This window comes from Harpia harpyja, chromosome 21 (assembly GCF_026419915.1).
Source record: "Harpia harpyja isolate bHarHar1 chromosome 21, bHarHar1 primary haplotype, whole genome shotgun sequence".
NCBI classification, from domain to species: Eukaryota; Metazoa; Chordata; class Aves; order Accipitriformes; family Accipitridae; genus Harpia; species Harpia harpyja.
The window spans coordinates 12,278,242-12,566,599 of NC_068960.1; the positions used below are offsets into that span (position 1 = coordinate 12,278,242).

Consider the following 288,358-nt stretch of genomic DNA (forward strand, 5'->3'; position numbering starts at 1 on the left):
TGAAGTTTGTAACAAAGAAACCAAACCCTTCCTTTGGAATATTTCTCTCTGTTTCTTAATATTTTCATTAGTAAGAATTTGTGAAGGACATTAAAGCTTCCCTCTTCCAGCCACAAACTCTATAATATCAAGTCTCACAATGCTATGGTAAAAATAACACCAACTATTTAATGATATGCATGAAGTCTTTTGTATTTTGTCAGATAGTGTAACAGAACGCCTGTAATTCCACACTGTGAAGTGCCTGAAACCAACCAAAAAACCCTGTAAGGTGTTTTTTTTCAATTAGTTATGAAAATTATTAAAAGCAAATCATAACTAACAACTATGAACAATTACTATGTAGGACCGAAGAGCAATGAATTGCATGAAGTTTAATTTCACAAAGAGATGCCATACTGTCTAAAATGTCCACTTCACACCAGTCCAAGTAGAGGTAAACACTGATTTTAACTATTGCAGATGTAGATAATGTTAACATATTGTGCTGATACTAAAAAAAAGTAATTGGCCCAGTAATGACACATGGAATGTTGTGAACATCTAATTACAAATTGGTTAGCACAAAAGGCATTAAAATAAATTAAAAAAAAACCTAAATAACCCGCAAAATTAAACAAATTGTAGTTTTTACTCCAGTTAGACTAAAGACGAAAATAAATGCTGGGAGTCAACCTACCACAGACTCATCTTTTACACATTTATGTTAAAACATCAAAACATAAGGATGTAACTTGCAGAATTTCTATCACCTATAATTTTCTTGTGAACATAACCATATATTTGTGATAGATAAAAAACTTCCACTTCTCTTTCAATTACTTCAAAAAACAGCTCTATGTTACAATACAAATCATGATTAATAAAAACAAATTAAATGAACTGGATATAACAGATTATTTCATAAGATTGTATACTGCCGTATGTCCTGTGTGTCACCTTTTAGCAGTAATAGTGCATCCTTATTAAATTTTAGACAATCCATTACAAAAAGAGCATAAGAATAAAGTGTTGATCCTTCTTAGCAATGGAATCCTATCAAGATATCATTATGTTAAGTAGCCTTGTAACTAAACAAAATGGTGTATAACACACATTTGTTCTGGGTAAATGTTTCTGAAAAAGAAACAAATTCATCTCTATTCCAAAACAATTTACAAAAATTACAGCAACAAATAAGTTGGTTTAAAAAAGTTACATAACCTAAGGTTTATTTGCAGGAATTACATTTCTTAGATCAGTATCTTTCTAATCTGTTGACATACTTGTAAATTATCACTTATCTAAACTCAATGGTGAGACAGAAGAATTATAATTCTTTCAAAATACTATTTAATTATCAGAAATAAGAATGCTAGGCAGATGAAAGCTGAACTGGGCTTACATGTTAACAGTTTTCACATCTGGGGAAATGTAAAGTGGCCTGGCAAAAGTAACTGTAATGGTAGTTATAAAAACGCGGGTACACTTAGCTTTCTTTAGTCTCACTGCTCACACATCAGTAATTCCTTCTGACAAACCTGTCTGCTTTCAGGCAGCCAATGCTGCGATCTGCAGTTGCGAGCCCACTACTGGGAAGATCACCACCTTTTCTACTCTTTCTGCACACTGGGACAAGGCTTCTCAGCCATCCTCCCTGGACTGCTGTGGGCAGGCTCATGCCACACCTAGAGCTAACCCAGGGTTTCAGAACCTCACATTTATTCTGAAATAACTGGTGAGCAATCTAGACTGCTCAATTATTTCCTCCAGCCACTCATGACCCACTGATTTTGCATCTTGACTCACAGGAGTTTACATTGACTTCTGTCAGGACTGAACAGAAGAGATTTGTTTATTTTTTAAGGATCAATATCATCATTGTCAAGCTCTGAAATAATTAGGGAAATTTAGCAAATGGAGGCATAAAAGAATGAGACACAAGTTGTGAAAACTAAGTGAAAGAACAAACAAGAAGCTTTTCTGTTTGGAAAAAAAATCCATCAGGAAAAGAATTAAACAGCAAAAAAGTAACGAGTAAGCATGTGTGTTGATGTGTTTCATAAACATGCTACTGTCTCATTCTCCTGTGTTGCAAATCAAGTGTTGTTGACTCACAATCATTTCAGAAGTTGTTTTTGTTTTGTTTTAAAGTGAAGGCAACAATTATGGCATTGCTTTTGTTTCTGAAGCATGCCTATGCTGTTTTTTTTAACCGACAGATGCTTTCCTATTCCAAAAGGCCCAGAATCGGTTATTTCATTTAAATTAGTCCGTCTATTTTAATATACATTAGGACTCAGACATCCTGTGGATGCCAAATTACCCACCCTCCTTATCTGAATTTTTTTTTTTCCCTTTAGTTACACCTTATTTCTTCAGAAATAGTTCTGGTTTTGGTATCTGCAAACCATGAGTCAGTTATCAAATTTATCCAAAAGATAATACAGCAATAATGTGGGGTTAGACAAAATTGAAAAGCTTACTGTTTTTCAATTATATGAAGTACTTCAAAACTGTACATTACAGATAGGACAAGCGTCTGCTTTCAGTGGACAAAGCTTTATATGAATTTCTCTTTCATGCAAACCCACTAATTCTATTCTAATTTCTAGGACAGCATTAAGCAAACCTTCAATTAGAATGCTTAGTCAATATTGATAATTGTACAAAAACAGATATTGCTTTGAAGATTTTAGCACCTGTATTACCTTACTTTCTTGTTATTCTTAATAGTTGATAATATGCTGGGGGGGGGGGGAAATAAGGGGGGGGGGGAGGGAAAATAGACCATGTGTATAACCTACCCATTCAACTGTCAGTCCTATTCAAAAACTTTTTTTTTTTTAATAGTATTCAAAGTAAGCATTAACCTAATAAACAGCCTTCAGTAGACTGGAGTTTTACAGCTTCAGCTCTCGTCTAGATTAAGAATATCGAAATTTAAAGACCATGAAAATGTAAAAGTAAAGCTGTAACATTTCAAATAAAAGATTTCCTATTTCCAGTGGACATATATCTATACGAAACGTGTTCGCTGTTGAGAGGATCTGAAGAGAGCCAAAAGGATTCGGCATTAATTTACAATTGTTTCAAACATACATAATACAGACTATTATGCCAAAATCAGATGAGAACAGAAAAGCTCCTTAGAAAATACAGCTATGCTCAACAATTTCCATGAAGTTGCTTTTTGTCACCAGAAAGACTCCTATGACCCAATTTCCACCTGCTTATTGGCTTTATATACCATCCAAAGTAAAGCACCAAACGGGAAACTGCTAAGTGAAAGGTAACAAAACATGAGGCTTTTTAACAGTTTGCCGCGTATATGACATTATTTCTCCAGTTAACTTATGAAAAAAAATAATTACAGGTTAGGAAAGTGATGGAGACTGCATACATTATAGTTCTTTAGGGAACTGCAACTCAGGAGACCGACCAACTCTTGTTTTGACAATTTGTAGCAGTAAACAAATAATCACAAAGATTTGTTATAGTTAGTGTCTAAATCCTAAGATTTATAAATCTCTGCTTGTAGGTTTCACATAATTAGGAATACAAGAGTCAACAATTCAGTAACAGTTAATGTAGACACAAATATTAAATTCAAAGTCCTAGATAATTTTCAAACAGATGGCTTCCTGATGGTTTGGTTTATTGAAATAAAATTTTGCTTTAGCTTGTCAGGGGAAGACTGTTTAACTGAAACCCTATTTAATCATTTCTAATTGTATATGTGCAAAATAGTTCAAGCTAACGCACTGTAAGCTAGTAAATTTCATGCTGCAAATATGACACAATACTGGCAAGTGTAACAGTGGCAAAGTTGTAACATTTCAAACAGAAAATGTCCCCAGGAGATAAAACTGATGTCTTAAAATTCTGGGGAGAAACACACTGGCAACTCTCCCTCATACATAGCCTTTCAAAAAGTTTTATCTCAGTCTCTTTCAGCCTCCTAAGAAATATCGATAATCAAATCCATTCAAGCCACTTAAATTGCACCTGTTTGCACAAGGCGTGAACTCTAACTTGTTGTCTTAAGTTGATTTAGTTTCCAAATATCTCATTAAATACCGTTATTTATTAACCCAGTCATTTTGAAGATCTATGGGTTTACATAGGCCTGTGCAAAAGTAAAATTAAGCTCAACCCTAAATACATTTGGTTTGGGTGTTTTGTGTATTAATTTTGTCTTTTTATTAAAATGCATTTAATAAAAAGCATTTATTTACTTAGTATATACAAAGTCCACAAAGATGCACTTCAGAATTTTTAAATGGAAGTCAAAGAAATTAAAGTGTGCTTTTGGGAAGGAAACATGAAAAACTTCAAGGGCTTGTAGTAAAAATTTTCAGGAAGGTCAAACCAATGAATCTTTGGAAAACCTGGGCTTAATGTCCTAATTAGGTGATCCTGAAATAAAAAGTAACTTTTACATCATTCGGCTCTTCTACAAGTGAGGATGACATCTTTCTTAATTCCCATTTATTGATTACATATTTTGATGCTTTAATAATTGTTAAGAATCAGACCGTCAAGGAATATTTGCTTTGTACTTAAAAATGATTTAAAATAGGTGGTTTAAATGCACTTTTCCTGCCTGCTACCTTAAATCAAAAGGAAAGACTGCTATTTAAAATCACTCTGATGGTTTAACCATACTCATTTTGATGTATACCTTTATCCTTAGGGACTTCATGTGTAACATTCTGAATTCACAGTAGCGAATTATCAATCACAAGGTCCAACTCTGCTGCATATGTCCACCCTCACCCATAAAATCAAAATAATTTAGCGTTTGCCCCTTTGTTTAGGGTCAAAGGTTAGTCTGATAGTTTTTACTGTAATGGGAATAGCTCACCCAAGATGTAGCTATTTCTTTAGAGAAGATAAACAATCCCTACAATATAGTTTGTAACATCTTCTTATTCTCTCATCTTGGAAAGAGTCCTGATCCCATTTATGTGATCTACATTAAAGAAACTAACTAAAGATTACTTTAAAAAAAGGGTATTTCTAAGTGTTTTTACTTTATATTAACAGATCTCCTCTTTGTATATTTAAGGAGAAATAACCTCAAAATGAAGCAAGCATAATAGGTGGTGTTTCACTACTGCAATTCTATTAGATTTGCTCAATCACACTTGTCTTTTCTCTCCCCCCCCTGTTTTTACCTCCAAGTCTTCACAAGGTGTTCAAGTTGCTTCCAATCCACACTCCATTTCCAGCAATGTCTTTTGTCCTATTGTTGCACATGTGTCCAACAGCCCAGCACTAGGACAAGAAATATTTCTAAGTTCCTGTCACAGTAAAGTTACATGCATGTCCACATACTACTACTTCTGTCAGGTTTCAGTGGGTACAAAGAACAAAACCTGAAACTTGAAGCAACTGAGTTCCTCTGTTCACAGCAACAATACAAATCATCTTCCTATACATTCAAGAATAATCTATGTCAATGCACAGCCTTCTTACATGAGTGTAAGCAGATATTGGAGTGGCTGAAGTCCCGCACGAGGACCAGGGCCTGGAAACTTGAGGCTGCTCTTACCTGTCTGCAGAGGGCCTGATCCACTGGTTCTTCTGGGTCAGGTGGCCTACAGCAGACACCTACTATAATGTCACCTTTACCTGTCCTCTCCTTAATCCTAAACCATAAGCTCTCACTGGCTCCTCATCCATCCCCAGACAGAGCTCCCTGCACTCCAGCAGCTCTCTCACATAAAGGGCAACTCCCCTTTGTTCTGCCCATCCTGTCCTTCCTAAAGATCCAGCATCACTCCATTGTGACACTCCAGTCATGGGAGCCAACCCAGCACGTCTTCATGACCCCAACAACATCACAGCCCTGCAACTACATGCAGATCCCCAACTCATCCCCTTTATTCCCCATACTGTGTGCGCTAGTATGAAGGCACTCCAGGAACTCAACTCCAGCATGTTGAGTTCCTGGTTGAGTTCCTGGAGAGGGTTTGGGAGATTTCTCCATAATGGTGCCTTGTAGGCACTTCCTTGCTTACACACAAGTGTCAGCATGCAAGAGCAGCTCTTCTTCCTCTTTCCGGTATTTTGTTACTCGTTCTTTAGAATGAAACAATGACATCTAGAGAAGACAATGTTTCTTGAAAAATGTAATATTAACAGTACGTGGAAAAACCAATGCCTCGTTGACTTTCTTATTTTTCTACCTTGTTTTTCTGTAGTTTCACTTATGCTTATGACATTTCTGACTTTCCAGAAGTCTTTCCTTAGCAGGCAGATGATTAAGGTGCCTCTCCGCTTTTATAATCTGTTACAAATTAAATTTCTTTGCATTAATAGTGATTTACAACTGGCTGCAAAATATAAAGGAGAAAGAACCAGCACTATTTACTTTGTTTCCTTATGTTATATTCTTCCCCTGCTACTAGCGTACAAGAGCATATATCATCTGGCTTCTCCCATACTTCGCCAAGGTTCAATTGTTATTCAGGTTTTTCACAGTGTCTCGGAAGGTACCAAACTTTCCAGACACCCATATTTCTCACTGACATACTATGGATGCAGAAGCACTACTTCTGAGTCAAAAATTAATTAATTAATACAGAGACAGAATTAAAATCCTTAAATGTAACATGTCACAGAATTGAGCTTTTTACCACAGCTACCATTTCTGATTAATTTCCATTTGGACACTTTGGGTAAGATTCCTCTCAAATAAATTGTCATTTAAAGGTAAGATCACTTTGCTCTGACCATTGCTTTTGCTCTGCAGCTGACAGGAAAAGAGCTGGGCAGCTCTAGAAGACCAGTAATTCTTATCAGACAAAACCTGTGTTAGCGTGAGATGAACCATCCTCCAGAAGGCTTTGCTCCTATTGAAACTGACATGTAGCTTCAACTAGTTGAAGCTTTAATTAGATGTTTCAGTGACATTAATCCTTCACTTATATTTGGAATACGAGCAATTCAGTCTTTTATTAAGGAGTAGATGTTCAAGTGCTTCTCATCCTTAGAAACAGCAGACAAATTAATGCAGAAAGAAAATGTCTGGCAACTCATTTTGCCAATTTAAAATTTTGAGAGAAATATAAACTTTGCCCATCGCAAAGCTTATCCATGCGTAACACCTAATACAATGGCTCCTGGGGAGCTGAGGGATTGCAAATTTTGTAACCTCTCTCTCATTGATATAAATAATAGATGTTACTTCTGCCCTCAGGACAAGGGAAATAATGTGAAAACTAACAATTGTTCATCTTTTAAATTGAGATCACTGTGTACACAAAAAATCTACAAGCTTTTAAACAGAAGGTTTAATTACATTATTTCTGTTTATAGAGACGATTTTCTGCTGCAACAATCTAAGACTGAAATTTGGAAAAAAAAAAAGTCAGTTGAAATGCAGGAAACTATAAATGCTGAAGTTAGTCTGCACAAAAATCCCTCTCTTACCGTATACATTCAACATTTACATCACAGCAAAATATTTTTAAAGTTTACACTGTAAATTAAAAAAAGTATAAGTGACTTATGTATGTTCAGTTTGACTAAATGAATTATTTTAGACCAAATAAAGTTCAAGTAATGACTTGCTTGAGGTGCTTCTATTACAGAGTCGAATACTGCACTTTGCAGGCAGTGCATATAATACATGAGGAATTATATCTTACGCAAATTAAAAATATTTTTTAGAGTTTGCTACCTTTCTTTCTGAGCCCCAGAGTGTTTTTCTCTAGATTCAAAGAACTCTCTCTCTCTGCATAAATAATGTATTTTATGAGTTTCTATACTGCATGGTTTCTAAACCCCAGACACTTTCAAGCCACTTTTATAAGCCTTCTCCTGGAGATATCTGGCTCACTAACAATATTCTTATTTGGCAGAATGTATGTGACCTTTAAAAAAAAAAAAAAAAATCTTTACTTTTTACTTAGAAGTCCTAAGTCCAAACAAAACACATGAGAAAACATTGTATTGGAACAAAATAGAACAAAGAGTTTGTTGAAACTTTAAAAAGAAAATAATCTTGAAAGTGAAATTAATGTTGAAATTTTCATTCAAAAAATAAAACAATAAGAATACAAAGAAAGCCTAAATGGAAGCTGAAACAAAAAAATAAATTGAAGCATTGTTTCTTCTTTGGTATTATCTGTTCCACACAAGCTCAAAAGCTAAAAAAGGTGGGCAAATTAGACTGTTGCAAGGAGATACTTCTACTCAGGAGAGGTCAAGGAAAAACAAGCAACCAACCAACCAACAACCACCCCACCCCCCAACAGAACAAATTCAACTTAGCCCTATTTTTAATGTAATCAGAGCAATACAAATAAGTGGACTAGACCTTAGAGTCTTGGTCCATCTGTTATGGAAGACTGAATGCACTAGATATGAACTGAAAGAAATTAGTATGTCTAACCACACTGACCACATGAAACGGGATACAGCTTTATCTTTGTGCTTACATGATGCTTTAAACTATACCAGGAATATATTTGAAGAGAACTGTAGTAGATACTAAATGTCACTGTGAAGTATTTTTGCATATTTATTCAAGGAATAAAAAAAGTAATGCCTTTTCCTACAAATACCAAGATGAAAAGGGTATGTTGTCCTAGAGGCCTCCATTCCTACACAAATACTCACTTAGTATTAGCCAAGAAAACCTGGACTATGATTTCAAAGAATAGCTATTCTAATTGTTCTTTTACTCCTCCCAGATGGATTATTCCTGTGTAGTAATCAAGTTGCATAGAAAAACAGCTTCTGTGTAGCAGTGTTACGTTACACAGGTTACGTTTACAGTAAAGATTTATCTGCTTGAACTTATACACGCTTTCACTGCTTACTGCAGTGAAGACGTTTCAAAAAGTAAGAATTTGTCTTTTTTGCCTAAGGCAACTTCCCAGAATGAACTTCTATATGAAATCTCTTACACAGTAATTAACTTGCACATGCACAAGGATTTAGTATACATTATTCAAACTAACATTCTCACTGAATGAACATACGTTTCTAACTTCATGCTCTCTGATGGGAGTTTACAATACCAGGAAAAGCTGCATTATAGGTCTTTTCAGGACAAGAAGAGCGGGGGTGGTGGGCTGGTGGTGGATATCATTCCATAAACTAAGACTCTGTAACATAACATGATCCCTATACATGTAATCAGAACACAGAATAATACAATTTAGTTATAACACTGGGGAGACAGAGGGAAGGGAAGGGACCAACATGGTAAAACATGGTATTTCACAGTGAAGACAGATCCTGGAATGACTTCAGAAAGACAAATGAGGCAGAATATCTTTAAGTGTGTATGGTCATACCTGTCAAATGAAATTGAAGAAGGCTGTTGTACCTGATTTATCAAACACTTGTTAATAGATGGAAAAACAGTTAATTCCCCATGTATTGCTTTTATGGACAAAGTTCACAACATCCCAAGTAAATACTCATTAAATTCATGTAAGTAATGATTCTTTTCATATGTAATAATGCCTCACATAAAAATACAATATACTCCTGGATCTTAACTGAATTCAGTCTCAGAGTACTAATATCAGATACATAACTATTACGTCCATATTACAGATAGAGAAACTAGGGACACGTGTAAAAGTGAGCTGCCCAATGTCACACTAAAAACTGGTGGCTAAGCTGATGGTGACAAAAATCAGATTATCCAGTGCTGTCCTACCAGGAAAAAAAAAAAAAAATTATCTGTCTCATAAATAACAGAGCAGCTCAGAAGTGTTTCTCCACTTTGCCAACATTGTGGATAAATGTTGGCAGTGTAAATGTGTGGAATTTGGCGTAGTGCCTCTTTCCTTACAACGTGTCATTCATCCTCATTTTTAGCATTTTAGTGGCTGTTCCTTTTAGGTCACTATTAAAGGGAAGAAAACCAGAACAAAACAAAACAAAACAAAACAATAGAATACACTTACATTCCACTAATGAAACCTAAAAGTTAAGGAGAGTATCCTCTTCTAACTTTGTAGCAGTAAAACAGCTCTACAATATCAACCAGATTAAGCGCTGGAGTCAGTCCACCCTCGGGATCTATCAAAACCTTAAAAATTTTGTTTTTATTTTGTTGGGAAAAAGTGACATTCTCTGTAATATAATTTTATGGTAAACTGAAAGAAGAGAGGTGCCAGTAAAACTGCCAGAGCAATTATTCCATATAGAGCCAGCAAAAATAGGAAATACTGTACTGCTTCCCCTCATAATGCTGTTAATCTTCACAGGTTCACTAAAGAACTATCCTCAACTAGAAACTTTAGCTAAATACGATATTAAATTCACATTTACAAACCACTTTAAACCTATATAGGTTTGAGTGGCTGAGCTTCACTCTATGCACTGTCTAACCCTGCATAAATCAATGTCCTGAGATATACCCCAGAAGCTGTTTAAAGAGAAAGTTAAAATCAGAAGAATTTTATCTGCCAGGAAGAAAAAATGTCAGAACTCTGTAGGAAATTCACAAAAATTAAGTCTAAACTAATTAAAATATTAGCTTAACTTAAACAGCATGAGCATAAAAATGCAAACTTTTCAGGAGGGACGTTTTATCCAGCTCATGGCTAAATATATGTACCCCAGAAAAAATAATCTTGAATCTCTGAGATTGGACTGATTTTTTTAAAAATACAAAATAAATCCTCACAACATTTTATCACCACTATGGAAAAAAAAAAAATCTGTGTTTAAAGCCACCATTATCTGTACCGATTACATAATTTAGATCTTTGATATCATCTAATACAAAAAATATAATGCATTTTCAGAAGATACTTTATTAAAGTCTGCCAGCCATAGCTATTTACATATAGTTCCAGTAATCAAAGAAGATTTCTATCTTTTGAGAATTAGACTGTGTTGCAAGAATTAAAAGTACTTTGAAAGCAAGTAGGGAATCCCTTAAATTGTATCTTATTCCACACTAAGTTTGAAAATACATTTGTGAACTGTTCAGGCTAAGTTGTATGCTGCTATATAATCCTCCACAGAGCAGTGGAAATAGAAATGAACTAAAGGAGAAGAAAAAGTCATTATTCATATTTGTTACAAAATCTGATGTAAGTGCATGTAAAACCACAGATCAAAATGTTTGCAGATTCCCACCAACCATGCATTTCAGTGTTAAATTTCAAACAAATATCCCAGGGTGGAATACAGACAAATCACACTGTGAAGAATTACTCTAGTTTCAGACAAATTATTTCTAGCAGCATTTCAGCTTCCAAGTTTAGGATTCTGTAGAATAGAATATTCAGCAGCACATACTGCATGAGAATTGGGCATTATACAAGGGAACTTATGCAGCTGCTTAAACTCTGAGGCTTGCATTTGTAGCTCCCAGTCAACTCAGAGCTAAAAAAAAAAAAAAAAAAAGGTCTTTCAGACCATGAAAGGTGCGAGACAGTTGCAGACACGTGAGAGTGAGCTGGATCCCAGAGAAATGCATGAACTGGCATGTCTGAATATGATTAAGTGCCAAACAGTCTTACAGTGATTTAAACAGGGCTCAAACTTCAGGAAATGAAGGGAGAGTGGGAGACTGTGCTTTTGAATGTGGCATAATATTATTTAATCACTAAGCCATTACCTTCTTCTAATGAAATATAACTAAAGCACTCAAGATTTTCAACTCAACTATGTAAATTCTCCAGTTATTCTTCTGTTTGGATATTTGGAATTTTATAAGGGTTGTTAAGTTCCTGCTTTGGTTTTATTGTTAAGCAGATACTGTGTATCTATGATTATGGATGCTTTAACTTATTTATATTAGCCATTTTTTCCATTCCAGTTTCCAGTACTAATTTCAGTTACCTAAAAGCCAGCCAGAGCATGCTAAAATGGATCCACCCACCCAGAGGGATCAGTGGCACAGTTCATATTTTCTCTTAGGATCATTCACTCCAATTTCTATTCCACAGAAAAAAGTCTGGAACATGGCAGCACTCTGTGCTGCTTGCACTACAAGCTTTGAAAATTCAGTGTGATGGGTTTTTTTATTATTTTGAATGTGGATAGATCTTAGTAAGGCTCTTCTAATCTACAGAGTAAACATCTATGTCTGTTAGGTTCAGAATATACAGAGTAAGAGCAGCAATGGAAAAAATGTAAAAGCTAATGCAAGAGTCCTGCAATTTTTTTTCTCATCTACTCACATCTCACTACAGTAAACATTTTTACTTTTTGTTTTTCTAGGTTAGACTATATTAAACTTGGAAAGCAATTCATTTCTCCTTAGATGAAACTTCAAAATCATCTGACCATTTTCTGAGACACAATACATTTTAGCATTAAAAAGACAAAAACCAAGTTTCCTGAACATGAGTTAGCTAGCACTTAAGTTACTCAGAATACTAGACGAGTGTCAGCTTCCTGCTATTTTTTCCCAGAAGTTTCTACAGTTGGACGGCTAGCAAATATAACTTCAGCAGATTTATAGGCCAAAAAGATCATTTCTCTGTTCTGTTTCCCACAGTATTGAGATGCCAATGCTTGGCCTTATTCTTCCTGTTCATATCATATACCCATTTGATTGCAGTCATCAAATACATTTAGACCTAGACAACACAGTTTTGTATTTTGTTTTTAGAATGTGCCTTGCAATACAATCAAGACCCTCCCCCAAACCCCCAAAACCAGAATGGAATAGAAATTGAATATTCTGTTCAAAGAAGACTGCTAAGAGAAACATGTCTTCTTGTAGCAATGCCTCTCTCTCCAAAATCTGGTAACACCCTCAGTAATTATCTTTAAATGGAAAAATTAAGCAGAAAACTGAAAAACTTAAAAAGTATATATAGAATCTTCCAGCTGTCTCAAAGAAACACACAGATACAAACTTAGCCGGAATGCTTGATAAGAAAATATTGCTCGCTTTTACAAACTGAAATTAAATGACTAAGTGAGGTACGCAGGTTCTTAGTAAGAATGTACAAAGAAGCAAGGAAAGCAAATTGTACAATACAAAACATTTGGTTTTTCCATCTTCCAATGTCTATTTGACTAAATGTTTGCATATTCTTAGCCTAAAAAAAAAGTAGATACTTTGTAAAGATTTGTGATATAAATACCACACTATTGGCATTTGAGAGAAAAGCTATGGGAAGTAAGTAGTAACCGTAGAGCTTCTTAGACTTTTACATGCATGTAAACAGTTACAGAACATGTGAGTGACTATGTATTAATTGCCCCTAACAAGGACAAGACACCTAAACGTAAGGTATGATTCTGCTCCAATGTAGAACATCTATATCCTGTGGTCCAGCTGAGTACTCAACACTTACAGGCAGTATTAATAGAGTTGCATGTTATCCAACAAAACATGAAAACACTTTTATCCTTTATGTTCTCAATCTAGTGTCACATTTAAATTCCCACTAGTCATTTCCCTTACAAAGGGCATCACCAAACACTGCCTGCATGAGGTCTTACTTGCACAAGCCTTTTCAGTTCTATTTAAGAAGTAAATGGGCTTCTATTTAAGAAGTAAATGGGCAGACATGCCCGACATTCTAACAACTAATTAACTTCTCATCGTTACTGATGCCCTTTGTCCATTTTCTTTTATATGTTTCAGGCTTTTTCAGTTTTTGGGTTCACTCTTCAGCCTCCAAGGAAAAAATTCCTCCAGTTTTCTCTAGCTTTTATAATGTTTGACAATGTACTGTTCTTCAGGCTGTTATATAAGCAGTTTGCCAGTGTCTCCAGCCTTGGCTTGCAGGAATTCCTTTGCATTGGTGGTAGCATGGCTGAACAGCCACACATTGGTTCCACAACCCTTTGCAGTATGTTAAATAGTCACCATGCCAGATTATTAGTTTTATGTTCCATTTCATGTTCCATTTCGTGTAAATATTCTGCATGTGGAAATGGAGTGCTCTATCCATTAATACACTGAGATTACACAGATTGCCCAAGTCATAAAACAGCCTGTGAGAGGTAAAGAGACTGCAATTTCAAAACAGTGATAATTTCAGTTCTTGCAGAGGGAAACAAGCTGAAATCTGTTTGCCAAAATGAGTAATGGAGATCTAAATACTGATTACAGTTCACAAATCTACCTTAGACTGCATGCCTACATTTGAAATTGTACTCTATGTTCAATTCACAGGATTATTTTTATCCCAATAATTTATTCCTAAATATAAAGGAAATATACACACAAGTAAAACTATATGTAGTGTAAACAAACATTTTTCAAAGAGTTCTGAATGCAATAGTACATCTGTGTGTGTGTTTTTCAGGAAAGTATTCAAGGAACAAGAAAGCATTTGATTCCTTTAACATGAGTGAGCAGTTTAGTAAATAGAAATAGATGAGAATGTGGTAGCCATACATAAATTTGGTGTGCATTAACTTAAACTGCTGAAGTATGCATGGGAAGGAAAGCAGGGAACTACCTTTATTTAAGAAACTGGAATTCAGAACATATCACAACTCTGTCTCATCTGAACTCCTGAAGAAGCAAAACACAGAACTTACCAAATTCCTAATTTAAACTGAAGAAACATCTACACTAGATTGAAAAGCATCTACTGATAGAAAAATCTTCTGTTCCACTAAAATACATTAGCCTGAGTGCATGTTTTGGCAAGACAGAGTAAGAAAGCCTGCTTTTTAAGATACTGGAACACATGTATAAAAGCTTCTAGCTCTTACTCATAACACGCATACCCTAAGATTATGTATCATATACACAAAAAGAAACCAGACAAGTTCTCTTCTAAATACACAGACCTGAGTTTGTGCATTCATCAAATCTTTGAAAATCATCAGACTGTAACTGGGAATTCCTCTCATAACACTGCATCCTTTTTTTTTCCCCGTGAAAAATAGTGCAATTTCCTCAGAAAAGTACTACTTTCTACTGTTACTTATTAGACTTATTTTATATGTTGGAGTAGCAATTTTAGAAGCATCTCTTCTACAGATTCCTTCCAAGGTAAAAAAATAGCTCCACCTTGCTAACCTTACAGTGGTACTAGTATGGAAATATATTAAATTGAGCATCATTCTATTCTTTAGTCTTTTTATAAACTGAAACAGTTTCTTAAAGTTTGTATAGCTGCTATTGTAAGGTTTTTAAGATAACCTACATTAAATTTATGTTTTAGTATGAGCTAGTACTCAATTAGCATATTACTACTGTCATCACAAGTGTTTAAAAGTGTCACAAGTGTCCTTCAGAGTAGTTGTAAGGAAAACAAGTATTTGTTGAAACTGTCAGTTTAAAATACTGTTTCATATTTAGTTTGTATTTAGTCTAACTCTTCTAGCTCTTTCCTCCAAAAAAAAAGCAAGGCATAAAAAGACTAAAGGGTACTAAACTACTGATTCTGCCACTGAATCTCCATTTTACTTTAGGCACATCCTTTATCAGACTATTATTCAACTAACAATCTGTAAACAAAGTATTCCTTTCTGTACACTTGGTTTTGTTTTTGAACAACTGGACTATGTTTACATATACATAAGGTTGATAGACTAATAGATTTCTAAACTGAAGGCCTTTGAATGGGAGCATGATAGTAACATTTGGTATTTTGTATCTGATGTACTACACATATACCATAGCCTGGTTGCTTGGTTGGGGAGGGGGAGGTTTGCGCAATTGCCTGCAGATAAGGGTCAAAAAGCTCCTCAACGGGACTGTTTAGCTGACATGTGAGGAGATGATGCACAGGAAGAGAAGGTTATTTTGTTCAAATCTACTGAGCACTTACCCCAAATTTCATGTTAGACGTGTATTAGATGATCAATTAGATGTTAAATTCCTGTTCTTGGACATAATTCAAACCAAAGTGTGAGTCTCAAACATTCCTCTGTGCATAATTGCAAAAATACATTAGCAATAATTATTAAGATGTTATAAGCACTTTAGAACCTTAGAGTTGTACCCTCTAAGAGACTGAAGAATTTAGTTCAATTAAGAAACCTGAGTAAAGTACTGAAAATACAGTAATCTGTTTTAGAAGAATGAAATATTAAACACTTCAAGAAACACTTCATTTACCTCCCAAAATTCACTAGTACAAACACTTCCCATTAACTTCTTCATGGACTAATCATTTAGTACCACCATAACCATTCCTTAATCTGTTTTAGTAACAACAATTACTTAAAAACCCCAGGCCAGTATGGTACAATCTAGCAGAAAGGGTTATTAGTCTACAAGCAAGGGACTCCACTAACATGGAGGTGAAATTCTCTGGTAAATCATCTCTTTCTAACATTGCATTATTAGCTGAAAGCAATATGCTCATCACAGGAGCAGACAATTGAACTATTTTTCCACTTTCAGCAGTTGTACATTATTGTAGTAAAAAGCTTCTATTGATAACTGGCAGCTTCTTGACAGAACAGTAAAAATACGATAACTGAAATTAAATCCAGCATATGAGAGAATTAAAAAGGAAGGTTGAAGTGTAGACTTTTTCCAAATAAAATGGAGGGCCAATTTTATATTTTGTGGAATTGTTAGCAAATACGTATCAGTTATTTATTGTGAATGCAGCAAGCAACCTCCTCTAAAGCAAAAATTTTAAATGGCAGACTTACAGACATGCATACCATACAGGCTCAGAGCACTTATTTTTGAAGAGTAAGAAGCAGCCCACAATGAAGTCATCCAACTTCTAATTAAAAAAAAAAAAAAAAAACCAAGTACATACATGAACTAGACACGTTCAGTCTTCCCTGACCATTCTAAGTTTAAAATCACATTTGAAAAAGACAAAGATATTCAAAGTTAAAATACATATGTGTGTATATATATATATCAATGAACTCATTAGCAAGAGAAAATTATTCACAAAGTCTTTAGAATCAAACAAAATAGCTGCTCTTACCACAGAAGGTGTACAAAGTTTTTTTGAGGCTTATATAAGGAATTGGTAACTTCACAGGCTGAATCTGAAGTAATCAGCTTTAACACAATTGTATTTTCAGTCATCTGATGGGTTGTAAACAGATCATAGATTAGGATGCAGCTGGCTTGGCACAGCCACAACCCCCAGATTTTCACATTCAACTGCATACTAATACTAATCACAACATATAGGGTCACTCTGGTAATAAACCAGAAAATTGTTTGCAAGAACTTACAGACTACAGACTGCTCATGTACAAATACAACTATTAGTCATTTTAAGAAATTAATATAAGGGTAGGGAAATCTAACTTTTCACAGTTTGGCTGAATGTTTTCTATATTGCATTTATGAATAGATGCGTTCCATATGAGTTCGTCTTGAGCTGGGACCGACCCATGATCTGCTATAGTGCTCATGGAAGCACATGACTGCCCATAATTACTCTGCTGGAAAAAAAGTATTTTTAAAAGAAGCTTCATGCATACCTATTAAAGCAAAAAGAACATATTAATTATGAGTATATTGACCCTACAAATCCCAGCCTAACCCACCGTCTATTGTTCCTCATCCAATGGAAGTGTGGCAGTATTCCTGTAAAGCACACAGGGAATGTTTAATATAAGTTTAAAGCTACAACAGTACAACACAGACAAGTAAGTGTTTATTCATGTACTAAATGTACTGTGGAGTAACTTGAGGAATCTTCTTCAATGTACACATCTGGTCAGCTGGCAATAGTCTAAACACTTCAGAAGCCAAGAACTTTTGATTATCAGGAGTCTTCTTGTGTATGCTCTGAAGCTCAATTGCTGAGGACATTTTTGTCTGCATTACATTTACCATGATTTAAAGATAGAGAACACATCCAGGGTACCAGACATTTTCTGGGCACCATGACAGAACTCAAAGGTTTAAAGAAAGAAAGGAAGAAAGAGTTATAACATTTATTTTTTCCCAGAATCAGCAGAAGTTTTAGCTTTCTACCTCTCTCTTGGTTTCTCTACTGGACGGATAGTTAAATTTAGTCCTCCATCTAAATCATCTGAAGCCTTTAGCTTTTTGCTCCAAACCATAAGCTCAAAACTGAGACCAAGAATAGGCTGTTGCACTCCCAGCAACCTTAATTTTATGCAGAATAGTTCATTCACCCTTAGTCTTCATTCTCTCTTACCTGTCCCTGTTCAAATCTGTGCTACAGGGACACTCACACTCTTCTCTTTTACCCTACACTACACGATTACCTTTCTCTCCGTTCTCTCTATACCCCGTGCTGTCAATGCTGTGTATTCTGACACATTAATACCTGTCACCCATAAATGCTTGAGATGGATTTAAAAATTACTTCAAACACAGTTTTAACTTGCTTTCTCATGCAAACAATGAAGCGCTCAATCACCATTGATAAATTATCGTTGTCAAGTTTAAGTTTCAGTCAAATAAACACATTCTCATTCCTCTGAAGAGGCAGGATTTCAGCCCACCTACCTCATCTGCCTGCTGAAACTCCCCCCCTGTTTCTCCACACCATTTCTTCAGCCTGTTTCACTTTCAGGGCTACACTCCCAAGTTCTCATCTTTTCTCCTCAATGTTATGCACAAGTTTCCCTCATTTTCTCAAGGAAATTCCTCATTTTCTTCAACTCCTACTTCCAGCACTTCTACATGCTGTTGCTTGTTGCTTCTAACATCGTCCCTAGCATATCGCCCCCCACTCCGACCCCCACGCAGCTTCCAACTCCCTCTCCCTCACAGCCAACGGTGAGGAACCGGACACTTCTAACCTCTCCACAAGCAAGGACGGCCTTCCGCAGGACACCCACAGTTACAGTAAAACCCCTGGCCATTTGCTGAAGAAAACCTTTCACTTCAGTACTGCTAACAGCAAGGTAATGCTGGCTGTTTTATACAATCGGCGAGCAGAAATAAGAACCCTTATTAAGGCGGCTGCAGCCCCTGGCTCCACGCGGCTCACCTCGCCCTGCCTCCTGGCGGCCTCTACCTCAGCCCGGCCCCGGCCCCGGCCCCGGCCCCGGCCCGCCACCTGGCGGCGCGGAGGGGAGCTGCCTCAGCACCCCCGGCCGGGCCCTGAGGGGAGAGGGGAGGGGGGAGGCCGCGCCGCCCCCCATCCGCCAACGAACGCCGAAGGGAGGGGAGAGGAGAGGGTCCGGTCCTCCCGCCCGGAGCTGGCTCGGCCCCGAACAGGCGCGATTGTGCAGGACGCTGAACTAGGTGCAGCCATCCCTGCTCCTCCAAACAGAAAGCAAAACAATAGCTCTCAAATTGAAGAGATCCGTGGGTCCCTCCCCCGCCCAGCCCCGGGAAGAAAAAGGGAATGAAGGGAAAAAAAAGAAAAAAAGTCATTCAAAAAAGTAATTCAATCAAAGTATTACACAGATGCATCTGACTTTTTACCGGGCCAAAACATAGCCTCTCAGCAACTTACCAGCTATCCCAGCTCTACGGTGAAGCAGCCAGACCGATGCCTCGCCGTACCTCTGGAGGCAGGTAACAGTACATAAAACCCCCAGCGATCAAGACCCAGGAAACTCCGTAGCCATGAAGACTAGCAATGACAGCTTTGTTTTTCAGAAACAAACGCTGTAAAGATCCAAATTCTATGCACATATTTTAAACATACATTAGGAAACAACTGTGGACCTAATGTTAAGAAGCTACATTCTCTCCCTTCTAGAATTAATGATTTCATTTAAAACAAAGGGAAGTGTACCAAACCCCACAGAATAATGAGGTTTGATGCGGTATCAATAAGGCCAGTTCCTTCTTGGGACACCACCCGTCACTGACCCCTGACAGTTCTCCACCCAAACTTAGCATTACAAATACTATAGCCCCACATGCAGTCACATTTTAGCAGCTTACCTAGGTGTTAAATGTTAAAATCAAACACATATAAGGACAAGAAAATGGAAGAGTAGTATTTTCTTAAGAGGTATTAGTTACAGGTAGAGATAAATAACGTCCTGCTCCTCAAACGACAGTTCGGCAGGGGAGGAGGGTAGAAATAGTGGGAATATATCTATTAACCTTTGTAGTTTAGAGAAGGATGCACATGGCCTACTCTGAAGAAACAAGTTTTTAAGGGACTGTATTGTAATGCAATTAAGACCTATATTTTCCCTGCAGGTATGTAAATGTTGCTGTTCAAGAGTGAAGTCAGTACCATGAAGATCCTAATGGCCTCAGGGCCAAGACTCCAGGTGGATTCTCTGTGACAGCACGGGCCTGTAGAGCTCTTGAGCAGACTTCCTTGCCTCTTCACCTATACTTCTGACAATCCCATTAAATGCTTTTGTATCCGTTTGACATCATGACTCTAAGCTCCCTCCCAAATCACATTATGCCAGTTCTTTGGGATATATAGCTAATAACCATGCTCCGCACCATTTGGAGAGAACACCATACAAATTACCTGAATCACTTCCATGAGAGATGAATATTTTATACAACTTTTAAGTGTTGCATATATTCTGAGAAGTAAATTTGCAGTTTCTTTGTAGGTTTGGATACTCAAGATAAAAGTGACTTAAGTATTTACTCCTAAGGTCATGAGTCTCAGAGAAGAAAAGTCTCTGGATCCTTGAGAGCAGAAGAGTTCAGCTACTAATTTCCCCTTGCATCACTAATAACACTGTCTTCTTTCCCACATTTTAGCGTGAGAATGTGATGATACAGCTGCTATTAAAACACCAACAACTTAATTACACTACTTCTGGTAGCATTCCAAGGTTAGAAATAAAACATTTCATATTTAATGTCTTTAAATTATTTTTCCCTTTGCAATGCAAGTTCAAGATAGCTCTCACATTTAAAAACCCACAAATTTTGGCATACCTTCAAACAGGTTATTGCATTGTTTAAATGACAGTGGTTCCCACTCTAATGTAAATACAATCTGATGAAGCCTTCTTAATATCCCACTCTTCCACAGCAATGGTTTTGAACTCACTGATTTGTAGAACTTTCTTCTTTTTTCCCCCCCTCCAAGGGAAACGCATAGTGATTTAAATCTTATGACAACAGGCTTGCTTTTCTTGGTTACATTTCACAAATATCTTGAAAGTAGTCCATGAACCAAAAAGGTCTGCTAACGACAGGCTGACAAAAAAAATTGTTATGATGAAAAAAGGAGAGTTCATTAAAAACATTTCAGAAGCTAATAAATAAAACCAAACCAGTTCCTAAGAAAATGTCTTTAATTTTCATTTTATGGAAATACATATTTTGGTTTTATTTCCATGATACAAAAATGTTAAATATCAAACATTTTCTGAAAACTACCAATGCAGATCCTTTTTTAAACAAATAAAGGGCTGGTGCAGTTAGCAGGTTTGTCACAGGTACCAGAAAACATTTTTACAAAAACCCCACAAGCTGGGGAAGAAGGAGGGAAGAAACAGATCAAGACTTAAGAGTGAAAACAGCAATAAATGAGAAAACAAAGAATAACTACCTCCCACCAGGAAATTAATGTTTGAGAAACTTCTAAGTTACAGGTTTTTGAAAGGGTAAGGTATGCGTAAAGTTGGTATTTAGATGAATACTGGCTGCACAAGGGGTGGGGGGGTAGAGAATGGAAAACTAAAAAAGATTTCCAGAATGCAAAACTGCAGTTCTACCTGTTTCAAGAATGCTGACAGCATACTGATATTGCCTGAAAAAATAGCTAAAGATTAGGAGATTTGTGGTAACTCCCCTCAAGCACAGGAAATAGCCTACCACAAAATCATAGAGTGCCAGTTCTTTTTGTACATTTCATAGCCAGCATGCCAAAGTAGGTGGCCAAAATACGTTTAGTCTTGCTTCTTAAATCTAACATCATTTACGACAGCAAGGATTTCACATGATCAACAATGAATCATATACTAGTTAATATACGCACAAGTAAAATTGACAGTGATTGTTCAATGAACAGTTTAAAATAATTAAACTGATTTTCAGGACACATACTGCTTTGTTAACACCACTTTATTTAAATAAAGTATGGCTTCCAAGAGGTGTATTCTCACAACTGCCTTCAATCAATTCCACTTGTTAAGGCAGTTGTTTCCTACCATGTTTCAGGGACTTCAAAAATTCCAGTGGAACTAGCTGTGAGGCTTCCTAGAAGACAGTCATGGAACAATATATTAAAGACTTCAATATACGAACACTGAAAGGAATAAAAATTAAATCAAGAATATTTTTATTCTTTCAGAGCATACAAAGACATATTTTCTCCACCATAGTGAGGCCCTAGATACATTACTGACAAGTCAATACTTACAAAGGGAAACCAAGAGACTGTTTATGATTAGGTACTTAAAAAAAAAAAAAGTTTAATGTCAAGTTTCTTACCTAAATAGTAAATATTGGATTAAAAATATTAATTGCAAAATACAAGTAATTTTGGTTTTGCAATAACTGGGATGATAAAGTTAAATAATACTATTTTCCCAAGTGTACTTCCAGCTATTCTTGTTTAAGACAGTTAAGACAATGAAGAATATTTCCAGCCCAAATTAGATGCAGAAGAAAGATGAATCACACAAATACCAATAATGTATATTTCCATAATGGCAAATACAGAGCATGAATTTTATACTTGGAATTACAGTAGACAAGTCTTGTCATTTTGCATATGCTTGCACAGCCCAATTGCCCTATTGAACTACAAGAAGAAAGCAATTTCCAAGCACAGCTTTTGAATCAGCTAAGATTTTACTCTACCAAATCAGGAGAAAGGATGCTTGGTATACAATACCACTTTCTGGATAAAAGTGGCTAGCGCAGGTATTGAAATGAAGTTTTAACTATGAATATTAATATTTGAATATACTTCAATACAGACAGTGCTCCAGATGACCAATAATTAAGACATGATTTAATTTAATACAGTCTAACCAATTCCTACAAGAAATTACTAACAAAAGTTGAAATAGAGTCAACAACAAATAGATCACTAAAAGTAAAATATTTTGAGGTTTAAAATCATGTGACCTAAGGGTTTTTTTGTTGTTGGGGGTTTTTTTTGTTGTTTGTTTGGTTTTTTTACAGACTGCAGTAACTCACACAACCTCGCAAAACAAATCAGGTGAAACAAAGCCATCAGATTGTCACCTGCCTATGTTTAGTCAGACATACAGTTCAAAGTACTTTGGCTAAAAATTATGTAGGTATTAAAGTCTGCAAAAAACCCCTTACATCAACCCTAGGTGAAAAGTCTTCAACCACATAAAGAACAATAAAGGCTATGGTTACAAACACCACACAGAACATTGCCTATACCAATGTATACATCAAAACAGTTTTTAGAAAAAAGAAAAAGATTATTTGGGTTTATAATTTGTGTTAGAAACACTATTCATTTTGCAAGCATTACATTGTGAGTTCTAAAGCAGATTTAAAAAAAAAGAAAATTTCTAAAATACATAACAGAAGAAAGAAAAAAAAATTTTATCACTTGGGCAAATCCACAGTTTGACACTTTTACAACAAAAAACTACTATTTCTTCTACTTTTCAAAATCTGCATCTCCTGAAAGTGAGATTCCTCAAGCTTCAACAACTAGCAGTCCATGAAATGTGAATGATCTGCTCACGGTCCAGTAAGCCTTTTAAATAAGCAAAGGCTTACTCAGAGCATGTGGTAGACTACAAGAACTGTTAAGGGTGAATATGACCCACCTGTCCAAAATGTTTGGAAAGGATTTTAAACACACTCACTTTTCATCATTGTCTTGCCAAGTCTAATCAGAAAAACACCCACAGTGAAGTGATTTGTAAATGCAAAGCACCCAGAAAGCTAAAGGGCCTGCGTAAGTTTAAGGGCCCAGTAGATCAGCATCTGTCTGGCCGCTTACTCCTTCATTGAGTTGTCTCAGAAAGTCAACACATGCTCAGGAAATGTTCTAGAGAGGAAAGGGTTTCAGTGCAGTTGCAGCCTAGTTATTTATACCAAGGGATATAAAGCAGCAGTCTGATTGGGTCCAACTGCACTCAGCCTAAAACAGCATTGTGGGAAGTGGTGTGCCAGAGGAGTGGTGAGGGGCAGGCAGGTAGACTGTCAAAGTTTTGGCTTAATTGTAGAGGTAAATAATATTCTGACCAGACTGAGAAATTCCATTGTTTTCTCAACTTACAGATATATCTTATCTCACAAATAACTGTAAATAAAGAATGTTAGTGCAATATTATCAGGATATATAGTCTTAAAGTGCTAATTAAAAGGGTGGGTACGTTAGCTTTCAGGGCAGCAGGCAGGTTTATTAAAACTAGACTCATCTGCAAGCAACAGAGGCTGTCTAATGACACACATCTGGCAGGCTGTCCTGGTTTCAGCTGGGATAGAGTCAATTTTCTTCCTAGTAGCTGGTATAGTGCTGTGTTTTGGATTTAGTATGAGAATAAAGTTGAGAACACACTGATGTTTTCAGTTGTTGCTAAGTAGTGCTCATCCTAAGTCAAGGATTTTTCAGTTTCCTGTGCTCTGCCAGTGAGCAGATACACAAGAAACTGGGAGGGAGCATAGCTGACCCAAACTGGCCAAAGGGATATTCTATACCATATGATGTCATGCTTAGTATACAAACTGGGGGGAGTTGGCTGGGGGGGGGAGGTGTGTGCAATTGCTCCTCGGGGACTGGCTGGGCACTGGTCACTTGTCTGTCTTGGGTTATATTTCACTCTCTCTGTTATCTTCCTTTTCGTTACTTTTTTTTTTTTTAAATTTCAGTTATTAAACTGTTTTTATCTCGACCCACGAGTTTTACGTTTTTTTTATTCTCCTCCCCATCCCACTGGGGGTGGGCGAGGAGTGAGTGAGCAGCTGCATGGTGCTAGTTGCCGGCTGGGGTTAAACCACGACACAGGTCAAGCTACGTGCAGTCGAGTATGCTACAACTCCATCCAATCAAGCTTAAGAGAAAATGTCCACATTAAGTTAATGTGACATTTTGTGATAAAATACTGGATTAACAGGGAAATCTACTCTAGAATCCTACTTCCAGAGCTCCTTCAATTTAGCTTACAATATGCAAAACATATTGGGTAACCTTGACTAGAAAGTCACATAAAAAAAGGATTAAGAATAGCTAAAAATATTTAAAGAGCTTTATTTTAAGGAAGAAAGTAAGCAAGTAAGAAATCAACTACATCCTGCTTCCTTTGGTTGGACTCAGGTGGGTGGGGTTTTGTTTGTGGGGTTTTTTTGGTTTGGGGATTGGGGGTTTTGGGGGGGGGTTGGGTTTGGTTTGGTATTTTACAATTTTTGTATGATGCAATCTTCAGTTTAAATAACTTTTCTGGATTTCTATGAATGTAATGGAGTAAGTCACTGTTATAAGTTATTTTGCACTGAGTTAAGATATTCAAGAAAACAACTTCAATTCTGTTCAGGCCTAGGGTAGTTCCAAACAGAGGAGAAAACCATGTGCACAAACATTGCGCTTACCTGCTGGAACTTGTTCTGTCTTGATCTTTTTGAACTTTTTGGCTCTCTTCTTACCATCTGGAAGGGACTCTGCACAAGAGTCTGTCTGATCATATTCTGGATCTTGGCCTTCTCCCTCTTCCATATCATCAGAACCGGTTTCCTCCTGAATGGGACTCATGCTTCTCTTTCCTACTGTACTGGTACCTGTAAAACTGAAATGTAGAAGAAATATGATTATGAACAAGTCAAGAATAACTATTACATAGGTACTAGTTGTTATACATCTATTAAATGCTTATGAAGGCAGTAGAATAAACTATAGTAAGTGGTGTACCATGAAATTACATTATCTGGAAGATCTGACTTAACTGTAAAATTCCATCAATTGGCTATCTAATCCAGTCTTATGTAGATGAAGGTATTAATTCTTTGTACTACAGATGTTTCATGCTTAGCTGCTATTCTGATGAGATCACTCAGCTCAAATGTAATTAAAGCGGTTCTCTATCCCTGCTTAGTTTTAATTTTTATTCTCTTAGTTATGAAAGCTCTTGTAAAGCATTCTCAATAGACACGAAGTTATACACAACTGTTAAGCCTCAAACACACATCTTGATATTGAAGGATTCTACATGCTAACTTCATCCTCTCTCCTGGAACTATATGCAGTTATAAAAGCATTTCTACTATATAAATGTAGAGAAAACCATCAAGCTCCATATAATAAACTTTAAATCAGAGTCCTACCATCCAACAGGCTGGTAAAATAAAAGGTACAAAAAATTGCACACTCATTCCATAGGTAGTGTTTGAATGAAGCCTGACTAATACAGCATGAAGATGAACTTAGAGCTCCATTTCATTCAGCATACATTGAAATAACACTGCATAGATTTTCATTCGACTGGAATGCTATTGTTAAGTTTCCTTGAAAGACAAATGACAATATGAAAATCAAATTAACATGAGTATGAGAAAGAATACAGTAGCAAAGGGGCTAATTAAAAAAATAGTTCCCATTACAAACTTCTAGATACGTGAATATCAGCTACTTAAATTTCTATTTGAATGCACTTTTAGAACAGCCAATTAAAAAAAAAGGTAGGTTTAGACTCACAAACCTTTAGTTTTTCATTAAGAACTACACAAAATGGCTGTATGCACCTAAGCTATGTTCTATTCTTTTATTTAAATAAAAATTAATACCAAGCTTTACAAGCTATTTTATTTTTTCTTTCTAATCAATAATAGCAAGGAATTATGGTGTTTCAATAAGGTTTCAGCTAAAGGACTGTTAAATTTGGCTGTATAGTTTTGGCTTTGAAATGGAATTTTTTTCAGCTGAACATTTTGCAATTTAAAACAGATTCTTTCTGGGATGTCCAAAGGCAATAAACAAACATGAAACATATGATTAAGCCTCATGCTCTTACTTCCACTTTAGGAGCACAAACACCATTTACTTTGATGAATAACTAGCTTTTTCTCCAAACATTCACACACAGAAGACCTTCTTGCACGATTTCTTAGAAATCATGATTTCGAGTCACACTGCAACTACCACCAATAGAAAAATGCAAGCCAAAAAGCTGGATAGAACTGTTTATCCTACATACACACTTCAATATTGTAAAACAGGCAAAAACTACATTTGGAAAGAAAAAAAGTCTAGTGATGAAAGAGCATTTAGAAAATGAAAAACTACTACATATATTTTTTTAAAAAAGCCCGCTGTTTAGAAAAGTGTGTAAGAATTCTACTTTTGGGAAAACTACTCTGAAAAACACATAAGGAAGGACAATTCAGGAGCCATAAATTACGATCCCAGGATTTCTTAGACATAGTATGAGCACTTGGCTCTTAGAAGGGAACTTGCACTCACTGTAGGAAGAGGCACCCTTTCTGAAAGGTCTTACGGCTGAATTTAATTTTTTTCAACTTAAACTCTTGAGAAGTTATTGCAAATAAAGATAAACAAGTTCTTGACCTTCAGTGCACATTTAGGTTTGTACCAAAGTACAAAATAAAAATTAATTTTAGGCCTTATGTTCTTGCGGCAGATACCTTAAGAGGAAAAAAAACCCATCAAAAAAATCAGCAGCACAAGATCCAAAAATATAATCAAGAACTGTTGACTTCTTGCTTTCTCCCAAAATATTAATTTTATTCTACATTCATTCATTGACAGCATGGCTTCTAGACGACTAAGAGTTGGGTTTTTTGTGTCTTATTCTTCTTTAACCTAAAAGAAGATTCAAGGACTACAGCAACATTATTTATTCACTTAGTAATAAGAGCAAATCAGTATGGTTGTATATACAAGTTAAAGCACTACTCAGAGCAAAGTTCGGTTTTCTAATTATACCAGCTATTTTGGAATATATCCATATTTCTGTCTCAATTTCCTTACTCTGTTGAGAAACAACTAAAAGTGGAAGAACTGAACAAACTAATAGCTATCAGTAATTGTACAATTCAGATACATTTTTTAGGATCCTCAACTGTTTGGATACCTGAACCGTTTAGAGACACAGACTTACATCATCCATTAACAAATGCAGCACTTAAGTTTCCAAACACACATGTACAACAGTTAATCAGGTGATAATTTTTTTTTTAAAAGAATATATTTAAAGATGTTCTGAAATTTCTTTTGTATATTGAAATGGAGATTGTTCTCATTTTTTAAATAAAATTACTAGCCAAGGTTGGGGTTGGGGTTTTTGGGGGTGCAGTTTTTTTTTTTCGGGGGGGGGGGGGGGGGGAACCCAAAACACCCCACCACAAGAAAAGCCTATCATATGTTGCCAGTTGGCAAATCTACTTAGTGAGCACAATATAGCTCTCGCATCAGTCAGTGATGATGGTAGGTAGGTAGGGTTCCAAGCCTCTTCAATGACAGCAGTTTCCACTAGTCCTTCTTCCCCAACCTCTCCCTTCTGTTGACCTATTTTAATGCCAGCCCACAGGCAAACCTGACAAGGATGAATGCCACTGGAAGAAGGTGGTAGAAACAGAAAAATCTAGATTTTATTCTCAAATTCTATTCCTATTAAGTACAATCCTAATCAACAAAGAATACAGTATTACTAGCAACATTATTACTAAACACAATTTGCTGAATCAACAGGATGTGGAGGACTTATAGATCACTCTACTGCCAGAAAGAGCAGGGACTCCACCTGATTAAACTGCCCATGAACTTTGAAATGTCGTTTCAGCTACTAAATAGCAGCAACCCAACTAGTACTATGGTAATTATTTTGAAAGAATCAGCAAGTGGAGGGGGGGCAAAAAGTGGGAAAATAATTATGAAGATGTAGCATTAAACATTTTCTGTTTTGGAAAAGCATGTCCTACTTTTAAAAGGATCACTTACTTCCAACACAACACAGCATCTTGAATTGGCCTGGATATATACAGACCTCCGACTTCAAGTAAATTTTATGTAAATGAAAACATAAACCCTGTGTTCTCTTGCCACTTTGACAACACTGGGGGGGGGGGTGGGTGGGAGTAGTTACTGACCCATTATAAAAATCAGTCATATCAGCTTAAGAGCAGATGAAATCACCTGAAATAACACTAGAATACTGGAATACTATAATAATTTGCTTGCAGTATTTATAACCCATATCTTTAATGACTCAGCTTTTCCCAATTCTTATTCTTTATTTAGTAATAAACCACTGTAAACAACCATTTCTATAAAAAACAAAAGAATCATCAGGAGAAATACATGAACATTTCAAAAATGAGAAAAACTATCTTCAGCAAAATAAAGGCGTTCGAGGAAGTGGTGCTAAAAACAGCACCCTGACTTGACAGGAGATGCAGCACTCCTGGTTTTAGCTAGAAAATTTTTAAGGCAAAATGACATATCACCTCCCAGTACTTCATACTAGTTTAAGTCTTTTGCCATTGGCCTTATTCTGTTTTACTCGTTCCTAGATGATGATCAGGAAAATTAGAATAAGTAAATACAAGTAGAGCACGATATCTAGTTTTACATACAACATACCCTATTTCATTTTTCATGCTATGGTTCAACACTGTTTTGCTAAGGAAAAGATGTTAAACCCATGAATTTAACAGTCATGGCAGAGCTGGCAGGCAGTTATATTTGCTAAGCACAACATAGCCAGTACTGTATAATACACAAGAGGCTGTAATCCATCCATTTCAAAAGTGTGTTCTGAATAGAGAACAGCTTTAGAGAAGGGGATCTTATTAACTACTTGAAGATTTGTCAAATGCATCAGTTTTTCCTCTACTTCTCCATCTGACATTAATTATCAGGCATATTCCCATTAAAATCCATTTTGATATCTAACAGTAGTAATAAGTTATATGCAAGGTGTATATATGAATTATAAGTGATTTTACCTTGTGACTGCTATTAATACTATTATACTGTACTTTCTAGAGTAGTTCCTCTACGGAACTATAGTTTTTTAAGTAAGACAGGAATTAAAGAACCTTTGTTACATACTTATCAATCTGTCAATTTAAGACAAAAGTTCCTTACAAGAAATACCCAACAACTTCATTACTGAATGAAAAAGTAGCCAAGATATATTGTCATCATGGAGAGGAACAGCTATTCTGCAGCTGTGCTCCCTGGCAGAAACTGATGCAGCAAGCTTATTAAATAATAAATAAATAAAGGATGTAGTAACATGAAGCTATTATAAGAGATCAGCTGCTAAATACATCACAGTATTGAGTGCTCAACTATATATGATTCAAATTAATCTGGACAAATATACACACATATACATGCACACATATATATTTGTCCTGATTGATTTATATAAATATTTTAATTATATTTATTATATTTTATATAAAATGGTTATATATATTTAAAAGTAAAAATAAGTATTTTTGAGACATCTTTGTCTGCAAACACAAGGAAAATGTTCCTCTTGAGTGAACTGAAAGACCACAAGGTTTGCAGTTCCATGTTATACCTAACCAGATTACACTTCAGAGGAAACATTTACAAAAGATTAGTTGACAAGAGAACACAGTCTAATTAGTAACAAAAATTAAATTAAGAAAAACATATCAAAAGACCTGCATGAAAGGGAATTTGAGACAGAACCAAATCACTTTATTCATGGAATAATGAGAGAACACAAATTCATGTAACATCAATTACAAAAGAAGGTCTATCAACAAAATAAAGGCTGCTATCCAAGGCTATCAAAGTGTTGATCATCTAAAACCAAGGCTGCTTCTTGCAGAATTTTACAACACTAGAAAAAATAGATTAAAATTTTTCAATGAGATTAAGTGATTAGGCATACAACTCATTGCAGTATATCATAATTTTAAGGAAAGAATTCACTAAAAATTTTGTTCAGCAATTTTCCAAATTATACATTTGCAGTAGTCCTCAAACTTCCTTGTGAGACAACAACAAATCAGCTTTCTGCATTTACCGTCTTCCAAAGTATATATTAAGAGTAGGTTGTCTACAGTTCAAACCATAAGCTGCCACTCTTACCATCTGTCTAGAATCTGACAGATACCCAAAAAACAATATTCACTGAGAAGAGATACTTCCTCTAGTAGAAATAAAACTAGAACTTAGTATTTCTTTTTAATACAGACTTAATTATAGACCTAAATGTTAGCCACATGTAAATGAGTGCCAGGACAATTTTTAGAGCTCCTCATCTCTTCACAGCATGCACTCCCAAGTTTTCCTGAGTACAGTAGCTCAATTAGACTAATTTCATTTGATACAGATTTTATCACCAGGTTCCTCCATATGGTTTTTAGGGATCAAACATGTCTCTAACACATTCAGAATTCCCACCATGAGAAAAGCCATGAACATTTGACAGCTAGCCAAAATGCACACCTGCATTTAGTTTTGCAAAGTAGGCAAATCAGAAGCTCATGTAAGTGAGAAGAACAGAATAAGTTTATTATATTTGTTACATGACAGATAACATTTACAGGAAGATATAATGAGAGCTAGAACTTATCAGAGCATTCCCAAGAAAATAAAGCAGAAAGACCTCAGTGTTGGTTTTATGACCATCTCATTTGGTCTGTCTATCCAGGAAAAAACGAAACAAAACAAACCCTCCCAAACCCCAAAACAAACAAACAACAAAAACCCCCAAACACCACCTTACAGAAGTATAACTTATGCAGTCCACTGAAACTTATTTTTATAGAGAATTGACAGAATCGGGGAGGGGGGGGGAGAATGGCAATAACTTGATTAATTTTAGTTATATTAACACTAAAAGACCCTTCCCATTTACAGCTACACAGATGACTGAGAAAGAAGCCTCCTGTTACCATCCTATCCAAAACCTGTCATTAACACAAGAGGGTAAAAATGGAACAAGAAATACACACAGCAACATACTGTACCAGAATCAAAACTGGCATCTCCTGACTTAATTTTGTCCTTAAATAATGAACTAAAATGCTTTTCAGGTTTTACTCCAAAAGCTTAAAGCAATGCAAGTATCGTCATTTGCCTTGTTGTTTCTGAAGCATAAGGACGACTTCATCAGGACTGCTCAAGATGGTAATTTATACCCTTCTCTGTGGCAGTATTATCACTACAGGAAGTCATCCAAAAACCAAGACGGCCTTTACAAGGGTATAAGAAGACCTCTAAGTTTCCAGATGACACAAGCCATTCAGAGGTGTCAAATAATAAAGAAAAAAATGCTTTTATTTTGGTTGTAAGAAATGGTACTGCTACATCAAGCTCAGAAGCTGTGATTTGACCTGCCCTCAAGATCTCAATATTTTAGAAATTTTTCTAATCATGTTTGTGATGAAATTCCCTCTGCTCCTTTACCCACAATCTTGTGACAACTGATGTACCACTACTGACTTACATGCAAAGAAATATGTACAGAAAAAAAGTCACCTACTGCTTCACAACCACCTGAAAATTGCTAGACTTCTAATAAAAATGCAGTAAAAATACAAAAGTTGGGAATGCAGGAAAAGTCTCACCTGTTAACACAGTAGTATCGACTCTGGGAAACGTAAGGTGTGCATTGAGTTTTTAACCGCTTTCTCTCCATCTCCTTCCAACTATCTTCTGTACATTTTCTCTTTGCCTGTTTTTCTTCATGTTTTTTCTCAACATACTCTGCATATGTCTGGATCCTATAACTTTCAGCATACCTGCTGGTGTTTACAGCTATGGGGAAGAAGAGTGATGTTATATACAAAACACTGTTAAATGACAGCATGCCCTCTCCCCTGAAATAACTTATTTTGAAAAGCATAAGGCAGTGAGCTATTTGTTCTGTTCATATAAACAAATTCTAGTTCCACTGTTATGTTAGTATTACAAAAAAAAAAAAAAAAAAGCAAATGCCATACGCTCCTAAGTTCGCATGGTATGTTTGAATTAAATATTCAAAACTCTTCTCAGACTTCACACAAAAAGGGTTAAATCTACTTAAGACTTTTCTTTTAAATTAGAAACCATCAATTCTTCAGTCGTAACCCTCTTCCAGATTGCTTGTTGGCAAGAAAAGATTTCCTGGATTTTTTCCCTTTTAGTCTCATTACTTAACCCAGCAGGTTTATTTTGCAAGTCTGCCAGGAAAAGACGACATTTGCAAAGCCTTTGCCAAAACTCTGTTTGATTGCTGTGAAACATAAGCTTATTTGAGCTGCATTTTTGGTTGCACAAGATATCTGTGGAAGCAGCACTTCACTAATATCCAGCTGTTCCATCCTTGTATCTTTCTAATGTTTGGTCTCCATTTAACTAAAAAAGACTGTGAGTTCAAGGTAGAAGGATTTCTGTCAGTGCAAAATTAGAAACACTTCAAAAATAAAGAAAAAACTTTCACTGCCTTCACTCAGCAACAATTTACCAACATTCCTTCAAGTCCTAGCATCTTCACAGCTCACAGCCTTTAGTCTGCAAGCCAAGCTCTGGCCTGAAGCCATCACTGTAACAGATGAATCAGCAAATTAAACTGACTGTTAACTGGTGTCCTCTGCTGTTTTCAGCCTAACTCACTGAAAGAAAGTATTGTAAACCAATCGGTAAAGCAGTTTAAATATAAAACAAAACAAAACACACAGATTGTTTTTCATATACTTGGTCTGCACATTTTAAAATACCATAATTGTAGTGGAGAGAAAATTCTGATTTCATTATGTACTTCCAATCTTTTTGTAGAAATTTCAGATGTGTATCCAACTTTCTGATTCTAGTTGAAGCGTTGTCATCTTGAATACCGGTATTCTGTATTCCTCTAGCCCAAGCACTAGAAATAGCAAGCGCCAACATCACAATTCAGAAAAGGTGAAGAAGATGGGTGGATTTGGTTTTTTTCCCCTTTCAGAATAGATCATCTATTCTGCATATTGGCTATGCTACTCTGAAATGAATTACCTATAATACCAGTCATGGCATATAGATGCTGCTGCAAAGTCTTTCAAACGTACATAAAACTGGGCAACAGCGTTGTATATGTAATTTTAATCCCAAGAATAGATACCAGCAATTATGATTAATAGCCTCATGAGATTGTTGCACTAACCAAAGAGATGTTATGCATACCTCCTTTCACACCCCTTGTATTTGTTTTGAACTGTGCAGTTACAGGATCTGTTTATAAGAATTAGGAGTGTATTTATTGCCCATGAAGGTATGGTGCAGGCATCGTGAATGAATTAATAACGCTCACTGGAGTTACTGCATGCCAGCCGACATTCCTCAGGGTAAAATTTGTTTAGTTAAACTCAAGCGTGTTTTTACTTGCTAAAATCAAGCACACAGTTACCATGGATCATCTGGTAAATAGTGATTTGTTAAAACACAATAACCATTTCACATTATTTGTTTTGCTATAAACTAAAAGCCAAAGTTATGGCTCTTACATTTAACTCCCTGACAAACCCGATCTGTATTTAAGGGGGGGGGGGGGGGGGGGAGTCATCCTTATGCAGCCTAAAGACAATTTTAAAATAAATCTGTGTAAGAGTCAATATTTTTGAACAAAGACAACTCTGCTTTCTTGAAATAAGGCCTGTATTTTATAGCAACCCATATTACACATACACACACAAATATATGCATAAACATATTTATGTATATATAACATAAAGAATTACATGCTGAATATATTGCTTCATGCATTGAACAACTGAAATGAAGGCATATGGAGAAGTCTAAGGAGTCACACACATAAACCAATCTTGCATGATCTTGAACTGAAGAGCAACTCCCTGTAAAAGTTTAAAACGCATTTTCTCTGATGCTTTTTTGATGAATGCTGTCCATATTGCCAAACAAAGCAAATACAGTTACATCGCTCTGCATTGCCAACAAAAGAAATTAACTGCTAGAATGCTTTGTGAATTCTAACAAACTAAAGAGAACTTAAGTGGTTTATTTACTTATTCATTTAAATCATAAGAGAAAAGATAAATCCTTCTGTGAGAAACCTGACCTAGTAACCAACACTACATGGCTGCATTTAATTACACTAGTTGCAGCTGTAAAGTTAAGTTTCTGTCTCATAGTAAAGTAATAGTAATTGCACGTTAATTTAGGAAAAGCATTTCTAGAGGATGCCATCTTCTCTAGTTATTAGGCAAGCTACTAAACAGGCTGACTGTCGTTGAGTGATCCAAGAGGAATCCGTACAAAGATACTCTTTCACCAAGTCCTTGCTCTTACGCAGAGCAAAATGCTGACAGATGGCCACTTACAATATTAAGCCTCTTAAATACATGGACAAATATGTAAGTGAACCGTGTAGGTAAAAAACCCAAAATACATAAATAAAATAAATACACAGAACTACTCAGATTAAGGCTGCAATACTAAACACTCAAGTTTATGAAATACTAAGGTAAAAATTCACCTGTGAAGCCTTAAAGTGACCTCTGTACAGATGCTGCATTTCTCTTATCTGATCATGTTCTACCTAAAACATGGGACTGCTGCCTCAGTTGGATCGACAGTGTTCAATTAGTGAGTAGCTAATTCAGTATTTTGTTTTATGCTCACTATTCATTGTATGGTTCCACAGCCTTATTTATTGACGTCTAGGGCTATTCATGCTGCATCTAAAAAAAATCAGAAGTTTGCATGTGCACTTTTTTCATCATGGCATTGTTCAGTGTTTCAAAGTAAAGCTCATGAGTTGAAGCAGCAGTGCTATGTGCCTATTTTATAAAAAGAAAGCAGAAGTAAAGACTCAAGATCCCAAATTAGAGAGCATCTTTTAAACTAACCTAATTAAATTGTCCACTACACGGTACATTCAATCAGGGTTGGGTTCCTACACAGCAAATGTATTAACATATTCCCAGAGAAGCCATAAATCCAAAAGAAACAGTATGTGATCGCATGGCCATGGACTTTACCAATACATAAGCATAATTCACCTATATTATGTTAAATATTAGTGAAATTGGCATTGCAATATTAATGGGGTTTTTATCAGCCTATATGCAGTTTTCAGACTTTTAAGCATACCTGGACAATTTCTGCTGCAAGGCATCACACTGTTACACACACGACTAATTAGTTGGACCAGAAATTTTAAATGCACTTCTCCAGCCTCTCCCACTAGAATTACAAAAGTTAGTGATAGTTGCTAGTGTTGACGCAATATAAGAAGCACTGGGCACACTCTCTGTTGGCTTCTCTCAGAAAGAGATGGATGAACTTGACAGAATTCTCACTAGCCAACATTTCTGCTGATTTCTGCTCTTACCCTACCCTCTCCAATTTGTCTTTTTCCCAATTCAGTCTTTTCTGCAATCTATCATAACTCTAAACATTCTTCAATATTAAACTCACTGTTCCCTATTTTCTCTGGCAAGGCAGTTCTCCTACCCCCTTTTTTAAATTGTCTATGCTACCATTAGGCACCAATTTTCCCCAACTTAACCAAGCTATGTGCCATTATCGATTTCTGGTTCTTTATCCCACTTTTTTTTCAGGCAGGGTAATCCTTGTCAAATGCATTTTTCTTCAGTGTCAAACTAGTTTATTTTCAAACCTGGTCCAATCACAGCCTCTTTGCTCCATCTAAACATGTAAACTAATCAGTTCCCAGTCTTACCCCCATTCACTAGTTCCTTGGCCATCCCGTGCCTAAAACAAGGAAGCAGAGCTGGCAATGGGGCTGGTCTATGTAGTACTACAAAAAACCTTGGTGAAATGAAACCTCGGTCTACCTCCAGAAGGACCAGCACACCCCAAACAATCAAAAACATATGTTAAAAATTACTCTGTTACCATTAATTTTTTTCTTAAAATAGTCTGGTTTGAAAGCCAAAATAAAGAACACTGTAAAGAACAAGGAGAGCACCAGGACACCTTTCCCTCTCCCACCAGACTAAATGAACAGTTTTTTAAAAGTATGAGCAATCTTTAGGATTAGGAAGGAGGCAGGCTATACTGACTCCTACCAATAAATTACTGTAGTAAGTTTTCTTTCTTAGTGTTTCTTCATCTGGAGTAAGTCTATGTAGTACCCCAGAGTTACTTATGAATGGCTCTCATTCAAATACGGAAATACAGCGTGGATTCAATCTCACAATCTTTGTGCTCTCTTCTCTCCCAGTACATACAGAGAATAAAGTTCTAAACTAGCTGACTAGTTTATTGTACTATTCAGTGATTTTCAAAATTTCACAAGCATGTAGAAGAATCCAGAAGACTACAAAACAAGTATGCTTCTATAGCAGGAAAGAAGGATCGTGGGAATAACTGCCCTATGTAATATGTTACTCTGTAGTCCTGACGAAAGAGTAATTTCAAAAACCAACTAAACATAGTGGATTAGACCATTTTCTCAAGTCTGCTTACAAAATAAGTTAGTTAAACTGGGTTACTTTTGACAGTTAGCAGGTCAGAAGGATTCCAATTCAATTGTATTTCAACAGAGAAACCTGCATGTTTCCTTAAATCCTGCTTTTAAAGTGTTGGGGTTGGGGGGGGGGCATTGTGTGGTGGTGGTTGATTTGGTTTTGTTTGGATTTTTTAAAATTCTTTTCATCTGGAATGCTCACACCAACTCATCACCCATCACTGAACAGCACAGTGGGGTTTTAGGAGAGTAAACCCATCTAACACCGTTACTGTCAAAACTGATTTAAGGCCTCATTAATTTACCAGGGTAAGACACCTACATATGACAGACAGGATTCTTTAAAGCCTTGGTCATCAACCCACACTAGCAAGGCAGCTATTTTGTTGAGTTGGGTGTATTCACCATACCCTTTGCTAAAGCTTTTATTGACATGAAACCTTATCCTGAAAATAGTTTTCTCCACTTTAAACAGAAGTATCCTGCACAGGTCTATTTCTAATAGACATAAACAAATATTTCAATTGTGACTGAAGGGAGTCAAAAATAACTGCTAATTCAGCTAGAGAAAGCCTGATTGCCTTCTTTCCATTTTCCGTAATAGCTGCGCTGCTGCACTGAAACCCTCTTGCACATGCCAAGGTAACTACAGCAGACTTGCCCAGCATTGCTGAATGAAGTAACACTTCATCAGTGTGCTTCTCAAGGTCCTTGTCCTCAAGGAAGGTTAAATAGAAGAAAAACCCTCACTGCAATTTATTAAAAAAAAAAAAAAAAAAAAATCTGAGAATTAAGTAAAGCAAAGTATCAGGATCTCATGAAAGATCCTCTAGGATCATGCTGCACTGAAGCATCTTGAAGGGAAGGTCTTGGTTTGCTCTGAGGCCAGGAGATAATTAAAATTAACTTACAATTTCTTTTACTAGTAAAAACATCTAACTACGTGGAAGTCGATGCATAATTGTTTGAAACTATAATGCAGTGTAATTTTGGATCCCAGCATCACTTAGAAAAATTCAAAAGCCCTGAAGAAGTTACAAAGTATTTACTTAGTCAACGTACTTCCAGAAGCATAACTACAGTTGACTGTCTCGGAGATCAGCAGAATTATTTATTCTGTCTTTTATTCAGTGATAAAGAAAGCAGCTTCAATGTAACTATTAGGAAGTCTCAAGTCTTAGTACCAGTTGTAGCATTCAGTCATAAAATATGTATGCTTCAACAAGTTTTCAATTATTTAACATGCCTGTTTTCCCCCCCTTTCCCAAGGGAATTTATCAAACTTCTGCATACACATTGTTCCTCCTCAGTTGCCCCAACATTAAACAGGTTGGAAGATACTGTATTTAAAAAGTGCCAAGTCTCAACATTTTGTTAGAGAACTTGAGTTTTTATCAATTTCACCAACACAGACCACCTGTTCAAACTACTATAAGAAAATACAGCTCTTTGAAATCATCTGTACTGCATTTACTAAAATAAAACAAACAATACTTGATTGATGATTTTCACATCCTTAGAAATGCAGATGTCTAAAAATTTTTGTTTAGGAAAAAAAAAAAAAACCACAAATCAACTGAGGTAAAATACTGCATTAATCTTTGGCACCCATGAAGAAAATCTTAGCTTTGTAAAGAACACTTTTGTTCAGAGACACAGATATAGAATTAAGTACAAAGTGTTCAAGGACAAATTGCTATGCTAGGATAAGTTACAAAATATACCCACTTTTTTAATTAACTCCATACCTAATTTCACAAGCTACATACTGACTGCACAGAAACACAATTTAAGGTTGGTGAAGATGTATTTCCTTGCTCCAAGGAATCTGTATACTAGAGACTGATGGAGAAAAGTAATTTTACAATTTGAAGAATCCATAGTCTCTGAATTCTATTTGATAATAGCAACCATCTGCAGGCTGTATCAAAATTGAAAACTCCAATTTGTACATGGTGCTGACCATCCCTTTCTGGTTTTCTCTCCTGTATTAGCCTAAGATAGCATAAGGTGCCTATACGGATTCTAAAATAGCCTTTTAAAAAAGACTGTTTTACAAAGATCGTCATCTCTTTTGACAACTGAATCCAGAGCAGGGAGCACTATCAATGTGGTGACAAAGCAGCTGTTCACCTTGCAAACGAGGGTGGCAAGGTAGAGAGCAAACCAAAATAAGTCTTTTACTCTCCATTTTGGAGAAAATGGGAAAATGAACAGGTGATCTGAAAGAAAATGGTTTTACAAGAGAAAGACAAAATGCCAAGTACAAAGCATGGCAGAGAAAGAGGAAGGATCCTTAGACAGTGTTTTAAACTCAAAATATTTCTCTCAACAAAGAACACAGAGGATAGTATAGTCCACTGAGACATTTCACACTATACGCATGTATGCAGACTGTTATAAAGGATTTTAACTCTCTTAAAGATGAAGCTATTTAATTACTGAAAGAATTCAAGCTACTTAACCTTTGCACCTTGTTTAAATACCTCAGTAATTGAAACAAAAGCTGTGAAATGTATTAACTCATTTCAAAAAACCAAAATCAAATGAAAAAGTAGTCAAAAGACTTGCAACATTACATTAAGAAAAAACCCTACTATTCTCAGAGGGTATGGAGCAGGGTTTGTTTTGTGGGGTTCTTTAAATGATGAGAAAAAATATGGCTGCAGGTGCTTGATGGCAAGTCTATAATCAGCCCTCTTAATTCTGCATCAGTAATGTGAAAGCTGTAAAATAGCTATCCATATTATGATTTATACCACAGGTTCCACTGTAAAACCAGGACTAGAATATATCAACCAGCAATTAATTTTCTTGTTATAGTCAGGATTCCTGAACAACACAAGTAGAAATTCACCACATCTCATTCCCTGCATTTACTAGTACAGAAATGCTTTTAAATGAACACTGGAGAATTTCAGTTTCCAGGAGTACTAGTAAAGTGTTCAGATCTGTTAATCTACAAATTAAAAGTGTAAAGCGTATAGAACATTTCCTTTCTAGTCAGATAGAAGGTCTCAACATCTATTATTACTCAAAACACAGAGAGCTCAGATCTGAAAGGCTTTTCAGAAAGAAACGGAACCCACGGTCTGGCAAAACGTCTGATTTCATCTAACAGCTTGGTACCAAATGGGAGAATCCCATGCCTTGCTTCTTAGCCCCTGCTCCAAGCCACCTGGTCCCATGCCCTCCTTTACAGTGTTTCTGGTGTTTATTGACCTGCTGATGAGCCAGTTCACATCACTGAACCAGCAGGAATTTTCCTTTATTATTTTTTCTGGACACAGAACCAGCAAAAGAAAAGCAGTGAGAGCTCACTGTTGGAGTGGGAAAAGAGCCATTCCCTTTATGTAACCATGAAGGATTAAGACTGGCACAAACCATTAGGTATATTTTAATACCACCAAATTAAACATTTCAGCAAAGGCTGAGCAGTTGCAGGAAGCACACTCCTGCAAAATCTGATGACGTTTCTGACACTTGTTAAGAACTTCAGAACAAGAACTAGTGAACTGAGCTTGGAGTCACCCTCATGGCAGTGCTGTCCAGAAGACTGTTCAAGATTAACACAGACATTTTCAGTTGAAGCGCCTGCTAATGCTCCACATGTCGGGTACTTCAAAAAGGACCATCCAGATAATGCGTTCACCCATCAGATACAGTTTGCTACAGGAATGATTGCACTCCATTGCCAGGATTAACATATTCACTACTGCATCAAACAATCTGTTGATACTGTCCCCATCTAAAAAGGCATCCCAAATAAAACTGAATCTTTAACTTTTCCATTTTGATAACCCTTATTACCCATGAGGACTGCAAAACCTACAAGACTAACTGCTCAGGTCTTCCTAGCAAAACTATTTCATTCAAGTCTTTATATAGCATACAGGCATGTATAACAAATCATTACTAACTTCTGAAAAACTATGTGCAGCTTCAAGATAACATGTTTTTAAAAAATCCAACTTGCATGAAAATGATGTAAAAGCACACATCTACAAGGTGATTATATCTTACTACAATTATTACAACTAGTAGTTTCTCATCTTAAATGCCATTTTGATGCAGCACAAGAATTCAAGCCACTCAAAAATTAACAAGAGAAATACCAAGATATTTTTTTATATATATCTGCACATACATACATATGTATGTATACACATGTATGTACCACATAAGATTCAACACTGCAAACTTAGCATCATAGGCAAAGCCACTGATGCAAAATTTAAACCAAGCTTTCCCAAAACATCAAAACCTTGTGGATCTTAAGAATCCAAAATTTGATGGGGGGTGGAGGGAGAAGAGGGGAAATCACAAAAAGCTAGAGAATCTGTTTGAGACTGCACGTAATTTGAATAAAAAGTAAAATAACAGTAATGGCTGAGATTTGACATACTACAGTATGACTCCAGCTTCCCTGGTCTACATTAAGGAAGCTTCCTGCCTGGAGTGTGTATCTGACATGAATTTCACATTATCTTATTGGTGAGAACACAGTCATGTGAAATATAATTTTTTCAAAGAATCTGGGTAATACAGCAGATACTGCCTGCCATTTCCCCAAATTCAGTGGGAAGAGACCGATATGCACACAAATCTCAAAATACACGTGTATATTTTTAAATTGTGGTGGTAAGCATTCATGCTAAGTAGAAGGTTCTAGAGTAAACCTTGTAAAACACTTGTAAACCATAAAGTCCAGACCTGTCTGAGAAACTCACCAGTTCAGAAAGATTAATGATTTAAACAAGAATCATTGAAAGGCCATCACAATTTCAGCTGCTGCACCTGCTTTAGTCCATTGCTCCCCTGCTGTCTAAATACATTGGTCTACTCAATGCCTAGAGGAAGAAGATATCTTGCACACAGTAAATTCTGTATGAGCTCATGTATCAGGGCACTAACACATGGAACAACTTGAGATTATTTCAATGCTTGCCATTTATGACAAGCAGTTGCTTTTCACATGTATTTAAAATTTCAAGTTAAGTGTATTTATTGCATTTTAAAACAGCAAGAAAAACATTCTCAGGAAGATTCTGAAGTTAAAATCACTCTTAAATTGAACCAGTGCTCTTAAAATATTGTAGATGTTGCTCATAATCAGAACATAGACATTATTAAACTACACCTAAGCCTTAGGTAAAGGGAATTAAGAGGAAGCGTTAGCTGCTAAGGGAAAATAAACCAGTTGTATTTTTGAAGTACCACTGATAAACTCACCCATTATTTCCATTAACATATAACTATGTCCAATGTCTGAGAACAGAAACCCAATTTTACTTTCAAGCACTTTAAAAATCTAACATATTTATAAGACTTTTCCCATGTTTTAGAAATTAACCCACCCTCAAGTAACAGCATTTTTTAAGAGTACATTTTAGATGGTCTATAAAGACTCCACAAGTGCAAAGAGATCTAAAGAAACCTCCCTTTAAGAGTGCATTTAGGTTCTTTTTAGACCAGCGACCTGAATAGTTACTGAAAGTTGGCTGGCAACAAAATTCAAGAAACCATGAGTATCAAGAGCTTATCATGGATACAAAGCATTAACTGAGGACTCACAAACTAGTTAACTGCCCAGAATGGTTGAGATACTGAAATGGTTGAAACACTGAAATACTTTGGGTTACATAAATTTATTAATTAAAATAAAATACTGGGTTTACTTTAAAGTTAAGACAAGCTGAAGTTTCTCCCATCTTCCCCACCATTTCCAGACTATTTGTATGAAGTCTAGACCCCTGTAAATCAAGAAGCATTGAAATAGTACTTATTTCATACTAACCTTTCCAGGTGAAAAGCCAACTTTATAAATACACAAAGCTAAACAGTATCCAAAAGCAAGCTTACCCAGCAAGCTGAAAGTCATAAAAGCCAGAAATTGTACACCAAAAGTTGGTTCTGAAGTTTCTTGTATTTATCAATTGTAAGAGTGCACACTGCTTTATCTTTTGCCACATACTTAAAAACCACATGCTCCACGTTTGACAGAAATGCTGAGACCCCATGAAGTACAATTTGTCAACAGTAAGTTCTGTCCCCCACATATCTAAGTAAAGGAATATAAACCATTTAAGAAATTCTTATTCATTACCTACCTTGAACAGCAAACCTCAACAGAAAATACTGTTTATTGTCCATTATTGTTTTCAGGGGCTTATAACTTGGAAATCAGTTTACAGCAGAGCATGTTGTAAAAAGTGACAAATGAGAACCATCTAAGCCAGCACTTTCACAAACTCATTATTGGCTTTAACATAACAACATAGCAGTTCAACAGTGATAGCTGACAGACAACACAGCCCACTAGTGGGGAAAGATTGTTCTTGAGTTCTAAATATGCAGGTACAACTTGCATATATAGACATGGCAGGCACCTAACTCTGTGGTGATTATGAAACAGTTAACTAACATTTGTCTTGATGCAGCTTCCACTTCAAGCTGAAGTTTATGTTCTAACTGTAGAGAGTAATATGATTTTATACAAGAACAAGCCTTTTCTACTCATACTAAATTAGAGAGTGCCAATATGCGAGTCACATGAATAACCAAATAAAGTGAAGATTCTTGGACATTATTATAAGCAGTGAAATGAGAAGGTTAAGGGATTTGCTTCTTGTTTCCCGAGGTTTCTGTTTTATGTGTTTTAAGCATGCTATATTCAGTTTGAAACTTAGGAACAGCTCCAAAATTGCCTATAAAAATCCTGCCCTTTCCCCTACTTATTTTTTCAGAGGAAAGTAAGTGGAAGAGGGAACAAGTCTTTAGATACTGTGCAAAGATTCATAGGTCCTTCAGGGTAACACTTTAAAAATTAAAAAATTGGAACGTGCATTCTTCCTGGCCACATATACACTACTGATTACCATGTGAAATATGAAGAGCTACTTAGTTTAATTCAGCTAATCAGATTTATACTTTTTAAACAGAAAAGCATATGGACCAATGTTTTATCAATCAGTTTTTGACTAGGTCTTAATGGTTACCATCCATGATATTACATAACTCAGGAACACTGTTTTAAAGAGCACTAGGGGATGAACAGATACATTTTATTACTTACATATTCAAAATGGATTTCTTTGCATATTAACATGAGAAATCCAACATATTCCCAGGGTGTAGATGAACAAGTTTTTAGTCCATTTAAAATACCTGAAGCCAGGAGTTAGAAGCAACAGAAACAGCATAGAACAGCTTATACAAAGCGTCACATTTTAAGAGATCTGTCATTTGTTTGACGTAAAGGTTAAGCATGGACATGAAAATTAATTCTAATTATCTGAAATGTGAAGGACAACTTGAAGGAAAAAAAATAAAATCCCCTCCTCCACCCCCCCACCTCCCCTCCCCTTTTTAATCAGGTAAAAATGAATCTTAAAGTAAAAGCAAAGCTTTTCAAAGTTTTCAAAGCTGCATGGAAAAAAATAAAACTGTATTTAGGACTCAAGATTATCACAATTTCAATACAAACCTTAGATACAGTTACACAAAACTAGAAATATGGACAAATGATGATTCAAATTCTGTTTTAACACCTATAAAGTTGAACAAAATAAAAAGGCATTGGAGAAAAGTTTTTAAGAAACAAGCCAGATTCATCAACTGGTTATCCTGAGTATGTACATCAAGGGATGACTGCAGATCAGTCCTTAAATGATCTGCTGGTCAATTCTATAACTTTGTATTAGTTCAGCCAAATATTCAGTATTTGAGTCACTGCTGCAACTGAAAAATAAAGACACCTCCCAGATCCGAACTGAATTTAAAAAAATTTGGTAGACCTAGAATCAGTTAACACTCCATGCAGGTTGTTTGACAGTTCTCCAAGGCTTTTTATATAGTCCAGAAGATGCAGACATATTTATATAAACAGGTTAAAAAACAGGCCACATAATGAGTTTTTCCTAGGTTCTTCACTTAAACACAACTCAGTAAATCACAAGTACAAATAGTGACTTCTATTGCCAGAGCAGTTCATTAAAGAATTTAAGATCAGGAAATAGAATAACAGAATTGATTTTATGATGTATTTATTACAGGAAAAAAAACCAAGGTTTAAGCGATTTTACAGTAAAAATCGCACAGCTTTTTGGTAATTGAGGTTGCTATAGTTTATCAGCTTGGTTGGCTGACTGCTTTCAGTATATGAGATTTTACTAACCTGATTTCATAAAAAAATCTATGAACGACAATAATCACCTGAGCTTTCAAACAAATAACTCGTTTTCTAGCATGCAGGCCACAGAACAAGCCTCCCTGTTTGTGAAAGCGTAAAAAAAAAGACACACACACAGAGCAGTGCCAGAAAGATTCAGTTTAAATGTTCTGCAGACATTCAGTTCTTTCCACAATATGTAGTTGCTGTAACAAAAAATTAAAATTAAAAATAAATAAAATAGTGGTGATGAATGTGTATGCCATGCATTCAGACAATAGGTAAGTAACTGAGGTGATAGTGGTGCGGAAGTTACTGTAGCAGCATCTAGGAAGGCTTTCAGCTTATGAAATTATATAAAACACATGATTTTTATTGAAAACAAATAGTCTTGCAAGTCCCGCTCAGAAAACAAGCAATCAGCTTGAAAAGAAGAGGGGAAAAAAGGCAAAGCTATATAATCTTACAATGACCTATAAGTATTCTGTACGTCAGGGCATCTGAACTAAAAAGCAGAAAACACAACTTTGTTGTATTTCACCACAAAGACAAATCCTCTTGCAAGACAAAAAGGTGGAACAATTCCAACCCTTTATTCAATTTTTTCCTCAGCCTATACCTCAAACATGGAGATCAAACTCTGAATAAGATTAATCAGGTCTAAAATAAAAAGCTTCAGACACTTCAGGTAAGTTACTACTTCACAAACATATCATTTGTGATTGCACAGTTCAGAGTAAATTTTTACTTAGGACAGTTTAGATTAAGGCTTATTCCCTCCAATCTTATAATGTACTTGCTGCTGGATGAACAGCATTTCCCTCAAACCTTTGATGGTGAGCTGGTATCACAACTACAATACATACAGTTTACAAATCACGAATGCTTCAGAGGCAAGAAACTAAGACGACACAGGCAAGAAGTGCTAGCAATGCCTTCCTGAGTTACAGAGCTAGCTAAAATAGGGCCACATTTATTTTGACATAATTCTTTATCTGGAACTTCTCACTAGAAGTTATATGGTCCTTATATTCATATATAGATGAAGAAACAATGGCTCTTGCTACTATGGAGCATTTGCTGTAAGGAGGCTGCTGGTAAGCACTCAAAATCCTCTGCAGAGATATGTATGCTTGAGGAAGTATAATAAACACTCACAGGATGTTAATAAGGCATTAGAGAGATGCACTGATTATGCATCCAGAACCTGAAAGCTTCTTTATTTGAGCTTCATAAGATAGATGATGGTGAACTCAGTGGTGTTTTCTCATTTTTCTTTTTAAAACTTAATCATGGGAATTCTGGCAGGATAGCTCTTAAGAACAACAAAATTTCAGCCACTTAATCAAAAGTGCTATGTATACTGCTGTTCTTACTGGCTCCACAGCATTTGATGCAAGCATTTCAGTAAATAGGGATGACACTACCATAACATATGCCAAATAATCATGTATAATGGTCCACTTCCAGTCATTGTTCCCAGCAGTAAGTTTATGGGTCAGTCCTCAAATATATGCCCAAAATAACTACAGAAACCACTAAGAGCTTGTGGATCCAACTACAATCAAACAAAAATCTTAAAAAACAAAACAAAACAAAAAAACCCAAAACCCAAAATGACATCAACAATAACAACAACATACCCCAAACCAACCCCAAACAAAAAAAAAAACCCCACCCAAAAAACCCACACCCGAAAAAGATTGGTTTTCCTCATAACTGGAAGCAATATTTTCAATAAATTCAGAGATGCTGGTCTCTTCCTTTGTTTTTTCCTTAATTCTTGATGATTTCTCAAGAGCTTTACTTATTCTGTTTTCTTATGATATCTAGATAATGTTTTGCTCTCTGCTTTCAGTCAGCTGCTTATACTGGAAATGGTTCTTTCTAGAGTACCTTGCACATTTGTAAACAGTAAAATTTTGCTATCTGTCCTAATTATGTGAATTAGGAATGTGGGTTCACTAAGAGTATTTATGTAGTCATGCACAATTTTTTTCTTTGAAGTAACCCTTCTTCTCATATCCAAACAAAGAAGCAATATATAAAAAAAAACCAAACCGAAACCCAATGAACTTTCAAGAAAAAAGTTAAACATGTATACTTTCCTGTAGAACTTATGTCCATGAACTTTTTTCAAAGTTAAGCTCAAAAGTTCAAATAAAAACTAAAAAAATTAAGGTCTGGAGAGATTGCACATTATTAATACACAAACTGTAGACACATTAGCAGTCCAGACTGTTTGGAGACTATGATTTTGCATGTGTTCTACAATACACCAAAAGGCTCTCCCACTGCATTTGTTACTTGCAAATGTAAATCAAACCAAACATGTATATCAGTCAAAAGGGTATCTGAAGGCAAAGACCACAAAAGTCTTTGATAGCTCTGCTTTGTGCAAAGTAACAGCAAATAACCTCAATAAATATGGCAACAAGTGAAGAAATCTCTACCTACCTACAGGTTCAGGTACTTAGACGGTCATGGAATGAAACACAATACTCTCAATCAAGTCCAGTTTGGGCTTGTCTTTGCTGCAATGCATGTGCTGATACTCTAAAAGTTTAGTTCCTACTATAGCATCTGAACCAAGTCAGTATTTTTGTCATTAGAATCACAGATCCTGTTGGCTCAGAGCATTTTACAGGAGCCAGCTGAAGTCTTAGTACTGAAGTAAATTCAGAGACACTCACCTATTTGTACTTGTTCTGGCTGGCTCAATGATACAAATGCTGATGTATCATCAATCCATGAAACCTGAATGTTACCTACAAAAGGCAAAACAAAATGATTATGACTGGTTTTATCTTAGGCTCAGTCACAGATTTTATCTGATGTGCCATGACATAAAAGATAGTCAACTAAGAGTAACTTCACCTGAGAAGGCTTTTGTCCACTCTAAAGGTGCATAGTGCATACACAGTTGTACATGAGCCTAGAACTGTTCAAAAAGCAGTGACTGTTAGGGCTGCATATGCATCCCATATACCCTCAGACCCACTAAAGGACCAAAAGGAAAGAGACAAGTCTAATAACTTTTTCACTCCCAGAGTATTCTTCTGCTTCTTCATAGCTTTTTTTTTTTTTAAACAAATCTTGTAACAATTCAAGTAATCTTAGGGTTTTTTTTTTTTTAGTCTTCCCTTCATGTGTGCTATATAATTCTACAACAAAAATTGAAGCAATTTTTTCTGGGAAATTTCAGCTCTGTAATAAAATAAAGAACAGCTCTTCGGGTTTTAAAACCTACCCATCCTTCAGAACTGCAGCATTTCCTAAAGACACAGCATGGACAAGCTCCACTTACCACTCACTGTTCCTTTACTAGTACAGACACCCAAGATAAGAAATTCCAGTAGAGGGATGGGGGTGGGGGGGATTGATCATGCAAGTAAAGAACTCCAGTTCTTGCGACACTCTAAATCTTCAAACTCTGGTTTGTTTAGATCCCACTATACACCATCTCCTGGATGTGCAATGAAAACCTAGTTTGAGTAAATATGAGGACAAATGCACAAACTCATGGACCTCATTTGGAAGCTGTTACAATGGAAGAGTAACTGGAAATAAGTTCCTCCATTAATCAATCAGTTAGTGCATTTTCTATGTGAATGGCTTAAAATGTCACATTAGCACTAAAAGAGCTCATAATCGAGCAAAAGCGGAGGAAAGGATTCCCATTCCAGACACAAGTTCTTGTTATAGTCTGAAAGCCATTTACATCTCCTGTCCTCATCTAACTGCTCTACTGTTAGTACAATTCAGATATTGAAAATTGGTGCAATTTTTTTCAGGTAGACCAGGAAATCAAGTTATATATGTTACAACACCATTTAACCTTCAGATGTTACAAGGTTAAAAACGATGATGCAAAATGGCTTAAAATGCATTTTATTTTCAGATGTTTAATCTATTTCAATCTAATTTAGCCTACAGGTTACGAGGTTATAGAAGTCTCTTCTGAAATCCAGCCAGATAATAAACAGATTTTCTAATTATATATAAAAAAAGCCTAGTTAGATTTAGTTTGCATGCTATATATTTAAGTAGCCAGCTATTTAGGACTTTAAGGGACTTTAAGTTATAATCATTTTGATCATTGCCAAAACCACAATTAATTCAGTATGGTTTCTGACATTTCCCTATACTAAAGGGCTAAGGCTGCTATTAAGAAGAGCCTACACTGAGAAGTCAAATGTTAGAATTTCTTTAAACACTTTGTAGAGCAAATAAATTCAATTTCTAATAATTCAGTCTTTGAAGAACATAGATATTTGCTGCCTGTGGGTAAGGGTCTTTACTGTAGGGAGAACATGCTTTTGGCAGGACACTTAACATTTCACAACACAGGAAAAGCCTGAGCTGATTTATGATTGCAACTCAAAATTGTAGTGCATTTGGTAGTACCCTGACACCAAGTTTCCTTTAAATATTAGAAATTACTGCACAATTTAACATTGTTCCAAGTGCACTGACAAATTATTGCTCTGAATTTCTTTGCGTATCAAGTCCTCCCTTTTTGCATTACAAATTACAAAATTTTCTAAACAATCATGAGACATGCGAGACAATACTCTTCTGTAATCCTTCAGCATGGAAGTCCTGTCCAGATTCTGCCTCTTTCCTTTATATATATAGTTAATTAATTCCGTACCCACCCTGAACAGACAAAAAGAAAGATCAGAAAGAAAAAAATGTCCTGAACATCTTGCAATTGTGCCCTTAGTGTAAAATATCAAAGAGGATCAGTGACAGACTAAAATCTCTTGAAAGAGTTCAGCTACTACTCAAATGGACTTCAGTGCCTATATTTTCACTAAGTACCAATTAAAAATAAACAAATAAAAATCCAACCTATTGATGGCACATCATTTCAGTATCAGAAACTTATTCATTGCTGCAGAAAGCCTGCTGCACTCTAAATGATTTTGGTATTTTAGATAATTAAGGGTTTCAATACCTGCCAACATATGCTGCCTTTATACTCAGATTTATACGTTTTAAATATATAATTTTAAGAACAAGTCAAACATGAAATAGTGGACACTGAGCTGCAATCTGAAGAGAACTGCAACGAGTGCTCTTACGTACTTCTCCATGCTTAAAAGATACTCATTTCAGACTATGTCACATTTCATTATTATATAGAAATAAGAATTTAAGAGAGACAAGATTAATAAATTAAATCATTCCGCAATATTTCTAAGCACTCGGTAAATATTGTGCATTTCAAAAGTATGGTGAAAGGGTGATAAAGATCTGAAAAGCAAATGCATCTCCACTTGAAGTACAATATTCAGCAATCAATACAGCTGCATGTCAGCTTACTGCACGGCTAATCCAAATAAGCCATATACAGCAATGTAATAGAATACCAGCTCTAGAGAAATAAACTAGAGGGTTTCTCTCTTTACACTTCCAGAATAGATCAAATGTCTTCAATACTTTGAAAAACACCATTGTTAGCCTATATGACCCCTTGTCTATTTGCTACTACATGCAATGTCAAACAATGTCCCTTGCTAAAAAAAGGGTAACGTCAAGTAAAGAATTACCAAGTGAAATAAAACATCTTTGCCCAAATAGTAGATGAAATTCTGATCTGTTGCTTCTGAAATGAAGGTGCAAAGTAACATGCTTTTTTCTATAAATAAATTTAATATTCTATATATATAAACACAAACATGCAAACAACATTAAAATCCACAGAATAAAATTATATTGATGGATTATGTCATTCAAACAGATCTTGCCTCCATTTTTATACCACAATGACCAAAGGTATGGAAAGGCTTCTGTATAAGAGACTAAGTAAACTGGGAGTCAGCCTTCAAAAGAAAATTCTAAGAAAGATGCCTGTACATGGCTATGGGGAAGATATGAGAACAGAAATTAAAAGAAAGATGTACAGAGGGGAATCACTATTTCATTATAAAACAACTAAGAGACATCTAATAAAATATACAGGAATTTTAAAACCAAAAGAATTTTTCATACAATGCTTAATTTGCAGTTACGGAACTGCCACCAAGTGCTGTGGATGACAAGAATATATATGGGATAAAGAAGGATTTTAGACTGACTTAGAGAAAGCTGTGACAGGCTCAAGTGAAAAGATGCAAGTGTGACCTCTAGCTCATGAGTCCCTAAGTTATAGATTGCTAGAAGGCAGGAAAGTTGTTTTACTTTACCACTGTTCTTATATATTTCCTACAGAACTGTTAGGGGCAATTAAACACTATGGATAGGTATTTGGACTATATAGACCTTCATTTAACCAAAAAAGTTTATTAATATATTCCATTTTCTTACAATTTAATTTAATTTAAAAAAAAAAAAAGACCACATTGACACCATGATAGAATTGCTAACAGTTTCTGGACACTGACTGCATCAGATAATAGAAATAGTTGAAGCTTTTATTCTACAAGCAAAGGTTGACACATATATTGAACACAACATTTTCCTGGTGAATAACTGAGAAGGGTTAACAGAGCTTCCACCTTTCTGGCAGGAAGACAGGGTACCAAGAAAGCAAGAACAGCTGAAGGAAATGTTGGCATGAGAAAAAGGAGGAAAGGCCAGAAATGCAGAGAGAAAAATAGAATTAAACTTTTAAAAACCCCACAAAAACAAAACCAAAAGAAACAACAAAAACCAAACAAAAAAAAACCCCCGCCCCACGCCCAAAAAAGCCCCACAAACCAAAAAACCAACACTCAAAACTCACATGTCTATATGAACATAAGCTTGGAAGAACACTTTATTTATTTTTATATATATTTTTTTTTTTTTTTTTATTTTTTGTTTAAGAAAAGTTAAACACTGAGTTTGCAGTAGAGTTGTTAACAGGAACAGATGTCGTAGTGCATGGAACTTTTAAATGAGTCTCAAAAACATGCTTAAGAGTCACTTAAAACTCGCCTGTGTAGAACTTTGGACTACTAGAACAAGATTTAAACACACAAAGGACTGGTTACATTTTAAAATAAGTAATTTATGCATCTTCAAGAACACTATGACTCCATGAACTACACCAGCGTTCACCTCCCTCTTAAAGACAACTCTCACGCTCTCACAAAATACAATGCATAGGTTTGACTCCACTCACTGGGAAAATTTTTAAGAAGTAGTTTTTATAATACTTTGATAGTATGTGTTTTAATTAAAGCCCATCAAAGATATTCATTTAAGTAGAAGCGAAGGCTACACACAGAAGCTGTATTCCAGCAAATACTATTTTAATACCTTCATATTTCACATCAGCATGACCAAATAAACTACACAAATTTAAGAATTTAAAGAAAGTAAGTGTTCTAAGAGACCGCATAGTACTCCAAGTACTTGTACAGTGAAACTACATTCACCCATGAGACTATAAAAACATCTTGCATGAACAGGTGTCCACTTGGTATGCTTGCAGTACTGAAAGACTTCAGAATCATGAACACCCCTTCTAGAGTAGCAAGCGTAAGCCAGTTCCAAGTCTGACACTGCAGCCCCTTCAGCTGTTTCACTGCTTTCATTAGAAGCTTCATGGAAGATTACAACTCTGCTTCGATTCATACTAGGCTAAAACAAATTCAAAATAATTTTTCTATAAAGCCAGATTAATGTTGCTATTTAACTTAACAATTGATTTTTAATCCAGGTAAAAGCTTAATTTAAAACTACTTTTGTTTAACGGTGTAATAAATTGGGATAATTCATGTCTATTACTGCCATATTTTTTTTTGCTTTTGGCAAATCACTTAACCTCACATTGCGCCACACTGTCTCTCTGTCTAGCTACAACTGAAAAAGCATGGGTACTCCTAGAATTTTGGAAGGAATAATCTGCAGTTTGTTTTGAGATACCATGGCAATAAGACCTAAAACAAAATATAGATTAAGTACTACCCAAATACCAGGAGTTTGTAAATCCAGGTATGAAAACATTCAGCTCTGAAATCTGGAGAAGTGAGAGAAATGGGAATTTCAAAACTGAATAGTATTTTGAGATGTGTAAGTGTGACCCCTGGTGGTAGTGATCTCTGCTTGCATTTCACACCAACACTGAAGGGCAGTTGATAAAATAAGAAAAATTATATGGCTGAGTCTTTAAAAGCCTATAGTAACAATGTCCAAACTGTGCTGTTTCTTACCCCTGTCATAGCAACTCTAGAAGAATCTCAGTAACTTTCTACATTCTCACATTCTAGATTTCCCAATCGGGAATATTAAATCCTATCCAGCATTATACCGGCATCATGCTGCAGTACAGATCAAAGTCAGAAGGAACTGAGTGAATTTTATATAGGTCCAGAGATGCATAGATGTCTGTTATACATAACATTTAATAAGCTACTTCCAATAACATATTGTAAGTATTGCAAACAAATATTTCTGGAAAATCATGCAAAAAATTATTTTAATAAGAGTGTAATTTTTGTTTTACATTAAATGTTTTAAGAAATGGAAAGAAGTTACCTCTCGGGGCGGGGGGGAAGCCCCAGAAAAATAATTTCAAATTATTTGCAAGCCCAAAAGATCTTTTTCAAATAAGAAACTAGAAACCAATCTGCAATAAAAATCTTGGAAACAACATCCAACACAAGGCTGTATGAAAGATCATTCTTGGTCTGATTTAGGGACGCAAAGCATAACCACTGTTTCCTGCTGCAAGAGTTAGGTATCAGGAGATCACTGTAAATTAATTAGGATCTCCCTGTCCTTACATTATAGACTAATACTTAGTAGAGAAACAACAGGACTACTAGTCCCCAATTATTAGATAGCTTTTTTTGTTGTTCCTTCTGACTTGGATGGCGTTCACAATCTTGAAAATCAAATTGGCTATTTTCAAGCTTGCTTGCTTGCCTAAACTCATGTAAGTTAGCACCTGGCTTTAAGCAGACTGCAGGATGAACCTTATTTTAAAACCTTGATATGCCTTTTCACACCAATCCCCATTCCCTTTACCCACCTATATAAACTCTTACCTCCTCCCAGGAGAAGCTGTAAATAAAAGGACCAAAGGCCTACAATATTCAACAAGCACCACATAAAAAAATTTCTAAAGAACAGTTCATCAGGGCAGACATTTTCAACACATCATTACAAAGAAAGTCCATAGGACATCATTCAAAAATTACAAAAAGCAACTCATCATTACCTATACTGGGAGCAAATCTTCATCTGTTAATGTGTAAAAAATAACAAACAAAACCAGAGGTACTTGCTAATGGCCAAGGGGGCGGGGGGGTGGAATATAAGGAAGGAAGGAAGGATACACTATATCACTCACCAAAGGCACTGAAAAGCTGGTAAAGGTCACTAGTTTTCCACTCTTTGGGAAAAGTAACATGAAGAACATGATCTCGTTTTGGCTGCACTGTGAAACAAAAAAGCATTTGTTAAATAAGAGTCATACCAATATTTTTAGAATATCGTAAGAAACTTATCCAATATGGTCATGTAGGGTTTTTTTTCTTTCTTTCTTTCTTTTTAAATAAGAAAATAGGCTTAAGAAAGAGATCTGTGAATCTACATCAGGCACCAATGAAAATATGCCTGCAATTATGCATGAAATAGACATACTAAATCCTACTAGCTCATCTGTGTAAGACACTGAAACAGCATCACATGCAGTGGGAAATGCCCACAAACCCAGTCCTTCGCATCCTTTGCACCAAGTTCAAGGACAGAAGGAAAAACCAACAGCCTCTTCATGCTCCAGGTCTAGCTTTAAAAAATTCTGAGCAATAATTCAATGTTGCTATTTTTCTGTCAATAAAAAACTTACTGTGAAACAATGTGCAATTCAGTTTTCATGTAATATTAGGTACAAGCTAGAATATACACACTGACAGACTTTTTTTTTTTATTAAAAACTGCACCAAGAAAAAAAAAGCATATAAAGGCCAACATCTAAAGAAGAAGTACAGAAGAAGTCTTTGGTGTACACTGAAAGTTATTTGGAGCTTTGTGAATTTGAAAGAGAGAATCCAAGTCAAACTGCTGGACGAGGTAAGAGTACAGCAGAAATTATCACTATATATCTGCCTTACTTTTACATACTTCCCGCTACACATCTGGGTTTGGTCATCAACAGAGGCAGGCTACTGAACAAGATGGACCTTTGACCCCGCCTGGTAAAGATCATTTGTACATAAGAAATCACCACAATGTACAAACAACTGAAGTTCCTTTCACTAGATACTTGAGCTTTTAGAACCTGTGAATTCCTATCATATTTTAAAAAGAAACAAGTGGGATACCGTATTTTAAGGTACAAAGATATTGAAATATTTTCTATTTTCATATGAAACTATTTACAAATCATTAATTGAGCCTCTCCACAGGTATCTGCAGAGATTTATGGTTTTATGCATGACACTGCTAGATGTTCCCTTGCCATTTTATATTAGATGTTAGACAGAGGCTGAACCATTAAAGTGGAGTGTTCCACTTTATAATTTACTGCTATGGTTTGTTAAAGCTAACTCAAGGTTAACTACACACAGCTTTATATGATCAGATTTTAACTTGATCACATTGGAAACACTACAGGACAAATAAACTGACAAACACAAGACTTATGACAGTCATCTAGTTAGCCACGCCTCACCTTTTTTTTTTTTTTTCAATACAGTCTCCAAGAACATCTACCACAGAAGTGTGACCTTATTCTTTGTGTGGCTTCAATTCTCTGCAAAAATGCCCCTACAGACAACAACCAACCAGATAGCTTCCTCAACATACAGTAGCATTTAAATCTCAGAATAGAAATAAGTTTCTAAAGCAGCCAGCCAAACATGCCACCCTAGATGTACTTTCCGTTTTGAAGCTTAGAAAGTCTTCCTGGTTCAGATTATGCTGTAACATCTGCAACAGTCTGTTCTACAGGAGTGCCTTTCAGATAAGAGAGAGAGACTTTCAGAGGCAGATTCTTTTTTGGCAGCTCTTCTGGGCAAAGTATCAAAACAATCCTGTAAGTTGGCTAGCAAGTGGAAGTAGCATCTTTACAGCTTAGTAGCTTTGGCATTCCCTCAATGACCCAAAGTATTTATCCATTCTTCCACTCAATATCAAACAGTTGGGGAAAGAAGTATGCAACATAATTAGACCACCATTCCAATAGATCCGCAGAGCCAGAGCTCAGTGATCTGATCACCTAACTACATTTAAAAACTAAATATATGCCCTTACAGCATATATTTTTCTCTCCAGTAGTTACTTCCATCTTTCTAGAACTGCATTCTGTTACCATTAAACTAGCATCTAATAAGGGTCATCCTCCAGTCTGAGCTTTCCGATCCATGGAGTAGAAAACATCTTCATATCAATATTGCTTCCAGATGGGTATCATTTTTACAACATTTGTGTATCTGACTTCACAGTATAAAACTAAGCTTTCATCTAGTTGAGGACTAGACTGACCTCCAGGGCTTCACATTTTTGTAAGTCAAGACATCAGTGGTAACACTCATCCGACATTTTCTCCCTCATAGTGTAACATCCCATAACATTAAGGACCTTTATATTAGTAAAATCTGTTTTCATTTAAATGCATTAGCAACTTATTAGAGCCCCAGGTCTGTAACCTGAAATAATGTGAAATGTAAAAATATTTCAAGTAATATTTTTCCATTTATGTTATCATAATCTCATGTGGCAAAAGAATTCTGATGTTTTGACTGAAGTTCAGTAAAGGTACTGCTGCACACAAATTGTGAAACGGCCAGATTTTCAGAACCATTTGCTCTTCACTAGTTTGCATCCTGTTTTTACTGCTGGGGTGAGGGGAGAGGGGGAAAGTGTTAAGATCCCACTTTTTATGTTGTATGGTACCTAAGAATAATGACCCAAAATAACCATAAAGGTGTTAACTTCAAACTCTGTTACATTTAGTTACAATAGTTTAATCTGTTCTAGTCAATCCCCTTTATAATGCAGATTCTCTGGTCAAAGTTGAAGAACTTATGGTTTTACTATTTCATTCAAAAAAAAAAAGGTGCCGTTTAGATCATTTGATAAGTGGCTAATAACCTAAACACAGCTTTATCCCAAGCTTTAGATATACGATAATTAATCTGTACACTTCCTCCTCCAGGAAATTTGTCAGAATGGTAGTAAGTTTACAATGAAATAAGCTACTTACAGTCTGGTCCTTCCAAATTGAGATATGGTATGTCCATTACTCTCATAAGAAATAGCCTGAAGCAAAACGGAAAAGCACCATTAGCAAATTTCTGCCTAAACACCTTTTAATAAGCTTTCCTTTTTACAGTTTTTAAGATGTTGCTTCTGAAGAAGCAGAATTAATCACCCCAACCATATCTTAAGCTATATTAAAACAAACAGGCCCTCTAATTAAGTCCAATCCATTATCTACCAATCCAGATTCAAAAAGTTACTTGGCATCATGCTAGTAATTTTACTTATTCAACAAAACAAGAACAAAGAAGTCCCAAATTGATACTGCTGAAAACAATTAAAACAAGTGGGGAAATGAACATTTAGAAAGTAGCAGCTCTGCACAGTTAAGAACCAGTTACACAGTGGATAGTGCAAAAGCTGTCATTCTAAATACACATATCCTTTCCCATTTTCTGAGCACTGCATCATGCTTTAGACAGAATGGATCTTAAAACCCTAAAACTGCAAAAGCCATCACAGTACTTTAGTGGAGGTAACAGGGATGAGTCTTTTGCCCTTTAGCATGTAACTGAAGAGTTTCTCAAAACATTCAAGAAATGCTTTCAATAAAAGCTCATATTCAGCTCTGAAAACTATTTTCCTCCAAAATAAGGTAAGTACCCTAAAATCCTATCATACGTATAGATGCCACGTTACTGTTACAAAACATCTGCTGTATATAGTGTTCACTGGAGGGCTAAAATTAATAACTTTTCTATTATAACTTCAAAAAGCTTCCAAAATGCTTATCAGATTACAGTTACACTATTCAACTAAGTAATAACTGATATAAACAGCTAATAAAAACATTTTAAGTGTGCAGACTGATCTGTAATTCCCTAGAGATTCTTTGTATCATACCACACTCACTACTGGTTTTTAAGAGTTTGAATATTATGTCCTTATGGTTACTTGTACCACTGGAAAGTCTACTGGAATGCAGTTGATAACTTGTCTTTACTATAAATACTCAGAAGAAAGAAAAAAAAAAAAAACCACTGGGGAGAAAATGGGCTATATGACAGAGGGTCTTCAGAGAACTGGCACCAGTTATGATACACTGTCCCATCTAATTTCTCTTGCTGAGTCTCAAGGAAGATATGGTATAATATGCACTGTGTCCCCCTGAGCACTGCAGAACCTAAAGGGAATTTTATCAATAAAAATTAGAAACATCAGCATCAATTAACTTCAGAAACTTTAACAATTCCAGCATAGCACTACTGAGTAATGAAGATATTTTACAAAGGAGCCAGAGTTTCTTCTTATGTTTAGCCTTAGGTGCCATACTTCTAACAGCCTTGGCTTCATTATAGCTATCCATACAAACAGGACAGGAGCGACATCTTGAGAATAAAGCTAGCTTCAGAACACAGCTTCCAGAAGGAAACAGAGAAAAACGTCCTTACTCTGACATATCCTAGAGATTCGGGGTTATACTGAGAAGACATGCAGTGCTATTGCTCAAAAAAGACACAAACCCCCCCCCCATCCACCCAGAAAACAACAGACAGGAGACACAGTAATCAGCCCAGAAGGGTATCATTTATGAGATTAAAGGGAGGGGGAATACAAAGAGGGAGTGTGGGACACATCTTCCAACAAGGAACAGAAGGGAGGTGACTATATTCCATCTCTGGTGGAAGACAGCAAGTGGGATCATACCACTATCAAAGAGCACCTAGCTGGGCAGAAAAGAACTTGCAAGTCTGGGATCCGTGCTCTGCTAGTAAGCTGGACTTCACTTCAGACTGTCGAAAGATGCTCAGTTCCACTTATTACCTATGATTTGTTCTCATGTCTTCATCTGAAATAATGTCAATGTCACTCTTAGTAGGAGCCACAGCCTTCTTTGGACTCCAGTGCAGGGGATAAGCATAGCCTAAATACACAGTATTTCAGCTAGTCAGTAAAAGCAGTTTAGTCTTCACTGGATGAAGACACACATGTCCATCATCCATGCAGGATAGCAAAAGTTATAAAAAACAAACAAACAAAAAATCAAACCAAAAAAACCCCACAGATTTGGTTTAAGTTGAGCTACCTGAAGAAAAAGCTTTCATAGAATTCTTGGAACCAGCTACTTTTTAAAGTACTCAAATAACTAGTTTAGTTTCCTAGGTAGCAAAAAAATAAAGATGAAGTTTACTAAAAATACAACAAAAATTTCTGGGGAGAATACTAGTTAAACTGCCTTCCCCCAGGTTTTATCGCATTGAGGAAAGCAATACAGTAGCCAACAGCAAGAACAGACTTATACTGAAAAAAAAACCCCCACATATACCTGAGATTAATTAAGATCTGTTTTTTATCCTCTGAGACAAATCCTACAATTACTTGTTTGGTCAAAGAACTATGTCTCTAAACAGTACATACACACACAAACACACACGCTCTCCTAAAGAGGCAGTATAAATACCAATTTTATTATTAAGTGCACTTGAAGTACATTACAGCAGTAACTGCATCTTGTAGCACTAACTTATATCACATGGATTGCGAACACTGAGTTGCAGCATAATCCATAATTAAGTATTCATAATTATGGTTGTAAGATTCCTCATCTATCTACAGAAAATTTAAACCAATAAGGTTGTTCGGTATGACAACATGAACCCTACTTTATATTAAATTAGCTAGATTTGTGAAGTTGTAGCTATGACATTGCTTTTCACTATATTAATTCACAACCATTTAAAAGCTATACTGACCAAGCTAAAAAATGTTATTTCCTACACTGTTTAGAGGCTACAGCCACATCACACAGTCAGAGGACAGAGGTCTATTCCTCAGTATACAACAATATCCTAGGAACTTTGAGGTATTTTGAGACAGCCACTTGGAAGACAATTGCTTCTGTGGCAAGTCAAGTAAAATAAGGAGAGCAAGGCTAAGATCATGCCACTTCACGGCAATGCATAAGTAGTCTCAAGTAGTCAACATTCTTCCTCTGCACTGAGCTAGGATGAAAGTTTTCACAGCTGTGTGATGAACTGTGTAGAGAAGCTGATGCAGCTGAAAAAAGAAAAGGCATCTTTTTAAACCCAGATCAGTTTACCAACCCAGCTCAGTAACTAGTACAGCCACATGTGGCTGAAAGCACAAGAACAACAATTGTTTACTCTTACACTGTGACTGAAAAGCTATCGGTCGAACTGCAGAAAAGCACATTGACATTCCTTTGCACTAATTTTGCAAAGAAAATTAAATTAATATAGAAAAGCAGAGGGAGAAATTGACTGATTTGCAATACGTGCCAGAGAACCTAGCTCCCTGATGAGACATTTTCCACAAATATAGCACAAAACTAAGCTATTTGCACAAATTTTAGTTTCTGATATCCCTCTGCATGAAAAGAAAATTTCTAAAATAATTTATATTTCTACAGACCATCATGCTATTCAGCTCAGTAAAACATTGCGTTTTCATTTCTCTACACCTCTTTCACCCCCTGCCTCCAGCTACATCAAGAGAAAAAAACAACATTCAAACAACCCAAAGAGATCTGAAATATCGTTGTCACTAAAAGTTTGGGAGGGGCTTTCGGATGGGGGGCAGGGAGGTATGGAAGAAGACATGTTGCTCTAAACAAAACAGGTCAAAAAATTTCAAATCAACTCCGAAGTACGTAACACAATATAGCATTCAAATTATACACGTAAGAGTTTAGATATTACAATGTAAAAACTCCCATAATCTCAACTCGTAAGTGTTCACCAGGGATTACTCACAGCAGATTGTTCACATGAACATGATTTTTCAAACATGTTGTATATACAATGAAGCATAAAGATTACAGAAACGCATCTCTGGAATTCTTGGCTTCTTGAGTTGTTTATCATACAACTTAACTGCATTATGCCTAAGAGCCAAACAACCCTAAGGCAAAGTCTGTTTTTAATCAGTTCCGCTCTTACAAGAAGTTGAAACTAAAGATTTTACCTATGTTCATCATTAACCTGTATGAACATTAACCTATATGCTTGCCACCACTCTTGAACGGCAAGCCAGGAAGTTCCCTAACTTTGCTGACATAACAAAAGAGGTCAAAATAGCTACTGAAAAAAAGTATTACTTTCCTTTGAAGGTTAAGTTTGTAAAAATCAAAGCTTGATTTTTCAGCTTTAAATTTACTCCCGCTATTCACATTAGTGACAAGTCTATTCAAACAGAAAACATTTCCAAAATCCTGTCAGTCACACCAATCATGTAAAAGCTTAATCTCTAAACTGTATTTAAATATTAACACCTAGTGTTCAGAGATCTTGAAATTAAGACTTTATAAGCAACCCAGAGAATCATAAAGTGGTCTGCTTTAAAGTACATTTTCAAGACTATCTTGATAGTAGTTCAAACTGAGAACATTGCTTCTAAATAAATTGCCTTATAATAAACAAACTACTCTGTTCAGCTTCTTTCAGGAAAAAACTTTTGTGACAGATAGTATAACTTTCATTTGTTTAGCTTACTGTTTGCATGTTGTAGTTTGTGTTTTGCTTGAAGAACATGACTACAGCACAAAGGAAAAGGTTTCCTTGTTCTGACTGCTGCCCACAGGATCAGGTAGAACTTCTGGAGGAAGGAGGAAGATAGTTTTTTTTCTTCCCAGGAGGAAGAGAGGATGCTCAGCTAGGGCAAGCTTCTAGACCACAAACTAGAGAAAACTAGGTGTAGCAGGAAGCTAGCTGGCAGCCCAGAGCAAACCTGCAAAAAAGCCCCAGAAGCAACATACTTACTAGGGACCTGAAGATAACTATGTAAATTGCACAAGCCCTGGATGCTACTTACAGGTGCTAAACAGACCAAGTGCTAAAATAGAGATCTGGTCTGCAAGGACATACTGAACAGAGCAAAAGACTTGTGCATTTAAATATCTAACAGTTCTGACTTCTGACATGTACTTAAATCTTTTTTCTTCTTAAAAAAAATCATTAAATAAATGGAGTTGTCTTATTCTGGTTTGTTATTTTACATTATAGTAAAAAAAAATAGCTTTAAAAATACAAGCCTTGGCCTGCTCACTGTAAGGAAAAGGTGAGACAGTCTAATCTCCAAGCTCTGACTGAGGTGATGTGGCAGATGTTAGTTAGACTATGGCAAAGCTTCTAAGATCATGTGAAAGGAAGACATGGCAAGTCTTCCAAGTTTCCATCATTTAAAAATAATATATAGCTTTTCTGAAACAAGAAGCTACAAGTTCCAAATAATGACAGAATGGATAAACTTTCTTTTTTTCTTGTAAACAGTAATTTTCAGTTCTTGCTTAACATTTAAAAAAAAAAAAAAAAAAAAAGCGCTGTTGTTCTCCCTACAATTTTCTGTTAACTTTCCCTTTCGTTACACTTAGGCAATGTTAACTCTGAAGCCAGAACAGACACGGGCAGGCTTCCTCTCAAAACTTTGAAATGTCACTGTTAGAGGAAAGTCACATTTGAAGTACACATCTTAATTAACTTGAAAAGCTTAAATTTAACATGTTCTTGTTGCAGTTTTAGAAGTTTCAGTTTGTACTTGTTGCAGATATGCATCTCCAGAAAGAACTGAAAGCATTTTGGTTAATGATTGAAAAAATAACCCCCTCAACTGGCATCTACAAGTTGGCATGTGTGCATGCTGGTGTTACTGAAAACAACCCTGTGATAAATCCTATGTAAAATGAAATTATGCTGATCAATTCTATCATCACCTTCACATTCAAATCAAGCGGTCACTGCGGGTCCATGTTCAATCTAAGGAATGTACATACAATTTATAACATCTGCTAGAACATATGGAGTTACTGCCTCACATGTGTCTGTCAAGAGAATCACCTAACTGCTGTCACTATAGTAATTTGGTTTCCAGACCAATGAAAGCTGAAAGCCATTGATCCCAATTATTCCCTCATTTGTGTGGCCCACCTGAAGCTAAAATAATTAATTTTGCCAACTCCTATATGATAGGGTTTGAAAGGATGGAATTTCTCCTGAATTTAAACAAACACACCAAAGCACTAGCAGCTTTTTAATTTCAACTCCTTTCGCTTTATGTGACAGGTTATACTATCTTTAGAAGCTTCATAAGGTAAAATCTACAGATTAAGTATGCAAAGAATCAAATCTGTGCATAAAGACTTCCAGATTTCTCAAGTCTTACTTCAATTTGTTCAAGTAATCTGCATGAAGATCCAATTCAAAAGCAAAATACTGATCATAGCATCATCCCATGAACTACTAACCATAGATGTTTATTATACCTTCTTAAAAATGGGTTACCTGATAATGTTCATACAATAGATTTGTGTTATTTGGATTGATATTACAGTAGGGATATTTCAGTTTTTCCAGACAGTTAAAACTAAGTACACTAAACAATCACTAGTTTCTGACAGTGTCCTACAACATAAAGAACACCTGACCAGTTTTTCTTCAGTTCTACTACTCCCAAAGCTTATTCCAGAAACAACTTTCTAAATTGTAAACATATTATCAACACTGGCATGGACAAGGCCATTAAAGCAGTCCAGGTAGTCTTCCAAGTGTCCTTTTACAGGTTAGCAGAAAATAAATCATTCTCTCCAAAAGAAAAGGTATTTACTGTACAAATTCTGGCTTCTCTTCAGCATTACTAGCATGAACCAGAAAGCCAATCAAAACTGAAGTGTAAAGAAAAATGCAGTTAGCCATTGATTCTGAGGCTAAAGATATATATTCTAAAGCCAGTAATATTTCCATGTTTTAGCAGGTCTTTTAATACCAAAACTACTTACTTGTTAAAAAAAGGTTCAATGAGTTTTGATCTAGCAGACACATGGTTTTTCGGAGGACTGAGGAAGGAACCTGATGAAAGAAGAAGAAATTCAGTATGTAATAAGCAGCTACAGACAGTACTAAGGAGAAAGTTTAAAAAAAGACTACATAGATACCTAGGAAATTAGCCATGGAGATAAAGCACAGTCCAGTAATGTAAGCATCATATCCTGCTTCGTGAAGTTGTTCAGAAGCTGTATCATAACTTGGAAACCCTTCTGCACTTTCTGAGGACAAAAAATAATTTGTAAACACGTTATCACAGAAGTTAAAGGCAGCCCTGTATGCTTACCCACACATTTATTTTGTCAGAGCATAACATCATTTAGGTAAGTTTATATGATTTTCAGAAGTTCTGAAAATTCAGAAGTTCTGACATTTCAGAAGTTCTGAAAAAAACAGAGGGTTTTTTGCATTTTTAAATAATAATAGGCTCCTAGGATAGGAACTCTTCTATTAAAAAGCTATTAATCCACAGATCTACTTAGCCAAAATGGAGTACTAACGCAATGACAGCAAGATTCTCCACACAGCATATTTTTTTCCTGACTGTCTTGCATTTAAAAGAACAGACACTCAGGCTAATTGAAAACTCTACTATTAACCTGTTGGCTAACCATCCAATTGACCTATGGTCAGATTTTTTCAAGGTATTTAAATGATGGAAGATGGAACTAAGTGATGAAAGGATGTCTTTATTGACAATCATGCTTGGTGTTTATGTGAAGACCTTGAGAAGTATCCCTTGAATCACCCCTGAAAGTGGAAACCTTGATAAGCACTTCCCTTAAGTGTCTGAAAGTACCCAAGTCTCAGTAACAGAGAGACATGTGCACACCACACTTTTTCCTTTATCATTTAAGTTTTTCCCACTCCCAACATCAAAGTTATTTCACATCTGTAGCTACTTCTCAACCTCTAGAAAGCCAGCTCATTTTCCTCTATAAGTTATACTGAGAATAGGACTGGAAGAACGAAGTTAACTGTTTAAAAAGCCAGAATCATGACCCTTATGTTAAGGTACAGACTGAAAAGTTCTGTCAATAAATCAAATCAATAAATTAAGTTCCGTTTAATTTACTGCATTCAACCTAGCAAAAGAAGCTAAAACAATGATGAAACACACCCAGGATTTAAAACAGAAATACTAGCATAACTTATACAATGGAAATATGTAAGCATATATAGTTGTTGTATTTTGTAAAATGAAACTTGAATCCAAATTTTATATATAAAATTAGAGTAGCAAAACACCAGGCCTTTTTTCAGATGAGCCCTTGTAATATTTATTTAAAAAAATAAAGTTGTCTGAGATTCAGACAACGTTAAGCTATACTGGCCGAGCTGAAAAGGACATTTCCGAGTGCTTTTTTTTTTTTTTTTTTAATAGATACATATCCAAAAGAAAACACAAATTAACAGTTAATGAAAGTATTCTAGTATTTTTAAACATGCTTTGCTTTGGATATTCTGAACTACATCAATCATCTTTGATTAAATATTAACACTTCTGAGTCAGTTAACCGTTATGGTCATACTTTGCTCAAGAAAAAAAATAAAACTGGTAAAATTATTATTGTACATTACATCAGCAAAACGTAGCACCTGACAGCTGCCAAATTATGTTACATCCTGAGAAGAAGCTACAGAGGATATGCCACTAAAAGGTCTGCATGCAATTACCGTAGACTCCATATGCATGATACCAGTTAGGTCTAGGGACCAAAAGCTCCTGCTCGTTGTCCAAGACGACTGTGGAATATCCATCTTATTATCTCTCCTGTTACTACAGCTTAAGTGCATCTGCTCTGCACAAGCAGCAATATAAAAAGTATCATTCATCTTGTTTTTGATTAAGCATTGAGACGTTCCCTTTCAACACACTCTACTGTTCAGTATTGCCCTCTCTTTTCTAAATCAGCAGCTTAAGCAAAATTCCAGAACCTTGAGATAAGCTTGCCCTTTGATTAAATATCCTTTTGTTCACCTCAAAGCAAAGAAAGCTCTAAAGGAACTTTAGTAATTTGTAGAACACATATGACTAGTCACTACCGTGTAAGTTTTCTTGGTTTTGTTTGTCCAAGTGCCTATTAGAGTACTCTGGCTTTGATCTGAAGGACAAAAATCACCAAATGAAACAGTTTTAAAACAATTTCAAGTTACTTATCAAAAATCAACCTAAAAAACCAAAATGCCATCATTAGAAGATGACGACACTGCTGTTCACTGAATAAATCCATTCTTCCAGTATCTGAAATAAAGTGGAAGGATTCCTACTGACTTCCACTAATAGTTATATTTAGAACTGCACTATATGCACTGAAGTCCCTATCATCAAAACACTAAGTATTAATAGGGGAATTTACATTTCAGACCAAGAACAAAAATAATCAAAACACTTTCTTTCCTCTGAAAGAGGAGAACATTTCAGAAATAAGACCGTTTTGATATAGCCTTACCAACTTTAGGAGGGCTGAATGGAACCTCTTTCAAACGCTTTTCCAGTTCTGCAAGGGATGTATTATTAATGATCTCCTGCAAGAAAAGACACTATTAACTGCCAGTGCCAAGCACATTTTCCCTGGAAAACGAAATCAAATAGGATAAAATTAGTATTTACTGTTGCCACCTTGTGTTCTCTAAGGATTTATACAAAGCCTCATTTCAAAATCATACACCAGAGAAGTCTGTTAAGACAAGTTTTAAACAGTTAACTGGCCTCACTTGCAACATAATGAGTCACAAGCATTTATTAATACTCTTCAGAATTCTTGATGATGAATTATGACAAAGTAATATTTCTATTTGAATCTGGTTCCATGCATGGTACACGGCAAGGGAAAACACAGCACAAACAGCAAGGCAAAATATCCTAAATAGCGATCATAATGGTTGAAGGCATTCAAGGTGATTATTGAAGTGTGCTTGCTGACTGGACATTCTTGAATAGTTTTATAAGTGTCAATACTGCTGATTTAAAGTAATACAAAGTGAAAGAAGCCTTACAATCAGAAAGCTGCTCCTACACTTCAGCTTAGCTAAGTTGCATTAGTGAATCTATATACGCGCATGTAAGGTGTCACAAAAAGGTATACAGATTATTAATTTCTTCAAACCAAACTTCTTGAGTGCACCCTCAGTAAGTTTGCAGATGTCACCAAGTTGGGAGGGAGGGTTGATCTGCTGGGGGGTAGGAAGGCTCTACAGAGGGATCTGGACAGGCTGGATCAACGGGCCGAGGCCAACTGTATGAGGTTCAACAAGGCCAAGTGCTGGGTCCTGCACTTTGGTCACAACAACCCCATGCAGCGCTACAGGCTTGGGGAAGAGTGGCTGGAAAGCTGCCCGGCAGAGAAAGACCTGGGGGTGCTGGTTGGCAGATGGCTGAATATGAGCCAGCAGTGTGCCAAGGTGGCCAACGGCATCCTGGCCTGTATGAGAAATCGTGTGGCCGGCAGGAGCAGGGAAGTGATCATCCCCCTGTACTGGGCACTGGTGAGGCCGCACCTCGAGTACTGCGTTCAGTTTCGGGTCCCTCGCTACAAGAAAGACATTGAGGTGCTGGAGCGTGTCCAGAGGAGGTCAACCAAGTTGGTGAGGGGCCTGGAGCACAAGTCTTATGAGGAGCGGCTGAGGGATCTGGGGCTGTTCAGTCTAGAAAAGAGGAGGCTGAGGGGAGATCTTATCGCTCTCTACAACTGCCTTGAAAGGAGGTTGTAGTGAGGTGGGTGCTGGTCTCTTCTGTCAGGTGGCTGGAGATAGGATGAGAGGAAATGGCCTCAAGTTGCAGCAGGGGAGGTTTAGATTGGATATTAGGAAAAATTTCTTTACTGAAAGGGTTGTCAGGCATTGGAACAGGCTGCCCAGGGAAGTGGTGGACTCACCATCCCTGGAAGTATTTAAAAGACGTGTAGATGTGGTGCTTAGGGATATGGTTTAGCAGTGGACTTAGCAGTGCTAGGTTAACAGTTGGACTAGATGATCTTAAAGGTCTTTTCCAACCTAAACAATTCTATGATTCTTCAAGCTCTTAATCAAATATACTTTGTCAATCAGTACAATGGAAAAAACATGCAGAATCAATAGCAAGAGAAAACAAAAAATCTTACACAATCTTTCTTAAAGTTGCCTGAAATTTTTGAGGACCAAATTTCCTTTGGTTCTAAATCAAGACAGCTGTTTACAGTTATCACTAAGTCTGCAGTCTGAAAAGTTATCAAGAACTCAGTACATGAACAAGCTCAAATGATGCATTATATTGGCATCCCACAGCACCATTTGATAACAGTAGCCTAAAACCCAAACATCTACTGTAGAAACTACAAATATCAACATAACTGTACAAAACATAAAACTTGTGCAGGATCATTAGTTTCAGAATATAAAAGCCTCTATTCTTACTACAGTAGTATGCAAGACAAACCTGAAAATATCTACTAAGTACATTTTAATGAGGTTTTTGGTTATGCAATGCTGTAAAGTCAGAGAGGTATGCAGAAAGATATACGCTGCTTCATCAGCATATTTTTTAATTAATTCATTCCAAAGGCACATAGGAAAGCAAGAGAGTATGATCCCTTATCGCAATAATTCTTTGGAAGAATAACACTCACATTGCAAGAAGTTTTAAGAGACACCTATAATTTTTTTCTCCAGCTGACTACCTACTGAACAGCAAGCCACAATAAAGCTTAATGATGATGTTCAAGTATCTTCTTCTAGACAAATCTAAGTCATCATTCACAATATTCTAAAGCTTTGACTATACAAGCAGCTTCCAGGTCCTATTTGTTCATGAATAACGCTTTTTTTCCTCCTGAGGAGACATGCAGTCATGTGCTAATTTACAAGACAGAAAATCTGCTAATCACATTTTTAAGTAGAAAAAAACTGTACATATTTTGGAATTTAAAGCTGCTAAGTTACCTTAAAACTGCAACAAACACAAAAGTCACCTGTATAAAAGTAAAAACTTGTATTCTAAAAATTTGTAAGTTTAGATAAGGGGTTAAGAAAAATCATTCTTTTACGAAAAAGGAGCATCACAGAAAACATTGTTAGACATTTTTCTCTAAAAATAAATCATGTGTTTCAATAGACACTTAATGCAAACTTGTATGTTCAAATCATTCTATAATATTATATTAATTTACCTTAAAAGGTTGTGTACTTGCCATCAGTTTAGTATCCAATAGCCTAGAAACAAAGCAAGAGCTAAATAAGTTGAAATGGAAAAACGTCCATTTTGCCAAATCCTCAAAAACGTTTTGGCGTATTAGCTGCGAAACAGCAGTTTCACCCTACTAAAACATTACGCTCAGACCTTAGAGCAGCCAAAACACTCCTTGGCTTTGTTCAGCATGAAGAAAAAGGACAGCAACTAAGCAATAGCGAGAGATGCAAACAATAAGTAGCAAATAAATCTTGTTCCAAATGTAGTGCAGATTCAAAACACCAAACATAATGCCAAAAGCAAGTGGGTAGCAAAGCTGCATCTTTTGCCAAGAAGTAGAACAACAGCTTTACTCTTCTGAAAAAGAGATGCTGCAGAATACTTTAAAAACTATATTTATCTAACTTGTTCCCATTTTTATTTCCAGTAACAGCTAGGTTACAAGGCTAGGACAAACAATATCAGCTCGCTAAAACAATACTAGAACAGTTGAAAGTTTGAACTAAGAACTTACCGGGGAAAGACACATGATGTTACTTCCTTGAACTCACTTAGGTCCTAATTTAACATTTAACCAGAAGATAAAATCCAAATAAGTTAACTGTTTATCAGTCTCAAGATGACAGATAGCAGTAGCTACAATTATCCAACCAGCTTCTAAAACTGAGACACAGTGACTGAACTCTCACCTCATGAGACGTATCTGTCAGCATTACCATAAATACAACCCACAATTATATAGAACTACAGACTAATTATTTCTGATTTGTCCATGATTCCTAAGAGAAATGTTCTATCACCTCCAACACCCTATCCTATTATACAACCCAGACTACCTCTAATTCCAGCTGTGCTAACAGTTCTACTTAAATGTTCCCATCATTTAATATGCCAATGGAATATAAGCAGTCAGTCCAGGTGGACAGTTGACTGCCTACAGGTTTGGATATTCCAAGTGTCAAAAGTACAGGAACAACTGACAACTGCTTATGTTCCAACACTGTCCAAACAGGTCCCAAACTTCTCCCATCTCATAATAAAGTCTTTCCCATAACACCCACAAACCTTTGAGGATTTCAAGTAATATAACCATCATGCGGGCCATCCTTCCAATGAGACCTTTGGCTTCTTCAGACAATGTCCTCAGTGCCAATACATTGCTTAGTTTAACTAAATTGTTAGATTATTGCAGTCATGAACTGTTAGACTGCCCTACTGCAGTCATGAAAGTATGCTCCTTCCTATTATTCAGACATTCCACCTCTTTACCCCAACGAACATCATCCTGCTACAAGATTTCTTATCATTCTATTAATTGTACTATTACGTGAAAACATGTATTCCCATTTTGTAAACTACAGGGGGAAAAGTGCCACACAATAATGCTAAAGCTCCAAACCAGTATCTTAACAAGTCAGTTAAATTTACCTGCCATTATCCAAACAGTTTCTGAAGGACTAAGAGGTATGAGCAGAAACCACAATTCAATTCCAATGTTTAATTTGAACATTTAAAAAATGTAAAGGAGCAGAATTCAATCCAACTAAGCTTTCTACATGAAGATTTAAGAAAATAATGCAATAGCCCAGAAGTAGCAAGTGTTCTTTTTAAAATACTTTTCTGTAGACTGTCATATGCTTCCATCCACAAGAAAGTTTGGAGATAAGACTCAAGACAAATACATTAAGGCATTTTTTTCATCATCTGAAAGTTCAGAAGATTACTTACATCAGGTAGGGGACAATAGAACTGGTGTATGGTATGCATAACATCCAGTAGCATATTGTGCCCAATAACAAGCTTGCCCTGTGAAAAGAACATTAAATGTTAGTTACACTTCCAATGACACCCATGGCAAGGGCCATATGTGAAAAGCACCTATCCCAGATGCTAGCCAAGGGCAACTGGGAACAAATACAAATCAAACTTCCACATTTGCTCTCTGCCTGCCCCACAGACTCCTCCATCCTCCTAGAGCACCCACTCCTTTTTCCTGTAGTCCCAACCACTTATCACAGCCCTCAGCAGCAGCTTGAAATGTTGAGAAGATACACTAGAACAGCTACTTACAACTTGGTTTCCAAATGTAATCTATTTAAGATTGAAGTCAAGTGATTTCTCAGTCCTTTTAATTTACAACTTGTACAACAACTCACAATATATTCTTTACGTTTGTAAATACATGATAGTTATTAGGGGCATGATCTGGCTTCTCACAGTGCAGAATCTTTCATGGCAGATGTTGTACAAGCAAGTTCCTTCTTGAAAAAGTACAACAAATTTTTTGAACGTTAACTTTGATTCATTTGACATGACAACCTTTTCAGCTTCCCTGCATCCTCCATTTGCTAAAGAAAACAATATGCATACGTATTTTTTTTTCTACACAGCAGGCTGATAACAACTACATTAAAATAATTGGGCTGAAGGCGACAGATGTAAAACTATAGACTATTTTAACTATGTAAGTAGAAGAGAACCAGATGACCTTCTCTGATTAAGCCTTTAACTGCCAGAAAAAAAACCAAAAAACCCCAAATCAACAATCTTTTCAGGACAGAGGAGAAAAGCCCTCAAAGCTTAGTTACTTAAGAGAATCTTGTTAAGAGCCCTAAGAAATTGGTATTGTTGACTCTTACAGATAATGAGGTTGTTCATGTCATTAGTTTAAGAGCTTACTTAACCTACCATACTCAACCATTGTAAAACACGAAGCAACATCAACTGAACAAAAAAAAATTAAAAAACTAAAAAAGAGAAGCTACTTTAACTTGTATTTCACCTTATCTTCCAAAATGTTACAGCAAAAGAATTCTTTGATTTTTTTTTTTCTTACAACCAAAGGTACATTAAAAATCATGTTAACTTACAGAATTAGCAATGGCATGAACTACTCTCGAAAATCCTACCGCATCATTCAATTCTTCCTGTAAGCAAAGATTCTGACATTAGCGAAACTTAAATACAAATATTGTCAAAACTGTACCTGCAAACTGGCAGACACACCAGTTTGGCTCAAACTGTTTCTCAGACGTAGCCAAGAACAAACTACAGAGGAAATGTCAGTATTTGGAAGATACACGAGTTCAAAGCAGGATGCTGCTGACAGAATTCCACTGTTATATGTAGCTCTAGTTCACTGTACAGTAGGACAAGTCACAAGCTATTGTGGTGGGTTGACCCTGGCCAAAAGCCAAACACCCACTCTGCCTTTTGTTCACTCCCCTTTCCCAGGGGATAGAGGAAAAAAAAAAAAATTTTCAAAGGGAAGGCAAAAAGACTTGTGAATCAATAGGATCAATACAATGACAGTTTAGTAAGAAAAGAAAAGCTGCATGCACAAGCAAAGCAAAACCAGGAATTCATTCACCACTTCCCATCAGCAGGCAGATGTCCAGCCGCTTCCGGGGAAGCAGGGCCTCAGCATGCTTAAAGGTTGCTTGGGAAGATAAACACCATAACCACAAACTCCCCTCCCAACCTCTTGACCACCCCCCCAGCCTACTTGCTTTTGGAGGCGGGTGGAAGAGAGAGAGAAAGCCTTGACACTGTGCAAGCGCTGTTCAGCAGTAGCCAAAACACTTTTATGGTATCAACACTGTTTTAGCGACAAATGCAACGCACAGAAACACATGGGCTACTACGAAGAAGTTAACTTCATCCCAACCAGACCAATACAGCTGTACTCAGTTCATTGTCAATATGTCAATATTGTCAATCTTCAATAGAGCTCAACAGCTATTAGACTGCAAACAGCTCAAGAAGATATTAAAATTAAGCTACATACCTTCAGCCATATTTTTTACATACATTGTCATAAGATGCAACAGGTTGAATCCTGACTGTTATTTCTATTAAATCAGATTGTATTTTTATGCTGACATTGAGATTGGGGAAGAAACATTCTTCACTATTTATATAAACAAAAATAAGAAGAAATATTATACAACTACAATATTATACAATATTATATAATGTGAGTTACACATTTTAAACTGACTCAGATTGGTTTGGGGGGGTGGGGGAATCTGACCACAGCATCTGTTTAGTTTCACTTAAAGAATTTGTAACAGATTTTTCTTCTTCAGGTCTAAGGAAGTAATTTCTGCCTTGCGTTATCTGCCTTTATCCAACCAGAAGTGAAACTCAATAAAAACATTCACTGTTACTTTAGTTCAGCTCTGAATGCCACTAGTCAGAGTAATACACCTATAAAGACCGCTTCAGAAAAATCTACTGTAGTAGTAAATTATCCCTAACTTGCCTTTTGGAAAAAGAGATGTCACATTTGGTGAGGTCTCTGTTAGGTATCTCTTTCCCTCTTAAGAGGCACCCTGCATGCAAGTATTATTTGCTCCACCCAAATTGACTTTGTCTTGAAACATGTAAGCACAAATCACAAGAGTGTAATTAAGAATTCCCACAATTCAAGTCTTATGACTTCTTCAAACTTGACTCAGAGTCAGTAAGCAAAAATATCAAGTCCCATAAACAACGATGAGAGTGCCTGAATATACCAGACATGACCTTCCAGTCAATTTGTTACTACAGTAGTCGCTTGCAGTATGTTTCTATCAAGAAAAGTCAGCTGACGTATTAATAGTACAGAACATTTTAACTCGGACAACTAAGAGCAAGCAAGTTTTGTAACAGAGTACTACTCCAAGGACAGACTGTGAATCCAAATAATGTGAAAACTTGCTTGAGAATTTCTGCAATACTTTTTGCAATTACTATTGTTATACAGCACTAATAAATGCAATAAACTGATGTTTCCTTTTACTAAACCATGCTTCTCTGATAGAGCAGATTCATAAATGGAGGAATTCACTGCTCCAGAATATTGGTTCAGTGTTCTACAATTACTCATTCTTTAAGATTTTGTACTGTCTTGCTACTCTTCTTGCTCTATTGTAAAGCCTAAGTCATCTGGTAGAATCTGGAGGATCAATTTCAGACAACAGCCACAGCCAAACAAAAGCAAAATACTACCAAACCCTATCACACAATTTTGCAGAGCTGATTGAAGTCATAGATTCTCCCCCTCCCTCTTTTCACATAAAGTAATGAAATGGAACTTACTTACCTGTTCTTTTGCTTGTTTCTGCTGTTCTCTTCTTTTTCGTTCTTCTTCGTTTACCTTACTAATAACAATATATCTCTCCTTCTAAAATAAAAAATGTATAGTTTGAGGAATGACTCTGAGAAGTTCATATTTAAGACCACTGCAAGTTTCTGTAAATTCACATTGTAAAGAAAATTAAGTCATACCTCAGCAGCAGTTACTTGGCAACATGACTATTTCTATTGTAAGCACCACTTTATCACCTACTCCCAAAAGCCTACTTTAGAAAGCTGCATTAGATTCATCCACCAAACCTAACTTTTATTAAATCCACTTTTTACTTCTGAGGAAAGGCTATCAGCATCTCCTTGCAAATAGTGGATTTCAAGCATCTTTTGAAGCAGAGATTTGTGCTGGCAAGTGGACGATACAGCATGTGATGCCACTATTTCTCCTCTAAGATCAAGATCTACTTTCCACGAATATTGAACATCATATGCACTACACCTTAAAATACCTTTCAGTATCCTTTTAAAAATATAATAATAATATTATGCCACACAAATACATGCTTACACTTCATATGTTGGTCAGATTTAATGTTTAGAAACTAATTCATTGTGTTCCATTTAAAATGTTTTGCATTTTGCATAACAAAGCTCAAGTTAGATCTACAAGTTAGGAGAGTTGGTAAAATCGAGAAATACAATTTCCTTTAAAGAGAACAGATGTTACAGATAGTAACATGCCTAGTTACCTTATCTGACTCCAGAGTTTCAACATGGATACCTTTTGGATACCTACATCAAAACAAATGAAAAGTAAAAATAAGTTGTTATTAATTTGGCATTTAGCATATTGAAACCACAACAGTGATTCGGTAATTTCATGTTTCATTATTCCTGTAAGTCTTAAGTGCAAAAGAACTATTAAAAGTTCCTTTTTAATTTAAAATAATGGAAAATTTGAAGCAATAGGCTAGTTAAATTGGCCTCCTTAAGTTACCTAACAGTAACTAGCACTAAAATGTATTTTCTTATGCAATTTCCTATCCTATTGCTGTGGAACCTATAACTTCTTATTTTAGTACTATTACAAGTAAACATCATCTAGATATTTCATCAGAATGTAGAATCTCTCCTTTCAAGAAATCCAAAACCAAAACACTGGTGAGAAAGCTCTCATTTACTTGCAGCCACAAGACAACTTCTTTGGTGACTGCATGCCTTTAATATGTCACTTATTCTAGGATTTATAAACATCCCTGAACTTTCTGCTAACAGTAAGCTTTAGTATGAAATATTAATACTAATGTGATTACCTCTGCTACAGGGTTGCATCACTCTACCACAATCACGTTTAATTACCAAAGTACTACCATACACAGAACCACAGAGCATCCAACCAATAGCAAGGTCAGAGAATATTGTCTTTCACTGCTTAACAAGTAGATATTACTCTGATCTTCCCATTATAATAAACTAACCACAATTATATAACCACTGCAGAACCAGCATGTTTCCTTCGTCCTCTGGCTACTACTAAAACTAGTACTAGAGAACACACACTAGAATACTATTGTGTCCTCTCCACCCTGACTTCTCACACAATTTTGAAACTAGACCTCACTTTCAAGCTGTTTCATGTCACAGACCTTGGATGCATCAAAACACTATTGCACAACAGAACACTTCAATAGAGAAAATTACCTGTGAAGAGTTCAGGACACAAGGCCAATCAATAACCTCACTGTTTTCTGCTTTAATTATCTCCATGCTGACTTCACAATTTTGCTTTCTCTCGCCAATATACACACACAGTGTACACAGCTGTATACGCATAAAGCAACACAGCTGAATGTTAAAAAAAAATACAATTCATGAACACACTCTTCCATCCACCAAAAGAAGATGCAAGATTAAGCGTCAGACAAAGATAACACTATGTGCTACTGGAAGCTGTAGATATTCTATCAATACATTAAAAAATTCACACAGAAAAATTCTTGAAAACACCTCTCTTTTTTTCAGATCAGTTCTCAAGCTCACTTCTTGAGATTGCATTTCATAGAGAGAAGCTTTATTTTATCCACTTCCAGGGTAACTGAGTGCCAGATACTGTTGCAACACCAAATTAACTAAATGTACAAAAAAAGATTTCCACTGCATTTTCCACATTTTACTAGTACAATCAGAACAATGAAAATCTCATCTCAACAGCCTTACAGTTTCTCCTAAGGCATTAAGAGATATATTTAGGCAAAGATGAGGGATAAAGTAAGCCAAGAAAGAAGAGAATTACTACTAGAATTAGGATTTTTAAGTCATCAAAACACTTATCCTTGGCATCTAACAGAAAACTATAAACATACCAGTACCTACTAAAGAACTAGTAGTTTTTCAAGTAAAGCCCACAATCTGTATAAGCACATGCACTTTCTGTTCACTAAAAACCCGTCAAGTTGCATTTGTTACATAATTCTAGGCTGTGCTGTTCTATTCACAGATTTTAGGTAGGAATATTAAAGTAAATACTAAGCTTTAAAATATTCAAATGAATCATCACAAACCAGTTTAATGCAATTTATCTTCAGAACATTATAAAAGTCTGCTCTTAAAGGAAACAAAAAATCTAAATGAATCACCTCTGAGGTTAAGTAGATCAGATCTTACCCAGATTTCTTATAAGAAATACTAAAAAATATACAGTAAGGCAGTATTACCAGTAACTTACTTCCAGCTCAAGGTCTGATAAATTAATTTCCTCTGAAATCTAAAATCAAAAGACATTTGTGTTACTAACACTCCTCTTACAAAAGTGTTTCAAAGTAATAATGCTCAGTTAAAGCCAGCTCCATGTTCATTTGTAGAAAGATTTTTAAAGTATAAGTCACTGCTACCAGAACCTATAGGCTTGGAAGGGTTTTACTGAATTCTGACATTCAGTTGTCAAGCTGTAAAGGCATTTACACCATTTTGTACAATTATCCACATACCATCTCATAAGCAAATATTCTGTAGTCATGATTACTGAACATAGATACAGTGATGTTACCTTACCCCCAGCTTCACAGTGTTCTAGTATTTCTAAATTCTTTTTTTTTTTTTAATTTTTTAAATAACTGCACTCTCCAAACATCTGGACTCCAAAGCTAAATAGACTTTGGGAAGGAGACCTACTAAAAACAGTTTCAATACGTAGTGTCAACTATGAATAACCAATAGCTCAATAGGTTTGAGAAATTTGTTTATAAAATCCATAACCAAGGTTTACGGAGCACTTCAGCAATAGCAAAAGGAGGCTCACATATGCAAGACGCTTCTTGGCTATATTTAAATATGTTGTCACTACATGCAGAAGTTATGGCTCATAAAGCAGAGTATGACATCCATATAAATTACCATGTTTTCTCAACCCGCAGAGATTAGTCAAATGTAGATTTTGCTACAGTTAACCCAAATAAAGATGTTGTTCTTCTTTGTCACTCCCCTAACTCTATACAGCCAAATTAAATAATTTTTTTAGAGGATATGTAATTTCAGAAACTGACCCTGTGCATGGCTCCAGTTCCAAACTTTCATTTTCTTCATTCTTTAATAAGTCTTCTATCTGTTCCCTGGAAGAAATAGATGCTTCTATATCTACTGTTTTCTTTTTATGATGTTTACAGCTCTCCCCAAAAGACAAGAAAACACTTCATAACAAAGAGAGAACTATTTCACAACTACTGAACTAATAAAAACAGCTTCAACATATGAACATGTCATTATTGTTTATGTTTTAATTTCAACAACATCAGAATATTAATCAATTTTACTTACACTACTTTCTCAATGAATTTTTTCTGATCTTCGGGAATTGTTACGGGACACTTTGCGGCATTAGGAGAAACGTATGACAGAGATCCTGCACCATTGGCCTGAGAACGTTTTTCATCATACTGTTCCCTTAGCTGTCTTTCTTCTTCCTGATTTAAATATGGAATTCCTGAGAGACATAGAGAGAGAGATTTAAAAGCTCATCATAATTAGAGACAAATTAGGGATGTATGATTTAGCAAAGACTTATTACTAACCAAGCATTTGCCAGTGTTACACCTCTGAAGGCTCAAAACATATCCTTCCCTTTCAGTCGTCTGTTCTAGACCCCATTCTTTATCTGTGTCTATACAGGCTTCCTTCTAGCACATGCCAGATTAGCTGGTACCATTGGACTCTTAAGACCTATATGCCTCATCTGCACAAGGCAGGAGCTTGAGGACTGCAGAACTGTAGATCACAATCACAAAAATATTTAACACTCCTCTTCCTTGCTATCTGTATCACTTTAATAATGGACTGCAGCAGCACTTATTACAATGCACTGATACCTTTTCTAAAATGTTACTACTGATCCATTACACAGCTACATAACTTCTTATTCTATCTGTTTATGTTTAGCCACCAAAAAAAAAAAACAATCAAGCACTCATCTAAATAGGAATTCTATTCTGTTGAATCTATACAATGAATTTTTGGAAAGGGAGTAACTATCAGCACAATTATAGATCAGGTAAGAATAATTCTAAGAACTTCATTATGTGTTAAGAGAGTATCATGAATGGCTGCCTTTTTCTTTTTGCAGAAAATGAAAGATGTCATCATAAATTTTGCAGACACTGAAAGAAAGGGAAAAAAAAAAACCAACAAAACAACTCACCGTTGCGAAAAACTTTATTAAAATCAAATCCTTGGTTTGCTAAAAAATCTATACTTGAACTCTGCAACAAAAGAAAATAGCTTTACAATTGGCAAGAGTATCTGTGGCATAAAAAGATCAATTCAGTTATTTTTACACTTTTAAAGAAACTATATGAAGTCCAAAGTCAAGAGCGACCAAGTTTGTGACCCTGAAGAAGCCACAGAGAGTTTAGGCTATGCTACTTTTGCTATTTATTTTCAACTTCCATAAAGTACAAGAACAATAAATACACTAAAGGGATAAAGCTGAAAGAATGAGCTATGTGGAGAGAGGAAACTAAAGAAAGCAAAATGTAGTTCAGGAGAACAAATCTGAGAGCAGAAAAATGCCAGCAATAGCCTGGGAAGCAGCGAAAGTGAGATAAGCAGCTGGGAATAAAGGATCAAACAGAAAAAGCAAGGGAGCAGGAAGTCAGACAAGAAAGGGGAAAAAAAAAGAAAACAAAACCAAAAAAACCAAACAAAAGAAAAAAAAGAAAGAAAAGAATCACCTTGCCAGGTTTGGAACGTTATCTCCAATTCCAGAAACCACACAATGTAATGTGTGACAAGATTTAAAAACTGAAGTCAAAGATATTCCCTTAGAGCTCATTTTTAGGGATTGCTCTTAACTGATGCTTATTTCTTTTGTAAGAAAAAAAAAAAAAAACAAACCAGAAACTTATGTTTTTCTGCCTTTTAAGCTGTTAAAAGAACCAACCACTTCTCCCTCTGCAATGATGTAGAGTCTTCCTGGAAATATTTTTTGGAAGTTTGCTGCAGGTGTACCTTAACCAAACAAAATCAAACTTGTTTTTCTACTAACCTGACAGACAAACTTGACATCTGGTGAACTTCTGTTAAAGGGTTTTGGAAAAATATAGAAGTTAAATGACTTCATTACATACCTGTGAAAAAGATGAGTTGCATGTCAGTACAGCTTATCACTATTACTTTGCAAATTCCTCAATTAAGAAAACAAGGAATAAGAGAATAACATACTTTTCTTCTGTGTGATCATATTTAAAAGTGCAAAGGCCAAACTGAAAGAGCAAAAAATCCATGGAATGCTGGAAAGGAAAGGAAAACTTTGCATGAGAATAAAAATCGTACACATTTAAAGAAAACTGGGGTGCATCCACAATAAATATGATTTTGCTGTATTTCAAAATTAAGCAAACCTGAACCTTCTTAACCAACGTTTGTTCTGTTGGTAATTTTTACATAAATACACCAGAGTTTTTCAACTAGTTTTCATCCCCATTTAAACATCTTACGATTGCCCAAAGATGATTTGTAGCATGCACTTCCATTCCGTAAACAGACAAGAACTGAGGGAAGTCCCATCTCTCTCCACCTGTTGCTCACACACATGAGATGCTGCACCTAAAGCAGCTGTCAGTCTCCTCCTCAACATTCATTTACATTCCCCATAGTGTGGGAGCAGGGTGTGAGGGAAACTGGCGGTATATAGTTTTCAAATACACATAATAATACATTTAATATTCTTTTAACTCATGTGGCTAATAGTCACTAGGCATTTTATCATCATGTCCTCTAGTATTTCACAAGTGTTGGATCAATATTGGAAATGTTTTTAACACCATTGCAAGTGTACAAGAAAATAAAAAAAGCACTGTGGTCTCATTGAAAGACTCATTCCTCCTGAGGGCCAAACACCCATTTTAAACACAAAGAAGACACAGAATTATTCAATACTATCATAGAGAAAAAATAATGGGTAGCAGCAGGACATAGAAAATTAGTCCTCTTCTCTTGAGTATAAAGATGAAAAATAACTATAATCAAGTTAATTTATTACCTGGTAAAAGTTAAGTTTTAAGAAGGTGACAACAAAGAATTTGGGGCTGGCTTCTAATACACCAGACCACTTACAATGAACAAGAGAGACTGACTGTGCCTGCAGAGCCTGAATTGTCAGCTACCCTGAAGCACTCAAAGGCTCGTATTCGTCCAGGTGAACAAAACATGGCATCCTCTAGCTTCTTGGATGCTCTTCAGAAACTGATCTCTACTTTTATTCTCTCCTTTAGTGTTCGGGGGTTTTCTTTTTTTTTTTCTTTTTTTTCCTCCTTTTTTGGTGGTTTTGGGTTTGGTTTTTTTTAGCTACAGCCTCCTCCCCAGTTTTTGCCATTTGTTGTCCTAGTTTCTCAGTAGGAACACTAACTAGTCATTCCCTCATCTTGCAATGTCTCTTAACATAACATTAGTAAACAGTGTTTACTGACTCCTTGGACACTTCAGGAAACAGCATGTGCTGAGATTCTTACGATTTCTCTTTTCTGATTCCTTTCTCTTATGGGAAAAACAACCCAAACCGCAAAACCAAACACCAAACGCACAACCCAAGACATCTCACTTTTGACCATTTGAACCTCACACACCACATGTTGTCTCCTGTGGTCATTTGGCTATTTTTCAAAACTCTTTCCACATCCTCTGGCACCTTTTTTTTCTGTGTGTGTGCTGCAAAGAGGAAGAGGCAGTGGTGGCAGCTGGCATTTAAGTTTTGTTAGGGTCAGTACATGTTGGCAGGGGAAGTAATTTGGGAAGGACCCTAGTCCTGCTGTCACTGAATTTCTCTTACCCAGTCTCCCTTTGAACTGATAAATTTTAACACTCTCAACATCCTTTAGCAAGTTCTACACATCTACTAACTCTTGCATGAGGAATCATATGTGTCTGTTCTGACCATGACTTCTGCAAGTTTCATGCAACACTTCCCACTTCTTGTTAGTAGAGACAATGAAACAAGCAATCCCCATCTGCTCTATGTAACTCAATTTTACAGACCTCTGTCATATTTCCCTACATTGTCTCCATTCTGAACTAAGGAGTTCTCATCTTTTTCCAGCATTTTCATTTTAGTCAAGGTAAACACTTTACCTTTTTAAGTTTCTGATACCTTTCTTCTGGAGTGTCAAAGCCATTGGTTAATGCACTAACAGAAGGTCCATCACTGATCCCTGAAAAAGTAGAATGTATTTTGCTTTGGGTAAGCGTTTAAAAATTAGCCACAGCAAAGAAATGCAACAACTGTTAATTTAAGAAAAATGTTTTCACTTAAAGTACATGTTAAGATTATTTCAGTTGAGAAATATTTCCTACTGCATAAAAGTATGCATGTTAGTGTAAAAGCCACCCAGATGGTACAGTTCTAGCAGTAAAGCTCTGCTGCAAAAGCTCTGTTGCTCTGGTTCCTATTCAACACAATAGTAACATGAAAAGACCTACCAGTAACATAATATTGATGGGTCTTTACGACACAATGCAGGATCAAAGTCAAACTAAAAATGGGAAGAGTGCTGTCCATAGGTGTATTGAATGGCTTGGTCACCTTAAGCCGTACATAACAACAACCATATTTCCACAAGCTCCACATCTAACAAAATCCAATCTTGATCACATTTATGTTTCATGGTTGACTGAACTCTGTATCCCAAAGCACTTATTAAGGCATCTCTCTGATGCACAGACCCTCTAGGTTTTACAAACGTCAAAGTTCTTACTGCTGTCTTTCCCTGTCCAAACACTTGCAGGGCCCCCCTTATTTATCCCAATCTCTTGGTTTCATGATACATATAAAATCTTTCTCTTTTCCCTGAGCTGCAGCTGAAAATCAATTGACACGTTAAAAGATTACTGCGGGGAGGGAGCAGAAGCAGCAGAGTATGACGTGTATCTTTACTTGACCAAAACCTTGCTATCACACATATAATAAGTGGTTTAATCATTTTGTGGTAGCCTCAGCTTTAGCTTCTTCAAGCCAACACTGAGACACCATACAAGAGCAAACTCGGGCACCCGGGACCCCGCACAGATACTGCCAGCGGTTCACGAGCACAAAACAGGTGCGACTGTACCTGAAAACTCCCCATCGATGGCCAAGAAGTCCGACTCCTCAATAGCTTCATACACTTTGTTTAGGTTATCCTTAAAATCTGCGAGTAAAGGGGTAACACATACCTGAGGCTACTAACGACTCCCCACCGCAGCCCGCCGCCCCCCAGGCGGGCAGAGGCGGCCCGCGCCTGCCAGCGACGGCGGGGCCGGGGCCGGCGGGGCCTGCCGCACCCTCAGCCTCGGGGCGCGGGCGGAGGCGCACCGCCCCCCCTCCCGCCGCACCTGCCCCCTGCGGGCCGTCCCTCACGGGCGAGGGGCGGAGCGGGGACCCCTTTCGCCCCCGGAGGAGAGGCTGAGGCCGGACCCCGCCGCCAGCCGGGGGAAGGGAAGCCGGCACGCCGGGGCGTCCTCTGCGCCGCCGGCTCGGGGCTTCCCGCCGCGGCCGCGAGGCGCGACCCGCGCAGGGCGCGCGGGGGCGGCTGGTCACTCACTGCTTCTGATCACCTCCATCCCGCGCGCGCCCGCAGCTCGGCCCGGCTCGGCACCGCCCGCAACCTCCGCCGAGCGCTTCCGGAAACCGCCCCTCCCGCCCCGCCGCACGTGAGCGCCCACGTGAGCGCCCGGCGGCGGTGGGCGGCGCGGCCGCCATTTTCTCCTGGGGCGGTCCCTGGCAGCGGGCGGGAGAGGGTTTGTCAGCGTGCCGGTCGTCCGCTCTCGCGCGTTATCCCCGGGCGTGGCGGCTGAGGAGTCGCTCCCGGAGTGGAGGCCTGTCCGCCTACGTGTGAACGGCAGCAGACCCGCTGCCGCTGCTGTCGCTGCGGAGGGCCGTTAGGCCTGAAAAGTGGTCCTCAGCTGCCTGCCGCGTCCTGTAACGGCGGGGAGGACGGCCCAGCCAGCCGCTGCAGAGCGGAAAAGCTGTAATAGGGCCGCCAGCGGAAAGGGAGTCGTGGAACAGCTGCTTTTCTGTGGGGTGGAGTGTCGCAGATGTTGGAAAACGCGGTCTTTGCCTTTCAGCCTGGAAAGGCAGAACCAGCACCAGCAAGGAAGAAGGAATGGGAATTTGCTGAGGAGAGACCAGAAGGGCAGTGGAGAGCCACTGGTGATTATGCCTTAATGATTAAAAATTCCGGAGGAACTGGTAGGCTGGCTGGAAGTATTACGGAAGAAGCGTTGGTCTTCCTGTTAAAATGATAAAACCAGCACTTTCACGCCTCATTGTAGAGTAACCGTAAGCAAAGCTCAACGCCCAGCAAGATGTCCTCGCACCTGTGCTGTGGAAGGAAACGACTGCCCAAGAGTCGACTGCCCAAGGTGTTGCACAAGAGCAGAAAGCAGAAGTTGTGGGCAAGGACAGTATGCAGATTTTACCATATGTGCTGCAGGTCTAGAGTTCACGCAGCAGGTGAAGAGCCTTTTCTAGAATTCCAGCAGAATGGAAACAAATGGAAAATTGTCCATAAAGTGGGAGGTAATTTTTGCATAGAGCAGAAGATACAGAATTACGCAGGACTGAGCGGAGAGCGCTTTTAAAGATTCTTCAAGATTAAGTTTTGCCATTTCAGTATAAACAATTTGTTCTACGTGCACGCCCAGTAAATCATCTGTACGATTAAATGGTGCTCAGTAAGAGGTTAGTTAAAATAGTAGTAGAGATTTTTCTGTTTTGCAGTAAATGGGCTGAAGCCTAACATTTTCATCTTACTCTTCTATTTTTTAAGAAGTGCTCCTGCAGTCTGTAGTTAAAGTGCTCGTGGCACTTTGAAGTGCTTTGTGGCTGTTTTAGAAACCCGACATTTTTCCCCAAGTAGCTGACAAATCCAGGAACTCTTTGCTTCATTCACTTGCAAAACAAAGCTAAACTGCAAGTAGAAATGTAAGATGCTGTAATAAAGTGCACTTAATAGGAATTTAAGTATTATATGTTACAGATTAGACATTTTCTACTTCAACATACATGTATTATTACATATTTAGAAGGAAAATTTGAAACGAGTTAATCTGTTTGCATTTTTGTTTTTGTTATCAAAAGAAGTTATTTTTAACTTGGAAGGAGAAAAAGTGTAAAGGACTTCAATAGCAGGACCAAATCAGCACAATTACAGTTAGCATTGACTCTGGTGATAATAGTTTCAAAAATACTTATGTGATGCAATAATTTATGCTAAGAGTTAATACAGTTTCACCTTGGATATGGTATTGTATGCTCTGGTTTTTTCTGGTGCCATCATCTTGGAAATGTGCCCTGCATATAGGAAACAAGGTGATTTCTTACAATAACAGCAAAGTACTCTGAATTAGAATCATTATCCATCTCAACCAATTTCTACCTAGTTGATAGTAGTCAGAACTACCATTTGATACTAGACATCTTTTCTTTTTGAAGGTGTAATGTCCAATTAATCCCCTCAGATTTACTTTTGTGTTGTTTTTTGAGTGTTTTGTTTCGTGGGTTTTTTTAAATATTAGATGACTTCTGTTTGGATTCGCCACCATCTTTACTACTGTCCCAAACTGCACAATTAGAGCTTGAATAGTTGAAAGTACTTTGCCTTCCTTTTGCTTTCTGAGAAGATCTGGTTTGGAGAAAAACCTAATTTTTGATGGTGCAGCTGACAGCCCAGGTGCCTCATTCTCTGGCTTTGTTCCTCTTTAGGAATAGTCTCCTCTTTACTGTCTTCCCGTATATAATATATTGCAATAAAAAGGAAATGCTATTGTGTGTTAAGAAGAATTTAGAACTCCCATGATATTTATTCAAGTTTTAATCCCCAATATTGTGTAGCTTTCCTTAATTAGTTTTCTGTTTGCAATTGTATATGTCAAGAAATGTTTTGGAGGGCATACATCTTCACTGTTGTTTAGTTTCAGAAGATTTGCCTAATTAAGTACCTGCTTGGTTGTCTTCCATGTATATATTAAAGCAACTGCACTTATGAATGTGTAGTTTGTAATCAGAGTTCTTTAAATCTCATTTTTTAAATGACACCAGAAGAGGTTGGCTGCTTTCCAAATTATTGGGTACTCTTGGGAGAGAGCAATACAAACACCTAGTTACAAGACTACATTGCTTTTTTTATACATGGAAGTTTTATAAACTAGGACAAAAAGGCCACATTTCTGCAACATCGGGTAAATCTGTGGCACAGACTGTATCAAACACTTTTGTATGTTGTGTTACTTTACTGAATGTCAAATGTGAAGCTAAGTGAAAACACACCAAAAAAAAAAAAAAAGAAAAAGTACTAAAAAACTAGAATCTAGGACAAGGCCTAAATATTCTGGGCCACATTTTCACCTCATGTGTACTAAGGTAGATCTAGATGAACTTCCTCTGGTCTAGAAGAGGTTTAATACTTTCATGCTAGGGCAGTTTAAGGATTTGCTGATTGGGACTTCAAATATTTAATTAAAACTACAAATAAACTTAAGTATGAGCTGGTTGGTAGATCTTTTCATAAAATAAGCCTTGGAAGCTAGCTTGTATGGACTTACCTGCTTGTCCACACTTCTTCTGTGCTGCTAGTGGAGTTTTAATTTGTATTTGACTAAAGCTGAAAACTGCTTTGGAAGCCATAATCGGTTCCTATGATCCCTGAACTATCATAGCTAGAATTTTGTATTTAAAAAAAAAAAAAAATCTTGAAATGGCATGTACACTTGAGCATAGATGCCTGTTTATTCCATATTGATAGGAAATGTGTAGTACCTTTAATGTATTACTTTAAAGAAGGCCAGAATTGGATCTCGGTTGTTTTGCCACAAACGGATCTAAGCAATAGTACTGCAGTCTTACTAGCAGAACTCCATGTGAGAGTAAAGAAGCAATAACCGTTAAGTAAAACAACTAAATATGGAAGTGTGATATACAAATATTGGATCATTGCTCAAACAGTTGATGGACTTTTCAGCTACATGTTTTTCTGTCCCATAAGAAATCTGATTAGGATAGTTCTAAAGCAAACAAAACCAGAGCTATGTATGTATCAGCACAGTAATAATTGTCCTCTGGAGAAATTTGGATAATATGGGAGAGGAAACAGTGAGAGACTATTATTTTCTTTACTGAAATAGCCTAGAATAATTATAAAGTTAATTATTTGGGTTTGGTAACTCAAATGTCATTTGAACTGGACTTGTAGGTTGTATCAAACTGGAACAAGAACAAAATCTTTAAGAAAATGTCACTGTGTTGCACATTGGAAAAAATACATTTCAACAGGACTTTAAAAAAAATCACTCAGTTTTCTTTGGACTCTAGTCAAAAAGAAATGCAGTAAGGAAACAGAGACCGATAGAAATAATTGTGAACGTGTGTGTATATATAGATATATTCTCATGTGGTAAAAATAGTTTGTGTGAACCAACCTGGCGCAGTATGCGTTGGCATTGCAGTCAAGCTAGCACCTAAAAGTCTAATTTACTTCAGAGTTAGAATGCCTCTAGGCATTAACTTGTAAAATAAACGGTGAACAAAGTTTCTGTGAAGGAAGATCACCTGGGTGTGCAGGCGTACATCCAGCAAACGTTAGCTGTACTGTGGCGGATGTGGAGGTGAGCGTATTAAGAAAAATGCGAGCGTAGTAGTGTTCCTGTCCGGTGATTTTCAAAGCTTCGAAATACAACGCTTACAGATAAAAAAGAAAGGGGCTCTGCTTGTATGGACTGCTTGCCGCTGCTGCTCCGCGGGAGGAGACGGTGGCGGTTACCGCTACCGGAGCGCCCTCCTCACCTTGGACCCGGGAGTGGGGGGCGGCTGGAGGCACGTCCCCGCCCCGCCCGCCGGGACGGTGCTCACCCGCCTTTCCCGTGAGGCGGCGGGCGCGGGGCGGTGGGAGGGGCCGCGCGAGCTGCGCCACCCTCCCCGCCCCCGGCGGAGCAGCGGCGCTCGGGCCGGGCGCGCCCCCGCGCGGCGGCGGCGGCAGCAGCAGCAGCAGCAGCAGCAGCGGCGGCGGCGGCGGCGGCGGCAGCTGTGGCTGTGCGGAAGCGGCGGCCCCGCGGCAGCCGGCGGGTGAGGCAGGCGGGCGGGGGCGGCGCGGGTGGGGCCGGGCTGCCGCGGAGCCGTCGCCGGTGCACGCTGCCTGGGGGGTGAGAGTGGTGGCGTTTCGCCGGGCTCCCCGCTGCTGCCGGGCGCGTGGGAAGGGGCGGGCTGGGGACGCCTCCGCGATGGGCCCTGCGTTGCCTGGGCGGGGAGAAAGTGGCCGTCACGTCGCTGCAGGCCCGAGCCGTCGGTGCCTCGGTTTTGGTGGCAGCGCAGAGGGGAGGAAGCAGGCTGAAGTTGGAAGGAGGAGGCAGGAGAGGAGCTAGTAAGCGTTCTACCTCTGACCCCTCTCTTGCCTGGTGCAGAGACCGAGTGCTCAAATATTTTTGCACCCACAGAAATCCTGCTGCCTCTCTTCCAGGAAAACTAGGAACAAGGTTCTCAGGTGCAAAACCTTGGGTTTATGTCTCCTCTTGTGATATTTCAGGTTTGTCTTTTAGAAAATCAACAGTCTTTGCTTTGCTGGGAAAAGACATGTTTGTAACAATCTGAGGATCCTAGTTGCACTGTTGGTTTGTATTCCTGTGCTGCTTGTATTATTTTTTTATTATTATTTTTATTCTTTACCAACTTGCATGCTTACATCTTTGCCCTTGATCTGGATGGAAAGATGGTTACTTAGTAGTAAGGAGGAGCCGCATGCTGGAGAGTGTAAGCATATTTTGGTTTGGTAGTGCCTGAGGAGAAAATTGTATAGTTTTTGATAACTTATAACGTACCATGACTGATAAGTAGGTGATCTGGATCAGTGTTTTTCTTAAGAAACTGGATACAGCCATCTGAGAGAACATAGTAGGAACATCAAGCAAATAGGTTTATATTTTTGGTAAGCTTGGAACAATCTTAAATTCTTCTCATTTGTGCATTTGCTGAAATACTAGCAACGAGTAATTACCAGTAAAGTTAAAACAGAGTTCAGTCCTTCACTGAGATGGCAAGCAGATCAGTCCAGATCAATCCTTTATATGAGTTTGTGGTTTGAAATTTATTTTTTTAACATTGCCCAGCAATGTCTAGCATTGACCTTTGTTAGTAATGTTTTATTCCATATGCTTGGAAAGAACAGTGCCAGAGTAAATTAGATCATTACATTATACTGGTGTTTTATTTTTGTATTCTCTGATGGTATTTTCTGATGATATTTCTTTTGATTGGTATCTTTTACAAAAACCTTGATTAAAGATATTGTCAAAAGTAATCTGAATCATAGTGAGGCTTTTTGTTTCAGTTTCATGTGTTATGTAATACAGGAAAAGAACATAGAGGGAGATTGAGCCCAGCTGTTTACATCTAGAATCTGGTTTTGATTGTAGTTTGCAATAAATATGTTGCTGAAAAAGTAGAAGATCATGTTTCATCTTGGGGATAGCTAAGTTAGTTAAAAAGTTTAAAACCATCAGAGAGACAAAAGAATTACAATGATAAATTATACTGCTTGCAATTCTAAACTTCTATAGTAACTTTTTTCTTAATGAGGTTTGTCTTGTTGCTTTGCAGAAGTAATGCCTTACCTGGCTTGAAGATCTAAGAGAGCTTCCTGTTTGCATAAGGCATAAAAGAAAATGGAAGAAAATGAGACTTTACAAGGTGAAAAGGAAAGGGCAAAAGTTGAAAAACATGCTACTCCTGAGATCAGTCGGCGGATATCAGTTAGTGAGTTCCTTTGCCACTGCTGTTATGACATTCTGGTCAATCCCACCACCCTGAACTGTGGGCATAGTTTCTGCAGACATTGCCTAGCCTTGTGGTGGGTATCGTCCAAGAAGAATGAATGCCCCGAATGCAGAGAAAAATGGGAAGGATTCCCAAAAGTCAACATCCTCCTCAGGTGAGTATATTGTGCCATTTTTGGATTTGTAAACCCACCAAAATTAGTTGTCTGGTTTCTTGAGTTTGCTGCAGATTTTTGTAGTTTATTGGCAGTCTGAACTGTCACAAGGACGTTTAAATCCTGAAGTCTTTCATGTTCTGCACTTGTACTGAACTGTTCAAGCACATTTTTCTGCATGGAACTAAGGGGTGGGTTGGTTTGCTTTGGTTTGGGTTTTGTTTTGGTTTTTTTTCCCCTTCTGAATTTTTGGGGGGATGGAAAGGAGGAATCTTTTTATTATTGAGACACTTGCATCTTTTAGTGTAGCTGGTTGTTTCCTAATAATTCTAGGTTAGAATGATCTTTGATAATTGTGTAATTATTTCTGTAATAGGAATTATTTATAGGAAGAAATGTGATCTTATTGCAGAACAAAGCTAGACATATCAATTTGCTGTCTTCAATTACCCACAAGTTCTTGTGCAATAATACTTCATCTTAGGTTAATAATATTTTAATAAATAAATGGTAGGATTGATGGTAGGCTTTTATATTGTCTTTTGCTTAGCATTTTTGAATAATCAAGGCTTGCCAGTAGCACACACAATTCTAGTTTTATCTAAGAAATAAGGATTTTTTTTTGTGTGTGTGATATTTTAACTTCCTCTATCTTTAGAAGCTAAGGAAAATGTTGTTTGGAAGTAATGATTTAAGTTTAACTTTACTAAGTATTAATAACTAATGTTTTCTTACTTTCAAAGATGACAATTTTAGTAGAGGCTGGAAAACAAAAATCCCCAAATTAGTCCCTTTTCCGAATGTTAAGCCTCAATGGTTATAGTACAATGACAAATATTTTTCCCATTAGGGATGTTATTGAAAAGCTATTTTCTGATGCCATTGAACAAAGAAAAGAAGATATTCAACAAAACAGTGATGTAGCACGCAGCTTAGCAACCTTCCAAAAATATGGGAGTGACCAGATCCCTACAGTTCCGAACACAGGAAGAATTAATCCTCGAGGAGGAGGGTTTTTCTCAGGCGTTCTGACAGCTTTAACTTGTGTAGCAGTAAGTTTCATCTGGTTGGTTCTCCATATTTACTTCATTAAGCATGCAATCAGATATACTTAAATTACATGCACATAAGAAAGATTGTCAGCACAGAAGAAACTTAAGCTGAGCGGAGTAAATAAGGTAGCATTCAGAGTTGTCTCTCAGGAACTACAGTTGCAATATACAGCAAGCAGAAGTTAGACAAATTGGGTAAAACTTCAAGATACTTTCTTATAACTGAATATTCTAGAGTCCATAAAATGGAAGATTCTACATGTCAAGCCTCTTAATGCATGTTTATTTGTATCATTAATATATTTGCTTTGCAGGTAAATGATCTCTTTTTTTCTTTTTTTAATCTACTTACAGGTAGTTCTACTTGGATATCACTGGAGTAGCAGAGAATTTGAAGAAGATCTTCTTGTCCACAAGCCTGTTGCTAAATGGACTGCTGAGGAAGTAGTACTTTGGCTCGAGCAGCTGGGCCCATGGGCTTCACATTATAAAGAAAGATTTTTACTGGAGAAGGTGAATGGAAGGTGAGAGGCCTAATTGTCAAGAACAGCTATCATTTGATTGGACTACTGGATACCTTTCATTAGGGATGGTATATTGTGAAATGACCATACTTCATTCCATAGACTGTGGGAATATTCAGTTGATGTATCAGAATAAGATTCAGGGGAAGTTTTAACACTTGTAGTTGAAAACTTTAGCAGTAGATAATAAGCAAGCTAACTGAAAATTTTCTAAGAACTTTTTAAAATGCTGACAATGCAGACTGAAATTATACTGAAAGTAAAATACTACTAATGTATTATCCACCCCTCCCACCATTTCTTTCTTGTGAAAATATTCATATGCTGTAGGCGTTGTGGCATTCCACCCAAGAGCTCTAGGTTTGATTTCAGGAGACCATGCTGGATCTGTGAAGTACTGAAGAAGTATGTTCAGTAATAGCCAAGAAGCTGATAAATTTTCATGCTGAAAGCAGGCAAGAAAAAACTTGAAAAGAAGGATATTTAAAACCCAGGCTCTGAGACACATTTGATTTGGAACACTTGATACAGAATGTAATGATGATCTTTAAGGTCCCTTCCAACCCAAACCATTCTATGATTCTGTAATCCAAAAGGTGATACCTTCTATCAGTAGCTTACTGTTTCAGTATGTAATTTCTAATTTGTTAGTCATATCTTTTTGGTGAAGAGGCACTGTTTACCTTCTGAATTCTTCTGCTTTTGTAGACTCCTTCTAACACTGACAGAGGAGGATTTCATGAAGGAGCCTTACAGTATAGAGAACAGTAACCATAGAAAAGCTATTATGGCGGAACTGGAATGTGTGAAAACTTTAGGCGTTAAACCACCACAGAACCTTTGGGAATATAAGGTACATTTTATATAAAGTCTGTCATGTATATTAAATGTTTTAAAAATAATATCTTTAAAAGAAAATTCTCTTAAAGCTGGGAGGAATGTTAAGGTAGTAGAATTACCCTTGTAAAAAACTGCTCAGTTTAATGAACTGTTGTATCTGAAAAATGATCCTTTGAAAAAAGATTGTCAGGAAAATCTAAGAACTGGCATGTCCCTTTCATTTTGTTTTTTCATTGTTTGAAACTTGATAATTTGATACCTTTCAGGCAGTAAATCCAGGAAAATCACTCTTTTTTCTGTATGCACTGAAGAGTTCTCCAAGACTTAGTATGTTATACCTGTATTTGTTTGATTATGTAGAAGCTTTCCTACCTTTTATCCACACAATTTGCCCTACGCAAGAAGACAAGTATGAAGATACTGTCACAAAACTACTAGTAAGTGTTCAAAACATTAAGTATGCTACTTGTTTTAGTTATAAGCATTTTAAGACTAGCAGCATAAAAACAAATGATCTAATTATTCACCATTTCACCTCTTTACAACTTTAAAAAAAAAAGTCCTACAAAGTAAGTGGTTCCTTGATTTTGTTGTATGTGATCACCAGTGTTGTGACCGTTACCCTTAATAAGATTGATTTAAGGCTATTAAGACTTTAAATCTGTCAAACTACTTTTTTTTGATGTTCACATGACTATAGAATGGCTGTTCACTCAAAATAGCGGTATTTTAACAAATGGCATTATAAGGTCTGGCTGGCTGTGATGTTTTATTCTGATCTAATGGAAATTACTGGGTTATAGTATTATCTACCAGAAAGTATAGTAAAGATAAATTACTGCTTTCAATGTATGAAAAAACAATTTTTCAACAAAAGAATAGTGGAAATAAGCCAGTATTGTGCCTGTTTAATAGGAAATTGATTAACAGTCTTTTTATCCTAATTTACAGGACCTTAAAGATCCTTCTTGGAAACAGTGGAGAGAATTCATTGTGAAGTATTTATTTTTGCCATACCAGTTGATAGCTGAATTTGCTTGGGATTGGCTGGATGTGCATTACTGGACATCAAGATTTATAATTGTAAATGCCATGTTGCTCTCTGTTCTGGAATTATTCTCCTTTTGGAGGCTCTGGTCAAGAAGAGAATTGAAGTAAGTCTTACTGAGCTTGTTGAAGAAGGTAGGAAGTACATGGCCTTATAAATAGAAAGTAACAGTCTTACGATGTCACAGTTGCTCACTGAAATGACATGTCTAACCACAACTCTGAGGTTAATAAGAACATGTGAATCTGAATCTGCACATATACCAGTACTCACTCTTGAGTATCTTTATTTCTTGAAAGGGTTTCTTATAGCTTGTTTTATTGATCGGATGTAGCAAATGCTGTAATGGTAATAAGCATGTTCTTAACCATTGGGTAAATATTAACTCTTGAGAATTGCCTTTTATGGTAACTGGTAGTAGCTATCAGCTAATTTTGTCATGATATGCTTACAATATAGTTATTAAAGGATGAGTCCTCAGGATCATAATAAGTTTAGTTACACTGATAATATTTCTGATAGGTGATCAAAATTGCTGGTTTTAGTTCCTGCTTTAGCCTTAATTCAGGCATATTAATAGTACTTCATAACTGCTGTAATCTTTTATTCATAGTGTTCAGAACTTGCATAGGAGAAATTCTTGTTCTGGTGTATACTGGGTTTTCACTTTCTCTGCTAGCAGCTAGGGGGCAGAACATGTTCAAAAGAGAACAGGCTACATGGACATGATCTATGAGAAATCTGGAATTTGACCACTTTAACTTGCTGTGCTTTCTGGTCTGAATAAATTGACTTAATGCTTCCTCATATAAAATCTAGTATTACTATATTTCAAGAAAGTTTTTCTGGAGTGCAAAATTATATTTTACAGATACCTGAGTAAGGGCTAAATAATTTGAGGCTGCAGCACATACTAGCTTTTCTTAGAATGGGTAAAAACAAAATGGAAAGTTCCTCTAAGCCTCTTTTCCTTTTTCACAGGACTATTCCTCACAGAATGTGGAGACATTTCTGGAAAGTCTCAACCCAGGGTCTTTTTGTTGCTGTTTTTTGGCCTTTTATTCCTCAGTTTGTCTGCAATTGTTTGTTTTACTGGGCCTTGTACTTTAACCCAATTATAAACATTGATCTTGTGGTTAAAGAAGTAAGGCGTCTGGAGACACAAGTGCAGTGACTGGTATTGGAACTTTTGAGCTGTTTAGCTTCTAAAAATGGACATTTGAAATAAGCTTTGCTTTTCTTTATATATGTAGCAGTGAAAGTGGTGGATTATGTTAAATTAAACATACAAAAAGCCTTAAGGTAAGTTACTCTTAAACTAGTTGATTCCAAATCTAAGGATGGGCTTTACTATCCAAAAGGAATTTTCTATTGAAAAAAAAAAAAATTACATTCCTGATTTAGCCATATAAAACTTATACAGTCATATCGCCCTATTTTTGATCAAATCAAACTTCTCTATTCTGTCTTGAGCATTCTGGTTATTTTTCAAGCCTGCCTTAAAATCGGTGTCTTCTGAACAGCTACAATGATTGGGGGTTTTTTTGTAACTTAGCATTTCATAGCAGCAAGGTGTTCCTCAACTTAAGTTTGCCAAAGGAAAGCTCTTCCTGGATAGGCTTGATATTGAAAGTACTTCAGTGTTTTCAGTTTGCTTTACACTTAAAGTTGTGACCGTCAAATACAGCCTTACAGTAGAGTTTGTTCTAAAATTCCTACTGTTGAAGGCAAAGACTGCTTGAGTTTTCTTCTGTTGTGGAAAATGTGGTGGTTGTCATTCAAAAGTTTTTATTCAGTTAAACTTCATTAATAGCTTCTTTAATGCTCTCCTCTTCAAGTCTGTTGCTTATTCTTAAATTCAGGGTTATCTCTTAAGAAGGATTATTTTGGAAAAGTGACCTGACACTGTAATTGCATCTCACTGCAATATAATGTGTTTATCTGGATCTGTGAGTGAATATCAACCGGAAAGTTATTTTGTGTGAACAGGATTGCCATTTGTTAGTGTATGGTTTTCGACTGAAACAAAAGTCAGATTTTTCAAGAGTTTTGTCCCCTTGCATTCTGCACTGGTTTGGGGGTTTGGGGCTGTTTTTTTCCATTTGTATCATTAATATGAACTTTAAATTTGCCTATGAATATTTTTAAAGAATAAAGATATCTTTTGAAATCTTCATTCTTCCTAAAGAAGTGTTTTGTTTTATTTTGGTTTTTTATATTGAAGTACTTGTCATTAGCTTTGACTTGTGCAAACTTGTTCTGTAGCCCTGCATCTTTTAAGTTGAGATGGGTGAAAGTAGGCGTAAAACACTCCTGGTTCTTAAACTGTTAAAATTAGCACTTATGAAAAAATGTATTATTCAGCGCTTCGTGTTACTGATTTCTCTTCCTAAAATGCTTCAAAACACTATGAAATGACCCTAACTAAAACCATCTTTACATCCTTATGAGGTATATACACTTCTGAACTTTGCAAACCCATGCTGTCCAAGATCAAACACTTATGGGAAAGGCAGTTGAGTTGGTCCCAGTGACTGCTACTTTTTTCATGTATCTGTATTGGTGATGGTTTGCATTTGTGCTTTTTAAATCTGGATCTGAAGTTTTAAGGGTAGAACTTCTCCCTCTGCCCACAGGAAACTCAATGTGTACATAGAGTAAGGAGCTTGAGCCATATCAAATGAACAACTTCTTAGAAAACCGTATTTTAAAAGTAAATACTAGAAAAAAAGAATATTAGGCATTTTTTAATACAGGTAGGACTACTTAAGGTGAATGAGATGCAGAAGTTAAATTATGCTTCATAATAAGTGTTTAATATAGATGAGAGGGCTCTTTGTGCTGTCACTCCATGCATTTCTTCCGGTCAGTTCAAAGTTAACAAATGTTAAGGTAAACGTTAATGGAAAAGTTTGATTTGTATCTTACAGCCAGCGGAGGGGGGATAAAAAGTTTACAGTGAATGATGTTATGAATCTGAAAAATCTGTGAATCTGAATATAAACAAAATTAATTTTAAGTCAGTTACTCCTTAAGCTGATAAACTCAAATTCCTATTTAGTCGATAAAAGCTTACATAGAACTAATGAACTTGCTTTTAGTCCATGCACTGTAGAAGGTAAGTAAGAGGATAAATGTTTACTTTGGCCATTCTGGGGTAGAGAGGCTGAGGTGGCAGGAAGGAGGATCAAGAAAGGGGAAAATCATTTGTTGTCACTACTGTGACCAAAAAAAAAAGTAATTTTAGATTTAAATACACAGAGAGTTTTCATAAAGACTGATGTTGTATATCTAATACCTACACAAAGGCTGAATCTCACCACACATAAAGTCTGGCCACAAAAGGTGTTTTGTATGATAGGGAGCTTTAGAAAAACATTTGGCAGCTTCACGGTCACATTCACATGCCATTTTTTGGCATTTGTCTTCTAGTGATTCTGAAAGAAAACACAGTAAGTTTGATGTTAGTCTGAAGTAATTAAAAATACCAAATGGAATACCAAGAATTGCTACCTTATGTTCCATATTTGCCAGATAAATGGCTCTTGTATTTCAAGTGCAATAGGAACTCTACTGAGCTTCAGTAAGACTTACACTTCTTTCGTGTTCTTTAGACAGAGGTCCATGCTAGGACATCTCAGCAACAGAGAATATACAAGCGTGGTTTGGTTTAGTGACAGTTGATAATCAGTGGAACTATCTTGGCAGGTGAAAATACAGTAATTGGATAAAGACTTAAATACTCTTCTTCACTTTCTTTAATAAAGGAACTCTGATAACTGATTGCTCTTTAGAAACTGGTATACGACCCTCCCTGCCCGCCCTGTTGCTCTGGTGAAACTTGAGTTTGGGAAGATACTTTCCATTTCAGATATGCTTTAATCTACTAAAGGATGTAGTATTAAAATTATACATGTGAAATAAGGGATGCAAAGATGTTCTATGTCCAGCTTAAATTGCCCGCCCTTTTTATTAAGGTATTCAATAAGAAGTTAGGTAAAGTGTGTTTAAGTACGATAAAATTCATGTCTGGCCATACTTGTTTTATAATTGTAGTGTTGTAGCTTAACAGATTTCTTGGCATGAACATTTCTTCTTGGCGTGAACGTTTTCTTCTACAGCAATATATTTTGGTTTTATTGTGCCAACCCAGAAATGTGTGTTTTTTCTCTCTGCAACTGTCTGTAAACTGAAGAATCCTTGATTATATTTTGTCTGAGTATTTAACATTTTGAAAGCTTAGCCAAATCTTTGCTTGAGATTTGTCTAGGAGCAGAACAAGCGTTCAGTTTTGTGAATGAACTCAAATTCTGCTATAAAGTGGAAGTGTTCTTTATATATGTATGTTGATGCTGCAACTAGCTACCCTAAGAACTACTCAATAGCATAAGTAGCATAAACAACATGGTAGAATTAAAAAAAAAAAAAAACATTAACTGAGAAGAACTATGCCTTCTCTTGTTATTGCTACAAACTTAATCTTCTCCATGGTACACCACGGACTTTGTTTCAGGTTTGTTTCTTGATGACGTGCCTACTATCTTGGCCAGTGTTCTAAAATATTGTCAGCTTCTGGACTGGAACAGGAGGAGAACCTTTACAGCCAAATATCGGTGGACTGTAACTTGACAGTTAATTAGATAGTTTGAGAGACAAGACACTTAGTACTTCTGGAGCAGAGGAAATTAGCAAGCAGAGATTCTGCATGAGGTAGACATTTGGGCAAAGTAAAGGTTGAATGAAAAGGAGGAAAGGAAATAGTGTCAAAAACTTTAATTTCAGGTTAGGCAAATTCTAAATTGAGTTATGAAATGAGAGATTTTTGTGTTTTCTCTGAATGGCTTACTGTGTTGTCTTTAAACTGTGGTAGTCAGACTTGTAAACAAGTTTATGTATGGGTCTGCATTTTTGTAGTGCAAATAATAACCAATTCTCAAGCTGATTTGCATTCTAGATAGCATAAAATTACATGCAAAGTAACCTACCTAGCACCTGATTTAAAAAAAAAACAAACCCAAAAACCAAACAACACACAAAACAAACAAACAAACAATCAAAACCCATCAAAACCTCATACAAACCAACCCCAAAACCTAACAACAACAAGAAAAAACCCTGCAAATCTGGGGGGCTTGTGAGAAGTTGTAGTTTCAAAAAGTCTTTGAAGTGTATTGGGAAATATTTGCTAAAACTTTGGGAGTTGTGAACAAATAATGTGAAAGAAATGCTGCTTTTTCATGTTAAACATTTTTTGTTTGTTTCTTTGAGATCTCTTTGTCTTTCTCTTTTATACTGCAGCATGGCAAGTGTATTATATTCATATTTCAGAGCAATCGAACAAAATTTATCAGGATGTGGTCAGCCCTCTGTTGCAACTTGTACACTAATTATGTAAATATTTTCAAATTAACATTTTATGGCTTGTGGACATGTTACTTCCATGAATAAACATACTCATCAAATATTTTATTACCTCAGTGTTTGAAATTTTAAGTTGTAATTATGAATTCATTCATAAATTGCAGCCACTAGTAGTGGGCTGTGCAACTGATCAGTGGTAAATATGCCAAAAACTTGTCCATTATAAACTTAAAAATGGTGTGAAATATTTTCTGCTAAGTATAAAAAGGATCCTTTTTAAACAGTTGTAATTTTCTCGCCTCATGTTTGTAGTTGCTCTCCAATTGGAGACCTGCAGAGAGTAGCATAACATGGGTTCCGCAACATAAGTAAATGCTGAGTAAAAAGAGGGGGGTTTTGGTAGTGTTTTCTGAAAGGGTAATAGAAGGTTGTAGATCAGAATTTTGTTTGCTTATGTATGTCAGTAGGTGGGGATTAAGAAGAAGAAACTGCATTCAGTTGGCTGGCATAGCTGTGCTTTCTGGAGGCACAGTGTACCGTGGCAAAGAAGTCACAAAAGGCAGGCTGGTAAAACAAGAATTTTACAGTTAATTAAGAAAATGTCTTTCTATGACATCAATGAGACAATTGGTAGAAGTAAAAAAAAAAAAAACAAAAAACAATCCACAAAACCACCCACCCCAACTAGAACTGTTCACTCACCACACACAACAGCATTGTCTTCACACTCCCAGTGGTAACTTTCTATCTTTGGGTGACAACCTGCTTGTTCTGCCTTACCATAGCAGCAGTCATGATTAAAGCAGCACCTGAGAGTAATAGAAACGGGCTTGCCTTAATTCATACTGTGGTGATGTATGGTCACATAATCTGGATGTTTTTTATCAGCATGTTTCTACAGGCTGTGAAATAATAGAACAGTCAACATACGCGAATGTACAAACAGTTACCTGCTCAGGAATCAAAACGTTAATTGTTTTATAGATCACTGGGAAGAAATTACACTCTTTCATATAATCAATGATGAGGAAAATGCCCGATCTAGTTGAACTTCTTCATAGATGAAAATACAAGAAATCTTTAAAGCATTCTGTTTTAAACACCATAAACTTATGTCCATATGCCTCTCTCCTAGCCCCTTCCAAGAAGAAAATTAAATGCCAGAACAGTCTGTCAGATAATGAATTATGTGTTTTTCTGCCAGTTACTGATGCTATTGCAACAGTTACTAACAGGGAAGGGACAAAAACATTTGTTAGGCTGTAGCATACTATCATAAATGTCACCTTATAGCAAAGTCCTTAGATGGTGGCAGAAAAGCTGAAAGCAGGTGAAATGTTCAGTAATGAATAGGCATGGGTACTCTTTGATGCCATAAGATAACTAAAACTGTTTGCTCAGTATCATGAGAAAATTTGGAAAATTGCCCAAAATGATGATTTCAAAATTGTTCTTGTCATAACTGGACATTAATAGACTTTCTATCACATTGTGGAACGGAACAGTACAGGTAAGCATTAACGGCATATTTTAGTGCTTAAAAAAATAATTACTCTTCTGGTATAGAGTCCTTGCAAGCCCAGAATAGTAAATAGGGAAGGTAACAAGGACCTGAAGTTAGATAGCTTGGAAGTTTTTGCTGCAAACTAACTATACTCTTTCTTTTTTGACTCGGTGGAAGAACAGGGTGTATCTGCGAGCTCTTTGCATTTGGTCATTCAGTTTCTACCTGGTAGCCTAAAAACATCATATTACAGTAGGCACATGATGTTTAGATTGCCTGAGGAATTTGTGTCTGGAATAGAAAAAGTTAATGCTGTGAGCTCTTACTTGCAATTACTGTTTTTTCCTATGCTTATTAAGTAATTACTTGGTAATGCCACACGAATCGCCATTTAAAGATCCTGCGGTACATAACAGTTGAACAGCACGTGCCCGTGAAGTAGCTCAATACATCCACTTCATGCATAGAAATAAAAAAAATTAAAATTCTAGTGAGTCTTTGTAGCAGTACTAAGGTAAATAAACCAGGAAATATGGCTTCTTTTGCCATAGTGCAGACTATTTTCATGTGTTCACAGAAATTTTTAAAATTACTTTGGTCCACTTTAAAGCATTTTAAATAAAAATAGATGCTTAAGGATTTTATATTTTGTCTTATGAAAGCAATATATGATTATCTCCATTTGAAAGTTTATAAGTGGCAGGCAAAAATCTAAATTGCAGTAACTATTATTTGAATAATTCCATTACAGATGTTCTTACTTCAGATTAAATATGTCTGTATTTTCACTTTACTTGTTTTCAGGCATAATTCTGAATGTAAACAGCCCACAGTGTAGCTCAAAACTTTAAAAAAATCAAACTTGGTAAGAATGTTTCTACATTCAATCAGTGCAATTCTTGATTCTGTTCAAATGCGGTAGAGTTCAGTACACTCACTTCTGGCTTATTCTTAACTTGTAGCTATTAAAACCCAGACCACAAATAGCTAACCATGTTTTGTGAAGAAGCAGCTTCTTGCTACTGTGGGACTTTTACAAAGTGAAAAAATGGCTTACAATGAAAGATTGGCAAACTGCAGATTCTCCATCAATATCTTTAGGTATACAAATGACCAGAACTAATAATAGTCCCTTTTTGTATGTGTTCCCAGTCACTAAAGTAGCAACTACATTCTACAAAATTGTCTTTAAACTAACAGATTACACATCCAAAAACTTGAAATACATAGGCAAAGATTCTAAAAGTTTTAGGTCTAATTATGACTAGAATCTTTATGCAAAAAAAAGAACATCAGATTTGAACTTCCCATGTATTCTACCCTAAATGTGAGCATCAGACGTTTGTTTTCCTTTTAATTTACAATATATTTGTCTGATAAGTCAGAACTTGAGATGTCACATACGGTAGGGAAATGTATCATAATGATAAACTTGAAAATATAAAACTTTATTTAACTATTGTAACCAGAAAATCATCTTCCTGTCAGCTAATGTTCAATTAGAAATTAAATTGATGGTAGTCAGTATGCTGACTATGATTTAGTACTAAATTTAGTACTAAATACGAAGGTTTGGTTTTAGAATTATTTTAGTAACAATTCATAATTCCTTTTATTCAAGAGTTATTTTTCAAGAGGTTGAATTTTGCATAATTTTCTATGTATTCTTTTGAATACTAATAAAATGGGATGGATGGTAGTAGAATCAAAAGATTTTTCAATTGCTGGTTTTTTTGGTTTTTTTTTTTTTCATTTTTACTTTTATAGGTAGCTTAAATGTTTGAGCTTTAAAGCTTCTCCAAGACTTTAGTTCTTCAGCTCTTGGCCAAACAGCAACAGCAAAGAAACTCAATTGTACTATGAATCCAATATTAATGCAATGAGAGTTTAAGGCAAGTAGGACTCATATAGATCTACAGTAACACAGTTTTAATGCTTTGGAGTTTCTTAGCAGTCTGAGGTGTGTTTCAACTCGGTTCCCTCACTGATGTTAAATAGGCCTAATTCATATTTTAGTCCTTTTACTCTGTCATCTGCATCCATTCAGCACTTAATTACTCAGATAAATAGTTACTCTTACCAGTCTACTCTGTCCTTGGGCCATCCTCTTCCCCCTAGACCACAGTAGCATCCATAACGTAGGTAGGCGAAAGGAGATCGTCCTGTAGTACATCTAATGGCTCCAGCTAATTCAAGAATTCCTCTTCGATTTCTAAAATGGGCTTCCCCAAAAGTGCCTTTATAACCTGTGGAAGAAAAACTTTCTTTTTTGTTGAATCAAACATGCAGATATAAAGTAGTTTTGGGGTTTTTTAAACTTTGATAATGAATGTCAGTACTTCAAAATAATAGTTTCTTTTTGATGTTTTGGGGCCACACTGCTTGACCCAGTCCCTTTTTACCCTGATCTCTAGTGAACAGAATACTGAACAAGATTCTGAATAGCTGCAGTCATTTCTTCCCATCAAGGCACCATACAATGGCAGACTTCGGTCATTTCCAGCCTTAAAACTGGCAAGGGCTACTATGTGTTCTGTGGTCTAGGTCCACTGATCTGCTAAGATTAGATGCCCTAAGCATTGCAGTATTTTCTCCTTATCATAACATGCAATTTTGTCCATGTTATTTTGTAGAATGTAATGCTTTACATTTGAACAAATGGTCTCTATGATGGGGTTCTGGTTTTCCTCATTTTTAGACAAAGCAGCCAAATAACTGGCGGGGGTGGTGTGGGTGTAGAGCGGGGAAATGGGTGGGTGCTTGGAGTCATTGCCAGGGAAATTAGAAGAAGAGTTGCTTTTTTTTTTTTCTGTTTCATTTTTATTTGGGTTTTGTTGTTGTTATTTAAGGGATTCTCACTGTTATTTCACCAGAACAAGACTGTATTTAGGAATTTTATTTTAACTATCCTATGTCAGTACTAAAGCAGTAGGTCCAGGGCAGCAAATTAATGTTGAGACAACAGATGACTTTTTTGGGGGGCTTCATGTCTTCCTTCAGGTTGAGCTAACATGTCAAAGACCCTTAATGGTAATGGGCAGCATTTCCTTGCATTGCAGGCTCCAAACTATTTGCAGCAATTTTTAAGAAGTTGGATGAGTACAAAACAAATTAGTGGAAGGCTGCTGATTAGAGTTGTCTTACTAATTAAACTAATGATTTATTTTGGTATGAGGAGAACAGTTTATAAACCTTAACTCCCAGTACTGGATACAGATTGGGAAAGACGTGAAGATTTAATAACTGATAATATCTGTGAGAGAGACAGCAGAAAAATTATTTAGACTTTGTCATTGAAGGCTTTGATATTTATTTTCCTACAGAATAACTATATGGTTATACAGTTTGTGTATAATCTGTATAATCATATAATCTATTATAATAGACTAGCTAATAGACTAATCTATTATAATAGATTATATGATTAATCAGTTAATAGAAGATCTGCCAGAAAAATACTGTTCCCAGCACAGTTCAGTAACTTGAAATGTGTGGGATGCTGGTGACCTCCAGCACTCATAATTTCGTGAAACAAAGAGATTTATACACCTCATGAAATCACCTCATTAAGAAATACAATTGGTTTGTACGTGAGAATGGTAAAAAAAGCTTTAGAAAGAACGTTTGTAGCTAATCCTTACTTGCAAAAATAGCTAGGCTTCCTAAGACAATATTTAGTACTTTTCTGACTGGCAACTACTCCCAGATCTTGTTCCCTCCTGCTTTGTGGGCATGTGATTTAGGGAGAGGAGAGGATGTGGAAACAAGAGTGCTTAAACTTGCACATGCATCTCTGGCCATTGATTAAAAGCAATTGCATCTTGAGGAGTTAAAAAAGCATCCTTGGCTAACGTAGTCACATGCAGTTTCGTTTAAAAACTTCCATTGGCACTAAAACTTCCTTGCTAAGATAGTGAATAGTATCTCTTGTGTCATGGCTCCCATTCTAGGATATTATCTGCTGTTTAGTTATATAGGTTTTCTGGTAAAAAGATCCTCTCGCGCTTTTCCAAAGGGTCCATAAGTTGTACTGGGTGGACTCTTTGGAATTTGTAGTTCTAGATGTCAAAATAACAGTCACGTTGTGGAACTGGCACGTGATCATCTCCCATTCCGTTGCAGCTCTGAATATATGTTTCAGCTCTGGGGAGCAGAAGCATTCATTTGAGTATAACCAGATTCTTATCTTTACGATGGCATTGAAAGTGTTATCTTCACTGTCAGTATAGGTTCAGTAAATTCCCAGCTGAAAAAAAACTGCAGTAAGGCTGCAGCATTACAAATGGCAACTGCTTATACTCTTAAATGTTTAGTAAGATTTGGCTAGACTCAGCCAGTAATGTCTGAAGGCACCATGTTAGTCGTTGATGGCAAAGCGGGGTTTGCTTTGCATGACGTTAGTGATTCTGAAGAAATCCCTGAAGAAAGTGAAGAATTTTTACATTGTGTCTCAGTTCCTGGCTACTGAGGAAGGATGGTGTAGGAGAGATACAAGACAGGAAGAGGAAACTAAGAATAAATATTCCTGGTTTCATTAGAGAATTGTTTACTAACTTTGGACAAATCCAAGTCCCTTGATTTAAATCCCTGTAAAGTAGAAGTGATTAACTGTCTGCTCCCTGAGTTATAAATCTTTAAAACATGCCATGTAACTTAAAGAAAAGGACATGAACTTTTTATCTTTGCAATTTATTTGTGTTACAGCATCTGGACATCCAGGTATAAACCAAGACTGTATTGTACTGTAGATACTCTGAATATGACTAAAGGAAAAGTCTCTGTCCCAACAGCTTTGTAACCTGAGTTTAATGAAAGCAACCAAAGACCATCCTAGAAGACATAGAACTATGGAAACAATAAGACTATCAATATGATGATGGTTCCATTAGTGTATTAGCAACATAATAGAATTTCCAAAGTATTTTATCAGAACTTCTGTGGAATACAGTCAGAGTGAAGTGACATTCTGCATATTTCCGAACGTTTCACGATTAAGGTATGTTTTTAAAATCTTCTGTGTGGTTTTGGTTCTTTTTTTTATGAAGACTTCACATTTATCTTTATGGACAAGAGTATTTCTGTAGGTTTGATTATGCATTCCTGAAAGAGTAGTGTCATCTCTCTATGTCTAGTCTGTTTTTGGTTTTGTCATGCGGATTCTGTGCAGCTCTATCAAACACAGTATTGTGCATGAGGAAAAAGGGAAGGATCCAGATTGCATTTATTTTAATTTCATTGCTTTATAATCTGTATGAAAAAAATCAAAACCACATTGTTTTGATACCTAGAAGTCACAGGAAATAAGTACAACTAAGTGTACGAAAATAATTTACAGTTAGACAATTTGAGTCTAGTCTTGTTATGGCTTTTAATATTCTTGTAATATTTAATTCCAGTGTTTAGTGCATAATAGGAATTGGAACTTTGTTAAAGTTTCGACTGTTTTCATTCTTGAAAGAAAACTTTAAAGACATATATTTGGGAGAGGAAAAAAAAAACTTACAAGAGATTAGTCCATCAGCAAACTCAGATTTAACTGGATGTGACGTAGCTGCTTTAAAAGTAAAGGTTGAAGGGAAACCAAAACCATACCAATCCTAAGGCTGCTTTAGGCACCATAAAATAGCAGATGGGGAAAGAAAAAACCCCAGACAAATCTATGCAGTTGTCTTTGTGACTGTAATGACAAAGCCAGAGAGATCAAAAGCCATGAGGTGACTTTCTGAAGACTGAAATTAAGTAAACACTAAAGACAGCCTGAGAGAAAGTAACAGTAAGTAATCACATTATATGTGTTATGCTTGATTTTAAAACTGTAATACCTGTTGCCCAAATTGGAGCCCTGCCATGTTTGGAGAGTTTGAACTTCATCATGCTGTCTTGGTTTGTTGCCTGCATAAGCCCTTGAGAGTTCAAATTGTGCTCAGTGCTGTACGTTATTATGTCTTTGCAAGATGTTTTCCACTATACCTTCTCACTCTCCTTTTTTCCTAGTTTTCTGAATAGCTTACAATAGTATTTAAAAATCCAGTCCCTGAAATTTCCATATGCATAGAGGAAAAAAACACATTTTAGAAACACATGAATTTTTTGTGAAAGATCATACTTCCCATAACATTTTACTCTTTGCAGTGGGCACAATGCAAACATAATAATTATTTTTGCAGATATACAATTATATTTTTATTGAGATGCACAGCTTTGCATAATTATGATACATAACTACATTAATCGTTAGCATCCAGTCCATGATGTTTTGTGGGTTTTAAAAGAAATGTTAAGCCATTCTTTCAAAGACTGAGGCTACAGAAACACTTTTTAATGTTAAATATGTGTAAGATTTCCTATAGTGATACTTCCTTTGTACATAGTGCTCTAGTAGTTCAGAACTTGAAACTTGGGAATAAGCAGACTTTCTGATGCATCTCCAAGATGTTGCCAGAAGTGGAAACCTTTGAACTGTATGCATTATAGAACTTTTTTTTTTCCCCCTTAGATTTTTTTCCTCTGCTTTCATAAACTATCAGGAATAGCCTTTTTCACCTCATCTTGTTGCCCAGATTACTGATGTGCAGTCTCCACAAACTGTGGTCACGTGTAAACTTCTTGAAACTATAAATTTGCCTGTTATGATACTGTGGACCAAGCATTGAGAAACAGGTAAATTGCATTTGCCTTCCTCCTCACTGCCCACAGAACAAGTGACTGTGATGCCTGACTCAGAGCTATCGGACCGAAGCCAGGCTCTCTGTAATGATCACTCTAGGCTGGCAGAAGCAGTGAAACAGTCTTTCATTGCTTTCCTTAACGTTCGTGCCGAGGTTTGTGCCATGCAAAGGATGAAGTCTGGAGAATGATCAAAATGCAGAAGGAATAATATGGGCATGCTGAGGTCAGGAAGTAGAATTGGGGCAGTGAGCTTGGTGGGACCTTAAGTTGGCCCCATTATGCAAGCACCTTACCTTATGGTCTTTAATCATGTGATTGCCCCACTCTCCCCCTCCCCCCTGCCCCTGCTTCATTCTGTGCACAGAATCTGTTACAAGAATGAATTGAGGCTCTTGTCCTTAGCGTCCTGATATTTGTAAGATTTAGTTTGGTGAATTTGCAAGCTCTGTAGGAATGTATAAAAGAAGTGTAAGAAGACAAAAGAGAATCTCTTAATTAAGGCAGTTGAGTGCTATTCTGGAAGACTGGATTTTATCCTTACAGCTGTCACAAAGGTTCAGCATGAGGTTAGTTTAGTCACTTTAAAACAACGCCTATCGATGTTTACTAATAGTATGCTCCCAGCCTGCTGAATATCCTGGGGTTGGAGTACTAAACTACTGCAATACTCGGAGAGAGCCAGGCTTTGAGTAGTTGAAGCTCCACATAATTTAAGTAGTCGTAGGTAAAATTGGGTTCTAGCGTGTCACCATGGGAGCCACATGTCACTATGGGAACCTAAAATTAGTGGATGCTTATTTTCTGTCAGCCCACCTATCTATCTGAAAAAGAGGGATGATAATATAATTTGACAGAAGTGTGAACGGAGTAAGTACGTTCAGATACTATACTGATGAATACCTACGAAAACCTATGAGGAAATGGACTGTAAATTATTACAGCTGGTCTTGAAGACTGCTTAATAAATAGGACATAGGAGGCAAAAAAAATAATTAAATACTTGCAAAGTGAGTAGTCGGCTATGCTCAGGTATGAGGCAGGGGTCCTTTAATTACATTCTCACATCATAACTTATTCATAAAGACTGACTCATTCTTTCAGAATAACCCAGTTACGGTTTTGTAGGCAATCTCAGTTCTAGCAGTTCCTAGCTTTTGAACTGCTTTGTAACTTCAGCGCTCCGAGACAGCTCGCTCTAATACCCCCAAGAAGAGTGTGGGTATATGTACTTACTGGCTTTGTAGAAGGATTATTATTACGCATGCAATCTGCGGTCTGGTTTTAAATACTGAACTTTTTAACACGCTTGCCCATTACTGATGAACTTACAAAAAGCGGCGTGAGACCCTCCGGCAAAACTCCCGTGTTGCACATGTAAGCTGAGAAAGGGACGGGCTGTCAGTGCAGCCAGCTCCAGCCTACCGCTGTCCGTCAGCCGGCACCTCTAGCTCCAGCAGACCGCTCGGTGTTCTCCGTTTGGGCGAGTTACAGCCAAGCTATGCCCCCGCGCGTTCGGCAGTCTGAATTTCGGACTCCTGCTTTCCGAAACGTGAAGGCATTCATTCCCTTGCGGCGATCGCCGCTCCTAACGCACCTTCCTCTCCCCCCCGCCCGCCCCTCCTGCCTTCCCCCAGACGCACCCAAGCCCCCTCCCTGGGGGAGCGGAGCGGAGCGGAGCGCCCGGAGAAGGGCGAGCGCGTCCCGCAGACACGGCCCGGCCCGGCCCGGCCCGGCCGCCCCCGCGCCGCCCGGCCGCCGCCGGCTGAGCCCGGGCCCGGGTCCCGCAGCGGCTGTACTCACCGGCCGCGAGCAGCACCAGCAGCAGCAGCAGCAGGGGCGGCCGCAGGGGCAGCGCCGGGCGGCGGGGTCCCATGGGCAGCTCCCGGGGGCGGGCGGGGGTGCGGGCTCCCGGCCGAAGTGCGTGCGTGCCCCGCTCCGGCAGCAGAGCGTGTAGGTGTGAGCCGGGGCAGCTGCGGGCCGGCTATAAAAGGCGGCTTTCTGCCCCGAGTCAGGCCCCCCGCAGCCGGGGCTGAAGACCACGCTCTGCTGTCCATCTGGCCAGAAGGGAGGAGCTGCCGCCGAAGAGCTGCGGAGGGAGAGCCGGGACCTGTCACTCGGGCAGCGGAGCGCCGGGCAGACACGGAGGGAAGCCTGGGGCCGGGCTGTCTGCTGGGCTGCGGTGCGGGGGCCTCCCTGCTCTGGTAGCTGTAATCTCTCTTTGAATCACAGCTCTCCCTAGATAACTTAATCTGGACCCGGAGGGGCAGGACGGCAGAGAGCTGTAACTTATTCTAGTGGTCAGTTATAACCAGTGCTGAATACGTGCGCTGCACCTGTAGTCTCAATTTGCCAAACTTCATCTCCCAGTTGCTGCTTTTCTTGGAGGACTAAAGAACAACCAACTCCCAGACTGGTTATGGATATTTGTAGCTCAATCGAAATAACTTTTTAGCCTTCCCTCAACCAAAAGAGAGTCCTATACTGAGTATTTTTTTTGTACATTGTGGAATCGCCGCGTATTTTTCCATTCCCTTTTCAACTCTCGTACTATTTCGTAAAACCTACATACAACTAGATGCCATATTGCAATTGTAGCTTCACTGCTCCTCTCAACACACAGACAATACCGCTTGCTTTTATGTGATTTTTTCCTTGCTCATATGTTCCAAGTATTTCATCAGACCTTTTATAATTGCACTGAAACCAGTGCATTTCCTGTCACTTGTGCAAGTAATCAGGACCCCTGAAATTTCAGGTATTGATTTTTTTGTGTGTCTGTTTTGCTTTGGTTTTTTTTTTTAATATTATTATATTCCAGGATATGACCCCCATTGGATCCCATTGAGGTCTACACTGCTAGGATAAGGAAGGAGAGATAAAAACAAAGGGTTTTTTACCAAACTTACCAAGAACTTCTTGGTCATGTCATCTTATTATTGGAGAGCAGCTGGTAGGTTTTTTTGTAGTGAATGGTATTTTCATCAAAGAAGTAAAATGTTTTTTTCACATGCATACTGAAGGATAATTCAACTTTTGCATTAAAATGCTCTGATTTCTGCATTATATCATTCCTCTTCAATCAGAAGTAGAAAATCCTATGTGGTCTGATTCCAAAAGACAAAAAGCATGCACAGACAGATCAGATTTGGTTTTGTTATGCTCTCATTAATCCACGCTCTACGAAATGTTTGTGTTGGCACTGAAATTAGGGTAGCGTGGGATAAATGTGGAAGCACATCAGTTTAAGGTAGGATATTAATATGCCTTTGTACACCCAATACACCTTTGTGCAACTACATGCAGAACACCAGAAATGGTACGTTAGCCCAGTCAAAACTGTGCGTGGTGCTTGAACAAGCAGAAGGGATCATGGTACGGACTCGACAAACCAGAAGAAAGCAGGGTTTCCAGCTCAAGAGCTTATATTCTGCAAAAGGACAAAAGTTGTTGGAGGCTTGCTGTGTGACCGTGACTTCCTGCTGATCGATACCAAGTAGCTTCTGATACAATGTGCTAGGATATGCTGCCAGCTAGTCTTTCTATCTCCATCTTTCAGGTCTTACCAGCATAGTGGACCACAGCTACCACTGTGTTTCCCAACAGAGACGGACTGGAATACTAGCGAAATAGGATCTGTGGCAACCATAAACGTTGTCAATGACCCTGAGAAGTCTTGGTCATGTACAAGTCATAATAGAAAACCCATTTATTTATGACAGATTTTTTAAAATTTATTTTTAAGATTTTGTTGCTACTGCCATCAGCTGGGTCAAAGCAATTTTCCTATTACTCATGGAGTCACATTGCTAATTACTGCTACTCTATTTTCATACTGTCACTTATACTGCATTTGTTTACTGACTCTTCCGGTCAATAAGTCACACCTATTAGAACATTTTAATAGTGTTCAACAGCAGTTTAGTGAAACTTCCAGTTGAACAGTATCCCATCCAGCATACCATTGGATATGACAATGAAAACAGTATCCGGGGGAGCAACATGAATTACATTTCATGTTTGTTCTTCAGGAGACTGACTGATGCAATGTGTTAGTGCACTTGATGTTGGATTAGTGCAGTTGACATGTTTTTCTCTGAAGGAAGGAAAGTAATCTTAAAACCATTGAAAAATCAAATGAGACTGAAATGTCCAGACTACAGCTGCCTCTATCAGAAAGTAGACAAAACCTATATGAAGTGATGAAGTAAGAAATGCAAGCCAGGAGTTCTATTTCCTACAAGTTGAAGTTCAAAGGAGAACATCTAGCGAAATTGGGGTGGGGAGGTAAGAAAACTGATAGAAAAAAATACTTTTATCGAGGGGGAGTTAGGTTGTCCGGCTAATTGCTGTGGCATACAGCTAAGAAAATATACTAGTAACAGATTGGAAGTTACTATGGATTACAATGATAGTGATTTTTTTTAAAAATAAGATTTAAAATTCCTTTTAAGTTTTTAAATAAAAACTTATGTGGCAGTGCAGACCTGTCATATTTGCTTTTTGTAGTGTTCCTTTTATCTGAAGTGTCTGGTAACTGGTCTAAGTCATATGTGACAAACGGCATTTTCCTTCTTACAGATGAATTCTTTCTTTTTGTCAACTGGAGCTGTGCAGGGGCAGGGAGAAGCATTTACTTTTCAAATATACTTTCTCAAACAAGGTTGCATGTGCTCAATCATTGCTTAATTAAAGTTGGTTTTAAATCTGAAGAATAGATTAATATAATGGAGACACATAGTTGTACTGAGGAACATTCTCACAGCATAACAATATTATGGGCAAACTTGTTAAGTTAGTTGTAAAAGCCTCATTTCTCAGTGGCTGTGATTCTGTACATGCAGGAAGATGATAAAGTATATTAATCCAAAATGTTAAAATGTTGATGGAAAGTGCTAGAATGGTCTAAAATATGGCTAATGTAAGTGCAAGTTATCCACTTCCCTGCGAGCAGGTGAAGGTAGTGATTTTGAGAGCAGCGTAACAGTATATTTACTGCTGACTAAACAGCTGCAAAGCTGTATTTTTCTAGTAATAGAAGTTGGTTCCCTTAACACTTTTTATTTAGTAAGAACAGTTATTTTTACTGAGAAATGAAAAAGCATTGACTACCTATTTAATTTATATATACTCTGCATTTAACTGTTACAAAGATCTGTAGTAATGATGACGAGTATAGAATTACTAGGGTCTGTAGGTATCTAAGCGAAGTCCTACAAAATTAGGATCCTACTGCATTAAGTATGTGACAATTAAGCTATATGACATATTTGCTGCCCCACTGAATTAATGAACTACTAAAGAATGGTGAAAGAAATTATTTTCCCATTGTTAGAGATGGAAATGGAGGCAGGGTGATTTGCTTAAGGTGCTATATGATGGCTGTAGCAGAGCTAGGAAACTGCACCTTGGTGTTCTGCATCCCAGCTTAAGTCCCAGACTGGGTTCTTCTGTGGCACTGACACCTGGAAGAAAATAAGGAAAGAAAACACATGCCTCACTGTGAAGGTATCAGAATAATTAGAATTGAAAAGCTGCTTCCCAGCAGTAAGTCAACTGACTGTATTTACTTGATTGCTATACTTGGCAAATGTCGCTAAGTTACCCCACATTTTCTTAAACATCAGATTGGGACACAGGTTTGGCCTGGAATACATCCCTTACAAGTCTGTGTTCCTTCAGATACTGAATGCCCAAGTAGTACACCGTCAAATTCTTTATCATTGTTATCTTCATTAAAAAAAAAAACCAAAACAGCCTTACTTATTCAAGTATTTGTTTGGAAACATTCAGTGCCTTTATTCCTATTTTTAGAGGTTTGGCTGGCTGCCTTCCTCTTTCATGTCCTTCCATCTTCTCTTAGTTCCTTTCCACAACCAATGCTTCCTGTTTACCAATGTTTTCTTCAGCTCGTGTTGTTGGGGATGTTGTTCCAAAAACTACGAGAGTTATAAAGTGTAGTTTGGAGAGACAAGCTCCATGTGGAAGATTAGAAAACATTCTGTTAAGCCATTTTATAGTATTTTCCAATGTACTTGGTATTATCTCAAATCTATTTCTAGCATAGAGAACAAAATCCGACTTTAAGACTATACCATCCTATACTATAACTTGTAATGTCTTTGGTAATAGTAAGCCTATGAGTAGCATAGTATGTTCTGAAAGAATTTGGGGGACCATGTTTGTAGCGTTGTCCTTTACATGCCCTTTGGCAGCGATGTTACTCTGTCCATTCTGCAAAAATACTGCACTAGTGTGTAGCTGCCCTTAACAGACAGTTGCGTGCTGGAAAGGCTGTTATTACATAAATGTTCTTGAAACTGGTTTACAGTTATAATGTATGCAGACGAGCTAAATTACTCCTACAGTTTTCTTTTTTCATCTGTCTTTTTTTTGGCTTTGTTCTGTTCCAGATTCTACCCTCTGCTCCTTAAGTATAATGGCTGCTAGCACAAAGTCCTTCCTGTGCATACAATCATCCAGGCAAATAACAAGATTGCAAGTATGTTCTTGTACCATGTATATACTGATGCAACTCTGTCCATTTTTATGATATGGAAATACATGCTCTGTCTTTGAGCAAAGCCACAGACTGGAAGATTCTGGGGAAGGACTCTATAATTTCTGGCTTGCTTAGCTCTTAAGTTTTGACAGTCATCTCTGCCTTCCAGTAGATTTCTTACACACTGTAAGTCAGGTTCTACATTTCAGCATTTGCACCCAAAAAAAGACCCAGGACCTGCTGCTTGTGGAACCTAGGGCTACTTTTTATTTTTATATCTAGAGAAGAAGAGCCTTAGCAATGCAACTCTTGCATTTTTGTAAAACAAAATCTGAAATCTCTAGCGTATCTCTGGATGGATGTTAGACTTGCTTTCTTCTATATAGTTTACATCAACTTGGATTCTTGAAATGGCTGATGTAATGACCAGGATGATGGAATAGACTGACCTCTCAGCAAGTTTGTGGGTGATTGAGGGGAGTTCTTGATACACTGACGGGCAGGGCTGCTACTCAGATGGACCTAGTCGGACTGCAAAAATGAGCTGTTGGGGACCTCACGAAGTTCAGCAAAGGCAAACACAAAGTCTTGCATCTGGGTTGGCATAACCCCATGCAGAAGGACAGGTTGGGAACTGACTGAATAGAGAGCAGCTTTGTAGAAAAGAAGCTGGGTGTCGTGGTGGACAAGTTGAATGTGAGTCAACAGTGTGCTCTTGCAGCAAATGTGTCCAGCTGCATACTGGGCTGAGTATAACTGGTAGGTTTGAAGGGAATTGATTCTTCCCCTCTATTTGACACTTGTGAGACTACATCTGGAGTTCTGTGTCTCATTTTAAGAAAGGCATGGATATACTAAAGCAAGGCTAGTGAAGGCCACCAAACTGTTCAGGGGGCTGCAGCTCACGACACACAAGAAGAAGCTGAGAGAGCTGGATTTGCTCAGGTTTAAAGAAGATGATGGTGAGGGGAGGTTGTACTGCTGTCTACTGCTTCCTAATGGAATGATGTAGAAAAGATGGAGCCAGATTCTTCCCAGTGGTGCACAAAAGGCAATGAGCACAAGTCACAACATGAGAAATTCAATATAGGAAACAACTTTTTTTTTCTTTTTTTTTTTTTTCCCTACAAAGAATTGTCAAGTACTGAAACAGCTTGCCCAGCGACGCTACGGAAACTCCATCCTTACAGATAGTCATAGCTCAACTGGACATGGCCCAAAGCAACCTGCTTTAATGGAACCTGCCTTGAGCAGAAAGTTGGGCTCCAGACTTGCAGAAGTCCCTTACCACCTACGTGAGTCTATGATTTTGTGATGTGATAGCAGATAGCTTCAAACTAGCAGTTCCACCCTGCCAGGGAAAGAGACTCCAATACCACTTTTTCTTTTGCCTAAAGGTTTTCATGAAACTATGCCCTGCAGGTAGGGAAGGCAGTAGGCCTGTTCTACTGCAATAACAAATTCATTGATAATTATTTTTTCCATGTATCACCAACTAAGCTATGCAAATGCACAGGGGAAATCATCTGTACTAAATTAAAAGAGAGTTGAGACTTTATTTGCCTACTTTTATTATCTATAAGACAGCTTTGTCATAAACAGAAGCAGCAGTGCCCTTTTCATTAAGAACTACTTTCCTACCATTTTAACTCACTGTTCTGAAATTCTATTTCTATGCCTTAGTCCTTGTTGACCATTTCTGAATCTTCTTCCAGTTCTATTTTCACTGAGATGGGAGGGAAGCTGCAGAATTGTATGCAGTATTCAAGGTGAAGCTAGAACATGGATTTATAGAGACTGTGCAGACTACGTTCCACTAAGAGGGAAGAGACAGAAATGCACATATTATGATTTTGTGTAACTTTTCCTTTTAGTACATCTACTGGCTCTTTGTTGTCTCTAAATGTTTTAAATTGCTTAAAAATAAAATGCAGATTTTTCTTAGCTGTTTATTTGTTCACCTCTTATTGTTTTGTTCTTCATCCTGTCGATGGTACAATGCCCTGTTGGTCTGGTCTGCTTGTATTACAGCTTGCTTTCATGACCTTTCTGTTCATGATGTCTGCTTCCTCAGCTGTGAAGAGTTTTATGGCAATTAGACACTTGGCAGAGGATAAAACCCCCGTTATGTGTCCATCAAAGGAAAGGTGAGTAGAATGTAGCCCTTGTCTGTTTCAGGCTAATCAGCACAAGACCTATCTACCTTTAAACAGCTTAAATGCCATCCAGCCTGCTTTGGGAACTGGGAAGTTACTGAATGTATTGTTGAGAGACAAAAAACCCCTGGAAGTACTGAGGGATGGGGAACTTTGGGATTAGCTAGGGAACTTATGAGTAGCAAAGAAATGAATACCAGAAATCTGGTATCTTAAGACACATGGGATCAAAAAGGGGCTCAGTAGTGCTGAAGAACTGAGTATGTGTCACTTGTCAAGCAGGCTCTGGATATCTTTATTTGCTGTTGGATTGTCTCCCATGTTTACTCTTTGCTTTTGCAGTGTGGTTGGGATGAGGAGTAATTGAACCAGAGAACTGTCAGCACTAACATCATGATTTGCTATATGTGAAATAAACCAGACACTTCCAAATCACTCAAAAAATGTAAGTCATTTGCTGAGGAGTATGCATAAAGCGCACAACATGCAGGTCTATGTTCAGTAAAATGTTTGCTTAGCTGCTATTGTTTAGCCACTAGCAGCTGTTTTGATTTCCAGTGAGAAGCGAGGACTCTCATCTCAATAGAAGGTAAGAGTTTAAATGCATTCTCAAATCTGGGCCATGATGACAAACGTATTATTAAGTTTTCTATGTAGGCCTATTTTCCACTGCATTTGGAAGGCAACAAATGCCATGTACTATATAATATAAACAATTTAGAACAATTTATTTAACCTGTAATTATAAAGACTTAAGCTTATGCTTCTTTGTAGTATCAATTACTGGCTTAAGAATACTTTTTCCTAAAACTAAGAAAGAGTTTATGTTCTGTAGGCTTTATATTTCCTTAAAAGTGATCAGTTATGAACAGAGAAGACATGTTCAGGACACTTACAAGCAGACTTGTAGACTCATGGTCAGAAGAAAGCTAAGAAAACAGTTGAGTCTGAAGGTAGCTGCTGAAGTGAAATCCCAGTACCTTGTAAATATGACAGTGCTCAGGGAAGATGATGATACTTAACTCTTAGAGAGTTCACTGAATCTTCAAAGACATATAGAAATGTTGCATAATTTCCATTGTACAAATTGCAAACTAGGACACCAGTGAGTTTGGCAGTCTTAAGCCTTGGTTGTTCTTTTTGGTTTTAATACAAGGAAGATGACCTGATCCAAATACATAAATTGCTTCCTTGGTTTAAAATAAAACAAATTCCTAATGGTGATACTTCATTTACTGAATTTCATAGAAAGCCATCTAGAAAAACTCTTGTCTACAGGTCCCGTACCTAATAAAGTTCATACCATCCTAAACACATAGAGGGGCTGTACGCTTTAAAATAACATGTATGAAGAATCTTGTTCCTATGTATAAAGGAGAAAAAATCTTAAGTGCATATGAGATGCCATCATAAAATTAATACATCAAATGCCATGAAACTACCCCATTTGTACTAGCAGTGATGGAACCATCATTCTCTTTGCATTTACTATACAGAACAAGGGAGTTTGCTATACTGTGTGTAACAGGCCTTGGGAACTGGCATCAGGATGTGCAAGATAGCAAGGAAAAACGGGAGCAAGGAATCAGTCATAGTAAAGCTTTAGAAAGAATAGTTTTCTTTTCAACTGTTAGAGGTGTGAATCTTGCTAAATGGATTTAAATTCTTTAAGGCACTTACCCTAAAATATACATAGCATCAAGTCACAGGTGATCTCAAGAACCAGCAGTCAAAAGGTGACTAGTAACAAAGTAGTTCATTCCTCTGAGGCCTTCTTTGGTAACTTCCTAGTTTCAGATTTATGTTGTAGCTTTCACTGATTAGCCTTTCAAAGTTTGCAGAAATAAACAGACTTACTCCCAAATAGCCATTTTACAGTGATCATGAAACTCTTTCAGATGGCAAGTACTAAATACATTTTTACCTTTTTATGGTGTAAAACTTAGCACATTCTAATTGTGTCTCTGTTACTTTACCATAAATATTTTAATTTAAATTATGTCGAATGGTAGAAATTTTGTCTAGCTTTGTTTTGTGACTATGGCACCCCAAAAAACAGGAATAATATGGCGCTGCATACAAAATTTTATGCCGACCATATTCAGATTATCTTTTAAAATAAACAGCTTATACATACTTGACATTTTTACTTCACAGAGTGGAACAGTACTGCATACAGAGTATTCTGAATTTTATGTGGTCTGCACGTAAGATCTGCATACTTAAACTTAATGGTAATTTGATACTACTGTGAGAATCCTAACCTTTTAATTTCCTAATTCTGTTTGGAATTCTTTAATGCCACATTAATGTTTTAATGTTGCTCTAGTTATTTCCTCTCTCAGAAAGAAGAAAAGATAAACCCTTATTAGTTTATGCAGCATGTAATCCCTAGGAAGGATTTGCCAGGAACAGATAATCTTTGCTTGTGTCCGAGTCTTATTTAGAATGGAGGGTCAAGGGGAGCCATAGCCAAACTTAATTACATAAGCAATTCTAATTAACACTTATTCTGTAAAATACTATACTGAATTTTTGTTTAGATTTTTTCTTTCTGATAGCCACCAAAGAAAATATCTGTATACTATTTATTTTAATAAGCAAAAGTCAATACTGTACATCACTCTTTCAAATCCACGGATGTTCAAAGATAATTGTGTGTTGAGATGTTGCTGAAGGTTCATTATCTTCACTTCCAATCAAGTAGTATTTTTCATTTATTAATTTTTGTTGAAGCAACAAATAGTTTGCCTACGGATGCGTGCAAAGGTGTTTGCATATGCAGGCAATGAAGTAGAATTAAAATGTAAAGCAAAGTAGTTAATTCTCTGTAATGACTTCATCCTTGATCCTAGGGAAGGGAATGCATCTTCCTTTGGACAGAAAGCAAGCACTAAATAATATAAGCACTAAAGGATCACTTTCTTTCATAGAAAGAAAGAAATATTTTGTACCATAGCACATATATTGCATCCCCCCCCTTCAGTTTTCTGTAATCTCCATAATTAGCTGATTACCCCACAACTGGAAGGACTGGAATTAGGTGGGTCCTTTTATGATCATTATGACTGCAAGTTGAAGGAAGAGGAGGAGCTGCAGCTGTCCTAATTTTACTTGAAATACTGGACTTAGGAACCTTTGTGAGAACACTGAGGAGCACAATCCCTTAGAGAAAGGTCACCAGTAAGTGTAACTGCTTACTGGTAGACTGCTGCTTTGAATTTTTTTTGGTCTTTGAATTTTGTTCTTCATCCTTTTGTTTTGGCCTCTGCCCATCATCTTTTCTTCTTCAGCTTCTTAAGTCACTTGTCATTTATTCAAAGAGCTGAAGGTCAGATCATCTTATCTGCCTTGTATGCCATAGGCCCTGAAATTTCTTGTACCAGCCCAAGTAATTTCTCTTTGAGCAAGGCATATTTTCTATTTGCTTAAAGCATATAATTAAATTTGGAGTCACACAATTTTAGAAGATAAGGAACTTCCGGTTCTGTTAACAGAAGAATGTCTTGTAAGGGCCCTGTGGCTGGAAAAAAATTGAATCAAGAGTAGGCACGAGAAGTAGAGATGGGACAGCCTAGTTAGGGGAGGGTTTATTTAAAACCAGTTGACTTACAGTAAGATGGGACTATGCACATTTGAAGTGGATCATATTTTTATAGTAAAAATAAAATTTAATAAAGATAACCTTTTTTCTCAGCAAGAAAAAGGTGGTTTATTCATTAAAATATTTGTTCGAGGTGATAATTTGGGAGAGCCTTTGAGAAAAGGAAGGAATGGCAGTAAGTTCAATACTAAAATGTTTCAACTGACAGCCAGAGAAACTTTAGTCTTGAGAAAATATAAATAAAGTGTAAACAATATTTACTACAGGCTAGGTTCTGCCCTCAGTTAGACCAGTACATTTCTACTGTTTCTCAAAGGTAACAAAGAAAAATGTATAAAACTATCTAATACCTGAGATTCAGCAGTTTACAAAAGAAAGTACATTTTTATGTAACAAATAATCACTGCAACAGCTACATAGGTTTAAAAACTCAAAGCTCAATTTTACAAATTTAAATAATGAGACCCAGGATAACTGAAGCTCTATACAAAGTCAGTGGCAAGGTGGAGATACGAACTTGGAAAAGCCTAGCTGCTTGTCTTATTTTCTGTGCTTTGAAGTGTGCTAGTGCTGCTTATTCTATCAAGAATAATAATGCTGTTTTAAAGAAAGGCTGACATGCCCGAACTACATGTATACAGAAAAACCTCAGAAGGCAGGCAACATTTCCTTTTAAAATAGCTTCTAACAATGACTTAGCATAATTATACATGCTCCAGACTGAGGTTTGGAAGAATGTTAACTCTCCTGTCAATTTAAAACCTCCTTTTGTATACAGCCAATGGGTGGGGTGCCACATTTTAGAGCACAGCATTCAAGTTAAAAACCCAACCATCTAGGGTTTGTTTTGAGTCTTACAGCATACAAGCTCAGAACTCAAATTTTGTGGAAGCACAAGTGGTTAGAAACACAAAACTGGATTTATAAAACAGATTAAAAGAGCATGAAATAAAAAGTTGATTAGCGCAAAGGTATGAGAAACAGCAGGACTCTGCCTGCTGTAGCAACTTCTATGTTAATGGCAGTGCAATTCTGTTGCAATTGCAATTGTTTCCTAAAAACATTCCTCCATTACTTCATGTATCCTATATCCTGCCTTATAATACCCATGTGGACTAAGATTGTTGTGAAAGGTCTTGCTGCTCCATCAGTGCCATTATTTGTAATGGCCACTGTAAACTGCCTGTTCTTCTGGATTCTCTTCCATACTTCAGAATTAGAACTCTGTGAAACCAAGTATATTGTGTTAGTCCACTGTCATGGAACTCTTATCACTTCTGAAATTCCATATATTTATAGGATTAATTCATATATACCTAGATGCTTACAATACAGCTCACAGCTACAGTTATGTCAGCACTACTAAATTAGGCAGCAGTAGCACAGTAGTTTACACTTGCTTCCCAGAATTCTTGAGCAGTATGCATACTGGGGAATACTGACAATGTCAGATAAGAAGAAAATGCACTAACCTTATTTTTCCACATATTAATTTATTCAGAATAATTCCCTGTGGAATCACTAACTTCCAATAATTGTGTTATTTATATAGCAACTTCAGTGGTAAATCAATTAAATCTCTGAGATTTTATAATTTTAGAGTCATACTGGCTTGAATACCAAGATGCTGGACAGACGGATGCCATGTATGATACTTCAAAAGAAAATAATTTCTTAGGGTGTCTATGGCAGCATTCATAGGATCATAGACTGGTTTGGTTTGGAAGGAACCTTGAAGATCATCTAATTCAACCCCTCTGACGTGGGCAGGGACACCTGCCACTAGATCAGGTTGCTCAAAGCCCCATCCAAAGCATTCTCATGCTTTTCTGCTCTACTTCTATGATTTCCTTAAAATGCTAATCCTTCTAGTTTGACAAATAACAATTAAAATACTGTTCTAAAATATTTTGCTTTTGATAGAATCTCAATTATGAAGTATTCTGGTTTTTTTTTCTAATTTCAAAGAATCTGCTTCTCCACAGAAGAGAGAACTGAAAGGAAAATGTTCAAGTTTATAGGACCTAGTTTTAACACATTTTTAAAGTTTCAGTTGCTTGCTAGATCACTTAATGAAATGACTGTTGATGACTGATCTACACATTGCCAAAACATTCCTGTATCCATTTATAATTCTTAATACACAGCAGCATTACTTACCAGTAATTTCTGCAATTAAAAAAAAAAAAAAAGAAATTGCTATATTTATTTATCCTTTTTGTATTTTAAAACAGTTTGTTGCTCAAGAAAAGTCAAGAATTGAAATGAAGATTGCCAGGAAGGAATAAAAGGCGAATTCGACATGCAAATTTTATCTGGAAAAGTGTGTGTGTGTTTTGGGAGGGTGGGAAGACTCTTCTCTCCCCTGCCCTCTGAAGAAGTTGTATTTTGAATCCTGTATTTCAGTAATGATTGTAAAGAAAACAAAAAAACCTCTCATCAGTTTGATGTTCAGCAATATAAAACCAGAAATAAGCTAGATGGAATGCATCAGCTAATTTCATTCTCCTTTGTTTTTCTGTCAAAAGTATTTTCTTTGAAAGAACCTAGTCAACTCTGGCCACTCCTTATTTAAAGTTTTATTTAAATTCAGTCAGAGTTTTTCAGTATATATGTAAAATTGTTAGTTTTGTAATGTGGCTTTTGTTTTACTATGTTTTAGGAGACACAGTATTAAAATTATTTTGTTTTTCAGTATGTTCTCCAACATGAAGTAGAATGATATAAAGCAGAAAGTGAACACTACTGTTAAGGACTTGAAACTCCAATTCTTTGGAATGTGTCAGAGGTAAACCTGAAGAATTCCTTCAGCTTGAAAATACTTTGCCATTTTTACTAGTGCTTATAAACCCAAGTTTTGGATGACTGCTTGACCTTTCAGAATAAGGATGACAGTTAAGATCAGCTGATGAATATCTGCTTATACTGTTAGCAGGAATTAAGGTATTGGTCTATAACTGAGCATTGTGGTGGCTGGTTCTCTATGTGAAGGGCCTGAGCTTCCTCCATAGTATATGGAGAGAATTAAGAATTCATAAGAGCCAATATGATGATTGGGGACTTTCTATTTTAGCCACATGGATATGATTAAGCAAGGCTGAGGCATAACATTTAGCCATTTTGACCTAGGACTGCAGGGAAGCAGATAGTGCCGATGTGTTAATAGCTTTCAGGATATGAGAGATAGAGTTTAGAGGCTTTGAAGATATTTAACCTACTTAGCTCACCTACGAAGAAGATAATCTGATTGCCAGCTTAAAGAGATTTGTAAGCAACTACTGCCTCTACTCTTTCTGTTGAAATTGTGAAAAGAATTAGAGTGTCTCTTATTTAGTGACAGAGAAAGGAACATACACCAGTGACACTAGCTTGTGATTACGATACCTGACTGCAAAAAGAGAAAATCTGGCTTGATCCCTGCTTGTTTATGCAAAGGTCTCCGGCAAAACTTTCTTCAGAGAGATTATTCCTTCTAAGAGCAATCTAACTGGCAAAGTGTGTGTGTGTGTGTGTGTGTGTGTGAGCATTTTAGTTTGGCTCAGAAGTGAGCCAAATTGATTGTCTCCATGTACCATGCTTTGGTTCATTTTATAGTTGTCTCAGAGCATGTGACCTGGATTCCTCTGGGGTAAAATGAGCCAGGAAGGTGTGCTCCAACCACTACATTCAACCAATGTGTTCAGACTAAAGCTATTCCAAAGTAAAACCCCTGAAATGTGCATTGGTGCTGAGCATTTGACATCCACACAACTTTCGCTCTACAAATGGGCTTCTTTTGGACTAGTCTACTTGCTAAAGTAGACATGAGTATGTGCAAAGACAGCAGAGTCAGCATACACCTCACTCCCTGGCCTCTCTTGGACAACTCTTACTAAATGTACTCTCCTAGAAGTCACACTAGTTTGGCTTTTACATTACTGTGAGATTGAGACCTTCTAGATCTTGGCAAAGCTAGGAAAAAAAGGTGGGTTTTTGCTATTCAGGCAGGGAACTCTCCCTGTGTAGAGAGGTATTCTTCAGTTCTGCCTGTGTTATTTGCTAAAGCACAATTCTTTAACCGAGTTAGATTATAAACCACTGTTTTCCCCTCCCCCATCTTCTTTATAGGCAGATTTAAACCTCATATATAACCTGTGATAGAAAAGAGATCAATTCACTTTACCCATATTCCACCTTTTCAGTTACACTAGAGTTCTCTAGCATTAAACATCTGTTGTAGTTAACCTCTAAATATAAAGCCAAGCAAATAAGGACAGGACTACTGGGGTAAAAAAATCAAGATATTGAATCTAACAAAAATGTACAGCTACAAAGCATTATACCTTGAATAAAACACTTCCTGAGATTCATGCTAACAGTGGAGGCAGTGACGTTCTCTGTCTTCCAAAGGAAGGAATCAGACACACCTTACATTGTTAAATTAATCAGCGTAGCCATAGTTACAGAAAAGAAAATGATAAAATTAAGACCTGATGTAAACAGCTGAAGCTCATGATAATGGCTGGCTTAGCTAGTTACAACAATGATGTAAATATTATATTAGCAAATAGGTCAGAAAATAGGTGTAATATTCCTCAGCTTAATCTCCAATGCCTGTTTATAACATACAAATGAGTAAGACAACAGTATAGAGAAAATGGAATAGAATAAAATAATCTAATAAATTAAGTGGGCATGGATTGCTACATTTAAACCTTCTTAACCACAATATACACTAAGAAAAAGATTATTTCTAAAGGGTAGGAAAAGTTCTGATATTCTTTTCTTTAGGGAAACTGTAAAGACTAACATAATGTTAACAAAATGAAAATTAAAAGCTTCTCAGAAAGGAGGGAGTTGACAAATTAATACCTTCATGATATGCTTTCCTTGAATCCTTAAAGTATCTTGATATATATAAATCAGTACCTCACTTTTCAAGGTATATTCTGCACTCTCAGAAAGTGTTCTTAGCTCACTGGACGTGAAGTGAGGTGCTGTAAGAACTGCCCACAGAACTATCTGAGCTTCTGATGGCTCATTACCCTGGCCAAAATTACCTATAATCAGCTGGAATAGACCAGATATTGTTAAATCAAGAATTGAAGCAACGTATATGATTCCTACTGAAATACAGCCTTTATGTCCGGACAGATACATTTGTCTGATCATAAGAAATTTTACAAATGTGTGACTCTCTTAAGAAAATGGCAAAGCACCTTAAAAGATTTACAGATCTTAAGGGTATGCAGTGTCAAGGCCCAGTAAGATGGAAAACTGAAGTTAATCTACTGAGAGCTTACAGAGCATAACTTGTATTTGTATCAGTCTCTCAAATTTATGTACTCCTAGTATTTCTTGTCTGAATTAATCCAAATGCCCTACACCTTCCATTTAATTTTTAAGTCACATTTTCAAAGCTCTCTGTGTGGCTCTGCAAATGAATCTTGAATTTTCTAGTCCAGAAACAAGTTTTATTTGCATATCTTTACATGCTTTGGACAACTAACACTTAGGAAGGATATCTTAGCTAGGCACCTTGATTGTAACGGTTAAAAATTTAACTACTGCATTTTTGGGACAGTGCGCATGAAGAGTGGGTTTGGGTCATTGCTGTAGGGGCACTTTCAGGTATAGCTTCACATGGTTCCAGTTTTGCCACTCTTCCTGTTTAAATGTGTATGACAACATCAGGAGACAGTCTAAACTGTAATACCACTGATAGCCTAACAAGCAAGTCTCTTCTTTGTTCCTTTTTCTTCCCACTGCCCAAGCAAGGTGGTGCATTTTGATTTGTTTCCAAACATACTAAGAGGTATGAGTAATTTGGATACCTTAGGGAGTAAAGCTAGCTGGGGAAAAAAACTCTAGATCCATGTCCCACCTGCCGATTATAACTCTTACTACTCTTAAGAGAAGGTTAGAAGCACAGACTGGCCCTTTCCTCCCCACCTTTTTTTTTTCTGGCTAACAGCAGATCTCAGGTCACCCATTTTGAAAAATGGTTATCTTTTCTGTTCACATCCTCATTAGACCAGTCATCTGTAACTTTGTCACACTGCAACATATTTTACTCAGCATTACCCTCTGAGGCTACTCAGAGGCCTGAAGCTAATGCTTACGATGGTGGCTGGCATTAACAAATTTCAACTAGCCCCACTTAATACATTTGTTTTCTGTGTGCTGAAATATTGCATGGAAATTGCTTGACTTTTTTTTAAATTCAAGAAGTCCTTTCTAGTTTTGAACCTTTCAACCTAAAAGAATTGTTATCTTTCTACTTTTTGTGGATTCAGGTCAGATACCACCTGGTAGCTACCCCCTGGGATTCAGCCCCCACTGGGGCCTGGCCACCCCCCAGGAGGGGCCGGAGCGGGACTTGCGCCCCCTGCTGGTGTGGCGGACCACCACTCCGCTACTCCGGAAGGCAACATTCATCTTCGATTGAGTAAGTAATCTAGAAGTTAGGGTGAGGCATTACAGAATGACTGTTCGCTAGCTTTTAATTTTTGCTGCAGATTACGACTGAGACATTGAAACAAAACCAAGATACTCTGTTGTATACTAAATTTTTATGTAAAGCATATGACTGATGGATTTCTATACTAACCCATTCCTACGCAAAACCCCATAGGTGTTTCACTGGCTTAAACAATTTCCAACAATGTTTTAACAAGAAAGAATCTTAAATTACTTTAAAGAATGCTAAGTTTCCTAAGGAAATTAACAATGTTCATAGCTAACATCAGGCTCATATCATAAAAGTTACAGTTCAAGTTGACTGGTAGTTGTTCTCCAAATACACTGTTGCCCCTCCACCCCCATCAATTTCTTAGTGATAGCAGAAATCACTTTTCTGCTAGGGCATCACCACTGTATGCAAAAAGTAAATGAACTGTATCTGAAACATAGTTGTTAGAGTACCAAGTCACAAACACAACTTTGCAACATGTCATTTGTGTAGGAAGATACTGTTATGCTGTTTAGCTCAAGTCTAAGGGCAACTAAATAATAATATATATATGTTTAAGAAAGAATAAACAAAAAAAGTCAAAAAACTCTTTTACTTCTACAGAGGTAAGTGTTGTCTAGTATAGGATACTCTTTTATTGCATGGTTTCAAAAAAGGGTATAGACTGATGTGGTTGCTGTTAAAAAAAAAAAAGTTCAGCTTATTTTCAAGGGTCAAGCCCATAATTTGACCAGTAACTGCTGAAAATGACAATGTACAATTTCATCAGCATTTAAAAATGAAAAACTTTTGCTGTTTCAGTAATGCAGTGAGTTGGGTTTTCAACAGCATGGTATGCACATGACAGCACAGATAAAATACCACAGAGAGCATACTTGCATGCAATACTCAATGTTTTATCATGGAGATATTAAAAATCCATCGCTACCAACAAAAAAGCTGAAACAAAACCTAATATTGCTAATACCTTTGGTGGGAGTCCTCCTTCGAGTGCTGGCCAGCTACAAAAATGTGCAACAGGTCTTCCTATTTTGGTCAGAGCAATGCCCACTCATCTCTGGGTATCCTAAGCAAAAGAGGGATGTCAAGTAGTGGCAGAAAATAGAATAATAGTGTGGGCACCCTGGAAAAACAAGCAAAAAACCCACCAACTGCAAACTGACTTTTAGAATGGATTACATTAAACTATATTTAATCTACACATGATTATTTAAAATAAAGGGCATTATTTTGGTTAAGTCACTTGCCTTTGGAAGGGAATTGTTCATAATCTAGTTTAGTTCAGTTTAATTCTGCAGGTTTCTCTTCTCATAAAGATATAATATGGCTTAACTGTTTCAGCCCAGTTAATTCAGGTCAATACTCCTGAGCATGCTTTCACTGAAGGAGTTCTATATTTCATACTCTTGTTTTGTATAAAGCTCTATCTTGGTGAAGTATTTATAGAACTTAAGTATACATTCTTTGTTGTTGAATATTTCCTTTGGTAGTAGTTAAAACATATATTAATGTCCAACCAAAAGTGAGTGTTTTTACAGATGTTAAAAAAATATCTCTTTTGAAATTTCCTGTTTGAATTATTCAGGGAGAGATACTTTTTTTCCTTCCCAAAATACACGTGGAGTTGGAATAACCATATATTCCATATGTAGTTATACTCTATAACCACTGTTTGAGGAAAGAGAGCAATGTTGTCATACATACATATATACATGATAGAATTCTGGATCTGGGAAAGAATCAAGGACTCTTTCACAACAGGAAAACCAAAACAGTTTTGAAGGGAATGCATTCCTGGAATTATCTCTACACATAAATAACTTATTTATGCCAGAAATTGCAGTGAACTGTAATCCTAATGTCAGAAAAATGTTGCATGAAGGACTTCAGTTGCTGCAGAAAAAGGAATACACTGAAAAAACTTACTTGTCTTCCACTCATCTAAAAGTATCATTCACAGCTATGTAATTCTCCTGATCAGTGAGCACATAATAAATATGGGTTCCAAAGCAATTTACTTTATAACATTTGAATTACAAAAGTCAGGTTTTGTTTTGTTTCCTCTCCAAAAGTTTTTTTAGAGTTCAAGAGAAGTCCCTTTGCTTGTTTTGCTTTATAAGCTTATTGTGGGGAAAAAAATGTTTAAAAAGCTGGCCATGTTTTTGAAAAAGGCAGCTGCATAAATGCCTTAATTTCCATTTTCTGTAAGTGCCAACTCTTCCTTAGCTCAGAAAATCACTTTACTTAAGGGAGTTCATGAGGCATTTTTTAAAATTAACTACTCAATCATAAATCTTAAGATATTATCATAATTTAAGATTAACAACAAGGAACAGATCTACTTGTAAAGCAGTGGAAAGGATAGAATATGTATTTTCTTCTGCCTTCATAACTACTATTTAAAAAAAATCTATGATTGCATGTTTTTCAGGCTGTATCTTGGCCAAATCTGAAAACAGACACAAACATAGCAAGCCTGGAAGATATGATGAACCAGTGGCAGAGCTACAAGGGTGTATTTCAGTGACTGAATCTTGGAGTGCAGTTTGGGTGTTCTTGGAATGCAGGACTCAGTTCTTCAGTTTAAACACTTCCTTGAATAACTAACTAATGGGTTAAAAACTCTACTACCCTAACGAATTTCAGTCAGAAAATCATTATAAAATCATTAACTATTGTCATTCACCTGAAGCTAATAAGTATATAGACAGACATGATAGAATGGTAAAAAGCATCAGGATGAAAGACACAGCTATTACTTAGTAACAGTGACAATCTTACAGAATTTTTGTCTTTTTTAAAGAGAATAATCCACATTTAATTTGCTTAACAGGGAATAAAGCTGCTCATGCCAGCTTTTCATTTTCCCTTAGGCTAGCCTTAATCAACAAACCTATTGCTCTAACCAATGTGTTGAAACAGCAGCCATCAAGCATGTCTTTAGCATGTCAGTCTCCCATTCAGCAAATGTTCTGACATCAATATGAATGAAGTTTAGCGCTGTCTGCAGGATAACACGAGGGATTACAACTGCAGTGCTTATAAATAGCAAGTTTTAGTCCTTTGTAATGTGCCTAGTTAAATAAGATGGTCTTGGTTTCTTCTGTTTTCATCTTGATACTTAACACTGCAACTTCTGCCACTTAAGGAGCTGCGTAACTCAGTTTCTCTCTCTCATATATTTTCTTCTGAGATCTTTGTCTACTTGAGTGATAACAATTTCAGGACACTGTTCAAAGTGCATTTTGCTGTTGCCAATGCAGCTGTTCGTGTGGCTGCAAGGTGAACCAGATCAGGGAGTCTTTCAGCTGAAACACTGCCACTGCTTTTCTCCTGTGTCAATTCCCGACTCCATCATACCCCCACACAAATTCTAGCACTCACGAAAGAAAGGGGGCAATAGAAGTGTAGGAATATGGGAGGTATTTATGATGGAGAAGCTGCGTCACCACTTCTACTGCCAAATATCCCATCATGACCTGAGAAATTCCCATTTCTGATTCAAAAAAAAAAAAAAAAAGAAGAGTTGCAATAGCTAGTCTGGATTTAAGGTAAAAGTAATGAAAAAAGGAATTGCTCATGATTGTTTTTCAAAGCATCCTGGAAATAATGGGACACAGGTAACAACTGTTGTTCAGACTGTATCTTTCAAGATTTTATAGGAATGTAACTTTTAAAGGAGATTCTCCTAAATATATGGCATTCTAAATCTAAAATTTAGACTATGATAGCAAAAACACAAATAAAAGATGACAAAACTTCCCTGGGACTTTAAAATAAACATATCAGAAAATAAAATACTTTAAATATAGCGATATATATTATGATTTCACTATAGCCTGTCCTACAATGCAGTATTTGTTCTATTTTTCAGCTTGAAACGTGGGATATAGAATTCCTTTAATTCAACTTCCACTAGGTTCTTGGTCAGTCTTATAAAATCAACTAAAACATATGCTTCTTATTAATGAGTCTACCACAGTGGCTAAGTTTATCACAGAACACCTATTGTTCTCCAAAGCGTGGAAAAGCTCTATAACTTCCTAGCTATATCTAGTACATTAAGTTTTTCCTTTTAGTGTCAAATAATTAACCTAGTTTGTTTGTTCAAAATCATCAGTACAAATAGTGATGAAACATCTGTCATCTTAAAACTGCTTTTAAGATGGCAGAAGAGTAATTCTCCAAGACAGCAACTACAAGATTTTCTAGCTGACTTTAGCCATGTTCTAGCAGTATACAGGGGTCTTTCTTGATACAGAAATACGATGCCTCCACGTTCCTTTTAAAGAATATTTTAAGCTCTCTCACACGCAACAGTAATGAAGTTCCATTTTTCATCTCAGTATAACTACATCAGCAGTTGAAATTGTGAAAAAAAATAATTGGGTAGGTTTATGTAGGCTTCCACAAGTAATATTTTAAAATGAAAGGTATTGAGTTTATGTAACAGGATTAATCCTCATCAGTTAACTCATGACAAGTTAGTTCAAGATGGTTTAAGTACAACTACTACTCTTTTTCTCTGAGTAGTTGTTATATCATGTAATTAATTTAAACAAGGAAGATAATTACTTGTTACCCTCTTCCAATTTAATTTTTATAAAAGCTAAATATATTACTTCCACAAAAACTTACTTGGTCAGACATTTATATTATTTATCTTGCCACGTTCTCAAGGTATTCTGCACACCTTGTACCTATCATTGAAACCATGACTCCACAGCTCCCACTTTAACACAGTGCCAAGCTATACACAGCTGTGCTTCTAAAGCTGCTTTATAGGGTACAATTTGTTATAACACCCGAACAGTTTTTTCAATAACCTCTTAATTCTAACACAAAATTTACTTTGTTTTCTAAGTGTTTGATAGGTAGTGTATTTGTATAGATATTCTTAGTAATTTAACTTTACCTGATGCAATTTTCAGGCTCACTTTTGCAGTCTGTATTACATCTGAAACATTCCTGAAGTAGCCAGCCCATCGGTGGAGTTCTCAACAAGCCATTCTCTAAATGTAAACGGTATGTAGGCAATCCTAACAGCAGGCTTAGAAAAATCAGCAACGTGATTTATGCGATACCTATAAATCAAAAGGATTAACCACTAGGGTTAGCATTTGCATCCTGCTACTACCAGCCAAAAGATTTTACCTCAGCAATGGTTTGTTGTTCTGGATGAGAATGATCATACTGCTTGCTTTCTTAAGTTGCTCAGTGTTCAAATACTTGTAATTTGGAATTGGATAAGCCTTCTTACCATTTTTATGGCCTCTTTCATAGTTTATGATCCATGGGTGTAATTATTGTTCTAGGCGTGGGTTTTTTTACTCTTTTTGTTTTCTCTCACCTCCCTTTAGTTCTTGCAGTAACCAAAAGCCCAATTTTGCATTGAGTCCTACAGGACTTTTAAATTTCATTCTATACACTTAAGCATTAACAATTTAATATCTGACTGCTACTGCTGAATTGTCACACTTAGTCTCAAGAATTGACATGACTGAGATCAACTGAAGGTAATTCACCCTTTGGAGCTGGGAAAAGCGTCTAGGCAGAGCTTCACAATTTATTCTTACAGTCCCACCCCAGTAATTAGACTGGAACAATGTTTAATAGAGGTATGCTTCACCAGGGCAGGGAACCTTCTATCAGTGTAACTTCACCCGATAAACTACTAATTGGCTGTATTCCTTTCAGTCTCAATTAACGGTAGTATAATTTGTATACTACACTTGTTAAAACCTGGAAAGCTTTTCTTTATACAAAGTTCTACCATGCAGGCCACATCAGTGTCTCAAATGTTTTTTTTAATCACATTATTTGTGGGGACTGGTCAGCTGCACTACTGACATTGCCATCACTAATGCTACTGGAAAAAAGGAAATAGTATTATTAGAACATCAGTTATGTCCACTGTAAGAGAGGGAAAAACCCCAACCCCCCACATTTGAGAGAGCATTCAAGAGATCCGTAATTCAGCAATTCCCTCGGCACGGTACGTGGGCCGGCAGAAGCGGTGCGTGCTGCCTGTCACAAAGGAAGGTGTTCCTGCCTTCACCTGCCACCGGTGAGATCAGCCACTGCCGTGGCTGAGAAAGCGATGACAAACAAACGTTCCTTAAGCCTCCCGCTTATTCACGTTTTACGATTTGGCAAAAGAGCTTTCATAAACGTCTTTCGTGAGTTCCAATATAAAGAGCCAAAAGACAGGAGGAGTTCCCAGGTTCGCGAATGCTCATCCCAGGCGAGTGACGGAGAACACCTCGGGCCGTGCCGGTGCAGGGGAATGGAAGAGGCCGTACGCCGCAGGGCAGCGTCCAGGGTGCGCTCCCAGAACCGAGGGCCGTTCCCGCCGGGCTCGCTCACGCCCGCCGCCTCGCTCCGCGTTCCTTCCAAGGCGGCTGACGGCGCAGCGCCCAACGCCGGTGCTCGGGGTACCCCCCGCTCACTGCCGCCCCTCCCGCGCCCAGTCCCGGCGGGGCGAAGGCCGTCAGTGGGGCCCGCGGGACCCCGCCCCGCCGCCTCACGCCCCCTCGCAGGCGGCGGCCGCGCAGGGCGCATGCGCACCGGCGCGCGCGCAAGGCGGGAGGTGCGACCCCGCGCCAGCCCGGAGCATGCGCAGTAAGCCCAGCGCCGGAGCAGAAGGAGGGCGACGGCGCTGGGCACGAGGACTCCCATGGGGCGCCGCGAGCAAGCTGCCCACGTCGGGCTGCTTCCGGGAGAATTAACGGGAGCCTTAAAGGCCCGCAGCGTCGTCTCCGGGCGATGGCAGCCGACGGGCTCATTCGCGGCGCGGACGCTGTCTCTTCAACCAGCCATACACCACAGCTCGCACAGGGCGATGGAGAGGCCTAGGGGCGGGCTCTGCTCTGTAGCCCGCTGCAAGGAAAAAGGAGCGGAGGGGGCGGGGTGCGTTAGGCAGCCAGCCAATCAGCAGCAAAGCGTTTCCCAGCCGCCACCAACCAGAAGTGCCGGTTTCCAAAACAAGGGTGGCGAGCCAATGGGAAAGCCCATCCTGCTAGAGCTCCGGCCAATCGAGTCAGACCGCCTGCGGCCTCCCGGCAGCAGAGGGCGCGCTCGGCAGTGGCGGCGGCGCTGCCGAGGGCGGAGTGGGGGAGGCGCTGCCGTTATCGTCGTCAGTGTCGCCGCCGCTGTCGCGCGCCCGGCTCGCTGGCTCCGCCTTCCGCGGCGCTGCGCTCCCGCGGGCCTCAGGAGCAGGTAGGGGCTGCGCGGCGGGGCGGGGGAGGCAGGCAGGGAGGGGGGAACCGCGCTCCGCTTCCCCCGCCCGCGGCGGGGCCCTACCGCCTGAGGAAGGGACGACCCGGGCGCGGGCGGCGCCGCCGCCGCCTCGCCGGCCCGTTCCCTTTGCGCCCCGTTCGGCGGGGCAGGCGTGGGTGCCGGCCGCTCCCCGGCCGAGGGTGGGGCCGCGCCGCCCCGCCGCCGCCGCCGCCGCCGCCGCGGGGTCCGCCGTCTCGCCGCTCCCGGGGGAGCGGAGCGGCCCTCCCGCCGCCTGTGCCTCGGCGGCGCGGGGGACGGCGGGCGCGGTCGGTCACGGTCGTCGTCGGTTCCGCTGGAGAAGTTGGCCGGGCCGGGCCGGGTGGCGGGCGCCCCTGGAGAGAGCTTTCCGTCGGCGGTCGGGAGCCGGTTGGCGCGAACAAAGGCGGCGGGCGGGCCCGGCCCGGCCCGGTGCGGGGCGGGCGGCGTCGCCGAGGGGCTCGGGGTGGCGACGGCGGGCCCGGGGCCCGCTCAGCCGCGGCCTGAGCCGGTCCCGGCGGGTGCGCTCCGTGGGGCTGGCGGGTTTGCCGCGGCCGCTCTCCAGGAAAACCGGCGTGTTCAGAGCGCTCCTGTTGCATCGCGACTGGAACAAAACCCCGGTGTTTGACAGGAAAAGCGGAGAGCGAAGGGCTGACAGCGGCCGGGAGCGGGAGGGGGACGGTCTCCGCCCTGGGCCCCCGGGTCCTCCCGTGCCGTCGCCTTTCGCGCGTGACGAGTTTTTCGGGCTTTCTGCGCGAAGAAGTGCGGGCTGTACGTTGTGGTCTCATGCATCCAAGTAAAGCAAAAAACAATGTCCGTTTTCCGCTTCTTTGATTTGTTGAGACGGTATGCTCGGTTAGGCAGCACTGTTATTGTTTTGTTACAGAAAGTCATAACTGTATTACAGGAAGCGGGGGGGGGAATCAAAGCCAAAAAACCCGAAGACGTGTCAATTGCAGTCATCGAAATCAATTACCAAAGCTTATCTCGGTGTAAATTCTGTTGATAAATCTGGATTTATTGATAAGAAACTCCTTCTTCAGCTTGAAATTTTGGATCTGTTCTTTACTGAAGTGTCTAAGGGAACAGTAAACCAAAGTCTTCCAGTCCTACTCCTTAATTTCCTAGGGAAGTGAAGCAACTTTACAAAGCATCTTTGTTCTCTCCTGTTTCTTTCATGGATTTTAAAAAAATGTAGGAAAGCTATGAAAATAGAAAACAAACCTTGAACAGTATCTTATTTTTTTGTGCGTGGGGAACGAGTGGGAGGAGATGCAACTAAATACTTAAGGTAAATAAAGAATGTGGACTGAATAGGTGTTAAACAGTTGCTGTAAAGTCGGTTTCATTTGTTTTATTTGGATATTTCATTTTGATAGATATGTTCATTTCTCTTTACAGAAATAAAAACTGAAACTGAGTTATGTCTGTGTTAAGTGGCTTTTTCAGTTGACACAATAGAATTCTGTGATTGTGACCAGAATTGTTAGATTAAGCAGAGGAATTAACACAAAACTATTGAAACGTGTCATGTATTGTTTTCCCTGTTTCACCCCCAGCATGTTACATGTTGGAAATGTCTTATGTGACAGCCCAGTGATGCATGAGCATGAATATTAAATCTTTCGTGCCTTTGCTATCTGAGGAGGACACTTCTGAAAAGGTTTTGTATTAAGATTTCTATTTTCCCTTCCTCCTTTTGATGCCTGTCCAAGTCTGTCGAGCAGTTGACAATCTCTGTAAGGCATGTGTTACTTTGCACTGTACTTTATTATCTGTAATTATTCATTTAAACTGTCAGATGGTTAGGATGGGCAATAAAATTGCTTTGAGAAGTCTGCTTTGGGTCAGGCTTATTCTATGTTGGGTAGGTGCTTCATGTCCAGTTTGATTTTTTTCTTGGCTGGGTTGGAACTGGGTTTAGTGGAGATGTTTTTGTCGGTGACACCTCCCTAAGAAGCAGTTAGGGTATAGCTGCGTGTGTGCCACTTCCTTTTCTCACTTGTCTCTGTTGAGATAAGGGTCTGCTTTCTTGCGCCTCTGCTGTGGGAATTATACGTATATAGCTTTTTGGATCCAGATGCCTCAACACGTTATGCTTGTTGCTGCTGTTAGTGGTGCAGGAGGTAGCAGCAGAGATGGGCTTTTGCTTCTTATAGGCAAAAGGGATTTATACTGCCCGCCTTTTAGTCATATTCACTCCTACTGTTCTGTTTCAGTCTTCCCCGTTCTCTTTGCAGTACTCCCTTTACTCTAGGACCCAGGGTGTAACGTCTCCCTTCTGGAGTACAGTTTTCCTATATGGAAACATTGGTGAACTGTTCATGTTTTCATTTTATACACAGACTTCTGGTTTCACAACTTGATTGCTGATCAAAGTTTTGGCATATGATGGTATAGATGATGGGTTAATTTTTGACTGAATTGATTTCATATTTTGGATTTGTTACCTTCTCTCCTGCCTGTGTCATAAAGAGGGGGAGAAGGCTGATGCTACAATACTAAAGGGCGTTTCTTCACTCAGTGTGATTTTCACTAGACTTGCACCCCAGTCAAGGTTCATAATTCAGCTGAACCACTGAGGCTGATAGAGATCAATCAGCAGCAATCATGATAAAATTTTCAGTGTGCTTTGTACTGTACAAAGATCTAATTTGGGATTCCTGTAACCCAGTAATTGCATTAGTAGTGAACTCGATGCATGGCAAGAGGATACGCTTCTGTATCTTAAAAGAACTCATCTATACACTGCGCTTAGTTTTTAAGTTTTAGCTCTGTGAAGTGCAGTGAGGACCACTGACTTCCAGTTGTTTTCAGCATTTAGGCGTGAAGGTGCAGAGAATGCTTATTTGAAGTATTTATAATAGCTGGAACCATTAATGTCAATAACAAACAACAACAGAATTATTTGGTCAGCTGAAGGTCATTAATTCCTAGTGGTAGTAGTTCTGGTCCCAAAATAATGTTATGCATTTTTCCTTTATTTTCCATTCACCTCTAAATAAGCTGTCTGCACGACTGCATGCAGCAGGAGAAAGGATTAGTCCTGCCCAGTTCCCTATCCTTTGGGACTGAATTTTCAACTGTGGGGTACCTTGTGTGCATGGCAAACTATAGATACTTGCTCCCTGGATTTGCAATTTAGAAATGGAAAGGCTAGACTGTCCAAAGTTTTAAGCAGTATGACCTTCCTTTTCAGAATAACCAAGGTCTGTATTCCTTCTACAGAAAAACTCAATTCTCTGCATTCTGTATGAATTTATTGACTTGCATTCCAAAGATCAATTTTGCTTTGCAAGATACTCTAGCAATTGTTGTGTTCAGAGCCCTTCTGCCTGAAGAATTATCCCAGGCATATCCTAAATATTGTGGATGTCCTTTAAAACTTATCTTGAATGCCTCAGAAGTGCCAAAGTACAGAAAACAAGAAAATTATCGGGCCGTGTGCTGGAAGGAAAGTAAATAACCAGTAAGAGGCATAAGTGGCTTTGTAGAAGAGAACAGTGTGGGTATTCCTGTCTGCCAGAGCTGGCACAAACCCGTTTTCCTCTGTAACTCCTATTTGTGTAACTGGACCAGCATCTATCAGAAAAGGTGACATTGGCAACTGGCAGTGTACTTTCTGTCACTTGGCTTCTGCTTTTGTGAAACAGGATGAGTTGAAACCTGTGATAAAGATAAAACAGTATGAATTGTCTTTAACTTGCTGGGGTTTAGGCAGCTTTTTTTTTGCTTTACTAGAGTTAGTAAATTGGGCTTGTATTGGTTGTGTAGCAGCAGTTGTAGAAATAAATGCAACAATCAGTTCTGCCTATGACCTTAATTAGTGATACATTAGTCTGCCTTTTTTTTTTTTTTTAGATCCCATACTGTTTGTTTTTCTTTCCTTTAGTTTGTCTCTTTCAGTGAATTGCACAAAGAGTAAAGCAACAGTATAGGCTTTGTTTTTCTAGTAATAGTTACAAGCAACAAAGCAACAGTTTGACTTTTTTAATGTATGTACATATCTATATTTGTTTTAAATTCTGTCCCTGCAAATGGAAGAGAAAAGCTGTTGCTAAATAGGTGGGGGTTTTTAAACTTTGAAAGTGGATGGATAACATTAAAAGTCAAGACGTGATTGTTATTTGCCTTGTATACAACTGAGTCTAAGGTGTTTCTGGTTGCTTAAGAGGAGCTAAGGATAATTTGGATGGGAGAGATCTGTTAGAGGTGCTATCTGAAACAATTCTAAATCCTCTGCAAAATCACCAAATACTGGGGCAATGTGATGGTCGAAGTATGTTAAGGAAAGGTAATGTCTGCCTGAACTTCTTAGGGATGCAAATGAGTAAGTAGAAAAAAAATAGAAAACTGCTTTGAATAATAAATTACACCATTTGCATATGTTCATCACTTGCTAGCTATTCTTTTGTCTGTGATGCCATTTTGTAACGTTCCCATTAACTTTATTGTTATGGAGAAATTGGATCTGCACGTCCTGAAGTTTCCATATATCATTTATTCTTTAATATTTATGCTAGAGGTGATAAATAAGTGCAGTTGTTACTGTGGACTTTTTTTCATCTTTTTGCAAGTTGTTGGTGTGCAGTATTGGGGTTGCTTAAAAGTAGCAGAGTGAAGCTGATCTTAATACTTGCCCAGATCTTGACATATGCAAGACTCTTGTGTTGGCAAGGTATTACTTTGTCAGTTGTTAATTCAGGGGATTAAAGTATGTTTTACATAGCTTACTTCTTTTTGTGGGAAAGCATAGGCTGATATTGCTGCTGTCTTTGGTTAGTATGAGAATTTCTTATTCTTACTAGCCCTCATTTGAATTCTAAAACCTAAACCATGAATGAGAAAATAAAAAATATTCAGATGCCCAGTAAATTTCCTTTTTGGCATTTATATTTAGATTTCTTCATAGATAGGCTATTGTTATTCATTAAAACATTTATAATAAAAGTCTTTCATATATATGCCAAAAGCACAATATAAGTTACTAACTTGTGGAAGAAAAGATGATACATAAAATAACATGAAAAACAGTTTAAAAAGGTGTTCATGGTTATTTCCTCTCTGGAGAGTAGATTACTGAGTGCTATTTATATACCTAAACAAGCAATATCTGAACAATTCATGTCAGTGAACTACTGTAGCTGTCCATGATACTTATCTACAGGCTGGCTTTTATTTATTTTTTTTTTTAAGCTTGCTGATATTAGAAGTCACAGTGGGAAGTGAGGTGAAAGGGGACCTTGGAGTGCTTCCATTAATTTGTTTAGTGACCTTAAGGAAAGTACTCAGTTTCTTATGCTCGTTTTAGGATTGTGTTTCAATAGGACTAACTCTTAATGACTTGAAATGGTACTCTTAATGACTTGAAATGGTACTCTTAATGACTTGAAATGGTGTAGACTTCATACATTCATTTAAGATGCTTTGGGAAGGTTTGTAAACATTAGAGCTGAAAGCTCTTCAGATTGTTTCATTATTCCAAATCGTTCAGAGAAAGTAGGGCATCTTCTCCAGCTGGTTTCTATTCCCAGTTGAGATTTTGTTGAGTTTGCTGGGGGTTATTTTGGTTTTTGTTTTACTTTGTTTCCATTTGTCCATTATTGATGTGAAGTGGTAAACTGGCACAAAATACTGGCATTTTTTAGATTAGTTTCAAGACTTAACAGAAATGCACTGCAGGCAGTTTGAGTTTTTTAACTATAAATTCCTACAAAAAGTAATTATCTTCACAAAAAATACGTATTTCGTCAAGCTAGAAGCCTTTTTCTGAATGTCAGTATTTTCAGAATAAGACTTTGACCTGCTGATCTTTTGTAAAAATAAGTTGTGTTCGTATATTGCAATTAGTCACAACTGTATGCAGCTCTGAAAGCATACTTTAAATAGCCTTATCACGAAGGTTATACAGATTGGTTTAGCCTGTTTAAGTTGAATATTTGTAAATCCAGTAAATGAAAGGCATGAATTAAAAAAAAAAAAAAATCACTGATTCAGACTACTTGAAATGAAATGTCAAGCTGATGATGTGGAATTACATTAAAGTAATTCAGCTGTTCAAATTAAGTAGGTAGTCTTTACTAGTGGTAAAGTTTCCATGATTTTCACTTTGGTCAACGGGCAGACATTAAAGCAGTAGTATTTTGCTTCTAATTACACCTTAGTGGTTGGGTGATGATGAGAGACTCCAGAATTAGACTTTATGGTGGTTTTCTAATCAGTTTGGGTTTTATTAATAAATATACTAGGGTCTTGAGTTTATTTGTACTTCAACAAACAAATAAAAGTAGTACAAAGCTATTAAAAAGGGACCATGTGGAACCTTATCTTGGTTTAGCACTAATGCATGCAAGCTGAGCTTCTAGTTTGGTTTAGTTTCACTAATTTGACTCTGCATCATGTAGAGTAAATAAGTGGAAAACCAAAGATAAAGTAGAAATTGGAAGAAAGGTTTTCTGTAGAAGTGTCGTGTAACTGGGCACTGGCAGAGGGGGTGTTGGTTCTGACCTGGAGCTTCTACCTATATCTCTGTGGGCACTTCAGTGTTTGTCTGAAGTTTCTTCAGAGTGTATTCTCTGAAGGTGTGGTGCAGTATCATCTTTGTATGACGGACTTAGTGTTGATGTGAGATTGGATCCTTCTGGTCCAAATGCAAACTGCTATATATTAACAGCCATTTATCTTTCTTCCTTTTTGAGGAGTGGCATATCCGAAAAGTGGATGTTCAGGATAACATGTCCAATGTGTCGGAAGAGAGAAGCACTAGACAACAGGACATTAAGAAAGGACTCCAGTTTATAGAGTATGGTTTTGTTGTTTTGTTCTTGTATGCTTGTACGTGTGTGTGTGTATATATGTGTGTGTGTATATATATATATATGAGATGGGTAGCCCTGGGAAAGTCATTTTAATATAGCACCAGTGGAGGAAGGAGGAGGACCTGTGTTTCTCCTCAGAATATTTGCTAACACTAACATGGAAATGGGAAGCAGTCTTAAAGAAAAGACAGAACCCCTCTTTGTTCCCAAACAGAGCAGATTGAAGGTGGGAGGGTATTCCTTTTCTGCCTTCAAGAAAAATCAGCATTGAATTTCTTTGGTGGGTGGAAAATGTTGATAGCCTGAAAATCCACCTTATACTTAGGGACAGCTACACCTAAGACTAGGTTGCTACTGAAAGGGATGGGTTTGTTCACCACTACCTAAATGTTTCAACTCTCTGGAGCTAAAATTTAACCTAATGAAAAAGCATCTTAGTAGTTAATTTTCATTTGGATCAATGCCAGATTCTTCTGTAGAAGATCTTGGCTAGCTTAAAATCATTGTGAAATTTCACACTAGTTCACTGCTCGCATAAGGCATTCTTAAAAAAAAAAAAAGAAAGAAAAAGAAAACTGCCCTTCTAAGAATTATTTAGAAATAGATTCTCAGATAACCTATATGGGAAGGGAAAGGGTTCCTATTTTTCTTCCTGAAAAGTTAGAAGTAAATACCTCTGTTCTCTGCTAGAGAAGATCTCTGTTGTGTGTCATACAAAAGTACTCTTAAAATTCCTGTAGTGTCATTGGTATGACTTAATTAAAATTGATGTGTTCTTTTGACAGATAATTTGTCATTTTATAATACTTACAAGAAGATTGCAGTTCTCCTCATGTATAATCTGTTTCTGCACAGTGAAGGAGAGGAAGGAAATTGTTTTTAAACAAACCACATTGAGGTTTTAAACTCAAAGCATTCAAAACCTTAATACATTTTGAACAGCAGAGTTAGGATTCGCTATGTAACTTTAAATGAAAATGAGTCATTAGTAATAAGAAAACACAGTTGTTTAGTACAAACTAATCTACAGCACTTCGGCCTTGTTCAGTGAAGGCAATAGACAATATTTAGAGTTTTGACTGTTGCAGCAAGTGAGACTGTTTTCAGTAAGAACCAGTGTTCTCCAATGTGATGGTCTTTTAAGTAGTATGTATAATAAGTAAATACTGTAATTTCTTTTTCTAGATCTACTTTGCCCTATCCAGGGACGCAAGAACAATATGAGGTAATGAAATTACTTTTGCATTTCCAGAAGAGTTTTTAACATGGACCTATCTTATTTATTCTTGTTTTTAATCATCATTTAAGTAATGATATAGTATGAATGGTAATTTACAATGTCTCAATATTGGAACTGGAGGACTACTTACATTGTGATACGGGTGTTCAGATATTTGGATGCCTGGAATTCACTTGTATAGCAGTTCAGATTAACTCTTTCTCTACTGGTATTGGGGATGAATTTGGGGCATTTACCGGATAAAACAATGTACTACTCCAACTAAAGTTTAGAGTAGCACAGCAGAAGTGAGATGAAAGGACCTCAGTCACATAAATCTTCGTAATTTATTTTGGTTTTGTACGTGTTACTATTTTGCATAATATTTGACTTATATTTTCAGACTTATCTTTTTAGCATTTTTTTCCAGTGGTAGGTGGTTTCATTGGATTTGAGAATATAGTAGATAAAAATGCAATTGTTCATATTTTAGATTAAAAAAAATCTTTTGCTCTGCAAAAGAAGCCTTTGTGTACTACTGGTTTGCTAGTTGCTGTGGCTGCTGCTTGCTAAAAGAATGTATGGAATATATATGTCTTTTTTTAAGTTACTTATACAAAGTAATTCTTTTATCAGTAGTTCAGCCTCTCTTTTATTTACATGTATTGTGGTGTTGAATATTAGAGATAGTCTTGGAAAAATGTTGGAAGAAAAATACTAATATAGACAAAAGTTCTGCTTTTCATTTTGATTCTGTGAATTTACAAGTATAAATTTTCTATTTAAAAATTTATTTGGAAATATAGAAGACAAACAACAAAACTGCTGTTGATGAGTGTTTCTTTTCTTTGTTCCAGTTATTTATACGAGAGCTTGTTAGAAATCTTTTTAATGAAGGGAATGATGTATATCGAGAAGGTGATTGGAGAGGATCACTGAGTCATTACACAGAAGCTATAAACATAGCTGATTATGCTAATTCTGAAGAAATCCATGTCTCTGATGATATTTTAGAGAAGCTGCACGTGAACAGGATAGCATGTTTTTCAAATATGGTAAGCTTCTGTTTAAACTCTATGATTTCTCAAGAACAATGTGCTAACAAAGTATAAAGACACGGAAAGTTTCCTAGTGAGTGAAAAGCTCTTGGTGTTGGTTTGAGAATCGGCATGTTTCAAATCATTATTTTGGCATATTCTTTGATATATTCTTTTTATAAGTATAATAATGAGATATTTTTAGTTACTGATACTAGAATATTAACATAAGAGTCATACTAGGCTTGGAAGTTGATGGAGCAGTATTTTTATCCACTTATGCTGCTGATTGCACCTGAGTCTGCTGCTTTCTCTGTGGAATAAGATGGCTGTTGTGAAAGAGCTAAATTGTCTTCATAACTATTACTGTATTTTACATGAATGATGGCCCTGCTTGTTTTTAGTTGCCTAAGTTGGTGACTTAGCAAAACTCATACATGCAGAGTGCAGTGACCTTGGTGAATGTTTTATAGTGTTTTAATACCTTCATCTAATATAGTTTAAATTTGATATTTTGATGATAATAGTTCTGATTAGTGCCTTTTTTCTTTTTTCTCCTCATAGGGATTGCATGAAAAAGTTCTAGAAGACTGTGAGATAGCATTAAGATTGAATGAAAACAATTTCAGAGCTCTCTATCGGAAAGCAAAAGCTTTGAACGAATTGGGAAGATATAAGAAGGCTTATGATGCTGTAGCAAAATGTTCTCTTGCTGTGCCACAGGTAGGTAAATTATATATTGATGATTACTTTTAAAAATTTAATACAGAGAACATATACCATCCTCAAGACCACTGAAAGTTTTTTGGTTGGTTTGGGTACTTTTTAATGCAGTAAAATATTTCTTATTCCTTTAAGAATTATTTTTTTGTTGTGGAAGTGAAGTCTGACAGCAGACATTATAGTCCCCAAGCTCAGTTCGTTGAGTTAACTTTCAACAAAAGAAATAGTCACTTTGCAGTGGGAGTCAAGTGCCATGAATGTTTGCAATGAACACTACAACTACTGAATTAATTGTTTAAAATTCTCTGCAGTCAGAATTATACTTGGGACGTGAAGTGAAAAAACACCCATAATTATAATGTACAATATTGATTCTTTTGATAACTGTATTTTAGTTTTCCAGGCTTTTAGTAACATTTTTATCTGTGCATTGTCCTCCATCTGAATCACTTACTATGCACCTCTAATCTTAGGCTATATCTATATTAGCAAGCAGTGTGTGGTATAGGATAGGATCTGTAGACTGAAATGCTGGTCCTGAGGATCTGATTTCCATGATTGTTTGTGGGTTTTTTGTTTGGTGGTGTGTTTTTGTGTTGTGGTTTGTTTCTGGGTTTTTTTTAGAGAGTTGGAGTTTATCAAGTGGACTCCTGCAGCACTTTTGATTTACTTTAATCCAAAATGAATCTAATTTGGCTCTCTGAGACCCTTCATAATGCAAACTAAAATGCAGCGAGTGAGGATGGTTAAGAGATTTCACTTCCGAAGTACATTCCTGATTTGAACTAAAATGCTGATGGAAACTTTACATGCTTTGCTGAAAATAGACTGATCACAGGACAGAATACTGAGTTGCATTTTTTTTCGCCTTTCTACATCAAAATTAAAGTGAGATGGCTAGACAAACTGTTGAGCGTAGGTTTACCTCTTGATCCAGAGAAGGTTTTAGTTCTGTTTCCAAAGACACAAGCAGTTTATCTGAATGTGTAACTTTGGACTTTGGATCTTCACTTTGCGCCTCCAGATATGAATGTTTTTGCTTAAGGTTTATATGCCTTTATATAAGTTTTATAAATAGCTTTCTCTAGCTGTAGAACACATTCTGAAAACTAAATCTTAAAATAATTTAAATGGATAGTTGTTATAACTATAGGACAGAGTGAAACCAGGTTTTTAACTCAACTTTTCTAGTTGTATGATGCAATTACTGTGAAAATACAGAGTTCTCATTAAATATTCAGCAGTGTTATGTAGTAGCTGACACTATGGTAATCAGAAATGTGGCCTTCAATTTGTGTAAAAACAAAACAAAAACCCCCCATTCCCTCAAAGAACAAATACCCTCCCCAAATAAACAAACAAAAAATACTCACCCACAAAAAAACCCACTTGTCTGTACTTCTCTGGTTTTGGAAAAATCTTTATATTATTTTAAATTCAAATAAAAGGAAGAGAAGGATACTGTATTTTCTGCTTTTTAAAAAACTCCAAATATTAGAGTAGTTTTCCTTGAGGGTAGCTGTATCTTTCAGCGTTAGCTTGCAGTCCCAGATGTTTGTGAAAGAATAAAGATGCATTACGAGACATCTTGCATATAGGGATCTTGCAGAATATAGACTGAGATGTAAACAGATGTCTTGACTAGATGACAATACATGTAAATGATGAAATTTTATTTATGTCTTTTAGGATGAAAGTGTGATTAAGCTTACCCAAGAACTAGCTCAAAAACTAGGGTTAAAAATAAGAAAAGCTTATGTAAGAGCAAAGGTAAGATTTTATTTTAACAATTTACATTGAAGTTTCCCTCTCTTGATTCCAATTTTTTATTTAATGAAGGTTATCTTTTCATTGCAGCCACCCTCCTCAAATTCAGTTTCTAGCGATGTATCTGCTCAGGTAAGGTTTTACATGTTCCAAGTGCAAGCTGACTTGAAACTAGAGGGAATAATTGTTTCATAATTTCACAATGATTAAGTGGAAATGGTGCAATTGACATTTTATATAAGATGCTGTTATTTTGGATTTTAGGGTTCTATGAATCTTTGTGTTCAGTTTTGCTGTATATTTATGGCAGACTAGGACATAAGGTTATCATTCAAGTTATCTTTGTAGAATAAGTGTTAGCTAAAACATTAAATTCAGTGAGATGAATATATTTACTTTTAATGTCTTGAGGCAAGGGCATAGTTAATGTGCTTATTTATTTTTTGTTGACAGTTATCAAAGTAAACGGTGTTGGGATAAAATCTCTTTTAATTTATGTATTTTTCCAAACGTGACCTTCGCTAGCAGCTGAACTTGCATTTATCTTGCTATTTGTAATGTGTCTGAGTAGCAGTAATGAGAAGTTCATCTCTATCTTACAGACTTTTTTCATGGGCATGTAGACAATTTAGCTGTAAATAAGTGAGGAAATGTAGCAAAAGCTCATTTAAGATACTGTTTAGACTCTTTCATTCCCTGAAGTATCATTCTCACTTTTGTTGGTTGGTTGCAGATTTTTAGTGATAACATGAGTGGATTTCAGTCTGCAAATGGATGCTTTAGCTAAAAAACTATTTGACCTTTAAATTCCATTAGACTTCATAAATTTCAAATTTTATAAAACCTAAATTTGAGGACTTACATTCTTAGTCTGTAAATATGTATTTGTAATTTTTAATGGCTCTTGTGCAAAGTGCTGAGAGGTATTTTTTTTCTCACTTACAGAATTCTTCTTCTGTAGAAGATATTGAGTTAGGTGAGTCTTGTTGTGTTACAGTATTAATGGTAGGAAGCTAGATATACCATGCACATCTCGTTGTATTTGTTATGAAATTTCTTAAGAAAATTCATCTTGTCATTTGAAAGATCTGTGGTAAAAAGTCTGATCTCTTTACCTTTAAAACTACATATTTAAGTGGCTGAGCAAATTTCCTTTCGGTCTCTTCAACTTGATATGATTGTAACTGCTCCTATAGTGATTGTCTCATACTGTTATCTTTAACTTGGAAAAATACGGAGGGGAGAATATGCCAAAGATTTAGTAAAGTATTAGGTCTGTAACTTCTCCTGTCTTTTTTAGTTTGAGTAATATATAAACGCTGAAATATAGGTACGCATGAATTGGAAGCTAGTGGAAACTGAAAACATTGAATGTGGTTTTACTTAAACGTTCTTCATGTTTCTCCACTCCCTCACCCCCCACGTTGTCAGGGTAAAAGTTATGCAAGATATTTTTACATCTTTGAACAAAAGTTCCAGTCATTCCCGTCTTACCTGTTTCAGATTTATCTGACCAGAAGCAAGAGATGGTTTCTGCTGCTTCTTCATCAAACTTTGTTTCTGAAGTGTCTAAAGTGTCATCAGTACCTGTACCATCTTTATCTTCTGTTATGCCTCTTCAAGTGGAAAAGGTTTCTTTGCCTTCTGCAGTGTTGGCAAATGGAGGGAATGTTTCTTTCTCTATGCCAGAAGCATGTTTAGATTGTGGAGATGGAGATATAATTATTGGGGAAGAACTTGATGAATTACTTGATTCTGTGCCTGATCCAGATGAAAGTGTAATGGTAAGACTTTTTTGTTTATTTTCTTTCTCAAAAGACTGTCTTTGAGTGGGATCTTGTATTTTTATCAAAGGGGCTAGTAGCAAAATGTGAGTTACCTTTCCTAGTTACATTGAGCTGTATTTGTGCATAGTTGAGTTGATTTTTTTCTCAGGGGCAGATTGTTGCAAATGTGGCTGTAAAGGTACCAGGACCCAGCAGAGCTCCAAAGACAATTACATTGGTTTTACATGTTGGAAAACCTGAGTGAGGTTGCTAGGGGAGGGATACTACTTCAGAAATACTGCTATACTACTACCAACACTGCCACAGTGGGAGGGATATTATTTGCAGGAAATGCTATGAAAAGTGAAGTAGACTTTAGAAGTCTGAGCTGGTGTGTAGTCTTTTTTGTTGTTGTTTGTTTGTTTGTTTTTGTTGTTGTGGTGCAAATAAACCCTCTCAGAACCTGAAAATGTGTTGGAGTGTCCACCCTGTAGTTGAAGAAACTATAGTTAAACATAACGCTTATAGCTTTGCAGGACAGTAGTACTTGTGCTGTGCTCTTCTAGTGCATTCACTAATATCTCTGCAATCACAGCTTTGTCCAGATCCACCTCCTGGATAACCAGAAATAGTTAGACCATCATGAGTCTAACTTTTTATATTTTTTAGAAGAGATTATTAGAGAAATTTAGGCACATGAAGAGTTGTTCTTAATTACACCATCATTCTAGAGCTAGAACAGACTGTGAAGCATACAGAGTTCCTCAGCTGTTAGTCAGAATGAGAGCTATGATTGATCAGCAGAGATGTCTGAACTTATCAGCAAGTTTACTGACTCTCTGCTGTGGCCCTGCCAGTCATTCGGAGCCCTTAGTATTGCAATGTTAAATGAGGCTGTGGCATATTTAATTTTTCAATGAGTTGTAATTTTAATTCCTTTTTCAGCTGTGGCTGCAGCTGTAAATCTTTAAATCAAAAATGCTTGGGCTTCTAATTTTCTGTTTTATGCACTTTGTTTTGTAGAAAGTATTTTGGAAATGTAGAAAGTAATTATTTTTAAGAGATCCTAGGAGGTTTGCCATATGTCCTGGTTTCAGCTGGGATAGAGTTAATTGTCGTCCTAGTAGCTGGTACAGTGCTATGTTTTGAGTTCAGTATGAGAAGAATGTTGATAACACTGATGTTTTCAGTTGTTGCTAAGTAGTGTTTAGACTAAGTCAAGGATTTTTCAGCTTCTCAAGCCCAGCCAGCTAGAAAGCTGGAGGGGCATAAGAAGTTGGGAGGGGACACAGCCAGGACACCTGACCCAAACTGGCCAACGGGGTATTCCATACTTCCACATCTAGTATAGAAACTGGGGGAAGTGGGGGCGGGGAATCGCCACTTGGGGACTAACTGGGTGTCAGTCAGCCGGTGGTGAGCAATTGCACTGCACATCATTTGTACATTCCAATCCTTTCATTATTGCTGTTGTCATTTTATTAGTGTTATTATCATTATTGGTTTCTTCTTTTCTGTTCAATTAAGCCGTTCTTATCTCAACCCATGAGTTTTACTTCTTTTCCCAAATTTCTCCCCCATCCCACTGGGTGGGGAGGGAGGGAGTGAGTGGCTGCGTGGTGCTTAGTTGCTGGCTGGGGTTAAACCACGACACCATAGTGAAAGCCAGGAGGAAATACAGCGTACCAAGATAGACTGCAGTCTCGTGTAGTATAGAATCTTGAGTGAGTTGTAGGCTAACAGCTTGGGGAACAGGGATTTTCATGTTGGTCAAACCCCTTGCAGACCTATTTGGTCAACCTCCAGACAAGGGGGGAGCTTCTTGGGATGACAGGGAGAAGGAAGAGGAACTCCCCCAGTTGGTATGTCCTTAACAAAGGAGTACAGAAGGATGTGTTATTTTCCATGGGGGAGAAAAAGATGATCTGGCCTTTGCAGAACATGGTGTCATTTGATTGTATCTGAAGATTTATTTCAAAGCTAACTCTTAACTCTTTACTCTACTGCAATTTTAGTTATGTTCTCTTTATTGAGGAAAAAAATGTTGATTTCTGACTCTTCCTACTCTTCCCTGTTGTTTCATGTTAACGTAATTTGGAAATTAAGCTCTGATCTGATTCATAAAAAAAATCCAAAACTGTTAATAATTTAATAAACTTCAGCCAACTGAACCTTTAAAGTGGTTGATTCATGGATAATTCCTTGCATTAGGGCATTGTTTAGGGTTTGATCACTGTAGTTCTCTAAGTGTACTGTAGCTCTGTACAGTACTGTAGTACTGTACCTCTTAGTGTTGTTTTTCAGCAGGTTTATAAAAACTTTGCAAAAACTTTACTAAAACAAATACTATTGCATATTGTGTTCTTTAGAGGTTTTTTGCAGTGTGTGAACATTCTTTTTAAATTTCCTTTTTTCCAGCAAACTACAGGAGCCAGAGGACCTATTCCTGCAGGAAGTGTAGCTCCTAGTGTACCTTTCTCTGCCTCTTTGTTGGGGACGCTGCCAGTTACTGCAGGATTTGTTCCTTCACCTTCTCTTTCAGAAATCTTTTCACAACCTTTGGCTTCTTCACTGGAAAATTTTTGTTCACCATTAAGCACCTTCTCAATCAGTGACCCAAAAAGAGGTAAGAAATGAGTCTTAACCTTTTATGATGAGAGTTGTGCATGAGCCAACTGGCTTCCGTTTTTAGCAAATGGGTTTTCACAACTATTCAGTAATAATTAACACTTACATAATATTTGATGTGTGCTCACAATTTTGGAAAGTATTGATAATCAGTGTTGGCTGTACACAAGAATTTATAATTAAAGCTTTTGTTTACTTGGGGTCTGCATAAGCATGCTCCAAGCTCCCTCTGTTCAGTTTTTCTGCATTTATTGTGTAACTTACTTGTTTCAGGTGAATAAGTATGAAGAAGGAACCATGTTCCTTCAAACTTTTTTTTTTAAAAAAAAAAAGGTGTTCTTACAGCTTAAACCATTTCTGATGATTTGGCAATAAACAAGAATTCTAAAAGGCTAATATAACTGTGTACGCTGAAAAGATACCAGTATTGCATGTTTGGATTCAAACTCTGGGGACTATAATTACATAGTGAAATCAGGTATGTGAAATAACAAGATATAGATAGTCAATGAACTAGAAAATATAAAATAAAGTTTTGTCTCTAATTACCAGTGTTACAAGAGCATGCTCGCTTTAGAACAAAGCCAAATTTACAAAATAAAATTAAAAATAGGAGAATCCTCTTAACTCTCTTTCATGTCCTCATTTTTGATAGTCAGGTATTGCTTGTCTAGCTACCCTTTTTGTACTGCACAAGTATCTTCATGTTGCTTCAGCATATGCCTGTGAAGGTACTGCTGATGTTAATCAGATGGTTATATTGAAGATGATTACCTAGTAATTTTTCAGCCCAGATGTTTACAAGGGGCTTTTACATAATTGAAAAAAAAAGTAATCATAGTAAACAAAAAAACCTTTGGTGTTTGTCAAAACCCCAAACCTTTGATACTTCTACTTGTCAGGAATGATAAATAATTTTTTGCATAGGATGTTTTGGGGAACTGAAATAACAAACTTCTTTTTATTTCTTTAGACCTCTCAAGTTCAGCTTCTAGAGATGGAACACCAACACTTAGCAGCAATAATTCCCCGTTATTTGTAAGTATTTTTCATGTTTTCTTTCACGTCAGTTCAAATGTTAACACCTTGAAGGCTTAACATAGATCTTAATTTTTACAGTAGAAGTTTCTGTTCTTAAAAAATGGCACTTTTACCTTTAAAATATGATTCTGGGTTGGAAAACAGTTGTACCATAGCTCACAGCAACAGTAATTGAACACAAGAAAAAATGTACAAAGGGTGTTTTATGTATGCAAACTTTGACTGCTGTCATAGCCACTTTTCCATTCTGAGGAACTTCCTGTAAAATACTGTGGAAGTGTAAAATAACCAACCTAAGAGAGAAAATCTCTTATGATCTGAGTGCCAAATAATCCTGGAAACCTGTCCTAGTATAGGAACAGAACAGAGATCACCTTGTGTCTGAGAATCCATCTGGTCTCTGTACCCTGGTCATGCTGTATATTTTCAATCATGCTGCTGGCCATTGATTATGTGTGGAAGGGTGGCATGAAGGATTGCATCTTTATGAGCCAGGATGGAGTAATACTTAGCCTGGCAAGTGCTGCTGTTCTCCCTGTACCTGGTTGAGTCTTGTTATATGCTTAGTCTGTGCTGGGTGTTACAATTTTTTTGTGTGTAGTCTTTCTTATGCTTTGAAGAACAATTTCAGTAGGTTAAATTTTAATTGTAGATAAATTAAATTATATGGATCAAATAAAATATGCTTTCTTCCAACAGATAAATGGCCCTAGTAGTTTGTTTGGGTCTGAAAATTACATGGGAATTGCAGGCCAAACTAGAAATGACTTTTCAAATGTTTTTAGCAGCGCAACTGCTAATATACCTATATCTTCAGCACTTGCGGGAAGAAACCCATTAGAAGGTACACATGAGCTAAGACAGGCCTGCCAGTTATGTTTTGTCAAAAAAGGTAAGGGGCTTTTGGACTCAACTGGGTTGATTTTTAAAAAATTAAAAAGCATACATTTAAAATTTTAGTGTTCATAAGTTAAAATACTGTTGGCTTCTAAATAGTGTTAATCCTGACTTGTTCTTTGCAGATGTAGTACAAACTTATGATTAAGGAACTGGTAAAATGTTTCAACAACTATTTTATCTTCTTTCTTCTTGTCTTTATTTCGTGTCCTAATAGATTCTTGATTCCTAAACCCACCACAAATCACCACATGCTTTCCCCAACCTGTAGGTTTACTATGTAAGGTCGTTCACATTCTGTATTCACTTTCCTCCCAACCCCCAGGCTACTGTGAAGAATGACACCTTTGCTCAAGACTAAAAAAAAACTTGCAATACTCTCTCTGATTGGCCATGGGGAATTGAACCGCAGTTCAAAGTACCTGGTAACCTTCACATCCCATCTGTTTTATTGTTCTTTCAAACTAATTCGAAGTCATAATCCTCAGGCTTCCAAACCTTAGTAATAATTAACTCCACTGTATTGACTCAAAGGATCTTAACCAGTATTGGGCTTTAATATAACTAATCTTCTAGGCCTGAGCTGTTGCTGTTAAATAGAGCCATATTCTAGAGGCAATAGCTTTTATTAAGACTAATCTTAAAAATAAGCTTTGTGTTTCAAGTTATAGGCTTTATTGATATACTAATGAATTGTATTGAGACATTTAGGGGATGACTATTGTAGTTTTTAGAACTTTTCTATTAGTTTAAAATTATTTTTACAAGAAAAAAATCCATGAAATAATGTTTGAAAAACCATAGAACACGTTCTGTTAAAAGCAGGAACTATAAAAATATTGGTGGAAGTACTTAGCATGTTCCTAGCTTCACTTTTTGTATCTAAGCATCTATTTCTTCTGTTTCTTTGCATCTCTATGAAAACCTTGGAGTGTCTCCTGCTTTTACTACCTACTTTTGAAATTGTACTGTTTCATCAGCTTCTTGTCTAGGGGAACTGCGTCACACTCTTGTTTTTGTAGTCCCTTAAACAGTGACATTCACTGAGCATTTCTCATCTTCAGACTCTCCCCGATTTCTTCATTTTGGTGATAATGTAATCTTCGCTTTAGTATCGTCCTAAAGACAGAGTTTAAAGCTAGGCATTCTTTTGTTTCCAAAATCACAAAGTTCTGGGATTGGCATTTATTTTTGGCACGAGTGTACTTCTTATCTAGTGTGTTTTGTCTCTGAACGTAGTAACTGTTTTAACACAATGGAAGTTGAAGGTTAAGAGAGCCATTTACTGATCCTTGGAATTCGTCTGCATTGACTTACTCTAAATAAGCAATTTAAGTTTTAAATTAGTGTTATGGAAACATATACTTTGGAATTTGAAAAAATGCAGCAATTTGTTGCTCTCCCAAAGTAATCTTAAGGTTGTAACACAGCATCCCTCCCCAAATAACCTGTGTTTTTTTTCTTGCTGAGACTGGTCCTTTTGTAAGTATTCAGTTTTTTTCTATTCTGCTCAACATGGCTATTAATGACTTTTGGTTCTTCAGAGTTGCTGGTGCAAGTAGGAATTCTATACAGTGTGTTCGTGTACTTTGCTTTTGGGCTCATGTGCCAGTCTGGGTATGGAAGTGTTAAAAGTATGCTGCAATTTATGCAAATATAAGCAATTTTCTGTGATTGTTTCAGGTCCTAAATTATTGGATTATGCTTACCATCCCAGTTTAGAACATAAATGTAAGAAGGATATTCTAATTGGTAGAATAAAAAACTCTGAAGATAAATCATGGAAAAAAATACGTCCAAGACCAACAAAGACACAGTATGTGGGACCATATTATATATGTAAAGGTATGTGTTCTAGATAGTAAAATGTTAATGCCTACACTCAAAGTAATATAGTTTAGCTTTTCCACAGTGAAGTATAGATTGAGTTTTTATTTTTGCTCATGGGAGGTGAAGGAAGTTCACTGGGTTGTTTACATTTTCAAAGGCTGTAAGGAGAGCTGTGTTTTGACCATTAATGGGATTATTTAGGGAACACGCACTGTACTTCTGTACTGTTCTTCATCATGAATAACTTCACTTCTGAGTGGTGGGCTATTACTGTTCAAAACAAACAAAAAAGCATTCTCTTGTTACACTTTTGCAGTATGATCCTCTACTTACGATGTAAGCAAGATGACTCGTAGATTAATTAACAGCTATATTTAAGCAAAGGGTATTTTGGGTTCTCAGCATTGTTGCCTTAGACTAGAAAAGAATAGCTGATGGAGGTGTGCATCAGCCTTTCTGAGGAGTCTTACATTTTCAGCAAGTCATTCAGCATAAGGTTTTGCTTCTCTCCGCTAGAGTTAAGTGACCCATTTACAACAGATGTAGCTTCTTTATTAAAAACATTTGAAATGGAGATAGAGGAAGTTTTAAGATGAATTTACAACAAAAGTTGTGTAAAAGCGATGTCCTATTCAATGTTGTCATTTTAGATGTTGCTGCTGAAGAGGAATGCAGATATCCAGGTCATTGTACATTTGCGTATTGCCAAGAGGAGATTGATGTGTGGACACTGGAGCGCAAAGGAGCCCTTAGTCGAGAAGCTCTTTTTGGCGGAAATGGAAAGATCAACTTGACTGTGTCCCGACTTCTTCAAGAACACCATGGATTATTTATGTTTCTTTGTGAGGTGCTGCTTTATTTCTAATGACACAGTAAAAATGATAATAATAAAATTACCTGGAAAGAAATGCTTTAGTTCATGCATGACTATTTTGTAAATTTTGAAATGCATGTTCAATAATAATCTGGCTAGCTTTAGATTAGAGACTAGTTGAAGTCTCTAAAATCTTTAAGGTAAGGTATATTTTTAAATATATAAAATACATACTCTATAATTACCTGTTTTTGTGTTCCAGAAATGTTTTGATCACAAACCCAGAATAATAAGCAAAAGGAACAAGGATAACTCATCCTCTTGTTCTCACCCTGCTATGCATGACTTTGAAGATAACAAGTATGTCTGAAATACCATCTCTCTAAGTTTCAAATTAAAAGCAAAGGTTTCAGGGCATTTTTTAATATTGACTTTCATTTCTTACCTATTGATCAACTTATCTTCCTTGCTAACTGACTGTTATGCTTTGGTGGCATGGGTAAGACAAACTTAGTGAACAAGGATTGTCTCGTGACTAAATTGAAAGTGAACTATTTCTTCATCAATGCATTCAAAATTAGTGGTATCCACACTCATGTTTGAATCTTAGCGGTTTTGGTGTCAGCTTGTTAATAGCTTATCTACCTGGTGAGCTGCATTGATGTATACAGATGTGTGATGTTAAATTAATACAGGAATTCATAAGTTTGCTCTTTCTTTGGTCTGTTTTGCTTATTTTGTTGTAGTTTTAACTCAGTTAAGAACAGGTTTACCTTAATTACAGTGTCTGAAATAGACCATAGTCCTTATTAATTCAGTTGATAAAAAATAGTGTGAGGAAAGTGTCTTTATTCTTTGAAAGTTACAAAGACTTCATAGTGGTAATAGTGCTAAATAAGTTTTGGAGAATTAATAGACTTAAGTTTTTATATGATGGAAACATAAATGGGAGCATTTTAATTGCTTTGTTTGTACTCTACTTCCCTATATTGAGGAGAAACTACAGCTGTAAGAGCTGGGCTGTTACTGTGATGCATCAACTCTTTCTTTAATGGTGCTCTGCAAAAGAATAAGTACTTGTATTTGTAATTAGATCAGGATATATACTTGACAGTGGATGTGATATGCTTTCCCTCTTGGAAACAAGTGATCCAGCTGGATTGAAATTGGTAATGCTTTGCAGAAGAGGGACCTCTGGATCTCACAAGAGTACTGTATCGTGATGTTGGTTTACTCAGCCTAGAAATGATAATTAGATGCTACTTCCTTCTGGAAACTTTTTTGACTTTCTGATTTCAAGTAAAAATTGTTAAACAGACATTTGAATAAGCTGTGAAGAGGAGTGGTTAATTTACGTGTTTTTTCTGCACATGAACAAACTCATTTTAAGGAATATCTAAAATTTACTGTTTTCAAAACAGGTGCCTTGTCCACATTTTGCGAGAAACTATGGTGAAATATTCCAAAATCCGCCCTTTTCAAGTTCGATGTCAGCTTGACCTGTGCAGACATGAGGTGCATTATGGCTGTTTACGAGAGGATAAATGTTTTTATGCTCACAGTCTGGTAGAGCTTAAAGTCTGGATAATGCAAAAGGAAACAGGTATGTTTGGTAAAATGCTTGCTTTACTCTTCATTGTAATGCCACTTCGTCCTTGTCTCAACTCCCTTCTGAAATTAGCAACTTGGGATCAATGCATTCACTTAAATTTGCTGGAATCTTTCATATAGCATATTCAATAAACAGTAATGTAAATATGATGCAAAGTATTGAGTAGGCTACTAGCTATTCAAAATTAGCAAGTTTTTGGTAATAAAAACTGTCAAAACTACTCATTACAATCAGATTTTTTTTTTTTTCTTGAAATAAAACTAAAAGTCTTGAGCAGATATTTTATCCAAGTCAAACTAGGTTTGTTTTTATTTTTAAACCTTCAAAGTTTGGAAGATCTTGATCAAATTTTTTTCACAGAGCACTGAAAGAAAAGCTTGAAATATTTTATTTATGCCATTGTTTCCCTTCATCCCCCAGTATAAGAATCAAGTTTTTCCACCGTTAAACCGTTCTTTTAGCTTAGTGCCATTCTGATAGTCTTACATAGTGAGCCAGAAAATAAATCTTTCCAGTTCACTACTCTGTCTCTTATTAGTATATGTGTTGATAAAACTTTCTGTTCTTGCTTACACAGGACATTTAGGCTGCTTCTTGCTGATATTGCTTGGTTTTGTTGGTTTTTTTGAGGATAACAAATTTTACTGCTTCAGTTCTAGCTCATAGCTTTTGAATGACATGTTTCTGTACTTGCAGTCCGTTCCTTGGTCATGAGTTCCAAACTCTCCATGACACTTTTTTTTAAAAAGCAATTGAACTGTTAGCAGTAAATAATTGGTACCACATAACAGTTGCTCATTCTTCCTACTTTGCCCTGTATGATAGCAGTACTTTACATTTTAAGTAATCATGTTGGATCATTGTGATGCATGGAGGAAAAAGGGAAGTGTGGCAATCCCAGTGTGTTACAGTGTTTCTGGCATTTTTGCCCTTCTATGTCTGATTTATCCTCACCTGTCCGTTCTTTGAAGAAGAGGTTCCTTGTCACTTCAGCTTTCTATCTAGATTCTTGTACAGGCATACTGACGTGAGATGTCACACTGACCTGAAAATTTTGGAGGAAGAAAGTCAAATAGAGACAAGAGATGACTTTTTTTTTTTTTCTGATTTCCTGTTCTGTCTCTCCTTGGATGAGCCTTTAGAAATTTCTGTGTGAAACTAAAACAGTTATTTTCTTACCAGCTGCCCCTACAAAATCAAGGATAGCAAATACTTACACTATAATTTCTATTTTGAAGTAAGGGTTGGGTTTTCCAAGAAACTTGATTCGCCACAGAAGGCATTATTTTTTATTTTATGATGTGTTCATGCTGTCCTCATGCTTTGCCGAAGTCAGTTAAAGTTCAGTCTCTGCTCTTTGAATGAGGTTCCTCTTCTGAATGTAAGGTGTGGGCAGTAAATGCTACCTCAGGCAAGAAACATTTTACCGACCCTCAAATCCAAACACAGATGACAGTCTATATTTGTGTGGAATTAGAGCAGTAAATGTTACCGTATGTGTAAACACTGTATAGCTCCCATAGGAACCTTAGCCAAAGTATTTATAAGAATGTTTGGGTTTTGGTTTTTTTTCTGAAACAAAACTTAATTAACAGGCCTTGTTCAAAATCTTTGAAAAGAAGGCAGGGGCAGTGTAGTGTCTGTCAGCTTGCATTTTGGATAGTTTTTCTGTGGTCCATAATACAATGTAGCTTTTCTAATTAGATTGTCATTGGAGGTTTAGTACATTGTGTTTAGATAAATACTCAAAGATGCACCTTAACTTATTTAAGCAATCTGTAATTTGAAAAACTTTGTGTGCTTTTCAATGTGCTTTTCGATACATATGCAATATTTCTGTTTTGGAGGCCCTCAGGAGGTTCTTAAGTGTGTATATATATGTGCCTGTGTGTGTATGGATGTAAATGTATATACACACCCATACATGAGTGTGTGTATTTGTATACAATATATAAAAAGAAAAATAGATAAAAGCTGTGGGGCTTCAGCAGCATTCAAGTTTGAGCATGTCTGTACTTCTTCAACAGTCATAAGTGCTCAAGAACTTTTTCCCTTCCTTTACAGGTATTTCACATGATACTATTGTTCAAGAATCAAAGAAATACTGGCAGAACATGGAAGCTAGTGCACATGGATCACAGGTATTTTTGGTTTTCTATTAAACTAATTTTACAGTGACTTTGGTGGTAATTCTTTTTCTATGTCTGTGTATAATATAGCTTATTTTAGAAATCACTCTTTTTAATGCTCTCTTCAAATAATCACTTTCACTGTAGGCTTTCTTTGGCTTGCTCACACTAAAAGGCCTGCTTTGCTTCTGAGCAATCTTTTTTTGCTTTGCTTATTCTGTCATAGGTGGAACATAAAACCTAAATATGGTTTCAAAGTCAGCTGCCATAGGGCAATTAATTATCTTTTCAATATGTAGGACTTTTATGTGTTTAGTTTGTATATATTACCACAACTTCTGGTTACATACACCTAAATCAGAAATAAGTTAAATAAAAATACATTTGTTAAGAAATGTCTAGTTTGAAATTATAAGCTAAACTATTACAAGGCATGCAGTGTAACATCTGCTACCGGACATGTGTTGTAAACTTTTATTGTAGGGGGTAATTCATAATTATGTATGGATTTCTTTGCAGATTCAAAATACCTTTTATTGTTGTTGTTGTTTTTTTGGCTTAAGATCCTTGGGAACCAAATGAAATATGGATCACTTAATTTGAAGATGAAGTTTGTTTGTGGTCAGTGCTGGAGAAATGGTCAAGTTAATGAGCCAGACAGAAACAAAAAATACTGTAGTGCAAAGGCAAGACACCCGTAAGTAAGACCAAACAGTGAAAATTTTACTGTTTTGTCAGCCATTTAGAACCTCTTTTGGGAAACCTTGTTACTGCTTAGGAAAGAGTCATACAAGGAATTTAAAAAAAAAAAAACAAAAAACAAAACAAACAAAACATTAAAGCAGAACACTGTCATGTCTTTGTAGTATGTTAATAATTGGTAATGAGAAACACTTTGGAGGCTGTTTGGTGGGGTTTTTTTTTTTTATCAGTTATGGTAAAGTTTCAGTAGAATTTAGTTAAATCTCAAATATATGGTGAAAGCTTTATAAAGAACCTTTCTGGGCTTTTCTGGTTCTGCTTCTATGTACACAGTGTGTCTTTTTTTTAATAGCATTTTCTTTCAGTGAATGCATCTGTTTTTTTAGCTGGACCAAAGATCGCCGTGTGGTGCTAGTAATGTCTAATGAACGTAAGAAGTGGATGACCATTCGTCCTCTTCCTGCAAAGAAACAAGTGCCTCTGCAATTTGATGTATGTTAACCTAAAACTAATATTTTAGTTAAGTAAATAAGGTAACTGGAGAATACTAGTAAGTGGGCTGGTTTCATCAGTTCTGCAGAAATTCCCATGGGAGTTGGTGGGAATATGTTCATAGTGTTTCTACAGAGTTCAGCCTTAGAAAAGCACTGATCTCACATGTTATTACTGAAGCCCTTTTTCATCAGTGGAAGTTAGTAACTTTTTAAGTGATTTAACTAAGTTCTTACTATTTGCAGTAAATATTTCAGAAATAGTTTAAACATATCTGTGGTCTGGTAATCTGGTAGGCAAAAAGCAGTCATAGTACTTGCTTCCAGCAGTTTGCTTTTTCTAAGTGAAATACATGAGGTTTTTATAAAATAAATATGATTTTATTTTTCACATGATATGAATGTCTGATTAGGAGGAGAAACACTAGCCAAGACCTGGGGCAGGGGTGGAGGGGACAAAAACCCCAAACATTTTCTACTATCATCCATTTTTACTTTATATTCATAAGGATATTTTTTTAAATTCATGTTCCAGTTGTGCAATCATATTGCTTCAGGCAAGAAATGCCAGTATGATGGAAACTGCTCATTTGCTCACAGTCCTGAGGAAAGAGAGATGTGGACCTATATGAAGGAGAACAGCAGTAAGTAGAGGAGTAAATCTAACATGTTGTAAATCTAATTGTTCTGCTCTTCTTTCTTGTTCCTCAATTACTTTTTAATCTACTTTCTTTCACTGTCTTTTGTAGTAAACCTTGCAGGTGCCTTTTAATTTGAATAAGCCCAGACTGGGTATTCAAAAACAGTATTAAATAGAAATAACTATATTATATATTTGTTGCTTGGTGTGTTTTTTAACAATAAAGTAGTTTGTATCAGTTATTTTAGATGTCTTGGAAATAGTATATTGATCATGCAGCAATATTGTTTGGTGTTTATACTCCATATTGCCATGTGCACACACTAGGATTCTGTTGATAACATATGGGGGCATGCTATTTGCGGAAGAATTCCCCAGCCGCCACCCCCCGCAGTGTATTTACTGGGAATTACTATTCACTTTCTGTTGTTGACTTGTTATTCCATTAGAGTGTTAATGGGGAGAAATAATTGAAAATTGGAAGTAATAAATGACATAAATTATAATATCATGGTCTGCAAGAAAGCAGGCTAAATTTACCAAAAACTGTAGCATACTTTATATTAGTACTTTGAAATTCAGATATTGATACACAGCAGCACAGTTGTTATCTAGTGGCACAGTTGTTATCTGTACTTCGGGTGCCTGTTCAGAAATTTATAACATCTTACTTTCCCCTAGATAGGCAGAAATGGGTCTTGGTAAGTGGCCAGAGGTTCATATTGCTCTTGGCTCTTATCTCTAAACTGTGTAACTGTCTACATTGTGTCCTTCCTTTTTTCTTCTTGCAGTTGGTGGGGACTGAATTTATGCTTGCAAACTCAGTCATTTATCTAGTATTCTCAAACTCTTGCTTTAATTGCTAATTACTTATTTTAGCTTCTGCTCTCATTAGTTCAAGACTTGGAGCAGTTGTATGACATATGGCTAAAAAGTCAAAAACCAGAAAAAGGAGATGATACAGCTGCTCAGGCAAACAAAGAAAATGGGAAGCAAATTCACATGCCAACTGACTATGCTGAAGTTACAGTAAGTAATCATAGGTATAATTCTAAATTCAAATGTGTTTTTTTGTTCCTAACCCCCAGTCAGTAACATATATTGTCCTTATTTTCTTGGTGCTTCCTTAGATCATAGCTAGCTACACTAAATGCAAACTTTAACTGACACTGTAAAGCAGTTCCTCTGAATCCTCTAAAGCCAGTGGAGATCATAAACTTCAGGTGATTGTTTAAATAACTATATCTGTTTAGGTAAACAACAATTTACAGGCCAATATAAAGAAAACATTCAAAATGTATTAGGAGCAGTTCTGTGATTACAGTGTTGAATTCTCAATGTTTTGTTTCCAAATTCCCTGTAAACCAGGTGGATTTTCACTGTTGGATGTGTGGGAAGAACTGTAATAGTGAGAAGCAATGGCAGGGTCACATTTCTTCTGAAAAGCATAAAGAGAAGGTTTTCCACACTGAGGACGATCAAAACTGCTGGCAGTATCGCTTTCCAACTGGATATTTTAGCATTTGTGATAGGTATGTGGTTTTTGAGGTGTTAAAAATGCTGAAAAATGACAGTTCATAGTGTAAATAATTAAGGCAGTTATTAGTTTTGATGGACAATGTTTCTAGTGTTTCTTGCTTTGCATACATCTTTCAACAAGAAATTAACTAACTAACAGTATTTTAACATGTACTGTTAGAACTTAGGGAGTTAGATCTCAGGGTGCCTAATTGTGGAACCAAATTAATTGCTTGTGTGATGTTAATAAAGGTTGCAAGTTTATTGCAGCTGCGTGAAATATTGTTGGTATTATTACAAGTTTACTTAGGCATCTGCATATTAATTACCTGTGGAATGCAAGAACAGTACCTAGCTGGACAGTGATATTGGAGCTTAAAGGCAAGTAGAAATGTTGTTAGCATCAAAACAAATTTGTTAAAATCGAGTATTTGTTACTGAAAGTCGTTTAGGAATGTGTGGAAGAGAACTTCCAAGACCTGTTGGTTTTCCCCAGCATTGGTTGTATGTTTTGCTTCTCCCTTTAATTCTTAAATGCAGCCTGCTTACCTGACTGCAGTAGATTTTTATTGTAAATATGTTGAAAGTTATTTTCACTGTTGGAATCTTTTTGGAAGGCTAAAAACTTCGGAATCTGTATTCTGGAGTTAAAGATTCGATTTGCTGGTACAGATACCTTTGTTACTACATTTCAAGTTAAAGATTTTGAATGCCCTAGAGATCTTGAGAAATTGCACAACATATAAAGCAAGTTATTTTTTGTTTGCAGTATTTGCATTGGAAGCTTACATGCCCCCTTTACTAAATTTTTAAGTAACATCCTAAAAGTATTTGTTTTGAACACCAATGGACCTCAGATATGCAGTGTAAACTGAATACAAACTGGCATGCTTATAACTTAATACAAAAATACTAGGATAAAATAGATTCTTAAGTCATACGGAGTACTTAAACCCAAATTTAGTTAACAGTGTAATTAATTGGATTTTTTTAACAATAGTAGTTCTTTAGCTTAATGAGTTAAATGATAATTTGATCTGATGACATTAAAGGTTTGGGGTGTTAAATGACTCAGTAAAGTAGGAGCATGAAGAACAGAAAGAAAAGAGCCATCTCTTGTCCTTTATAAATACTTGACAGCTGGGAAAGAAAAATGTAATTGAATGCTAAACAGAGTTAGTATCGTCTTGCTTCAAAAGTAAATACTCTTCCAATTAATTTTTTGTCCATAATATTTTAGTGTATTTGAAAAACATGACCAGAGTAAAATACCTAGACACAATAGTGACCATGATAATTCTATGAAAACACTATTTGAAATCTGTCTTAACAGATATATGGCTGGTACTTGCACTGAAGGAAACAACTGTAAATTTGCCCATGGAAATGCTGAACTCCATGAGTGGGAAGAACGAAGACAAGTTTTAAGAATGAAGCTCAGCAAAGCAAGGAAAGACCACTTGATTGCTCCCAGTGATAATGACTTTGGAAAATATAGTTTTTTGTTTAAAGATTTAAACTAATACTGAGATGACACATATATGTTATCAGCTGGAAGCGTAAACCAGAAAATTTGACAATAATCAAAAGCATGTGACAGAAAAGCTGCAGGTTTTCTGCTTTTATTGGCATATATTGTTCCTCCTGAACAGCAAAATATAGTAGATTTAGGGGGATTGAGCAGACCTGTCTATGCTCTCATGAAACAGAGTGGTGATTAAAAAAAAAAAAATCTGAAGTATTACGTGCTTATTCACCTTCTGTTGGACAGAAAGTTAGGAAATAGAAGGGGGGGAAGAGAGGTTATAATATCTAGGAAGCCCCCTAGTATCAGTCCTTCAGTTGAAAAACTTTAAGGTATCAAGGTATTACAAAACAGAGTGTTATGGGCTAAGAAGAAAATGATGGATGAAAATTCTTCAGATCTTTTAATGGAGAGGATTTGTTTAAAACAAAGTTTGCTACTTATCTATATGTAGGTTGCTAAAAAAAGGGTTTCTTATTAAAGATTTTAAACAAAATAACCATTTAACTACAGTATATGTTGAATGGGTATTTTTTCTCTATTTGTATGTTTCAATATAATTTACTGAAAAAGGATCTTGGGAGGAAAAAAGTATTAATTTTTGAAAATGAAGTAGTTAAAATTCTGTTTCTTGGTCTTTGCTGTTTAAATGATGATTTTGAAAGATTACACTTGTATGTCAGTATTGTGTATTATTGTATGGACTAATGTTGCCTGTAATAAAGAGAACTTTACACAAAGCTGTTTTCTGCATGTAGCCTCTCAGGACTGAGATTTTGTAAAAACAAACAAACAATGATTTGCCTATTAGCAAAAGCTTGAGCACCTGTAGCTAAAAATTTAGTAAGTTGGTATTTGTGTCTCCAGCTGCTTGTTTGCAGTTTTCTGTATTGTTATTAGCTCATCACATCATTAAAATAACAAAAATGGCCAACTAACTTGCAAAGTAGACAAGCATTTTGGAGCTACGTGGTGCTGGGACGTGTTTTCAGCCTTTTGACTTGGGCATGAACCACCACCTCGGCTGCAAGGTGGATGGTGCTTCAAATTGCATTTCCTGCAGACCACAGGAAATGGAAAACCATTCATGGGCTGAGATGACTGATGAGCCTTTTGGCTTTATCGTTGCTGGAGCTTCTCTTGCGTTTTGGTTTCTCTGCAGATCATGCTTTCAGCTTTCTTTGTGTGTTCACTTAATTCCTTTTGTTTTTTTTTTTAACTAAGCTTCTTCCAGTCATTCATTCAAAATGGCTAAAGCTAGGTTTTTGGGTGGTTGTGTTTTGGGTTTTTTTGTTTTTTTTGTTTTTTGCCATGACCTTTCCCTCCTCTTGAGAGTATTTTTCTCTGTTATTAGCTGACCTTATATAATTAGAAGAGCTTTAAGAATGACTTCAGTAGTTTGAATGTATTCATTGGCCATATATTGTGTATGTAAAAAGTGTTGAACCAAAGTTCAGTGATGCCCATACATGTGACAGGCCTGGATGCTGTGTCCATTTCACTTCACAAAATAAAAGCACAAGGAATATTAAAACACCACCTTATGCTTCAGCCATAGCTGGGGGAACTTGGGAAATAACTGTTCCTTACAGGCTAGGCTGAAGTACATTTGAATACGATGTACAGTATGCATACAAAATTAGCTTGGTGCTTGAACTACCACCTGCTGCAATGCTGATTTTTTACATTGTTTGTAATAAATGGAGCTTGAAATAGAGTACTATGGACACTGTTATTTCTGTGACAAAACCTGATTGTATCGTGTGCCTTTCTGAATTGTTTTCTCAATTTTATGCTGTCATTGTTTAATGTAAGTGCTCTGTAAATTATTGGAAGTAATCCTAGACTAAACATGAAATCCTTGTTCTGTAAGGACGGTGTGAAATCTTTCGTGACTGCAGCGGGGGGGGGGGGGGGGGGGGGCGGGCTGTAGGGGAACAGCTGCCGACGGGCGCTCGGTCCTCGCAGAAAGGGCGGAGTGACTGGGGAACTACTTACTGATCCCGGCGACGGGAATTTTAATGCTCTCCTGCGCCGAGAGCAGGAGGCGGCCGAAACGATTCCCAACGCGTTCTTCCCGAGGCCGCGGGTAGGACGGGGGGCGAGCGAGGGCGGCCGGGCCCGCTCCCCGCGCCCTTCCCCGCCGGGGCCCGCTCCGCCCTCCGCCTGCCCGGGGCGGGCGTCCCCTCTGCCGCCGGGGCAACCGCGCCCCGGCCGGGCCCGGCCGCCTGTGCGCCTGCTCGGGGCGGCGCGACGTGGCGGCGGCGGGTTCGCCGGCGGAGGGGGCCGCCCCGCCCGCCCCGGCGCGGCTGACAGGCGGGCGGTAGGGAGACGTGTGCGAGCGGTAGGGAGACGTGTGCGAGCGGGAGCGGCCCGGCGGCCCGCACCCCTCCCCTGCCTCGGCCGGGGGCGATGCCGTTATGCGGCGGCTCCGGCCCTGCGGCTGCGCCCCGGCTGCGGCCTCGCGCCGCCCAGATGGCGCGGCGGCCCGAGCTGCTGTGCGGCGCTGCCATCGTGCTGGGCTGCGCCTTCCTCGTCGCCCTCAAAGTCACATGCAGGTAATGGCGGGGGCGGCGGGCGGCGGCCGGGCGGACCCGGGGCACGCGGGGCCCGGCCGAGCGAAGTGGCCGCCCGCCGCTCTTCCTGGAGGCGGTGCCTGCCCCGGAGGCCTGGGGCAGAGCCGCCTGCGGGGGTCCCGCTCCGGGGCCTGCGGGTGTGCCGGGGCGGGCGGCCGGGCCGGGGGTTCTCCTCCCGGGGCGCGACCCCTTGTGCCCGCTCTGGCCGCGCGTCTCCCTGCGCTCTGAGGTCGGGCTCCGTGAGGCGCCGCGCGGGGCCGGGTCGTGTGAGGAAGGGGTGGTGACAGACATCTTCCTCCCGTGCCCAACGACATGCGATCCCCATGGCAACGACGGCCCTTCTCGTGTCGTGGGGGAACGCCGTCGCCAGCTCGGCGGTGCGGCGGCGGGGGGACGCGGGGCCCCCTCTCCCCGCCCTAATACACGGGTGGGGAAGAAGCGACGGCATTTTTGAGACACGTGTGCCTTCACCGGAGGGCGTCGGGGTGTGCCGGTAGGTACGCGGGTGCACACGCACCTGAGGGACAGGCGCTTTGTTGAGATGGCTCTTTTTCCTCACCTCCAGAGAATAATAACTCGTACCTCGCGTTGCCACAGAAGGACTGAGGAGACGCAGGGCTGAAACCCTTTCCTCGGCAGGCTCAGCTGGCAGCGTCGGGGGCGGGGGGGGGGGGGGGGGCAGAGAGTGGGGGGAAACGGGTCTCTTCTGGCTCCTGCGTTAGTGTTGACACCCCTCCTCCCATTACCTGCAGCTGCTTCAGACAGAAAGATGCTTTGTGGGTTTGTTTTTTCTCCCAATCTGGTGGTTCTCCTCTTGGGAGCTGGCACTTTCTTCATTGCAAAAGTCTCTTTGGTTTCTGTTTGCTGAGAGCCTGGTATGCGTGGGTACATGGAACCAGATGATATTTGTAGCTGGAATTGCGGGGAGGGTTGGGTGATGTGCGGTAGGCACGTAAATGTGCTGCAGCTAGGCAGCTCGTTTCTGGAGCCTAAATTGGGATCTGAATGTTCTGGATGGGTTTTAGGTCAAGGTGACTGTTACGTGCTTCCAGTCATACTGTATTAATTTAAGAACATCTGCTGTATTTGGGGTTTAATTTTGGGAGTGGGAGAAGGCTACAAGGATCTGATTCGTTCCCTATTCTGCAGAACCTGACAAATTTTATTCCAGTAAACACTTGATTCACAGGTAATGCCTCTGAAAAATACTAAGGCCTTCTTTTCTCATCTGTCCACAGAGGATGCGTTATTTGAATCGAAGTGAATTTTAAGTCTATGAATGAGTTGCTCTGTGAGCAGCAGTGCCTCTGTTCCAGTAGCCTGTATCTCATAGCAACCACATAGTTTAGATGAAAGTGTAAAGCTCTTGCTATATTACCCAATGTATGGTGAAGGATTTCTGGACTTAATCACCTCCCTGTTTTACTGTCCATTACTAAAAAAATTAATTTTTTTTTTTTACACTTATAATGAGGCCTCTGTTTTCTTTCTGCTCTCCTTTACTTAAAACTTGCATGTTCCTTTCATTTTACTGCTAGCTGTGTTTGAAAGCTCACAAATGGAATGTGCTTGGAATGTGCTTCTCACCACCCTGTACTCTGTACAGGAGGTTTGATTAAAGGGGTTTGGCTTTTCACATTATAGTTAAATAGACAAACTAATATCAGAAGAGCATTCCCTGTTGTGTTGCTGTCAGAAACAGAAAATTCCACGTGCAATTTCACGTGCAATTTGGAGGATGGTTAATTGCACGTTAACTATGACTACAGTACTTAGTTTCTCACCACACATCAGTACGGTTTGCAAGCAAGTCTCGGCACCGGAGTACAGTTACTACCACTACACTTACAACACGTAACTTTTGAGACCAATGGATAAAAAGCATGGAAAGGGAAAATTCCTTTACTACAAGGCAATCTGTTAGTGGGGTTTGAGCTATTGCAGGTTTATAGTGGCTCAAGGAATAGCCAAACGAAGCCTGAACTAACATGTGTTATTATGGAAATCCTGTGGTTTAGAACCTGAGTTATTTCGGTCACTATGCAAATGTCTTTCAAGACAGCCCCACTCTTAAGGACCTTGCAGTCAAAGGGGCTGATCCTATAGGCACTTGCATGTGCTTTCCTTTATTACCAGGTTGTTCTGTTGAAATGAGTTTAAGTTTTTATAGGCTCTGTGTAGCAGGTACAGTGTTTTAATAAACAGTATGTGATTATTATGTTTGTGTAATTGCTTATTATGTAATCCTCAGTTTATACTTGTATAATTTTTAGGGGTTCAGAGCACTATTCTCTTTGTAAACCTGGAAATTATGTAAAAGTACTATGTTACACATTTGATATTGTAGAGGGAGACACTACTGAGCAAATCAGCTTAAGAAGCTGGTAGCTATTGATTTATTGTGTTTTGGTTTTTAATAATTACTGGAGGTTTTTTTCATATTTGGAGGTAGCCGTGTAGTTCCTGACTCATTCATGTCATGGGACTTAAGTTGATCTGTTTTATACTTTCTTGCAATTTGAAGCCAATTTCATACCACATTTTTAAGGCTTATGCTCTAGCTCTTGAACTAGTTGTACATGCTCAGTTTAATTCAGTAGAGGAAGCAGAGGTTTTAAACATATTTAGGTTGTCCATTTTTGTTAAACTGGTTAAAGAGGAGAAATTGTAGTTAATGTCTCTGAAGAAGTATGTGTTAGTGCGAGATCAACACTTAGCTGCCACGTTTTGCTTTCAGCAGCTGATGAGCATGTGTGTGCTGACCTGTGAGTTAGAGCCCTTGCACATCAGTGTTGTGGCTGGTCCAGCTGGCAGTTAGAAATCATAGGAAGAAGCTAGCAGTTTGGACAAGCACAGGGTGCAGGCATGGGAGGGAACCAGAGGTGTTGATTGTGCGGTGACATAAGAACCTAAGGGTTGGGGAAGGAGGTGCTGGGTTACTGACTGGGGGAAAAGGCAAGGTACAAAGGTAGAAGTCCATAGAAGAAACTAGATTTTGGGCCATCTGTGTGAAAACAGAATTTTGTGAGTAGTGGAATTAATGAATTGTAAACATGAGGAACCAGTTAATATTTTCAAAATTCTGGATTTTGAAGCAAATATTGTCTCTTACGTATGATTTAAGAATTTCCATAACTTTTAGAAAATATACTGGGAGTGATTCTTAAACGTTGAGCTTTATGCTTAGTAACCTGGAAATGAGAGAAGAGCTGTGGCTTTTGTGGCTCTGTATTGTAAAAACAAAGGTACTTCTTACAAACCAGAATGATTGTAAAGTTTGAAAATGTGGCAGCGTTGTTTTAGGAGGTTGCTTAACGTATGAGTTTGACAGCGTTAGGGGCTCAATATTTTTATCTCAATTACTAAAATTGTAACCTGAGAAGGAACAAATATCAGGTAAAAAGATTTTTGTATTAGCTTTTTATTGTGATACAAGGTAAAGGGATGCACAGTCTTTCCTAAAACTTCTGGTCACATCAGGAACGGTGGCAAAATTGAGCATTACAGTGGTGTGGTTCAGTTTTTAATCTGACTTGCTTTAGTGTAAATATAGCTAGTGGAAAATTTTGGAATTAAGAGAATATAAAAAAGAGAATATGATCATTCACTTGCATTTAAGGCAGTTTATACCATAACAACTTTTGAACACCTTGGAAATGCCAAGTTCTGGATTGTTTGATTGCTAATTTGATAGAAAATGGTTTCCTCGGTATTTAGTTTACATTCTTGGTATTACTGGTCAAACTAATTTCTCTTAAGAAATGTAACGTGTCATAATTTGTTTAAATCGAGACTCTCTATTTATTGATATTGTCCTTACATTGAAGAGGAAATGTACCCTGAACAGTTTGCAGTTCCTGCTCTAATCAGTAAAATAAACTAACACACATTTACATATTTTTTCCTAATACAATATAAAAGAATAGAAGTGTAGAATACTTTAAAGCAAAGTGTAAGGCAGGGTAATAGTTTCTGTTTATATAAACATCACATCACAAAACTTTATGACCAGTGTCTCTTCTCTTATCAGGGTGCTGTTACCTAAAGTACAAGTGTTAAAAGAGGATGAGGCCAGGGAAGAAATCCAAAGAAATCACTCTTCCTGGTAATTTTATGCTCTATAGCAACCAGCAATAAGAGTGTAAGCTAACATACCCATAAACATAGTGCATGGTATCACAGCGTGACTTTCTAAAGCTTGTTAAGGGTGATCTTTAGATTTTTATGGTATTTCATGAAACTAACTTGGATAATGTAAGTTGTAGTCATTTGCATCAATTTCTAAAGTTTTGTCATTTCTAAAGTTTTGTCATTGCATGACCTTTGCTAAGATTAAAAATTAGGGGTTTGGTCACACTTTTCTAACTACTGCCGTACACTCTCAATAACCACTCTTAATTTTCTTCCTGCAGCCGAGCAAAAGATGTAACAATGCCAGCGAAGCTTCCAGTGAATTTTTTCTCCACAAGATCTCCAGTCATTGATCTTTTTCGGGGACAGTTAGATTATGCAGATCACCTTCGTCAGGATTCAGAAATTGTGCTGTATTTCTTCTATGCGCCATGGTGCGGCCAGTCCATTGCAGCAAGAGAAGAAATAGAACATGTGGCCAGCAGATTGTCAGACCAGGTAACTCCAGAGAAGATATGAATCTTAAACATGACCTTATAGCTTTTTAATCTCCAGGCTGATGCTAATTTCTGTCATCCCACGGGAACCAGCAGGACTTGAATGGTCATATTTTAGGGTAACTCAGCCAGTCGTCTTAGTTTTAATTTAACATACGGAGTGTTAGAATAAGTGTGGAAAACCTGTGATTCCTGCTCAGTTGTCTGTTATTTCTGCTGCTGAATGGGGAAGTCTACAAGTTTCTTTTTGTAAAGTGTTCTCAGATTTATTCACCTGCCTTCAGATAGAAATTACAGGGAGTTTGCTTGCAGTTCCAGGATCCTTGGAGACACTGGTAGTCTTATAAGATTGCAGCCATAGCGCTGCTTTCTAGCAGTTGGTTACCTGTAAACGCTTCACAGGTACAGCTGTGGTAAGCCTCTGCTCATTGAGCTCCACTCTGCAGAAAAAGTAATGAATACGGATTATGACTAAGTTAGTAAATTTGAAGGATTTAGATTAAGCAGCTTAAAAACTAGAAAGAAAAGTGACCAAAAAGATTGCTGTTGCAAAATGACACCCCCCCCCCCCAAAAAAAAAGTCTTCTGTGATAGAATTAAGAGGAGCAAATATGGAATACTGACTTGAAAAGACTGAAAATAGCAGATGGAATTGATTGGAAAAAATACACATTAGATAAAGAAGGTCACAGTAGTGTACTTTATTAGCTGTGAATTTTTACCTGCTTTGCAGGTGCTGTTTGTGGCTGTAAATTGCTGGTGGAACCAGGGGAAATGCAGGAAGCAGAAGCATTTCTTTTATTTTCCTGTGATACACTTATACCATCGGAGGTAAGATTTCATACGTACAGTGTGGGATTTTTAATGTTGTTTTGGGAAACAGAGATATTGTATAAAATGTTGCATTTTGAAAATTTTTCTATTTATGGCTATAGTAAATAGTTGTAGAGGAGGAGATTCTGGGTGAAGCTCGTCCTGTATGCTACTTAGGTGTCAAGAAGGGCTGTAAATGTCAGTTAAATGACATGCTGTGCAATTCTTCATCCTTAAGGAAATTTTCTTTTCCCTGTGCATCTCCTGGAAGTTCTGCCTCCAATGAAAAGTAAAGAATTCAGATTTATATATTAATTTCAGTTGTCTGTTTGCTCTGTAGATGGATTAAATCAACTGGTCCTAGTTTGTGACAGCAATAAAGTATGTACTTAAGCGCTATTGAAGTTGGTGGTATTTAAGTGCATATTTAAATGGCACTGTGTACTGGAGACTTTCTTCTAAATTTGAACTTTACACTCACTGTTTTATGCTCCAAATGTTGAGATGTCATTGTATAAAATTTTATATAATTTCACTTTTATTTTTTAGTATTTGTATGTATTATCCTTTTTTTTTCTCATTATGTGGAACAGAAGGTAAGGAAACATACTTTCTAATGCAAGGTACAATAGAGCTGGATGCTGTGTAGTTTATCACTTGCATTTTACTTATGTACTCTAGTCTTGAACTGCAGCTCTCTTCCACTACAGAGGCTGATTTTGGTTTTGGGGAGGGGATTTATGTATTGAGGAGGAACAATCCTGATCTTTGTCAGCTGAACTTGGAATAGACACAGATGGCACTGGCATAATTCAAACTAATAAAAAAACCCAACAATCCCACTTGGATATACATTAACTTAAACTTATTTGATCTTGAAATTACAACACAGTAGATGGATACACTTGGGTATTATCAGTAACCTTAAACAGAGTTGCAACAAGATGAGATGTACATTCATGTTGATACTTCAAAAAAACCCCAAAGGGCAATGCACCCCTCATGCCTGAGTTATTAAACCTCAAATGTTGCATACTGGGCGTGTGACATGTTGAAGCAGTACATGTTGCTGTTAAGACAAAGGTTTGTAATAACCTCGTGTAGGATGTAGAATCATCTAGTGGGCTCTAGAAGACCATTTCAAAGCCTCTGAATATAGGTTTGATATTTTTCAGAGTGTCTGTATGTATAAGCTGTATTAAAAAATGCATCACATTAAATTCTTCAGCAGGAATGGACTAATTCCTCATGCTTTTTGTGTTTGATTTCATTTTGAACTGTGATGCTTTGTCTAACCTAATGATAATAAATCAGATGCAGGATTTCAAGGGGGATGAAGGAGAAGCTCTGGAAATTGTAGCCGCAACGCCTGGCCTACCTTCTGTTTTAGCACTACCTAATGTGCTGTGAGCTGTTTTATTACATGGCTGGGGGAGAAACTGTAGACTTGCTGAGTCTGTTCATCAGCAGTGCGACTGGATTCGTCCCTGCTTTATTGAGTGCTACTTGTAAAAGTCAGTGTAAAAATACTGCACCTTTTCAGATTGATACTGTTTGAACTTTCTAAAGATTTTTAAAAAAATCAAGTGAAGATAATGACATTTTTCAGATGTGTATTTTTAAGTCACATATATTTACTTCGGACAAAGTAGAAGGGTATGTATACAATCATATAATTCATACCTGCATTTTACCAGCTTCTTTAATGGGACTCAGAGATGGTCTCCACCCCTTCATCCCCACCAATACACTGCACCTACCCATAGATGCTGCATTAGAGTCACTGCAATTTCTGCGCTGTACTTCAAGTCTGGTAACACAACTCCTCTGTCAGTTACAGAAGCCACTGTTAATTAACACAGAGAGCAATTCCCTAGAGGCTGAGCGTGTTGTCTATGTAACTCCTATCTCTGCCACCCCCAGGAGGGACTCTCTCTATTGTTAATTTAAGTCTTAATGTTTTATTATTTTTTTTGGTACTAGTTTTGGACCAATTGAATACAAAGGCCCTATGAGTGCTGTTTATATTGAAAAGTTTGTTCGGCGGGTGATGACACCACTACTCTACATCTCGTCTCGATCAAAATTACTAGATTTCCTCTCAAATTATGAGGTACTTGTCTCTCTTCTCTAGCTTTACCACTGTGGTTCAGAAAGAGTTTGACTTGTTTCACAATTAAATTTGATCTACTCCAAAGTACTAGTTTATTTCCAGGATCCTGAGATCAGTGCCCTGTAAATTTGTTAAAATCATAAAAATACAAAATGACAAATTCATAATGTTGGTTCCCTGTATAGTGACTCTTATGATTTAGTGATGCTCTTAATTTACAGTACTTTAGTATGTAGACAACAATCAAAATTGTTACCTCACCAAAAAGTTACATATGAACAAGAAAGAAGGGAGAAATCTTTTCACAAAATTCTTGCAGTCTAAGTTGGGAATGCATTTGAGAAATATGTAATCATTGCTTTAATTTTTAAAGGAATATTAGCCCTTTCTAATAAGTCAAGTCTGTTAAGTAAAAACAAATGTGAAATCAGTTGAAATAATGGTTCCTAAACACCTTGTATGCTGTAACTTCATGATTTTAATCCACTGGTACATTGTGTTTTATTAATTTTTGGTCTGTTGTGTTCAGAGGTGCCAAGATTGGTAGCAATACTAGTGGATTAATAACTTCCAATTAGACAAAATGTGCTTACAACAGAACCGTTTATAATCCCTTTATAACTGTTCATTTCTGTAGTGCACAATGGAGAAATACCATAATCTTACTAAGCCCCAAGCTATTAGAGCAGAATGGAAAATCTGATCAACAAATTGATGTTGTAGTAGTGGCCAAAGCATGCGAGGGGCTTTCCAGTGTTTCAGAATGAAGCAGAGTTCCTCTTTGAAGTAGCGCATGTTCTAATGACTGGTTCTGCTGCAGGACAGAGCATGACCTGTGCTGTTAAATGAAAGCTGCGACAGCGTAAGGGGATGCTCACTGGTAGTTACTGTGGGTAGGTGCTGTGCTATTCATGCTTCGGTTTATCCCTCAGGAGCTATTAGTGGGTTTAGTTTTCCAGTGTTTTAAACAGGCACTGTGAGTCAGGCGTAGAGTTGTGTGTCTGTCTCTGATGCTGATACTTTCTGCAATCACAAGCAATTCTGTTGTCCTTTCACTGCTTCAGTTTTGCCATTTTAAAACTGTTGGGTTTTTGCCTCATAGAGATTTGAAAACAGCTGCTTGGGTTTTGGTCTGTGTTTTGTGAATTATTTCTTGGTAGTCTGTGAAAGGTAACTAATAAGCATAGTGTCATTAAGCTTAAATTTGCTTTGCAGTAGGAGGTGCACTTCCACTGGAGAAAGGCAAGATAAAAGACAAATTTATGGGGGAACCAGAAAATATTTTTTTTTAATACTGCTTAGCACTTGAACAGGTATTTTTATTTCTATGTTCAAACTTCCCCCCTTCCTGTGCTTCAAATTCTGTGGTTCCAAATACCCGATCTCTGTTTATGTTCAGTGTTGGTTGGTTCTTTTTTTCTGAAATGGACTAAGAATGGAGTGTGATCTGTCATGCTGCCCTGAAGTCATTTAACGCTGAGGTTATTTCCCAGACCATGGCACTAGGTGCTCAATGTCTTGCCTCTGTAAAGTTAAGCGAGAGGGGGAGAAGGGGATACAAAAATAACAGCCAACTCATGCAGTAAGATCCATTCAGGGAACAGAGCATTGGCTAGTGCAAGTCCAGGTGAGTGCAATAGGAATAGCAAATGCTGAGTGATCAGGAGCTGGGATACAGAGAAGACCTAAGAGAGAATTGTATGTGAAGATGGATGGAGAGGGAAACATAGTCAGGCACAAAGGAAAAGTTAGTTTTAAACTGGAAATAAACACATTGATTCATCATTTTAAACAGTTAGAAATGTGAACATATTCTAATGTTTTCCATGAAAGTCAAGGAACTTCATACCTTTTGTAGGAGAAGATACAATCCAGGAAGTGACTCCTGTGTTTTAAGAAGTGAGAAAGTTTGAGGAGTAATGTAGGTTACAGGACGTGCATGTATGGCACAAACTAAGTGCTATTTTGAGAGCCTTGGCTAGTGTCCTCCTTTGATTTTTTTGATCTTTTATATATTAAAAATGTTAATTTTTAACAGAAGGGAAAGGAGAGAAGACTGTAAAGGATAGATCATTGGGCATTTTGACCACTGTCCACTGCTTGATCAGGTTTTTGTGATTTCTTCATTGAGAAGCTAATTAATTTGAAGCTCAGAATATTTTCTGAAAGATTCGTTATCATCAGTATCCAATTTTCAGTCCCGTGTTCTGCTAGGGAATGGGTTCTGCAAACTTATGTTAGGGGTATTTACTTTTGAATTGAAAATTTCAGTTGAAAAGAACCTCTTTGTAGCTGATCCCCAGACTCCACTTAGGCAGTGCCCATTCTGTTCCTTGGCTGTTTCATTCTGCTTTGGTATTAAGGTCTCGCATATCAAGGAAAAGCAGTAGGTTGCAGAGCAGTTGCCTGTCACTCACTTTCGGTCCTCATTGTTTTGTTACTCTGTCCAAGGATAGCATTATGTATAATCTGGAGGATGCAACAGGTTGGGAAGTTACTAGTAGACGAGCGATTCATTTGCAGGGCATCATGTCAAGCTGAAGTTCTGCTCAGCATGTGTTTTCACACTTAAAGGAACTACTGCACTGTTTTCTTGTTTCAAGGGCATTTTATTGTTGCCTGTCAGTTTACTGATAGCCAGGCTGTAGTTGTCTTTTTCCATCTAATAGGTGAAGGTTTTGGTGCTTTAATCTTGTGTTCAAATTCCAGTAGGCAGCTTTTGACCAAAAAAGCATCTAGCAAAGAAAACCAGGAGCTCTAGCCACGCTAAATTGAATATCACAATCCATTAAACGTGTTAGCATGCCTAAACTAACAAGTACTGTGAAGTTACTAAGATAACGTTCAAAGCGTTTTTTTGTAAGTTGAACCACACCAAGAGATACTGAAATCTAGCAGTATTTTATCTTGTATTCAAATGTTAATTAGCATGTTTTTATTTCTAAGAAACACTGATGAACAGAATCCAGCTAAATGTAAGAGCAAGTGGTGGTAGTTCCATGGGGTTCTGTCCATTCCTCAACCAAATCGTGAGTATTGTGAGATGCTGTATTGATCTCTCAAGAGGGCGCTCAAACCCCGTGAAAAAAATTCTGGTTGAGGACTCGAACGTTAAGGTTCTGCATTTTCTGATGCTACTTAAGGTTTTTTTGTGGTCGTGGAACGATGCTAGTGCAAAATTAGAACTGGGTAAGAATTAGAATTTAATTTTTGAGAGCCCATTTGGATCCCATTTGGAAAGCAGTTAAAATCTCGGAATGTATAGGAACATCTTAAGTTACATCAGGAGAAAGATGTGCAGTTCCTACCATAACTCCGGGTACCTGTAAGTACCTATAATCAGACTTCTTTTGTTTTCTTAACTGCAGAGATGTAACAGTTTCATTTTAATCCAAACTGGCATGTCTTATTCCTCATCTGACTAACCCAACTACTAGAAATGGCCTCATCCTTCTGAGGCACAAAGGAAGAAAACATGCAGCTTTTGTAGTATAGACAAAAAGTTTCATTCACTTATGACAGTAAATGTGCCCAGGGAGCTCATAATTTTCTGGCTTTGGGAGAGGTGGGGGAGGAGATGGTCTCTCTGGGAGGTAGCTGGCATGTGTCTTAACACGGTGTCAGCTTTCTTCTTTGCTCTATTTGTGTAGAAATGCTTCGTGAGCATTAACCAGCTGTGTAGGATCTGACCCAGAAGTGGATTTGACTTAATAGCTTGCTCTTGTGTGGGGTACTGTGGTGCCTATGTTAAATGATGATGTGAGAATTTGTTTTCGGTTCTGGATACACAACGTTTTTAACATTGTTAGAGAATGAACAGACTTTTACTTGTAAATTTAATTAATCTAATATCAATCAACAGTTTCTTCTTTGCATTTCTACAGTATAGAGTTAGTGGTATGTAATACTGGTTCTTCTGTTCCCCAGAGATAACACATTCCTTTCCTCTTGCTGTTTCCTTTCCTGTGTTCACAGATAAAGTGAAGCAGGAATTGCCTGCCTGCGCAAGTCTGAGATTCTGAAAAAAAATACCATCTCCCTTACCTCAGTGTGAAATAGCCAAAACATAAATATAAATAAATACAAATTGGGATAGAAATAACTTAATTGAGTAGTAAAAGTGTTTATCTAATTGTAGAAGCTAATCAGTACCTGTGGGTTTTTTTTTCTATTCTTTGTTCCGATTAATTCACCTTTAAATTTCAGAGCTCTTTCATTGCATAGTCATTTAATACTGTCTTTCTGCAACTTTTCTGAGTCAGCTGTAGTTTGAAAATTTTGTTCCTTACCCTTTTCTCCCTTTTCTAAATCATTTATAGAAGTGTTGAACTGTATGAGCACCAGTATACATCCTGGCTGGCTGACTTTGACCGTGGAAAACCAGTAACTTCTACCTGTAGTTTTCTATCTTTTCTACTAATCCAAAAAAAGGACCTTCTGTGTTATTCTTTATCACCTTAGTTTCTTCCATTGTGTTTGGTAACTTCTTGTAGGCTTTGGGGGAATTACAGTATGCTGCATTGAGTAGATCAGTCATCTACATGCTTGCTTATACCTTCAAAGAACTGTGGTAGACTTGAGGCATGGTTCAGTAATAAAACCATGCTGGCTGTTTTCCGATAAAAATTACTCATCTGAAGTTCTCTATTAATTCTTACAGTTTCTATGAACTTGGTGTTCTGTAATTGTTGAGATTCTTGTCAAGTCTGTTGTTTGATTTAATTGGCATCACCCACCACTTTCCATTTCTTTGGTGTAGAGACCAAGCAAGAAATAGGCTACATTACAACTAATGATTTTTAATTTCCATTCAGTTTCCATTTGTATTTCCATTTCCATGAGTTTCATTAGGAGATGGTACTAATGACTCTTCACTATTGACGTCCTCAGGTTTGTTCCAAAACCTTTTCTACAGACACTCTGAGGCAGGTGCTGAAAATTGTTTCATGGAAAGAAAAGCTCCAGTAAGCTCCACTCTAGCAACGCCAATGCTCTTAATGCAATGTCTTTAAACTATCTCTATGTCACATTCTAATACTGTATCCTCCAACTTTATGTACCAGCAAGTCATATCCTGTTCAACTGATTATTCCTAACTGCCTGCATGAAGATAGTTAACCGTAACTCCACAAAGATGGTTGCCTGGAAGCAGCTGATCATCAGTAACAGCTTGTATGTAGATGCCCACATAAACTGTATGCAAGTAGCTGTTGCTATGCCAGTTATTGATTGTTTTGGAGGTTCTTACATGAAAGGAAGTGGGAGTTGCTGCTGTCAAGCTCCTTTTAGCATACTTGTATTCAAAACTAGGAACGTCTTATTTATATTGAGATCTCTTTAAGACTTTCACTTGTACGGAGCAAGATTCCTTGTTAGTTGCTAGCACCTGGAAGTGTTCAATTTTGTTAAAATGAACAGAGTAGTTGGTATTAGCAAGTAAATCTCTTCATTCTGACAGAACAGGAAAGTTTGCATGGTACTTGAGAAGAAACACAGCATTTTAGACACTTTCCTTGTATGTATAATTGCAGCCTGTGACAAGGAGGAAATTTTAACTATGTTGGGATGATCATTAAAAGGACATTAATTAACCAGATTACTGATTAGGCATATTACATTAGTATATATTCTCCCATTACAATTTTTTCTTATTGAAAAAACACTTCGCAAAAATGTCTCATGGAAACATTTTTCACAATCTGGAAGTCTTAAGCTTCTATTAGTGTACAGCAGAACTGGCAGTCAGAATCAGAACATCACCTTTTTTTAATAACTTTATAAATATTTCTAGATCTGACTTTTGGCTTCTTGTCACATTTTACTGTCACTTTTGACTCTTCTTTCATTCACTATTTGGTGCTATAAGTTTGCTTCACACAGTAATAGTATTCAAAAATGGTCCTAGGAAATGGGAAACTAAAATTTTGATCATCATCTGTCTCCTTATTTTAGTTTGTTTGAATGCTTTACAAGTTTTTTATAAGGGACTGTTTCTTTTTACTGTCTTGATTTGGTACTAGGAGAAAAAGATGAACGCTAATTACTAACCTGTTTATCGTTTAAAAAAGAAGAATAAGTGCTATTATTTTGCTGTCTTTTTTTACTTTTATTTATTGTTTTATTTCCTTCTTGAAAACTGTTATTGCAGAAATTTCACTAATTGCTTGTATCTCATTTTTATTATGATAATTTTGTTGGGTTACCTCATAAGGATTCTTTATGAGCAAGGGTCTTGTGTTCAGCATTCATTCATGAAAGATAATTCCTGCCTAAAAGAGCAGGTCATGAGTTGCAATGGGCAATGTTGTTATTGGTGAACCTCCTGAGATCACTAATTCATACTGAATTAGCTCAGTTCATATGGCTGGTATGAATAACTGAATTCATATCACTAATGACAGTAACAGGTAAAATATATGTTCATGTTTTAAAAAGAAATTTAAAAATTTATATGTAAAACTCAACAAAAAAAAAAAGCAGCCTCTCAAATACCAAATGAAAATACTTATATGGGAATATATTTGCCACACAAATGGGTTATTGGTGAGTCTGGAATTTTTGTTCCACAGCAGTCCCTAGAGTGCTCTTGCTTTGTGTATCAAATGCTCTTTCTGTATGCACTGGTGGAACTGGGAAGCAACATAAAATAACTAAATTCCATCACTTACTCTGTCCTGAAAGTTTATTAAGCCAATTTGAGTGATGCGTTAAAAAAATAATTAATAGTAACTTTTAATGGGTTATATTTTGCAAAATTTAAAACTAAATCTTCACTGAAATTTTGGAACAAGAGAAGTCTAAAGACCATGCGCCTCTGTTCCAAGTCAGCTTCTCCCAGATTCTCTTCCTGAATTTAATATGAAGCCATTCAGGCTTCGTACCTGGCAAAGTCAATAGGCCTATTTAGGGATGAGTCTTTTAAATTTTGAATTGTCTGTTTGGCAATTTGAAGAACTTCATGGATATGCAGGTGGGATATAGGTCTCTCTCATTATTTTGGGGCATCTGGTCTCTCACTGACTCCTGTGGGGATATACTGAAAGAATTTACAATGACTGATAGTTTAATGATGGGACAATAAGTTGGCTTAACAGTTCAAGTATTCATGCAAAAATGTGTGAATTCATATGTAGTTGCTAATTATGTGCAACATAGTGAACAATTAAAGTGTTAATGTTTAAGTTGTTTATACTCTGAAAATCCAATTCTAAAAGAAATCTTTATGCTTATGGTTCTTATGTTGGTGCTGGAACTGACTCATAAAATAGTTGCAAAACAAATATTAATTGTTTTTAGTGAACTTCAGTTGCTAACATGGTAAATAATGCTGTTTGAAACTTAGGCATCTACAGCCATAAAAACTGTCTCTCGTACATAGCTTTTGAATGACATCTTTAGAACTGATTTCCATTCAGTCTTTTAATACTAAATTTCTTCTTGCAGCATGAAGTGACAGTTCTTCAGTAAACTTTGTTGTCTTTTTAAAATCTGTTGTGTTCTACTGTAGGCAAATAATTGCTGTGCCCTGTATATTTATACCTGAAAATAACTTAACTCTAATTCTTATTATTTCAGCCTGGAGTTCTAGGATATTTTGAGTTCAATGCTTCACCTCAACCGCCTGGTTATTTAACATTTTTCACATCAGCATTACATTCATTAAAGAAAGGTAAAAGCTTCATTTTCGTAATTTAAGGCATCTGTGAATTAGTTATTTATATGGGCTTTAGTAGTTTTTTGCAATATTTTGTACCTTGGGAATTAATCCCTTTTGAGTGTTTCTTGATGTTGATCTAATTATGAGACTGTCTTTTATTACAGTGCGAGGATTGCTTACATAAAAAGCTTACTATGTGATCGGACATCATGGAATAAAGTATATGACAGGCTGCTATTCAAGGATACATTAAGATAGTTTCCTCAAAAACCTAAATGTGTAGCTGCAACCCATATAGAGCCATAATCAGACTAGCACTTATTTAAGTTAAATCCAAGCGTGTTTGTCTTGTGCAACATTTGAAATGTCAGGTTCAGAGGCATTAGGATGAACTCGACTTTGTCAATACTTAGTAATTTAATTCAACAAAGTGCTTTCCTGGATGGAGTTACAGAGCTGGTACAGGGTAGCATGATGAGAAGGGCTTTCTCCCTCTTTTGTTTCGCCTTAATAATCTAAAATACAAAATCTCTTGCATTTAAATATGCAAACTTTGTATATGATTAATACTGGGTTTTGGGGTCATAAATTCTGGACAGGACTTTCTTAAAAGTTAAGATTAGCACATTTTATGGATATTTCTTCCTGTCAGCAAATGAAGGAAGCTGATACCATTATTCTGATTTTTACTGTGCCACTGACTTGGTATATGACATAGACCCTGTTCTCCTATATTTTGTTCTGTAATTTCCCCTTTATATTTTGGGATAGTTCTTTGCAACATAAACATGAGAAGCATTCTATCCTTGTGTGTACATATTTATCAATATAGAAACATTATAATACATATTTACATAATATATATTTACTGTAAATGTACATCATCTAAACAGTCAATGTTCATAGCTTTTTCTTATATGTGTATCTCATCTTGGCTTTTGAGATGCCATAACATGTAGCAAGGTGCAGCTATGATACCAGATTCTATGTTTAATAAGTAAATCAAGACATTGGACAATTCAGGTTAACATTCTGTATACCTTGAGTGCAGAAGAGGAACATGTCTGTTCTTGTTGCCTGCTTCTGTCATCTTTCTTCTACCTTGCTTAATCACCAATATTGGCAGTTGCTATTCAGTAAGATTTCGGTGTCTTTATACAGCAATGTTCTGTGGTTTGGTTTGAAGGTGTTCTTCTAAGGCTTTCAGGAGAGAAGTTCGGTGTGTATAATTGTATTTAAAAACTGAAAATTTGCCCTTTCAGATTACCTTGGAACAATACGCTTTGGAGTGATCACAGATAAACATGTTGCAGAGGAGATCTCCTTGGTGCATTCAGGCAGCGTGTATTTGCACAGACATGTCAACACATCTCTTGTGAGTATTGTATTTATGTTGTAGTGATGCTGAAACAGTACATGGAGATTGAAGTTCTGTCATAGTAGACTGTGAATAAGTGTTTCACGGAGCTTTATGATACAGGATGTTTAAGAATGATATTTTTATACAGTAATACACATTTTCATTCTATCAGTCAGCAGCTGTTCTAAACAGTAGATAAGACCCAAGTTGATCATCTCTATCAAAACAAAATCCCCAAAACCCAAACACCTCAGAAATGACTACACAAAGACTTTTTCCTAAAGTTTCTACCTCTTTCAGTGGGTCAGAATTAGAAGGCTACTTGAATGGACAAAGAGATTTTGTGGAGAGATAGTAGGAATAGTGACAACTTGCATTTTGGTTTAAAGGTATGACATTACACTGATTAGAAAAATCATGCAAATTAATTTAATTGAAAATTCATAGTAATTCTTAATCCACGTGCCTTGTTTTTGGAAGACTAAGACTGAAAATACTAACTTTCAGATTTGCTATTTGGCATAGAGACCTTACGTATCCACAGTGCTACCACGAGTGGAAACTCTGTGAAGATAAATATTGTAACATGTATTTTATTCAATTGAGACTAGGAAAAATGTGGATTTTTTTCAGGTTAAATTACTGGTGAATACATAAAACAACTTTTGTCTGTGCAAATGATTTAAGATAAACTTGCCTTAATTTTCTAAAGTGACCCTAGAAGCTGTGAGCGCTTTTTATTATGCATTTGTTTTCCCTGCATTCAGTATTAAGAAATACCAGTTTTAAATGCAATGTTGATGTTGGGGTCTTAAAAGACTAATTTAGAATGAGTTAATATGGTGAATGAGTAGTGGGAAAAAGTGTTCTAATATGCCATAAATCAAGATACGTGATGACACCAACTTAGAGACTGAGCTCTTTCACTTGCAAAGAAAATTCATACTAGTGAGAAAAATAAAGATTATAAAGATGTAGTAAAAGAAAGAGGAGCTTCCCTGGTAGAACACTTTTTGCCTGAAAGGTTGTGTGTATTACTATGATTTGATGAGGATTTGGAAAGATTTCCCAAAGAGAAAGGGTATATGACACACTGAAGCTCGCTGAATAGTGTCATTAGAAAGAGAGTTTTAGGCGTTACAGGAACAAAGCATGCCATATTTGAGAACTGCATTCGTTACTAAACCAAGTGAGGACAAGTAATTATTTTTTCCCCCCTTCAAGATCTATCCAAATGACATCATGAACTATACTGCTGAGAACATTTGCAAGTGGGCTCTAGAAAATCGAGAGACGCTCATACGCTGGCTGAGACCACATGGTGGAAAAAGCCTTCTTCTAAACAATGAGCTGAAGAAAGGACCAGCACTTCTTATATTTATACCTTACAATCCCTTAGCAGAAATTCATCCTCTTTTAGATGAAGTAAGTGAAATAATTATTTTTTTGCTTCAAAAATACTAGAGCTCGAGAACTCTAGTCAGGGTTCTGAGCTTAATTGTGACAGATATCTCATTTTATTTCACTGTTCCAAGTATTCAGTCTTGTTTAAAAACATTTTTTTTCTCAAGCCATATTATCATAACTCCCTTACGCTGGTTTGCATCCCACACATGCCTTTATCTCATGTCAACAGTTGTTTAGAACAAGCACCTAACTCTTTTCCTTGACTTCCTTCTTTTTGTGGCGAGTGCTGTGTGAGAGATGCAGATCTTTGGTTGTCTGTTCCAGCTGACTAAGCTCAAACGGAAAAGCAAGAATGAATTGAGTATTGCAGGACTTGTGTTTTGTCCACGTCATTCTATTTCTCCTCTCCTTCCGTGTTTCCAGAGGTGGTTACACAAGGAAGAATGGACCTTTTATTAAACCAGACAGTCGCCTTCCAGTTTTCTCTTTCTCTGCTGTTATTTCCATTTCTGAACTGCCTAGGACAAGAGTTTGTATAGCTGTGAAGTAAACGAGATAGGGAAACTAACTTGGCTGAAAAATAATTTTTTTTTCCCCTGGGCTATTTTTTAGCTGGAACCCATTGTCCCATTTAGTATATCACACAGCTGCACATCACAGTGGTGATCGCATAGCACTAAGGACAGTGTGGAACAAGAACCAAGCATCTGTGGAAGATGAAAAGCAGGGCTAAGTTTTGGTGGCAATGCTGACTTACATACATGGCATCTATCTCCTGGAATGTGTGGTTTCCACAAGGAGGCCTAATTAATATTGCAGTGTCTGAAGCAATGAGGAAAAAAATGAAGATAACTTAGGATACAATGTTTAGCCAATCTAGAAATAGACAAAATAAAAGCTATAGTGCTACAAGATAGGGTTGGGGAAATCTTTGTGGAAAGACTGGAAAAGAACTGCGATTATTCTTGTACTAACCTGTCTTATTTTTGGCAGACTTAATGTAGTGATGCTTGTCACAGATTAAACGTTTTAGTAACAGATACCACTTATTTAGGTCAAATCAGTGCAACATAAGACGTTCCGTTTCAGATTTCATTCTGCTAAATAACAGTATTTATCTATATCAAAATGTGAAATGAGATACAAAATAGTCCAGCTGATGTGGTATAGCTTTGCTTTGATAGAGAGATATTATGCAACTTGTTTACTATAGGAAGAGATGTTTACTTCAGCTGTCCTGTGGGTTTCATCAAGCAATGAAACCACTTGACTGTACACCAGTTGCAAAGAACAAGGCTGTCAAGTTTTATGTTGAAAGCTGTCAGAGCAAATTTTTTTTTCTGATAGTAGCTCGCTGAAATGAGATTTCGTATCACAAATCTGGTTTTCTGTTCATAATTACTTCTCGTATTTCTCTATGTAGGTAGTCAAAATCTTCAGGCTAGATTATACTATGAGGGGTGAAGTTTCTTTTAAGGATTTAATTGAGCGTTTTCAGGATGAAAACATCTAAGAACAAATTCTTAAAGACTGTAACAAACTTTTGCTATAGACCACATCTTAATATTGATGGTCCTGTGACACAGCACCCCTCCTAGATGTGATGATTCAACATCCCTTTGATAATTATAATGATTCCTATCAAAGCGTTCTTCTGTAAGCAATGTGCGTATGTTCTGTATTTTGGTTATGTTTAATGTGATAGATGAGGATGAAGGGAAACTTCCTCTTTCATTTTCCTTTCTTATATGTTCTGTTATTTATCTCCTAGAAAGGGAATTCCTTCTATGGTCCATACAAATGCCATTTTTGCTGCATGTTTCCCCTTGGTTATGAAAAACAAAATGGTGATGCAGCACAGGAATGTTTGCACTGAGAGGCAGGCTTTTTTCTTCTTTTCCTTTTTTCTTTCTTCTCCCAGTAAGTCACGTGTTACTATATGCAAAGTACACCTGCAGTATTACAACTATATGCCCATGGCTGGGAGAATACTAACATTGCTTCAACGCTGTTAGTGATTGCTACAAAATTTGTGCACCACCTATACGAAGAAAAATCTCTATTTGCTTTTCATATGGGAATGCTTTAATTTATTTTCTCCTCGTATTGGAAAATAAGGGAAATTCAGGAACCTGTACTGATTAATGCTTCACATAGTGGGATTTAACCTTAAAATGTAGTGTTATTGCACTGTGATAAATACAATGCAAAGAAGACCTTGAGATCAGTGTAGCGGACTGAAAAAAATTTTAAAGTGGCTTTTTGTTGTTCTGTACATGTAATTCTTACATGCTGAAATATCTGAAAATTTAACTTTGTTATCACGTCACAGCCTCCTATAATTTTTTTGTTAGAAAGAAGAATAGTCAACTTCATGTTTCTGAAATTCCAGCTCTAATTGCATACACTTCGTTAAACCTGCAACAAATAACTGCATTTGAGTGAACTATGTACAATTAATCCTGCTTTTGTTCTCTTTTTTTTTTTCTCCCCCACCCCGTAGATTACCAAAGTGGCCTTGGAATACCACAACTGTAATAAAAGCCAGGCAGCTGAGCCAGATCTTCAACACTTAGGAGACACTGATTCACCAGCTTTTGATTCCTCTGTACCAGATGCACATATGAAATTACCAGAAACATTTTCAATAACCAAGTACCCATGCTGTAACACAGTGGTGCTTCCACAGTGGCATTCAATATCCAGAACTCACAATGTCTGTGAGCTTTGCATTAACCAGACACTTGGTGTCAAACCAAATAAAGTCCATGTGCCACACTGTAACTTTTTAGAGATAGAAGCAGCTTTGGACTCTTTCTACCTCCAGGAACATACCTTTTTTCAAGTTATATCAAATACCATAGAATGCAGCAATTTCTTAAGTTTCTATAGTCCCTTTAGCTATTACACTGCATGTTGCAGGACAGTAAACAGGCATTTTTTAAGTTTCATTAGTTCTGAGAAGACCATCTTTCAGACCCCCAAAGTAGCATTTTCTTCCCATGGGAAGAAAGATAACACCCAACATTCTATTCCTCACATTGAGGATAGGAATTGTTTTATTCCTAACCTTCATATTAGTGGCATTAACATTACTGGTCTGAGCTGCAGGACCAACAAAACCTTGAATCTCTATCTACTGGATTCAAATCTTTTTTGGATATATGCAGAGAGACTAGGAGCATCAAGATCTACTCATCTTAAGGAATTTGCTGCCATTGTTGATCTGAAAGAAGAAGTGCACTATGTCCTGGATCAAAATCAGTCACTTGTTGGATCTGCCCTGGGTATGGTATCCACTATACAAATGCTTTAAATAAGAAAATTAAGTTTGCAAGTAAGCTTATGAATTGCAAACTTAATGCCATTTTGAAAAGTCAGCATTGTGAATCGTAATTTATTCTATTCTAATTTATTTAGTAGTTAACCAAGCAGTAGAATTGTGTTCTAGATGATGTAAGAACTAAGTTTCATATACCAAAAGTAATTCACTTTAAAAGAAGTGAACCTCAAAATGTGTGATGCTTGACTGCCTGATGCATTGAAGGAATTGGTAAAATCTAAACTAATTTGCTTGGGGGGGGGGGAAATTACTATGCATCTAGCACATTTGATATTACAGAAGACATTTGTATATTAATGGTGGTATTGGTGTTTGCTCAGCTGTTCTGTGTACTAAAATATCCCAGAATTTCAGGAGATGCTGCCCACTTACCAGCAGAGACTAGCCCTTCCTCCTGTCCTCTGAAACCAACTTATAAATTGTTTTAAATTTATTTTGTAAAGTGTGTGTGTTTTCAAGGTAGAGCTCTGAAGAGGTTTTGGCCAAATCTGTCAATACTTTTATTTCCTGGCTGAATTGGAGGAGTAAAAAAAAAAAAAAAACCAAACCCAAAAATTACCAACCCAACAATTGCAGTTCTGATTTATTTGCAAGTTATTGAATAAGACACAACATGCCTAACCACATGCATTTACCTATCATGATGATGTGCAAAACTGAGTCCACCTTCAGAAAATGCAGGGTTTTTTAATGTTAGCACTGACGTAAACATGGAAGTAAATTCAGGTGAACATAGTATTAAAATAAATTGTTCAAGAAGGTGTATCAGTGTAATTCTTAGAGCATTAATTACATTTGCATTTTGCCATAAATCTGTAAGTACAAAAGTATACACAACATAGAACAAATAGCCATGTTCTTATTAAGGATCCCATCCAGCCCTGTATTCTGTCTCTGTCCCAGCCCCCCAGAAGAACACTCTGGAAAAACAAACAAAAACCCCAGTGACCATAAAAGGATGTTTAGAAAAAATTAAGATCAGATTGAGGAGATACAAATTTCCTTCCCCTTTCTGCTCCCAGTACTTTCTGTCTCAAACTGTTTTCAGGTCACAGGATTTCCTGAGCATGATGAGGGTTTCTCTGCTGAGTAACACTCAGTATATTTCTATTCCAAGTCGTTTGAACTTCCGGCAAATTTTAGTTTCCACGTATTTTGTCAACAAGTCACTGTGATTTATGTTTGGTTTTTGTGGGTTTTTTAAAGTTTTATTTTACTTCTTAAGCATCTTAACTTTTGATGTTTTAAAATAACGAAACAGATTTGTATTTAATACCTTTAACAGATTTTAGTTTATACAGATGGTTTCTAAAAATTCAGGAGTATGTCTCTTAATTAGCCTCCTCCTTTCAGTTATTACTTAATCATGCATAGATATCCCAGATCTGGAGATCTAGAAGGAAAAAACCTGGTTTAGTCTGGTGTGACAATTTAATGAAATGATGAATAGTAAATATAAAATTAAATATACTGCTGTTTGCATTTCAGCAATAAACTTGATGATCTGGTATTTTGTATGTATGTACAAAAGTGCCGGTTTTACTTGGGCCTATTTTTGGACTGGAAATACCAGCACAAGATATTTCTATTTGATCAAATAATTATTTTTAATGTGTTTGATATTATCTCTTCTGTCTTAATTATTGAATACTCTTATTTTATAATGCATAGAATAATATTTCTCTGTCTAAATTGAAAAGAAGGATACAGTCGATATCTTGCCGCAATTTAGAGAACATGGTCCAGGCTCAGAGTAGTGTAGCTGAAGGTAGTTGAGGGCTTTAGAGCTTGTTTTAAATTTTTACCAGTGGCCAACTGCTTGTTAAATATCTTAAAACTAAGGAGAAAGTTGAATGAAGAGGAAGGTGGTCACTGGTAAACAAAAGGTGGCTGGTCATATTGGCATGGGAATAGCAGAGTCTTTAAAGGTCTAAAGCAAAAGGAGAATTACAGGGAAAGTAATTAAAAATGAAAATAATAAATGTGGAATTAAGTGGAGCCTTCAAGATAAGGGCCAAATACTTCAATCCTATCTAGAAAGTGAAAAATGGTGAGAGGATTTATGATTTACCGGGTGTGTGGTTAGATTACGAGGGTAGAATTGAATAGGGGTAGAAGCAAGATTAGAGAGTAGTGTGGCAAGTGAAAAGAAGACTCTAGTGAGCAAAGCAAAAAAACTGTGAAATTCTGTCTTGTTTTCACATCAGTGGTGGTTACTCCAGAGTTGATACCAAACTGTCAAAAATTAATGATGTGAAACCAGGTTTGAATTTGTATTTTCTCTGTAAGTTCTTCTGAATTCCAAAGTAAAAATTGCCAAAATCACATATTTGTGAAACTGAAATAACTTTGTTATGTATCAATTTCATTTCAGAGAACTTCATAAAAAATTTCAGTATTCTCTACAGTCCCTTGAAAAGGCATCTTGTTGATGACCCTTCAGTCCATTTTCATGAACAGCGTGTAATCACTGAAGTGACTACTAATACCTTTCATGATACCGTGTTTTTGAGTGAAAAGGTATACATCATTACTGAAAAAGTTTCTTGCAAATAATTGCTCAGACTTTTGAGGAGGGGGTCTTAGCCTTTTTTTACATTGATATGCTTTCTTATTTGTAACATAAAATATGTTATTTTGTAACAATTCAGAAGTATTTTTTTTTTTTTTAAAAAAGGCAATTTGGAATAGTGGGATCTTAAGTAAATCTGCAAAAGATCTTCTTCTGGTGTTAAAATAATCAAAAAGTCAGTGCAACTGATTCCCTGACAGGTTTCTGTCACAGTTCAAGGTTTGTTGGGGTTTTGGGGATTGTTTGGGGTTTTTTTTGTGGGGGAGGAGGTGTGGGGTTTTTCCTGTGTTTTGAAATATAGATTTTTTTTTTTTTTAATTTAAAAAAAAAGGTGTCCTTGACTTGATTTTTTTTCTTTTTCCTTTCTTCCACTGTAGCAGGAGCACATGCTAAATACATAAGGTTTGAGGTAACATTGAAGAATATTCTGATTCCTGTGTCTCATACCTCAAAGGAAATAAACATACCACAACTTTTTTTCTATATATTACTTTTTTTTTTAAACTTGGTTTAAAAAAAGTTTAAAATTATTGCAAAGTAGGCATAATAGGAAAAAAAAATAATTAGAAGGTTTTAAACCTAAGGCATTATTTGAAAGCACATGGCAAAAACCCCAAAACTCTCACAGGTGAAAGCTTTCGAATTGCATGCCATGAAATTGCTTTACATAAGATGTTATTCTGAACAGTAGTTAAATTACTTTGATATCTTAAAAATCTGATAGTAAGGATTAATATCTATTGTCTTTCAGGTTTGCAGTGAATGTACACATCTCCAGTAATTGGTTTCCAGCAGCCTTAACTCCTGTTATGCTGGTTAGAGGCAAAAAGCCTCTAGACATAATTTTCCACCCCCCTGACAGTATAAAATATACAGTCACTGTCTAAAGTTTGGTGCTTTTTCAATTAAGAGGAATGATCCGAAACCAAATGATCTAAATAATCCTCTTCATTTTGTCGTCTTCTATATGGAAAGAGAATTCCCCAAGAGTTTTTGTGTGTTAACTCAGTAGACAGAGGGTGTCAGTAAATAACTTAGATTAAAGTTTATTAACATTGGGATATAGTTTCCTTTCATGTTTTAAGGGTTCCAGGTTTTAGATGTTGTGAAGACTAGTCCTCCTTTTCTGCAGATTAACTACAATAGATAATCAAACTCTTCTCCATTTCATTTTCCAGAATGTCTTGCTGCTCTATTATGCACAGTGGTGTGGATTCTGTGCTTCTCTTAATCACGTCTTTATTCAACTTGCTCGGCTTTTGCCTCCAGATAATTTCACTGTGGCAAGGTAAAAAAGATTCTGATTTAATCTCTCTAGAATAATTTAAGTTCATGGAGGTCATCAGCCTAGAAAATAATTACTTTTTTTCGCTCTACAATCTTGCAATAGTAGATGTGAATGTCATCTGCTTCATTTCTCTTTGAATGCATTATTTTGTTTTCCTCTGTATAAATTTGGTGGTTTTCAATCTCACTGCAGTAGTTACACAGTTTAATTAAAATGAATTTTTAAACAGTGCAATTAATCTTGAAGCTTCCTAATTTCAGGAAGTGAATCAATAAAACGGCAGCAGAAAATTTTTACCCCCCTCTGATAATATGTAGCAGATAATTACATCCTGTAGTACTGTGTTTGAGATAGGCAAAATACACATTGTGGGTTAACCCTTGTGGACAGCTAAGCACCACACAGCTGCTCGCTCGCTTCCCCCCCTCCATCCCCAATGGGACGGGGGAAGAGGAAAGGAAGAATAAAACCAAGAAAACTTGGAGGTCAAGATAAAACAAAACAAAATTGTTTAATAATTCAAGGATAAGTGGAAGGAGAGAGAAAAAAGCAAAACAAGTGATGCAAAGGCAGTCACTCACCACCTTCTGTGGGTAGACGGATGCCCCAGACCGTTCCCAAGTAAAAGATGGCTAACCCCCCTAAAACACCCTCTTTTCCCTCTTATTGCTGAGCATGATGTTAGATGGTATGGAATAGCTCTTTGGTTAGTTCAGGTCATCTGCCTGGTTATGTCCCCACCCCCCAGTGTATCCAGTGTGGGGGCAGAGTGAGAAACAGAGAAGGCCTTGATGCTGTGGAAGGGCTGTTCAGCAATAACCAAAGCACTCCTATGTTATCAATGCTATTTTCATCACAAATCTAAAACATAGCACCATACAAGCTACTATAAAGAAAATTCTATCCCAGCCAAAACCAGTTTATATATATATTTTTTTATATATATATATATATGCATGTGTATACTATATATTTATAACAAAGACATGGTTTTGTTTGGTGTTTCCAGGGTTTTTAATGTTTCAGTGCAACCCAAACATTCTTGTTCATGTATTTGGTAATACATCAATACTTAAAACATCTGCTCTGATTGCATCCTTGTTTCATTCTGACTGAACTTAAGGCAGGAGGCAGCATGAGATGTACAGGAAAAAAATTCAGTTAAAAATCTGGAGTTATCACCTGTTTATAATTGTGGCTTTATTCCCACAGATGTAATGCTACTTTCAAATCTACACCCATTCTCTTTCCTGACTTTGAAGTTCTCTCATTTGCTCCGTTATTTTTATTGAAGTATTACCGATGTGATCACGTATGTTTTTTTCTATAATAAAAGTGTTGTAATTAATAAGAATTTTATTTGTAATCAAAGAAAACGTAAAAATGCAGAGAAAAACATAACAAGCAATTGAATGAGTTTTTCAGTCACAAAATCTTGTGTTCCTTTCTATGGACAGCTTTAGAAAAAAATGTGCCGTTAAGAATGTGCTTGTCCTTGGAAGACACAATTTAATCCCAAAACTACTTGAGGGGAAAATATTCTTAGAGCTGTACTTGAGGAACAAATTAATGAATAGAAAAAACTTCAGTCTCACATTGAAAGTGTGAGGCAGGCTGGTTGTTTCAGAGAAGGAAGGTGTGTACATAATGAGTGTGCGATTTAATTGCTGAGTGAGAGCAGTTGGAATACTGTACGTATTTTTCTAGCAAAAAACCCCCCATAGATATTTGTTAAACTGAGATTCATCATCTTGAATATTGGTAATTAATTCTGCTTACTCATATGCACAACATATTTTTGACATGACACATTTAGATTTACTTTCACAGATACTTGCATTTCCTTCTTCCCAATTCCTCAAATGGCGTTTTACAAGAAAAAACAGATTGTTCATCTGCCTGTTCTCTTCATCAGTGTGTCTTTTCTTAACAGAATTGATACCACTCGAAACGACCTTCCATGGGAATTTATGACAGACCATCTCCCAACCATTTTATTTTTTCCTCATCAGAGGTAATGTAATGGTTACATGTCTTAGTAGAGAAAAAAGACAAACAGTAATTCATTTCCATGTATGCATTCTTACTTTATGCATATTCTAATTTTAAAAACCCAACAACAACAAAACAACAAAAAAAAACCCCAACAGACATGGATAGCTGATGGTATGCCGATAGTGAATGTTCTGTCCAAAGGTCATTATTTAATTGTTTGTAACTCTTTATGAACAGCAGCATTACTAACCTTATTCTTCGGTAATTTTCCTTATTATTTGGTTGTATTTAAAATTATTATTTTGCAATGGCCCAAATAAATTAATGAGTGACTACAGGAGGGGAAAAAGGGGGAGAAATTATGTAGATGGTGGCGCAATGTAGATCTAGTGCAGCTTGTATCTAATCGCTTCCAATTGGATAAACTAAGAGACATCTCAAAGAATATTATAATGGATTCTTGCAGTAAAATGCAAGGATTTGCTTGCTATGTTTTTAATGAAGAAAAATTAAAAAATAAGCACAGATGAAGAGTAAGTAATCCACCCCAAGCTTAGTCTTAAGAGGAAAAAAACTTAACAATCCTGACATTACAGAGGGAGAGGAGGTAGACTGTTATGTGGGTTTAAAGTAAAACAATTGTCTTAACAAAAAAAAAAAAAAAGGCAATCTGAGTACTAAAGGAGGGCTTATGCATCCTTTGGAAATATTACAGTGGTCGTAATCTGTGTATTCTTATTTCTCCCTCACTCCTCTGTTGTAGAACGAATATAACGTAATCAGAGGGACTTTGGGGTGTGCGTTGCTCAAACTGAAGTTCTTTCAGGTTGTGTTTCTCTCACTGTTCTGATGTTTGGTTTTTAGGGGGAATTTATGTGTGTCTAGCTGTACCTGTATTGTGGATATCAGATTCTTTGGCAATCTGCATAAACTATGGAAGTATTTCATCAGCTAAGAACTAGTCTAACAGCGGCAAAGAGAATGACTTGAAATACTTTTGGCCTTTATAAGCTCTCTAAAGGAGATGATAATATCGAAAGCAAAGTCTCTGAATTTACATAGTGTAGGAATGGCATTATACATAGAGATAGCTCATATCTTGTCCAGATTTAATGAAAATAAGGGTTAAATTTTCCTCTGTTTTGTATTTCATTTATATGTCAGCTATGTTCCCTTTTGTTTTGGAAGAAGTTTAATATTAAAAGAAATTTCAATGTATAAAATGTACGCTAAATAAGTGGTGTTTTCATTCCTGATAAAATCAGAATATAGAATTATTTTCTTTCTCCTGTTTTTGTGGTATCATTAGTCTTGTTTGGTGACATCATTATGTTGCCATAAAAGAATATGAAGCAAAAAAACCCATTATGAATGTTATGATAAAGTAGAAAGAGAATATGGGATGGAGTGAAAAAAAGTATTTGAAGAAGGAGAAGTATGACACAGTAAGAAAATGAACTTAAAATGAAAACATTATCAAAATCATTTGGAAATTGTATAAAAGTTTTATTGGAAGATTGTCATGTTGCATGGCTAGAAAAACTGGAAAACCTATTACAAGTACTTCAGGGGTTTTATTGAGCTGTTGTACTGCAATGTTTCTTAAACATAAGATTTTAACAAAAAATTTTATATATTTTTTTTTAAACTATGAATATTTCAAATGGTGTGATAGTGTCTTCAAGTGAAAGCCATGCTTGAAAGTAAAGTTATTTCGTGTAAGAATTTCCTGTGTAAACTAACACTGTGGTTATTGAAATACCTTTTTTCTTTCTTAAAACAACACTTACTACTTCACTATTTCACTTGGGCATAAATACACTTTTTTCAAAGTTCTAAAAAATTTTTTGTTGAAATAGTGCAGATACTTTGTCATTAGTATCCTTAATGCTATTGAATAAATTTTTTTAGCAGTAGTTTAAAAAAATAAATAAAATTACACAGCATTGTTTTTACAGATACTATAGAATTACATCATGGGAGCTTGTGTATATTGCCAAAATGTTTTGGGTTTCAGTCAGATTCCGTAACAAGTGCTGGACTTTTCACAGGAGAAAAGTAGCAGCAGATTTGTTGGCATTCTAGAAGCCTTGCGTTGTTTCTTTAAAATAGAAAACATGAAACTTTAGAAGCAGTTTAACACCTACAAAGGAAAATATCCAAAGGAGATTAGCAGTAAAACAAGGTGTACGTGCTGTTGAAGTAAAACTATATACAGCAAGCAAGACCTCAGAGAAAGCCAAGATATCAGAGTGTAGGACAGGTAAGTGTAGTTTCAAGGAGACAACTAGCATTGAGAATAATTTCTGGGATGATGAAAGCAAGCTGAGTTGGAGGAAGGGAATTGATTCATGAGTGGGTGAACACAAAAAAGCAGACAAAGGAGGGTAGGGTAGAGAAAGGCACAAAAGATGGGTCAGGAAAAAAAGGATTTAAGTTTGGGATGTAAAAGGGCAGGAGAGTACATTTAGGACTGGGATGGGACCTGGAATGGCATACAAGGGTCCTGAATCCTACTCTTCCTCTGCAGCAGGCAGAAATTCTGAAATCCAGTGTCAAACCTGTGTGTCACTTCTGCTTTGTACCGGGACACACAGTGTAGGTGCATCCAGCCTCTCATAGGGTGAGGAACAAGAAAGAAACATTAGATGCAAGAGAGCCACAAGCTTTTGAAAGTGCTCAATTTATTGTTTCAGATATGTTTTTGGCGTTACATGTATGCCCTACGCATTAGACTTGATTGACCTAGGGTTTAGTTTTCTTTTTTTAGAAGATTAATACTAAATCTTACACAATTACAGTTTTTACAGAAAGGAAATTAAAACAAGCACTATAATAAATACCTGCCTCTCTACAATGTAAAATAAAAATGTTGATTTCCACGCTTCTCCCTCAAGAATTCTATCATCAGCAAATGGTAATTCAGACTATTGGTACTGTGCAGTGTTACCTACCACAAAAACTTTAAACCTGTACCTTAAGTCTTGCAATTCTAAATTCATGTTTTAATTCAGTATGGAAATAGTTACATTTATATCAGTTCTGAGTCACCCCAACTTCTAACTCATAATCTCCCCTGCTTTGTGCAGCAAGCCTTGCAAATCAGCCTCAGATCAGGCTTCCTCTGCCATATTCCTCCAGCTCAGTCCCAGTCCCTCTCTGTTCCCTAGGTTAATTGAGAAGGAACTCGGCTGGAGTAGTTCCAAGGTGTGTACCTGTCTACGTAAAGGCAGTGTTACCCTCATCCACTGCTTAGCAAAAGCTGCAGTCTTTAGTGCCAGTACCCCAATCCAGTTACCTGTCAAGTGCTGCAGATTCCACTGGGTCTCTGTTTTGCACATTTTCCAGCATTCAGACTCTTTATCTCTCATTTGCACAGTCCATTAGTTCTGGCTGGCTTGAGTGGCTACAAGCAGAGGACCTGCTGGTTTAAAGATGAGTAGTCTCAATTTTAGTTGAGATGAGCCACGTGTGTTTCATGAGGTGCTGTTGACAATTGAGACAAGAAGTAGTAGTAGTAGTATGCTGTTGTCTTCTACTCCGTTAGGTCAAGAGGCATAAGCTGGAGATCTACTAGATCTTACCATATTAACCACCACTGGAATACTAATGTGATTAATTTTAGGGCTGGAAAAAGTTAGAAACTGATTTCCAAATATTGCTGAGGCTACAGTTTTAAGACCACTGTTCCAGTTAATGAGCCCCAACATACTATTTGGAAACTTGAGTCAAGTGACTTTCCCTCCCACTTTTGAGTAAGGATCTAGTTTGCCGAACCATGCCTCCTAGGGGACAGAGTGAGTGTCATGTATAACGTGATGAAAAGGGTTTTCTTGAATTATTTTAAAGCATAGCTCAAGCAGGTTTTAGAGCAGTAAAACAAGTTAGATTAAGTGAAGCTTCCTCTAATACTTGCCATTTTCCCCCATTACTACAAAGTCCGGTGTTCCCTATTTCTTTCCATATACTCATTTTGCCTTAGTCTGTTTTATAGAGCAGCTCTAGACTGTCTCTGGAGTGACAGACTTAATAGTTTTAGTAAGATTGTTTTTGTAATGTTCCAGTTGGTTTCATAAAGGTACCTTACCTCTAGTCATTGTTTTCTCTCCTGCTTTTCCTCTCCAGTGTGTTTTATATTTTGCTGCATGTAGGTAATCAAGAAAATTAGGTTTTGATAGTATTTGTAGTATCGTTAGCACTACTAGAGTCATCATATATTAATTTTTGATATAAAGGTGCCTCATATTAAGCTTTCTGTGCAGCTCCTTATGCATTTGCCTTATGAGACAATTTTTGCAAATTAACTCTGTTCTCAGCTTCTTTCCACCACATGCTGGTAGTATTTTGCTTTTTGTTTTAAATAGCCTTTTAGCTTTTCTGATACATACCGTGGTTTTGATCAATAAGAATAGATGATGACGTAGTAAAATATTACCGCTGTGTAATGCGTCAGTTTTGTCTTAGTGTAGACTATTTATTGCCTAAATCATGTCATGATTCATTAAACTTGGATGTGAGCTGATTGTCAGCTGAGAAACTGCTGCTGATAATTACAAGAGTTAACTTGGTTGATCACCAGAAGTCTGCAGGGAGAGAAAAATCATGTTGCTTACACTTCCAAAAATAGCTTAATTTTGATGAACAGGAGCCTCATCTGCCTGACGTTCTTGAATTATTGATAAAATATGGTATCTGTCTTCTACCTAAAATACAATAAGCAGTTCTCGGTAAGTGAAATTAGCATATAGGATATAAAAGTATGAGTTGGATGTCACAGAAAGCTTTTTTGAGGCAACTGTAATTGGTAACTGAATAACTCCTCTGTTCCAGATGCATGGTGTAAGCAATTCAGAAACATAATGTCACACGTGGGGACATAGGAGTTGTCTGTCCATGGTGTGTGTTGTACAGGAGCAGCAGTGGTAGACTTTGAGGCATTAGGTATTATACTTGAATCTGGCTTTCTTGCTTCAGAATAATTTTTGTTTGGGTTTATCCTGTCCTTTTTCTGACTTGTGTAATTAGCCCATGTCTGAACGTATGCTACATACCATTTACCTGGTTATGAATTTGGCAACCAAGGGGAAGTAAACTAAGCTTTTCTTCTCTGCTTTGATGGTTTCCTAATGAAAGGGAGAATATGCTTCTGACTGGCAAAGGCTAAAGACAATACAAAATGATAAACTATTAGCTAGCTTCCCAGTTAAACATACTGAAGTATAAGTAGCTCTACTGCAATAGTCAGGAGGCAGCAAACTCATGTTCATGTTATACTGGAACATGCTGAGTGAAAGGTTGAAGATGTAACTGGTTCAGAAAGAAGGTTAAGAGTTAGTTTCTGTCTAGTCCTCAGAGGACAGTTTAGCCTCCTATGTTTTATGATAGAAGTATGCACATGGTCCAAAAAAGGCAATAACTTTAACATTTGACACAGCTGGTGGTTGTGGGTATCTTTCGGTGGTTAGTAGTCTTGAAGAAATTTGGTACTTCAAGCAGCTTGGACTCTTTGTCAGGTTAAGAGTAACGGTTCATGCTGTTGCAGACAGACAGCAGTGGGCCCACTTCTTCATATGCTGGGCTTAGTATTCACAGCCTTATAATGAGCTTCAGAAAAAAAAACCCCAAAATGTTGTTTGGTTTGCTTCCTTGATCACCTCAGTGGCATAAAGACAAAGTAGTAAGAGGAACAAGTAAAAAGATTCAGTTTTTTGACAACTAAAGGGCCTTGCTTCTGATGCAAGTGACTGCTTACTGTTTAAAAGCAAACTGTACTTTTGTGCTCCTTGCAATACCCTTCTGATGTTGGAACACACTAAGCTGCTTCTTCCAGGATAACACATAGAGGCTCCAAATAGTCATCTACCACCAGACAGCTTTATACATCTGGACTTAACTTCTAACAATGTATGTAGAATTAGGAACACTTAAATGCTCTCCTTCAGTTTATTAACAGATGCTAGTATCAGCATGCTCTGATCACACCTGCCCAACAGTAATGCTACCATATGTACTTCAAGCTCATAACCCATAACTGGGATACTTTATTTAAGGGCAAAATTTGTTTCCTGAAATTTGACAGAAAATTTTGCTCTCGGACAAATACCATCCAGTGCAGAGATGCTTACAGCACCTAGACTGGAATACAGGTAAAAGGGTTCATCAAAAGAAAATGCTGTGAGCTTTATTACATGAGGTCAGGTTTCTCTTAGCTGCTATATTAACCATTTTTAATAAAAAAACCAAGATATCACATTGGAGTTGAACAGCAGATGCTTAGATAAAATTATCATTGCTTACCTCTCTGAATGTTTTAACTTGTTCTATCTTTCTAGGAAGGAACAAAGTGTGAAGTTCCCTGAAGACTTTTCAGTTAATCTTCCTAATCTCCTTAAATTTATTTTACATCACTCAAGTCTTTCTTCATCAGAGCCCTGTACCAAAGAATGTCTACATAAAGAGACAGTTCTACAGCAAGGACACATCTCCCACTTAGAGAGGGAAATTCAGAAGTTAAGATCAGAAATCAGTGCACTTCATCAGGCCCATGACCAGCTTGAAGCACAGCTTTCTGAAGCTAGGAGAGAGGAACATAGACTACAGCAGCAAAAACACACATTGGAAAAGCAGCACAAGACTCTGCAGCTCCACAGTGAGCAGTTACAGGCCACATATGACCAGAAGAATCAAGAATTATTAGAAATGGCTGAAAAGCTTCAAGAATTAGCTGATGCATCAGAAAACCTCCTTAAAGAGAATACTTTACTGAGAATATTGGTGGCATCAAGGGAAGGAAAGCTACAGAGCAAAGATGAAAGTAAAGAACCCCTTCAGTCAGAGCAAACACTTTCTGAAGATAATGATGTATCACTTTCAACAGCTACTGCCACATTAGAGGAAAAAAGGATTGATAATATTGATACCATAGAGACAGAGCACAATAGTGGAAACAGGACAGAATGACTGCTTACACAAAGTCAAATGATGCAGTATTGGGTAGGTATTTATGCAAATTTTATTGAAATTCATTGTAAATAAAGACTTCTTCCCCCACGTGATCTAAAAAAAGAAAAATCAAATGGAATATTTTTGTATACTTGAACAACTTAGTAGATACCCACATCTAAAGAGAAGAGGAGAATGGAAAACACTTTCTGCACTTTACTATTGCACTAACTTGCAAACACCTATCCATTTAACTTAAAGATGCTGATTTTTAGGGGCAACAGTGTGAAGCACCTCTGACTAAGACCAGTTATTTTTTACTGGCTCTTACAGCTGCTGGAAGAGAAATTAAGAAATTAGACCTTTGATTTATACTTTTCCATAATTTCTGAAGTTTGCCCTTTACACTGCATTCTCTTTGCTGAATTAAAATAGAGATACTTCATCTGTGTAATCAGTAAACTTGAATGGACAAAGTCATCTTGCTACAACTATTCTGTTCTAGAACTTCACCACTTCGTATCACTTTTGTATACCAGTTGTCTGACTGTCTTGAAACCTGCAAGAGCCATGTGTGAACTGTTCTCTACTAGAAACTAAAGAAAGTCTTACTGAACTAATCCTTTTCTCCTTGATTTGCAAAAGGTCTAGAATGCAGCAGGTTTAAGTGTATGGGTCTGGGTATACATGCAAGTCTCATGAGACTAGTATCTTAAAAAAAAGCATGTACCAGTGTAAGTATAGCCCTCTATCAGCTGCACCCCATATTGTACGCAAGAGGCAACAGCACGAGCTTTTTCCTACTGAGAGCATTAGTTTTGCTTCAAATTACAGCCTTCAGTTAAAAAAAAAAGCAAATGTTTAACTAAAATGCAAGTCAACATTTACTGTAGAAGAAACAGACAAGACTTTTTGCCTAGGCCATTATTGTCTTGCACATAGTTACAATTCTCAAGCACACTTGCTAGACCTATATTACTTAGTTATTCCATATATACAGGTACAAGAAGCAAGTCTAATGCTTCCTATAGAGCTGAAGAACTTGGACTTCATTATTTGTAACTTATCTCAGGGAAGAGACTTACAGTAGCTTTTTTTTTTTCCCTTCTAGGCAATTAAGTGTTTAAAAATTTCAGTAGGCAAAGGAAGCTATTTGTAAAGTAATGGAAAACAGGTCAGTGGCCTCAAAGCATGTATGCCTACCCTAAGAGTTTTAGAATATGTAAGCTGCCATTGGTGGCTCAGTGTTGTTCCTTCTCCTCCCCTTTCTGCCCCCTCTCCTCCCCCCAAACCTTTGAGGTCCAGCACTCCCTGTTTAACACATCTTTTTACAGTTCCTATAGCTGAACTATAGCACAGAGCAGGAAACAGAAGTGATGTCCTTTTTGGAAGGACTTTGCCATTGCTAGCTAAAAACTGTTACAAACTGACTAGCAATCTCCCTTCCCCATATCAACATTTGTTTTTGTAGGAAAGACTGAAACTTATCTTGTAGTAGTACAGTTAAATCAAGAGAGCTATCTACAAGATACATTAACTGAATTCTATAGTTGACTGTTTGACTGTAGACTAAAATGCCTTTTTACAACAGGCTGTTAACATATACCCTAACTGCTAAGTACACAAACAGGTTCTAGGAAAAATTCATACTAGTTGCACTTATGCCAGTTTTAGTAAGTAACCACTTCTGCAGTTTCAGCATGCAGACCTACAGAAGAGAAGAGCCTGCTCTACTGCCATTTCAAACTCCTGGAAACCTCCTGGACCACCCCTGAGGGTTCAGTATCCATCATTAGTTCCCAGGTTGGAATCCATCAAAATGGCAGTTTCCTTGCAGTAGCTACATAGAGAACTCAGTTGTAGCAGCCAAAAGCTTAACCCACCTAGCTGCAACTAAAGGAAATAGATTCCTTTCTTGTAGCTCCTGTGTTTCCTCCCTCAACATGTTACTGAAGGCTTATACATTCTTTGCAAAGAAAGCATTCTGTATCAGTCCAATAAACTGTTAAGAGTAGGAGTTTTGAATTTATGGCCACGCACTCAAGTTAGTAGCAAAACAAGCTTTAACTGCAGATCTGGTTCTGAAGGTCTGGAATCCCATCTACAGTTGTGGTTCAGGAGTCCCCTTGTGTGGTATGTACAGTTGCATCATATTATTCCCATATGCTGTGGAACACAAAGCAAAAAGCTTCTGGCAGCCTATTTACAGTTCACAGTTGTAAAGTAGTTCACATTACAGTAGTAGCTCCATCAAAATAGGCTCAGCTAAACATTCAAGTAACAAAAAACACTAGTAGTCTCTTCACACCAATATATCCCTGTGTCCATTGCCGGCAATGGACATTATGCCAGGTGAGTCAGCTCCTGTCATAGAGGAATTAGGATACACAGCTGATGCAAAGTGCAACTTCTCAGTGCATGCAGTTGCAAAAAAAGCTTATTTAATCCTCATCAGAGTGTTTTCTGATGAGTAGTATGCATGTGACCAGGTTCTTCACAGTATAGGGATTCTTCTGCTGGTTACACACATCATAAGCAGAGTCCATATACATGTGTTGCTCCAAGTTAGCTATGTACTTCTGTGCCATTTGGAGTCAGCTTAGCTTTCCTCTCTACACAAGGTCCTTTAGCAGAGTACTGCACCAGAAGAAAGGGCTCTTTGGTTTCTCCTTCACCCACAATGCTTTCCTCATCTTCAGACTGGCTGATCCTTTGCAGACGCAGGTAACACCAGCAGCCCAGTATCAAGGCACCAAGAGCCGCAATAGCAATCAAAATAACAATAACAGTCACCACTCCAGTGGTGGGGCTATGATCCATAATAGACATGGTCAATATTTCAGATTGTCCCACTTCTTTAAGGAGATTCTTCTGTCCTCACTATCAGGCTTGCTGCATCTTCAAACTCCTGCAGTGCAAAAAATAGACACTTAATGAAGTTGTGCAGTTCTACCATATTCAGCAACATTGTATTCATGGTTGGTATCCTTCACAATGGCACATGACCCTCTTGCATTCAGTGCTTTGAGCTTCTTACACTCCTACAGTTCTTACTCATTTTAAGCTATTTCTTCAAACCGCCTTTGAAGATGCAGGTTTCTACATCAAACTAAAGCAAATGAAAGCTGAACTTACTTCAACTCTTGATGTGCTTGTCAAGATAGCACGTGGTCAGCCTGCTAAGTTAACAATTTTAATAGGAGACAGAAGATGAGTCAAGACAAACACATAATAGACTATATGGAAGTTACATAGTTTAGCATAGAGAAATTTAAGACTATTTAATGCAAATGCTAAATCATGGGTGAGCTCTCAAATCCACAAGGTAGCAATTCAGCTACCTTTTAGTTTTCCTAAAGGAATCCTACAGAAACAGTACATTTGAGAGTCAGAAGTCTGGCCTTTTTAAAAATTTTAATTTACAAACATCCTTCCTACATACTAACAGTTCCAGGATTGGTAAGCTAATTGCAAAGGTAATTGCTACACTAATGCATTACTATAAGCCTGTCCATAACACTGGTCTGTTTAGAAAGCTTGACTACATGGTAATTAATTGGTTGTCCATTGAGCTGATAAAACAACAGATGTTACTTTCTATGCATTTTTCATAAGCAGCAGGTAGAGCTATATTTATTGAAGACTAACAAAATACAAAGGGAAGATCATAATTTTAACATGCTGCTCCTCTTACTGGCTTTCAAACCACAAGAGCAAGGTAGCATATTAGGACTGCAGCTGAAATTGTAACAGAGGCAGCAGGCAGGAAAATGGGCAAGAGGAGGAGCTGCAAGACTTCCTTAGTCTGCTGCAGAGTTTTGGCAGGATGAAAAATATAGACTGTCTTTTGCTACTTGTACTTCCAAATTCACAACACTATTTAAGGGGTCACATGAGCCTTGCCTTAAATTTCAAAGTTATTGTTTACAAAGCTGGTAGCTTTACATTCCTCCACTTCAACTGGGACATAAGACAAAGTCTTCCCTTCCTACTACCCTAGCTCTTTAACAAGACAGAAACTCATGGAAGACTTTAGTAGAGACCAGAGCCAGTCCTACCCAGGAACTCTGTACTGCTGTAGGAATCAGGTTAGCGCTCAATACTACAATTTCAGGTACAACAGATAGAGTCTGTAGTGGTTCTAAGGTCGCCTGCAAGTGCAGAACAATGTGTGCATTTCAGCTGCCATGTAGCCACTGACTGGCAATGTATTAACAGGAATATCTTCTGGCTGCTGTAAAGGCAAGTCTATTGAGGGCCACATACCATTCCAGGAAAGGCTCTTCCTCACCATCCTTGTTGCAGTCTCTCAGCTGCAACAGCAGCATCTTCATACAAACCCCTCGGGAGAAATCAGTCTTAAATGACCTTGAGCCAGAAGCGTTAGCTTATTGTGTTATCCACTGCACTTGAATTCTCATCAGCATTTCAACATGAAAGACTCAAGGCAGTTACAGTGCAGTATCTTCATCAACAGAACTCAAGTTAGAGACTAAGTTTATTCCCTAACATCTCATGGAATGGCAGACACACACACACTGCCACATAGCCATTTCAGCAAGGACACATCCACTAAAAAGAAGTTCAACATGAGTGTCACTAGGGTCCAGTGTCACATAACTAAGTTGCACACTGGCTACATTTCCAGCCCTGTAAACTACAGCAACCAATAGCTTGTAGTGTACGAACCAAGTCCTGCAGACCCAAGTTTTGCCCCAGTAAGGAAAACAAATCACACCACACACCCTCAGCAGAGATGTGTACAATTTTTGTCATGATCATCTTGGTTCTGCAATGTTTATTCAACACAGGGTGATCAGCTGAGGGTGATTAAGAGTGACTTTCATGTAGTTCATTTTCCTCAGGGCATGTCTGAACTGCAGCACTGTTTGATCTAGCCACAACAGTACAGCATCAGCATAAAAGATGGTTTACCTTGCCTCTCATGCAGGCACTGCATGTCCATGTTAAGCCCTCTTCTGCAGCTTGCACAATTGCTAGCAGCAGTGACAACCTACTAGCACTGTTTCTCTACAGCAGTTTGGTGTTCCACATAACCTTACATTAGAATTAAACAATGCAAGGGTCTCAGTTTGATCTGGAAAACACAGGCAGGTCTGCAAGTTCCTGTTTGAGGGAGAAACAGGGCTCTTTAAGGGTGCAGACCACTGTCTTGAGACAAGGCTTTCTCTCATCAGGTTACACACTGGGCTCTTGCCATTCCCATTTCTTCTGGGATCCTGAGGAGTACAGCTGGACCAGGAAGTCCACTGTTTGGGAAGGTGCTTTTTCAGAACAAAGCATGCACAGGAGCAGTTCAGAGGAGTTATGAGAGGTAGGCACTTATTGCTGTCCTTGTGGGAAGAGCTGTATAGTAGTTTCTTATTTACTGTTCTTGGCCACTTCTGTTTAGCACCACAATTACTGCTTAATAACACTGCTACTGCTTGCTTGAAGTTGTGAAGCAATTTAACCCCTACATCCACCTTTTGGAAAAATCCTGACGTTAAACTATACGAAGATCAGACCCAAGTCTCCATCAGTCTTATTTCTCAGCAGACACTGGGAAGAACCTTGCGGGCCCACATGCACTCCATGAGTGGGTGACTTCAGTCACTGGGAACTCCCACACAGCTGATGCTTCTCAAATATATGAAGTTCTACAGCAGATGCCAGTCAGGAGCATAAGTAGAGAGTTTCAAGGTACAGAGCTGGCCAGGAAGAGCACACTGATTACTTTGGGTACAATAGCTTTGTTTCTTTATCCTCTGCTCTAGCACATCAACTCAGCTTAGTCATGACAGCTCCTTCTAGAATAAATTCACATGAATCCTTTACAAAAGGAGAGATTTAACAGCTAGGAGATCATCTTTTCTTGAAGTCTTGCTCTTAAGTTTACACACAATGAAGAATATTATCAGACTCATCCTTCCAGTCTAAGGGGTCATTTGTATTTATTATCACCAACTAACTAGAACAGCTCTTAAGACAACTGAGATGTTAACAGTAGTAGATATAAACAGACCAGAAAGTTGTAGGACCTGTCCTTGAGGCAGGATATTTTACATGAATGCTCACTCTGTTTACACTAGAAAGTTATAGCCGAGTTAGGCTCTCCTGTGTCTCAAGTGATCTGGCTTTGATATGGCAAGGTAGAAAGTGTTAGAGATGGAGAACTAGGACCTCCAGGATGCACAAGACAAATTTGGACTGAAAGTTGTTTAATAAGGGTAAATCAGAGTGCAACACAGCAACATACAGATTCTTCTTAAAGATCTTTCTTGGCCAAATCCATAGGTTTTTACCTTTAAAATTCTGAATGCTTTTTTTATTTGATTAAAAATTCAAAGGATCTGCATCAGTTTGATCTCTGGTACAGAAAAGAGCACTACTTCCTCTGGATGCACTGCCCAGTAAATTCCCTTTCTCTAGGCACAGAAACAAGCGCTATCTCACATTAATACTGTCAAGATAATCAGTTTGCATCAAGAAGCCCTTTCTAGCTTCTATTTGGAAAGCTCCTCGCATCTTTGCGCCATACCATAGTTAATGCTAAGAGTTGTAAGAGAAAACAAGCCTACATATCTTTGGAAAGATTATTCCACAGACATTCCCCTTCTAGGGAAAGGACAACTAGACAGAATTCAAGGTCACTTTCTCAAAGCACTTCAACTCCACTTCTCAATGAGATAAATGTAAAGTGTAGAAGTCATTCCTTCTGCAGGCATATCCTCTTCTCACTCAAGGAGTCTGGAGCCAGCACCTTATATAAAAGTCAGGTATTAAGCATCTGTACAAATTTACAGTGGCACAACCAGCTAGTTAATGGTGCATGATAGTAACTGGGATGGTAGCACTGTTACTTTATTAGCTTTGGATAGTTTTGTTTCAAACACCTGCAGTGTTCTGGCACCAAAAGCTACAGTGTTGTTGCTAACTCATGCTGCTATTTTTCTGGCTTTAGGTCACTGTATACCTAGAGCTAAAGCTCTCCTGCAGCCTTAATTCTGTCCTTTGCACAGTATATTTGAATGTTGTAACTATATTAGTAAGAACTACCAGAGAGGCCTTTGGTTTCTGCATTGTTTTCTAGACACAGAACTCCAACCTCACTACTCTTTCCACCAGCAACTGACTGAAATAAAGATTTAGCTGTCTTCACAGTCCACTTCTTGATGGGAGAAATACTGCATTCTGTAGATCCCCTTAAATTGATCTAAATGAGATTACAACTAGCTTTCAGACTCACTTTTCCCTTAAAGCATACCTGAGCTAAAAAAAGCCCATGAGCATACCAGGAGCAGCACTGACTTACTTTATCACTTTTACTGCAAGATATCAAAAGCTGTAAATTCCTGATCTTCAAAGGGATTGCTAACACCATCCATATATACTTGGTGGTGCTTCTAGTGCTATGTCCCTTCCCACCATGCTTGCTATCAAAGCAAGCATCTAAGCATATTTACTCATTAGCAAGATTAGTCAGATTTACCGGTGGGAACTGCAAATAGCCTGTCTCAGTTCTTACAGCAATCAAGCAGTGAAAACATCAGCTATAAACTAGTTTTCCATAAATAACAGCTTTTTTCTTTGCCCAACACCAGCTTCTACACAGAGCTTCATTTTCTAAATTGTTTTTTGTTTGTTTGGTTTTTGTTGTGGTTTTTTTTTTTTCCTTTTATCCAATTCAGAAGCTGTAAGTAAAGGACAAACAAAAAGGCAGTTTAAATTGCAGAAGGCTGCTAGGGGACAAATTCAGTGCAAGGCTGGCATTAGTTTCTAAACCAAGTTTTTAATGATTATAGGTATTCTGCTGCTAAGCTCACTATCGTTAACGCCTGCAGGCATGTTTCTGAAAAGAAATACTGCTACTATAGATGCCAAAGCTGTATGCTGTATGAAGAGGCTTAAAGGCAAATCTACTATAGTTCACCCAAATATACCAAAGTCCTCAAGCAGTTATGTTCAAGGTGCAAGTGTTAAGTCTTTAGGCTTTGGTTTTTTGGGTTTGGGGTGAAGGTAAGAGGTATACCTTATATTACAGTATTTCACCTAAAGTAAGTTGAATGGGGCAGGGCAAAGGAAATGAGAATAAGACTACCAGAGGACTTCAGTTTAAAAATAGAAAGATTTAGTAATGACTGCTTAGTTAAAAAGCCTCAATGTTAAGACCTTTAAAAGGCAAAGTAACAGCAGCTTGCACTACATGCTACTAACTGAGAAAAAAGCTTTTTCCTGTATGTGCCAGTAAGACTACTTTTGAGGAATACTGCATACTCTTCACAAGAGCATCCTTATTGCCAATGGAAGATGAGGGGAAAACCCTCTGTGGAAAATCAGAGCTGTAATTCTACCATTGGCACACAAGTGCATACAGCACCCACACTACCCAGCCATAGAGAATTAGGCCTTTACAATACAGGAGTGCTCAGGCTTCACCACTTCCAAAAAAAGTAGGATCACTGTTATTCTTAATTAACTCCAGTTAATGCCACCTCTTTCTGATAAAGCCAAATTATCTTGCACAAACTGGGGCTTGGCCAGAGGCTATTTTAGAAGCAGGGAGGTGTTTAGTAGAAGCCTTCAATGCAAATCTTCTCCTCCCAACCCTTATTATATTTGTGATAAGGAACAGAAGAGCAGGGAAGGCAGCTAAAAAAGGCCTTTCTGTGGCTAATTAGTTAGGGACAGTCTTCCAACAACTTGGCATTCAAGCAACTGTTAGAAACACAAGAATGAAAAACAATACTGAACAGCATTGACTGGAACAGCAGTTAGTTTCTGCATGAGGTGTAGTAGTACCTCACGCTTAATTGGGAATCACTTTCAGAGCTTTACACCAAGCTAAATCACACAGAAGTTATTATTTTACAGAAGACAGTAAGATGAAGAGAAGGGAGCAGCAGTCTAGGAAGTTTCCCAGACACAGTGACACAAATTCAAGAATAGGCAGACCTTCTCAGTAGAACAGCAAGTAGAATCAGTTTACACTGTAACTGCCCATCAGGCAAGTCAGCCAGTTTATGTAGAACTAGAATCAGGTTTCTAGTGTTAAGAGCATGTTTGCTTCAGAGGCAATCGCACAGCTGGCAAGGCATTTGTCACACTCTGAATTTGTATTTCTCAGTGTCACATCTACATGAAGTTCTAATGAGAGGTCTGTCCTGATAAGATAACAAGGTCACTTCTGACATTCTGGTATCAGAAGTAACATGCTGTGTATATCCTGTGGCATAGCTTAATTCTTGATATATTAGAAAAATTGCTGAGATGGCAACATTAAGTTTGCTGATAAAAAAAACTTTTTCTATTTACACATTCAAGGTAGTTCTCCAGATGTATGGTTTGGAGTTTTTTAATGGCTTGGTCTAACAGCAGCTAGATAGCACCCATACATTTCTGATATTCAAGCAGATTTTATACTCAGCTCAAATCTTCAGACTCCGAGTACCCCAGAAGTCTATCACATACCTGTACCGGGTAGCTCAAGAGCTCGGGCTAGGAATCCTCTACTCAGTTTCCAAATCACCTTATTAGAAAAGTGAAGGTCACACTGGTTTTGGATCTTGTCTAGCAAGTCTTCCTCCTCGCTCCTCCCCTGTGGAGAGGGATCACATTGGTCTCTAGATGCTCCGCATCCCGAGTCCCTTCTGCTCTTGGCTTTCCAGAGTTACGTAACCATGCCCAACCATGAGCTTCTGGCACAGGCAGTCAGGGAAAGAAGACCCGGTACTGTTTCGCCTACCTGCTAATCAAGGCAAGAGCCTTACAAGTTGTTCCGAGTACTTTAGGTCTATCAAAAGCAACATCTACTGACAGACCTCTACACCTGCATTCACGTCAGGAAGAGGAAGAGCGCGAGACAGCACGGTACGCTGTAGACGCTCAGAGGAAGGAACGAGAGCCGTTTTGAACAACTCGCGTTACCGTGAGCTCCCAGGACTGTCGACGTAGCGCCCAGTTCGGACTTAACGCCGCAGCACGTACCTACCTCCCGCCGCTAAGCTCGGCGGCGCCGAGCGAGAGAGCGGGGACGAGCCGCTCCGGCCGAGGAGCCCCGCCGGCAGCGGGCGCGGCCCGCGCCCACCCCGAGCTGCCGCCCACAAGCCGCGAGGCATCGCCTCGTGCCCGCAGCACGGCGGCGGCAGCCGCGCCGGGAGAAGGGGACCGAGCCCCCGGGCGGGCCGCTCGGGACGACGGGGCAGAGCCGCCTCCCGGGCCAGGCCGCGCCTCGCCGGGGGAGCCCCGAGCCACCCTCCCCGGGGCCCGCGCGAGGCCTGCGGGGCGGCCCCGGCACCGCTCGGGAGCGAGGCAGGGCCGGCGCGGAGCCCGCCGCCGCCCGGGCGCCGAGCCCTCCCCGCCGGGCCGCCGCAGACACAAAGAGCGGCTCCGCCGCCGCCGCGGCGGCGCCCGGGAAGCGGGGGGAAAGCACGGGCGGCCCCTCCGCTCCTCCCGAGGCTCCGGCCGCCGCCCCAGCGCGGGACCCTCCCCGAGGCGCGGCCCCCGCCCCGGCTCACGGCGCGGCCCGAGCCCCCCCACGCGAGCACTCGGGCCCCCCGCACGGCGCCCAGCAGAGCCGCCTCCTGCCGGGATCCATCCGGCCACAACCCACCCCCTCCCCCCCACGCCAGGCGCTCACCGTCCGTCGCGGCCCCGCCGCACCCCGTCCCGCGGCGCACCCACCGACGCCACCGCGGGCGCGACAGCTCCCTTTACCCGCCCGCGCCGCCTTATATCGGGGGCCGGGCGGCGCCGCGCGGCGGCCAATCGGCGCCCGGCGCGCAGGGCCCGGCCAGCAACAGCTGACGGGCGGGGCGGCGGCGGCGGCTGCTCGGCCCTCCCCTCCCCTCCCCTCCCCTCCCCTCTCCTCCGCTCCGCTCGCGTTCCCTGGCGGCGGCGCCCCGTGAGGGGTTGGCGGGTCTCGGGGAGCGGGGCGGGGGGGCCCGAGGAAGGCGCAGCTGAGGTCAAGGGCTCCCCTGAGGGGGCGCGCCCCTTCCCGCCGCCGCCCTCGGCCGCCTCAGCCCTGCCCGGCGGCGAGGCGAGGGCGTGAGGGAGCCGCGGCCGGGCGGGAAGAAGCCGCCCGCGCTGGGCAGCCCTGCAGCCACCCCCGCGAAGGGACTGAGGGTGCCAGACGTCTTTGTCCCGGCCCCGGCGCTCCCCTCGGCTACCGCCTGCACCCCGCAAGAGGCCCTTTCTCGACTCTCCGTGCAGCAATATGGCAACGGTGCCGTTACCGCCAAGGCCACCTCAGAGCCGCCGCGGTGCTTGGTGAGCGCTGACAGCCACCCGCCGGCCCAGGCTCGGTGCAGACAGTGTGACAGGCCTCCCTGACTCTAAGGTCGTCTGTCTCAAACGTCTAGTATGATCTCATTCCCAGTAATGTCCGATATATTTAGTAATTCACCCCGCGGTGGTGCAGTAACTATCTAAACGCATTAGGAAGTTGCCCAATACAGGGTTTTGTCACCCTTCTGCTGAAGTTGGTCCTTACTGATGCCAGAGAGCGAAAAGGTGACGGAGTACTGCACCTCCTCTGATGGCGTATAGCTGCTGGTAAAACAGATCCCAACTTGTTTGAGGTTCATGTAAAGTCTTAATTCTGGCAAAAGGAGTTTTGAGGGAATAGACTCTGACAGAAGATCAACTTCAGAAGGTACCATGACTTATATAAACACCTGTTTTACAATATAGATGCTGGTTTATATCATTGTCATGGTTCAACCCCAGCGGGCAACTAAGCACCACACAGCCACTCGCTCACTATCACACCCCAATGGGATGGGGGAGAGAATCAGAAGAATAAAAGTGAGAAAACTCGTGGATTGAGATAAAGACACTTTAATAGGTAAAGCAAAAGCCACGTCCACAAGCAAAGCAAAACAAGGAATTCATTCACCACTTCCCATGGGCAGGCAGGTGTTCAGCCATCTCCAGGAAAGCCGGGCTCCATCACGCCTAACGGTTACTTGGGAAGACAAACGCCATCACCCCAAACATCGCCCCCTTCCTTCTTCTTCCCCCAGCTGTATGTGCTGAGCATGACGTCCTATGGTCTGGAATATCCCTTGGGTCAGTTGAGGTCAGCTGTCCCAGCTGTGTCCCCTCCCAACTCCTTGTGCCCCCCCAGTCTCCTCGCTGGTGGGGTGGGGTGAGAAGCAGAAAAGGCCTTGGCTCTGTGTGAGCACTGCTCAGCAACAGCTAAAACATCCCTGTGTTATCAACACTGTTTCCAGCACAAATCCAAAACATAGCCCCATACTAACTACCATGAAGAAAATTAACTCTACCCCAGCCAAAACCAGCACAATCACGCACACTTTTCTAGGGAGTAAAAGTAATTTTTCCTTGCGTTAACGCAGTGTCCACCATGAGCATGTGAAAATCTTAAGTGCATTGTCCCTTTCCATTCTCATTCAGTGAAAAGCTAAATGTGGCCCGGTACCCAGATGGATGCCTCACCTCCCCTGATCGCTCTTGAAGATGTCCAGACATGAGCCATCTTTTGCCTGGAAGCTGTACAGCCCTGCTCACACGTTTTTGTGTCTCAGGAAGCCTTCCTAAGTTGACAGGTAACTCTGGACTGCTCCTGAATTGTATCTAGCCAGTTTGCAGCATTACCAGAGAAGCTGTCTCATAGTACAGACTGCTCTAAGCACACCATCTTGTAGTTTTGTTTAATCAAAAATGCATGGTGGCATGAAATACCTGAGATACCACAGCCAATTAAGAACATTTTAGAAAAGTCATTGTTTAATGCAAAATGAATGTTTTATTTAAGCTTTGGATCTAATGAGTGTAGCACAGCATCAGTTTCTATTGTCTTTATGCATCAGCCACCATAGAAGAGATGATAAAGTACTACTGAACACATCCTTAAATGTTCAGAATCTTTTTGGAAGGAAGTAGAAGACCAAGCACTGAGACTGAGTTATTTTCACTGTTAGTAACTAATGGTCTGGATTGTCTGGCAAAGCAATATTGGCCATGGCAGTAACTTATCTTTCTGTCAAGTGAGCAGATGCAGAGGTAGCCTTTGGGCAAGTACTTTAATAAGACGTCTAAATCCCATTTAGATATTTGAATCTCTATGGAGATGCCTGTTTTACTTACGTAACCATGGATATAGACTCCACTGTATATGAGTGTCCTAATCCACTTCAGTGGGAAGGGTCATGCCCTTCTGTACAAAAAGCGTGAACGCAATTATGACAGAGCTGACTGGTAAAAGCCATCCAGTAATAGCACAACCTTAAGAGAAGACCAGCAATCTCTTTGGGCATAATTTGAAAACTTTTTGCCTTTGAGAAACTTTTCACAGTGATTTTGTAACTCATATTTAGTAAATTGCACAGAGAACAAAGCGGGTTCATTCACATCAGTTTCTTATCTTTGCAAATGGGCTGCCTGATCTGCACAGGCTTAGAGCATGGGAAATTTCCAGTCTGCTGTAGACAAAGTACAGGGCTGTTAATCCTTCAGAATTGCTTAAAAGCTTCTCTTACTTTGCCACCTTCACCTGTCCCTGGTTAATGCTCAAGGCCTATAGCAGGGGCAAGACTCTAGTGACCTCTGATCCTCAGAGTTGGGGAGCGGAAAGAACCCACTTCATACTTTACCAGGAGCTTGTGAAGCATACTGGCAGATTCAGTTAAAGCAACCAGGTAACATGGTCCTCAGCTGTGCTAGGGATGAAAAATTGAGTTTCATCTCACTTATTTACTATTGCTCCTTAGCTGTACACAAGTAATGTACGACTGTGAACATACAACATGCTAGTATAGGAGATAGTTTTCTCTTCCTAGAAAAAAAGAATTATAAGTTTATCAATAAGATTTTTTCCCCAATATTCATAACTTATATAAACAGTTTTAACAATTTTCTGAATTTTATACCATCATTTAAAGCATAGCCTCTTGCTTTGATGTTTTCATGTCACAGCACTCAACATTTTAAACCATTACATATGCTTATTGACTTCACTGGGAATTATCTGCAGAAGAATTCTGGGGTCAGTTGTAATCATTGTCACAGTCATCTGGATCTCTGCTGGAGCTACTCTGACCGCTAGCATAGTTTCCAGCAATGTTGACTTTAAGCGTTACTAATTATAGAGATTCCTTGGTTTCTCTTCAGGGACTATACCATTGTCAGAGAAATTCATGATCAGATTAAGATTTGCCTGTATTTTATTTTGTTAGAGACAATTTGTTTCCATTGTTGCAAGTTCACATCACACTCTCCTTGTCTTTCAACAGCTTTCAGATAGATGATGTGGCTATTTTAAATGTACCTGGTTTTGGAGTTTCCTTCTGTCAGTTACACCTGTGTCCTCTAAGTATATTCTTTGTATATCCATTAACTTTAAATTTTGAATGGTTACTGTCAATATTTGTTCCTTTATTTAGGGGCATATGTTGCTTCTGAAATGGTAACTAGTAAAATAAAGCATGTGCTTCCTCCATTCCCACTTGGAAAGACAACAAATATGCAAGAGATACATATTACACCTATAATACCTGTTCAATTTTCTGTTGTTTTATAGCACTCCTTGCTGCAAAATGTGTTCAATAATCATCTTTGAACCCTAGAAAGTGTATCGGGGAAACAGACTGGTCCCCACAGAACATTTTCTTATGTGTATTTTAACTGTTCCTTAGAAATAGCTGTTTTGCAAGTCTATAGAGGGATTGTTAAAGAGGACAAAATGCCACTATCTCTATTCAAGGTGGTATAAGTAACAGCTTTCACCTTTACTTACAGGTCCACTGAAGACCACATATCACAGAGAAATGGGGTCCAAGCTGAATCTCTCCAGCAGCTTGGGCAGGTAAGCTTTATCTTTTCTTATTTCAACTGAAAGAAGGGCATGAGAAATTAGTAATCCGGCTCTGTGCATGAAGAGGAATGAACTATATAAAGAGTCTGTCCAGGTCAAAGTTTAATTTTTAAAAGTTTTATAAAACCCTCAGGGTAACACTAAAGCAAGACTTGCTTCCTCTACCAGGGTGTGCTGTACATGCCCTAGAAGCTTTTCTTGCATTCTGCTGTGGAACCCTACCAGTCTCCCATAGCCTTGTACTTAAGAAAGCATCTGGTGTTTTTTGTACTCAGTCATGGATGAAGCTGAGACCTCCACAGCTCCAACTGTTGGCTGAAAGTTTGAGGTTGTTTTTTAACCTTTCAGATGTTTGACACGCAACATATTGGTTGACCTCTTTAGTATATTAGAAAGTTTGCTTAAGTTTGCTTGCTGTATCATGTCCACTAAACTTGGGGCATATTTTTCATGCCTGCAAAGCTAAAGCTACTGGATGACATGATGTCATTGCAGCTTTAGTGTGTTAGATATCAAGTGGGTAAACTCTGAGGCCCAAGGCTGAGTATTTGTCCGTAGTGAAGGAAACTAATTTCCAGTTTTCTAGGAAAGAAAGAAGGATAATGAAATTATCAGACAGGTTCCACTAATACCACTATTTTAATTTTCCATCACATTCAGAAAATGTGGTGTGTTTGCTCTTGAGTGATGAGAGAATGAAGGCAATTGATACTCCGAAAATAGGGGAATGAGCACGTTGTTTTATGTTAAAGTATTCGGCAGTCATTACAAAGTAACATACTGGTTATCCTGCGCAGTTCTGAATATCAATTTGCAATTATACGTATATATTCCTGTGTCCATGCTGCACCTTACTCTCATTTTGCTGTGACTCACAAAGTGTAAAAGCACTTTTAAGATTAGTGTGAGAGTAGACTTACTGTATATCTGAGTAGTAGAATCAAATCACTTTAGCATTAATGCCACCTTCAGGAATATCCACCTTATGTATTTAAAAGAAAACCCTCAAAAGATAGTTCTTATGTAACAGCGGTAATGGCAATGATGAATTCTCTTGTTCTGATTAGTGCTGTAAATGGTACTTCATGATGACAGACTGTGAATCCAGGCCAGGAAAAAAGGATTGTTTAAAACCCATTTGAGCATAAGCTTAGCTTCAGGCTTCCAAAGGCTGAAGCCCTTTTTGGCATAGAACCTAACTTGGGACAAGAGGTGTTTCTGCTTGCATGCCTTGCCTTCTGTCTTGAAAGAGCAGTTTTTATATGTAATTACACAGATGATAATTAGAAGGGTGAAAACAGTGCTATATGTCATATTGACACAGAAAAGTCTCATCTTTATTTTGCTGCAACACAGCTATCTCCTATTCACTTTTACTGCTTCAAAATATGCAAAAAGAGAAATTTCTTGTCTTTTGCTGTGTTGAAACACCTTTGTCCCATGCTTTGGAGGCTGGTTTTGTATTTGAAGGCTGATGAGCAAGGTACAAGGCATTTCCTTTCTCCAGCAGTTATTTATAAAGCTTTATGCCAGAGTTATGAAGTCTACTAAGAAAAGGCATCTGATGATAGTGCCACCATCTCAGGCTCACTCAGTGTATCTGGGTGCATACAGACAGTTTCCCATCCTTCCAGGTTATTACTTTGAATCCAACAGTTATTTTAAAACACGTTATTTTAAACCACGTTATTTTAAACCACGTTATTTTAAACCACGTTTTTTTAAACATGACACCAAACAGGTTTTAGCAAAATCAAATGTTGCTTTGTAATTAGGCTGCAGGAACTGTCTGTAGTGGACATGAGAGGTGACAGTTTCCTAGTCGAAAGATCTGGCAGTGTAATAAACTTCGCTTCTCAGGAACAGTGTTTGCTTGGAAATATAGGTAACTGTGTTACGCTGAAAAATAGATTCCTTGATATACATTTGGAAACCACATTTGGTAGAGTTGTTCAGCATTTCCTTCAATTTAACTTTACCACAAAGAGATATGCAACAAAGCTATTCCCTGTTCCAAGACTGGAAGCAGAGCCAAAAAGTTTTTATTTTAGTTCTTTCTCTCATCTATGGAAAAAGACCACATATTTTATGTTCCTGTATGCATCAGCCTTTTCCCCTCCTTGATGAACCTAGCACACTCCTATTTCCTTCTGTCATCTGTAGTGTGGCCCAGAATATGCTTTTACTTTGGCAAAGCAATCTCTTTTTTGTAAGACAAACAGTCTGCAATCAGCTTCTGATTAGTTTCTTAGTATGAATATGAAGGACTAAAAAAATGGGTATGATTAGATCAGCAAGAGCTGAGCCTCCTTCAGAGCCTGCAGGTACTCCAGAGGAGCAGGGACCAAAATTTTAAAATTGTCTTAAAAAATGATATTGCTAACCGTTAAGTGTGTGGTTGGCTTGGGTTTTTTTTTAATTTTTTATGAAGAAACATTTCCTGATAAATGGGGTGATTGAGCTACTTCCTGGAAGAGCTGACCACATGAGCTGCTATAAAGCAATATGGAAATATGTAAAGAGAAAGGACATTACCCTCCTTTGACTAGATAATATTAACATCATGGTGGATTTATCAGGATTGTAAAATCAGTAAATGTGACATGTCCCCCAGCCCACCCCTTCCCCAAGAAATCAAAATACATGTTTTTCTGCTTTTGCTTCTTAATCATTTGGGCCTAACTTTAATCTATTAATTCCTTTCTCTTTAAAGCTTGCAGAGGCTTACAGTACTTCTGAACTTCAGGCTTTCTCTTCCTCCTTTTCTCTGTAGAGATTTCCCAGGGAATCTTTCTGAAAGATTTCTTTGTTATGTTCTTCCTATCCCCACCCTTTCCAGAAGAGAAGCAGGTGTATAGGTTTAAAAAAGTATTCATCTGTTCAAATCAAATAATTACAGTACTAACAACCAAAATGGTTTGGCTGTAAAACTCTTCCATTTTCATTCTCCCTGCTTCATTTTTGTTTATTAATTTATTTCTGATGTTACACCTCTTCCAGTTCTCCAGACCACCATAGACTCCCCTAGGAAAATTTTCTAAGTAATACCAGAATGTCTTATACAAAAAAACCCTAAAGGAAATTACTTGTATTTTAAAAAAAAAACAAACAACAAACAACAAACCCAAGCTGCACATTTTCCCACCTTTTCACTTACACAGTATAAAGAAGGCTTCAAGTTTTCTTTTCTTTTTATGAGTGAAAAGAGGAAGGAGAAAGGGAACAACAGATTCACATTCATAAGTAAATCAAGAAGAGGGGGGCAGCACAGGGAGAGCAGTCCTGAGGAGACATTTCTCCCTAAGAGTCCAAGGCCTCTAGACTATGGACCCCTAAGTTTTACTGAGTATCTTCTTTCTTCCAGGTATTAAAATATCCAATTGTAAAGAAGTCCTAGTGTATATGTATGACTTTTCTCAATAATAAGTCCTTGACCAGTTTTGGCGGTACAGACAGGTAAATACCCCATCCTGTATACTGGAACTGAAGCTTTTCTCTCTCAAGTTTACTCCTATAAGTGCATTTGATCAAATAAACAAAAGGTGGTTTTGAACATCTACCAGGTTTTTATCCCTCTCCTTGTTTACTGCTTCCCCTACTTAGGCCATATTTCTTGTCTGGTCTTCAAGACACATATTGAATGTGTTAGCTGGGGAAACCCAAAGAAAATCTGTTTAGATTGCTAATTTGCATGTTTAAAACACATTTTTTACCTTTTCAGCATACAGAGTAGAATAAGCTATTTGGTCCATATGCTTCAGGGTGTGCTAGAGCTACATTCCCACAGAGCTAGAAATTCAGATTGGAGTGATACTGTTTTGAGGCTGGGTAGTCAAGTGTTTAGTAACTCCTTGACAGACTTACTAGATTTTATCACCATACTTCTGCTTTTTACAGCAAGCGCTTCCAGAAACAGTGTAAGTGCACTAATGCAAATCATAGTTTACACCAGTGTATTGCATTTATTGTGACAGATTGCCTTGCAGTGGAACATCTCTCCAGATGAAGCCTAGTTTGAACCTTCCCTACTGTAGCCAAGAGAAAAAGAAATCCCTTGTTATCTCAACATTTGTGCCAACTTGCCTTATTTTGCTTTGAATTTTAGGAGCGCTCCTGAAACCACATCACAGTAAACAGTTCAAACTGCAAGTGTCAGCCATTACAGAAAACACTATACGGCTGATACCTACAAAGAATAGAAATCTAATGAAAGCATTTGCTGCTGCACTTAATGATTACAACTGCCTGATGTTAGCAGAGAAGCTAGAGGTGATTTAGAGACAAAATGGTTTTTGAGTGATGTAAACAGGGAAGGTGGAAATGATCTGGAAACCTAAACCCTAATAGACAGATTTATTCAGACAGTTCCATCTCGTCCCTTGATAACTCTGGTCATGTTTTTTTTGCAAGTTTCCTGGTAAATTTTGCCTGGACATTATTGTTTACTCCTCTGGGATCCTGGAACACAACCCACAATCTATGAAACCCAGGACAGGAATAGTGCATCAGAACAATCTGAACATTTAGCATAGGCAATATTAAATACATGAAGTAGCTGTTTTATCTGTTAGTAGGGAAGACTGTTACATATAGTAGTCTGATTATGAGTGGTTTATTTGCAATTAAGATCTTCAGTTTAATTTCCTGAATACCAGCAATTACTCACTCTACTAGAAGCTGAGCCATAAGCTGTTCTGATACTGTTTGTGCAAAGGCCTTCCTTCTTCTTCACATTCCTGCAACTTAATCTATCTGTAACTCTCCCTTCTTCCTTTTACTTCCATTGTTTCAAGTCCCAGGTAAAGACATTTTTATCTCCTTTTTAGGATCAGGTGTACTCTCCCTCTGAAAATCTGCAGCTGGACATAATTTGAACTGATTCTGCTCTGCAATAACTGCATTATGCTATGTTAAATCCTAAATGTCAGACTGTGCGACTTTTGCTACATTATAATTATTGGTAGTATTCTATGACCAGTTTAGACAGGGGTAGCAGGGTCTTAGAGGGTATTGAATGGAAGTGAGCTGTGGTAGATGGTGCACCGGTCACTGTGTGGAGGACCACAGCTCCTGAAGAGGGCCAGAAAGCTGCAAGGATACCAGAGTTCAAGCTGTGAATCTAGGGAGAGAGAGGTGCAGGACTGTAGTCACCAACATATGCAAATTCTTAGGGGAGAGGAGGTGTGAAGACAAAGAAATTCAAGATGTTAACCCTGCATGGTGAGCAGTGGACAAGAAGTGTACATTCATGCTCGACTGTTTTGCAAGTAAAATTTTACATCCTTGTTTCATCAGTTAAGATGTTTATTTGAGCAGTGCCAACTCCCTCCAAGGTTCAGGGAGTTGTGAGTGCCTGTGATCCAAGCCTATAATCTGTGGGCAAGGAGCAGAACAGCCTTTTCTCTAGTGACCTAGCTGTCTTGTTGACTCAGCTTTTAGAGAATTCTGTTTTTATAAATCTTTCTTTTGAGAAATGCAGGTTAAGCTGTATATGTCAAAAGTTCAGTGTAAATTTGATTTTTATGATGTTTTCATTTGGAATAGCTCTAGTTTAGAAAATCCTTTATTGCAGCAGAATTAATGCACTGGTAAAGCTGTTCCCTACAAAACAGTTTACAGTAGCTGTCAGCATCAAATGTTTTCTAGGCACTACATTCGCCGCCTAGCAACCATGCTAGGGTAATCTTGCTGCAAGTCACCCATGTGTGCAGTCCTGTCAGATAAAGGGACTGTGCTGCAGGATTACCCACCAGTCATTAGTCATTAATGACAAGATATCTTTCTTACAATACAAAGTGGCCTGCAGATTCCCCAGGGTGAATGCACAAGACTTCAAAACAGCATTGCATTTTTCTGTAAAAGAAAACCTATACACTATTCCTTATGGTGAGGTCTTCAGTCAGCAGTTACTCCCTGGAAGGCAACTTTTGTAGGAAATACTTGAGCTTTTTTCTTCCACTGTATTTCAGAATTCCAAAACTGGAAGTGCATATTCGTTGAAGCTGATATTAATTGCCGTAAGAAATCAGATCATTTTACTACATTGAAAAGTCTGTTATCCTTTAAATACAATGAAGATATTTCTCTTATTCCTGTTCATTCCCTAGATGCTCTTGCACCCTGACTGAATACCTGCTCTCCATTTTAGACACCTCTGTGTCTCTTGTAGAGTCTCACCCCTACTAGACTTTCCTGTGAAGTTTCTCTGCTATTATTCATTATTGCAGGTATACTAATAATGGATAGTCTGGATAGCCTAGACATATTCAGAGTTAGACACTGTAGTTGTTCCCCTGCTAGCAGGTGGCCTATGGCACTGGCTGAGTGCTAGCAAAGACAACATACTGTACTGGGGCTTGTAGGATATTGCAAATTGAATAACACAACATACAGTGAATGGTGCTGCTGGAGAGAGCAGTTATTTATGAATACCGGGGAATTCCTTTAATTCCTTTCAGCTTGTGAAGAGTTAAAAACTCTACGGTGAGAATATTAGCAGGAAAAACAGAGAACAGGCAATCTGAAGGACAAGAAAAATGTTTAAAAAGCTAAAAAAGAATACAGAGTGCTGGGAGACAGTGACAGTACCACCCGAGCAACTTGTGCAGATTATCCCAAACATGATTGCCCCTTTCCATTTTACTTGTTGGGGCATTGTAACTGTGGAAAGACAATGAATGTAGCTTCAGGTGGGATATAGGTTATCAGATATGAAGTGATTCTGGAAACAGTCTTCTGGCATTAGGTGCACTTTTTTTTTACAGAAAAATCAGCAAAATTTGTAGGCATTCAAACATGAAGGGTGTTACTAAGGTGCAGTTTACATCTGTGAACAGTTATAACTGCGAACAGTTTTGCTTTATATAGTGTATGGTTTGGTTTCCCTTGGAACTTATTTCTTATCAGATGTCTGGGTAGGGCTATGACCAGTGTGATTATTTGTATCTCAATATCTCTATTTTAAGTGGTAACAGGTTACTTCTGTTTGCTGGAGTGTCAATGTGTAGCCAGATAAGCTGCACGTCTGCATATATGGCTTAGATTGTATTAATAGCCTAAATTGCTTTTCAGTATTTTATTCAGATTACTAGTCATTACTGAAGCCTGTATAGTAGTGCAGAGCACCTTCAGCCCATTGGTGTTCATGTGTATGTTTCAAAGATGCATTTAACCAGGCTATAAATCTTGAATAATATAGAGGAAAAATTTAAATTAACAGCTTTGATGGAGTTGGTATTCCAGCCTCTTATGATGCAGACAGGCCTGAAATGCTCTTTATGCGGTTCCTCTGGTATGTGACCAAGTCATGTATTTTCTGATTGTTTAACAGGACATTATTTACTAAATACAGATCAACAGCTGTAGCTGAGGGATCTACAATGTGCTCAGATGGCTGATAGGAATGAAACGTAGATAGTGGGTCAAAACACTAGAGAATATGAGTGTGATCCCCAGACTAGCAGGCGGTACAGTTCAGAGGGTTGAAAAGCTTAAAAGAAGCTGTTGGGGAAATCTGTTATACAGCTCCTCAGCCATTCAAAGGCTATTTAGGTTTATTTAAAACAAAACCAAGAACTGTATTGCCTAGAGACACAAGGGAATCCAGTGGTTTTACCTTTAACTTGTGGCAGTTTAGACTCTGACAGCCAGATCTAAAAAGAATCAAATTGGAAATGACATGAAAGATTATCACAGACCCAACATAGCACTTAGACCAGGTTTCCAGCTAATTTCAAGACACTTGGAAAGCCTCCTAGACACAACTGATATCCTTCTTTTTACAATGCTGGGCAGAAATGTAAACAGATCATTCTAGAGAGACCTGTTTCTTACTGCTGAGTTAATATAAAAAAAGCCTTGTAAATGGAAATCTGACATCCAGTGTGTCACCTATAGACATCTATAATGTAGATGTGCCAAGAATAGGAAGGTGTTTATTCTGTGATAGGAAGATCCAAGACAAGACAGTTAGTGAGATGTACCAGACGCCAAGGTCTACTGAATCTCCATTTTCTATTACTCTCCTTTATGCTCAGACTCCTCATGGTTCCTTGTCTTCTGTAGTTAATTGCATCATCTCATCTGTTGTGCTTATGGGGGTTTGGGAGTGCAGCAGTACCAGCCCTAGTCCTGTTATGTATGGTCAGGCCATATCAAGTGCTTCCAAACACTGCCTCTTATGGTTAGAATCAGCTTGTCTAGGAGAGGGTTCTCAAGAAAATGAAATGTGCAAACTCAACAGGCATTGCTTTGTTTCAGCTCAGTCTTCTGTCAAAGGTATATCCTTAGCTAAAACTCATACCTTGTCAAAATTGGAGCCTGTGCAATAGAGTAATGAAATTTAACTGCCTCAAACTTTAGGTAGAACGTGTCTGTTCCTGTCTGTCCTGTGAAGCTGGGTACCAACTGGAGGAAAAGAGGGAACAGGGTGGCAAGTGAGGGAGAACAAGGGTCAGCCTTCCAGATTGCCTGACTTACAGTGGAAGAATCATTCAGTTGCACCGACAGGAAAGATAAGTTCTCTGACCTTGTCATATTTTCTCAGAGCTACAACATTCACTTAACAGCCTTTTCCTGCTTTAAGTTCCTTAACCCTGATGACTCCTCCTTAACCTTGCAGAAAAATGACAGTCATTGCTCTTGAGCAGGGACTACTGCTCAGTACATGTTGATATGTGTGCATTGCAACCTCTTCTGCATCTCATGTCACATTCAGACATATTCCATTTTATTGCTTAAAATCCAAGGAGATTACATTATGTGTCACACAAGCACGAGGTCTGAAGTAACTTTATAGTAAGAATTCCTAAGTCACCAGCTTTTCTCTGTGTCTTTCAACACATTTTCCATGACAAATTGATGAAATCAAAGTCTTCCAGTATGTTACTTTAGACCTTAGTAATACTAGCATGCAAGTCAGTCTTCTGGACATCTTGTTTCTTTTGCATGCTGAATGAAAATACCTGAATAAGATGTTCATTTCTTACAGTGTTCTCCACTCAGCTGCATATTTATTTACCTTAGCTAATTTGTTTTTAGTTGATGTTCCTGTAAACTATGTGAACATACAAAACCTCAGCTTCTTTATGCATTACTTTCCTGGTAGTTACAGTTTCCTGTACCTATTTGCTTTAAAAATCCATTTATAAAATTATGGTTAAATATATTACCTAGGCATATGGGCAGAGTGCATTTGGCAGTTACTTGCTTTTAAATTGCTTTACCACATTACGGATAGCTGCTCTCTATGTTGGTATATCAACACTGTATTTCTATAGAACTATTCAAGGTTATCAATGCTTGTAATCATCAATAGTCAGTCTTCTGCTACCAATGTTAAATAGATTAATATTGTTCTCTCTGTCTTGAGTGAGGCAAAGCTGCTATAGATGATAAAACCCAGATGGGTATGAGCTCACAGTTTTGAAGTTCCACCAATTGTGGGCCCAACTTGGTGTCTAGGACTGAATGCCAGAGATGCTGAATGCAACAGCAGAAACATGTACAAGTTGTGGGTATTCAGTGCTTCTGAGAAAAGTATATGGTGCTAAGGGGTTTGGTTCTAGAAGCCAGGCCTACTGTAGGTTTCCAACTTCCCCGGCAATACTTGAATATTTTTATATAAGCACATTGTACTAGGACACATAGGAAACCTGTGTCAGATCTGGTGACAGAATCCAACTCTCCTGATTCCCATTTTCCCATAAATACGCAGCATATTATTTCTCCTTTTTGAACTGTAATTATGAGTCTTATGTGCTTTAGAACTGTGCATGCTACTGAAATGCTGAGTTGTAGGAGATGAACAACATAAGAAATGTGGTAATGCTAGCGAATTGTTGATGAAGAAAATATGCACAAAATCTATTATAAATGTTCTTAGCCTAGCTAAGATATTTCTGTAAGAGCAGCAGGCCCAAGCAAGCTTTTCGATTAACACTTAAGACAAAGAATTCAGCTTCAGCATTTGCCCCATCTTAATTCCTCAGTCTCAGGTAAAGATTTGTAGTAACCCATTAAGGGCTAAAAAATGATGGCTTAATTTAGGAAAATCTATAAACACTCTGGCAGCAATTTTTTTCTTCTCTTTTTGGTTAAGTGCCTTCTCCAACAGCTTTATCTACCCACTTTCTTATTGAGGAAATGAGGGCCAAAATGCTCCCAGTGATGCTGTTCTCAACGGCTTTCAGTTCTTCCCATCATTTTGGAAACTTAATCTCATACTCTGAATTAGTAAGCATTTTAGGTATTGTAATAATGCAACCAGTCTTATAAACTCTGGTACCTCTAGTATGAGTAGTATTAAGCAGAACAAAGGTTACAGAATAAACTGCAGAGATAACTATTTGAGTCTTACTTTTCTTGGTGGTGTCTGTCTGTCCCTTACATTTACTGTCTGTCAGATTTCTTCGCACCTTTGTTTGATAGACAGAAACCCACAGGTAAAACAAAAACAAGCAACCAAACAAGAAGAATGCCTGGCTGCTCAGTGTTGTAAGACACAGCCTTCCTGCACTGCAGGCTCTGCTGAGAGGCCCGCAGTGACACTTGCACGTTTGGAAGAAGCTGGAATCACAAAGTCAAGATGAGTCAAGATTCTGTAAACTATTCTTAGATTTGAAGATGACAAAAAAGCCTGTACGTAACTGTTTTGCCTTGTAACCTGCCACATAAAATAGTTGAAGTAGTTTGTTCAGAATCTCTGACTTTTCCTTCCATTACTATTGTGTGTATCTAGGTCCCTTACTCTCATTTTTTCCTCTGGTTTCTTCTTCCTACCTCTCTGGTAGAAAGCTAATGATTTGCTTGACCAATACTGTTCCAAATAACTTCAAAAGTTGCCAGGAACTAGACAATCCATCTCCAGCTTCCTTGTATGTATTCCCACAGGAGTGTATTTCAGTCTGTACTGCTAAGCTCAGAAACCCGTAAGTCAATATGTTCCTGCCAAATGCCCCAAGAGAGGGGATTAAAATGCCAGCAAAAAAGAAGAATATTGGGCTATTTCCTTCCATTTAAAGAGTTAGCTTGAATACATTTTCAAAATTTCCTTTGTAACCAGGAAGATTGGAAGAATACATTGAAAATAATGAAAACTGAGATTCTTGTCTTTCCAAGGGCTTGGACTTAAAGAAAAGACTATATAACAGAAAGCTTGAGACAGTAGCAAAAGACCACAATTTTAAATCGATCCTTTAAATGCTAAACTAAATTTTCCCAAAGATCCTCATCTTCAATCAAATGTGACTAAGTTTTTTTCAATTTCAGTGTCAGGCATTGGTATGTAACTACTACAAGGAATTTCAAGGCTCAGTGAATTTCTGTTCAGGATAATATTTTATTAACTATACTCTTACATAGGGAAATCAGGAAACCTTTTCTAGCAGTGTCTAAAAACCCTTGATTTAAGCCTCAGTCAACTTTAAGGTTTTCCTCCTTAAAGAACAAGCCTATATTAGGAGTTATTGGACAAACTGTCGAAAACAGACTTGAGGAAAGAGCAGAACAGCAAATCAGACTCACACTTAAGCCTTCCTCTTAACTGGATCTGGCAGCAGTATTTACAGGCTGCTCATTCTGTGAAATAAGGTTAATAGTTAACTTCAGGCAGATTTGGGCCTAGCCCATAGTTGGAGGATAACCTTGCTGAAGAAAAAAAAGAATTGCAACAAATCCATAGATAGTGCTTTGCCTTTTTGTTGATAGGGCGTGAATAGGCTAGTCTGGTGATACAAGCCTCTGTCTTTGAAGGTATTTGACCCAAGTGTAGAGTGAATGACTGCAAATGAGGTAGCAAACAGCTCTGTGTCACTACTAGGCTGATAAGTGATGAAATTGGTTCCTTTGCTGATTTGTTTCAGTCACATTTCCATGGATTGTGATCAAAAGTGTCACTCAAATCTATGTAGGGATCTGTTGGCAAGGTCTGATAACTTCTAGAAATGCAATTCATTTGTTCCTTAGGCAGTTCCTTTTCTTTGCATTAGTTCCCATCTCTGCAGACTTGTATGTTCCTGGCAGAAACACTTTTGTTCCAGTACAGACAGGTTGTGTTCCCTGGAATAAGTCGACTTTTTTCCTCGCGAACAATTTCGCATGTGTCGGAAAGGTGAGAAAAGCGGAATCCTTCCCTGTTCTGTTTTTAAATAAAACAGTGGTTGTCACACTTTTGGAAGATTAACAGCAAGATTGTGAAAGCTGCTCACGTTCTGGTAGCTGTCAAGATTAAATTTGCTAGTATCTTTTTTAAAAAGTGTGAATACAGATGGATTTATAGCGGAAATAGCACCTCCTGCTTGACATTAGCTGTGTACGGCAGGGCTTGGTGCAGTTCCTGCATTTGTGCCCAGCAGCCACACAGTGTTACATTGCTGCCACAAAACATTAACAGTTCACACCTTCAGGCTGTGTTAAAACCAAACACTTAGACTCACTTCTAAGCTAGCAGTGCAGTGGACTGTGTTGAGCCAGGCACATCCTGTGTTGACACTAAAAATTGGCAGAGCAGTGAGTTTTGGCACCAGCTGGACAATACTTGGACTTTGCATTCAAGCTCTCTTTTCCGTGTGCATCAGCATGCGGTTCTACCATAATTAGTCAACCCTAGAATTAGACAGAATCCTGGTTTTGCAGCCAAATTGATGGATTCAAACCTACGAATGGGATTTTTTTTAGAATCCCCTTTCCTATTGTATTAGATTACTGTTGATTGTGTATGTAGTTTTAGGGATTTGAATTTTTTCTTCTCCTTTCCTCCAAACTTATCCTTTCACTTCAGCAAAAACAAATCTACGTTTGTATTCTGATTACATAATACATAACCTAGTAAAAATAAACAACACCACCTGTCTCTGTCTACATAACAGCAGCCAGAAACCATGGCCCACACTCTTATATTAGCTAATTTACTGTACTGAAAAGGCAAATTGGTAAGTGGAAGTCATGTGAGAGTCTTCCAGTGAAGACCATGTTTAAAGTTAGCTGGTATAAACCTGTTTTTTCTTTGTTTTGTTTTTTTTTTTCTTTTTCCCTTTCTTTAGACAGAACCTTTGCTATGACTTTATGAGGCTAAGGTGATGGTGCCCACGCAAACAGTAGAAAGGATTCAAAGCTTGTTTAACTGAGGAGCAGTGGGTTTTTTACTCACTCAGTTTTGCATCTTCCAGGTCACTGCTTGTAGCACAGTTTTGTTCAGGTAAAGATACTGTGACATGATGCTTCTTCAGATGGCATGTGCAGTGCTCTACAAATCCAAACTGTAGATTGAAAGCTTGGAGCTATGTTTAAGTAAAGGTACAGCAAAGAGATTCCTCAGCAGCATGGAATAGTCAACGTTAAACACTTACCTCCCCCTGCTATGCAGCAAGCCATCCTATCCTGGTGTACATAGAAACTTTTGAGCAGTTCACCTGTTTAAGCCTTTCAGGACACAAGAAGTAAAAATGGCAGAAGACATGTTTATGATGTCAAGCAGACACAGTCATGTATTAGATTTACCTAGGTTCTGAGCTTGTGAAGCATGGTGGACTTCAGGTCGGGAAGCCATTTACGCACAGTAACACAGGCATGCTGTCAGCCCAGCAGGGTCAGAACTGGCTGGGAGCCCTGGAGCATGAGAAGAGCTAGTGTACCATTGCCTGCAGCTGGGTGCGGAGCAATGCTCGGGGCAGATGGGGACCTGGAAGAATGCTTGGTGAGGGCACAAGTGTTTTGTGAGACTGTTGTATTTGAGGTAATATGTAGTTTCACTACATGTTGTATGCTCCCCTAAGTGCTGTCGTTTCTGTTTCATAGTGGAAGGCAGGAGGGAAATGAAGTGAGGATTATAGATTGTATGATGATATACTATTATAGCTTACAAAGCCATAAAATAGATGCTACACAGTTCCAGTGATAATTATCACTTACTTATATTTCTTTATAGCACATTTATCAAATGGTGCAATTGAGCTCTTTTTGGTACAACAGAGCTCTTTTGTAGAAGTCTTGATCCTGCTCTGTTCCACTCTTTTCAGGGCAGACTAAACACATTCCTGTGCTAAATGTGGTTTTTCCCCCTCTTTAATATCTCAGTAAGTTCTGAAGTGACTTAATCATACCAATGAATCTAAGCAGTTTTCATTCTTCGTAAATACTACATTTCCCCCTCCTCCCAGTGTTTACTTAGCCTTTCCCTTTTAATAGGCAGAGAAGAGCTTATAAAAAAAGAGAGCGCTGTAATTAGGACACCAAATTACTACATCCACTTAACAGCAGAATCAGAGATCAAGAACTTGGCACCTGAAGTCCATCTTGGCTCAGCCTTTTTGGTTGTTACTGAATCAGCTTAGGGCACAGTTTTAAAATTGGATCAGCAGCCCTATTACTATAAATGGAAACTTTTGTTAGGCTCTTTGATTGAGGGTCCCCCACAAAGACCCCATCTATTCTGGAAAATACCTTATATGGTACCTCCATTTTCCGCTGTTGATATGTTCCTTATGAACAGTTTAGTATGTGAGCTAAAAGAATCACATGTACCATACTAATGCAGAGATTACTACGCATATACAATGAGTGAATTAAGGGCAAAGAATCAGTGCAAAAGGAGACTACAAAGAGGTAACAACACAGTGTGAAATAGTGAAGGTGTAGAAACACTGCTGCAGCATTATGTTATTTGAAGTAGCTTCATAGTTTGCTGACAAGTCTGGTATCTGCTGTCTCAGGGGAAGGATCTGTGCATTCCCTGCTGTATGGACTGGCTGCCAGAGCAAGATTTAATTGAGAGCTCATACACTCTAATCCTGCAGAGATCTTGCCCTGTTGTTCAGGATGTGATAGAAGTGGAGAAGTGAGATGCTGAGAAGCCCTCAGCCACATTATGTATATACCTGCAGCTGCAGATGAGTAACCATCTATCTGACAAATTAATTGGCCTGGAAGACCAAAATATTTAAGTACTATTAAAAATGCTATTATGTAGAATGAATAAAAATAGCTTATCCTTCTTTGAATGGCAAAGTCAAGGAATGCTTGCGAGGCTAGATTAGGAATTTCCCAGTCTTTGCACAACATGATTCTGTTCTTTTGAGTGAATATTAGAATTGATGCATTGACAGAAATTGTATCAGCAGTCCCCTACCTATTTTGGGAAAATACTTATATTCAAAACTATACTTAGCATTTGAAGAGTTTTGCCAGCATTGCTTTGGAAAGTTGTGGTTGCAGCCGTTGGTATGGTTCATGTGATTCCTTTAGCTCACATACTGAACTGTTCATAAGGAACACATCAACTGTTTCAGTGCAATTCATGTTGAATGTGGTCTTCCAAAGAAGAGAAATTTGCCAGCTGAGACTGCATTCATTTCCTGTGTTCCAACTACAGTTTCTGACATCGGGACAAACTGCACAGAGAATTTTTGTTGCAGTCCAAACTGAATGTGATGGGTTGACCCTGGCTGGACACCAGGTGCCCACCAAAGCCGTTCTATCACTCCCCCTCCTTCTCAGCTGGACAGGGGAGAGAAAATATAACAAAGAGCTTGTGGGTCAAGATAAGGACAGGAGAGATCACTCACCAATTACCATCATGGGCAAAACAGACTCAGCTTGGGGAAAATTAACTCAATTTATTACAAATCAACCAGAGTAGGGTAATGAGAATTAAAACCAAATCTCAGAACACCTTCCCTCCACCCCTCCCTTCTTCCCAGGCACAACTTCACTCCCAGATTCTCTACCAACCCCCCCCCAGCGGCACAGGGGGACGGGGATGGGGTTTACGGTCAGTTCATCACACGTTATTTTCTGCCGCTTCATCCTCCTCAGGGGGAGGACTCATCACACTCTTCCCCTGCTCCAGCGTGGGGTCCCTCCCACGGGAGACAGTCCTCCACGAACTTCTCCAACGTGGGTCCTTCCCACGGGCTGCAGTTCTTCACGAACTGCTCCAGCATGGGTCCTTTCCATGGTGTGCACTCATTCAGGAGCACACTGCTCCAGCGTGGGTCCCCCACGGGGTCACAAGTCCTGCCAGAAAACCTGCTCCAGCGTGGGCTCCTCTCTCCACAGATCCGCAGGTCCTGCCAGGAGCCTGCTCCAGCGCGGGGTTCCCACGGGGTCACAGCCTCCTTCGGGCACCCACCTGCTCCGGCGTGGGGTCCTCCCCGGGCTGCAGGTGGATATCTGCTCCACCGTGGACCTCCATGGACTGCAGGGGGACAGCCTGCCTCACCATGGTCTTCCCCACGGGCTGCAGGGGAATCTCTGCTCCGGCGCCTGGAGCATCTCCTCCCCCTCCTTCTTCACTGACCTTGGTGTCCGCAGGGTTGTTTCTCTTACATGTTCTCACTCCTCTCTCCGGCTGCTGTTTCTGTCTGTCCCAACTTTTTTTTTCCTTCTTAAAAATGTTATCACAGAGGCGTTACCACTATCGCTGATTGGCTCGGCCTTGGCCGGCGGCGGGTCCGTCTCAGAGCTGGCTGGTATTGGCTCTGTCGGACACAGGGGAAGCTTCCAGCAGCTTCTTACAGAAGCCATCCCTGTAACCCCCCCCACTACCAAAACCTTGCCACACAAAGCCAATACACTCAATAAAACACATACACAAAAGTGTAAGCTTCCCAAAGCATATCCTTTTAGTGGTATTTTCAAGGCAGACCAGAGAACATCAGTCTGGAAATGGGGCATATTTAGAAGGCTTTCTGAAAGTTAAATTACTAGTGATATTACCAAGGCTTCTAAATGGGATCTACTCCCTGCAGTAAGAAATAGCTGTGAGGAAGGTTAATATGACCAGAGAGACATTTTTGGACTGAACAGACCCTGCAACAAACAGCAAGAAAATCTTTTTGGCAAAATAATGGAATTTTTTACTCAGTGCTGTTTTTTGAACTTGTCACTTTTATGCAAGCTAATGAGGCAATATTACCTGTATATCTATAAGTTTTTCTTCTGTTTCCTATACTTAGTGCTCAGTGTTTGGAAACTGTCGGATCTGTACTGAAGAGACACAGGTTTTGCTGCATGCCTAATTACAGGTTTTTTTCTGCCCTATTCCTTCACTCCTCTCCATAGCACAACCCTTTACAGGACAAATCTATTTGCAGTTGTGGTAAACATCTCTTCATCTTGTGTGGATATTGTGTAAATGAAGATAAAGGAAACTTTTTTCAATCTATGAATTTGTAACTATAAGAATACTTATCTGTTCCTTCATTCGCTTCAGATTTTGTTCAGGGATGGTTTTTGTGCCTTTGTTAGGAAAATTAACATTTATATTAATTAACCTTTTTTTCTATGAGACATTCATAACATATAACAGATTAGATAAAGTTCTGGCTCTCTAATACACTGAAAAAAACCTTTTTGAAGATACCTGTAGCCAAACAATACTTGACCAAATGTGTCTTGTGATTGTGGATATTTTTCCAAACTGAGTTAGAATGAGATGTCTTTCTCTGCTGCTGCATTTCTTTTTGTGTATAAAGTCTTAATAAAATACACAGTTCTTCTGGGAGAGCTTATATTTTAATGCCAGATGAATTATTTATGCACCAGCACTTACAGAAATGGAATTGCCATATGTTAATATACTGAAGAGGAATGAATACTGGCTTTTAAACTTACACACAGAGGGATGCAGGAAAACAACAAATGGTGCAGCCTGTAAATGTTACTCTGTCTGAGATTAGACATTTACTATATTTTTGTAGCTTCTGTTAAAACAGTTCAGCTGCTGTGTGATTCACTTTAGTTCTTGAAGCAGAAACACAGAATTTACTTTAAGTTCATTAAATGTTTTAATTTGCCCAGCTGAAAGACTAATACAATTAATCAACTATATATCTGTAAAGATGTTTTTCCTTTAAGTGTGACTAGAGGCAAAACTGTGAGAAGGGTTTTTAGAAGAAAATGTTCCATTATGTGAGTAGAAATAAAATTAAATGCATACACAAGCCTTTGAATTAGGCAGAGAACTGGTCATGCTATAATACAATTATATAATGTCAGTGAAGTTGGAGTAAGAGTCCTGAAAAATATGGGCATGGCCTAGGCAAGTATTAAGACAGATTGTGTTTAGCTACAGATATAGACAGAGCCTGCAGTTTCCTTATTGCAGTAAGGTCACAGTCCTTACTTGAATTTACTGAGTTACAGGTTTTCATGCCTGAAAGTCCCATTTTAAAAGTGCTTTTATTTGTAATTCAGAACGGTTGGGTGGTAGATAAATTACGGATATAAACAGAAGATCTGTGTATGTTATGTGACAAAAGACATGTCCTGAAGTACCATTTCAAATGTTTGTAATAATCTTTACTATCAATGAGTCTTTTATAAAGAGGACTTCACCGGAACATGAACCTGTAGAAACGCAGAGTGTGCCATTATCTTCAGAAACTGGGTCAGGACATGGACGCTTAATTCCCCATTCTGCCCCTGTGTGAACTTGCACACAGTCACTGAAGTATTTCATTACCCCAAAGAGATTTAGGTGCCTAACTGCCACTAAGTCCCACGGGGACTTAGTTTCTGTGCCTTAGTCTGAAAAATTAAACTAATAGTTTCTCCTCACAGCATGAAAGACTGTGTACAATGTGACCCATGCAAATATAGATGATGACTGGGTTTTTTACATAATATAGCTTAACACTAGATTCCCAAATGCCACGTCCCGTAACAGCAAGCTTGCCTCTACTTTGTGCTGAGTGTTAGAGGTGTCCAGGCTTCTCTGTGGGAAGCTTTAGCTCTGTGCTGCTACAGGAACTTTAAATAACTTTCAGCTACCTCTGCATTTCACCAGTGTCTGGAGTGGTGACACATCCAGGAATGAAGAGGTTCGAAAGGAGAACCTGTGATACATAGGACTAAGTGTAGTAGAGTTGCCTTTGAGATCCACCGGTACCATGGTCTGGGAACTGTAAGAGTTAAATCACTTATCAGATGTGTGATCCATCTGCTGGTTTTGTAAATCTATTTTCAAAACAAACCAAGTCATGTCTGCAACAGTGACAAGCTCTTGGTCATAATTATTAGGTGAAATTAAGCTACAGGATATGTGAGCACTCTTTATGACCCTTCATGTATGCTGGGCATCTAGCAATTTGTTGCTGTGCTTATTTATGGCTTAAATTCTTTTTTGGCTTCCTTTCCAGCCCTTCACTCCAACTATTGCCCATACTTGCCTGGAGGTAGCCATTTGCTTGGATACCTTTTCAGAAAACAAACATGGGAAAAAGATGAGAATGCGAATGGCTTACAGGTAGCAGGAAGTCCAAACTCCAGTGAAAAGGACAATTAAGGAAAGCCAGGTAAAGGATTCACTCTGCAGGCGATTTTGTTACTCATTTGGCATGACTGGATCTAGAGGGGAATCTTGCCTCCATTTTTGCTATTTGAGTGCATTTAACGTTTTTGTGCCTGTCACCAGAAAAATACCTGGATTTGTATGTACTGCATACACGGATTTATATCAAAATTAGTTAGACTCCATTTGGATGTAAAAAGGGACTAAAGCTATATCAATTCCATGCTGATTGTTGTCACTCTTAATACATATAGCATATCTTTAAAACTCAGATAATAAATGCAAAGCAAATTGTTGGATGTCATGTTTTTCAAAGAAAGATTGAAAGGAAGACAGGAATTCTGTTGGTACACATAGATTAATAAAAAAGTTACGTGGATTATAACTTTTACAATTCCATCATTTTGCATTTAAAAACTCGTGATTTTTTAACACTTGTGGTCAGTCAGCAATCTTGAGTCTCCTTCTATAATCTGGCTATAGTGACTGTAACAGCATGCACTTTGGTTTGACTTTAATGGGAGAAGCCTGCAATGTCCATGTTAAAGGTTCTGGGTTGATTCCTGCTGACCTCTCCATAGGCATGCAAGGTTCATTATATATGGAAATTATTTACAGTCTTTCTGCTTTATTGAATGTTTTAGGTCTTAAATTTCTACCTAAAAATAGGTTGCAGCAGCACAATCTGTGGAGGTACTTTTAATCACTTGTAGACAGAGATTACCATAACACTTTCCTTTTTTTTTTTTTTTTTAACGTGCTAAATTTAAAGTAGTTTTAGCTAATTGGCAACCTGGCTTTTTAACAAGAGTTTAAGAAAATTTTAATCAAACTATCTTGTTCTAATGAATTGTTAATCTCTCTAGCCTACACAGAAAAGATAATTACTACAGAATCTCTAAACTGATTTTTCTGGGAATTGGGGCTCCCTAGATATTCTTTACGATAGCAAGTGTTTAAATGCATAATGAATATCTCTTTATATTTATATACCAAGTGCTAGTTTGTCCAGACTTTCATTTTGCTAAATTAAGCAAATAAGCTAATCACTGCTATATGTGACTAAACATGGAGAGGTTCAAAAGCAGTAGCTTAAATTGTGAGAAATATGTGCATTTTTTTTTGTTTGGAATAAGAATGAGACTGATGCCATCGTTGTTTGATGTATGAAGAGTGAATTATAACTATGTGGGAAGGAAGTCAGACTTTTCCACAGTTATAAATTAGACTTGCCAAACGCATAAATAATTCTTTGTATGCATATTATTAATTAATAGATAATGCTATTTTCTAGTGCTTCTATTAGATATGTCACATGCCAGCTAGGTTTCTGTTTACTGACGCCATAACAAAAATAGCATTCTAACAGAGACTTCAAACATAGATTTACTAACTCAAGCCTCAGATTCAGGTGATAGTGTACAACACTCAGTACAGTATTATTGCACTCATTCACATGAATGAAATGGCTTGCTGACATGAACCTACAGAAACCAACCCTCTTAATTTTTGGAGTCACTGAGCTCTTTCAGCTCCCCAGGCAGCCACTGAGATCTCCAGGTGCTCAGATCTTCTAGAAATCCACCCCACTGCAATATAACTCTAAACTGCAACACATCCCTGTTCTGCATGACATCGGACACACATTCCAGTTACTTGACCTCAATTAGAAAAATACGAATAAAATCATCCCAGCCATTGCCACTTTTTACCTCTTGAAAGCAAGTTATTTTTCTTCTCCATTTCTAACACGGAGCATAAAAACAACACTGAACCTCTCACATGCTACTAAGAAGACTGAAAGAGAATGATTAAATTGATGGAAGGTAATTGGCTCCATAGGAAATATATGCCTTGATTTCTGCAACATGACAGGCCTGAATGCTTGCAGAATTAGGAAAGCAAATACTCACATAAACAGGGAAGAAATTAAAAATTAAGATTAGTATTTTGTGGAGGGGAGGGAAATACAACTTATTATTTTATTTTCACCACAGTTGTTCAAAGACAATGGAAACACAAAGAAGCTGCAAAATTTGTATATTTCTGAAATGTGCAATAGGATTCAAAATGAATAGTGTCAGATCGCTATCATGGGGAATGAACTTGTGTGCCTAACAGATATGGTAGACTGCTGACATCAAAAGAAGAAACACAGTAAAAACATAGCACTTATGTGCTGTATGAAAAATGATTAATTTATGACTCTGCAGCTTTGAACTTCCTGACTCTCTTTGAACTGTCAGTTTTCAAAATGCTTTCCAGAGTGCTGCTTTTATTTCGGCTGTCTTCTCTGCACTGAACACTGAGTGTAGAAGTGCTTTGACTTTTCTCTGAAACATGCCTCTGATGGGAGGTGTGGGGACAAAAGAGAAGTAGAACTGTTCTACAGGGTCTGTACCAGCTAGGGAAATGCCAAAAGGGCACTTCAGACAGTTCTGCAACCTTTTCATCCTGACAAGCCCAAGAAGAAAAGCCATTTCAGGAACCTTAAATTAAAACTTTTCTGTCTATTCTTCTCTTCATGTGAATAATTGTTTCTTTTCACTGCTACCCACTAGCCTGCAGTTGCTGCACAGCCAGTCCAAATTAAGTGTATATTTCATAAGCACCTTCTTTTCTCAGATTAATTACTTTGTAGTATACAAATTCTTGGAGCAGGGACTATATTTACAGCATAAATCATACAATGCTTAGCATGCTGCAGTACTGATCCGGTCAAAGTCACTTCACATTAACTTTTTACACACACTATACCTAATACTTGAGATATCAAATTTAATTCCCTTATAATACTTATAATCCTAAGTCTTTTTTTTTCTCCACTTAAATAGCTAAAATTACTTGTTGAAATTGAAACTTAAAACCTGAATATAATTTCTATAAAAAACAATGGATTTCTCTGTATTTTGCATTCTCCTCTAGGTCCTTTTGTAAAATATATGTTTGTAGCTTACAAACTGTTCATTTGTGACTGCCTTTACCACTTTTAATTTATATTATTTTTAGGGGAAACCTGGGACTGTCTAAGTTTGGACTAATACTCTGTTTGGCTCCAGATATATACCCAATTAATTTCACTAGCAGTAACTCCCCTGAGTAGTTGTGCTGAATTTCATAGTTAATATGCACAATCAATCAAGGACATTCATATTCTTTAAATGTTATTTATGTTGTATGTAGAAAATAATTAAATGGTGGTTTTTTTGAAAAAGTTGGTGCTTACATTTTTTCCATCTACAGCTTGTCTGGAAATTTCACAGAAAAGGTATAAAGTTCTCAGAATTTATGCTTCCTACAAGAAAGGTACTGTGTGATTTCTTCTTCAGGTGCCTGCCATGAAATATATGTTTAAAATTTAACATAACTTAAGAGGTCCCAAAATTTACATGCAGTTCCCCTGGGAAAGTCTTACTAAGACCATGGTATGTTTTGCATATCCAGTGAATTTGCTTTTCCTCTCTTTTGATGCACACTGAGAAGACTATTTACAGAGAGTCACACACCGATACCTCACATATATCTATCAGACAGTATCACAAACAAATGGGGATCTGCTTTCAGTATGACACTCTTGAAGAGAGAGGTTATAAAAGGGATATTTCAGACCATGACATTCATTTACACTTCCGTTTCCTTTTATAAAATCCCTCATTTTGATTTATAACCATGTGTATTTCCAAACTCCTGTAGCAAAACCTAGGAAGTTTCTCTCTGCTGCTTTCCTGAAGAAAGAAATAGAGCTACACTGATACTGTAATAATCACTTCAAAAAGAGGAAAAGCTAGCTAGTGCTGGTGCTGTAGCTTTCTATTGAATTGTACCTATGGCCACACAGTTCCGCTGTATTTAATAAAATTGTAATGAGAAACAGTGCCAACCAGCTTTTCTCATTTGGACTTTCCTGCCATCATTTTGCTGTCTCCTCCCAAAGGAATAGGGGATTAAATGGTGAACAAAGGCTCTTGATGAATATAACACACTTTAATCTCTTGAAACAGAAATATTAATTACTAATACATTTCATGCTCGCATGCAGGTGGTTTTATAAATACACTATAAGCCAATGTGCGGCTTGCCTGATCACCATGCCCCAAGTATAAACGTTTTGAAAATAAAGTGACAAGCACTAAGCTTATAAAAACTTTAGTCTGTATCCTGGACTTGAAAGCATGCTTTAAAAAGCTCCTAAGAGCTGAAGTATAGGGGGACCATACATTCATTTAAATAGCAGTTGAGCGTTAGTTGAACCACATCAACACTGATTAGGTTGTTAATAGTATTTTTAAACCTGCTTGGCCATGGATATGAGATCTTTTTGAGTTTTGAACCAGAGAAAGAAGTTTGGGGTAGCAGTTTGTGGTTCCTGGGCTTCCAAAGTGTACTGGTTAGATCAGCCAGTTAGATGAACTGGAATTCCTTCTTCTCCATATCAGCATTGAGGAAAGCCTTTCTAGAAGTGCTGGTATCACTTTGAACAGTCTCTTGAGGCAGAGATGTAACTTGGTTGCTTTCCCTTCAGATTTTATGTATATATAACTAGCATAGTTTCAACTGACAAAAAAATAAAAAAAAAAAAGAAAAAGAAAAGAAATGGGCAAAGGCTGACAATCCTGCTTGGTAACTTTCTAGATTTACTGAGTCATGAAGGTTAGGAAGATACAGAACTATCAAGGATTTGTATTTAAGCAAGTTGTGTTCAGTGTGTACTGATAATCTCCTGTGTAGGGAACTTGTTGGAAAAGAAATTGCTGCTGAAATCACCTTGCTTAATGGACACTCTGCAAAATGCTAAACTGTGTGAAATAAGTCTCCCTAAGGGGCTACAGTTGAGAATGATTGCAGCAAGGCAAAAACCAAAACCATCCGAATTTAGTTTTCCATTCATTCTTTTGTCAGGCAGAGGAGTTTCTTCCTTATGCCCTGCTCCAAATGATACTCACCTTAGCCTGACTCTCAGGGTGCAGTGGCACTGGCTGAGGATGAAGGGAATCATATGGTGAGGGAACTGCTCATTTATGTCTGTTCTCATGCTCAAAGAAAGAATACATGTTGTCCTAAAGCAGAAAGCAGCAGATCGTCCTGAAAGCAGCTGTTTGTAGATTGATGTTTGTTAGATAGATGTTTGTAGATTATTTTTAATGCCAGTAGGACCGCATCACCATCTAATTTGACATCTTTTATAGTACAGCCTTATACAACACAACACCCCAAAACACCTCCAATAAGCTTAGGATCTCTTAATGCCTAGACCTAAGGAGTTTTACTTAAAATTGTTTTCCTTGACAACTCAAGTGTGAAATATTTATCATCCTTACCTATAATATATCTCTACCCTTATCATTCCTTTTACATAATAAGGACTTTTCCAATGTGAGCTATTGGCTAATTTGTCAAATTCCCATTGACTGAGAAACAATTTAAAAGGAGGGAAGGAAATTCTTCAAAGGCTTGCAGAGATTTCACTTTCATTCATTACACAAGAAGGGAACTGGCGTCAGGGACTAAAGTCTGCTGTTAACATCAGTAGCTGGTAGTATTTGAGGGGGTGGAGGGGCTGAAGTAAAAGGTATTCTTTATTTAACATAGAGATACACTCCTTGTCAACATGCACACTCACCTTTCCAAGCTTCTAGGAGAAATAAAATGCAAGCTGGTGGCAGTTTTTCTCATTGACTGTCCTTCATTTTTTGTTTTTTGAAAGACCCATACAGTTCTTGCCTAAATAAGCAGTCTGTGTCATTAATGAGAATATATATGGTTCTGAAATGTGGCTAAATGTATGGTATTAGATACATAGGACTCAGTATCCTGCTTCTGTGTGAGGCTTTTCTTGTTGTTTTGCAATCTGAGGCCTCCTTTTCAAGACGATGTTTTTGAATAACCTAGTCTAGATAGTGGAACGATGCAGAGAGACTATCTTCCATGTGATGACAAGCAAAATAATTTTCTTCTCACCGTTTGATGTCTACTACATAACAAAAGGACATATTTTAGAAAATTTGTAATGCTTGGGCTTGGTTTAGATTGAATGTATTTTCAGATGAAAGCAGTAGAATAGTAGGGCAGCTTCTAATGTCAGTTAAAATACTATTTATTTCCAGTTTCCCAGGCACTGAAGCAACAGGCACAGCACTGGTTAGTCTGTTGTAACCAAGGGACTATAGCTTGCAGATTGCTGGGTCAGCTGGCTTGGAAGTTGGCACAGGGAGCCAGCAAGCAGGCTGCATCGTGGGGATGTCCCAGAGCCCCAGACCTCAAGAAGAATACATGCCCCTGGCATCATAGCAGACTAACTGAAAGTCCAAAGAACAGTTTATGTTAATTTTGGTGGCAGGTCAGAGAGAAATATTGTCATTGTCATGCAACTGTAAACTTCATTCATTTACAGATTTGGTGCTTCAAGTACAGAAATTTCTGCTTATTTGGTTTCAGGGTAAAAAATCACTGTAACAAATATTTTAAACCTTGTACTATACATGTAGAGAAAGAAACATTGGGTGAGAAGTTTGAAATGGGAAGTATGAAGTGAGGCTTTCATTTTAGCAGCATCTCTTAATGATCTCGTAATATCCCATCTTAACAATGTTTTCCTTTAGCTAGAAAAAAGATTTACAGGTTTTCTAAATAAAGCCTGCTCTTTGCCATGTTTTAAGATGCCATTAAAGAAGAAAATAATTGTCCTTTTATGTGGGAGAAAAAAATTTCTTGAGATGGGCTGCTTTTCTGGAGATGAAACACATGTGAAAAGCAGAGCAAAGACTGAAAACATAGTTTGTTTCTGCTGTGTTTATGAGGGTTAGGCTTTTTATATTTGAAACTTGCACTTTGACTGCAGCACAATTTTGCCTGGCTAAGCTAGACCATGAAATATAAAAATAAAGCAATAGGAAAATGGCTTATTAGAGTTGGACAGAATAGGGGTACAAATTCTGCATTTCAGATGATGTTTGGAGTATGGCCAAAGCTGATAGAGGGGAAAATTTTATATGAAGCCTCCTACAGGGATTAGTCCCTAATAAAAAAAAAAAAATAGCCCTCTAGATTAAATTGTCAAGGATCTGTGTCATGGAGGACACCAATGTCCAGAAACAATGGGGAAGAATCTGTGTTGATACATTTTGCTCCTTTTAATACATTGGTTCCCAGAAGGTGTATAGTTCCCTGTAGCAGCAGAAAACTATGTTTCTTCTTCTGAATAGCTCAGCAAAAAACCCCAATGATTGGAACAATACTTTCTTTTCTTATTTTATTTTCACTTCAGGTGTGGCTTCCAGATTTTTTGGAGCCTTGATGCTTGGCCTGGATTTCTCTTTCTTGCTTTATGAGATCTCAACAAAGTTCTTTGGAGGTAGCAGTAGATTTTGTTATTGTTGTTGTCTTATTTACTTAAGACACCTCAACTCTGTCTGATGCTGTACAAAACTTCTTGTAAGAAGCCAGATTGGCAACTTAATGTACAGGCAGCTACACAACCAAACCCACAGGGTTTCTCAGTACCAGGCAGGTGGACCTGGAAGCCTCAAGTACTCTCACTTAGTCAAATTTCCATAATTTGTGGATTTTGCAAGGTCTTAACTTGTTTTTTAGCCCACTAGTAAAGCAAGTTGATGCACAGACTTTTCTCTACATCATTTTGTGTTCCATAAAATGATTTGTTATTATTAGGGCATCCTCAGTCACCTGTAAATGCAACAGACAGTCAGTGGGTTTAAATCTTTGCTAGATAGAAAGCTGAAGTTTGAAGACTAATTGCCCTTCAGGCAGCAGGATGCAATGTTGGCTCTTTCTGGAAAGCCTCCTTCACTTGCAGTTTGTCCTGAGCTCTGTTTACACTTCCTTTAATGCATGGTGAGGGCTCAGGAACCCAACCACTTTGCCAATACAGTGCTGAATGTCTCACGCTGTTCCTAACACACAGAAAGTCCTCTCTTCTACCTCAGGGAATAATGATCTGTTGCATGGGGATACTGGGGAGACTGGTTAATCGTTGGAAAAAAACACTTTTGAAGGTATAGAGAACAACATTTCATTTACTAGCTTTTTCCTTTCCACTTATTTTTTGTGCCTGTTCCATCCTAATTTGATATTACTTTCCTTTTCTTGATATTACTTTCCTTTTCATTCCTCTTTTTCATGGCTTGTTTTTCCCTCTCTGATACTGTTTCAATGCCATCTTAAAGACCTCTGCTTTTGTAACTCACCTGTGAACTAACGTGGAATTGGGTTAAAATAAAATTTGTGCTATATTCATAAGTAATACCAAGAAAAGGAGACTGTACTCCCTGAGTCTGAAGTATATTTTTATAGGTAGGTGAGTTATAAAACCTCTAAAATAGGAGGTTATTAGAATAGAAATGCTGACATAAATGTGACTGGAATGACCTGACTGGAAGGAACTGAACTTGAAGTTCTCTGAAAATAATAAGGATTTTAAGTATTGCTACAATAACACAATATTGGTATTTTCATTTTAAATGTTAGAAGTTGAGTGGCTGGATTTACTTGATTTTCTCTAGGCTGTTCTGTACTCAGCTCTGCTAAGTCTCTTAACCCTAGACTGCCTGCAATGAGCCAAGGCTGCCTCGATAATTGCATGCCTAAATGGGCACTGGGAAGAGACTACATAGCGTTAAATTCAGCACAGAAGCTGCTGATTCTTAAATTAAAGGAAGCAGTTCTATCATCTATCAAGTGAAGAAATTCACATGCAAAACCAGAAAAATTGCTGTCTGCCAGCTTCTCTAAAGAGAGAATGCACCCACCAACCTATCTATATCCCTGTATGTTTCTGCAGCTGGTACCTTTTGAGGATGGCATGACAGCCCTAACCATTCATCTTGTATTTTGGCACTAATCAGACTAACTGGTATCACTTTTTATCCCAAGGTTGTGCAGAAGCTGGTTGTATAGTTTCATTTGTTGCATAATTACATTTAAACAGGCTATTTATTTTAAGGAAATACCAAGGCCCTCATCTTCTATCTGCATTGGTAACTACATAGAGCAGTGGACGTAACTGGGTTAAAAATAGTAGTTGTCTTATGATGTTTCCAGAAACCTTAAAGGTGTCTGTTCTGTGTTGGATCAACAGTGTGCAGTGAGCCAGACAATCTCATGCCCCTGTGATTGTAGTCCAATGTCTGATTCTGCACTTGCAAGAAACTGCTCAAACAGGCATTCAGTTAATGTCAGAGAAATTGATAATAGTGTGAGGATTTTCATACTCAGAGCACCCTTTTGAAGAAGGGCCTAAAATATTGCTGCTGGCAGAAAGGGAGATACACTGACAATTCCTAAGGAAGGATTAGCATTCCCTTTCCTGTATATGTGAGTCAGCTTTAGCTGACTTGCCCTTTTATTCTTTAGTGTTTGCTTTTGCATTTTCATTGATGTTGAGCCCTCTGTGGGCAGAGACAGTGACTAAATTCTTCCCAAGGCTCTGAAGTGGGATACTGCAGTTGAAGGATGATAATTCAGTGAATGGCTGCACAACTGAGCCAGACAAGGGGCTATGCGAATGTACTGTGGCAGCATTGTATGATACCCTAGAATATCAGAGCCCTCCACAATGAACAGAGCTGGTTTTTTCAGTCCTTTATTGGTGATGCAGATATCCTGGTGGTTTTGATGGCTGTCAGATCTTATTTCCTATTCACAGAAAAATTAACTATGCCAAAATGATTCAGCTCACTAAGGTAACGTAAGCTACGAGAATTTCAAATGACTAGACTGACAATCAATGGAAGGGACTGTTCAAGGAGAGGCATTTTCATCCTTTATATGCTGTAAGAAGTTGTCAAGGCTCAAACCTTTTTTCCTTTTTTTTAAAAAAGCTAGATGTTAAGAAAAATGAGTACTTGCTAGCACAGGATGTGAAAGCTAACCATTTAAAAAAGTGAAAAACAAACCTCTTCATTGTTAAATTCAACAGACAGACAGTGAGTCTGCTTATTAGCTAGGATGATGACATACATTTTTCACTGCAGGCTGCTGACAAGCAATCCTGCGGCCTCCCCCAGTCAGGTTATACTTGCTTTGCGGGATGCTAGCAGCAATCATTGCTCATCGCACTGCTGCCTTCCTTTTTGGCCAATATGAGCTTTGGAATCTCACCACTATTTCTAGCAATGGTTAAATGTCCTGTCTCACATGGAGCTGATTTCTAGTGCCCTTTGACCTGCGAGAGCTTTCCACAGGCAGCAGTGTGCCGAGGTGCCAGCCTAAGGAGAGCTTTGTGAGGGGAAATCTTGGTGGTTTTGTGTTTTGTGATGGAATTCTGAATAATGTGACAGCACTTTGTACAGATGGATAAGAATGGGGCATTTCAGCTCCTTCTTCAGTGGAGAGGTAACGGTTGAAAAATGGAACATGTGTCTGAAAAGAAACAGTTGGGATAAAGCTGTGTCGTGTTCGCTATTTTTAAGTGGTAAGTGGGGGCTAACAATGTCATCTCTGTAGGTCAAGAAGGCAGTTTTCTCATTCTTTCTTCTCACTCTTGCTCTCCTTTGCCCAAACCCTTCTGATGGGCCAGCCTTCCACATCTTCCTGCTTTAATCTCTAATACCCCTCTAGTAACCTATTCATGAGAAGAATTCTTTGTATTCTTGGTTCCCTGCCACATAAACATCTGCAATTGCCACCTTCTAATCATTCTGTGGTACTAGGGCATTCTGTGTATGAAAGGCAAGAAAGATTTTCTTGACAATCGCTGGCTGAGCTATATGACTGAGGCATTCCTATGGTTACTGTGCTATGGCCCTACTTTAGCTACCATCTTCCACTGTCCAGGTGTAAATGGTCACCCAGACCCTTGCAATGTCAAGTGTTTAGTCTTGCAGAACAAAATAAAAAATAATGTCATAAAAAACTTGAGAAGGGAGAGAAATTTATTAGCAATAACTGCCTCCTCTCTAAGCCAAGCAATGGGAAAGTGGCGTCATTCACTTGTGGCACTGTGCACGTAGTGATATTTTCAGAATGATTATTAAGAGCACAAGGTGTGAGCAGTTTTCATGCAGCTACATTCAGAGTCACACAGACAGTTTATTTTGAACTGGTATAAAGGAAAATGTTGCAGGATTGGCTTCAAGTTGAGATCAAATGGACAATGCAAATTAGTGCCTTCTAGCCAGGGATCTCAGCAGCTACAGAACTGGCTGCCCATACAGCATCCTGTTACTGGGAAGGATGCAAGTCCTTCACTTAGGAGGATATTGAAGGTAACTAAATTATAATCAAAAAGAAGCACTGCATTACAGTGGGCATTAATTCCCATACTTGTCAATAATGTCAGCAAAGAATGTGTAGAATAAATAGACAAAGAGACTAAATTGACAAAGAGACTAAATTACACTCCTGAGGCTGGTCTCAATGGAGGCAGTTGACAGTTCTTGTGCAAATGCAGGGTTTGTAATACTTGTGTACTTGTTCAGTGTGTGGATAGCCCCTGGGACTGTCAATATATATTCACCTTTCTTGTGATAACCTTATCTCTGTTATTCCAGTAAAATGAATTCTGCTTCTGTTCACTTGTGTAAATGGTAGAAATCAAGACACCTGTCACAATAGTTAAAAAACTTTGTTTATAAACATGTGCAAATGGGAAGCATCTAAGAGGCAACAGAACTGCAGAAAAGGAAGATGGGTCTATAGACTGTCACTGGCTGAGTGAATAGACAATAAGAAGTGACTACAAAGACAAATTTCATTCTACAGCATATACAAAAGTATCATAGATCAAACAGAGGAGGTGGTTCCTTTACTCAATAACAGACATACAATCAGAATCATTCAGGTCATAAGGCAGCTTGGAAGGTATCTAGTTCAACCCACCTCTGAAAGCAGGTCTTATTTCAAGATTAGAGCAGATTGTCCAGTTGAGTTTTGAATACCTTCCAGACTGGAGACTGCACAGCCTCAGTTAGCTATGTGTTGCAGTGTTTCACCCTCACTGAGAAGAGTTCTGTTTAATGATTTAACAGAATTTTCCTTGCTGCAACTTGCAACTGTTGATTCTTGTGCATCTGTTGTTTTTGGCCACTCTGACAAGTTGCATGAAGTGTTTTACCTCAGTAGCATGTCAGAGCTCCATACCTAGCTCTGTGCAAGCAAGCAGCCTATCTCCAGTTAGTATATCCGCTGCAAACCCTTAATTTTTTATTAATCTTTCTCACTATGATCCTTCAGAAGAATGCAGAACAGCAAGGAATAATGGACTCAATAGGTTTCCAGAAGTCTGCTAATTCATTTCAAAGAGTTGGTATTGCAGTTATTATTTTGACAGATGTTTCCTTGTTTTGTCCTACTAGACTAACCATTTGATTGCTGATTTTAAAAGATTCTCAAGTTAATAGTGTGCTGACAACCTCAAGGGAGGAAGCGAGAATTGTGCTTTCTTTTCCTTTGTACAGGAAATAAGTCAAGGTTGAAATGCTGGCAGATCAATATGGCACATGTTCTGTCTGTAAATACTGCTGCTTATTACTCTGCCTCCTTTGCATGCACGTGTGAAAGGCCCCAGCAAGTCACATGTATACAAACACTAATGTTGTCAATAACTCTGCATTTATTACCAAGCATTTAACTGATTTGGCTCCCTCTTTGGAACTGAAATATACATTTATGTGCATAATTTGCAGGTTTGAACAAGAGTTCAAACACCATCAACTGTTTCTAGACTTAGTTGTAAAGGCAGAAGGAGAAACTCATTTGAAATTCTGTTCAAAATCAGGTCTTGTTTAATCTAATACTAATTTCTTCTGTACCAAGAGGTAATAACAGGGTTATTCTGTCCCGCTAAATAGTGTATCAGAAGTTGCACACATGGCTTTTTTCATTATACTCTTTCCCAATAGTCTGAGGTTTACTGATTTTCTTAGCTTAGAGGAAGATCTTATGAATGGGAAAAATAATGAGAAAACAGTCATAGTGTTATGAAGGCTACAAAAGCTTTAAGTGGCATGAAATGGATTTTGTGCTTTTGTTTGCAGTTGACAAGTACTTTAGCTGGTCTTATTACAGCACAGTTTTTTGTTTCATAATTATATCTGTATTATGTACTTAAGGCTTTAATTACATACAGGATTATTGGAACTGGTTGAATTGTTTCTGTAAAGATGTTGAGCAAAAATATTGGGTTTTGAATTAAAAAGGCAGTTTTTGTTTAGATGGAAAAAAAGATTCTTTTTGAAAACAGATAAAGTGTATCAGGAAACTGTTTCTGAAAATGAACAAGTCTTTTTTGGGGGGAGAAAGAGAATATGACTGTCCCCAGCTGGTACACACTCACCAACCAATAGTACCAGTGCCTGTGATTTACTGGTTTTCTGGTGACTTCAAAAGGTTCAGACATGAATCCCAGGTGCTGTACAGACAAACTCATGGCTGCCCTCAACTTCTTACTGAAGGCAGGAGACAGCAGAGGATGACCAGGAAAGAAAGATCAACCTAATAGGCAGTGATCTGAATGCAACAGCTGCAATTATATAGATCGATTGGCTGTTTTTTAAAGACACGTGGTAGAATTTTAAGTAAATGTTCAACAATATTCCATTGCAGAATTTTGTATGAATCCTTCCTGTTCATGAGGAACAAAAGAAAGGAAAACACCAGGCTGCAGAGGTGAACAGTGAAGCTTGCTGAACAACTGAATATTTACAATCAGCAGGTCAGGGGTAAGAGCATATAATTTGAGAATATGAGTTGAAAATAAGGTAGGGCTAGATTAGGAAAGGTTTTGGAGAATGAAGATCCAACGCAGGTAGGAGAACCAGAAAAGGATCTTTGAAGCAGTTTTTGACTGAATAGATTAAAAACTACCAGAGTAAAAAGTGTTGTTGAATGAAGTCAGTAGTATGAAGAGGCTGAAGTAGCAGTTTTAATGATACCCCTAATGTATTAAGGGAAAAACAGAAGTAAAGAAAAACTCAGTAAATAAACCAGGAAAAATCCAGAATGTAATAAGACCACTGGGCATGGGAGGTTTTTATACTGCTTGCATGCAAGGGGCCAAGCAAAGAAAGTAGGAGAAATGAAAACATTTGGACTGAGGTGATTTCAATGTCATGGGTTTAACAGGAGAAGCTGAATAAATAGTCAGATGAACTGCACATCAGTATAGCTCAGAGAAACTGTGGAAGCCCCTATAGCAACAAAATCACCGCTAGAAGCAATTTAAAATGAAATTGATTGCACAGAAAAAAATCAATGTGCACAAGTCAGTCCAGAGAAGGGTTGAGTTGTTAGAGGGAAAAATCTACACATTCCTCTAGACCTCATTAATCAGTTTCATTCTTTTATTGATACACATAAAATATTATGCAGTTTCCTCTGGGTCTGTAACAATGCTTGCTGAAGGGAATAAAGGCAGCATCTGGGCTTGAATGTCCAAGCAGTAGTGGTGGTATATAGGGAGTATTGAGGAAAACTCGTTTACCAGCATTTCATCTCCCTTTCCATTACCGTTTTTTCCCCAGGAGGTAAGTCAATTTAAGCTTGACCTTTCTTCTCAGTGGCTAGTGCCAGCCAGTCCACCACAGGGGTGGGAGTGCCTTGATAATTTTCTGCTGAATAATGGCCAGTGATATGATTGATTTAACATGTATCCAAATTAGTTACTCTTAGCAAAAAAGAAAGAATGACCAATACAAAAGCATTCACTGCCAACAACTATCATTTTCTCTTTAAAGCCAGAAGAACTTCCTCTGGAATTGATATTCATTAATGCCTTATTTCTTTTTGCTGAGCCAACTGGATTCAGTTTGTCATGATCAAAGCTCTCTGGTATAAAAGAGAATGAAAAATGAGTATAGAAAAGCAAACAAACACTATTTCTTTCCACAAAACTGCTCTATATATCTCTTTTGTTTAATGTATCCTTCAGAAATGCTTATATGTTTTTTTCATTTCCCTATGTAGACTTTTTATAGTGAAGGATTTTTCTGTCCTTATTAAAATAACAGCAAAAATTTTTTTTAAAAAAGGAAAGTCTTCAGGTGGACCTGATTTGCCCTAGGAAAAGCAGCAGCTTTGCAATGTGTACACCATTGTCAGAAAGGCAGAAATTTTTAGAAGTATGAAATTATGAGCAGGAAAGTCTTGGCTAGAAAAACACCCAGAGAATCTGGGCGTTACTTCTGGTCTGAGTCTTCTAAGAACTTAGGATTTCTCTGGACACTTTTTCTACACCGAAGTATGGTAATGAGAGGTTTAATGCTGCATTATTGTAATTAATTCTGTTCACAAAAGTCCACAAAAGCAGAATGTTATCAAGAAGATGCAAGGCTGGATTAACTAGATTAGATACTATTTAAATCCACTTGAAAAACTGCTGCCAAGCACAAGTACTCTGGAAGTTCAAAAGTTTTAGTTAACACTAGCTAACTTTACTCCTCTGTTTTTCCAGTGGCATCTATGTAACAGTTGAGCAAAAATAAAAGTGGCAAGACAGGTAATTTCCATGTTTATTTGATGAAGAAAATACTGTGACTCTTGTGAAGTGCCTGTTTTTACCAAAGCAAACAGGAGATAACAAGAATTTCCTCATAATGCAAATCTTCGTACCATGTGTGTGTGAGCCAGTATTAATTACAGACAGTTTTCTTCAACACTTGTTAGTAATACGCTTTTCAATTCAGCTAAGCTGTAACCCATATTGTGGCTTTAGCAAAGCCAGTGGAATGATGCCAAGGATGAATCTGGCTTCACTTAAGAAGCCCTCAAAGAACAATGTGTCTGGATCTGCTAAGGCGACCAGTCTTTAATGAATATTAATCGGTTGATGGCTGAGTCTTCATGAACATACTTTAAATGACATAATCTATGGTAGGTATGAGTAGATAGGTGGAAAGAAGACCGGAGGTAAAAGAAGTAATGTTTGTTATTTATGTACAAGGGGCTCATGATTAGGCATTGCTCTGTTCTAACTGCACAGGGAGTCTGAGTCTCAGCAGTACAGTAATGGCCAGTCAGTCCTCTAACATGCAGTTAGGAGAAATAGTTAAGTACGCTGGTGAGAGAGAAGGGAGATGATTTGGAGAGTATTAGATTTCCTCAGGAATTAAAAAGTAAGAGGCAACAAAGTTTGCTTCTGGGATCTAAGCCATGACCTTTGAAAGCATTCAATTAAACTAAAAAATGCAGGACTGTATTAGCAGGGGGGAAAGATAGTTGCTCTTAGCATATTGTTGCTAGAACATTGTAATTCTTCCTTGGGGCCTGAAATAAAAGTGAAGGTAGGTCACTTCTCTTCATTTGGATGGGTATTAGTTTGCACATTATCCAATCAAATTATTCTTTTATCAAACATTTCCAGAAAGTATGACCTAAATGGGGCTTGTTCACAAATAACTGTCAAAAAAATGACTTTTGATGCATCCATGAGATGTTTTAACTTGACCCTCTTATAGGTGCGGCAAATGGCAAGGAAACACGGTTCTCTTCTGTCAGAGGCATAGCTATTGGCTCTTGTCTAAGACTTAGGCAGAACAAGTTTTCTGATTCTGTCCCTAACACAGTCTGTACATGACCATCCATGGGTTTAGTTTAAATCAGGTTGTCCATCAGTGTTGCCCTTTCCTGGAGTTGTCATGAGGTGTTAATAAACCAATGTGTTTATTTACATAGCAATTAGAAATGTGCAAAGTGCTCTATTAAAAATATACTAGCATGTTTATTTTCAAACTTTCAGATAAGTACAAAGTATAGGTTTGCTGCTTTTTTCTTGTCAATCCACTGACATAACAGAAGCATGAAATGTGAAAGGTGTATTCCTACTGCTCTATCAGTAATTTCAATAAACATGTACCTGATATTCCTTCTGTATATCCAGAATCCCTTGAAACTGAAATGCTGACTTCATAGGCATCATAAGGAGACATGCTTTTATGACCACATAATGCAAGATGTGAATAATCTAAATTATTCTGAGCTCCAAAACACTCTTATTCCTTAATGACCAGCAGATCTGAATAAATGCATTATATTGATCAGCTCTTTGTTATTATAATCCTGCCTGCAGGAATTAAAACCCAGGGTGATTAGAGGAAAAATATCATCCAAATGGTTATGAAGATAGTAGTTCAGTCCTTGGTGGAGTGGATTTATATTTGTAAAATATTCTCCTTTAGAATGCATCATTTTATTTGTTTTTAAGCCAATTAAATTTCAGTTTTGTTAGACTACTTGGTGTGAGAATGGAACTGTATTGGACTTGGATTCCAATATTTATTGAGCTGTGTTGTTCTAATGTGCTTTTTGGTTGTATTCCATCTACCCTATACAGAGATCATAGGTCAAACTATATTGGCTCTACCAATATAGATATTGTGTTACACAGAGCTTCATGCACTCAGTCAATGGGGAGGTTTTTAATGAAAACACTCTATAATGATGCACTGGCTTCTGGATGTTTGTACATAAAGATAAACTAGTAAAATAAAAAGTGCAAATTTCAAACATAGTTCTGTAGTTCTGCTAGTTTTTTTGTCAATAATGTCTCTTAATTCCATCTTTTAAATGATAGAGTAATGACTTTGCCTTTTTGAACAACATATCTCAAAGATTAGCTTCTTTTCCCTTTCGTTTCTTTTCCATATAATGTTTAATTCCAAATGTAGATATTGTACTGAGAAGTCCAGACCAGTAAGAACTTGTATGAGATCTAAAATTCTGTAATTTCCAGAAAAGGAACAGCTTGGTTCCTAATGCTTAGATTTACATCTGCTGTCATATTATCCTTCAGTTGTAAAGATTTATTTTGCCTGGACCAGTTCCAAACTAAACCTGAATTTTGCAGTCTCAACAGATGCTGATATTTTCAAATAAAAATGATTCATTTCCATTTTTAGGGAGCATCTATACCTAGGTTTAATACCTAAATTCATACATTTGGAAGGAAGACTCTCTCTTGATGATAAGCATCTAAAATACTGTACTAGAACTGACAAATTATTTGCAAAGTATAGCTCTCAATCATTCAGGTCAGATCAGAACTGTAAATACAATCTGCATAATATGGGGAAAGAGCAGATCTGAAATGTTAATAATCAGCCTGTGACTGAAGACAGTGATGACTACCTTTAAACTTGATGGAGGGGAGAGGAGGGTGGGAGAAAGGAGAGGGGGGAACAACACGGATTCTACTGTAGACATGTCCATGTGACACATGAGAAAGTCTGCCTTTTCCATGGGATTCCTGGAAAAGCCCCCAGACTAATGTGAATTTGGACTCTGCCAGTGTAAAAGAATTAACTTTCCTGTGAAATGCATTGCTTGCCAGACTAACCTTAAAATATGCAGTGAAAACAACAAACTTCACCTAAAATATAGGTGTAGAAGAGTAAAAGATTTAATTTTCTTAATTTATCTATAAAACATTTTTAAGCCTGCTGTACATCACTTCAGCTTTTCAAGGGCTATGATAACAAAGCTATTTTTATTCTCTTCCCTCTCCTCATCCACTGCTTAAAATATCCGAGCCAGCAGAATTAATTTGCATTTTCTGCTCCACAGAACTTGATAAGAAAGTGTTCAGTCTGTGGAAGGTGCCCAGAACTTGCCGGGCCCTGCTTGCACAGGAATCAGAAGTTTAGCACCAGAGGGGAGTAGGCAGTAGAATCAATATATTTGTTCTATTTTTGCCATGCTACAAAGAAGTCCAGAGTCTTTTAAACCAAGGAAAAAGTTTGAAATACATTTTTGGTACTATCGCTGTGTAGTTTCCTTTTTGTGGAAAATAACATCAGCCCCGCACTTTGCTTTCCAGTCAGTGCCTAAAGGGACAATGTCTTCATCTATTCCTTTCTATTTATGGCGTGACCAAGGATAATGAACACCTTTAAACAATATGCCAATTTGTTTCTAAAGATCACAAAAGATCTGCTCAGCTTGTTGAAGCTTCATTTATGAGGTCTAATTTTTCCAGATGTAGAAGGAAAATTAAAGATTAAGTCCACTGTATTATATCTACAGCAAAAGCACTCTTTTGTAGATTTTCAACATCTTTCCATTAATAAAATTTTGAAAGTACATATTCATTTAAAAGAGGCCTTCATTTTTTAAATGGTGCACATAGATCCATCATCCTATGTATTGCTTTTAAAAAGTTAACTTCACAGAGCATGACACCTGTGATGGTGCTTCTAGTGCAAATGCTCCCCAAATGGACTTGCCAAGGGAGATACGTAATGGGTCTCTGCTTTGAATGCCTGTGGAAAACTGTATGAAATATTTGCAGACTGTTTTGGGACATGGTGTAATCAGTATGCCTGGAGAACATATAAATGCACACTGAGTTCGAAGAGCCTTCATCTCTGATCTAACTGTCCAATATCAGTGTGAAGCCATGCTGAAGTTCAGATTTCAGATAAAATTTGTATAAATGATGAGTAGATATCAAAAGTGCTGGTGCACTATGGTATCAACTTGTTTGGCATTAGCAAGATTTTTTAATCCAAACTGTCATAGCTAGGTATAAATATGAACCATCTTGAAACAGATGCATTGATATAAACTCACTCCTCAGCTAATACGAAGAACCACAGCTCATTTAATACAAGAGAGAAAAAGTAATTGATAGCTCTTTATGGCTCCCAAGTGACAGCTAATTTCAGCTGACGTAAAGCAGGTAGTGATACCTGACAAAGGATGGGCAAAGGATATGGAAGCATGCTTCCCCTTTTGAACAGGATAACATTCACATTCACAGCTTAAAATAACCAACTTTTTGGCATTGCTTTACTTCAGTGAATAAACCTTTGTAGGAATGCAGCAGATCAGATCACATTGAAAGACTCTATATTAGACATTTTCCACTACTACATTTAATATGTAATTACTAGTAATAGCTCTGCTGCTCAGTGTTTGAATGTTCTTCATATAAAGTACATGTGCACACATTGTTGTGGAATAATTACATATAACATTGTAAATGCCCAGTTGCTCGAAGGATATTCTTCACTTTTCTGGGTCTGTCCTCCACCTTCACCAAAAGCTAAGCTAAAGTTTGGTACAACCATGCTATGCAGCATCTGTATACAGCCAATGCCACTTTGGCCATCTTGTACTGCGGAGGAGAACATATTTCCCTTGGTTTTTTTAATCCACTATTCCATGGAGAAAAATGAAAAGCCAGCAAAGAAAATTATTTAACATTTGCCCTTGAATAAAATTCTTATACTTCATTTGTGTTTTGAAACATGCATTTCAGTCTGGGTAAAACAATTGTCTTAGTTTCTTCCTAAATATCTTGAACTGATTGCAATGATTTTTAATTTAAACTGTAATTGGTTTTCCTCATCCTTTTTTAATGTCTTTGTTCCACTTGCAGAGAGAGATTTTCTGTACTCAGTGAGTCTTGAAACAACTATTGCCCAAATCTGATTCTTAAAGATAAATAGTAAATGGTACAAGGACTAGCTCAAGTCAGCAGTACCCTGTGAGCCCAGGTTGATGTGCATGCGCAGCAGTCATACTGACTACCTAAGGCACTAGTAGGATTGTCTATTCAACCAGAAGACTGATTTTTTTTTATTTTCTGTCCTGCATATTTTTGCTGTCTGGCACTTGCACCAATGCCATGAGCAGCATACCATCACAATGTCTGAAATCAAAACAGCAAAGTTCTGATGTTAGTTCTCAGCACTTTTAAGATATTCTGCCCCCTGAGTTTGTTGCTTCTTCCTATATTTGCATCAGCATTCTGGAGTTACTGCAAAGTTTATAGGGCCCGCAGATATCTGTCTCCTTTATGCAGGACAAAAAAGAAAAAAAAGTAGTCAAAATGACCTTCCATCAGAAAGCCAATGACAGAAGGGGTTATTTTTCAGCCTTTGTATCAATGCCATAGGAATAAATGTTTTGGAGTATGTATGAAATACAGAAGGGTGTACTGTGAATATCAAATATTCTGAAAAGCCTTAGAAGGATACCCTTTCAGAGATACTATCTGAAACTTCAGTAAGATATACTATTCTAACCAGAGCTCAAGCTATACTTTTCTCCAGTGTTGACTACACCTCTATCAGTCTGAATTACTCAGTCATCCTCAGGAATGTAGTGTGAATCATAACAGATGGCAGTTTGTGGTTTCATGGAGTCAAGAATGTAGACAGTAAATCGCACAATACTGAGGATTTTTTTAAGGAAAATCTTAAGATTATCTTAAATCTAAGAATGGCCTTGATTTACATCCAGCAATCTCATAAGTGGGATGATACAATATATGTAGCATTTTCTAAGTGGTTTATACCATTTCCTGTCTTGTCCCTCATTAATACAATGCATGTAGGCTTCTAAAAGAAAGACTTTACAGATTAAAATATACTTAGCTTCCAGCTATGTAAGCAATGATAAGATGGCAAAGATAAAAAGGAGTGTTAAGAGGGCTTGTGGTTTGTAGACGTTAAAATGGAGAATGAGTGGTTTATGGGTTTTTGCATTTACTGTCACCTTTCAAACCTATGGGCTCTGGTTGCCTCACCTGCACACAAGGATGGTACTCAGTGTTTTTGCTCTGTGCTACAGCAGGTAAACCTCCACAGTTAGAATAGAGATGGTCAAAGTTTTTACTGCTACAACTGTATTTTTTTCACTGTAGGTATTTGTTATTCAGCAGAAAAATCTGGTTCAGAAAATGCAAAATGAATGAAATAATTGCAAGGGTGTAACCAGCCTAATAGCCCTCCAGGCACACTACAGGTGATTGTATATTGGCATTGCACAATGCATAAATTACTCAAAATAATATTAGACATCTTTAATACAGAAGTGTGACGTGAGTGCCTTGAGACCAGCGTTGCATTTCTCTTTTAAATGTCCATGGTAAATAGATAATCTGAAAATAATTTACTGCTTGCTCATCTTGCCTGCAAAAGCTGTTAGGAAAGGGCAGCTGCTAGTGCTTTTCTGGAGAAGGATCAGGAATGGTTTTAGAAGAAAAAATATCTTCTTGTAATCAAAATAAGCTTTGTGGCTGTGGTGCCTTCTTAATACAATGAGGGAGGGATAGAAAGTGACTGTGTATGATTTGAATTGCTCAGTTATCCACTTACTCTCTTCATCATGAAGCACCTTCACAACAGCAGCGAGAACCGTGCAAGTCTGAAAGTGCTCCTGGCTGCTGCAGCAGCTGTCATAAAGCTGAAGTCAGAACCAGGGATGGCAGCAGGCATGAGGGAGGAAAAAACCCAACAGTTCTATAGTATGGAAATTAAGCTCCTTATTCTCACTACTCAGCTGAAGGAGACTGGCTTCTAGATTTTTTTGGTCTGACTGAAGTAAAACTGAATTATGGCAGACGGAGGGAAATCCTGGGAGGCACTCACTGTATGTTAAAGGCTTCTGAGGGGTTCAGCTAAACACTCTTAGTCTGTAAGGTCCTTTGCCTATTAATATTACTGCTCAGTTTGTCTTTTCTGGCTTGAAAATTAAATTGGGGTATTGCACATGGAGGTTGTGGCATACACCTGAAGAATATGCAGTATTATAATAAGAAAATCTAGTAGTCCCATTCCTGTTACGTTGACTAATGATAGCTGATTTTTTTTTTCCTATTAATCTTAAACCAGTCTGTAATCATGAATGGCTTAATATAGTGCAGCACTCACTGGTCTACTGTTCAAAGAATGATGAATAATATGTAATTAATTGGAATAATTTAATATAATAGTTTAAATACTTCTGATATTTTCACTAGTCTGTGGAAAACTGATCATATTAAACAAGGTAAGGCAAAAGTTGGCTGAAGCTCTTTAGATGCAGTTTATGTGTTATTTGACTACTTTTAAAGACTTTGAAATTAAAAGGAAGGTATGTGTTCACATAACTGTCAAACAGGGAACGTCTTTAATATAATGTAGTCCTACTGCTAGATTAAGAGAAACATTAAATAAAGCAAGAGGTGCACCTGACAATGAATGAGATGTCTAAAATACGATATTCATTTTACATAGCAATTAATGTAAACTAAGATCAGCTGTGAATGGAGAATGTTTACTCCTGTATTTTAAAAAAAAATGCATAAGGAAAGAAAAGAACAGAGCAGATGGAGAAGTTGGTAAAGATATGCAAAAAGAACTGACCATTATTTTATATATAATACTTATTCCTAAAAACCTAATTATTTCTTCAGTAGCCATACATCATGGGTAAATCTGACAAAGGAGCAGTCAGTGATTAGCAAATACGATATAAAATAAGCAGTTTGAATTCCTTTGGCAAATGAACCAAAAGGTGTTATGTCCACCTAGGTGTATTGACTTCAAAAGTATTGGCACAGCACTGCAGAAAGCATCTTAAAGTTACAATTAGTCTTTTCCATCTTACTGGGAAGCTTAGCAACAAAACAGCACATGTGGGGGATAGCAAATATTCTTTGTCTTAACAAATATTGGTTGGAAATGAGATTGCAAGCTAAAAAGGCTCCCAAAGGTGTCAGTCCTCAGATAAAAACAAATCTGATGTTGTGCCAGTGTTAGATTACTGAGAGATGACTGTTACCAAATGAACACCACCAGGGTACTGATTAGATTTTCTTTCTAGTTTGAATTTACCCCAGGCCTTACTTATACCTGAATAAACAGTGCCTAACTATGATTGCTGATGATCTGCAATTCCTGTGCACTTTGTATGAAATTGATGGCATATGCTCCAGCAGCAGAAAAAAAGTGGGTTTATTCAATTGCCAGTTGTGCCGGTTAACACTAAATCCATGTGCAGATGTGGATTTCATAAGAAGTGGAGATTACGAGTCACTCCCACATTCACGGTAATGAACAATAGGTGCTGGACAGATTGGTTGTGCTTCCACAGTGGATGTGCTGGGGAAATCATTCTTTCTCCCAGACCAGAAGCATTTGGGAAACTTTTGGAGTAGAAAATACTCATGTTCAAAAATTTCTAGTTGCTCAGGTACAAATTTCCAGAGTCCCACATTAAAAGAAAGCCTCTTTGAAACTTTGGTGGTAACTTTGAGGTAATCTCTAAAAAATACTACTCTCACTTCTGTAGCACTGCTGTGCCATTTGCAGTTACTGATCCTCATTAAATCCTGAGGGACCCCCATCTTGCCAAAGAATTACTGCTAGTATGTTGCCCAATGGCAGGATATTAGCAGTGAATATATTCAAACACGTCTTCATTCCTGCTGTTGCTTAATCTTCTGTGGTCTAAAGGCAGTCAGGATGCCTACAAATATCATTGTTCATTCTCTCACATGAAAGCAAACATCTCAGGCTGCCACCTGAGCAAAGTTAGTGCTTGCTGTGTTAGAATTATGTGCAAGGTAAATCTTACTGCAAGTTTAACAATGCACACGCCTTAGTCTATATTAACATATCTTGAAATAAGTCCTTAACAATTATCCCCCAATTGGTAAGAAGCATCAAAAGGAAAACCAGTTTCTGACCCAATAGCAGAGAATAAAAGATTCATAGGCCTATTTCCTTTGTGTTATTTCAGGCAGCAATCATTTGCTATTATCACGCCACCCCCACACACTTTATCAGAAAAAACGGTTGCACAGTGTGGTCATCTCACATGCAGAGATCAAAGATGTGATTTCCCTGAATAAAGCTATGCCTAATAACTTCAAGTCACAAGGATGCCTGTGACCTGTTTTGGCTTGGATATCTTGACAGAATAAAAATAAAGTAACAATAGTAATATTTAGTGCTGGAGCTCCACATTATTTAAGGGACTTCTTGACTTAATATTGTACTTGTTGACCACAGTGGTTTAACCCCAGCTGGCAACTAAGCACCATGCAGCCACTCGCTCACTCCTCCCACCCCCAGTGGGTTGGGGGAGAGAATTGGAAAAAAAAAAGTAAAACTTGTGGGTTGAGATAAAGACAGTTTAATAGGATAGAAAGGAAGAAAATAATGATAATGATAATGATAACAACAACAACAACAACAATAATAATAATAATGAAACGATTGGAATATACAAAACAAGTGATGCATGATGCAGTTGCTTACCACTCGTTGACCGATGCCCAGTTAGTTCCCAAGCAGCGATCCCCCCAGGCCAACTCCCCCCCCAGTTTATATACTGGGCATGACATCACATGGTATGGAATATCCCTTTGGCCAGTTTGGGTCAGCTGTCCTGGCTGTGTCCCCTCCCAACTTCTTGTCCCCCTCCAGCCTTCTTGCTGGCTGGGCATGAGAAGCTGAAAAATCCTTGACTTAGTATAAACACGACTTAGCAACAGCTAAAACCATCAGTGTGTTAACATTCTTCTCATACTAGATCCAAAACATAACACTGTACCAGCTACTAGAAAGCAAATTAACTCTATCCCAGCCAAACCCAGGACATTGACTAATAGATTCTGTATTTATCTTTAAAATGTGATACAAACACATTACATATTTTGTTACATATTTTAGCACTAGGGGTTTTTATATAAGAATTCATGTGTTGCCAATGTATTTGGAGATAGTGGGGCCAGGGAATCCAAACTAATATTTGCAGTATGAGCACTCCAAGCCTCAATCAAACATCATTTCTCTATTAATTAGATAGTGGAATGTAAGCAGCTGTAGTGGAAACTGAGAGTCCTTAATACTTACACATTAACAGAGCCTGTTTTGCTGCTTTAACTACAGACCTAAGTCCATCTGTGAGCACATAATATTAGAACTTCCGTGGGTTTTTTTGCATTCAACTTGCACTGGAAACGAGGGTTTTGTCATCCCAGAGGAAAGAAGCTTTTCTGAATACTCAGTGAATTCAGTGCCATCAGACAGCTGTAGGCAAAATAAAGGCACAAGAGTAAATGAAAAATAAACACCATACAGTAGAAATGCACTGTGCTGCTGAAATCTTTACAGATGCTTAAGGAAAATGGTTTAGCGGTAGTTGGATGGATAGACCAAAATTTTATTTTCGTTACAAGAAAGCATAAGAATGTCTGCTTATTCTGGTTACTGTGAAAGCAGATACTGTATGAGTGGGTGGGGGAAGGAACAGAAGGCAGAAGGATTGGGCAAGTGTTCATTAGTCTATCAAAAATTGTCTTGACAGGCAGGGAAGGGGGAACAGCAGAACTGCATAGTCAGCATTTTCAAACTGAGAGTGCTGTGCGGTACATGGATGATGGTACTAAACTAGGATTCTACTCTTTTTGGTACATTCAGCCGGTGGTAAGGCAGGGAGAGATGAAAACCCAAACCAGAGAGTTTCCAGAGGTTTTCATGCTGTGTGGTTTTGGCAGGGTTTGAGTTGACTGAGCTCTTAACTGTGATTTCCCCTATCTGTTTTCCTAACTGAAGCTGAACTATTGTTAAGGTAAAGGTTTGTGCACATAAGAAGCCAAGAGGGGATACTCCTCTCAAATTAATGCTACTGTGCCAAAACCTTTGCAGGAGTTTGGGTCTACAAGCTCTTCAGCAGGTGCACATCTCGCACTTTCGTATGTGAATGCTTAATGCAGCATGGCCAAGTGAGTGTGAGAGAAGCACCAGAAGTTATGGAGATCCACCCCCATAATTTCTAGCAGAATGCCAACTATAGTTTTTTCTGCCTTCTGCTTTACTTTGTAAGAAAATGGCCTAAGTCTAAAGAGGAGTTAATTTGCCTTTTTTTCTTTTTCCTTTTAGTCTCCCCCCCGCCCCTTTTTTTCCCTTAAGCTTTTAACGTCCTATGTGTTGTAGTTTAACTTTGACTCTGCAAATGATGAAGCTGCTTGCTAGGTTCTTGTGTTTTCTTTGAAAAGTGTCCTTAAGTTATCACCTTCTTTAACTCCTTCATTATAGAAAAAGGGAAATAGAGATAAGGGGATGGATTCACCTTATACTGTACAGGTAGATGAAAATAGCCATCTTGCACTGGATCAGTCCCTGTCAACTGCTGTCTGTCTACATACTTCAGGACTTCACAGCAAATTCTTCTGTAATAACTCCTGTTCAAAATTTTTAGATTTTATGGCATAAACTTGCTGAAGTGAAAGTTCCTGGTCAACAGGGGAGGTCCCAGAGGACTGGAGGCTTGCCAATGTGACTCCCATTTATAAGAAGGGTCAGAGGGAGGATCCGGGGAACTACAGGCCTGTCAGCCTGACCTCAGTACCGGGAAAGATTATGGAACGGTTTGTCTTGAGAGCACTCACACGGCAGCTCCAGGATAAGAGGGGGATCAGGCCCAGTCAGCATGGGTTTACGAAAGGCAGGTCCTGCTTGACCAACCTGATCTCCTTCTATGACCGGGTGACCCGCCTAGTGGATGAGGGAAAGGCTGTCGATGTTATTTTCCTACACTTCAGCAAGGCCTTTGATACTGTCTCTCATGGCATACTCCTGGAGAAGCTGGCATCTTGTGGCCTGGATAAGTGCACTATTCACTGGGTGAAAAACTGGCTGGATGGCCGAGCCCAGAGGGTCGTGGTGAATGGGGTGAAATCCAGCTGGCGGCGGGTCACGAGTGGTGTTCCCCAGGGCTCGGTGTTGGGCCCTGTTCTGTTTAATATCTTTATTGATGATTTGGATGAGGGGATTGAGTGCACCCTCAGCAAGTTTGCAGACGACACCAAGTTGGGAGGCAGGGTCGATCTGCTTGAGGGTAGGGAGGCTCTACAAAGAGATCTGGACAGGCTGGATCGATGGGCTGAGGCCAATTGTATGAAGTTTAACAAGGCCAAGTGCTGGGTCCTGCACTTCGGTCACGGCAACCCCATGCAGCGCTACAGGCTTGGGGAAGAGTGGCTGGAAAGCTGCCCGGCAGAGAAAGACCTGGGGGTGCTGGTTGACAGCCGGCTGAATATGAGCCAGCAGTGTGCCCAGGTGGCCATGAAGGCCAATGGCATCCTGGCCTGTATCAGGAACAGTGTGGCCAGCAGGAACAGGGAGGTGGTTGTTCCCCTGTACTGGGCACTGGTGAGGCCGCACCTCGAGTACTGTGTTCAGTTTTGGGCCCCTCACTACCGGAAAGACATTGAGCTGCTTGAGCGTGTCCAGAGAAGGGCAACCAAGTTGGTGAGGGGCCTTGAGCACAAGTCTTATGAGGAGCGGCTGAAGGATCTGGGGTTGTTCAGTCTAGAAAAGAGGAGGCTGAGGGGAGACCTTATCGCTCTCTACAACTACCTGAAAGGGGGTTGTAGTGAGGTGGGTGTTGGTCTCTTCTGTCAGGTGTCTGGAGATAGGACGAGAGGAAATGGCCTCAAGTTGAGGCAAGGGAGATTTAGGTTAGATATTAGGAAAAATTTCTTTACTGAGAGGGTTGTCAAACATTGGAATGGGCTGCCCAGGGAAGTGGTTGAGTCACCATCCCTGGAGGTATTCAAAAAGCGAGTGGATAGGGTACTCCAGGGCATGGTTTAGGGGGCATGGTTAATGGTTGGACTTGATGATCTTGAAGGTCTTTTCCAACCAAAATGATTCTATGATTCTATGATTCTATAGTGTCAGCTCTACATAAGTAGTGGCATGGCAGAGGACCTTATGCAATGAACTCAAAGAATTTTTTTAAATGCTCCCACTTTTATGGTTTTGTGTGGTCCTGGGATCTTAAAGATTCTTACCTCTCATCCTCCAGTTGTAAGTTTATCCAATATTTTCCTGTCTGATATCAGTTTCTCTACACCACACATTAAAATGGAGTTCTTGTGCCAATGACTTGAGAGTTTTTCGCAGTATACCGCTAATGAACCTCAAAATGAATTAGTTTTATTTCCTCTTCCTTTAACTTTGTTTAAATAAATGGTGGTCATTCAAAAATGCAGTAAACTGTACCTTAGGAACAGCAGTAGCCCTCCTTTGACTCCGGGTTATAATTTGCAGCCGCTGTGGTGAAACCTGTGGAACACAATCAGTTCAGGTGGCACTGTCACCTTGGACCCATCCTGATGCACTACGTAGCTCTTCACTATTTCAGGGGTGCTGAAGGAAGGACAGCTTGTTTAGCTGCATCTTTCTATTGGTAAGTCTGACACTGGCTGTAACTGTAGATTTGGCTTGTTTCTCAAGAGAAGGAATCCTGAGTTGTTCTGTGGCAATGAAGTAACTTCTAAAGCATGAGAAACTAGCAACTAGTGTAGTGTAATAACATCTGTGTGCTCACAAGATTTTGTTTGTCTCTTTAAGATTGCATTAGCTTTCTGTTCTACGCATTTTGGTGATTTTCAGTGTGTGAGGACTTTTCTCCTGACAGGCACTGAAAGCACTTTGTCAGAATAAAACAGAATTAAAGGGGAGAGAGAGGAAGCTCTGTCAACTTTGCCTATACTTAGTAAGAGGCTTCTAAAGCTTCTTGCATGGCAAGAAATTTAAAAAACTCCACAAACATAAGGATAGGATGATACCTAAGTATGTCAAACAGCAAAGTGCAGGGAATACAAGTTCTTCAATAATTTTTTCAAAGCATTTTGAACAAATTCTGAGGCAGGCTGGCTGTAATACCATCTCTTTGCTAATACTCTCTGCCATTATAGCATCAAGCTGCAGACCTAAGCAGTCATGCAGGAGCTCATACAGGGATAGTTAGCCAGGAGCTGCAAGACCCCATTTCCTAGCCTCTCTCTTCAATAGGTAGCGAAGATTGAGGGCCTATTTTAGTGCACATTGTCATTGAACTAAATTGCTGGTTTAGTATTGATTTCAGTGAAGCAAAACAAAGCCCTTGCAGTTCTAACTGCAGCTATAATATGTGGAAACTGAATAGATACAGCTGAGGGCAAAATTAACTCCAGTATTTGGAGAGAGGAAGGAGTGGTACATTTGCAATATGAGGAACAAAAAATATTTTGAATTAGTCACAGGACATCCAATGTCTTAATAGCAAAATTTAAGGCTCTAGCATAAATAAACTCTAATTTGTTCAGAAATTTGTATGCAAGACAGAAGTAAATAGGCTAAGCTAACATCCTGTAGAAATCTCAGCATTCTCACTGATTTCAAGGGGTTGGTCATGCACAATTATGTGTTTGCAATGAACCATTATTGAAGGCTGAATTGGAAAAATAAGGTGGAAGATTATTTCATTGCTGACACAGGACCAATTTCATATCCAAAGCCTGAACATAGATTTTCTGTAAGTACATCGAGTATCACCAGGTTTAGTAAGAAGGGCATAGATAAGTTTGGTAATTTGAGCAAACCCTTAGCAGCATTCCATGACTAATTTCTGCTTTTGTCATACATTTTCAAGCACAAGGTGTAAGAAATACTTTTGAATTCAGATGCACCCTTATCAGAAGAGAGATGTGTTTGTTGTATTCATCACGCAATTCTTGTGTAAGGGGAAAATTCATGCAACAGTTTTGCAGAGTTACAAACACAAAGGTTTGAGAAAACTATTCCCAATTTAGTGACTTTTTGCACAGAATTAATGTTTATTTATTTACTTTCATGAATTTGTGTATAATCAAAATTTCTGCAATCTTGAAATAGTTCCAAGCTATTTCTCCAATTTTTCAATCACAATCTCTACATTTAGGCACTAGTGCTTAATTGAGACTCTCATGGTGGTACTTCAGTGATTTAAATGATCGCACACAGATTGTCAGCATGCTGCAATTGCTTTGAAATTCACTTTCTGTAAATGTTTTTGCTAGTAAATAGACTTCTTGGTCTTGCATCAGTATTCAAAGGGCATCCAATCTCCCCATAGCCTGTGATATAGAACTCTAGTTGAATAGTCACAGAATGATTTAAAAACAATTATTTAAGCAGTCCATTGTAAGATGGAGCACAAAGTAGGATCAGATCACGAACTGAATGTGCAGTCCCCCAGTGTCCTGAAAGCCCTTACTGACAGCAATTAGAAATTCTGTCAGCAGCAAATTGCAAATGTGGTTAACATTAAAAGAAAACAATTTTATTAAACTGAAGATCTGATTAGCAACTGAACTGCACAATGCAGATTTTCCAGCAGCAGTTACAATACTACCACAGCCTATAATTTAATCATAAAATATGAGTTAATTCATATCTCCATGTAAATTATGTGGTATAGAAAGCTTTTTATAAACTAGAGATGTGACTCTTCAAAATCATTCCTAGAGGATTTATTGTTGCTGGCCTGTAGACTCTGTTGGAAATGACTTACAGAACATTAGGAAAGAAGGAAGATGACAGCTCATTCACACTGATGGGCATCTCTTGTTTTAGGAACTTCTAGAGTAGATATAGCAATAGGTATTGCTGCCTCCCTTCCACTCTCTGTAGTGACATTACAAAACATCCACAGTTTGTTTCCAGTATCTTTCCTTCCAAATTGTCTAGTCGAGTTAAAGAAGTAAGACAGGGCCTGTTTGAAACCCGTAAGAAATTGTGAGAACATGTGCAAAATTATTCCAGAAATTCCTTGCTTGTTTGTTTTTAAGCTGTTTGTGTATTCAGAACTATCCAGCTAAGGTGTGATAAAGCGAGGGAGACAGAATATCTTAGCCAATGCCTAGTACAGTCATTGCTTTTATCTGTTCAGTCTGTATATTAGGCTTCTCTAAAGAACATGACATACATACAGCTCATGACACACCTGGAATCAAGCTCTTATGTAAGAATCCCCATGGATCTAAACCCACCATGCTCAGTTTTATGGAAGCAGTGAATGTAGGCATGGCTCATGGACGTGGGAAGACCATGGTCTAGCTTATCGAAGAGTCCATATATAAAAAACAGTAAGACAAGAGACCTCCTTCTTTTGTAATTTCTAGGGATGTTATTCCTCAACTCTTCTTTCTAGGGCCATATTTTATACAGTTGAAGGAGATTTTACCATAAAAGTGACAGATCCTAACTTTTCCTGTAGAATCTGGCCAGTTTTCCGTGGAGTTTAGGTAACACAGCATACCAGTCTAGGAAGTGAAATGTTTCGGTAATCCATCAACAAAATAAAAAGTATGTCCCTTTTGATACTTCAAAAGTATGAGCATTGTTATCACCGCTTGTTATCAGCAGTGCAGTGGTGTAGTCTTTGACATACACTAAACTTTTCTTGCAGGGAATCCAGTTTGTGTTTTGTGTTTGGGTGAAAGTAGTTCATTTCTTCAAGAGGAATGAATGGTGTATTGTGCATCTGGTGTGGGGATGTCTAACCCTCACTTGTGAGTCTTCTGTCATTGTAACTGCCTCTTTTGTAAAGGAAACAATGTTCCTTTTCCTCTGCCTTCTGAATTCCCTGGCCAGTGCTGCAGTTCATGCAGTCCTTCTGCCACTGCTGTGTTGTCTCTGCTGCCCTTCCACTCCCCAGCATTTTCTATGGGAAAGGAATCTTGTTCCTCATTCAGAAAGCTGGGAATACAGCTCATTAGGATCTTGGCAGCATAAACGAAGCTTGTCATTTAACTTCAGATTTCATTACAGCCCAGCAGAAGATATAATTTGTCAAACACAGAACAAAATTAGTACACTATCTATTTAGTCACCTTTTTTTCAATTTTAGTATGCTTTTTGGATATAAAGTAGAAGAGTTTAAAGCTCTCACTGAAGTTTTTTTGAAAGTGATCCCAGTTCTTCTAGATCTCCGACTTCACTGTACTGCCCTCTTTCTCTGTGCCATCTTTCTGCCAGAGAATCTAAAGGCGCTTAAGGAAATTAAGTGCAATGGATGTGATGTGAGAGTTGATGAACAGCAACTCCCTTAACTTAAAGGGGAAAGAACTTAAATTTGTATGTTTCCCTTCAATTATCAAAGTGTCTCCAGGTGCTTTGGAGACCACATAATGGATTCCACCCTTCCTGCCAATGCTGGGATGAAATTTTTCGAGACTTAAGGAATGTGCACAATCCTGTCTAATACTGGAGAAAGACACGATTTGCTCACTTCCCAATTTATGATCCTGTCTAGTACGTTACTGTTGAATTCCTTTGATCTTGAATTATTCCATGTTACGGTTTTAGGCCTGTTTCACACCTCTGTTTGATGTCAGACCCACTCTGTTATGCCCACCCCTTTAGTCAGACTGCTACTGTGCTGCTTCTTTCTTGCCATCTTTTGTAAAGCACAAATCCTCTGTATATATACTGCAGTTGGGGAAAAAGCTTCGTTGGCTCCTATGTAGTACTTTTTTGGATGAATGCTGTCTAAGAAGACTGCAGTTGGGTAAATTATTTTACCCTTTTCTAGTGGCAGAAGATGCTTATTATACAAGCACACATTTCCTCTCTTAGTCAGTGCTGAGCTCCAGGATGCTCTGGCCCTCATTCTCCAACAATTCCTGGCTGTGGTGGGGGACAGGCAGCTGCTGTCCTGCATGAGCCCTACAAGGCCAACTACATAAGGAAGGGAAACAGAGGCAGGTCTTTTTCAGTATTACTTTGATCTTGAAAGCCTTAGGTAGCCTCTAAACATGGTTTTCTACTTCCAGAGAGAGACCCACCTTAGTAAACAATTCAGTTGGACATATGTATGAGCCCTACATAAGCATCAAAAGTAGATTTGGGCTCCACTTCCATATGGCAAACATGCAAACAGGAAAAATTTAAAAGACTAAGGTATTCTGACTTTCTTACGACAGGCAATACACTATGTACCTAAAGCTTTTTTATCTTTTATTAAAGTCTAGATATGCCTTTTAATACTCTTGAGGGAAGACCGTGAATGATACAGTTGCTATCAACAAAAAAGAGGAGTCTGGGAAGTGTATGAAAGAATCTAAAGCCAAGTTCTTTGATGCTGATGTAAATCTGCAGTAACACCATTAGCACTAGCAGAGCATGATTTATGCTGATGTGATCAGGCAGAATTTGTCTTTTCATTCCCAGAATGAAGGAACAAGGACAGAAAAGAATCCTGACACAATATGCTGTGACCATTGCAAAGGCAGTGACATAAGGAAGGATGTACTCACTGCTCCTTTTAGCGTCTGTTGGTTCCAGTACATTGAGTTTGAAAATAATAAAAAGAAAAAAAATCAGAACCAAACAAGAGCCAAGAAACATGGTGAAAACTAAAAAGATTAAGTGATATTACTGAGAAAGAGGCAAGCAACTGTGGAGAAAATTGCAGAAAGAGGGGAATCTACAGGAGTGAAAAGGAGAGGTGGCTGGCTGTACAACACTGCTATTTAAGTGACTGGAGCCTGGAGGCTTTTGTAGTTTTCACACAGAAACGTTTGGGGGCTTTGCTTCTTCAGAAGAAAGAATCTGTGTGGGTTGGAGGTCTAATGCTTTGCATTCCTATGTGGCAGAAGCAGGATCTAGACGAAGTTTCATCCCCACTCTTAAAGCTGTAGATACCTCTTTGTGCTCTATATGTAGATTTAAATTTCATATTAACTGCACCCATTTCTGTGATACTTTTTGTCACATTCTCCTATTTTAAGAGGGATTCTTCTGTCAGTTATGTTGTACATAGGTCTCTGTACTTGGGTCATCCATACATATAGGTGCAAAGTTCCACTGTCACAGTAAATGGAAATACTGAATGTCTGTAATTCAAGTGACACAGCCTCACTAGATGTGTATGAGCCAATGTTGTCAGAAAGACTGGAAGATTTTTTAATAAAAAAGCACCAGTAACAATTTTGGTTATTACCAGGAACAAGCTGTTTACACTTGTTCAGCTTGTAATTTTTGAGCATTTGGAGTACAAGAAGGTATATAGACATCTATAGCTTAGAATAAATAATAGTTTTCAAATAGCCAAAATCACACTGAAATTCATTTTTGAAAAGAGTCTGAAGCAGCTTTTAACGTTTAACCATGAGTATCTGTAATAGCTGAGCTGCAATAAGAAAATCTGTAGTAATGAAATTAGTATCCTTGATTTCCACTGATTTAACTAGATTGGATATAACTCATTTTATTTTTATTTAAACTTCAGTTCACAATCTGTTTGAGCAAGGCCTCAGAATTAAGTGTACACCAGAATGCAGCCTAACTTAGCCCAGCACATTCAACATCACTTGTTTTCAAATTGCATCTATTTTTCTAACAGGATGAGGAGGTGCTAGATAAGTGCCAAGTCACAACAGAAGACCTGTGGTTAAGTCATCTCTACAGTCTGGCAGCAATAAAAGCAACAGTATGATTCTAGTGGGTGAATCAATGCAAAAGTCACCTGTCTTCTTTTGTTTCTTTGCACACACACTCAGATTTTTCCCAGAAGTTTCTCAGAAGTGAAGCAGATTGTGGTCTGAGCTTAAAGCATGGGTGTACTCTCTTCAGGGCACTTTGCACCTGTATTTCGTTGAAGTACTTCAAGTACTTTCCAAACATGCCAGTTTCAGTGATGCAGTGAGTTCTAACTACAAATGATAGAACTGCTGTAGAAAAGAATAGCTTCCATCCTTTATTTAACAAAACATTTAAGTACAGAGAGATTGTGTTAAAAGAAATCAGAAATTACAAAGCCGAGCACTTGCTAAAGAATGCTTGGGTTAAGTTTGTCTTTGGGCATCTATTTTGTGCAATGCGGGTAACTGTATTAATACTTCAGATGCCTTAGATGTCTGAAATTGGGTGGGATGAATAGACGTCTAAAACGGTTTAAGCTAATTACCTGATTTGCTATGGCTTCTGCAGCTAATAGCGCTTAAAAATAACTATAGCAAAGATAAAGTCTGCAACCAACTAAACACACAAATATACCAATGTTTAAGGCTTATGCCAAACAAAGAGTCACTACTATTTTCAGTGCATGCTGGATCATTGCCTCAGGTACAAGTGCCGGTGCTGTGTGAGCACTGCAGCAAGTTCTGTGCTGTCCGTGCTAATTTCCAAGGAAGGAGAATGGAATAGTTAGTTCTGACTGAACAGGTACTTGAACTGACTGAGAAGGGGAAGCAGAGACGTGCCGTTACCATTAGATTTTTGTTAGTAGATAAATAAGTACTAGTACTTTATACAAGTGCCTGTACTTACCAGAACTTTATACAGTGCTGTTTGTTATAACTTAACAATGGGGAATGACACCAGAAAGGCTTCAGCCTGGTTTATGAAAAGCTTCAGTAATTTCTCTAATCTAAAAAATGCACTCAGCCCATAATGCGACTTTATGCAATGTGATTTTACCATATGCCATACTGCCTAGCTATTTTGGGCAGAACAAAAAATGATTTCAGGCCATAACTAAAAAGTGTACTTATATAAATAACCTGATTTTTTTCTTACAAGTCCTGTGAGGCTTAAACTGATTTCTCTCATCTGTGGTCGAGGCTGTAGTGCTATCTTCTGTCTTTGTTAGGGGTATCACTGAAAAAGCCATGCTATTAATTTCCTACAGTCACCAGGCATTTAGAGTGGATAATAGGGAAAGGTTATTTTAGCTATTTAGGCTTGGGTACTGGGTTCGGAAGAGTAGCTCTTCCTTTTGTCTTCAAATATTTTGTTGGACTGTTTCATGGAGTATTATTATTCACTAACTCTTCTATTCAGAAACTGCATATGAAAGCTTCATTTTATGATTAAAAATCTGGAAAGGGTAAAGTATTTACCTCTATACAGTCAGTCTAGTGGTATGGAACATAATGGAGAGGTATATGAGATTTATCTGTAGTGTTTTGGTTTTGTATTTGAAAGCATCAGCTGAATGCTATGGATATGAGAAGAGACAATTCTTCAGGGCTTTGAAGCTCTTTTGAATAATTTTTTCAAGTTTTCCTAATACCAAGCAAACCTATGTACCAGATGTTGCTTTTCTAGTCTAATTTTTAGCCAGCGTATGTTTTTACCACTACTGATGACAACAGATTCCTCATGCTGTGTTGCTATCAGTGAGGTAGGTGAAAAGGACAGGATATAACAGCTCTGCTGTAGGGCTGACTCAGCCGTGCACCTTTAGATCCTGGAGAGTGCTGCCCTGGGACTTGCTAGCACAGCTCATTCAATCCAATGTACTCTCCTGTGGGAGGAAAGCAATGGAGGGCCTGAAATTTGGTGTACCTACTATAAGGTATTCGGAGGAAGGATCTTTGCAAATGTTTTGTTAAGTTTAAAAGAGACCATGGTTCCCTGGAAGTTCTAAGTCTAAACAGGCTTTTAATACATAAAGCCTAGTTTTAACTTTATTGAAGGTTTTTGAATGTTATTTAAAACATTGCTAAGCAATTATGTCCTAGATACAAACTAGCCTGTTCTCTGCTTACATGAACTACAAAGCTCAGTATGTGTCTTGGTGCTACTGGCTGCAAGGCATTATCTAGGTATGTTTGATGGGGAATTACATGCCCTAGAAAGAAAATTAATAAAGACATCTGCTTTCAACTCTGAAATTTTCTCTCACATTACTCCTGTGATTAAAAAGAAAATATTTTAATATATGCAATCCTAACACCTAAAATTATACAGTCCATTTTTTTTGTCATGTGCAGAACTTCACTAACTCCAGCAATTCATGGGAGAGTAGTAGGAACTTTTGTATCATCTCTTCTTTTCCAGATGAGCTGAACCAGAGTAAACAGGCTGTATACAGCTCTGAAAAAAACACCTAGTTTCAGAGGGATCCTTCCAGCTGCAAACCATTATGTCATCTACTCTAAAGAGCTGCCCAGCCCAACAGCTCTGTGAGAGCTCAGGCTGTTTGTCCCAGGTGGTGGCTGAACAGACTCCAGTATTCTGCTGCATCTTGCAATACAGGGTGAGTTACATGTGCACAGAAACTAGAGATGAGAACCAGGGGATATGTATTATATTTACAAAAGAATAGTGACTGGGGGGACTTCTTGGTAATACTGAAAAGGTGACAGAGTGCTATGAAAAAAGTATTTATAGCCTATCCTTTAAGAATCTAAGATGTTTTTATGCTGCCATTCTTTGTGGAAGCATGACCAAATTCTCACAGAATGCTGTGTTCTCTTTTCATGACTCAGAATATGTCTCCTGCAGTCATTTGTTTGAGGACTTACCACTGGAGTGTAAAGCTTGCCTATGTTAAGATCTGTGATGAAATGCTACTTCGATTACTTTTGATACATGGGCTTCATCCACTTTGTTCACTGTGGCATGGCTTTAGTAAGCATCCATCTGTGCATGATAAGCAAATTCTTACCTAAATTGCAAAATAATTTGTGTTCTGTAGAGGCAAAGGTCAGTATTTTTTACTCTGAAGTTTCTTACCCGTTTCTTCTATTTCCTTGGATAAAACTTGCCTTTTTGATGAACATACTTTATCATCCTCATTTTAATTGGTGAATTCTCTTTCATCTACTATTGTTGCTTGGTACATCCATAATTTTAAGGTTCAAAATACTGGCAAAACTGTTTTGGTTTGGTTGGTGGGTTTTTTTATTAAAAAAAAGCTTGGTTTATGAAAACGTACATTTGTAATATCACTTTAAAATAAAGCTTCCCCAAATTGCTGTAGCTATGGATGCAGTGTCCAGATTACCCTGTGGATTTCTAAAGGGAAAGAAAGAGGAAGGCTTTTGTACACAGTTTAGGGTGAATCTAAGTAAAAGCCTAATAAACTGAAATTGAATGTCATTGGTACAGGACTGCATGCTACCATGCTTAAACCCACTTGTGACTGTTACATCCACCTTGAAACTATTTACTTTATTTCTACTTGAGATTAATCACTGAATTAATCAGCGTTCAGTTACACATTACTCAAGAGGAAAGCAAGAGTACAAATTAACACTGAGCTTAGATGTGGTCAAACAACATTCTGAATTATTTAGAAGCAGCTGATGAGTTTCAGCCACTTTCATTGCCTAGGAGGATAACATTCTGTATTACTCATGATCTAGAATGCTTTCATGTGTTTACTTTCTTTTGTTGTTGTTATAGATATTCTTTCATGGTCTTAAAACAGGTATTGAACTTGGATGTGTTTGAGAGAGATGACTGAGGAGCTGTCAGAGTAATTACTGTGTAGGAGCTGCACAGTAATTTCCTGCAAATAGGTTCTTTAACTCGCAGCCTGCAAAAATCCTGTTGCCAGCAGGGATCCTTGAAAGTAGGAATTCATCTCTGAACGCATGTTTAATGGTTTGAAGAAACAACAGTACCTTGTGGAGTTTCATGCAGGCCCTGAATAATGGGAATATATGAGTAGTGCTGTGAGGTGAAGCAAGACAAGGTTGTAGGGCCAGAGTCTGTCCCACCCTTGGTTCCCACAGCCCTCCTGCTGCAGACCCCACAGCCAGCAGGGATTGCGTGCTGCGGAGGTCAGGGGAGAGCTGCTGTAGTTCCAAAGGTGGGATGGCATGGGAGCATGAGGTGGAGGAGGAAAGATGACTGAAGGATCAGGAGTTGATGAAAAGCCTTGTCAGGAGTAGGAAAAATATCTTCTGTATGGTAGAAGCAAAGGATGAAGTGGAATTAAGTTCATTTTTAATTGCCATACTCTAATTAGTAGTAGCTGTCAGACACTTGTGTCTAGTTAATAAAGGAGCAAAAGGGAAAGAGGGTGATGGGTAGTTCTGCCATCCTGATGGAGGTGGAAGGAAGAAAAAGATAACTGGGGTCACATATAGGGAATAGCTTGTATCATGTGGAAAGAATCTACTTGTAAAAACTTAAAAATAAAAAAAAATTTAAAAGGGAAGCACAGGTGATATGGAAGAGAATACTGTTTTGTAGCAAGCTAGTAGATGTGGGTAGCTACAAAGCTCTTGCACCTGGGGGAAAAAAATAGATGCCATGCAACTTGGAAAGGATGTAGAAATCCATTTTAAAAGTAATATGTGCAGGAATGAAATAGTTGTAGGAATCCAGTGAAATATTGTCTGTCCTAATAAATCTTTGCTGTCTACAGTTAGCATCTTGCATGTCTTTTGGGGGGAAGTTACATTTTAAATTAAAAGATAACTCTGCAAGTTGATGTTATAAAATGGAGTTTTGCCTTTTCTTGGCACTTTTTTTGAGCCTTATAAACCTGGATGTCTGGTAAAGGAATCTCATTTTCCACCTAAGCAGAAACATCAGCTCTAAGAAAACTCTTTGCTAGAAAGTGGATCTGAGTTTAAAACAGGGCAATGAGCTGTCAAGGAGCTACGTGTACTGCATGCAGCACTGCCATTATTTGGCAATTCATACAAAATAAAATAGGCAAGAGAATCTACAGCTGTGTATGTGCTGTTGGTCCTTAATCATTAGTAATGACTTCTCTTCAACAAAGACAAGAAATCTGTTTAAATTATATCACCTAATAAAATCATTGAATTTAACAGATTGAATGTGTTGGGGGTTGGTTTTTTTTTCTTTTGGGGAAGAAGGTAAAAAAGCTTTCCAACCCAGGCTGCAGGTGCATCTGTCTTGTTTGCAATCTTGCACAGAGTTAAAAATATTTATTGCTGCATGGACAAGGATCAGGCACACGGGCTCCTCTGTGCTGCGTGACCTTGCAGCCAGAGTAGCAAAACTTTACAGATCCTGTATATCTGGTAGTTAGGGACGTGATATGCTTGCTTACTGGCATGCAGGTTGCAATCTAATGAGAGGTCGGGGGAGCAAGCAATCCAGCCTCTGGCACTGTGCAGAGTTCACTTCTTGCTCTGAAACAAGCAGCCAGGCAACTTTGCAACTGTTGTGCTTTCTGGCAGTGATGCGGTCACTTGGCTCTTTTACAGATGCAGCTCCTTCTGTTACTTATTCCATGGTCTGGCACCACAGTAACCAAACCTTCAATGACAGCATGTTGCAGCAGAAACATGCTCTGACACATGCCATAGAAGATAACAAATGGTGCATAGTCTGTATAACAACATAGAAGAAATGACCAGAAAGACAGCAAACATCTAGAAAGCTGTTTCTGGGCCTCTCCTTAATAGATGGAGGCAGTCCTGTTTCACAAGAACTCAGAGGGAGTATGGAGCGACAGGAGAGTAGCAGGGTGCTATTTTACTTAATATAAACCTCAACGAGAATGTCTTAACATCCTTTGTACAGCCTCTCTTTCTCTGGGATAGAAGCAAGTGACTTACTACCACTCCATTTCCGTTATATAAAAGGTAGACGTGTATTGTGAGAAAGGAGATCACAGATATCTTGCTTACTTGAGTAATCGGGATTTTCACAGGAGAAAAGTGTACCTTTACCATTTCTATTGCTGTCTAAGGCTTGTCAAAGGCTACTACAGCACAGATGTTTAAGTACCTCTTGTCTGCTTCTTCAACTGGGTGCAAGTTGCCTCTGGGCAATTCCTCTAAGCTCACAGGAAGCTCCTGCTGTGGATTGTGCTGCCACATTCTTGTTGTGAAGTCTGAAGCTTTGTGGAGTCCTCCCAAGAGGTATTAATGCAGGGCATGAGCCCGAGAGAGGCACCAGGGACATCTTGCCATGGGGAGACTTATGCACTTCCCAACTTTAGCAGCATGATAAGGCAGGAGATATGCTAGTGCTCACAGAAATACACCTCTGAAGGATGAGAAAAGCAGAGAGATTTCCCCTTGCCCCCCAAGTAGTACGCTTTCTCAAGAATCTTTCACCACTTCTTTTAGTCCTGATCTCATACTTCTGTTGTGAGTTTTAGTAAACTTCTGGGGGTCTAGCTGCTAGCAGCACTCTGGCCTTTCACTTAAAAGGAGAACATCTAATGCTGTGTTGCAAATAAATGCCTGAAAGTAGACCTAAAAGCTAGTGCTTGAATCATTTTGGTAGGATTCTGATATGGAGTGTCCTGATGAAGTGCTGGAGCTGCATCTTTTTGCACTATCATATTTCTTGGATGCTAATTTTATCTAATTCAAGTGAAAAAAGATGGTGTGATAATTTCCAATTGTCACCTGTGAAGCCTACCTGCATTATCATGGAAACCCAAATAGGGCAGCTTTAACTGATAGAACCTGCAGTTTTCAATGAATCATTTTTATTTCCAAGTTTGCTTTCACATATCTTTTGAAAGAGCAGAATTGCAACTAAAGTGTTGTCAGTTACAGCCATGGCAAGGTTGTTATCACACATCCAGTTTTTGCTGTGTAATTGAGAATTCAATGCAGCTCTTGCTGAAGAAAGAGAGAGTTTTTTGAGTTGCACTGAGATTTCATAAGTGCTTCAGATAACCACAGCTAAAAGCATCTAGTGTGTTTGTACTGAAGCAAAGACAAGCAGGGGTTTTTTTTCTTTCTTTTCAGGTCACTGGTTCCCAGAATAATAATGTATGGTTGAACACACGGCCTCGTTTCCAGAAGGATGATATTGCAGCTTAAATGTTAGCACTAGGGCACTATAAATTCTAGCCTAAATGTAGGGCTGTTGCTACCAAATTAGAATAGTCCAGCAGCAGCCTGTTAACACAGCAGTGTGTTTATTAATAAATAAATTCAGCTGCTCCTACTCTAACACACAACTGGTCAGTGCTTCTTAAAAAAAGGACAAATCTTTGATCCTATGTAATATTTCATATCTGCATCCATTTTCTATGTATAGCATGGGGAGGAAGTAAATGATACCAGGTGAATAGATTCTTCCTGATCCATGTCAGCTGTCTCCTGCTCTACAACATCACTCCCTTCTGACAGACTAATCCTGTAAAACTCTGAATGTGGTGGAACTCAGCTTGGTGGGCATCTCAAAATCTGCCACAATCTCATTAGTCTGAATTTGGGAAATCAGTAAAAGTCTTTGGAGTAAATTCATGTCTGTTATTACATCAGTGAAAATGTATAATTTTTTTCCCATGATTTTTAAACTGACTTGCAGCATTGAAAGCTGCTTTCTTCCTTTGCAGAAAGTTTCAATATGCTCTTAGGACTACTAAAATTGAATTCTGGTATGGAGAGGAAAGTAATAATTTCATAATATCTATCTTGAATTTTCCTTTTTGTCCTCTATTCTTGACCCATAATGTAATAGCTGACCATCAGAGGGGTATTGCACTACCAGCTGCAGTTGCACATTGGTTCCTGGTACACTGTAATCAGCCTGTCTCTTTCAGCATTTCTAGAGAGTTAAGTCTGAAACCTCTGTAACTTTACCACTTTCAGAGATGTCTGTAATTGAGCTGTATGCGTACAAAGTGTTTGGAGATTCTTGATGATATCTTGTGCAGTTGCTGAAATCATAATTCTAAATATACTGAGTTCTTGCATTCAGGCTATCAAATTGGAAAAAAACAAAAGCCTGAATCTTTCCATGCTGTAGCAACAACAGGACCTGGCAGAAGCTGCTATGGGTAGGAACAAATTTCTGAGCCCAATCTCAGGGCTGTACAGAGCCCTTTCTTCAGGGAAGGCATAAGGCATAGTGGTAAGAAAACATAATTCCCACCAATTTAGTTTAAAGGAGACTTCATTTTTTTTTTCTTTTCAGTTTTCTCCACCATAACTAATTAATTCACATTAAATGGGACCTATTCCATTACTCCCAAGAGCAACTAACAACTGAACCTGTAATAGTCTGATGTAAACCCACAATTTATTATATAGTACCACAAAAGGTGTTCTGTGGGAATAGGCTTGAGAGAACTGGATTAAGTACGTTATTTTGCTCTATGCCTTGCATGCAGAATCTGTAAGTTGATTCATTACTATAATATAAAGATATGCTGTACTTTCTTAGAATGGTCATGGTAGGGCACTGAGACTAGAAATGAAATGTGTCTGCAGGAGTTTCACCAATTTGTCCATTTTAACTCCATTTTCTTAGGAATTTTCATATTCATAACTAATCTGAAAAAAATAGGCTGATGTTTAATTAAAAAAATGTGTAGCATTACCATTATCCCTTTACATGGGAGAATTAGATGCTGATTTCACACTGATTTAACATTGCTCTTCCAGTCTGTTCTTGTAACTGACATTTCTGCCTTTCCTCTGGGTATCCAAACCCAGTGTCTGAACTAATCAAGAATGGCTGAACATTGAACTGTTTGGGTGTTCTGGAACGAAGTACTCAGAAATAAATGAATAGAGAGTGTGTTAATAGTATCATATACAGTTATAGGTCTGTGCATACTGATTTATGGAAGAGAAAATAAAATGTCTGGTTTGCTAGAGTGACTTTTCATCTAATTTTTCAAGCTCTCAGGATAGGTAGCATGCTGATATTGTTGCCAACAGTCACCAGTAACCTCATGGAGCAGTATAACTTCAAATAAGACGGAATAACAAAGAATTTTGCATGCCTGAGTAAAAGATTTTTCTGATGGGGCTTTTCCATTGCACACTGTATAAATCTCCATTTGAAATGGAGAGGAGGCATTACACAGACACATAGCTCCCACTTTAGAGCTGGAATAATTCATGCAGATTATATTTTATATATATGCATGTGTGCGATATAAGGTTGTTAGGAGGCTTGGAGGCAGGGTAGGTTGGGTTTGGGGTTTTTTTTATTATTTTAAAGGAACAATTGGTGTAACTTCAACCTCTGCACTTGGGTGATTTTTAAATTGATCTTTTCCCCCTCATTTGTCACAAGACACAGTAATAAATAATGGACTGTCCATTACATTTGCTCACAACACAGTCCCGTAATAATCATCTGCAACAGAAGAAATTCCATGTTCTTATTGATTCATCTTGTCTTGCAACTGTGGACATGGCTTTCCCATGTAATTTGCTGGAGGTCAGCTTTGTGGGCTCTCTGAGTAAGGGCAATTAATTTCATTTTGCCAGTGGTAGTACTGTGCAGTGGAATTACTTGCTCTGTTATAGAGCAATTCAGTAAAGGAAGTAGGAAGCTAAACTTGGAGATGCTGACTACCAATGTTTTATTCTACCTATCAGCTGTCCCCTCACATAGCATTCTTTTTTTCAGGTACTTGTGGTTGGGGGTTTTCAGTTGTTTCTGTTTTCCCCAAGCCTGTAAGCAGACCTGATGTATGCTTAAGAGAATTTACTAGCTGGAATAAAGCATAGGGGTGCAAAGTAGGAGTTGGAGGAGTGAGTGGTAGTTGTAAGCAATTACTATTGCTTCACTCTCACAAAGAGCTAAGTTTCCAGTCTCTTTAGTTTAAATGTCAAAAAAAGTGCCTTTAGTGCATACCTGTTTCTCTTATAGCACTACTGGGCACTTTCACAAGTTCTGTAGAGCTGTTAACCTTAAAATTTCTTCTAAGTGTCATTTCCACTTCACACTTGCTATTGGCTAGTTCACAGCTCAGAGCACTGACTGTATGTTTTTCCGTTGTAACTTCTGAGTGTCACCGTGCTGAGTTGAGAGATGCCCTTGTCGGTGTTACTGGAAACCTTCTCCTTTCACTCTGAACAGTCTTATCGCCCAGTGGAGTTCTTCTCAAAACTTCAGCCACAGCCAGTGGAGGAAGCAGTATTGACACAGAATAACCCTTGCCCTCCCATCTGTATATCCATCAACACATTGGTGATTCTTTGCTCTTTTTCTGTGAAATGATGAAGAGTGAACAGAAATGTTATGTCAGCATTAGAAAGGGACCTTGTCTTGTGGGAGTGATGTTGTACTTATCACACCTGTTGTAACTGCATTTATAATTCTGTGGGTTTTAGCCACTTCACATATACATAGCTGAAAATATCTCATGAGTGACACGTCAAATCCCTGGTTGGCCTCTGAGACTTCTAATAGAATTTCCCATTCTAATGTCTTACTTCCTTGAAAATTTGCCTATTGGGCAGAAACCAAATACGTTTCAATTTTCTGAAGAGCCACCAGTGATAATTAATTAGGCCAGTTTTCTTCATGCTGCTTGAAAGCAGCTGGGTAGGAAAACTTGTTCAGTGGTCTTGCTTTAGGCTAATACCAATTTGCAATGACAACAATGTCAATCTGGAGGGGGAAAAAAATTGACATTGTAGGATTTTTGCTGAATTGGAATCATCAGGGTTGGAAGCCACATCTGGCCTTTTTGCTGAAAAAGCATGACTGTACAGCACTTCACTGAAGGACTTGGATAGCTGCATTAGTTGTGGGTGGTGGAATCAGTTGTGGGAGGCAGAGTAAAGGATGGGTCCGTGTTATTTTCACATAATATACAATGAGAATGTTTCATATTGAATGTGTGACTAGCAGGTTCATTTTTTCTACCTTCAGAAATATCTTCAATAAAACTAGGGTTTGGATGAACTTGGATGTCAGGACTTTATCATCAGAAAATTAATCCCACTCTTTGGATTAGCATTTCATCTGTCTTAGGGGTTTACGGGCCTTAAGCTATTTGAGTGTGTTGAAGTGAAAACTGGTGAGGAAAATGCCAAATAGAGAGTTTATTCATAAGCGTACTTAAATAATGTCAGGTCATTTGGAATAGAACAAGTATCCTATTCTGAATTCTTTTTTCAGAATAGCCCTATGGTCCTGTTTTCAGGCTTTACTTTTGTACAATTGCCTTTAGTTTAAAAGTACTCGGCAAATACGTGTGTAATTGAATGGGATATGTTCATTACTTGTATGTCAACAAAAGGACTTCTAGCTGCTTTGCAGAAATGGAAGAATTGCATTACTATCTCAGAATACTGGCTCTTTGGTTGCTTTCAATTTTGTTAAATATATGTATAAATATCAATAAACTGGAGGAAGGCTGGAGGGTAGATGATAAGGGGGGTTGATTATTATTTGATCACAGTAAGGGAAAAAGTGGAAAATACTTATGTTGTAGTAACAGCAAACCTGCAAGCCTTTGGCAACTTGCTAAGTGTATCTGTTGGAACATCTATGCTTCAGCCACTTGGTGCTAGTGTTTCTGAGTTTAGCTGGGAAATGCTGCTTTGTACTAGAGCCTGGATAGCTCCATGTCCTTTTGACTCTTCAGTCAGGTGTCAAAAGGACACTGTCATGTGGCTATGATCGTTTCAGCCTCAGTTGTGGCTTGGAAACTGTTCTAAACTGTAGTGGTTTCATTTAAAAATAATTTTTAAAAAAAGTGCAATGCTGTCTCTATAGTAATGCTAAAGTTATGACAGATGAAAACAAGGTCAAGTTTGCAGAGTGGTAAGTCCTTTTATTAAGCTGACATAAACAAAGTTTATGTCACATAGGACCTTTAAGGCACATAGGACCTCATCTGAAGATGAGCTTCTTAGGTGAGTCTAATAGAAGAGTGTTACCTCTCTGCGTGAACTTTATTTCAAAAAGTATAGGCCAATATAACTACGAGATCCAAAGGGGACAGATGGGTTGGTTGTATTCATTTAATGTTTCTATTTCTGGCAGCATCTGTGGCAGAATGCGGGGGGGGGGGGGTATTTTGTTTTCTTTTTTAATCTGAACAGACCTCCTGAGAGCCCTGGGAATTTGATGCCTTTTTGGTTATCAGGTACGTAAGGATAAATTCTCTAGACTGTTCTTAGTTTCATCTTCCTATGAAGCATTGTTGTCTTCATTCTGAGTTTTTTGGGATTTGGTCAGTCCTTTCAGCAGGACCCTAAGCTCTTTTCTTTTCCCACTCTTGCCTGCTTCTCCTAGGCAGTGAGATAGACACTGGTAAAAACAGATGTTTGGCAAGGTTATCATCCTTCTCGCTACAATGCCTTTGCTTCTTGTGTATGACTTAACTTGGTTACAGCCACCTGAAGTCACAGAGAGAAAAACTGGTTCCCCTGGACGACAGATATTTTCTGTTTTCCATGTGAAGTGAAGTTTCTGCTTACCTCTGAAGCAAGCAGATTTTTAGATTGATTTTCATGATTTGGTTATACATTACAGACAGATTTTCTTCTGTGCTTGTCTAGAAGGATAACAAAATGAAGAATAATAATTATGTAGAAGCCTTTTTGTCCCATAGATGTTGCAATGCATTCTGCTGTGTCAGTTCCTTTTGGACAGAGTGTATGCCATCTTGTGGACAAGTCACATTATGTCTGAATCCTTGAGACAAATATTTAAAGATTGTGGTATATTGTGTGTGTGATAAAATTGCTTAGTTGTGCGATAAATAAAATAGTAATGTAAAATAGTACATATTTGTAGCTTAATGCAAACAATCCCTCTTCTTCGACGCTGATTTTGTAATTAAAGTTACTTGAGTTTGCTTGGTTCCCTTCTGAGGAAGCTGAATTTCTTTTGCTAGGATATGAACCACTTGTTACCACTTGTACAACTATCAAACATAAAATTCTTTGCAGTTTTTTTCTTAACTGAGTCTAAATCTATGACTTAGAACTATGTTCATCTGGGAACAAATCAGAAATAATTCTGAGAAATGTCTGTCAAAGCAGCACAATTGCTACATGCCAATAATAAGAATATTTTTGCTTTCATTCTTGAAGCAAGGAAATTTCTAAAATTATTTTATTTTTATTAGAGACATAAGCAACTTGTACAAATTTTTTTTATTTGAAATTAAGATACCTATACTCTTTATTGACCCATACTAGTTTGATTATTTCCTGGTAGAAAGCAAGCAACAACTCTTAAGATATTCTTTAGTGACTAAAAAGTCCTTTCTAAAAGCAATAACAACTCATTTTACAGGGAAGGCTCTAAAACCCCCAACATTTGTCAAAATACTATGCTTGCTGAATGAGATCATTTCCCTTTTCATGCAGAGATCAGAGAGATGAACAGATCTTGTCTTTTAAAAGTCCTGTAGAGATAGCCCACTGTCTGTTTCTTCTAAAATTTAAAATAAGGCAAGCTTATGGTAAATGTTTCCAAAAACAAGTATGTAAAAAGTAAAACATAGATGATTACAAAGCTTAAGTTTTTGCTGTCAGCCTGAAAATATTATTCTAACAGGAAAAAGCCTCAAATAAGTTGATGTAACTTAAAATCTAATTTGAACTCAGTCAGAAGCAGTTTTATGTTTAAAAAAAAAGACTGTAATTTAAATTTGATTTAATGAATAAGAATTGCTGGACAAATAAAGTAGTGTCAATCACATGCTGATTAAAGAAACTTTAACGTTCATTGTGCTGTTAGCTTTGTCTGTCCTGCAGGCAGGCAGAGCCATTTCTAGCTTTAGGGTAGGTGTTATTATTGGTCATGCAGAGATACTGGAAAGGTGGTGATTAATAAGCTTTCCCATCATTCATGTATAACAGAATTAGTGCTACAGAGGTGTAAGCAGCTTCTGGTAATAAATTTGTTGCCCAGTATTGCCAGGTTCCTCTGAAGTACTGAAAGCTATCAAGCAAGTAGCAAAGCAGCTGGGTCAGATGGTTCTATTGTTGAGATATACAAACGTGTGTAATATAAGCTGGTGAGAGAACTCATGACTTAATAAACAAACATCTGGGACCAAAGCCAAGTGTTGCAAGTATTTGCAGATTTGAAGACTAACATTGCCCACCCATATGACAATTAATGAGGTCATGCACATTGTGATAATCATAAGGATCTGTCTTTGCTGACCAATGCTGAAAAGTTATTTATGAGCTGGACGAAACTGAGCCATGAATTTGCAGAGAAACAGTTTATTTTTAGTTACTGTAGATTCTATTCTGGTTGTGGCACAGATCATATGATTTTGCTGCAGGGCAAATTCAGGAGGAGCTGCGCATACAATAAAGACTTGCAGAATCTATGCATACAGCAGATCAGCCAGCTCTCAAAATCCCAAAGTGCTTTCAACCATCACGTAGGGGTTTCTAGTTCACTTATTTTTATTGCTAGTGTTTGTCTTTAAGGATATTCAGTTGTTTACTGATTGCCTTGCTTGTCATGAAGGATTAGTCTGAAAAGACAGAGGATTCATTTCAACTGAGGCGTGTCCTGAACATTCCGCATCAATATGTAACAAGCCACTCAAGGCTGCCAGCAAATTTGCTGAAGTGCTTTCTTAATGTGTAGCAATGGATGATAAGATTGCATTTCACCATAATTAGTCATTGTTTTGTTAAATGGGTATTAATCCTCACGTTGCTATTGCTGTTTTAGCTCTGCAGCTATGATACTTGTGCTGATTTTGTCCCCAGATGGTAAGATTCCTGATTTACTGCTTCCTGCTGACAAGCAATATCAAGTGACAAGATATGATATGTAATATCTGAGTTTCTGGAACAGGAACTGACACCTTCCCAGCTGAGACTGTTGGCCATTTAATTTATATATGGACTTGAGAGATTCACTGAAGGGCCTTTTAATGAAGGCAGTCCCGCCAGAGGTGGGGAACTGAAATATTAAAAATTGTCAAAGCTATTCTTAAATCATGTAACATAAGTTATAACAACTAGAGATTATAAACCAAGATGGAATTCAATAGCAGTAACTTTGCAATTGCCAGAACTGCAGCAAGTATTACTACTGCTAAGTTCAAATGTTTGTAGCATGAATTGAAAGGAGCATAAGAAAACAAATACTTATTGGCACCCAGCCTTGCACATAATGTGTGTGAGTGATGCTGGGAACAGAGTTTCAGAGAAGTGGGTATTTGAGGCCTTAAGGAAAGCTTCATTGGATAACTATGAATTTTTAGCAATAAGGTCTTAATCTCTCTCTCCATTTCTGTATTTCTTGCCTCTATCCCAACTGGGTTGTAATAATTCTGGTGTCCAGATGACAGCTGTATGAAAGATTATTATATCAGAATTATGTACAAGAGACTACTGTATCATTCCTTACTTGCTTTAGATCCAGAGTGGGATCAAAGCAGTTCATTAAAGTAAGCCTGGCTGCTGCCTTCAGTAAAACAACAGAAAGCTTAAAGGTAAGATTTAGATTAGTGGTTTCAGTGCTCAGATACAACGTGGGTCAGCAAAGCTGATTTACAGACAAGACTATACCACAGCTTGGCCAAACAGTAGGTCGGGCATTATTCTGGAGGAAGGATGAGAAGATGGGATTTTTGCACCGCTTCATTCAGCAATGGCATCACAGCAGTTGAAATCATGCTTCAGCTCTGTCTATTAAAAAAAAAAAAAAAAATGCTGCCTGATTATTTTTCTTAAAATCACATCCTTCCTGTACCCTGTCAAGGGAGTAGGAAGATGAATTTGAAGGGTAAAATGTTGGAGAATCACAATTTTCCTCTGTTTTCTGATGGCATTATTAGAGAATCCATCAAATAATGGACTTAATCAGGACAGATCTGCCATTTTTAAATGTGAAGTTTTTCTATCATAACCATTTCTTTTTCGTTGTTTATACTAGGAGAACCATTACTGGCAGTGAATGCTTATTTTCCTTGTAATGCTTTACAAGAAGTGTCAAGTGTTCTGGGAAAAATAAATGTATCATTACCTCTTGACACAACACTGCTGTGTCACTCTCTAGGGGAGATGATATAATTTACATACTTAAATGTTTTGCTGTAGTGTGAAAGTGTGTTTTGCAATCTGGTGGATGTTATTAGCAGTTACGATCAAATAACACCATGGGAGTTTGTAATTAAGAAGGAAGCAACACTAAAAGAAGGACAGTAAAGTATTAATATTTAGGTTTGGATTAATTTAGCAGCTCTGTCAACCAGCTGCAATCCTGGGGATCATTTGTAGTTCCAGAGTTGATATGCTACTTCTGTTTCATGTAATAATTCCATTAATATTCCAATTGTCTACAAGCATATTACCCCACGTATTACCAACTTGTGGATGAAAGAAGTAAGTTTTTTTTTCCTTAATGGTCATGCTAAGCAAGGCATGTACAGTGAGGAGGGTGCATGCTTGGGAAAAAGGATGGCAAGAGGATGGCAGATGTTTAGTATCAGGAGGAATTGTTGCAATACCTTAAGCTAAGAGTTGGCCTCCCTGGGAAGGGGGCCAGTCTCTGACCCCACTCTGTGTAGGCAGGGAAGCCCACCTCTGTGCATCTGCCCAGCACATGGATAGGCTTTAGGGTAAGGAGTTCCCTACCTGCCAAGATGGCAGTAAATGGGCAGCTCCAGCCTCAAAAGAGAGAACAGCAGCAGCCAGGAAAAGTTCAGCCTCAAACTTGCCTCACTGGAGAGCACCAGGCAGTAGTGTCTGAGTGGCTGCTGTGAAGGGGGTGTGTGGGGTGAAGAGACCTGAAGGCAGCTTAAAAGCTCAAAACTTTTGGAGAGTTCACCCTTTTCATCCCATTGGTTTCCAGCACCTGCGGGTGGATGGGGTGGGATCACCAGGAGAAGTGTAAAAGACACAGGAAGAAAATGGGAACTGAGAAAGAAGATGGCTTTATGTAAGATAATGTGGTTCTGAGAGCTGACTTAAGTCATTATTTATCTATTATGTGGGTTTTTTTCCCTACCAGTTCCATACTGGTGTGGAGCAGTGGTTTTGTTTTGATACCCTGTGACTGACAGCGTCATTGCTTAGGTTCATGTATTTATTTTCACAAAGTAGTTTCTGAAAGGGAGGGTGTATTTGTGGGCTCTCTGTCCTCTTTTTTTTTTTCTTTCTTTTTTTTTTTTTCTTTAATCCCTTCCCCCTCTGTCACACAGAGAATTTATTTGGGGATAATTTAAGTTGACGTTATTAACCCCCAAATCAACATAGCAAAGCCCCCTATCACAGCTTTTTAAACAGCCAAGTGTTTGGAAACCAGCATTCAAGGTAACCCACTTCCTGGCAGCCTTGAAACCCAGGCCTTGCTCTTCTTCACACAAGCAAACTGCACCATACTTTCAAATGGATTTGGCACCTATAATGTCAGACTCTTTGATAACTGCTCATGTTGGTATAGTCGTTTATATTGAGCAGGGGTAGTGCTCACCCAAGCAGAAACAATATAGCAGTGTTATCTAGGCCTATCTCTGCAAGCTGTTAATTATTGCATTGTTAGCTCTGAAGTATTTTGTGATTAGAATTTCTGTAGTAGTACATAAGAGGAAGTGTATATGGCAGTACTTAGTTTTCATTATTACCGACATTTTTATGTGCGCTCACTGTTGAAAATAGCTTAGAGAATAAAACTGAAGCTGTCTGCACAGTACAATCAAGAAGTGCTGAAGCTACTATAGAGCGGGTTTGGAAAGCTGATGGAAACCCTAAACTCTGAGCTCAACAAAAGCTTTTGAGGCTCAAGTGGTTCCTTTAGCTATTGCTTGGAGAGGACCATGTAGAAGTTGAAATTAATTTCTCCTGTACTAAAGTTAATTGAGTTGACTTAGAGTAGATAGAATTATTACACGGTAATATTATTCCGTCAAAATGTAGCTCTTGCCTATTCTTCATTACCTTGACTCATGAAGCATTTGGCTGATATTTTTTTTATTTCTTAATATTTACCAAATCAACTAATATGCTGTCCCAGCCTTTGTTTTATCAAAGCTCTAAGCCCTAGATCCAACCTAAATGAGAACATATTTAAAAACAAAAGTCAACGACACTATCTTTTTCCTTCCTGATCAAAAACCACCCAGAGTGCCAACCATTAAAAGCACGTTAAGGGGACTCTGTATTCTACCATGAGTGTTTTGCATTCAGAACCTCAGCCAGGACAGCCGTAATTACTCTGCTGGATGCTAACGAGGGTGCTGTTGGTACTTTAGTAGGGATATGCAAATCGAGTTTTGTGGCTACCAAATACATGTATGCATGCAAATACCATATTTGTGTATTTGTCACTATTACCAGTGCTTCAAGGACATCTTAGCAATGTGAACATGCACTTCACACTGAAATGTGGGATGTGTATCTATCTTGTTTTCAGCTTTGAGGCTTGAAGTGTGAACCTCAAAGTTCATGTCACATGGTCTCTTGGCTAGTTAGAGAGAGAAAATCTCCCTTGAAGATTAGCTGCTGTTAGCAGGAGAGGCAACAGAACATTTGTACTTTGGACCTTTAAAACAGAATATTGATTTACACTCGTGGCACTGACAGTATGTGTATTTTATTCTTGGCTAAAATGCAGGTCAATTTTAAAGGAGCAAAGTTTGACCAAAGTCACTAGAAATCAAATGACATAATAGCCAGTTGTGCAACTGTTTTGTGGTGTTGTGTTTTTTGTTTTAACTGATGCATTATTTCTTAAACCCAATGGGATTATTATCTCACCAGCTAGACATGTTATACAATGCGGGTGACACGTGATTTGTAATGATCTAGGTTTGTCTTAAATGTATTTTCTGGAAAGTCAGCCCAGTTTGTCTGGAAGTAATCAAAAGATGTAGGATCTCTTATTTCTTTAGTCAGTTTGTTCCACTTGCTGATCTAACTATTGAAATGGAAAAATAAGACATTAATCTTCATTTTCCCAGCTTTGCCCTTGTAGCATCCCAAGGTTGGAGCGACTCAGGTTCGTGGATTTCCTTTGTCAGAATTAAGGTGAAACAACACCAGGGGAGTTCAAACAACAATCAACATTTATTCAACCTAGATAACCTTGCCTAAGTACAAGTGAACTTATCAATATGAACCTTGCATCATGTCATTAAGCTGCTGTTTGAAAAGAGAAGGGAGGTGTAGGAAAAAGAAGCGGAAAAAGGAACATGAAACTGTCAGGAGAGCCCTCCCATTGAGTCACAAGATCCAGAGCGGACCCCCTTGCTTTCTGGACTCCTCCTCAAAGAGGAGCCCAGGGGCGGCTAGACCCACTCCTAGTCTTAGACTTGGTCGATGGCCTATGTTTAAAAGGATGAGGCATAGGGACTGTGGAAAAGAGAAGGGGTGGGGGGGGGGGAGAGAGAGAGAGAGAAAGAAAAGGGTTTCACCAGTCCTGGGTCCCGTGTTGGTCCAGCCAGCATAGAGATCCAGTTCCAGAGGGCACGCACTGAGAACTCATTCTCCCTTCTTTTACAGTCGGTGGTCTCGACATGCGCAGTTCATGTTCCCACGGTTCTCTCAATCGGTCGGTGAGCATGGGGGGTGTGTGTGTGTCATTGGGGAGTTGCCTCTCTTTCCCTGCTGGCATGACCACTTAAGATAGAAGCACAGTCTCATCCTCCGTGGGGCCCCCTCCTCCAGGCACATACGCTGTGCTCCTTCTCATGGTCGCTTAAGATAAGGAATTGCAGCTTTGGAGAAGTGGGGTCCCACCCTCTGTGGGGCCCTCCGGCCACATCGTCCTGTTCACACAACTCCAGCGCTTTTACAAAGTCTGTCTTTTCCACCAAAGTTCCTTAACAAATGTTTGAGACATTGACTGTAACTTGTCAGACCATCACAGCCCTCTGAACATAGGTTTTTACTATACTTTTCTCTCTTTGGTTAAAAACCTCTTTACCATTTGGTACTTCCCCCTACAATCTAGCGAGTTATTTGGGACAATAATTTTCTAAACTTGAAGAAATTGTATCATTCCATAATTAGAGATTCAATACTCGGACTAAATACTGATCTTCATATCAGTATTATTTAATTAAGGAGAAGCATAAGAAAAACCTGTGCATTCTATATACTGATTGTTTTGACAAGTATGTACAATTAAATTAGTTTCACTTCTTTTACTTCCTAGAAAACTTTTTATCCAAATTCTTTAGCAGTAACAACCTAGCAGAACAGTAAGTATGTACAATTAAATTAGTTTTACTTCTTTTACTTCCTAGAAAACTTTTTATCCAAATTCTTTAGCAGTAACAACCTAGCAGAAGAGTTTCTGATAATGGAGGGTAAAAGGACAAGAGGGGAAGAGATTGTTGACTCACTTAACTAATTACATATAAATCCTCTCCAGTTTTGTTAACTTTTTGTCAGTGTTATACACAAAATTACATTAAAAAGAACTTAGCTCATAGGCGAGCTAAATTTGCTATGAGGCTTAGAGAAAAATATTTAGAATTAGCAAAACTAGTGCTAAGCTACACCACTTTAATCAAAACTCAAGCTCTGCTTTCTCAGGCAGTCAACATTCCCATGGGCAGAAGCTGACTTT

General features: G+C 38.0%; 6 protein-coding genes and 2 long non-coding RNA genes across 33 annotated transcripts; 3 read left to right on the plus strand and 5 right to left on the minus strand.

The window, feature by feature from the left end:
• Positions 1-21,057: 21,057 nt before the first annotated feature.
• Positions 21,058-83,671, minus strand: PARN (poly(A)-specific ribonuclease). Of its 3 annotated transcripts, none has more exons than XM_052772591.1 (24): positions 83,578-83,671; positions 83,107-83,184; positions 82,130-82,209; positions 80,225-80,292; positions 80,049-80,130; positions 79,203-79,263; positions 78,326-78,491; positions 78,055-78,120; positions 77,238-77,276; positions 75,262-75,304; positions 74,526-74,606; positions 72,310-72,366; positions 71,168-71,245; positions 69,954-69,997; positions 69,420-69,462; positions 66,726-66,801; positions 64,383-64,493; positions 64,227-64,296; positions 57,441-57,496; positions 54,585-54,671; positions 47,992-48,066; positions 32,288-32,477; positions 25,310-25,503; positions 21,058-21,982 (listed from the first exon to the last, which is right to left on the minus strand). In XM_052772591.1, exons 1-24 carry the CDS (start codon positions 83,594-83,596, stop codon positions 21,930-21,932), a joined length of 1,917 nt encoding a protein of 638 aa, XP_052628551.1. In that variant the 5' UTR covers positions 83,597-83,671; the 3' UTR covers positions 21,058-21,929. The 3 variants fall into 3 exon arrangements, with proteins under 3 accessions (XP_052628551.1, XP_052628553.1, XP_052628552.1); XM_052772593.1 differs by having other exon boundaries at positions 82,149-82,209; positions 83,591-83,658; XM_052772592.1 differs by having other exon boundaries at positions 83,591-83,657.
• A 4,374-nt stretch (positions 83,672-88,045) lies between these two features.
• Positions 88,046-94,888, plus strand: BFAR (bifunctional apoptosis regulator). Of its 7 annotated transcripts, none has more exons than XM_052772721.1 (9): positions 88,147-88,171; positions 88,486-88,539; positions 89,622-89,952; positions 90,803-91,004; positions 91,359-91,528; positions 92,237-92,381; positions 92,635-92,805; positions 93,320-93,522; positions 94,398-94,888. In XM_052772721.1, exons 3-9 carry the CDS (start codon positions 89,687-89,689, stop codon positions 94,588-94,590), a joined length of 1,350 nt encoding a protein of 449 aa, XP_052628681.1. In that variant the 5' UTR covers positions 88,147-88,171; positions 88,486-88,539; positions 89,622-89,686; the 3' UTR covers positions 94,591-94,888. The 7 variants fall into 7 exon arrangements, with proteins under 7 accessions (XP_052628682.1, XP_052628683.1, XP_052628681.1 ...); XM_052772718.1 differs by lacking the exon at positions 88,147-88,171 and adding an exon at positions 88,186-88,389 and having other exon boundaries at positions 88,463-88,539; XM_052772722.1 differs by lacking the exons at positions 88,147-88,171; positions 88,486-88,539 and adding an exon at positions 88,046-88,094.
• Positions 94,889-96,149: 1,261 nt separating this feature from the next.
• PLA2G10 (phospholipase A2 group X) lies at positions 96,150-109,002 on the minus strand. Its single transcript, XM_052772724.1, has 4 exons — positions 108,751-109,002; positions 102,362-102,527; positions 99,480-99,586; positions 96,150-96,853 (listed from the first exon to the last, which is right to left on the minus strand). Exons 1-4 carry the CDS (start codon positions 108,821-108,823, stop codon positions 96,708-96,710), a joined length of 492 nt encoding a protein of 163 aa, XP_052628684.1. The 5' UTR covers positions 108,824-109,002; the 3' UTR covers positions 96,150-96,707.
• A 1,123-nt stretch (positions 109,003-110,125) lies between these two features.
• On the minus strand, positions 110,126-132,108 carry LOC128134817 (uncharacterized). Of its 6 annotated transcripts, XR_008232839.1 has the most exons (4): positions 130,576-132,108; positions 126,628-129,156; positions 115,091-115,523; positions 110,126-112,412 (listed from the first exon to the last, which is right to left on the minus strand). It is a non-coding gene; the product is annotated as an uncharacterized LOC128134817 (long non-coding RNA). The 6 variants fall into 6 exon arrangements; XR_008232838.1 differs by lacking the exon at positions 110,126-112,412 and having other exon boundaries at positions 114,775-115,523; positions 126,628-126,726; XR_008232841.1 differs by lacking the exon at positions 110,126-112,412 and having other exon boundaries at positions 114,775-115,523; positions 126,628-126,783.
• Positions 132,109-132,751: 643 nt separating this feature from the next.
• Positions 132,752-162,867, plus strand: ZC3H7A (zinc finger CCCH-type containing 7A). 3 transcript variants are annotated; one of them, XM_052772766.1, is made up of 24 exons: positions 132,752-132,878; positions 139,613-139,716; positions 140,918-140,957; positions 141,809-142,006; positions 142,553-142,711; positions 144,401-144,481; positions 144,569-144,610; positions 145,424-145,454; positions 145,982-146,262; positions 146,414-146,443; positions 148,663-148,870; positions 149,846-149,910; positions 150,613-150,805; positions 152,494-152,655; positions 153,291-153,487; positions 153,717-153,814; positions 154,876-155,057; positions 157,131-157,207; positions 157,759-157,892; positions 158,284-158,389; positions 158,924-159,032; positions 159,924-160,057; positions 160,397-160,560; positions 161,880-162,867. In XM_052772766.1, the coding sequence occupies exons 2-24, from the start codon at positions 139,649-139,651 to the stop codon at positions 162,067-162,069; spliced, it is 2,949 nt and encodes a 982-aa protein (XP_052628726.1). In that variant the 5' UTR covers positions 132,752-132,878; positions 139,613-139,648; the 3' UTR covers positions 162,070-162,867. The 3 variants fall into 3 exon arrangements, 2 of the variants coding, with proteins under 2 accessions (XP_052628726.1, XP_052628725.1); XR_008232817.1 differs by lacking the exon at positions 161,880-162,867 and having other exon boundaries at positions 132,770-132,878; positions 159,908-160,057; XM_052772765.1 differs by lacking the exon at positions 146,414-146,443 and having other exon boundaries at positions 132,770-132,878.
• A 1,547-nt stretch (positions 162,868-164,414) lies between these two features.
• Positions 164,415-199,385, plus strand: TXNDC11 (thioredoxin domain containing 11). 6 transcript variants are annotated; one of them, XM_052773454.1, is made up of 13 exons: positions 164,415-164,629; positions 168,678-168,752; positions 169,060-169,276; positions 170,009-170,106; positions 172,072-172,201; positions 179,777-179,870; positions 181,121-181,233; positions 182,443-182,643; positions 185,129-185,912; positions 188,343-188,488; positions 189,719-189,828; positions 191,762-191,842; positions 198,156-199,385. In XM_052773454.1, exons 1-13 carry the CDS (start codon positions 164,484-164,486, stop codon positions 198,781-198,783), a joined length of 2,823 nt encoding a protein of 940 aa, XP_052629414.1. In that variant the 5' UTR covers positions 164,415-164,483; the 3' UTR covers positions 198,784-199,385. The 6 variants fall into 6 exon arrangements, with proteins under 6 accessions (XP_052629414.1, XP_052629410.1, XP_052629409.1 ...); XM_052773451.1 differs by lacking the exon at positions 164,415-164,629 and adding an exon at positions 165,510-165,532; XM_052773450.1 differs by lacking the exon at positions 168,678-168,752.
• LOC128135028 (uncharacterized) lies at positions 194,488-198,184 on the minus strand. The gene is made up of 2 exons (XR_008232899.1): positions 198,121-198,184; positions 194,488-196,526 (listed from the first exon to the last, which is right to left on the minus strand). It is a non-coding gene; the product is annotated as an uncharacterized LOC128135028 (long non-coding RNA).
• SNN (stannin) lies at positions 198,813-209,532 on the minus strand. 6 transcript variants are annotated; one of them, XM_052773455.1, is made up of 3 exons: positions 209,405-209,532; positions 208,237-208,363; positions 198,813-201,673 (listed from the first exon to the last, which is right to left on the minus strand). In XM_052773455.1, the coding sequence occupies exon 3, from the start codon at positions 201,592-201,594 to the stop codon at positions 201,331-201,333; it is 264 nt and encodes an 87-aa protein (XP_052629415.1). In that variant the 5' UTR covers positions 201,595-201,673; positions 208,237-208,363; positions 209,405-209,532; the 3' UTR covers positions 198,813-201,330. The 6 variants fall into 6 exon arrangements, with proteins under 6 accessions (XP_052629415.1, XP_052629419.1, XP_052629420.1 ...); XM_052773459.1 differs by having other exon boundaries at positions 198,813-201,670; positions 208,233-208,363; XM_052773460.1 differs by lacking the exon at positions 209,405-209,532 and adding an exon at positions 208,511-208,689.
• Between the last annotated feature and the right edge of the window lie 78,826 nt (positions 209,533-288,358).

Excerpts from the sequence above, each read along its gene's own strand:
- PARN (XM_052772591.1), bottom strand. Across the intron at positions 80,131-80,224 it reads TATGATCACACAGAAGAAAA|GTATGTAATGAAGTCATTTA; the intron begins GTATGTTATTCT and ends TCTTTTTCACAG. Across the intron at positions 66,802-69,419 it reads CAAGTACACAACCTTTTAAG|GAGATCATTAATAATACATC; the intron begins GTAAATTAATAT and ends CTTTTCTTGCAG.
- BFAR (XM_052772722.1), top strand. The coding sequence starts at position 89,687 with ATGGAAGAAAATGAGACTTTACAAGGTGAAAAGGAAAGGGCAAAAGTT. Across the intron at positions 91,005-91,358 it reads CAGCTTTAACTTGTGTAGCA|GTAGTTCTACTTGGATATCA; the intron begins GTAAGTTTCATC and ends ATCTACTTACAG. Across the intron at positions 92,382-92,634 it reads AGAACCTTTGGGAATATAAG|GCAGTAAATCCAGGAAAATC; the intron begins GTACATTTTATA and ends GATACCTTTCAG.
- PLA2G10 (XM_052772724.1), bottom strand. The coding sequence starts at position 108,823 with ATGGGACCCCGCCGCCCGGCGCTGCCCCTGCGGCCGCCCCTGCTGCTG. Across the intron at positions 102,528-108,750 it reads GCTGGTGCTGCTCGCGGCCG|GTTATAAAGGCACTTTTGGG; the intron begins GTGAGTACAGCC and ends TTTCTTCCACAG. Across the intron at positions 99,587-102,361 it reads CCCAAGGACAGAGTAGACTG|GTGCTGCTTTAATCATGACT; the intron begins GTAAGAGTAACT and ends TATTACTCTCAG.
- ZC3H7A (XM_052772766.1), top strand. The coding sequence starts at position 139,649 with ATGTCCAATGTGTCGGAAGAGAGAAGCACTAGACAACAGGACATTAAG. Across the intron at positions 159,033-159,923 it reads CTATATGAAGGAGAACAGCA|TTCAAGACTTGGAGCAGTTG; the intron begins GTAAGTAGAGGA and ends TGCTCTCATTAG. Across the intron at positions 160,561-161,879 it reads TATTTTAGCATTTGTGATAG|ATATATGGCTGGTACTTGCA; the intron begins GTATGTGGTTTT and ends CTGTCTTAACAG.
- TXNDC11 (XM_052773454.1), top strand. The coding sequence starts at position 164,484 with ATGCCGTTATGCGGCGGCTCCGGCCCTGCGGCTGCGCCCCGGCTGCGG. Across the intron at positions 181,234-182,442 it reads GACATGTCAACACATCTCTT|ATCTATCCAAATGACATCAT; the intron begins GTGAGTATTGTA and ends CCCCCCTTCAAG. Across the intron at positions 191,843-198,155 it reads TTATTTTTTCCTCATCAGAG|GAAGGAACAAAGTGTGAAGT; the intron begins GTAATGTAATGG and ends CTATCTTTCTAG.
- SNN (XM_052773455.1), bottom strand. The coding sequence starts at position 201,594 with ATGTCTATTATGGATCATAGCCCCACCACTGGAGTGGTGACTGTTATT.